At 39.5% G+C, this 256,384-nt stretch overlaps 50 protein-coding genes across 51 annotated transcripts; 38 read left to right on the forward strand and 12 right to left on the reverse strand.

Annotated features, from left to right (window-relative positions):
• The first annotated feature begins 4,693 nt into the window (after positions 1-4,693).
• Positions 4,694-9,373, forward strand: LOC138354131 (cuticle protein 21-like). Its single transcript, XM_069308006.1, has 4 exons — positions 4,694-4,717; positions 4,761-4,958; positions 8,869-8,970; positions 9,140-9,373. The coding sequence occupies exons 1-4, from the start codon at positions 4,694-4,696 to the stop codon at positions 9,371-9,373; spliced, it is 558 nt and encodes a 185-aa protein (XP_069164107.1).
• Positions 9,374-11,956: 2,583 nt separating this feature from the next.
• Positions 11,957-13,078, forward strand: LOC123774229 (pro-resilin-like). The gene is made up of 3 exons (XM_069307733.1): positions 11,957-11,991; positions 12,532-12,633; positions 12,803-13,078. The coding sequence occupies exons 1-3, from the start codon at positions 11,980-11,982 to the stop codon at positions 13,034-13,036; spliced, it is 348 nt and encodes a 115-aa protein (XP_069163834.1). The 5' UTR covers positions 11,957-11,979; the 3' UTR covers positions 13,037-13,078.
• Positions 13,079-40,799: 27,721 nt separating this feature from the next.
• Positions 40,800-41,879, forward strand: LOC138354132 (cuticle protein 21-like). The gene is made up of 3 exons (XM_069308007.1): positions 40,800-40,834; positions 41,375-41,476; positions 41,646-41,879. The coding sequence occupies exons 1-3, from the start codon at positions 40,823-40,825 to the stop codon at positions 41,877-41,879; spliced, it is 348 nt and encodes a 115-aa protein (XP_069164108.1). The 5' UTR covers positions 40,800-40,822.
• Positions 41,880-44,277: 2,398 nt separating this feature from the next.
• On the forward strand, positions 44,278-45,401 carry LOC138354025 (cuticle protein 21-like). The gene is made up of 3 exons (XM_069307734.1): positions 44,278-44,299; positions 44,840-44,941; positions 45,111-45,401. Exons 1-3 carry the CDS (start codon positions 44,288-44,290, stop codon positions 45,342-45,344), a joined length of 348 nt encoding a protein of 115 aa, XP_069163835.1. The 5' UTR covers positions 44,278-44,287; the 3' UTR covers positions 45,345-45,401.
• Positions 45,402-47,742: 2,341 nt separating this feature from the next.
• Positions 47,743-48,866, forward strand: LOC138354026 (cuticle protein 21-like). Its single transcript, XM_069307735.1, has 3 exons — positions 47,743-47,764; positions 48,305-48,406; positions 48,576-48,866. The coding sequence occupies exons 1-3, from the start codon at positions 47,753-47,755 to the stop codon at positions 48,807-48,809; spliced, it is 348 nt and encodes a 115-aa protein (XP_069163836.1). The 5' UTR covers positions 47,743-47,752; the 3' UTR covers positions 48,810-48,866.
• A 2,341-nt stretch (positions 48,867-51,207) lies between these two features.
• Positions 51,208-52,331, forward strand: LOC138354027 (cuticle protein 21-like). The gene is made up of 3 exons (XM_069307737.1): positions 51,208-51,229; positions 51,770-51,871; positions 52,041-52,331. The coding sequence occupies exons 1-3, from the start codon at positions 51,218-51,220 to the stop codon at positions 52,272-52,274; spliced, it is 348 nt and encodes a 115-aa protein (XP_069163838.1). The 5' UTR covers positions 51,208-51,217; the 3' UTR covers positions 52,275-52,331.
• A 2,336-nt stretch (positions 52,332-54,667) lies between these two features.
• On the forward strand, positions 54,668-55,784 carry LOC123774357 (cuticle protein 21-like). Its single transcript, XM_069307738.1, has 3 exons — positions 54,668-54,689; positions 55,230-55,331; positions 55,501-55,784. The coding sequence occupies exons 1-3, from the start codon at positions 54,678-54,680 to the stop codon at positions 55,732-55,734; spliced, it is 348 nt and encodes a 115-aa protein (XP_069163839.1). The 5' UTR covers positions 54,668-54,677; the 3' UTR covers positions 55,735-55,784.
• Positions 55,785-64,678: 8,894 nt separating this feature from the next.
• On the reverse strand, positions 64,679-65,777 carry LOC123774358 (pro-resilin-like). Its single transcript, XM_069307739.1, has 3 exons — positions 65,743-65,777; positions 65,104-65,205; positions 64,679-64,934 (listed from the first exon to the last, which is right to left on the reverse strand). The coding sequence occupies exons 1-3, from the start codon at positions 65,752-65,754 to the stop codon at positions 64,701-64,703; spliced, it is 348 nt and encodes a 115-aa protein (XP_069163840.1). The 5' UTR covers positions 65,755-65,777; the 3' UTR covers positions 64,679-64,700.
• Positions 65,778-69,588: 3,811 nt separating this feature from the next.
• Positions 69,589-71,145, forward strand: LOC123774359 (cuticle protein 21-like). Its single transcript, XM_045768531.2, has 3 exons — positions 69,589-69,617; positions 70,643-70,741; positions 70,859-71,145. The coding sequence occupies exons 1-3, from the start codon at positions 69,606-69,608 to the stop codon at positions 71,090-71,092; spliced, it is 345 nt and encodes a 114-aa protein (XP_045624487.1). The 5' UTR covers positions 69,589-69,605; the 3' UTR covers positions 71,093-71,145.
• Positions 71,146-73,379: 2,234 nt separating this feature from the next.
• Positions 73,380-74,855, reverse strand: LOC138354028 (uncharacterized). The gene is made up of 3 exons (XM_069307740.1): positions 74,821-74,855; positions 73,876-74,304; positions 73,380-73,709 (listed from the first exon to the last, which is right to left on the reverse strand). Exons 1-3 carry the CDS (start codon positions 74,830-74,832, stop codon positions 73,482-73,484), a joined length of 669 nt encoding a protein of 222 aa, XP_069163841.1. The 5' UTR covers positions 74,833-74,855; the 3' UTR covers positions 73,380-73,481.
• A 1,317-nt stretch (positions 74,856-76,172) lies between these two features.
• On the forward strand, positions 76,173-77,132 carry LOC138354029 (cuticle protein 21-like). The gene is made up of 3 exons (XM_069307741.1): positions 76,173-76,201; positions 76,585-76,683; positions 76,801-77,132. Exons 1-3 carry the CDS (start codon positions 76,190-76,192, stop codon positions 76,996-76,998), a joined length of 309 nt encoding a protein of 102 aa, XP_069163842.1. The 5' UTR covers positions 76,173-76,189; the 3' UTR covers positions 76,999-77,132.
• Positions 77,133-79,296: 2,164 nt separating this feature from the next.
• Positions 79,297-80,773, reverse strand: LOC138354030 (uncharacterized). Its single transcript, XM_069307742.1, has 3 exons — positions 80,739-80,773; positions 79,793-80,221; positions 79,297-79,626 (listed from the first exon to the last, which is right to left on the reverse strand). Exons 1-3 carry the CDS (start codon positions 80,748-80,750, stop codon positions 79,399-79,401), a joined length of 669 nt encoding a protein of 222 aa, XP_069163843.1. The 5' UTR covers positions 80,751-80,773; the 3' UTR covers positions 79,297-79,398.
• Positions 80,774-82,090: 1,317 nt separating this feature from the next.
• On the forward strand, positions 82,091-83,050 carry LOC138354031 (cuticle protein 21-like). Its single transcript, XM_069307744.1, has 3 exons — positions 82,091-82,119; positions 82,503-82,601; positions 82,719-83,050. Exons 1-3 carry the CDS (start codon positions 82,108-82,110, stop codon positions 82,914-82,916), a joined length of 309 nt encoding a protein of 102 aa, XP_069163845.1. The 5' UTR covers positions 82,091-82,107; the 3' UTR covers positions 82,917-83,050.
• Positions 83,051-85,216: 2,166 nt separating this feature from the next.
• LOC123774355 (uncharacterized) lies at positions 85,217-86,733 on the reverse strand. Its single transcript, XM_045768528.2, has 3 exons — positions 86,704-86,733; positions 85,708-86,190; positions 85,217-85,546 (listed from the first exon to the last, which is right to left on the reverse strand). The coding sequence occupies exons 1-3, from the start codon at positions 86,713-86,715 to the stop codon at positions 85,319-85,321; spliced, it is 723 nt and encodes a 240-aa protein (XP_045624484.1). The 5' UTR covers positions 86,716-86,733; the 3' UTR covers positions 85,217-85,318.
• A 3,801-nt stretch (positions 86,734-90,534) lies between these two features.
• LOC123774354 (uncharacterized) lies at positions 90,535-93,781 on the forward strand. Its single transcript, XM_045768527.2, has 3 exons — positions 90,535-90,613; positions 92,749-93,228; positions 93,373-93,781. Exons 1-3 carry the CDS (start codon positions 90,602-90,604, stop codon positions 93,604-93,606), a joined length of 726 nt encoding a protein of 241 aa, XP_045624483.1. The 5' UTR covers positions 90,535-90,601; the 3' UTR covers positions 93,607-93,781.
• A 3,247-nt stretch (positions 93,782-97,028) lies between these two features.
• Positions 97,029-100,241, reverse strand: LOC123774227 (DNA-directed RNA polymerase II subunit RPB1-like). Its single transcript, XM_045768374.1, has 3 exons — positions 100,230-100,241; positions 97,567-98,163; positions 97,029-97,397 (listed from the first exon to the last, which is right to left on the reverse strand). The coding sequence occupies exons 1-3, from the start codon at positions 100,239-100,241 to the stop codon at positions 97,164-97,166; spliced, it is 843 nt and encodes a 280-aa protein (XP_045624330.1). The 3' UTR covers positions 97,029-97,163.
• A 3,535-nt stretch (positions 100,242-103,776) lies between these two features.
• Positions 103,777-109,642, reverse strand: LOC123774226 (cuticle protein 19-like). Its single transcript, XM_069308008.1, has 3 exons — positions 109,628-109,642; positions 104,250-104,348; positions 103,777-104,086 (listed from the first exon to the last, which is right to left on the reverse strand). The coding sequence occupies exons 1-3, from the start codon at positions 109,640-109,642 to the stop codon at positions 103,853-103,855; spliced, it is 348 nt and encodes a 115-aa protein (XP_069164109.1). The 3' UTR covers positions 103,777-103,852.
• A 1,529-nt stretch (positions 109,643-111,171) lies between these two features.
• LOC123774225 (cuticle protein 7-like) lies at positions 111,172-112,323 on the forward strand. The gene is made up of 3 exons (XM_045768372.2): positions 111,172-111,209; positions 111,516-111,731; positions 111,893-112,323. The coding sequence occupies exons 1-3, from the start codon at positions 111,198-111,200 to the stop codon at positions 112,226-112,228; spliced, it is 564 nt and encodes a 187-aa protein (XP_045624328.2). The 5' UTR covers positions 111,172-111,197; the 3' UTR covers positions 112,229-112,323.
• A 3,311-nt stretch (positions 112,324-115,634) lies between these two features.
• LOC123774275 (cuticle protein 7-like) lies at positions 115,635-116,777 on the forward strand. Its single transcript, XM_045768427.2, has 3 exons — positions 115,635-115,659; positions 115,964-116,206; positions 116,368-116,777. Exons 1-3 carry the CDS (start codon positions 115,648-115,650, stop codon positions 116,701-116,703), a joined length of 591 nt encoding a protein of 196 aa, XP_045624383.1. The 5' UTR covers positions 115,635-115,647; the 3' UTR covers positions 116,704-116,777.
• A 6,185-nt stretch (positions 116,778-122,962) lies between these two features.
• Positions 122,963-125,695, forward strand: LOC138354133 (cuticle protein 7-like). Its single transcript, XM_069308009.1, has 3 exons — positions 122,963-122,971; positions 124,884-125,126; positions 125,288-125,695. Exons 1-3 carry the CDS (start codon positions 122,963-122,965, stop codon positions 125,621-125,623), a joined length of 588 nt encoding a protein of 195 aa, XP_069164110.1. The 3' UTR covers positions 125,624-125,695.
• Positions 125,696-127,428: 1,733 nt separating this feature from the next.
• LOC138354134 (cuticle protein 7-like) lies at positions 127,429-130,191 on the forward strand. The gene is made up of 3 exons (XM_069308010.1): positions 127,429-127,437; positions 129,350-129,592; positions 129,754-130,191. The coding sequence occupies exons 1-3, from the start codon at positions 127,429-127,431 to the stop codon at positions 130,087-130,089; spliced, it is 588 nt and encodes a 195-aa protein (XP_069164111.1). The 3' UTR covers positions 130,090-130,191.
• A 3,307-nt stretch (positions 130,192-133,498) lies between these two features.
• On the forward strand, positions 133,499-134,644 carry LOC138354032 (cuticle protein 7-like). The gene is made up of 3 exons (XM_069307745.1): positions 133,499-133,523; positions 133,830-134,045; positions 134,207-134,644. Exons 1-3 carry the CDS (start codon positions 133,512-133,514, stop codon positions 134,540-134,542), a joined length of 564 nt encoding a protein of 187 aa, XP_069163846.1. The 5' UTR covers positions 133,499-133,511; the 3' UTR covers positions 134,543-134,644.
• Positions 134,645-138,636: 3,992 nt separating this feature from the next.
• LOC123774224 (pro-resilin) lies at positions 138,637-138,957 on the forward strand. The gene has a single exon (XM_045768370.1). It carries the CDS (start codon positions 138,637-138,639, stop codon positions 138,955-138,957), a length of 321 nt encoding a protein of 106 aa, XP_045624326.1.
• A 2,215-nt stretch (positions 138,958-141,172) lies between these two features.
• Positions 141,173-151,911, forward strand: LOC123774223 (uncharacterized). The gene is made up of 6 exons (XM_069308011.1): positions 141,173-141,229; positions 144,518-144,976; positions 145,138-145,317; positions 148,010-148,129; positions 150,702-151,346; positions 151,603-151,911. The coding sequence occupies exons 1-6, from the start codon at positions 141,173-141,175 to the stop codon at positions 151,909-151,911; spliced, it is 1,770 nt and encodes a 589-aa protein (XP_069164112.1).
• A 3,765-nt stretch (positions 151,912-155,676) lies between these two features.
• LOC138354135 (uncharacterized) lies at positions 155,677-158,540 on the reverse strand. Its single transcript, XM_069308013.1, has 2 exons — positions 158,319-158,540; positions 155,677-156,858 (listed from the first exon to the last, which is right to left on the reverse strand). Exons 1-2 carry the CDS (start codon positions 158,538-158,540, stop codon positions 155,677-155,679), a joined length of 1,404 nt encoding a protein of 467 aa, XP_069164114.1.
• A 596-nt stretch (positions 158,541-159,136) lies between these two features.
• LOC123774348 (cuticle protein 7) lies at positions 159,137-162,044 on the forward strand. 2 transcript variants are annotated; one of them, XM_045768519.1, is made up of 3 exons: positions 159,137-159,179; positions 161,195-161,317; positions 161,697-162,044. In XM_045768519.1, exons 1-3 carry the CDS (start codon positions 159,168-159,170, stop codon positions 161,970-161,972), a joined length of 411 nt encoding a protein of 136 aa, XP_045624475.1. In that variant the 5' UTR covers positions 159,137-159,167; the 3' UTR covers positions 161,973-162,044. The 2 variants fall into 2 exon arrangements, with proteins under 2 accessions (XP_045624475.1, XP_045624476.1); XM_045768520.2 differs by lacking the exon at positions 159,137-159,179 and adding an exon at positions 159,220-159,338.
• Positions 162,045-165,170: 3,126 nt separating this feature from the next.
• Positions 165,171-166,440, forward strand: LOC123774346 (pro-resilin-like). Its single transcript, XM_045768517.1, has 3 exons — positions 165,171-165,220; positions 165,706-165,834; positions 166,100-166,440. The coding sequence occupies exons 1-3, from the start codon at positions 165,209-165,211 to the stop codon at positions 166,373-166,375; spliced, it is 417 nt and encodes a 138-aa protein (XP_045624473.1). The 5' UTR covers positions 165,171-165,208; the 3' UTR covers positions 166,376-166,440.
• Positions 166,441-168,456: 2,016 nt separating this feature from the next.
• On the forward strand, positions 168,457-169,370 carry LOC123774344 (pro-resilin-like). Its single transcript, XM_045768515.2, has 3 exons — positions 168,457-168,481; positions 168,658-168,780; positions 168,999-169,370. Exons 1-3 carry the CDS (start codon positions 168,470-168,472, stop codon positions 169,290-169,292), a joined length of 429 nt encoding a protein of 142 aa, XP_045624471.1. The 5' UTR covers positions 168,457-168,469; the 3' UTR covers positions 169,293-169,370.
• Positions 169,371-171,821: 2,451 nt separating this feature from the next.
• LOC138354033 (pro-resilin-like) lies at positions 171,822-173,069 on the forward strand. Its single transcript, XM_069307746.1, has 3 exons — positions 171,822-171,856; positions 172,359-172,487; positions 172,753-173,069. Exons 1-3 carry the CDS (start codon positions 171,845-171,847, stop codon positions 173,026-173,028), a joined length of 417 nt encoding a protein of 138 aa, XP_069163847.1. The 5' UTR covers positions 171,822-171,844; the 3' UTR covers positions 173,029-173,069.
• A 2,418-nt stretch (positions 173,070-175,487) lies between these two features.
• Positions 175,488-176,382, forward strand: LOC138354099 (pro-resilin-like). The gene is made up of 3 exons (XM_069307924.1): positions 175,488-175,530; positions 175,721-175,843; positions 176,060-176,382. The coding sequence occupies exons 1-3, from the start codon at positions 175,519-175,521 to the stop codon at positions 176,351-176,353; spliced, it is 429 nt and encodes a 142-aa protein (XP_069164025.1). The 5' UTR covers positions 175,488-175,518; the 3' UTR covers positions 176,354-176,382.
• A 2,312-nt stretch (positions 176,383-178,694) lies between these two features.
• On the forward strand, positions 178,695-179,952 carry LOC138354034 (pro-resilin-like). Its single transcript, XM_069307747.1, has 3 exons — positions 178,695-178,729; positions 179,207-179,335; positions 179,601-179,952. Exons 1-3 carry the CDS (start codon positions 178,718-178,720, stop codon positions 179,874-179,876), a joined length of 417 nt encoding a protein of 138 aa, XP_069163848.1. The 5' UTR covers positions 178,695-178,717; the 3' UTR covers positions 179,877-179,952.
• A 2,377-nt stretch (positions 179,953-182,329) lies between these two features.
• LOC138354095 (pro-resilin-like) lies at positions 182,330-183,205 on the forward strand. Its single transcript, XM_069307921.1, has 3 exons — positions 182,330-182,372; positions 182,555-182,677; positions 182,894-183,205. Exons 1-3 carry the CDS (start codon positions 182,361-182,363, stop codon positions 183,203-183,205), a joined length of 447 nt encoding a protein of 148 aa, XP_069164022.1. The 5' UTR covers positions 182,330-182,360.
• Positions 183,206-185,737: 2,532 nt separating this feature from the next.
• On the forward strand, positions 185,738-187,014 carry LOC138354100 (pro-resilin-like). Its single transcript, XM_069307927.1, has 3 exons — positions 185,738-185,766; positions 186,269-186,397; positions 186,663-187,014. Exons 1-3 carry the CDS (start codon positions 185,755-185,757, stop codon positions 186,936-186,938), a joined length of 417 nt encoding a protein of 138 aa, XP_069164028.1. The 5' UTR covers positions 185,738-185,754; the 3' UTR covers positions 186,939-187,014.
• Positions 187,015-189,396: 2,382 nt separating this feature from the next.
• On the forward strand, positions 189,397-190,294 carry LOC138354096 (pro-resilin-like). The gene is made up of 3 exons (XM_069307922.1): positions 189,397-189,422; positions 189,608-189,730; positions 189,946-190,294. Exons 1-3 carry the CDS (start codon positions 189,411-189,413, stop codon positions 190,237-190,239), a joined length of 429 nt encoding a protein of 142 aa, XP_069164023.1. The 5' UTR covers positions 189,397-189,410; the 3' UTR covers positions 190,240-190,294.
• A 2,566-nt stretch (positions 190,295-192,860) lies between these two features.
• Positions 192,861-193,801, reverse strand: LOC123774345 (pro-resilin-like). Its single transcript, XM_045768516.1, has 3 exons — positions 193,693-193,801; positions 193,424-193,522; positions 192,861-193,194 (listed from the first exon to the last, which is right to left on the reverse strand). The coding sequence occupies exons 1-3, from the start codon at positions 193,702-193,704 to the stop codon at positions 192,883-192,885; spliced, it is 423 nt and encodes a 140-aa protein (XP_045624472.1). The 5' UTR covers positions 193,705-193,801; the 3' UTR covers positions 192,861-192,882.
• A 1,541-nt stretch (positions 193,802-195,342) lies between these two features.
• LOC123774349 (pro-resilin-like) lies at positions 195,343-196,533 on the forward strand. The gene is made up of 3 exons (XM_069307926.1): positions 195,343-195,368; positions 195,945-196,043; positions 196,222-196,533. The coding sequence occupies exons 1-3, from the start codon at positions 195,357-195,359 to the stop codon at positions 196,531-196,533; spliced, it is 423 nt and encodes a 140-aa protein (XP_069164027.1). The 5' UTR covers positions 195,343-195,356.
• Positions 196,534-200,880: 4,347 nt separating this feature from the next.
• LOC123774343 (pro-resilin-like) lies at positions 200,881-201,727 on the reverse strand. The gene is made up of 3 exons (XM_045768514.2): positions 201,685-201,727; positions 201,380-201,502; positions 200,881-201,162 (listed from the first exon to the last, which is right to left on the reverse strand). Exons 1-3 carry the CDS (start codon positions 201,694-201,696, stop codon positions 200,887-200,889), a joined length of 411 nt encoding a protein of 136 aa, XP_045624470.2. The 5' UTR covers positions 201,697-201,727; the 3' UTR covers positions 200,881-200,886.
• A 3,076-nt stretch (positions 201,728-204,803) lies between these two features.
• Positions 204,804-205,694, reverse strand: LOC138354097 (pro-resilin-like). The gene is made up of 3 exons (XM_069307923.1): positions 205,652-205,694; positions 205,348-205,470; positions 204,804-205,130 (listed from the first exon to the last, which is right to left on the reverse strand). The coding sequence occupies exons 1-3, from the start codon at positions 205,661-205,663 to the stop codon at positions 204,837-204,839; spliced, it is 429 nt and encodes a 142-aa protein (XP_069164024.1). The 5' UTR covers positions 205,664-205,694; the 3' UTR covers positions 204,804-204,836.
• Positions 205,695-208,798: 3,104 nt separating this feature from the next.
• LOC138354101 (pro-resilin-like) lies at positions 208,799-209,638 on the reverse strand. The gene is made up of 3 exons (XM_069307931.1): positions 209,596-209,638; positions 209,292-209,414; positions 208,799-209,074 (listed from the first exon to the last, which is right to left on the reverse strand). Exons 1-3 carry the CDS (start codon positions 209,605-209,607, stop codon positions 208,799-208,801), a joined length of 411 nt encoding a protein of 136 aa, XP_069164032.1. The 5' UTR covers positions 209,608-209,638.
• A 1,667-nt stretch (positions 209,639-211,305) lies between these two features.
• LOC123774347 (pro-resilin-like) lies at positions 211,306-212,420 on the forward strand. The gene is made up of 3 exons (XM_045768518.2): positions 211,306-211,345; positions 211,652-211,768; positions 212,086-212,420. Exons 1-3 carry the CDS (start codon positions 211,334-211,336, stop codon positions 212,368-212,370), a joined length of 414 nt encoding a protein of 137 aa, XP_045624474.2. The 5' UTR covers positions 211,306-211,333; the 3' UTR covers positions 212,371-212,420.
• A 2,352-nt stretch (positions 212,421-214,772) lies between these two features.
• LOC123774222 (cuticle protein 7-like) lies at positions 214,773-216,328 on the forward strand. Its single transcript, XM_045768369.2, has 3 exons — positions 214,773-214,823; positions 215,598-215,726; positions 215,954-216,328. The coding sequence occupies exons 1-3, from the start codon at positions 214,773-214,775 to the stop codon at positions 216,326-216,328; spliced, it is 555 nt and encodes a 184-aa protein (XP_045624325.2).
• A 3,190-nt stretch (positions 216,329-219,518) lies between these two features.
• Positions 219,519-220,415, forward strand: LOC123774220 (cuticle protein 19-like). Its single transcript, XM_069307909.1, has 2 exons — positions 219,519-219,643; positions 219,958-220,415. The coding sequence occupies exons 1-2, from the start codon at positions 219,521-219,523 to the stop codon at positions 220,324-220,326; spliced, it is 492 nt and encodes a 163-aa protein (XP_069164010.1). The 5' UTR covers positions 219,519-219,520; the 3' UTR covers positions 220,327-220,415.
• Positions 220,416-225,599: 5,184 nt separating this feature from the next.
• LOC123774353 (pro-resilin-like) lies at positions 225,600-227,180 on the reverse strand. The gene is made up of 3 exons (XM_045768526.2): positions 227,156-227,180; positions 226,408-226,506; positions 225,600-225,879 (listed from the first exon to the last, which is right to left on the reverse strand). Exons 1-3 carry the CDS (start codon positions 227,165-227,167, stop codon positions 225,613-225,615), a joined length of 378 nt encoding a protein of 125 aa, XP_045624482.2. The 5' UTR covers positions 227,168-227,180; the 3' UTR covers positions 225,600-225,612.
• A 3,564-nt stretch (positions 227,181-230,744) lies between these two features.
• Positions 230,745-232,507, forward strand: LOC123774352 (pro-resilin-like). The gene is made up of 3 exons (XM_045768525.2): positions 230,745-230,770; positions 231,556-231,654; positions 232,183-232,507. Exons 1-3 carry the CDS (start codon positions 230,759-230,761, stop codon positions 232,447-232,449), a joined length of 378 nt encoding a protein of 125 aa, XP_045624481.1. The 5' UTR covers positions 230,745-230,758; the 3' UTR covers positions 232,450-232,507.
• A 2,259-nt stretch (positions 232,508-234,766) lies between these two features.
• Positions 234,767-235,931, forward strand: LOC123774350 (pro-resilin-like). The gene is made up of 3 exons (XM_069307935.1): positions 234,767-234,802; positions 235,201-235,317; positions 235,592-235,931. Exons 1-3 carry the CDS (start codon positions 234,791-234,793, stop codon positions 235,856-235,858), a joined length of 396 nt encoding a protein of 131 aa, XP_069164036.1. The 5' UTR covers positions 234,767-234,790; the 3' UTR covers positions 235,859-235,931.
• A 2,316-nt stretch (positions 235,932-238,247) lies between these two features.
• Positions 238,248-239,412, forward strand: LOC138354103 (pro-resilin-like). Its single transcript, XM_069307933.1, has 3 exons — positions 238,248-238,283; positions 238,682-238,798; positions 239,073-239,412. Exons 1-3 carry the CDS (start codon positions 238,272-238,274, stop codon positions 239,337-239,339), a joined length of 396 nt encoding a protein of 131 aa, XP_069164034.1. The 5' UTR covers positions 238,248-238,271; the 3' UTR covers positions 239,340-239,412.
• A 2,316-nt stretch (positions 239,413-241,728) lies between these two features.
• On the forward strand, positions 241,729-242,893 carry LOC123774351 (pro-resilin-like). The gene is made up of 3 exons (XM_069307934.1): positions 241,729-241,764; positions 242,163-242,279; positions 242,554-242,893. Exons 1-3 carry the CDS (start codon positions 241,753-241,755, stop codon positions 242,818-242,820), a joined length of 396 nt encoding a protein of 131 aa, XP_069164035.1. The 5' UTR covers positions 241,729-241,752; the 3' UTR covers positions 242,821-242,893.
• A 2,223-nt stretch (positions 242,894-245,116) lies between these two features.
• LOC123774274 (pro-resilin-like) lies at positions 245,117-246,377 on the forward strand. Its single transcript, XM_045768426.2, has 3 exons — positions 245,117-245,149; positions 245,642-245,758; positions 246,038-246,377. Exons 1-3 carry the CDS (start codon positions 245,138-245,140, stop codon positions 246,302-246,304), a joined length of 396 nt encoding a protein of 131 aa, XP_045624382.2. The 5' UTR covers positions 245,117-245,137; the 3' UTR covers positions 246,305-246,377.
• Positions 246,378-249,104: 2,727 nt separating this feature from the next.
• Positions 249,105-250,357, forward strand: LOC138354102 (pro-resilin-like). The gene is made up of 3 exons (XM_069307932.1): positions 249,105-249,238; positions 249,624-249,740; positions 250,020-250,357. The coding sequence occupies exons 1-3, from the start codon at positions 249,227-249,229 to the stop codon at positions 250,284-250,286; spliced, it is 396 nt and encodes a 131-aa protein (XP_069164033.1). The 5' UTR covers positions 249,105-249,226; the 3' UTR covers positions 250,287-250,357.
• Positions 250,358-253,082: 2,725 nt separating this feature from the next.
• LOC123774219 (pro-resilin-like) lies at positions 253,083-255,060 on the forward strand. The gene is made up of 3 exons (XM_069307928.1): positions 253,083-253,216; positions 253,652-253,768; positions 254,043-255,060. Exons 1-3 carry the CDS (start codon positions 253,205-253,207, stop codon positions 254,325-254,327), a joined length of 414 nt encoding a protein of 137 aa, XP_069164029.1. The 5' UTR covers positions 253,083-253,204; the 3' UTR covers positions 254,328-255,060.
• Positions 255,061-256,384: the final 1,324 nt, after the last annotated feature.

Raw genomic sequence — 256,384 nt, forward strand, 5'->3', positions numbered from 1 at the left:
TGTAAACATCCGATGGCTAGAAAGGTGGGATCCAAGAGTCAATGCTCGACCATGCAGGCACAAATAGGTGAGTACACACACACAATAAATATATATATATAATCCGTAAAATAATCTCGGCCCAGACACCTCTTTCCAAGGAAGGTCGTGGCGTCACCGCCCGCGGGGTGTCATCCTTCAGTATATAAACAACAACAAACTCCCACAGAGCATCAGTCAGGTAACTCATCCTCACCAAGAATGTCTCTCAAGGTACAGTGCCAACGTCTCTGGTAACGTGTTAAAAAGAAACGGCATGTTAATAATACTGTTGTATTATTAACATGCTGTATATTTAGATAAACACTAGTTTAGCTTTAAGTAGTGTATTATTATACTCATTCAAGATAATTAAAGAAGCAAAAGACTATTTTTTAAGATTTGTGAGTTAGCTCGTCTTTGTTACATATTTGCCAACTATTAAGGGCAAACGAAATCCATTTATGAAACATCTCATCACAGAAATTGCTTGCAAGGTTCATCCTGTTGATAAAATGATCTCACGATCTGATCTCATTAACTAAACGGGGATATTGTATCTAGTAAAATATGTTCATTAATAGTAATATAAACATTCATAATACATATAAAATATTTACATTTACAGCATATAATATGAGATATATTCCCTTTGCAATATGTGTACATTTTCTTTACAAACTGCTGACAGGTTGCATTGTTCGCGGCTCTTGTGGTGGTCGCCTTGGGCCGCCCCGAGCCTCCTCCTCACCCTTACTATCCTCCACCTACCTACGGCGTCCCCACTACTGAGGTGAGTATAACCCACTGTGGGTATACTCTATATATATCTCTGTGGCTATTGTCACAACAACTCCAAGTTTTTTACAGATTAAGTTAATCAAAAAGAAAATACTCCCAACTATCAAAAGTCGCCACAGAGTCAAAGTAGCGGAAGGAAGATCCACTGCGATATGGTACGAACAAGCCACTGGGTACTACTCTTTCAAGCTTGACAAAAAGATATCCAGAGACATTGCAGTAGCCATACACAGACTCAGACTTGGGTACAAGTGCTGCTGGGAGATAATAAACCCAATAGTTAAAGAGTGTCATATCTGTGGAACAGAAGCAGAGGCGCCACTATTGCACAACTTACTGGAATGTGAAGCTACTGAACCCCTGTGTATCAAACTCTACATTATTGGTCTAAACAAGCAAGTGACCAATACTATCATAACTTTATCATATGTGACACATGAGTCTGGCTGAGACTGCTCTGGTGAGACACGTATTGTATACTGATGTTATTGTTATTATTGCAGGCTCCAGCTCGCTACTCCTTCAGCTGGAAAGTGAAGGACGACGCTTCCGGCAACGACTTCGGCCAAGACGAGACCCGTGATGGTCCCAACACCCAGGGCTCCTACTATGTGCTGCTTCCCGACGGTCGTCTGGAGAAGGTGACCTACACTGTCAACGGCGACTCCGGCTACGTGGCCCAGGTGACCTACGAGGGCCAGGTCCAGCACACCACACCCCAGCCCTACTATGGCTAGGTCAACACCCACATCAGGACGTTCAGATCATAATATATAGAACGGAGAGTAATAATTGTGTAAATATAATTTAACAAATAAACTTCTATGCAATATTTTTGTATTCAATTCCCTGCATGAAATTCATCGCACATTATGCCTTCAAAAGTACCATATAAACCATTCGTATACCTGTATCCGGGCAGTAAATGTGCATCCTTAACAAACACTATTTTGACTGGATCAATTCATTTATATTTCATTTTAGGAAGCCATTGTCAATTTTATAACTTTTCGCGATAAATTCCCCATAAGTTAAAATTTATATCTTCCACTGAACACTTGACTGGGCTCTAACACAACACTGTTCTCACGATTTCCCACAACGAAAAAATACAAAGTGCAACATACCCATGAAACCTTCCAATGAATAGAAACGTGGATTTTTGTGAGCATCTGTTTTTTAAAGTACTTTGTAATTTGTACGTTTGAAGCTCTAACGTATAAAAACGGGGCGTACAAGCTGAGAGAATGGCTTGCCCAACCCATCTCTATCACACTTTTGTCTATCAATACTTAATTTACTAAAAGCATTAATGAAAGTTCCACTTTAAATTTAATTCAAAATTTTATTTTTTAGCTTTTAATTTCTACTGTTTCTTACACACACAAGTGAATAAATATACACACAAACACATAATCACACACACTCTCTCTTTCACACACACACACAATCTCACACATACACTGACAGACTATAACCCAATGGACGCTGTAATATGGAATAGAAAATAAGATTCCATAAAGTGAAAGTGAAATTACTGAATATGTCTTGTATAAGTCAATATATTACAATGAATGAATATAAACACGTGACACAAAATTATCAGAAGTTAAGGAAACGCATTTACAAAGTCAACATGTAAAGGATGATGACAAGGAAATTGGACTTGATCTAGGACCAGTCTTCAGCTAAATATGAAGAGAACGTCGAGACTCCAGACTCTAGCAAGTGCCCATTATGTCCTCGCATTCAATTATATTAGGAAATTGAAAGGAAAAAACAGAAAAATATAGTATCAGGGAGAGGAAACTGTACTTGACAAGACAGAATAGCATGAGAATATATGACTACTTGAAAAATATGCATTCGTAGCTATGCAGCAGTTGTTACAGAGTCAAAGAAATACTCGAACTGGCCTGACGTAAATGTATTGAGGCTGAGATGATGTTTATATTAAAATAAACAACAATTGGTCTAATAGACAACGTTTATAGGCAAACGTGGAAAGTAGGAGAAGACAAAATTAAAAAAAACGAAATCTAAATGAAACAGAAATTCAGAATCAAACAAAAGCATTATATTGAAATCAAGGTAATTGAGGTAAAGTAAATGGATTTAAGGGAAACGGTGTTAATTTAAGTTGCAAAAGGATATACTTATTACAAAGTGAATTGCTTGTATTCATTAATTTAGTCAAATCTGTTGGGAAACCGTTGAAAGAGGAGTTCATCTGAGCTTTGTGCTAGAACTCTGTTTACCATTCATATTTTACAATAAACGTATGGTAGAAGAAAACAATTAACAAATTAAACAATGATTCACAAGTAGTTTAGGAGAATATATCAACAAAATTTTAAAAATCAAAGTAAGGGCAAATTGGACTTTTAAATTTGATTTACAGCTGCAGTTTAATACTGACAAATTCAGAGTTTTAAGCCCGGGAAATTGTAATAGAGACAACAAATATCAGTTTGACGATCCTGACATTGTGAAATCTGAATGTGAAACAGATTTGGGTGTTATGTGTGTAAATCACAAAAATTAACACGTGATGAAAAATGTGAGTGTCAGACCACGAAGGAAGAATTGAAACAGGAATTTCCTTAAGTACTTTCGTATTTAATAATACATCTTCAGAAGAGTCGTTATGTTCATTTGAAATCTTAATATAAAAATTATGTGTGAATATTCCTAATAAGGTAAATACAGAACTGTTATTCCTTACTAGAAATGTTAGTTTTAAGACATCAGGTGTCATTTTTCTACTTGATATTGTTCTGTTCAGGTACTATTAAGATTTTTAAATTAGAAAGTTCAGTATTAGGCACTGTACTATAAAATGTAGAGTGTTGTGCCTTGAAATATTTATTTGACTCTTGGGAAATAATTGAAGTGATTTGTTTTAAATATATCATTAAGGAATAGTGTGAATTTCCTCGCAAATAACTGTTACATGATTACGTTTTCCATATTATATATAACACTCGTCAATGTCCTTGACCGAGACACCTCTTCACTTGGAAGGTCGTGACGTCACGGCCCGCGGGGTGTCATCCTCCAGTATATAAACAGGTGGCATCCCTCACAGAGCATCAGTCCAGTAAGTCATCCTCACCAAGAATGTCTCTCAAGGTACAGTGCTCACCTCTCTTAAAGCATTTTTATTTTAAGAGATATTTTATATTATTCATGACTATTTAAAAGTGAGTAAATTAATAATGAAGAATCTATTTTTAAATATAACAAAATATAGTGAAACGTAATTTTGTTCTGTTTCAGTAAATATTTTGTTATTCACACTCGTGATGGTCTAAGATAGGAATAAAATAACCATTACAATACATAGGTTACTTGTCATGTGTTCTGCATTTATCAATTACTGTGAATAAATAGGAGTAATAATTCAGTGAGGGTTTGAATCACGACTTCGTAGAAATTACATAACAGTTGCTAAAATGATCTCACATTTATATGAAAAAAATAAACACATAGGCATTTGCCCACTGAACTGTATTAGTTAAATATCAAGTCAAGTAAAATTCTTGCATTAATAATAATACACCAATTTATAACATATCAAATATAAATATGAATATAAAAAAAATGTATTTAAGCTTTAGAAACTTTGCATAGAATAAATGTTTAGATTAAATTTACAATCTGTTTTCAGGTTGTGTTGATCGCGGCTCTTGTCATGGTCGCCTTGGCCCGTCCCGAACCTCCTCCTCCTTCTCACTATCCACGACCTATATACGGCGTCCCTTCTACGGAGGTGAGTATAACCCACAGTGGGCAAGGCTGCCCACATGTCTCTGTGACAATGGTCTAAACAAGCAAGTGACCAATACTATCATAACTTTATCATATGTGACACATGAGCCTGGCTGAGACTGCTCTGGTGAGACACGTATTGTATACTGATGTTATTGTTATTATTGCAGGCTCCTGCTCGGTACTCCTTCAGTTGGAAAGTGAAGGACGACGCTTCCGGTAACGACTTCCGCCAAGACGAGACCCGTGATGGTCCCAACACCCAGGGCTCCTACTATGTGCTGCTTCCCGACGGTCGTCTGGAGAAGGTGACCTACACTGTCAACGGCGACTCCGGCTACGTGGCCCAGGTGACCTACGAGGGCCAGGTCCAGCACACTACACCCCAGCCATACTATGGCTAGGTCAACACCCACATGAAGACGTTCTGGCTATAACATATAGAACTGAGAGGATTGATCGTGTAAATATAATTTAACAAATAAACATATATGCAATATTTTAGTATTCAATTACCTGAACGAAATTCATCATACATTATGCCTTAAAAAGTACCACATAAAACCATTTGTATACCTATATCCGGGCAGTAAATGTGCATCCTTAACAAACACTATTTTGACTGGCTTAATTCACTTATATTTCATTTTTGGAAGCCATTGTCGATTTTATAACTTTTCGCGATAAATTTCCCATAAATTAATATTTTATATGTTCCACTGAACAATTGACTGGGCTCTCCCACAACCCACAACTCATGATTTCCCACAACGATTAAAATACAAGGTGCAACATACCTAATGAGATTCCAAGGAGCAACATACCCAATGAAACCTTCCAATGAATAGAAACGTAGATTTTTGTGAGCATGTGCTTTTTAAAGTACGTTGTAATTCGTACGTTGGCAGCCCAAACGTATAAAAATGGGACGTACAAGCTGAAAGAATGGCTTGCCCAACCCATCTCTATCACACTTTTGTCTATCAATACTTAATTTACTAAAAACATTAATGAAAGTTCCACTTTAAATATAATTCAAGATTTTATGATTTTTGCTTTTAATTTCTACCGTTTCTTACACACACAAATGCATAAAGATACACAAAAACACATACACACACTCTCACACACACACTCATTAGAGAAGGATTAGAAGATTATGAGAATGATTAAGACAGAGGAGGACAGCTTGTTTCTTCAAGAAGACCTGGACAAGCTGCAGGAATGGTCGAACAAATGGATGTTAGAGTTTAACCAAGCAAATGTAATGTAATGAAGATAGGGGTAGGAAGCAGGAGACCAGATACAAGGTATCACTTGGGAGATGAAATACTTCAAGAGTCAGAGAGAGAGAAAGACCTGGGAGTTGATATCACGCCAGACCTGTCCCCTGAAGCTCATATCAAGAGGATAACATCAGCAGCATATGCCAGGTTGGCTAACATAAGAACGGCTTTTAGAAACTTGTGTAAGGAATCTTTCAGAACATTATATACCATATATGTCAGACCAATCCTGGAGTATGCGGCTCCAGCATGGAGTCCATATCTAGTCAAGCATAAGACTAAACTGGAAAAGGTTCAAAGGTTTCCCACCAGACTAGTACCCGAGCTGAGAGGTATGAGCTACGAGGAGAGACTACGGGAATTGAACCTCACTTCGTTGGAAGACAGAAGAATTAGGGGGGACATGATCACCACACTCAAGATTCTCAAGGGAATCGACAGGGTTGATAAAGACAGGCTATTTAACAAAAGGGGCACACGCACTAGGGGACACAGGTGGAAACTGAGTGCCCAAATGAGCCACAGAGATATTAGAAAGAACTTTTTTAGTGTCAGAGTGGTTGACAGATGGAATGCATTAGGAAGCAATGTGGTGGAGGCTGACTCCATACACAGTTTCAAGTGTAGATATGATAGAGCCCAATAGGCTCAGGAACCTGTACACCTGTTGATTGACGGTTGAGAGGCGGGACCAAAGAGCCAGAGCTCAACCCCCGCAAGCACAACTAGGTGAGTACAACTAGGTGAGTACTCACACATATACACACACACACACACACACACACACTGACAGACTATAACCCAATGGACTATATGGATAATAAGGAATAGAAAACAAGATTCCATAAAGTGAAAGTGAAATTACCTAATATGTCATGTATCATTCAACAAATTACAATGAATGAATATAAACACGTGAAACAAAATTATCGGAAATACAGGAAAGGAATTTCGAAAGTCAACAACAACAACAACATCAAAGGATGATGACAGGGAAATTGGCCTTAATCTAGGACCAGTCTTCAGCCAAAAATGAAGAGAACGTCGACACTCCAGACTCTAGCAAGAGCCCATTATGTCGTCGCATTCAATTATATTTGGAAATTGAAAGGAAAAATCAAGAAAATATAGTATCAGGGAGAAGAAACTGCACTTCAAAAGACAGAATAGCACGAAAATACATGATTACGTGAAGAATATGCATTCGTAGCTATGCAGTAGTTCTTACAGAGTCAAAGAAATACTCGAACTGGTCTGACGTAAATGTATTGAGGCTGAGATGATGTATATATTAAAATAAAAACAATTAGTTTAATAGGCAAACGTGGAAAATAGGAGAAGACAAAATTAAAAAAAAAACGAAATCTAAATGAAACAGAAATTCAGAATCAAACAAAAGCATTATATTGAAATCAAAGTAATTGAGGTAGAGAAAATGGATTTAAGGGAAGCGATGTTTATTTAAGTTGCAAAATGATATACTTATTACAAAGTGAATTGGTTCTATTCATAAATTTAGTCAAATCTGTTGAGAAACCGTTGAAAGAGGGGTTCATTTAAGCTGTGTGCTAGAACCTCTGTTTACCATTCATATATTACAATAAACTTATGGTAGAAGAACAAAAATAGTAAATTAAGCAATGATTCACAAATAGTTTAGGAAAATATCTTAACAAAAGTTTAAAAATCAAAGTAAGGGCAAATTGGACTTTTAAATTTGATTTACAGCTGCAGTTTAATCCTGACAAATTCAGAGTTTTAAGCCAGGGAAATTGTAATAGAGACAACAAATATCTGTTTGACGATCCTGACATTGTGAAATCTGAATGTGAAACAGATTTGGGTGTTATGTGTGTAAATCACAAAAATTAACACGTGATGAAAAATGTGAGTGTCAGACCACGAAGGAAGAACTGAAACAGGAATTTCCTTAAGTACTTTCGTATTTAATAATACATCTTCAGAAGAGTCGTTATGTTCATTTGAAATCTTAATATAAAAATTATGTGTGAATATTCCTAATAAAGTAAATACAGAACTCTTATTCCTTACTAGAAATGTTAGTTTTAAGACATCGGGTGTCATTTTTCTACTTGATATGGTTCTGTTCAGGTACTATTAAGATTTTAAAATTAGAAAGTTTAGTATTAGGCACTGTACTATAAAATGTAGAGTGTTGTGCCTTGAAATATTTATTTGACTCTTGGAAATAATTGAAGTTTTTTTTTTTTATCAATAAGGAATAGTGTGAATTTCCTCGCAAATAATTGTTACGTGATGAAGTTTTTCCATATTATATATAACACTCGTCAATGTCCTTGACCGAGACACCTCTTCACTTGGAAGGTCGTGACGTCACGGCCCGCGGGGTGTCATCCTCCAGTATATAAACAGGTGGCATCCCTCACAGAGCATCAGTCCAGTAAGTCATCCTCACCAAGAATGTCTCTCAAGGTACAGTGCTCACCTCTCTTAAAGCATTTTTATTTTAAGAGATATTTTATATTATTCATGACTATTTAAAAGTGAGTAAATTAATAATGAAGAGTCTATTTTTAAATATAACAAAATATAGTGAAAAGTAATTTTGTTCTGTTTCAGTAAATATTTTGTTATTCACACTCGTGATGGTCTAAGATAGGAATAAAATAACCATTACAATACATAGGTTACTTGTCATGTGTTCTACATTTATCAATTACTGTGAACAAATAGGAGTAATAATTCAGTGAGGGTTTGAATCACGACTTCGTAGAAATTACATAACAGTTGCTAAAATGATCTCACATTTATATGAAAAAAATAAACACATAGGCATTTGCTCACTGAACTGTATTAGTTAAATATCAAGTCAAGTAAAATTCTTGCATTAATAATAATACACCAAGTTATAACATATCAAATATAAATATGAATATAAAAAAAATATATTTAAGCTTTAGAAACTTTGCATAGAATAAATGTTTAGATTAAATTTACAAACTGTTTTCAGATTGTGTTGATCGCGGCTCTTGTCATGGTCGCCTTGGCCCGTCCCGAACCTCCTCCTCCTTCTCACTATCCACGACCTATATACGGCGTTCCTTCTACGGAGGTGAGTATAACCCACAGTGGGCAAGGCTGCCCACATGTCTCTGTGACAATGGTCTAAACAAGCAAGTGACCAATACTATCATAACTTTATCATATGTGACACATGAGTCTGGCTGAGATCGCTCTGGTGAGACACGTATTGTATTCTGATGTTACTGTTATTATTGCAGGCTCCAGCTCGGTACTCCTTCAGCTGGAAAGTGAAGGACGACGCTTCCGGTAACGACTTCGGCCAAGACGAGACCCGTGATGGTCCCAACACCCAGGGCTCCTACTATGTGCTGGTTCCCGACGGTCGTCTGGAGAAGGTGACCTACACTGTCAACGGCGACTCCGGCTACGTGGCCCAGGTGACCTACGAGGGCCAGGTCCAGCACACCACACCCCAGCCCTACTATGGCTAGGTCAACACTCACATCAGGACGTCCAGATCATAATATATAGTACTGAGAGGAATTATCGTGTAAATATAATTTAACAAATAAACTTCTATGCAATATTTTTGTATTCAATTCCTTGCACGAAATTCATCGTACATTATGCCTTAAAAAGTATCACATAAAACCATTAGTATACCTATATCCAGGCAGTAAATGTGCATCCTTAACAAACACTATTTTGACTGGCTTAATTCATTTATATTTCATTTTAGGAAGCCATTGTCAATTTTATAATTTTTCGCGATAAATTCCAAATAAAATAATATTTTGTATTTTTCACTGAAAACTTGACTGGGCTCTCCCACAACCCTGTTCTCACGATTTCCCACAACGAAAAAATACAAGGTGCAACATACCTAATGAATAGAAACGTGGATTTTTGTGAGCATGTGCTTTTTTAAAGTACTTTGTAATTTGTACGTTGACAGCCCTAACGTATTAAAATGGGGCTTACAAGCTGAGAGAATGGCTTGCCCAACCCATGTCTTCCGCACTTTTGTCTATCAATACTTAATTTACTAAAAGAATTAATGAGAGTTCCACTTTAAATATAATTCAAGATTTTAGCTTTTAATTTCTACCGTTTCTTACACACACACAAGTGCATAAAGATACACACAAACACATACACATACACACACACACACACACACATGCACTGGAATGTACACATGAAAATAGAATGCACTAAAGGAACAAGTTGTGGAAGCAAATACTATTCATAATTTTATAACCAGGTATGATAGGGAAATAGGACTGGAGTCATTGTTGTAAACAACCGATGCTCGAAAGGCGGGATGCAAAAGTCAATGCTCGATCTTGCAGACACAACTAGGTGAGTACACACACACACACTCTCTCTCTCTCACACACACACACACTCACACATATACACACACTGACAGACTATAACCCAATGGACGCTGTAATATGGAATAGAAAAATAGATTCCATGAAGTGAAAGTGAAATTACCTAATATGTCATGTATCAGTCAAGAAATTACAATGAATGAATATAAACACGTGACACAAAATTTTCGGAAGTTAAAGCAAGGAATTTCGAAATTCAACATGTAGAGGATGATGACAGGGAAATTGGACTTGATCTAGGACCAGTCTTCAGCTAAATATGAAGAGAACGTCGAGACTCCAGACTCTAGCAAGAAAATATAATTGAATGTCCTCGCATTCAATTATATTGGGAAATTGAAAGGAAAAATCAAGAAAATATAGTATCAGGTTGAGGAACTGCACTTCAAAAGACAGGATAACATGAGAATATATGACTACTTGAAGAATATGCATTCGTAGCTATGCAGTAGTTGTTACAGAGTCAAACAAATACTCGAACTGGTCTGACGTAAATGTATTGAGGCTCAGATGATGTATATATTTAAATAAACAACAACTAGTTTAATAGGCAACGTTTACAGGCAAACGTGGAAAGTAGAAGACAAAATTAATAATAATAAAAATAGAAATCTAATCTAATGGAAACAGGAACTCAGAATCGAACATAAGCATTATATTGAAATCAAGGTAATTGAGGTAGAGAAAATGGATTTAAGGGAAGCGAGGTTTATTTAAGTTGCAAAAGGATATACTTATTACAAAGTGAATTGCTTCTATTCATAAATTTAGTCAAATCTGTTGAGAAACCGTTGGAAGAGGAGTTCATCTGAGCTTTGTGCTAGAACCTCTGTTTACCATTCATATATTACAATAAACTCATGATAGAAGAACAAAATTAGCAATTTAAGCAATGATTCACAAATAGTTTAGGAAAATATCTCAACAAAAGTTTAAAAATCAAAGTAAGGGCAAATTGGACTTTTAAATTTGATTTACAGCTGCAGTTTAATACTGACAAATTCAGAGTTTTAAGCCAGGGAAATTGTAATAGAAACAACAAATATCTGTTTGACGATCCTGAAATTGTGAAATCTGAATGTGAAACAGATTTGGGTGTTATGTGTGTAAATCACAAAAATTAACACGTGATGAAAAATGTGAGTGTCAGACCACGAAGGAAGAATTGAAACAGGAATTTCCTTAAGTACTTTCGTATTTAACAATACATCTTCAGAAGAGTCGTTATGTTCATTTGAAATCTTAATATAAAAATTATGTGTGAATATTCCTAATAAAGTAAATACAGAACTCTTATTCCTTAGTAGAAATGTTAGTTTTAAGACATCGGGTGTCATTTTTCTACTTGATATTGTTCTGTTCAGGTACTATTAAGATTTTTAAATTAGAAAGTTCAGTATTAGGCACTGTACTATAAAATGTAGAGTGTTGTACCTTGAAATATTTATTTGTCTCTTGGGAAATAATTGAAGTGATTTGTTTTAAATATATCAATAAGGAATAGTGTGAGTTTCCTCGCTAATAATTGTTACGTGATGAAGTTTTTCCATATTATATATAACACTCGTCAATGTCCTTGACCGAGGCACCTCTTCACTTGGAAGGTCGTGACGTCACGGCCCGCGGGGTGTCATCCTCCAGTATATAAACAGGTGGCATCCCTCACAGAGCATCAGTCCAGTAAGTCATCCTCACCAAGAATGTCTCTCAAGGTACAGTGCTAACCTCTATTAAAGCATTTTTATTTCAAGAGATATTTTATATTATTCATGACTCTTTTTAAAAATGAGTAAATTAATAATGAAGAGTCTATTTTTAAATATAACATTATATAGTGAAACGTAATTTTGTTCTGCTTCAGTAAATATTTTGTTATTCACACTCGTGATGGTCTAAGATAGGAATAAAATAACCATTACAATACATAGGTTACTTGTCATGTGTTCTGCATTTATCAATTACTGTGAATAAATAGGAGTAATAATTCAGTGGGGTGTTTGAATCATGACTTCGTAGAAATAACATAACAGTTGCTAAAATTATCTCACATTTGAATGAAAAAAATAAACACATAGGCATTTGCCCACTGAACTGTATTAGTTAAATATCAAGTCAAGTAAAATTCTTGCATTAATAATAATACACCAATTTATAACATATCAAATATAAATAGGAATATAAAAAAATATATTTAAGATTTAGAAACTTTGCATAGAATAAATGTTTAGATTAAATTTACAAACTGTTTTCAGGTTGTGTTGATCGCGGCTCTTGTCATGGTCGCCTTGGCCCGTCCCGAACCTCCTCCTCCTTCTCACTATCCACGACCTATATACGGCGTCCCTTCTACGGAGGTGAGTATAACCCACAGTGGGCAAGGCTGCCCACCTGTCTCTGTGACAATGGTCTAAACAAGCAAGTGACCAATACTATCATAACTTTTTCATATGTGACACATGAGTCTGGCTGAGACCGCTCTGGTGAGACACGTATTGTATTCTAATGTTACTGTTATTATTGCAGGCTCCAGCTCGGTACTCCTTCAGCTGGAAAGTGAAGGACGACGCTTCCGGCAACGACTTCGGACAAGACGAGACCCGTGATGGTCCCAACACCCAGGGCTCCTACTATGTGCTGCTTCCCGACGGTCGTCTGGAGAAGGTGACCTACACTGTCAACGGCGACTCCGGCTACGTGGCCCAGGTGACCTACGAGGGCCAGGTCCAGCACACTACACCCCAGCCCTACTATGGCTAGGACAACACCCACATCAGGACGTTCTGGCCATAATATATAGAACTAAGAGGAATTATCGTGTAAATATAACTTAACAAATAAACTTCTATGCAATATTTTTGTATTCAATTCCCTGCACGAAATTCATCGTACATTATGCCTAAAAAAGTATCACATAAAACCATTAGTATACCTGTATCCAGGCAGTAAATGTTCAGCCTTAACAAACACTATTTTGACTGGCTTAATTCATTTATATTTCATTTTAGGAAGCCATTGTCAATTTTATAACTTGTCGCGATAAATTCCCCATAAAATAATATTTTATATGTTCCACTGAACAATTGACTGGGCTCTCCCACAACCTCAACTCACGATTTCTCACAACAACAAAAATACAAGGTGCAACATACCTAATGAGATTCCAAGGTGCAACATACCCAATGAAACCTTCCAATGAATAGAAATCTGGATTTTTGTGAGCATCTGTTTTTTAAAGTACATTGTAATTTGTACGTTGGCAGCCCTAACGTATAAAAACGTGACGTATAAGCTGAAAGGATGGCTTGCCCAACACACTTTTGTCTATCAATACTTAATTTACTAAAAGCATTAATGAAGTTCCACTTTAAATATATATCAAAATTTTATTTTTTAGCTTTTAATTTCTACTGTTTCTTACACACACAAGTGAATAAATATACACACAAACACATACTCACACACACTCTCTCTTTCACACACACACACACACAATCTCACACATACACTGACAGACTATAACTCAATGGACGCTGTAATATGGAATAGAAAATAAGATTCCATAAAGTGAAATTACTGAATATGTCTTCTATAAGTCAATATATTACAATGAATGAATATAAACACGTGACACAAAATTACCGGAAGTTAAGGAAAAGCATTTACAAAGTCAACATGTAAAGGATGATGACAGGGAAATTGGACTTGATCTAGGACCAGTCTTCAGCTAAATATGAAGAGAACATAGAGACTCCAGACTCTAGCAAGTGCCCATTATGTCCTCGCATTTAATTACATTAGGAAATTGAAAGGAAAAATCAGGAAAATATAGTATCAGGGAGAGGAAACTGCACTTCAAAAAACAGAATAGCATGAGAAATATATGACTACGTGAAAAATGTGCATTCGTAGCTATGCAGTAGTTGTTACAGAGGTCAAAGAAATACTCGAACTGGTCTGACGTAAATGTATTGAGGCTCAGATGATGTATATATTTAAATAAACAACAATTAGTTTAATAGGCAACGTTTACAGGCAAACGTGGAAAGTAGGAGAAGACAAAATTAATAATAATAAAAAAGAAATCTAATTGAAACAGGAACTCAGAATCGAACAGAAGCATTATATTGAAATCAAGGTAATTGAGGTAAAGGAAACGGATTTAAGGGAAACGATGTTAATTTAAGTTGCAAAATGATATACTTATTTCAAAGGGTCCTTTGTATTCATAAATTTAGTCATATATGTTGGGAAACCGTTGAACGAGGAGTTCATCTGAGCTTTGTGCTAGAACCTCTGTTTACCATTCATATATTACAATAAACTCATGATAGAAGAACAAAATTAGTAAATTGAGCAATGATCCACAAGTAGTTTAGGAAAATATCTCAAGAAAAGTTAAAAAAAAAAAACAAAGTAAAGGAAAACTGGACTTTTAAATTTGATTTACAGATGCAGTTTAATACTGACGAATTCAGAGTTTTAAGCTAGGGAAATAGGGAAAATAGTAATAGAGACAGCAAATATCAGTTTGACAATCCTGACATTGCGAAATCTGATTGTGAAGCACGTTTGCGTGTTATGTGTGTAAATCACGAAAATTAACACGTGATGAAAGATGTGACAATGTCAGACCACAAAGGAAGAATTAACACAGGAATTTCCTTAAGTTCTTTCGTATTTATTATTACATCTTCAGAAGAGTCGTTATGTTTAGTTGAAATCTTAATATAAAACTTATGTGTGAATATTCCTAATAAGGTAAATACAGAACTGTTATTCCTTACTAGAAATGTTAGTTGTAAGACATCGGGTGTCATTCTTCTACTTGACATTGTTCTGTTCAGGTACTATTAAGATTTTTAAATTAGAAAGTTCAGTATTAGGCACTGTACTATAAAATGTAGAGTGTTGTGCCTTGAAATATTTATTTGACACTTGGGAAATAATTGAAGTGATTTGTTTTAAATATATCAATAAGGAATAGTGTGAATTTCCTCGCTAATAATTGTTACATGATGAAGTTTTTCCATATTATATATAACACTCGTCAATGTCCTTGACCGAGGCACCTCTTCACTTGGAAGGTCGTGACGTCACGCCCCCGCGGGGTGTCATCCTCCAGTATATAAACAGGTGGCATCCCTCACAGAGCATCAGTCCAGTAAGTCATCCTCACCAAGAATGTCTCTCAAGGTACAGTGCTAACCTCTCTTAAAGTATTTTTATTTTAAGAGATATTTTATATTATTCATGACTATTTAAAATTAGTAAATTAATAATGAAGAGTCTATTTATAAATATAACATCATATAGGGAAACGTAATTTTGTTCTGTTTCAGTAAATATTTTGTTATTCACACTCGTGATGGTCTAAGATAGGAATAAAATAACCATTACAATACATAGGTTACTTGTCATGTGTTTTGCATTTATCAATTACTGTGAATAAATAGGAGTAATAATTCAGTGGGGTGTTTGAATCACGACTTCGTAGAAATAACATAACAGTTGCTAAAATGATCTCACATTTATATGAAAAACATAAACACATAGGCATTTGCCCACTGAACTGTATTAGTTAAATATCAAGTCAAGTAAAATTCTTGCATTAATAATAATACACCAATTTATAACATATCAAATATAAATATGAATATAAAAAAATATATTTAAGCTTTAGAAACTTTGCATAGAATAAATGTTTAGATTAAATTTACAAACTGTTTTCAGGTTGTGTTGATCGCGGCTCTTGTCATGGTCGCCTTGGCCCGTCCCGAACCTCCTCCTCCTTCTCACTATCCACGACCTATATACGGCGTTCCTTCTACGGAGGTGAGTATAACCCACAGTGGGCAAGGCTGCCCACATGTCTCTGTGACAATGGTCTAAACAAGCAAGTGACCAATACCATCATAACTTTATCATATGTGACACATGAGTCTGGCTGAGACTGCTCTGGTGAGACACGTATTGTATTCTGATGTTACTGTTATTATTGCAGGCTCCAGCTCGGTACTCCTTCAGCTGGAAAGTGAAGGACGACGCTTCCGGCAACGACTTCGGCCAAGACGAGACCCGTGATGGTCCCAACACCCAGGGCTCCTACTATGTGCTCCTTCCCGACGGTCGTCTGGAGAAGGTGACCTACACTGTCAACGGTGACTCCGGCTACGTGGCCCAGGTGACCTACGAGGGCCAGGTCCAGCACACTACACCCCAGCCCTACTATGGCTAGGTCAACACCCACATCAAGACGTTCTGATCATAATATATAGTACTGAGAGTAATAATCGTGTAAATATAATTTAACAAATAAACTTCTATGCAATATTTTTGTATTCAATTCCCTGCATGAAATTCATCGTACATTATGCCTTCAAAAGTATCGCATAAAACCTTTAGTATACCTATATCCAGGCAGTAAATGTGCATCCTTAACAAACACTATTTTGACTGGCTTAATTTATTTATATTTCATTTTAGGAAGCCATTGTCGATTTTATAACTTTTCGCGATAAATTTCCCATAAATTAATATTTTGTATTTTCCACTGAACACTTGACTGGGCTCTAACACAACACTAGTTATCACTGTTTCTGAACAGAAACACTGTTATCACGATTTCTCACAACGAAAAAATACAAGGTGCAACATACCTAATGGAATTTCAAGGTGCAACATAACCAATGAAACCTTCCAATGAATAGAAACGTGGATTTTTGTGAGCATCTGCTTTTTAAAGTACTTTGTAATTTGTACGTTGGCAGCCCTTACGTACTAAAACGGGACGTGCAAGCTGAGAAAATGGCTTGCCCAACCCATCTCTATCACAGTTTTGTCTATTAATACTGAATTTACTAAAAGCATTAATGAGAGTACCACTTTAAATATAATTCAAGATTTTATGATTTTAGCTTTTAATTTCTACCGTTTCTTAAACACACAAACAAGTGCATAAAGACACACACAACCACATACACACACACACTTTCGCACACATACACACACACTGACAGACTATAACCCAATGGACACTGTAATATGGAATAGAAAACACGATTCCATGAAGTGAAAGTGAAATTACCTAATATGTCATGTATCAGTCAACAAATTACAATGAATGAATATTGTGACGATAATCTCCTTCAAGAGATTGAGCCTGCTCTTCCCTCCAAAATTACGTCTTCACAATTATATAAAAAGACTATGGAAGAAATGTCCAACAACGACAACAACACCAGCACCAGCAAGGCTTGCAAGGGTGAGCAGAAACGTATGCAGCCCGCCACCTGTTCGGACCCAAATCACCAAACTACCCGTTGATCGCTACGGCTCCGCTGATTGGTCGCCGGTCTGGCTGCACCTGCACTCGCCCCCCAATACTACCCGATGTCTGGGGTCGCCCCAACATCAGTCTTCAGAATGTTCCGTGCTTTCGTAGCCAGCACTCCTCCCAGCTAGACGTTAGCGTGTACTGAGAGAGGTGGTGGCTTTAAGCCAATATTCCAGCACCTCCCACTTACTGTTGTATTGCACTTCTTGTTATTTTGCCTTAACGTAACTTTTCATTTTGTCATTTAAGAATTCTTATTATTTTGATTCATTGATTTTATTATACATATTTGTTTGTGCATTATTTTCATGTTTTGATTTATTTAACGTAATTAAAATTTCATTGTTAAAGTTTACTTGTGTTTTGTGTGTCTTCTCCTTACCTTACCACAGACGAAGTTCCAGTTTTTCTATTTTTTTTTATAACTATGTGACGAGGCCATACCCCTAGCCTTAAACAGCCGAACACCAACGCGTTACCGTCACAAGTTATATGGGGGCCTGTCCTAGGAGCCTCACTCAGGTACTGGTGCCAAGTGGTAATTTATGGTAAGCGTATTTAACTCTGTTAACGTAGCTTTACTATTTTTCATTCAATTTCATTTTTTATAAGGTGCGGTGTATTGTGCATTACGAGAGTAACATATAGTGAAGGTGAGACAACTTTGGATTACGTGGTGACTGTAGGCCGCAGTCATACTCTTAATTGGTCATCTCTCCCTCCTTGTTATTACTCGTATTTACCATCTATGTCCCTTGAATATTTCTCATTCTGACAGATCATCATATTGGTACCCTGGTACTGTGGTCTGCCCCGGGTCAAGAGTACCCAATCTTCTGCAATCTGACTGTAGGAGGACAAAGAGGGCCATAGTTCCTCTAGCTCGAACTTTAGTTGCTGAATTGGGACCTCAGCAGCAGTTCTCGTCACAAGTTGACACCTCGCACCCCTACACGTCAGTCAGAGATGATGATACATACAACGGTAGGGAATTAGCTTATTTTTTCAGAGCACAAAAGTTCGCTAATTCTGTAAGTATCATATTAAATTCAGTGGGAAAAACTTGCTTTATGTCCTATAGAGACTTGGCAAGGTATGCCTACATCCTTGGACTACCAATTTTACTTTTGAAGCATTTAACTGTTTCATTTGTTTTCGAAACTTTGTTTCATTTGTTAGTAGGATTTTCTTGCCCTTATTCTCTTACATGAGTACCGGGTACAAGATTTCCTGCGCCCTTGATTTAATTTAATCATTTAATATCTTTCACTTAACGTTAATTGTTAAAGATCACACAGGATAGGTACCAGTTGCCACGTTGTCCTGTTTCTGACATTTCATTATTGAACATTCGTGTACCTTTATTTGCTAATTTCACCATGTTTCGTCTCCAAACTTTCCGTGCAAATCCAGCAGGTGAAATAGAGACTTTGAGTCGTGCCAAGAGGACTGAACTACAAACTCTTGCACATGAGTATCAACTAGAAGTTCCCTACCAAGCCAACAAAAATGACCTACACAACCTGTTGCTGGATTACTATTTAGAGCAAGGTAAGATAGACTCTGAAACTCATGAAACTTACTATATTGCAGAGAAAACTGACTTGGCTACGATGAAACTTAAACTAGAGCTGGCCAAGATTGAACGTGAGCAGCAAAGAGAAGCAGCTGCCATACGAAGGGAAGAGCACGAACGCGAAGCTGCCTTGAGGAGAGACGAACAAGAACGCGAAGCTGCCTTGAGGAGAGAAGAACACGAACGCGAGGTCGCATTACTCCGTGAACGTGAAAGAGTACAGCTTGAAACCAAACAACGCGAGTTGGAAATACAACGCGAACATGACAAGCAACAAGCGACTCTGGCTCTAGAGTGTCGTCAACGCGAAATCTCCTTGGAAACTTCACACTTCACCCAACGCCAGCAAGCTACTGCCAATCTTCCCGTCAGTTTTAATATATCACATGCAAGTAAGTTAATGCCATCCTTTGTAGAAGCAGAAGTTGATGTTTTTTTCACCACCTTTGAAACCCTTGCTAATCAACTCAGTTGGCCTGTCGACCAATGGGCAACACTTCTCAGAGTCCATCTTACAGGTAGAGCTGCAGTCACACTCAGTACTTTGGCGTCTGAGAATGACTACTACACTCTGAAACAAGCAGTGTTAGACGCCTACCTACTTTCCACCGAAAGTTATAGAAGGAAATTCCGTGACCACCTGAAGGCAAGTACCACTACCTTCCTCGAGTTTGCTAACACGAAACGGAGGTATTTCATGAAATGGCTGGAAGCAGCACATGTCTCTACTTTTACAGAACTCGTCAACCTGATGCTTGTTGAAGAATTCTTGAGACGTGTGCCGCCTCCTGTCCGCCTCTACTTAGCAGATAAAGAAGAAACCGACTACCTGAAGTGTGCTAAGTCGGCTGACACTTACAGCCTCATCCACCGGCTGACACCTGAACCATCCTCCAGTAAGAAGTCGTGGTACAGTTACGAGAAGGTGAGCCCCGATCAAGCTGGTTCACAACTGTACTGCAAGTATTGTAGACTCTATGGACATACCATAGACAAGTGTGGTAAGTCTCAATACAAGGGATCCACTGACCAACAACGACCCAAACCAACTCCTCCTAAGTCCGGTAAGCCTGTGATGAATGTTGGTGTTGATGTTAATGATCTTTCTCTTTTCAGTAACCACCTGTATACTGGAACTGTCTCTGCCAACGGTTCAAATCCGGAGGGACGTTTCAAATTGAAGATCTTGAGGGACACAGCGGCTCTACAATCGATCATCTTGAAGTCGGCTGTGCCCAACATAGTCTACACCGGGGAAACGGTCTTCATCACTGACCTCACTGCTACTACTCCATACCCTCTCGCCAGAGTCCACCTGGATTGTCCCTACGTGAACGGGGAAGTCCAAGTCGCCGTCAGGGAAAAGCCTTTTCCCATGCCTGGAGTGCAACTTCTCCTAGGCAACGACTTGGCAGAAGACCTGCAACCGACCAACCTGATCGTCATGGACAAACCCCAGGTGTGTAACTCTGTGCCAAGTAACCCTATTCTTGAGTATGTTCCAGCAGAGGTTCAAGAGAGTGATGAAGTTTCTCCTCCGGTTCTCGTGACCACCCGTGCACAAGCCGCACGTCCACAGCCAGCTGACTCTACTGCTACCGCTGTCCCTCAAGACCCTCAGAAACTACCCCCGCATCTGACCAAGTTGGAGTTCCGTAAGTTGCAGAGGGAAGATCTTACTTTAACACCATTGTTTTTCCAGGCTGAGACTCAACCCGACAGTATTCCTGGGTTCTTCCTAGAGAACGACTTGCTCTACCGCAGATATAGACCCAGTAAACTGAAGGAGGAGGACGATTGGGCCAACACCGAACAACTTGTGATTCCCACCAGCCTGCGGCCCACTATTCTACACCTGGCCCACGGAGCATTCTCCCACTACGGCTTCAACAAGACTTACCATGGGATTCGCCAAGACTACTACTGGCCAGGTATGGTAAATAACGTCAAACAGTACGTAAAACAGTGTCATACATGTCAGATGGCAGGCAAACCGAACGTCTCCATTCCCAGAGCACCACTGATTCCCATACAGGTGCCTGCGGAACCTTTCCACAGACTCATAATAGACTGTGTTGGTCCTTTACCTCGGACCAGTTCAGGTAACGCCTACATCCTAACCATCCTGTGTCCTACCACCAGATTTCCCATAGCAGTTCCAGTGAAGAACATCACGGCTGCTACGGTTATCAAACATCTACTGAAGATCTTCACTCAATACGGATTTCCCAGGGAGATTCAAAGTGACTGTGGCACCAACTTCACCAGTGATCTCTTCAAAAGAACACTGGAGGAGTTCAACATCAAACAGGTATTGTCCAGCCCCTATCATCCTGCTTCACAGGGTTCTCTTGAACGTAGTCATCAGACCATCAAAGCACTCTTGAAAAAGTTTTGTAGTGAAACCTCAAAGGATTGGGATAAGCAGATTGACCTAATAATGTGTATTTTCAGAAGTCTCCCCAATGAGTCCCTAGGAGTATCTCCTTATGAGATGCTCTACGGCCGTAAGTGCCGTACTCCCCTTAAGGCTTTCAAAGACTCTCTCAGAGATGCCACCTTCAGTGAGCATCAGAATGTGCCCCAGTTTCTTCAAAACCTTCAACACATTCTAGAGAGAGTCCACCGCTTTGCTCATGATAATCTATTGAAAGCCCAGGTGAGAATGAAGACTCATTACGACCAGACCAGCAAAGTAAGAAAATTCAAGCCGGGAGACTTCGTCCTTGCTTATTTCCCTATCCCAGGTTCACCTTTACAAAACAGATTTTCAGGACCCTACTGCGTCAAAGAGTGCAGGAATAATAATAATTATGTGATAGAGACTCCAGATAGGCGGCGGAAGACCCAGCTGTGCCACGTCAACCTCCTGAAGCAATATAATGGTACTCCTCCCACTGTCTTGATTAATTGTTCTACCTTCACAGAACCCTACATCCACAGTGAGACCATCCCGGCTTCTTCTCCCGAAAGCACTGACAAGGAGTCGGCGCTTTCTAATTCCAAAATCCTTAATGATCTTCCCAAATGCTTTCAGGATAATAATCGTGCTCCTATGCCCTCTTCTAATTCCACTCTCACCTCGTCAGATAAGCCCTTCATCCTCCATGTCGACGCCAATGGTACCGACGTGGGTGGTGTCGTGATGCAGCAACGAGGCGAGAAGAATACACCTGTCAGCGACTACTGCTACAAGGATCTACGGAACAATTGGCAAGGAGCTACTCTTCCTCATCCTGAAGCTTCAGCACTTCACTCCACACCTGAAAAGTGCTCGGTCCACCATCAATACGGACCACACCACCCTACACCTCCTGCAGCACGCCCACTTCTCATCTCAACGTCTTCTACTATGGGCTTGCTACCTGCAGAAATTCAACCTGGAGACACGCTATACCAAGAGTCTGACAACATCTTAGCCCATGATCTCTCCAGAGTTTATAAAGTAGAAGCAACTCCATCCATTACTCCACCACATAACGACGTACTTCTTCCAGAACCGCAGGCTTCGGGGGAGAGTTGTGACGATAATCTCCTTCAAGAGATTGAGCCTGCTCTTCCCTCCAAAATTACGTCTTCACAATTATATAAAAAGACTATGGAAGAAATGTCCAACAACGACAACAACACCAGCACCAGCAAGGCTTGCAAGGGTGAGCAGAAACGTATGCAGCCCGCCACCTGTTCGGACCCAAATCACCAAACTACCCGTTGATCGCTACGGCTCCGCTGATTGGTCGCCGGTCTGGCTGCACCTGCACTCGCCCCCCAATACTACCCGATGTCTGGGGTCGCCCCAACATCAGTCTTCAGAATGTTCCGTGCTTTCGTAGCCAGCACTCCTCCCAGCTAGACGTTAGCGTGTACTGAGAGAGGTGGTGGCTTTAAGCCAATATTCCAGCACCTCCCACTTACTGTTGTATTGCACTTCTTGTTATTTTGCCTTAACGTAACTTTTCATTTTGTCATTTAAGAATTCTTATTATTTTGATTCATTGATTTTATTATACATATTTGTTTGTGCATTATTTTCATGTTTTGATTTATTTAACGTAATTAAAATTTCATTGTTAAAGTTTACTTGTGTTTTGTGTGTCTTCTCCTTACCTTACCACAGACGAAGTTCCAGTTTTTCTATTTTTTTTTATAACTATGTGACGAGGCCATACCCCTAGCCTTAAACAGCCGAACACCAACGCGTTACCGTCACAATATAAACACGTGACACAAAATTATCGAAAGTTAAGGAAAGGAATTTCGAAAGTCAACATGTAAAGGATGATGACAGGAAAATTGGATTTGATCTTTAACCAGTCTTCACCCAAAAATGAAGAGAAAGTCGAGACTCCAGACTCTAGCAAGTGCCTATTATGTCCTCACATTCAATTATATAAGGAAATTGAAAGGAAAAATCATGAAAATATAGTATCAGGGAGAAAAACTGCACTTCAAAACACAGAATAGAATGAGAATATATGATTACGTGAAAAATATGCATTCCTAGCTATGCTGTAGTTGTTACAGAGTCAAAGAAATACTCGAACTGGTCTGACGTAAATGTATTGAGGCTGAGATGATGTCTATTTTAAATAAACAACAATTAGTTTAATAGGCAACGTTTACAGGCAAACGTGGAAAGTATAAGACAAAATTAATAATAAAAAAAGAAATCTAATTGAAACAGGAACTCAGAATAGAACAAAAGGATTATATTGAAATCAAGGTATTTGAGGTAAACGAAATGGATTTAAGGGAAACGAAGTATATTTAAGTTGCAAAAGGATCTACTAATTTCAAAGTGATTTGCTTCTATTCATAAATTTAGTCAAATCTGTTGGGAAACCATTGAAAGAGGAGTTCATCTGAGCTTTGTGCTAGAACCCCTGTTTAGCATTCATATATTACAATAAACTTATGGTAGAAGAACAAAAATAGCAAATTAAGCAATGATTCACAAATAGTTTAGGAAAATATCTTAACAAAAGTTTAAAAATCAAAGTAAGGGCAAATTGGACTTTTAAATTTGATCTACAGCTGCAGTTTAATCCTGACAAATTCAGAGTTTTAAGCCCGGGAAATTGTAATAGAGACAACAAATATTTGTTTGACGATCCTGACATTGTGAAATCTGAATGTGAAACAAATTTGGGTGTTATGTGTGTAAATCACAAAAATTATCACGTGATGATAAATGTGAGTGTCAGACCACGAAGGAAGAATTGAAACAGGAATTTCCTTAAGTACTTTCGTATTTAATAATACATCCTGAGAAGAGTCGTTATGTTGATTTGAAATCTTAATATAAAAATTATGTGTGAATATTCCTAATAAGGTAAATACAGAACTGTTATTCCTTACTAGAAATGTTAGTTGTAAGACATCAGGTGTCATTCTTCTACTTGATATTGTTTTGTTCAGGTACTATTAAGATTTTTAAATTAGAAAGATCAGTATTAGGCACTGTACTATAAAATGTAGAGTGTTGTGCCTTGAAATATTTATTTGACTCTTGGGAAATAATTGAAGTGATTTGTTTTAAATATATCATTAAGGAATAGTGTGAATTTCCTCGCAAATAACTGTTACATGATTACGTTTTCCATATTATATATAACAATAGTCAATGTCCTTGACCGAGACACCTCTTCACTTGGAAGGTCGTGACGTCACGGCCCGCGGGGTGTCATCCTCCAGTATATAAACAGGTGGCATCCCTCACAGAGCATCAGTCCAGTAAGTCATCCTCACCAAGAATGTCTCTCAAGGTACAGTGCTCACCTCTCTTAAAGCATTTTTATTTTAAGAGATATTTTATATTATTCATGACTATTTAAAAGTGAGTAAATTAATAATGAAGAGTCTATTTTTAAATATAACAAAATATAGTGAAAAGTAATTTTGTTCTGTTTCAGTAAATATTTTGTTATTCACACTCCTGATGGTCTAAGATAGGAATAAAATAACCATTACAATACATAGGTTACTTGTCATGTGTTCTACATTTATCAATTACTGTGAACAAATAGGAGTAATAATTCAGTGAGGGTTTGAATCACGACTTCGTAGAAATTACATAACAGTTGCTAAAATGATCTCACATTTATATGAAAAAAATAAACACATAGGCATTTGCTCACTGAACTGTATTAGTTAAATATCAAGTCAAGTAAAATTCTTGCATTAATAATAATACACCAAGTTATAACATATCAAATATAAATATGAATATAAAAAAATATATTTAAGCTTTAGAAACTTTGCATAGAATAAATGTTTAGATTAAATTTACAAACTGTTTTCAGATTGTGTTGATCGCGGCTCTTGTCATGGTCGCCTTGGCCCGTCCCGAACCTCCTCCTCCTTCTCACTATCCACGACCTATATACGGCGTTCCTTCTACGGAGGTGAGTATAACCCACAGTGGGCAAGGCTGCCCACATGTCTCTGTGACAATGGTCTAAACAAGCAAGTGACCAATACTATCATAACTTTATCATATGTGACACATGAGTCTGGCTGAGATCGCTCTGGTGAGACACGTATTGTATTCTGATGTTACTGTTATTATTGCAGGCTCCAGCTCGGTACTCCTTCAGCTGGAAAGTGAAGGACGACGCTTCCGGTAACGACTTCGGCCAAGACGAGACCCGTGATGGTCCCAACACCCAGGGCTCCTACTATGTGCTGCTTCCCGACGGTCGTCTGGAGAAGGTGACCTACACTGTCAACGGCGACTCCGGCTACGTGGCCCAGGTGACCTACGAGGGCCAGGTCCAGCACACCACACCCCAGCCCTACTATGGCTAGGTCAACACTCACATCAGGACGTCCAGATCATAATATATAGTACTGAGAGGAATTATCGTGTAAATATAATTTAACAAATAAACTTCTATGCAATATTTTTGTATTCAATTCCCTTCACGAAATTCATCGTACATTATGCCTTAAAAAGTATCACATAAAACCATTAGTATACCTATATCCAGGCAGTAAATGTGCATCCATAACAAACACTATTTTGACTGGCTTAATTCATTTATATTTCATTTTAGGAAGCCATTGTCAATTTTATAATTTTTCGCGATAAATTCCAAATAAAATAATATTTTGTATTTTTCACTGAAAACTTGACTGGGCTCTCCCACAACCCTGTTCTCACGATTTCCCACAACGAAAAAATACAAGGTGCAACATACCTAATGAATAGAAACGTGGATTTTTGTGAGCATGTGCTTTTTTAAAGTACTTTGTAATTTGTACGTTGACAGCCCTAACGTATTAAAACGGGGCTTACAAGCTGAGAGAATGGCTTGCCCAACCCATGTCTTCCGCACTTTTGTCTATCAATACTTAATTTACTAAAAGAATTAATGAGAGTTCCACTTTAAATATAATTCAAGATTTTAGCTTTTAATTTCTACCGTTTCTTACACACACACAAGTGCATAAAGATACACACAAACACATACACATACACACACACACACACACACATGCACTGGAATGTACACATGAAAATAGAATGCACTAAAGGAACAAGTTGTGGAAGCAAATACTATTCATAATTTTATAACCAGGTATGATAGGGAAATAGGACTGGAGTCATTGTTGTAAACAACCGATGCTCGAAAGGCGGGATGCAAAAGTCAATGCTCGATCTTGCAGACACAACTAGGTGAGTACACACACACACACTCTCTCTCTCACACACACACACACACTCACACATATACACACACTGACAGACTATAACCCAATGGACGCTGTAATATGGAATAGAAAAATAGATTCCATGAAGTGAAAGTGAAATTACCTAATATGTCATGTATCAGTCAAGAAATTACAATGAATGAATATAAACACGTGACACAAAATTTTCGGAAGTTAAAGCAAGGAATTTCGAAATTCAACATGTAGAGGATGATGACAGGGAAATTGGACTTGATCTAGGACCAGTCTTCAGCTAAATATGAAGAGAACGTCGAGACTCCAGACTCTAGCAAGAAAATATAATTGAATGTCCTCGCATTCAATTATATTGGGAAATTGAAAGGAAAAATCAAGAAAATATAGTATCAGGTTGAGGAACTGCACTTCAAAAGACAGGATAACATGAGAATATATGACTACTTGAAGAATATGCATTCGTAGCTATGCAGTAGTTGTTACAGAGTCAAACAAATACTCGAACTGGTCTGACGTAAATGTATTGAGGCTCAGATGATGTATATATTTAAATAAACAACAACTAGTTTAATAGGCAACGTTTACAGGCAAACGTGGAAAGTAGAAGACAAAATTAATAATAATAAAAATAGAAATCTAATCTAATGGAAACAGGAACTCAGAATCGAACATAAGCATTATATTGAAATCAAGGTAATTGAGGTAGAGAAAATGGATTTAAGGGAAGCGAGGTTTATTTAAGTTGCAAAAGGATATACTTATTACAAAGTGAATTGCTTTTATTCATAAATTTAGTCAAATCTGTTGAGAAACCGTTGGAAGAGGAGTTCATCTGAGCTTTGTGCAAGAACCTCTGTTTACCATTCATATATTACAATAAACTCATGATAGAAGAACAAAATTAGCAATTTAAGCAATGATTCATAAATAGTTTAGGAAAATATCTCAACAAAAGTTTAAAAATCAAAGTAAGGGCAAATTGGACTTTTAAATTTGATTTACAGCTGCAGTTTAATACTGACAAATTCAGAGTTTTAAGCCAGGGAAATTGTAATAGAAACAACAAATATCTGTTTGACGATCCTGAAATTGTGAAATCTGAATGTGAAACAGATTTGGGTGTTTTGTGTGTAAATCACAAAAATTAACACGTGATGATAAATGTGAGTGTCAGACCACGAAGGAAGAATTGAAACAGGAATTTCCTTAAGTACTTTCGTATTTAATAATACATCTTCAGAAGAGTCGTTATGTTCATTTGAAATCTTAATATAAAAATTATGTGTGAATATTCCTAATAAAGTAAATACAGAACTCTTATTCCTTACTAGAAATGTTAGTTTTAAGACATTGGGTGTCATTTTTCTACTTGATATTGTTCTGTTCAGGTACTATTAGGATTTTTAAATTAGAAAGTTCAGTATTAGGCACTGTACTATAAAATGTAGTGTTGTGCCTTGAAATATTTATTTGACTCTTGGAAATAATTGAAGTTTTTTTTTTATATCAATAAGGAATAGTGTGAATTTCCTCGCAAATAATTGTTACGTGATGAAGTGTTTCCATATTATATATAACACTCGTCAATGTCCTTGACCGAGACACCTCTTCACTTGGAAGGCCGTGACGTCATGGCCTGCAGGGTGTCATCCTCCAGTATATAAACAGGTGGCATCCCTCACAGAGCATCAGTCCGGTAAGTCATCCTCACCAAGAATGTCTCTCAAGGTACAGTGCTAACCTCTCTTAAAGCATTTTTTATTTTAAGAGATATTTTATATTATTCATGACTATTTAAAAGTGAGTAAATTAATAATGAAGAGTCTATTTTTAAATATAACAAAATATAGTGAAACATAATTTTGTTCTGTTTCAGTAAATATTTTGTTATTCACACTCGTGATGGTCTAAGATAGGAATAAAATAACCATTACAATACATAGGTTACTTGTCATGTGTTCTGCATTTATCAATTACTGTGAATAAATAGGAGTAATAATTCAGTGGGGTGTTTGAATCATGACTTCGTAGAAATAACATAACAGTTGCTAAAATGATCTCACATTTGTATGAAAAAAATAAACACATAGGCATTTGCCCACTGAACTGTATTAGTTAAATATGAAGTCAAGTAAAATTCTTGCATTAATAATAATACACCAATTTATAACATATCAAATATAAATATGAATATAAAAAAATATATTTAAGATTTAGAAACTTTGCATAGAATAAATGTTTAGATTAAATTTACAAACTGTTTTCAGGTTGTGTTGATCGCGGCTCTTGTCATGGTCGCCTTGGCCCGTCCCGAACCTCCTCCTCCTCACTATCCACGACCTATATACGGCGTCCCTTCTACGGAGGTGAGTATAACCCACAGTGGGCAAGGCTGCCCACATGTCTCTGTGACAATGGTCTAAACAAGCAAGTGACCAATACTATCATAACTTTATCATATGTGACACATGAGCCTGGCTGAGACCGCTCTGGTGAGACACATGATGTATTCTGATGTTATTGTTATTATTGCAGGCTCCAGCTCGGTACTCCTTCAGCTGGAAAGTGAAGGACGACGCTTCCGGTAACGACTTCGGCCAAGACGAGACCCGTGATGGTCCCAACACCCAGGGCTCCTACTATGTGCTGCTTCCCGACGGTCGTCTGGAGAAGGTGACCTACACTGTCAACGGCGACTCCGGCTACGTGGCCCAGGTGACCTACGAGGGCCAGGTCCAGCACACTACACCCCAGCCCTACTATGGCTAGGTCAACACCCACATCAGGACGTCCAGATCATAATATATAGTACTGAGAGGAATTATCGTGTAAATATAATTTAACAAATAAACTTTTATGCAATATTTTTGTATTCAATTCCCTGCACGAAATTCATCGTACATTATGCCTTAAAAAGTACCACATAAAACCATTTGTATACCTATATCCGGGCAGTAAATGTGCATCCTTAAAAAACACTATTTTGACTGGCTTAATTCATTTATATTTCATTTTAGGAAGCCATTGTCGATTTTATAACTTTTCGCGATAAATTTCCCATAAAATAATATTTTATATGTTCCACTGAACAATTGACTGGGCTCTCCCACAACCCACAACTCACGATTTCCCACAACGATTAAATTACAAGGTGCAACATACCTAATGAGATTCCAAGGAGCAACATACCCAATGAAACCTTCCAATGAATAGAAACGTAGATTTTTGTGAGCATGTGCTTTTTAAAGTACGTTGTAATTTGTACGTTGGCAGCCCTAACGTATAAAAATGGGACGTACAAGCTGAAAGAATGGCTTGCCCAACCCATCTCTATCACACTTTTGTCTATCAATACTTAATTTACTAAACACATTAATGAAAGTTCCACTTTCAATATAATTCAAGATTTTATGATTTTTGCTTTTAATTTCTACCGTTTCTTACACACACAAATGCATAAAGATACACAAAAACACATACACACACTCTCACACACACACTCATTAGATAAAGATTAAAAGATTATGAGAAGGATTAAGACAGAGGAGGACAGCTTGAGGCTTCAAGAAGACCTGGACAAGCTGCAGGAATGGTCGAACAAATGGATGTTAGAGTTTAACCAAGCAAATGTAATGTAATGAAGATAGGGGTAGGAAGCAGGAGACCAGATACAAGGTATCACTTGGGAGATGAAATACTTCAAGAGTCAGAGAGAGAGAAAGACCTGGGAGTTGATATCACGCCAGACCTGTCCCCTGAAGCTCATATCAAGAGGATAACATCAGCAGCATATGCCAGGTTGGCTAACATAAGAACGGCCTTTAGAAACTTGTGTAAGGAATCTTTCAGAACATTATATGCCATATATGTCAGACCAATCCTGGAGTATGCGGCTACAGCATGGAGTCCATATTTAGTCAAGCATAAGACTAAACTGGAAAAGGTTCAAAGGTTTCCCACCAGACTAGTACCCGAGCTGAGAGGTATAAGCTACGAGGAGAGACTACGGGAATTGAACCTCACTTCGTTGGAAGACAGAAGAGTTAGGGGGGACATGATCACCACATTCAAGATTCTCAAGGGAATCGACACGGTTGATAAAGACAGGCTATTTAATAAAAGGGACACACGCACTAGGGGACACAGGTGGAAACTGAGTGCCCAAATGAGCCACAGAGATATTATAAAGAACTTTTTTAGTGTCAGAGTGGTTGACAAATGGAATGCATTAGGGGTGATGTGCTGGAGGCTGACTCCATACACAGTTTCAAGTGTAGATATGATAGAGCCCAATAGGCTCAGGAACCTGTACACCTGTTGATTGACGGTTGAGAGGCGGGACCAAAGAGCCAGAGCTCAACCCCGCAAGCACAACTAGGTGAGTACTCACACATATACACACACACACACACACACACTGACAGACTATAACCCAATGGACTATATGGATAATAAGGAGTAGAAAACAAGATTCCATAAAGTGAAAGTGAAATTACCTAATATGTCATGTATCATTCAACAAATTACAATGAATGAATATAAACACGTGAAACAAAATTATCGGAAATTCAGGAAAGGAATTTCGAAAGTCAACAACAACAACAACATCAAAGGATGATGACAGGGAAATTGGCCTTAATCTAGTACCAGTCTTCAGCCAAAAATGAAGAGAACGTCGACACTCCAGACTCTACCAAGAGCCCATTATGTCCTCGCATTCAATTATATTTGGAAATTGAAAGGAAAAATCAAGAAAATATAGTATCAGGGAGAGGAAACTGCACTTCAAACGACAGAAGAGCACGAAAATACATGATTACGTGAAAAATATGCATTCGTAGCTAAGCAGTAGTTGTTACAGAGTCAAAGAAATACTCGAACTGGTCTGACGTAAATGTATTGAGGCTGAGATGATGTATATATTAAAATAAAAACAATTAGTTTAATAGGCAAACGTGGAAAGTAGGAGAAGACAAAATTAAAAAAAAAAAACGAAATCTAAATGAAACAGAAATTCAGAATCAAACAAAAGCATTATATTGAAATCAAAGTAATTGAGGTAGAGAAAATGGATTTAAGGGAAGCGATGTTTATTTAAGTTGCAAAAGGATATACTTATTACAAAGTGAATTGGTTCTATTCATAAATTTAGTCAAATCTGTTGAGAAACCGTTGAAAGAGGGGTTCATTTAAGCTGCGTGCTAGAACCTCTGTTTACCATTCATATATTCAAATAAACTTATGGTAGAAGAACATAAATAGCAAATTAAGCAATGATTCACAAATAGTTTAGGAAAATATCTTAACAAAAGTTTAAAAATCAAAGTAAGGGCAAATTGGACTTTTAAATTTGATTTACAGCTGCAGTTTAATCCTGACAATTCAGAGTTTTAAGCCCGGGAAATTGTAATAGAGACAACAAATATCTGTTTGACGATCCTGACATTGTGAAATCTGAATGTGAAACAGATTTGGGTGTTATGTGTGTAAATCACAAAAATTAACACGTGATGAAAAATGTGAGTGTCAGACCACGAAGGAAGAATTGAAACAGGAATTTCCTTAAGTACTTTCGTATTTAATAATACATCTTCAGAAGAGTCGCTATGTTCATTTGAAATCTTAATATAAAAATTATGTGTGAATATTCCTAATAAGGTAAATACAGAACTGTTATTCCTTACTAGGAATGTTAGTTGTAAGACATCAGGTGTCATTTTTCTACTTGATATTGTTCTGTTCAGGTACTATTAGGATTTTTAAATTAGAAAGTTCAGTATTAGGCACTGTACTATAAAATGTAGAGTGTTGTGCCTTGAAATATTTATTTGACTCTTGGGAATAATTGAAGTGATTTGTTTTAAATATATCTATATGGAAAAGGGTGAATTTCCTCGCAGATAATGTTACATGATGAAGTTTTGCCATATTATATATAACACTCGTCAATGTCCTTGACCGAGACACCTCTTCACTTGGAAGGTCGTGACGTCACGGCCCGCGGGGTGTCATCCTCCAGTATATAAACAGGTGGCATCCCTCACAGAGCATCAGTCCAGTAAGTCATCCTCACCAAGAATGTCTCTCAAGGTACAGTGCTAACCTCTCTTAAAGCATTTTTATTTTAAGAGATATTTTATATTATTCATTACTCTATTTAAAAATGAGTAAATTAATAATGAAGTGTCTATTTTTAAATATAACATCATATAGTGATACGTAATTTTGTTCTGTTTCAGAAAATATTTTGTTATTTACACTCGTGATGGTCTAAGATAGGAATAAAATAACCATTACAATACATAGGTTACTTGTCATGTGTTCTGCATTTATCAATTACTGTGAATAAATAGGAGTAATAATTCAGTGGGGTGTTTGAATCATGACTTCGTAGAAATAACATAACAGTTGCTAAAATGATCTCACATTTGTATGAAAAAAATAAACACATAGGCATTTGCCCACTGAACTGTATTAGTTAAATATCAAGTCAAGTAAAATTCTTGCATTAATAATAATACACCAATTTACAACATATCAAATATAAATATGAATATAAAAAAAATATATTTAAGATTTAGAAACTTTGCATAGAATAAATGTTTAGATTAAATTTACAAACTGTTTTCAGGTTGTGTTGATCGCGGCTCTTGTCATGGTCGCCTTGGCCCGTCCCGAACCTCCTCCTCCTTCTCACTATCCACGACCTATATACAACGTCCCTTCTACGGAGGTGAGTATAACCCACAGTGGGCAAGGCTGCCCACATATCTCTGTGACAATGGTCTAAACAAGCAAGTGACCAATACTATCATAACTTTATCATATGTGACACATGAGTCTGGCTGAGACCGTTCTGGTGAGACACGTATTGTATTCTGATGTTACTGTTATTATTGCAGGCTCCAGCTCGGTACTCCTTCAGCTGGAAAGTGAAGGACGACGCTTCCGGCAACGACTTCGGCCAAGACGAGACCCGTGATGGTCCCAACACCCAGGGCTCCTACTATGTGCTGCTTCCCGACGGTCGTCTGGAGAAGGTGACCTACACTGTCAACGGCGACTCCGGCTACGTGGCCCAGGTGACCTACGAGGACCAGGTCCAGCACACTACACCCCAGCCCTACTATGGCTAGGACAACACCCACATCAGGACGTTCTGGCCATAATATATAGTACTAAGAGTAATAATCGTGTAAATATAATTTAACAAATAAACTTTTATGCAATATTTTTGTATTCAATTCCCTGCACGAAATTCATCGTACATTATGCCTTAAAAAGTATCGCATAAAACCATTTGTATACCTATATCCGGGCAGTAAATGTGCATCCTTAACAAACACTATTTTGACTGGCTTAATTCATTTATATTTCATTTTAGGAAGCCATTGTCAATTTTATAACTTTTCGCGATAAATTCCCCATAGAATAATATTTTATATCTTCCACTGAACATTTGACTGGGCTCTCCCACAACCCATAACTCACGATATCTCACAACAACAAAAATACAAGGTGCAACATACCTAATGAGATTTCAAAGTGCAACATACCCAATGAAACCTTCCAATGAATAGAAACGTTGATTTTTGTGAGCATCTGCTTTTTAAAGTACGTTGTAATTTGTACGTTGGCAGCCCTAACGTATAAAAACGTGACGTATAAGCTGAAAGAATGGCTTGCCCAACACACTTTTGTCTATCAATACTTAATTTACTAAAATCATTAATGAAAGTTCCAATTTAATTATAATTCAAAATTTTATTTATTAGCTTTTAATTTCAACTGTTTCTTACACACACAAGTGAATAAATATACACACAAACACATACTCACACACACTCTCTCTTTCTCTCTCTTTCCCACCCACACACACACACAATCTCACACATACACTGACAGACAATAACCCAATGGACGCTGTAATATGGAATAGAAAATAAGATTCCATAAAGTGAAATTACTGAATATGTCTTGTATAAGTCAATATATTACAATGAATGAATATAAACACGTGACACAAAATTATAGGAAGTTAAGGAAACGCATTTACAAAGTCAGCATGTAAAGGATGATGACAGGGAAATTGGACTTGATCTATGACCAGTCTTCAGCTAAAAATGAAGAGAACGTCGAGACTTCAGACTCTAGCAAGTGCCCATTATATCCTCGGATTCAATTATATTAGGAAATTGAAAGGAAAAATCAGGAAAATATAGTATCAGGGAGAGGAAACTGCACTTCAAAAGACAGAATAGCATGAGAAATATATGACTACGTGAAAAATGTGCATTCGTAGCTATGCAGTAGTTGTTACAGAGTCAAAGAAATACTCGAACTGGTCTGACATAAAACTATTGAGGCTGAGATGATGTATATATTAAAATAAACAACAATTATTTTAATAGGCAACGTTTATAGGCAAACGTGGAAAGTAGGAAAAGACAAAATTAAAAAAAAAAAAACGAAATCTAATTGAAACAAATTCAGAATCAAACATTATATAATCAGAATCAAAGCATTTTATTGAATTCAAGGTAATGGAAATGGATTTAAGGGAAACTATGTTTACTTAAGTTGCAAAAGGATATACTTATTACAAAGTGAATTGCTTGTATTCATTAATTTAGTCAAATCTGTTGGGAAACCGTTGAAAGAGGAGTTCATTTGAGTTTTGTGCTAGAACTTCTGTTTACCATTCATATATTACAATAAACTTATGATAGAAGAAAACAATTAACAAATTAATCAATGATTCACAAGTAGTTTAGGAGAATATATCAAAAAAGTTTAAAAATCAAAGTAAGGGCAAATTGGACTTTTAAATTTGATTTACAGCTGCAGTTTAATACTAAAAAATTCAGAGTTTTTAGCCAGGGAAATTATAATAGAAACAACAAATATCTGTTTGACGATCCTGAAATTGCGAAATCTGAATGTGAAACAGATTTGGGTGTTTTGTGTGTAAATCACAAAAATTAACACGTGATGAAAAATGTGAGTGTCAAACCACGAAGGAAGAATTGAAACAGGAATTTCCTTAAGTACTTTCGTATTTAATAATACATCTTCAGAAGAGTCGTTATGTTCATTTGAAATCTTAATATAAAAATTATGTGTGAATATTCCTAATAAAGTAAATACAGAACTCTTATTCCTTACTAGAAATGTTAGTTTTAAGACATCGGGTGTCATTTTTCTACTTGATACTGTTCTGTTCAGGTTCTATTAAGATTTTTAAATTAGAAAGTTCAGTATTAGGCACTGTACTATAAAATGTAGAGTGTTGTGCCTTGAAATATTCATTTGTCTCGTGGGAAAAATTTGAAATGAGTTGTTTTAAATATATCAATAAGGAATAGTGTGAATTTCCTCGCTAATAATTGTTAGGTGATGAAGTTTTTCCATATTATATATAACACTCGTCAATGTCCTTGACCGAGGCACCTCTTCACTTGGAAGGTCGTGACGTCACGGCCCGCGGGGTGTCATCCTCCAGTATATAAACAGGTGGCATCCGTCACAGAGCATCAGTCCGGTAAGTCATCCTCACCAAGAATGTCTCTCAAGGTACAGTGCTAACCTCTCTTAAAGCATTTTTATTTTAAGAGATATTTTATATTATTAATTACTCTAATAAAATGAGTAAATTAATACTGAAGAGTCTATTTTTAAATATTAACATTATATAGTGAAACGTAATTTTGTTCTGTTTCAGTAAATATTTTGTTATTCACACTCGTGATGGTCTAAGATAGGAATAAAATAACCATTACAATACATATGTTACTTGTCATGTGTTCTACATTTATCAATTACTGTGAATAAATAGGAGTAATAATTCAGTGGGGTGTTTGAATCATGACTTCGTAGAAATAACATAACAGTTGCTAAAATGATCTCACATTTGTATGAAAAAAATAAACACATAGGCATTTGCCCACTGAACTGTATTAGTTAAATATCAAGTCAAGTAAAATTTTTGCATTAATAATAGTACACCAACTTATAACATATCAAATATAAATATGAATGTAAAAAAAATATATTTAAGATTTAGAAACTTTGCATAGAATAAATGTTTAGATTAAATTTACAAACTGTTTTCAGGTTGTGTTGATCGCGGCTCTTGTCATGGTCGCCTTGGCCCGTCCCGAACCTCCTCCTCCTTCTCACTATCCACGACCTATATACGGCGTCCCTTCTACGGAGGTGAGTATAACCCACAGTGGGCAAGGCTGCCCACATGTCTCTGTGACAATGGTCAAAACAAGCAAGTGACCAATACTATCATAACTTTATCATATGTGACACATGAGTCTGGCTGAGACTGCTCTGGTGAGACACGTATTGTATTCTGATGTTACTGTTATAATTGCAGGCTCCAGCTCGCTACTCCTTCAGTTGGAAAGTGAAGGACGACGCTTCCGGCAACGACTTCGGCCAAGACGAGACCCGTGATGGTCCCAACACCCAGGGCTCCTACTATGTGCTGCTTCCCGACGGTCGTCTAGAAAAGGTGACCTACACTGTCAACGGCGACTCCGGCTACGTGGCCCAGGTGACCTACGAGGGCCAGGCCCAGCACACCACACCCCAGCCCTACTATGGCTAGGACAACACCCACATCAAGACGTTCTGGCTATAACATATAGAACTGAGAGGATTGATCGTGTAAATATAATTTAACAAATAAACATATATGCAATATTTTAGTATTCAATTCCCTGCACGAAATTCATCGTACATTATGCCTTAAAAAGTACCACATAAAACCATTTGTATACCTATATCCGGGCAGTAAATGTGCATCCTTAACAAACACTATTTTGACTGGCTTAATTCATTTATATTTCATTTTAGGAAGCCATTGTCGATTTTTAACTTTTCGCGATAAATTTCCCATAAATTAATATTTTATATGTTCCACTGAACAATTGACTGGGCTCTCCCACAACCCACAACTCATGATTTCCCACAACGATTAAAATACAAGGTGCAACATACCTAATGAGATTCCAAGGAGCAACATACCCAATGAAACCTTCCAATGAATAGAAACGTAGATTTTTGTGAGCATGTGCTTTTTAAAGTACGTTGTAATTTGTACGTTGGCAGCCCTAACGTATAAAAATGGGACGTACAAGCTGAAAGAATGGCTTGCCCAACCCATCTCTATCACACTTTTGTCTATCAATACTTAATTTACTAAAAACATTGATGAAAGTTCCACTTTAAATATAATTCAAGATTTTATGATTTTTGCTTTTAATTTCTACCGTTTCTTACACACACAAATGCATAAAGATACACAAAAACACATACACACACTCTCACACACACACACTCATTAGAGAAGGATTAGAAGATTATGAGAAGGATTAAGACAGAGGAGGACAGCTTGAGGCTTCAAGAAGACCTGGACAAGCTGCAGGAATGGTCGAACAAATGGATGTTAGAGTTTAACCAAGCAAATGTAATGTAATGAAGATAGGGGTAGGAAGCAGGAGACCAGATACAAGGTATCACTTGGGAGATGAAATACTTCAAGAGTCAGAGAGAGAGAAAGACCTGGGAGTTGATATCACGCCAGACCTGTCCCCTGAAGCTCATATCAAGAGGATAACATCAGCAGCATATGCCAGGTTGGCTAACATAAGAACGGCCTTTAGAAACTTGTGTAAGGAGTCTTTCAGAACATTATATACCATATATGTCAGACCAATCCTGGAGTATGCGGCTCCAGCATGGAGTCCATATCTAGTCAAGCATAAGACTAAACTGGAAAAGGTTCAAAGGTTTCCCACCAGACTAGTACCCGAGCTGAGAGGTATGAGCTACGAGGAGAGACTACGGGAATTGAACCTCACTTCGTTGGAAGACAGAAGAATTAGGGGGGACATGATCACCACACTCAAGATTCTCAAGGGAATCGACAGGGTTGATAAAGACAGGCTATTTAACAAAAGGGGCACACGCACTAGGGGACACAGGTGGAAACTGAGTGCCCAAATGAGCCACAGAGATATTAGAAAGAACTTTTTTAGTGTCAGAGTGGTTGACAGATGGAATGCATTAGGAAGCAATGTGGTGGAGGCTGACTCCATACACAGTTTCAAGTGTAGATATGATAGAGCCCAATAGGCTCAGGAACCTGTACACCTGTTGATTGACGGTTGAGAGGCGGGACCAAAGAGCCAGAGCTCAACCCCCGCAAGCACAACTAGGTGAGTACAACTAGGTGAGTACTCACACATATGCACACACACACACACACACACACACACTGACAGACTATAACCCAATGGACTATATGGATAATAAGGAATAGAAAACAAGATTCCATAAAGTGAAAGTGAAATTACCGAATATGTCATGTATCATTCAACAAATTACAATGAATGAATATAAACACGTGAAACAAAATTATCGGAAATACAGGAAAGGAATTTCGAAAGTCAACAACAACAACAACATCAAAGGATGATGACAGGGAAATTGGCCTTAATCTAGGACCAGTCTTCAGCCAAAAATGAAGAGACCGTCGACACTCCAGACTCTAGCAAGAGCCCATTATGTCCTCGCATTCAATTATATTTGGAAATTGAAAGGAAAAATCAAGAAAATATAGTATCAGGGAGAAGAAACTGCACTTCAAAAGACAGAATAGCACGAAAATACATGATTACGTGAAGAAAATGCATTCGTAGCTATGCAGTAGTTGTTACAGAGTCAAAGAAATACTCGAACTGGTCTGACGTAAATGTATTGAGGCTGAGATGATGTATATATTAAAATAAAAACAATTAGTTTAATAGGCAAACGTGGAAAATAGGAGAAGACAAAATTAAAAAAAAAAACGAAATCTAAATGAAACAGAAATTCAGAATCAAACAAAAGCATTATATTGAAATCAAAGTAATTGAGGTAGAGAAAATGAATTTAAGGGAAGCGATGTTTATTTAAGTTGCAAAATGATATACTTATTACAAAGTGAATTGGTTCTATTCATAAATTTAGTCAAATCTGTTGAGAAACCGTTGAAAGAGGGGTTCATTTAAGCTGTGTGCTAGAACCTCTGTTTACCATTCATATATTACAATAAACTTATGGTAGAAGAACAAAAATAGTAAATTAAGCAATGATTCACAAATAGTTTAGGAAAATATCTTAACAAAAGTTTAAAAATCAAAGTAAGGGCAAATTGGACTTTTAAATTTGATTTACAGCTGCAGTTTAATACTGACAAATTCAGAGTTTTAAGCCCGGGAAATTGTAATAGAGACAACAAATATCTGTTTGACGATCCTGACATTGTGAAATCTGAATGTGAAATAGATTTGGGTGTTATGTGTGTAAATCACAAAAATTAACACGTGATGAAAAATGTGAGTGTCAGACCACGAAGGAAGAATTGAAACAGGAATTTCCTTAAGTACTTTCGTATTTAATAATACATCTTCAGAAGAGTCGTTATGTTCATTTGAAATCTTAATATAAAAATTATGTGTGAATATTCCTAATAAAGTAAATACAGAACTCTTATTCCTTACTAGAAAAGTTAGTTTTAAGACATCGGGTGTCATTTTTCTACTTGATATGGTTTTGTTCAGGTACTATTAAGATTTTAAAATTAGAAAGTTTAGTATTAGGCACTGTACTATAAAATGTAGAGTGTTGTGCCTTGAAATATTTATTTGACTCTTGGAAATAATTGAAGTTTTTTTTTTTATCAATAAGGAATAGTGTGAATTTCCTCGCAAATAATTGTTACGTGATGAAGTTTTTCCATATTATATATAACACTCGTCAATGTCCTTGACCGAGACACCTCTTCACTTGGAAGGTCGTGACGTCACGGCCCGCGGGGTGTCATCCTCCAGTATATAAACAGGTGGCATCCCTCACAGAGCATCAGTCCAGTAAGTCATCCTCACCAAGAATGTCTCTCAAGGTACAGTGCTAACCTCTCTTAAAGCATTTTTATTTTAAGAGATATTTTATATTATTCATGACTCTATTTATAAATGAATAAATAAATAATGAAGAGTCTATTTTTAAATATAACATTATATAGTGAAACGTAATTTTGTTCTGTTTCAGTAAATATTTTATTATTCACACTCGTGATGGTCTAAGATAGGAATAAAATAACCATTACAATACATAGGTTACTTGTCATGTGTTCTACATTTATCAATTACTGTGAATAAATAGGAGTAATAATTCAGTGGGGTGTTTGAATCATGACTTCGTAGAAATAACATAACAGTTGCTAAAATTATCTCACATTTGAATGAAAAAAATAAACACATAGGCATTTGCCCACTGAACTGTATTAGTTAAATATGAAGTCAAGTAAAATTCTTGCATTAATAATAATACACCAATTTATAACATATCAAATATAAATATGAATATAAAAAAATATATTTAAGCTTTAGAAACTTTGCGAAGAATAAATGTTTAGATTAAATTTTCAAACTCTTTTCAGGTTGTGTTGATCGCGGCTCTTGTCATGGTCGCCTTGGCCCGTCCCGAACCTCCTCCTCCTTCTCACTATCCACGACCTATATACGGCGTCCCTTCTACGGAGGTGAGTATAACCCACAGTGGGCAAGGCTGCCCACATGTCTCTGTGACAATGGTCTAAACAAGCAAGTGACCAATACTATCATAACTTTATCATATGTGACACATGAGTCTGGCTGAGACTGCTCTGGTGAGACACGTATTGTATTCTGATGTTACTGTTATTATTGCAGGCTCCAGCTCGGTACTCCTTCAGCTGGAAAGTGAAGGACGACGCTTCCGGTAACGACTTCGGCCAAGACGAGACCCGTGATGGTCCCAACACCCAGGGCTCCTACTATGTGCTGCTTCCCGACGGTCGTCTGGAGAAGGTGACCTACACTGTCAACGGCGACTCCGGCTACGTGGCCCAGGTGACCTACGAGGAACAGGTCCAGCGCACTACACCCCAGCCCTACTATGGTTAGGACAACACCCACATCAAGACGTTCTCGCTATAACATGTAGAACTGAGAGGAATGATCGTGTAAATATAATTTAACAAATAAACTTCTATGCAATATTTTTGTATTCAATTCCCTGCACGAAATTCATCGTACATTATGCCTTAAAAAGTATCGCATAAAACCATTTGTATACCTATATCCGGGCAGTAAATGTGCATCCTTAACAAACACTATTTTGACTGGCTTAATAATTCATTTATATTTCATTTTAGGAAGCCATTGTTAATTTTATAACTTTTCGCGATAAATTCCCCATAAAATAATATTTTATATCTTCCACTGAACATTTGACTGGGCTCTCCCACAACCCACAACTCACGATATCTCACAACAACAAAAATACAAGGTGCAACATACCTAATGAGATTTCAAGGTGCAACATACCCAATGAAACCTTCCAATGAATAGAAACGTGGATTTTTGTGAGCATCTGCTTTTTAAAGTATGTTGTAATTTGTATGTTGGCAGCGCTAACGTATAAAAACGTGACGTATAAGCTGTAAGAATGGCTTGCCCAACACACTTTTGTCTATCAATACTTAATTTACTAAAAGCATTAATGAAAGTTCCAATTTAAATATAATTCAAAATTTTATTTATTAGCTTTTAATTTCAACTGTTTCTTACACACACAAGTGAATAAATATACACACAAACACATACTCACACACACTCTCTCTTTCCCACACACACACAATCTCACACATACACTGACAGACTATAACCCAATGGACGCTGTAATATGGAATAGAAAATAAGATTCCATAAAGTGAAATTACTGAATATGTCTTGTATAAGTCAATATATTACAATGAATGAATATAAACACGTGACACAAAATTATAGGAAGTTAAGGAAACGCATTTACAAAGGTAGCATGTAAAGGATGATGACAGGGAAATTGGACTTGATCTATGACCAGTCTTCAGCTAAAAATGAAGAGAACGTTGAGACTCCAGACTCTAGCAAGTGCCCATTATATCCTCGGATTCAATTATATTAGGAAATTGAAAGTAAAAATCAGGAAAATATAGTATCAGGGAGAGGAAACTGCACTTCAAAAGACAGAATAGCATGAGAATATATGACTACGTGAAAAATGTGCATTCGTAGCTATGCAGTAGTTGTTACAGAGTCAAAGAAATACTCGAACTGGTCTGACATAAAAGTATTGAGGCTGAGATGATGTATATATTAAAATAAACAACAATTATTTTAATAGGCAACGTTTATAGGCAAACGTGGAAAGTAGGAAAAGACAAAATTAAAAAAAAAAAAAAAACGAAATCTAATTGAAACAAAATTCAGAATCAAACATTATATAAACAGAATCAAAGCATTTTATTGAATTCAAGGTAATGGAAATGGATTTAAGGGAAACTATGTTAACTTAAATTGCAAAAGGTTATACTTATTACAAAGTGAATTGCTTGTATTCATTAATTTAGTCAAATCTGTTGGGAAACCGTTGAAAGAGGAGTTCATTTGAGTTTTGTGCTAGAACTTCTGTTTACCATTCATATATTACAATAAACTTATGATAAAAGAAAACAATTAACAAATTAAACAATGATTCACAAGTAGTTTAGGAGAATATATAAAAAAAGTTTAAAAATCAAAGTAAGGGCAAATTGGACTTTTAAATTTGATTTACAGCTGCAGTTTAATACTAAAAAATTCAGAGTTTTTAGCCAGGGAAATTGTAATAGAAACAACAAATATCTGTTTGACGATCCTGAAATTGTGAAATCTGAATGTGAAACAGATTTGGGTGTTTTGTGTGTAAATCACAAAAATTAACACGTGATGATAAATGTGAGTGTCAGACCACGAAGGAAGAATTGAAACAGGAATTTCCTTAAGTACTTTCGTATTTAATAATACATCTTCAGAAGAGTCGTTATGTTCATTTGAAATCTTAATATAAAAATTATGTGTGAATATTCCTAATAAAGTAAATACAGAACTCTTATTCCTTACTAGAAATGTTAGTTTTAAGACATCGGGTGTCATTTTTCTACTTGATATTGTTCTGTTCAGGTACTATTAGGATTTTTAAATTAGAAAGTTCAGTATTAGGCACTGTACTATAAAATGTAGAGTGTTGTGCCTTGAAATATTTATTTGACTCTTGGAAATAATTTTAGTTTTTTTTTATATCAATAAGGAATAGTGTGAATTTCCTCGCAAATAATTGTTACGTGATGAAGTTTTTCCATATTATATATAACACTCGTCAATGTCCTTGACCGAGACACCTCTTCACTTGGAAGGCCGTGACGTCACGGCCCGCGGGGTGTCATCCTCCAGTATATAAACAGGTGGCATCCCTCACAGAGCATCAGTCCGGTAAGTCATCCTCACCAAGAATGTCTCTCAAGGTACAGTGCTAACCTCTCTTAAAGCATTTTTATTTTAAGAGATATTTTATATTATTCATGACTCTATTTATAAATGATTAAATTAATAATGAAGAGTCTATTTTTAAATATAACATTATATAGTGAAACATAATTTTGTTCTGTTTCAGTAAATATTTTGTTATTCACACTCGCGATGGTCTAAGATAGGAATAAAATAACCATTACAATACATAGGTTACTTGTCATGTGTTCTGCATTTATCAATTACTGTGAATAAATAGGAGTAATAATTCAGTGGGGTGTTTGAATCATGACTTCGTAGAAATAACATAACAGTTGCTAAAATGATCTCACATTTGTATGAAAAAAATAAACACATAGGCATTTGCCCACTGAACTGTATTAGTTAAATATGAAGTCAAGTAAAATTCTTGCATTAATAATAATACACCAATTTATAACATATCAAATATAAATATGAATATAAAAAAATGTATTTAAGATTTAGAAACTTTGCATAGAATAAATGTTTAGATTAAATTTACAATCTGTTTTCAGGTTGTGTTGATCGCGGCTCTTGTCATGGTCGCCTTGGCCCGTCCCGAACCTCCTCCTCCTTCTCACTATCCACGACCTATATACGGCGTCCCTTCTACGGAGGTGAGTATAACCCACAGTGGGCAAGGCTGCCCACATGTCTCTGTGACAATGATCTAAACAAGCAAGTGACCAATACTATCATAACTTTATCATATGTGACACATGAGTCTGGCTGAGACCGTTCTGGTGAGACACGTGATGTATTCTAATGTTACTGTTATTATTGCAGGCTCCAGCTCGGTACTCCTTCAGCTGGAAAGTGAAGGACGACGCTTCCGGCAACGACTTCGGCCAAGACGAGACCCGTGATGGTCCCAACACCCAGGGCTCCTACTATGTGCTGCTTCCCGACGGTCGTCTGGAGAAGGTGACCTACACTGTCAACGGCGACTCCGGCTACGTGGCCCAGGTGACCTACGAGGACCAGGTCCAGCGCACTACACCCCAGCCCTACTATGGTTAGGACAACACCCACATCAAGACGTTCTCGCTATAACATGTAGAACTGAGAGGAATGATCGTGTAAATATAATTTAACAAATAAACTTCTATGCAATATTTTTGTATTCAATTCCCTGCACGAAATTCATCGTACATTATGCCTTAAAAAGTATCGCATAAAACCATTTGTATACCTATATCCGGGCAGTAAATGTGCATCCTTAACAAACACTATTTTGACTGGCTTAATAATTCATTTATATTTCATTTTAGGAAGCCATTGTTAATTTTATAACTTTTCGCGATAAATTCCCCATAAAATAATATTTTATATCTTCCACTGAACATTTGACTGGGCTCTCCCACAACCCACAACTCACGATATCTCACAACAACAAAAATACAAGGTGCAACATACCTAATGAGATTTCAAGGTGCAACATACCCAATGAAACCTTCCAATGAATAGAAACGTGGATTTTTGTGAGCATCTGCTTTTTAAAGTACGTTGTAATTTGTATGTTGGCAGCGCTAACGTATAAAAACGTGACGTATAAGCTGTAAGAATGGCTTGCCCAACACACTTTTGTCTATCAATACTTAATTTACTAAAAGCATTAATGAAAGTTCCAATTTAAATATAATTCAAAATTTTATTTATTAGCTTTTAATTTCAACTGTTTCTTACACACACAAGTGAATAAATATACACACAAACACATACTCACACACACTCTCTCTTTCCCACACACACACAATCTCACACATACACTGACAGACTATAACCCAATGGACGCTGTAATATGGAATAGAAAATAAGATTCCATAAAGTGAAATTACTGAATATGTCTTGTATAAGTCAATATATTACAATGAATGAATATAAACACGTGACACAAAATTATAGGAAGTTAAGGAAACGCATTTACAAAGGTAGCATGTAAAGGATGATGACAGGGAAATTGGACTTGATCTATGACCAGTCTTCAGCTAAAAATGAAGAGAACGTTGAGACTCCAGACTCTAGCAAGTGCCCATTATATCCTCGGATTCAATTATATTAGGAAATTGAAAGGAAAAATCAGGAAAATATAGTATCAGGGAGAGGAAACTGCACTTCAAAAGACAGAATAGCATGAGAATATATGCCTACGTGAAAAATGTGCATTCGTAGCTATGCAGTAGTTGTTACAGAGTCAAAGAAATACTCGAACTGGTCTGACATAAAAGTATTGAGGCTGAGATGATGTATATATTAAAATAAACAACAATTATTTTAATAGGCAACGTTTATAGGCAAACGTGGAAAGTAGGAAAAGACAAAATTAAAAAAAAAAAAAAAACGAAATCTAATTGAAACAAAATTCAGAATCAAACATTATATAAACAGAATCAAAGCATTTTATTGAATTCAAGGTAATGGAAATGGATTTAAGGGAAACTATGTTAACTTAAATTGCAAAAGGTTATACTTATTACAAAGTGAATTGCTTGTATTCATTAATTTAGTCAAATCTGTTGGGAAACCGTTGAAAGAGGAGTTCATTTGAGTTTTGTGCTAGAACTTCTGTTTACCATTCATATATTACAATAAACTTATGATAAAAGAAAACAATTAACAAATTAAACAATGATTCACAAGTAGTTTAGGAGAATATATAAAAAAAGTTTAAAAATCAAAGTAAGGGCAAATTGGACTTTTAAATTTGATTTACAGCTGCAGTTTAATACTAAAAAATTCAGAGTTTTTAGCCAGGGAAATTGTAATAGAAACAACAAATATCTGTTTGACGATCCTGAAATTGTGAAATCTGAATGTGAAACAGATTTGGGTGTTTTGTGTGTAAATCACAAAAATTAACACGTGATGATAAATGTGAGTGTCAGACCACGAAGGAAGAATTGAAACAGGAATTTCCTTAAGTACTTTTGTATTTAATAATACATCTTCAGAAGAGTCGTTATGTTCATTTGAAATCTTAATATAAAAATTATGTGTGAATATTCCTAATAAAGTAAATACAGAACTCTTATTCCTTACTAGAAATGTTAGTTTTAAGACATCGGGTGTCATTTTTCTACTTGATATTGTTCTGTTCAGGTACTATTAGGATTTTTAAATTAGAAAGTTCAGTATTAGGCACTGTACTATAAAATGTAGAGTGTTGTGCCTTGAAATATTTATTTGACTCTTGGAAATAATTTTAGTTTTTTTTTATATCAATAAGGAATAGTGTGAATTTCCTCGCAAATAATTGTTACGTGATGAAGTTTTTCCATATTATATATAACACTCGTCAATGTCCTTGACCGAGACACCTCTTCACTTGGAAGGCCGTGACGTCACGGCCCGCGGGGTGTCATCCTCCAGTATATAAACAGGTGGCATCCCTCACAGAGCATCAGTCCGGTAAGTCATCCTCACCAAGAATGTCTCTCAAGGTACAGTGCTAACCTCTCTTAAAGCATTTTTATTTTAAGAGATATTTTATATTATTCATGACTCTATTTATAAATGATTAAATTAATAATGAAGAGTCTATTTTTAAATATAACATTATATAGTGAAACATAATTTTGTTCTGTTTCAGTAAATATTTTGTTATTCACACTCGCGATGGTCTAAGATAGGAATAAAATAACCATTACAATACATAGGTTACTTGTCATGTGTTCTGCATTTATCAATTACTGTGAATAAATAGGAGTAATAATTCAGTGGGGTGTTTGAATCATGACTTCGTAGAAATAACATAACAGTTGCTAAAATGATCTCACATTTGTATGAAAAAAATAAACACATAGGCATTTGCCCACTGAACTGTATTAGTTAAATATGAAGTCAAGTAAAATTCTTGCATTAATAATAATACACCAATTTATAACATATCAAATATAAATATGAATATAAAAAAATGTATTTAAGATTTAGAAACTTTGCATAGAATAAATGTTTAGATTAAATTTACAATCTGTTTTCAGGTTGTGTTGATCGCGGCTCTTGTCATGGTCGCCTTGGCCCGTCCCGAACCTCCTCCTCCTTCTCACTATCCACGACCTATATACGGCGTCCCTTCTACGGAGGTGAGTATAACCCACAGTGGGCAAGGCTGCCCACATGTCTCTGTGACAATGATCTAAACAAGCAAGTGACCAATACTATCATAACTTTATCATATGTGACACATGAGTCTGGCTGAGACCGTTCTGGTGAGACACGTGATGTATTCTAATGTTACTGTTATTATTGCAGGCTCCAGCTCGGTACTCCTTCAGCTGGAAAGTGAAGGACGACGCTTCCGGCAACGACTTCGGCCAAGACGAGACCCGTGATGGTCCCAACACCCAGGGCTCCTACTATGTGCTGCTTCCCGACGGTCGTCTGGAGAAGGTGACCTACACTGTCAACGGCGACTCCGGCTACGTGGCCCAGGTGACCTACGAGGACCAGGTCCAGCGCACTACACCCCAGCCCTACTATGGTTAGGACAACACCCACATCAAGACGTTCTCGCTATAACATGTAGAACTGAGAGGAATGATCGTGTAAATATAATTTAACAAATAAACTTCTATGCAATATTTTTGTATTCAATTCCCTGCACGAAATTCATCGTACATTATGCCTTAAAAAGTATCGCATAAAACCATTTGTATACCTATATCCGGGCAGTAAATGTGCATCCTTAACAAACACTATTTTGACTGGCTTAATAATTCATTTATATTTCATTTTAGGAAGCCATTGTTAATTTTATAACTTTTCGCGATAAATTCCCCATAAAATAATATTTTATATCTTCCACTGAACATTTGACTGGGCTCTCCCACAACCCACAACTCACGATATCTCACAACAACAAAAATACAAGGTGCAACATACCTAATGAGATTTCAAGGTGCAACATACCCAATGAAACCTTCCAATGAATAGAAACGTGGATTTTTGTGAGCATCTGCTTTTTAAAGTACGTTGTAATTTGTATGTTGGCAGCGCTAACGTATAAAAACGTGACGTATAAGCTGTAAGAATGGCTTGCCCAACACACTTTTGTCTATCAATACTTAATTTACTAAAAGCATTAATGAAAGTTCCAATTTAAATATAATTCAAAATTTTATTTATTAGCTTTTAATTTCAACTGTTTCTTACACACACAAGTGAATAAATATACACACAAACACATACTCACACACACTCTCTCTTTCCCACACACACACAATCTCACACATACACTGACAGACTATAACCCAATGGACGCTGTAATATGGAATAGAAAATAAGATTCCATAAAGTGAAATTACTGAATATGTCTTGTATAAGTCAATATATTACAATGAATGAATATAAACACGTGACACAAAATTATAGGAAGTTAAGGAAACGCATTTACAAAGGTAGCATGTAAAGGATGATGACAGGGAAATTGGACTTGATCTATGACCAGTCTTCAGCTAAAAATGAAGAGAACGTTGAGACTCCAGACTCTAGCAAGTGCCCATTATATCCTCGGATTCAATTATATTAGGAAATTGAAAGGAAAAATCAGGAAAATATAGTATCAGGGAGAGGAAACTGCACTTCAAAAGACAGAATAGCATGAGAATATATGACTACGTGAAAAATGTGCATTCGTAGCTATGCAGTAGTTGTTACAGAGTCAAAGAAATACTCGAACTGGTCTGACATAAAAGTATTGAGGCTGAGATGATGTATATATTAAAATAAACAACAATTATTTTAATAGGCAACGTTTATAGGCAAACGTGGAAAGTAGGAAAAGACAAAATTAAAAAAAAAAAAAAACGAAATCTAATTGAAACAAAATTCAGAATCAAACATTATATAAACAGAATCAAAGCATTTTATTGAATTCAAGGTAATGGAAATGGATTTAAGGGAAACTATGTTAACTTAAATTGCAAAAGGTTATACTTATTACAAAGTGAATTGCTTGTATTCATTAATTTAGTCAAATCTGTTGGGAAACCGTTGAAAGAGGAGTTCATTTGAGTTTTGTGCTAGAACTTCTGTTTACCATTCATATATTACAATAAACTTATGATAAAAGAAAACAATTAACAAATTAAACAATGATTCACAAGTAGTTTAGGAGAATATATAAAAAAAGTTTAAAAATCAAAGTAAGGGCAAATTGGACTTTTAAATTTGATTTACAGCTGCAGTTTAATACTAAAAAATTCAGAGTTTTTAGCCAGGGAAATTGTAATAGAAACAACAAATATCTGTTTGACGATCCTGAAATTGTGAAATCTGAATGTGAAACAGATTTGGGTGTTTTGTGTGTAAATCACAAAAATTAACACGTGATGATAAATGTGAGTGTCAGACCACGAAGGAAGAATTGAAACAGGAATTTCCTTAAGTACTTTCGTATTTAATAATACATCTTCAGAAGAGTCGTTATGTTCATTTGAAATCTTAATATAAAAATTATGTGTGAATATTCCTAATAAAGTAAATACAGAACTCTTATTCCTTACTAGAAATGTTAGTTTTAAGACATCGGGTGTCATTTTTCTACTTGATATTGTTCTGTTCAGGTACTATTAGGATTTTTAAATTAGAAAGTTCAGTATTAGGCACTGTACTATAAAATGTAGAGTGTTGTGCCTTGAAATATTTATTTGACTCTTGGAAATAATTTTAGTTTTTTTTTTATATCAATAAGGAATAGTGTGAATTTCCTCGCAAATAATTGTTACGTGATGAAGTTTTTCCATATTATATATAACACTCGTCAATGTCCTTGACCGAGACACCTCTTCACTTGGAAGGCCGTGACGTCACGGCCCGCGGGGTGTCATCCTCCAGTATATAAACAGGTGGCATCCCTCACAGAGCATCAGTCCGGTAAGTCATCCTCACCAAGAATGTCTCTCAAGGTACAGTGCTAACCTCTCTTAAAGCATTTTTATTTTAAGAGATATTTTATATTATTCATGACTCTATTTATAAATGATTAAATTAATAATGAAGAGTCTATTTTTAAATATAACATTATATAGTGAAACATAATTTTGTTCTGTTTCAGTAAATATTTTGTTATTCACACTCGCGATGGTCTAAGATAGGAATAAAATAACCATTACAATACATAGGTTACTTGTCATGTGTTCTGCATTTATCAATTACTGTGAATAAATAGGAGTAATAATTCAGTGGGGTGTTTGAATCATGACTTCGTAGAAATAACATAACAGTTGCTAAAATGATCTCACATTTGTATGAAAAAAATAAACACATAGGCATTTGCCCACTGAACTGTATTAGTTAAATATGAAGTCAAGTAAAATTCTTGCATTAATAATAATACACCAATTTATAACATATCAAATATAAATATGAATATAAAAAAATGTATTTAAGATTTAGAAACTTTGCATAGAATAAATGTTTAGATTAAATTTACAATCTGTTTTCAGGTTGTGTTGATCGCGGCTCTTGTCATGGTCGCCTTGGCCCGTCCCGAACCTCCTCCTCCTTCTCACTATCCACGACCTATATACGGCGTCCCTTCTACGGAGGTGAGTATAACCCACAGTGGGCAAGGCTGCCCACATGTCTCTGTGACAATGATCTAAACAAGCAAGTGACCAATACTATCATAACTTTATCATATGTGACACATGAGTCTGGCTGAGACCGTTCTGGTGAGACACGTGATGTATTCTAATGTTACTGTTATTATTGCAGGCTCCAGCTCGGTACTCCTTCAGCTGGAAAGTGAAGGACGACGCTTCCGGCAACGACTTCGGCCAAGACGAGACCCGTGATGGTCCCAACACCCAGGGCTCCTACTATGTGCTGCTTCCCGACGGTCGTCTGGAGAAGGTGACCTACACTGTCAACGGCGACTCCGGCTACGTGGCCCAGGTGACCTACGAGGACCAGGTCCAGCGCACTACACCCCAGCCCTACTATGGTTAGGACAACACCCACATCAAGACGTTCTCGCTATAACATGTAGAACTGAGAGGAATGATCGTGTAAATATAATTTAACAAATAAACTTCTATGCAATATTTTTGTATTCAATTCCCTGCACGAAATTCATCGTACATTATGCCTTAAAAAGTATCGCATAAAACCATTTGTATACCTATATCCGGGCAGTAAATGTGCATCCTTAACAAACACTATTTTGACTGGCTTAATAATTCATTTATATTTCATTTTAGGAAGCCATTGTTAATTTTATAACTTTTCGCGATAAATTCCCCATAAAATAATATTTTATATCTTCCACTGAACATTTGACTGGGCTCTCCCACAACCCACAACTCACGATATCTCACAACAACAAAAATACAAGGTGCAACATACCTAATGAGATTTCAAGGTGCAACATACCCAATGAAACCTTCCAATGAATAGAAACGTGGATTTTTGTGAGCATCTGCTTTTTAAAGTACGTTGTAATTTGTATGTTGGCAGCGCTAACGTATAAAAACGTGACGTATAAGCTGTAAGAATGGCTTGCCCAACACACTTTTGTCTATCAATACTTAATTTACTAAAAGCATTAATGAAAGTTCCAATTTAAATATAATTCAAAATTTTATTTATTAGCTTTTAATTTCAACTGTTTCTTACACACACAAGTGAATAAATATACACACAAACACATACTCACACACACTCTCTCTTTCCCACACACACACAATCTCACACATACACTGACAGACTATAACCCAATGGACGCTGTAATATGGAATAGAAAATAAGATTCCATAAAGTGAAATTACTGAATATGTCTTGTATAAGTCAATATATTACAATGAATGAATATAAACACGTGACACAAAATTATAGGAAGTTAAGGAAACGCATTTACAAAGGTAGCATGTAAAGGATGATGACAGGGAAATTGGACTTGATCTATGACCAGTCTTCAGCTAAAAATGAAGAGAACGTTGAGACTCCAGACTCTAGCAAGTGCCCATTATATCCTCGGATTCAATTATATTAGGAAATTGAAAGGAAAAATCAGGAAAATATAGTATCAGGGAGAGGAAACTGCACTTCAAAAGACAGAATAGCATGAGAATATATGACTACGTGAAAAATGTGCATTCGTAGCTATGCAGTAGTTGTTACAGAGTCAAAGAAATACTCGAACTGGTCTGACATAAAAGTATTGAGGCTGAGATGATGTATATATTAAAATAAACAACAATTATTTTAATAGGCAACGTTTATAGGCAAACGTGGAAAGTAGGAAAAGACAAAATTAAAAAAAAAAAAACGAAATCTAATTGAAACAAATTCAGAATCAAACATTATATAAACAGAATCAAAGCATTTTATTGAATTCAAGGTAATGGAAATGGATTTAAGGGAAACTATGTTAACTTAAATTGCAAAAGGATATACTTATTACAAAGTGAATTGCTTGTATTCATTAATTTAGTCAAATCTGTTGGGAAACCGTTGAAAGAGGAGTTCATTTGAGTTTTGTGCTAGAACTTCTGTTTACCATTCATATATTACAATAAACTTATGATAAAAGAAAACAATTAACAAATTAAACAATGATTCACAAGTAGTTTAGGAGAATATATAAAAAAGTTTAAAAATCAAAGTAAGGGCAAATTGGACTTTTAAATTTGATTTACAACTGCAGTTTAATACTAAAAAATTCAGAGTTTTTAGCCAGGGAAATTGTAATAGAAACAACAAATATCTGTTTGACGATCCTGAAATTGTGAAATCTGAATGTGAAACAGATTTGGGTGTTTTGTGTGTAAATCACAAAAATTAACACGTGATGATAAATGTGAGTGTCAGACCACGAAGGAAGAATTGAAACAGGAATTTCCTTAAGTACTTTCGTATATAATAATACATCTTCAGAAGAGTCGTTATGTTCATTTGAAATCTTAATATAAAAATTATGTGTGAATATTCCTAATAAAGTAAATACAGAACTATTATTCCTTACTAGAAATGTTAGTTTTAAGACATCGGGTGTCATTTTTCTACTTGATATTGTTCTGTTCAGGTACTATTAAGATTTTTAAATTAGAAAGTTTAGTATTAGGCACTGTACTATAAAATTTAGAGTGTTGTGCCTTGAAATATTTATTTGACTCTTGGAAATAATTGAAGTTTTTTTTTATATCAATAAGGAATCGTGTGAATTTCCTCGCAAATAATTGTTACGTGATGAAGTTTTTCTATATTATATATAACACTCGTCAATGTCCTTGACCGAGACACCTCTTCACTTGGAAGGTCGTGACGTCATGGCCCGCAGGGTGTCATCCTCCAGTATATAAACAGGTGGCATCCCTCACAGAGCATCAGTCCGGTAAGTCATCCTCACCAAGAATGTCTCTCAAGGTACAGTGCTAACCTCTCTTAAAGCATTTTTATTTTAAGAGATATTTTATATTATTCATGACTCTATTTATAAATGAGTAAATTAATAATGAAGAGTCTATTTTTAAATATAACATCATATAGTGAATCGTAATTTTGTTCTGTTTCAGTAAATATTTTGTTATTCACACTCGTGATGGTCTAAGATAGGAATAAAATAACCATTTCAATACATAGGTTACTTGTCATGTGTTCTACATTTATCAATTACTGTGAATAAATAGGAGTAATAATTCAGTGGGGTGTTTGAATCATGACTTCGTAGAAATAACATGACAGTTGCTAAAATTATCTCACATTTGAATGAAAAAAATAAACACATAGGCATTTGCCCACTGAACTGTATTAGTTAAATATCAAGTCAAGTAAAATTCTTGCATTAATAATAATACACCAATTTATAACATATCAAATATAAATATGAATATAAAAAAATATATTTAAGCTTTAGAAACTTTGCGAAGAATAAATGTTTAGATTAAATTTACAAACTGTTTTCAGGTTGTGTTGATCGCGGCTCTTGTCATGGTCGCCTTGGCCCGTCCCGAACCTCCTCCTCCTTCTCACTATCCACGACCTATATACGGCGTCCCTTCTACGGAGGTGAGTATAACCCACAGTGGGCAAGGCTGCCCACATGTCTCTGTGACAATGGTCTAAACAAGCAAGTGACCAATACTATCATAACTTTATCATATGTGACACATGAGTCTGGCTGAGACTGCTCTGGTGAGACACGTGATGTATACTGATGTTACTGTTATTATTGCAGGCTCCTGCTCGGTACTCCTTCAGCTGGAAAGTGAAGGACGACGCTTCCGGCAACGACTTCGGCCAAGACGAGACCCGTGATGGTCCCAACACCCAGGGCTCCTACTATGTGCTGCTTCCCGACGGTCGTCTGGAGAAGGTGTCCTACACTGTCAACGGCGACTCCGGCTACGTGGCCCAGGTGACCTACGAGAGCCAGGTCCAGCACACCACACCCCAGCCCTACTATGGCTAGGACAACACCCACATCAGGACGTTCTGGCCATAATATTTAGAAATGAGAGGAATGATTGTGTAAATATAATTTAACAAATAAACAAATATGCAATATTTTGGTACTCAATTCCCTGCATGAATTTCATCGTGCATTATGCCTAAAATAATATCGCAAGAAACCATTCGTATATGTGTATCCGGGCAGTAAATGTGCATCCTTTACGAACGCTATTTTGACTGGCATTGTTCATATATATATATAATTTTTGGAAGCTTTTGTCAAATATAAAACGTTTCGCGATATTTCCCCACAAATGCATATATGATATCTTTCACTGAACACTTGACTGGGCTCTCCCAGTACCCCCGTTGACTCGATGTGCTACAACGTATAAAGTACAAAGTGCTAATCTAACCCGAAACGTACGAACCCGAACAACCTACTTAATGAAACCTTCCAATGAATAGAAACGGGGATATTTATGAGACGGTACTTTTTATAGTACATTATAATTTATATGCAGACGAGGAGTCACAACGTGGCTGAAATATGTTGACCAAACCACACACTAGAAAGTGAAGGGATGACGACGTTTCGGTCCGTCCTGGACTATTCTCAAGTCGATTGGGAATTTTCGAGGACGGACCGAAACGTCGTCGTCCCTTCACTTTCTAGTGTGTGGTCTGGTCAACATTGTAATTTGTACGTTGGGGAGCCTAACATACAAAAACAGGACGTATAAGCTGATAGGATGAGGTTGCTCAACCCATCTCTCTCACACTTTTGTTTATCAATACTTAATTTACTAAAATCAGTCAAGGAATTTTATCTTTAAATTTATATAACAGGACTGTTTTTTTAAATACCGGTCTTAAACACACAAGCGCGCGCGCGCACACACACACACACACACACATACGCATGGAGGCCTGATAGCTGAGTGGACAGCGCTCTGTACTCGTAATCCTAGGGTTCGGGTTCGATCCCCGTGATGGCAGAAACAAAATGGGCAGAGTTACTTTAACCTGATGCCCTTATTACCTAGCAGTAAATAGGTACCTGGGAATTAGACAGCTGTTACAGACGGCTTCCTGGTGTGTGTGTGGGGGGGGGGAAATAGTAGTTAGTAACAGCTGATTGATTGACAATTGAAAGGCGGGCCGAAAGAGCAGAGCTCAGTCCCCGCAAGCACAACTAGGTGAGTAAACACACGCAAAGAGCGCAAAGTTCAACTCCCGCAAACCCAACTTGGTGAGTACACACACACACACATGTGTGTGACATGTAGGGGGGACATGATCACCACATTCAAGATTCTGAAGGGAATTGATAGGGTAGATAAAGACAGTCTATTTAACACAAGGGGAACACGCACAAGGGGACACAGGTGGAAACTGAGTGCCCAAATGAGCCACAGAGATATTAGAAAGAACTTTTTTAGTGTCAGAGTGGTTGACAAATGGAATGCATTAGGAAGTGATGTGGTGGAGGCTGACTCCATACACAGTTTCAAGTGTAGATATGATAGAGCCCGATAGGCTCAGGAATCTGTACACCTGTTGATTGACGGTTGAGAGGCGGGACCAAAGAGCCAGAGCTCAACCCCCGCAAACACAACTAGGTGAGTACACACACACACACACACACACACACACACACACAGAAGAAGGGACAGAAGGAAGTTTACTGAATCTTTTCATGATAATCCACTCAGTCAGGGACATCACTATTTGGCCATGTCTAAAGCTCTCTCATTCATACACACACACACACAATAGGCCAGGAGTCATTGGATTAGACAACCAACAGCTAGAACGTCGGTGTCAAATAGCAAGAACTGGAACCTGCTGGCACAACAGGTGGCTACTCTCACACTAACCGAGTAGCCCATTGGACGCTGTTATTTGGAATAGAAAATAGAAAAAATAGGGGTGGCAATAGAAGAAAATATTAAAGTGTTCAGTTAGAAAACACAAGGTCTTCTCTGAATACTCTTTATTTTCTTATTTGAGGCTATGTCTATCTACAATTGCACTGGAGGTAATACCCTTAATATATACATATATATATATATATATATATATATATATATATATATATATATATATATATATATATATATATATATATATATATATATATATATATATCCTTGAGAAGCATGCCTCTCAAGGTAAAGTGCTAACTTCTCTTGTAATGCAATAGCAATGTATGCTTAGTAGAATTTTTAGTACACTTGAGGGTCTATTTTGCATCTATCTGAATTTTATAACGAGAAGAAGAATATGACGTTTAAATAACTCGAGAGATGACATTAACTAAACATACTGAAGGAAGGTGTTTGGGTTCCATTTAAGAGAGTAGTTGTACGCCATATTTCAGGTTAAAATTAATATTGTAGATAAGTTGAAAAAGGCCGGTATAAATATATATATAAGGACGAATTGTCAGTGATAGAGCTTTAGACATGGCCAAATAGTGAAGTCCCTGACTGAGTAGATTATCATGAAAAGATTCAGTAAACAAGACCATTAGTGTAGGTAATGGTCATGTTTACTCAGCCTCGTATCTTGTAAAATTATACTACATTCTTTACAGTTTAGTTACCTTCATCCCCGGGTAATATGGCGGAGAACCGACTATGAGGTAATGATTCAATTGTTTTGCTGGAGGCTTTCAGACAAGCAGTTCTATGAAAGCGAAAATTATTTATGGAGGTCCCAAAGCTACTTGGAATTTTCAAATATTTAAAATGCAGCCTGTGTACTGTTCAGGTTTATCATTTGATAATGTATGTTCCGTAGCCTGAACCTGGAATAGATGAAATTGTTGACCACATAACCTGAATACACTCGGTGACGGAGTTGAATGTGTTCATAAAGACTCCCCTCATGCTGCTGTAGGGTGGTGGTGGTACAGTGGTACAGTACTCGGCTTTGTTGGGTGGTGGTACAGCACTCGGCTTTGTAACGTGGTGGTACAGTGGTACAGCACTCGGCTTTGTTGGGTGGTGGTACAGCACTCGGCTTTGTAACGTGGTGGTGCAGTGGTACAGCACTCGGCTTTGCATCACGCAGGCGGAGGTTCTATTCCCAGCAAGGGCATTTGAAATGCCCTTGCTGGGACTATATATATATATATATATATATATATATATATATATATATATATATATATATATATATATATATATATATATATATATACACACAAGTCCTTGACCTAGGCACCTCGTCCCATTGGATTTCGTGACGTCACGGCTCGCAGGGTGTCATCCTCCAGTATATAAACAGGTGGCATCCCTCACAGAGCATCAGTCTGGTAAATCATCCTCTAGAATCATGTCTCTCAAGGTAAAGCAACTTTCTGGCAACGTGATTTCAGTGTAATTCTTAGTACATTTAAGTTTGTTTTTCATCTGTCTAAACCCATTTAACACAACGAAGAATATGAATATTGTTTATATTGGGGAAATGACTATATTTGATAACTGTAGAGAGAAACGTTTGGGGGTCCAAGAGCATGGTTTATCCCTATTTTAGATTAAAACAGATTTTGACAAAATGTAGAGTGGTTGTATATAGATTACCGTAGGAAATTTGTCAATGTGCAGGCGATGAGTCACAATAACGTGGCTAAAGTATGATGACCAGACCACACACTAGAATGTGAAGGGACGACGACGTTTCGGTCCGTCCTAGACCATTCTCAAGTCGATTGTGTTCACAATCGACTTAAGAATAGTCCAGGACGGACCGAAACGTCGTCGTCCCTTCACATTCTAGTTTGTGGTCTAGTCATTTGTCAATGTATAGCTCTGGACGTGTAATGGCCATTTAGGGAAGCCGCTGTCGGAGGTGACGATTATGAAGCGACTCAATAAACAAGACCATTAGAGTAGGTAATGGTTCTGGTTACTCACCCACGTATCTAGTAATATTGTACTACATTCTTAATATAGTTTAATTGCCTTCATCCTGTGGCAATGTGGCGGAGAACTGACTACGAGCTAAAGATTCAATTACTTTGTTGGAGGCTTCATGACAAGCAGTTATATGAAAGCAAAATTTATGTATGGAGGTTTAAGTGCAACGTGTAGGAGTAAACAAAAATATACATTAGATGTATACAGTTTATTATGACTTCATGTTTTTATTAAAACTATCCATAGATTGTGGTGGTTGCTGCTGTTGTCGTCGCTACGTCAGCTGGACCTCAGGCTCCTACATTCTATCGGCCCACGACATCAGGTCCCACTTACCGACCTCCGACACCTGGTCCCATCTACGGCGTCCCCACTACTGAGGTGAGTATAACCCACAGTGGGCAAGGCTGCCCACATGTCTCTGTGACAATGGTCAAAACATGCAAGTGACCAATACTATCATAACATTATCATGTGTGACACATGAGCCTGGCTGAGACCGCTCTGGTGAGACACGTGATGTATACTGATGTTACTGTTATTATTACAGGCTCCTGCTCGGTACTCCTTCAGTTGGAAAGTGAAGGACGACGCTTCCGGCAACGACTTCGGCCAAGACGAGACCCGTGATGGTCCCAACACTCAGGGCTCCTACTATGTGCTGCTTCCCGACGGTCGTCTGGAGAAGGTGACCTACACTGTCAAGGGCGACTCCGGCTACTTGGCCCAGGTGACCTACGAGGGCCAGGTCCAGCACACCACACCCCAGCCCTACTATGGCTAGGACAACAACCACACCTGGACGTTGAGGCTCTTAATATATATATATAATTTAGTGTAAAAATATTGAAAACATTATTTAATAAATAATAAATAAGTATGCAATATTCTAGTTTTCACTTCCATGTATTAATTTAATCTTTCCTAATAGCCCTTAAAAACACGTCAGAGAACCAGTCTATAGAATATATGAGAAAGAACTTTGTAACTCATAACCAGCATAGATTCAAGGATGGCAAATCTTGCCCACAGGTTTAATAGAATTCTATGATCAGGTGACAAAAGTTAAGCAAAAAAAAAAAAAAAAGGTGGGTAGACTGCATTTTCTTGGAATGTCAGAAAGCAGCTGGCAGCGTACCTCATACGAGGCTGGTGCATAAGTTAGAGAAACAGTCAAGAATGACAAGTGCTTCAGTGGATAAGGGGTTACCTAAGCAACAGAAAACAGAGAGATTTACATTAAATTGAAATTAAATTCTTAACTTGTAATTCAAACATTCTTTGGTTCTACAAAAATGTTTGACAAAAATATTGGACAAAAAGAGAATAATGATGACCAGACCACACACTAGAAGTTGAAGGGACGACGACGTTTCGGTCCGTCCTGGACCATTCTCACAATCGACTTGAGAATGGTCCAGGACGGACCGAAACGTCGTCGTCCCTTCAACTTCTAGTGTGTGGTCTGGTCATCATACTTCAGCCACGTTATTGTGACTCATCGCCTGCAAAAAGAGAATAGATTGTATGCACATTTCTAGACTGCCAAAAACACTTTGACACAGTTACATATGCAAGACTATTATTCAAACGAGACTCAGGGAGAATACCAGAGAGAGTGCCGATCAGGGTGAAAGGGTAACTAACAAGCGAGAGACAAAGAACCAATATTAGGGATAACAAACATAGGATTGTCACAGAGCAATAGATGGAGTTCATCAAGAATCTGTCATAGTGCCCATATTAATACTGAACTACCTCAAAAGCCTACCCTTGAGGGGATAGAGGGTCAATAGTAGCAAAGACCGAGACACGAGGAAGTGTCTCCATGTGAGGAAGAGTAAAAATGAACTCGTCACATATATAAGAAAAAATGAAGTGAGAGGCAACGTGCTTGAAGGATTTTAAAGTGCCTAAGAAACATATGAGGAATCCCCAGGGAAGCAAGATGGTTCCAGCAGGGTCCCAAAAGCGTCATTTCTAAGATACACTTTGTTTCTGGTCTAAATGAAACACTCGTGAACAACTCTCTTCACACTCGCAAAACAAGGGTAATTGACTGATGTGTCACGGTACACTTAAAACACAAATGTCAGACAATAACGCATGTCTGCAAAGCGATCATAATCCTATTTCAACACAGAATTATATAAATTGTACAGAACTATAATAATTCCTGTAAGAGATAGCACATAACATGACACACAATCTGTATAATGCAAATGGTCCTATGACCAGTACTAGTAAGAGGATAATACACAATAATATATACTGAGTACTAACGATTCAACCACACTCCTTTCAGAGTGTAACAACACTCAACCACTGAACACTGCGGTCACAAATAACTATAAGTGTGTCGACCTTAACCGATCTGACACAACTCAGCTGACAGGCGTTACCACTCAGGTTAACGAGAGTCAGTCAGTACAGCTCGCTACCTCGATCGTCAGACTCCAAGCCTATACAAACCAGATGGTCGATTCCTAAGAACCAAACACCGGGTAACCTATTGGAACGATTGACAGAGTACTCACATGTATGGTCGACCTTCCTGTACCCCCAGTCACAGTTACACACGTTTATTCCCACCTCGTTAACCATCGAAGTGGGAATAAACGATGGTTTTCATGAATGAATGAAAGACCAATGACGTCTCTCTCTCTCTGAGGGCACCAGCTCATCCCTCCAGTGATCAGTGGTGTTTCCTGTCGTTGACAAGACACAATCAAGTAATGGCAGTAGGTAATTTGTGTACTTTGATTAGTTACATGACGAGTACCTAATGCAGGCAAGTACGTGGCTCGTTAACCACATGCTTGAGTAATAATTGGGTAGTTACGCAGCGTATCAACACAACACAAGGGAGGTGATGCTACAAGCCAAATCCAGTCTATTACTCCTCTAAACTTCTTGAGCTCCTCTTGAGCCAATAATTATCTATCACTTGACTAAATGGAATTGCTCTAGAGGTCCTCTAAGTCCAAAGGACGTCGCTGTGACGACTCTCGTTAAGATACGTCATTCCTGTGGGTGCTTGTTACACAGAATGACCTGGTCTTTCCCTATGCACGTGGCTGGTAGACCTTTCTAGACTGCCTTTCTCTGTCGAGACAGGTGCCTAACCCAATGGGAACGTGGCTTTCAGAGCCGACCAATTGCAGGGCAGCTACTATGCACATGAACGATTGTCTGGAAACTTCTAGAAGCTCCCCATTGGTGTAAGTGACCTATTTGCGAACGACCTAAAGGACGACATGAATTCTCCAAAATGGGTTTGAAAATTGGCAAGAAGACTTTAACCCAGAAAAAAGCCGTCAAATTATGAAGATATTAACAGGATTGAAAAAACCTCAAATGCACTACAGAACACAGCAGAAGTAGCTTTCTACTCGAAAAAAAAAAGACTTGAAATTAGTCCTAGCTTCAGATCTAACACTTAAGGAACACATAAAGCAAAATGACTTCGACAACACATGCCAAGCTTTCTTACGTCCGGACAACTTTCAGGAACTTGGACAAAAGTGTCTCATGAAAGCCGAATATAACCTACGTGAAACGCACTCATGAATATGCTGTCCAGGCATTAAACCTTCGCCTAAAGGAACACAAAATAAAACTTGAAAAGGTGCAGAGATATGTAACAAGACTCGATAATGATCTTAAATATAAAACCCAGGAAAACGGGTCACACCGTCCTGGAGAAAAGAAACATGTCAGATTTTGTAATAACTTTCAAGACATTAGGAAGAACTGGCTAAGCAGACAACAATATTCAAACCGAGGAATATCATTATGATGACTCAGAGGGGAAAATCGAGACACATATGACTCACAAAGATGGAAAAATCTCTATAACAAGAGTCTCGGAAGAAAAATGAATTAGATAAGGAAGACGTTGTTGCCAACTCAATGCATAGTTTTAGATGTAAATATGATTATATATTCCGGTGAGAGGAGTCAGTGCATTCACCTGTGATGATGACCGAGAAGCGGGTGACACTGGTCCCAAGAAGCTCTTCAGGGTGAAACACACACACACACACACACAACCCCTGGTCCTGAGGCGGGACCAAAGAGCCAAAGCTCAACCCCCGCAAGCACAAATAGGTGAGTACACACACACACACACACACACACACACACACACAACCCCTGGTCCTGAGGCGGAACCAAAGAGCCAAAGCTCAACCCCCGCAAGCACAAATAGGTGAGTACACACACACACACACACACACACACACACACACACACACACACACACACACACAACACACACAACACAACACACACACACACAACACACACACACACGTCCTTCACACACACATTAATACGCATTCACAGACAAACAAAACCTTGACCCCCGGGCTGTGGTGGATATGTGGGCCTGTGGGCCGCTACAAGCAAGAACCTAGTGGACCAAACTCTCAAAGTCAAGCCTGGCCTCGGGCCGGGCTTGGGGATAAGAAGAACTCCTTTAATGCTTTTAGCAAATTAAGTATTGATAAACAAAAGTGTGAAAGAGATGGGTTGGACAAGCCATTCTCTCAGCTTGTACTTCCCGTTATTATACGTTAGGGCTGACAACGTACAAATTACAAAGTACTTTAAGAAGCAGATGCTCACAAAATTACAAGTTTCTATTCATTGGAAGGTTTCATTGGGTATGTTACACCTTGTATTTTTTCGTTGTGGGAAATCGTGAGAACAGTGTTGTGTTAGAGCCCAGTCAAGTGTTCAGTGGAAGATATAAAATATTAATTTTTGGGGAATTTATCGCGAAAAGTTATAAAATTGACAATGGCTTCCTAAAAATGAAATATAAATGAATTAAACCAGTCAAAATAGTGTGTGTTAAGGATGAACATTTACTGCCTGGATACAGGTATACGAATGGTTTATATGGTACTTTTTAAGACATAATGTACGATGAATTTCGTGCAGGGAATTGAATACAAAAATATTGCATAGAAGTTTATTTGTTAAATTATATTTACACGATTATTACTCTCATTTCTATATGTTATAGCCAGAACGTCTTCATGTGGGTGTTGTCCTAGCCATAGTAGGGCTGTGGTGTAGTGTGCTGGACCTGACCCTCGTAGGTCACCTGGGCCACGTAGCCGGAGTCGCCGTTGACAGTGTAGGTCACCTTCTCCAGACGACCGTCGGGAAGCAGCACATAGTAGGAGCCCTGGGTGTTGGGACCATCACGGGTCTCGTCTTGGCCGAAGTCGTTACCGGAAGCGTCGTCCTTCACTTTCCAGCTGAAGGAGTACCGAGCAGGAGCCTGTAATAATAACAGTAACATCAGAATACAATACGTGTCTCACCAGAGCAGTCTCAGCCAGACTCATGTGTCACATATGATAAAGTTATGATAGTATTGGTCACTTGCTTGTTTAGACCATTGTCACAGAGACATGTGGGCAGCCTTGCCCACTGTGGGTTATACTCACCTCCGTAGAAGGGACGCCGTATATAGGTCGTGGATAGTGAGAAGGAGGAGGAGGTTCGGGACGGGCCAAGGCGACCATGACAAGAGCCGCGATCAACACAACCTGAAAACAGTTTGTAAATTTAATCTAAACATTTATTCTATGCAAAGTTTCTAAAGCTTAAATATATTTTTGATATTTAAATTTATGTTTGATTTATTATAAATTTGTGTATTATTATTAATGCAAGAATTTTACTTGGCGTGATATTAAACTAATACAGTTCAGTGGGCAAATGCCTATGTGTTTATTTTTTTCATACAAATGTGAGATCATTTTAGCAACTGTTATGTTATTTCTACGAAGTCATGATTCAAACACCCCACTGAATTATTACTCCTATTTATTCACAGTAATTGATAAATGCAGAACACATGACAAGTAACCTATGTATTGTAATGGTTATTTTATTCCTATCTTAGACCATCACGAGTGTGAATAACAAAATATTTACTGAAACAGAACAAAATTACGTTTCACTATATAATGTTATATTTAAAAATAGACTCTTCATTATTAATTTACTCATTTTTAAATAGTCATGAATAATATAAAATATCTCTTGAAATAAAAATGCTTTAAGAGAGGTTAGCACTGTACCTTGAGAGACATTCTTGGTGAGGATGACTTACTGGACTGATGCTCTGTGAGGGATGCCACCTGTTTATATACTGGAGGATGACACCCCGCGGGCCGTGACGTCACGACCTTCCAAGTGAAGAGGTGCCTCGGTCAAGGTTAAGTGTCTGTTTGTAAATATATATTAATATGTGTGTGTGTGTGTGTGTGTGTGTGTGTGTGTGTGTGTGTAACTATTCGCGAGTGTGTCTCATATTAGTTAAATTTAGAATTTGTAAAATTCCTTTGTTCAAGTTCTTGGAAGCTGTCAAAACGTAGGAAAACTTGACAAACGCTGCCAATGTGTCTCTAGTTTTAGATCTGAAGTTAAGACTACTTCCAAGCCCTATGTTAAGCAGAATACTGCTTCTGTTTTGTTCAGAAGCGCACATGCGGTTTTCTTATTCCTGTTAATATCCTCGTAACTAAGCATTTTTGGGGGGATTAAAGACGTGTTGCCAATGTTCAAACCTATTTTGGAGAATGTCCTTTTATGCAGACGAGGAGTCACAATAACGTGGCTGAAGTATGTTGACCAGACCACACACTAGAAGGTGAAGGGACGACGACGTTCCGGTCCGTCCTGGACCATTCTCAAGTCGATATACAGTTTTTCTGTGTTCAAACTCTTCCTAATAGTCTTGCATTTCCTGGAAACATTGACTGAATTAATGTCATCCTTGGGGTCATTTGCAAATAAAAGGAACAGGATATGGGCCTTAGTTCCGACCCCTGTGGTTTGCCACTCCATGAAGTCTTTCAATACTAATGTCTTCCTTCTCACTACGGACCTCTGCTGCTTCACGAATGATTCTACCAGAAAGGAATTTCAGGCGGGAATGGACGTGGAGAGAAAGGTGAAGCGTGTGGGATAGGGGGAATAGGGGAAGAGAGGCGAGAGACCTGGGAAAGTGAGTGATTTTGAGGATGGGAGGGGAAGGTGTGAGAGACCCGATCTCTCCCCTCCTCCTCCTAGTAACAAATATATTGAGTGAGTGTCCTGGTGTGGATGTTAACTTAGCTATGTAAGGGGTTTTGGCCGCTGGAATAGCGAGTATTTGGACATTATGTGAACGAGCTGCTATGCGTACAGGCTGTTACGAGGACGGGTTGTTGCGAGGACGGGCTATTACGAGGACGGGCTATTACGAGGACGAGCTGTTACAAGGACGGGCTGTTACGAGGACGAGCTGTTACGAGGACGAGCTGTTACGAGGACGGGTTGTTACGAGGACGGGCTGTTACAAGGACGAGCTGTTACAAGGACGGGCTGTTACAAGGACGGGCTGTTACGAGGACGAGCTGTTACGAGGACGAGCTGTTACGAGGACGGGCTGTTACGAGGACGGGCTGTTACGAGGACGGGCTGTTACAAGGACGAGCTGTTACAAGGACGGGCTGTTACAAGGACGGGCTGTTACGAGGACGGGCTGTTACGAGGACGGGCTGTTACGAGGACGGGCTGTTACGAGGACGGGCTGTTACGAGGACGGTCTGTTACAAGGACGGGCTGTTACGTGACAATACGAGATAATGGTCCAGGACGTACAGAAAGGTCTTCCTTTCTCCATCTTCTGATGCGTAGTTTTTGCATCAATAATAATAGTAATTTTTATACAAGAAAATGATGATTTTAAAAACGCAATACTATTAAAAATTGGTGAATACGTCTTTAGGGTCGACAGCAGCTTGGACAAGTCCAACTTGACGACATGTTGAGTAATTTTATTCGTAAACGGAGTTTGAATCACTAAATTACAAGCACCTGGTCATTGATGATTAGCACGGGCTGGTACACGACCGCATAGTGAAGCTGTGGTTGAGTGAACTATTACGAAGAAACTGTAAACAAAATAATTAGCAGAGGAAATCACCCTGTAAACTCAGACACGCCGCCAGTAAGAATATTGTGCATTCTTTATTTTGCTAATTCCGTCCTCGGGTCATTTGGTAGAGAAGTGACTATGAAGTAATGCTTAAATTGCTTTGCTGAAGGCTTTCAGTAAAATTAAATACAAGTTGAGGTTTGAGTGCTATGTATAGGAATAATGTGTGACACATGAGCCTGGCTGAGACCACTTTGGTGAGACACGTGATGTATACTGATGTTATGGTTATTATTGCATTGCAGATATACCCGTCAACATATACCAAGCCTCACCACGGAGCCCACCTACCGCCCTCTGACTCCTGGACCCACCTAGGAAGTTCCCACTATATATAGTGCAGAGGTGAGTATAACCCACAGTGAGCAAGGCTGCCTAAATGCCTTTATGGCGATCATCACAACAAGCAAGTGACTAATACAAACATAGCATTCTTACATGTGACACAAGAATCGGGCTGAGGCGCCACTGGTGAGACACGCGATGTATACTAATGTTATTGTTATTATTGTAGGCTCCGGCGGAATGTAATGGACGACGCTTCAGATAACGAATTCGGGCAACATAAGACCTATGAATACCCCTACACCCAGGGCTCTTATTCCGTGCTGCTTCCCGACGGTCGTGTGGAGAAGGTGGGCATACACTCTCAAAGGCGACTCTAGCTACGTGGTTCAGGTGACCTACGAGGGCCAGGCACCGCACACATCTCGACTGTCTATGGCTGTCAACACACTCACCTGAATGTTGAGACCATTGTATTTGTTATAAAGATTATTAACCTTCACAAGAGACACTTATTCTAACTAGAGAAGCAGACTGATGTATAAGGAAGAATACAAGTTGAATAAGGAATAATCACTCGAGAAGAGTGCAAAGGACCGAAGGAAAACATCAGTGTAGAGAGAGGAAATAAATGAAGTACCACTAGAGTCAAAACTAAGTACCATTCTGTTTCTTACGATGCATAAAATAAATAAAATAAATGACGTAAGTTCATTCAATTCAACGTTTGGTTAAGATGCAAAACTAATAGAAATACTCAGCACAAAGATGAATTGTAAAATAACATGACTAAATTATTCTCCAGAGCAGGTCTGAATATATACAACAAGATTAACCCACAGATATTCAAAATTATGTGAATATTAGCAGGACAGCGAAAAGCCCAAATACACTACAGAATAAAAAAACAGAAGCAACTTCCTATTTCAGAAAAGACTTGGAAATAGTCTTAACTTCAGATCCCACACTAGAGCCACAGGTCAGCAGAATAACATAGGCAACTTAGACTAAGCTTTCCTACGGTCGCAAAGCTTTCAGGAACTTAGACTACATAGCCTATGTGAGACACAGAATATGCTGCATTGGCACTGAACCCTCAATGAAACAAAACCATATAATTATATAGAAAAAAAGACTCGTTCTTGAGCATCGATAAAAGACTGAGAGGTGCTGGACCTCACGATGCTGGAGGAAAAAAAGAAACAAAGCAGATTAAAAAACGACATTCAAGATTTTAAGGGGAATTGACCAAACAGACGGCAACAATGTTCTAAACGAGGAATATCAGTACATTGAGCGAGTTTATTCTACAGCCCAATCTATAGTTGCTGGTTCTAGTTGTTCCATTGTAGAATACTGCATCGACCCTGTAGGGGTACAGGAAAACTAGACACCTAACTCCATATAGAGTTTTATATGTAAATATGACAAGAAATCCGGGTGAGTAGTCACTGAATTGACCTGTGACGGCAGAGAGGCGGCCTTAATACCTGACGTCGTCCCAGTAAGCACTTCAAGGTGAATAAGCACACATAAACATTCACAAACCCTTGGCCCAGGTACCTCGTCCCATGGAAGGTCGTGACTTCACGGCCCGCAGGGTGTCATCCTCCAGTATATAAACAGGTGGCATTCCTCACAGAACATCAGTCCGGTAAGTCATCCTCACCAAGAATGTCTCTCAAGGTACAGTGCTAAACTAAGCTCTCTGGTAACGTATTTCACGGCAATACATTTATTTATTATACATAAGTAAATTTATTTTATTATCTAAACCTTATTTTTAGAATGAGAAACATGAACATTTATACTCATTAGGCAATAACTGTTCAATTTCAACCCATCCAACAAATTTATAGTACATATATCAACTGAGGCTAAATATACTAAAGATGAATTATTATTACTCATTGAAAATTGTAAACTTCAGTCTGAAAATCAAACCTTGAAACAAGTCAGACAAAACAACATGACCTCTCGAAGCCTTACCAAATACATATTTGGTCAAACAAGGTGTTCACCAAGGATTGACCTAGAAACCTTTGGTTAGGCCAAGGATATGGTCCCGTTAGGCCTTGATAGATGGTCTATGTCCTAGTTTTAAGGGTATTGACTTCGTTCTCAAAATGAATATTTAATTAGTAAATATTATATAATATGCTCTGTTAAATACATACTTCAGTTTGTTTTTGATACATAAGACCAAGAGTATTTACTAAACCTAATTTACACTGAAAATAGTATAAGATAATTTATATATAAAAAGTCTTGAAAAAAAGAATGAACAAATTAGTTATTTAAAATCTATTGGTTAGTTTTCCTGGGGAACCTATTTTACCGGTTATCAATGTCAAATAAGTATATAATTGAATGCATAATCGAAATATTTCTTTATAGAATTTTATGTAAAATTCAACCCGTTGTAAAAAAGACCTCATGTATTGATGCAGCATTTATGTACAAAGATAGGAACAGATAATTTCCTTATCCAAGAAAAAAAGTCGATTTTCAGATGAAGTAAAATATGCATATATGTAAAAGTTCATTATAAACGTATTATACATATACAAAAGCTGAAAGATTATATGAAGGCTTTCGAACTAGTGTAAAATGCAAAATATATATAAACTAGAAGTAGATAATTTTATATTTTTTCTTCGTATAAATCCACTTTGGTATATGTGTACATGAACACAATAAACTACTGACAGGTTGTGTTGATGGCGGCTCTTGTGGTGGTGGCTTTGGCCCGCCCTCAGGCTCCTCCCTCATACAGTCCACCTCCAACCTACGGCGTCCCCTCTACTGAGGTCAGTATACAAGCAAGTGATCAATAACATAACATTATCATATGTGACACATGAACCTGGCTGAGACTGCTCTGGTGAGACACGTGATGTATACTGATGTTATTGTTATTATTACAGGCTCCTGCTCGGTACTCCTTCAGCTGGAAAGTGAAGGACGACGCTTCCGGCAACGACTTCGGCCAAGACGAGACCCGTGATGGTCCCAACACCCAGGGCTCCTACTATGTGCTGCTTCCCGACGGTCGTCTGGAGAAGGTGACCTACACTGTCAACGGCGACTCCGGCTACGTGGCCCAGGTGACCTACGAGGGCCAGGTCCAGCACACCACACCCCAGCCCTACTATGGCTAGGACAAACCCCACACCTAGACGTTGAGGCCCATATTTATATTATAAATTGTAAATACGGTGTAGAAATGATTTAAGAATTAATAAATTGTTATGCAATATTTTTATATTAAATTCCCTGCCTGAATTTATTACACACACACATACACACACGAATACACCCACGCACACACATTCCTTGTGTAAGGAATCATTCAGAACCTTATATAACACTTATGTCAGACCAATCCTGGAGTATGCAGCTCTAGCCTGGCGTCCATCCATTCCTAGTTAACACAATACAAAATAAGAGAAGGAAGATTCAGAGGTATGTCACCAGACTAGTCCCAGAACTGAGAGGTATGAGCTACGATGAAAGACTAAGGGAGCTAAACCTCACGTCCCTGGAAGACAGAAGAATAAGAGGAGACATGATCACCACTTACAAAATTATCAGAGGAATTGACAGGGTGGACAAAGACAAACTATTTAGCATATGTGGAACACAAACAAACGGACACAGGTGGAAACTTATTATCCAAATGAGCCACAGAGACATTATAAAGATTTATTTCAGTGTCAGAGTAGTTAACAAATGGAATGCATTAGAAAGTGATGTCGTGGAGGCTGACTCCATACAGAGTTTCAATTGTAGATTTGACAGAGCCCAACAGGCTCAAGAATCTGTACACCAGTTGATAACAGTTGAGAGGCGGGACCAAAGAACCACAGCTCAACTCCAGCAAGCACAACTAGGTGAGTACACACACATACACACACACACACACACACACACACACATACACGTACATATTCTTCATTATATAGAAATACAGAATTATCTAAAGTTATGGAGAAATCTAACACAAATTTTGTAAATGATGCAAGGAAAGAGGTTACAAATACATCTATGTTAATAGGACCTGTCGCTAGCCAGAACGAGGAGGACTTTGGGACGTCTGACTCTAGCCATTGACCATTGTGTCTTGACCGTCGATTACTGAGTTGGACATATAACAAAAAGATGCGGGATTGCAAGATAGTTTCAAATAGAGGTTAGACATCTGTATTAGGGAATTTTGTTGAGAATAAATAATAGCTGCCTCGCTTGGCCAATAGACCTGCAATTTTCCTTGTTTTTAGGTCCTGATGATTTTATGGCAATGAGATTCTCATTGAAGCAAAGTCTTTGGGAACAGAAAAAGTATGACGGGAGATTTTGAAAAAAGCTGCAAAGATTTTTAATATATTTCTACATTGGATCTATAATGCATCACTGGAGAGGATATAAGGGAACTATTAGAAGAAAGGACCAAGCCATTATGACCATATAGCACTGGGAAGGGGTCAGGATAAGGATCTCGGATGAGACGAGGGGAAGTAATGGTGCCCAACCACTTTGACGATCGGAGTTGCCCAGCAGCTAGAAGACAGCTATTTTTTATTATATTTATATATACAAGAGTTCTTACATTCTTGCAAAGCCATTAGCACGCATTGCGTTTCGAGCAGGTCCTTAATCCTATTTGTTTCCCCCTGGAATACAGAAAAAAACATTCTCAGGGACTCAAGATAGTTCCAGCAAGGTCCCAAAGACCCAAAGACGCCAGTTGAAACGATTCAAGGGTTTCTGATTTACGTGGCATTTCTTTCATAAAACAACAGTCTCTTTACTAATCATTCGAGTTCATAACTTGAAAATAAGAAATTACTTCAAGATCTTGACACTCTATAGGAACATGATAACAATTACTTCCTGACGCTCATCTCCAGTCAATGTAAATTAATGACGACGGGAATAGAATACCTTACACAACACCCGTAGAGACGAAATGGAAAAAATTCTCAAGGAGCAAAGAATAAAGCAGTTACCCCACATGGAGTTTCACCTTGGGTTCTTAAAGAATGCTCACCTGAGCTTAGCATTCCGCTTCAACTGAATTTTCAGGCGTCCCTGTGTACAGGAGTCCTAGCATATGTGTGTGGAAAAAAGGTTAACATAGTTCCAATCTATAAACGTGGCAGTAGGGAAGACCCCTTCAATTATATACCTGTATCATTGACAAGTGTAATAGTCAGAGATTTATAAAAAAATAATTAACACTAAGTGGGTAGAACACCTGGAGAAAAATTATATAACAGACTGACAGTACGGTTTTCAATCTGACAGCCACATTATGATGGTCTCGAAGTGTCACTTATATGTTTAATGGATATTCAGGTATTTTGTATATTGTTTACCTGTATTCAGGTAAACAGGTATTTTGTTTACCATTATGCACGATAAACTTAATGCAAGAAAATGTATACACAATTATTATATATTCATTTATTATTTCTTGAATCATTTCTACATGATTATTAGTTTAAATAATAAATATAATGGCCACACAATCTCGGTGAGGGTGTTGACCTAGCCATAGTAGGGCTGGGGTGTGGTGTGCTGGGCCTCGTAGGTCACCTGGGCCAAGTAGCCGGAGTCGCCGTTCACATTGTAGGTCACCTTCTCCAGACGACCGTCGGGAAGCAGCACATAGTAGGAGCCCTGGGTGTTGGGACCATCACGGGTCTCGTCTTGGCCGAAGTCGTTGCCGGAAGCGTCGTCCTTCACTTTCCAGCTGAAGGAGTACCGAGCAGGAGCCTGTAATAATAACAATAACATCACTATACATCACGTGTCTCACCAGAACGGTCTCAGCCAGGCTCATGTGTCTCACATGATAATGTTATGTTGGTATTGATCACTTGCTTCTTTTGATGACATGTAAAAAGACCAGTGGATTATACCCGCGATGGGTTATACTCACCTCAGTAGTGTGGACACCGTAGCTGGGGCGGTATGTTGGAGGTGTAGTGTAAGATGGATAGGGTGTGGTGTATGGATGATTAGTTGTGTGTGTGGTGTAGTGTGGATACGAGGGAGGTGTGGTGTTTGGGTAAGTTGGATGTGTGGTGTATGGATGATGAGTCGGATGTGTGGTGTATGGATGATAAGCTGAGGGTGTAGTGTATGGACGATAAGTTGTGGGTGTGGTGTATGGACGATAAGTTGAGGGTGTGGTGTATGGACGATAAGTTGAGGGTGTGGTGTAAGGGTGGTATGTGGGACTATGTGTGGGCGGGTGGTATGTTGGGGTTGGGTGATGGTACTGAGGGCTGGGTGATGGGTAATGGTAGGAGGGAGGAGGCTCTGGGCTGGCCAAAGCTACCACCACAACAGCCGCCAGCAACACAACCTGTCAGGTGGTTGTAATATTGTTAAAAACAATACAAATATTGTAATCACATATATCTTCTATTACATCAAATATCAAAATAAATACTGCATACAAAAACAATTTCGTTCACTGCATTTTCAACGGAGTTTAGTGCTTGTAGATGATTATTTGATGCTTGTCTTTTAACAAACATGTTAAGAGTTAAAAAGGTAGACATGACACTTCCTTCTTCTTCTAACACTATATTTAATTAGCTTGTTGCCACATTAAAGCTATGGAAACAATGCGCAGCGTTGAGCTTCCATTGCGTGCAAAAGTCAACTCTTAAACCCTGGCTCTCCAACTTTTATGATCTTCCATAAGAGGTCTTCACTCGCATTTTAATATGCTGCTGCAAATAAAATTTCAGAAGTTGATAATTTAGTATTTAGTGATGAAACACTGGAGTCAGTCAAGAACTCTAGTCCTTAAGCTGGTTGAGTGTTATGAATCCAAAATATGTTTAAAATCACTGCAGGAGATGTTAACCTGTACCTTGAGAACCATTCTTGGTGAAGAAGACGAGTGGAACTGATGCTCTGTGAGTGATGTTACTGCCTTATATACTCCGGAGAGATGCTCTCCTTCCCCTCAGGCAATGACGTTGCGGTCTCCCAAGGGAAGATATGATGTATATATGTGCGAACTTTGATGAATATCTAAAACTACATGTCTTATATATATGTTTAATCGTGTTATCTCCTGAACGTCTCCGGTACTGTACCTGTGCTTTGGCTTTAGAAGCAACTTTTAATATCTAAAATACCGCATATGAAATAGACATAAGAAAGTTGTTGTGGTTTAGATCTTGATTGACGTAAGTCAAGTAAACTTATAATGTATATTTACATTAAGGTAAAAAATAGCATTTTGTGAAGTTTTTTTTTATTTAGCTTTCTGCTGGGATTAAGTTCTGATAATCGCGACAGGGATAACAAGCCAGCAATAACAATTTACTGACCAACCAGAAAGTTACTTTTAGTGATTAATAAAGTCCAGGACTAAGCAAACTTTCTGTATATATACACCAATAAGTGGTTAGGTTAGGTTGGTTGGAGTGATGGGACGCTGAATGAATGACCTTCCCTGACTATTGATTAATATGAAATGCTTAAGGAATTTCTTGTTTCATTTTCCTTCGTGGTCAGACATTGTCACATGATTCATGATGTTAATTTCTTCATGAATTACACACACACACATATACACATGGCAATATCTGATCATGTTAGAAAATAGGGCATGAAATTAGTTATGTGCTTTCGTATAAATTAACACATCTTCAGAAGAATATATATTACAAGTCAGTGGTGGTAATAGGCAGGAGGGAAATCAATGAGGTGAGGTGAAAAACATTTCTCAGGTTAACAAAACATAAAAGGCCAATTGCAAAGGACCCATTGACCTTTTTGAGACTCACATGTCCATGTGAGTCCCAGGATGCAGACAACAACAATGTTCAAAACGAGGAATATCAGAACGTTGAGGCAGTTTATTCTAAAGTGCAATCTATAGTTAATGGTTCTAGTTGTTCTATTGTAGAATACTGCATCGACCCTGTAGGGGTACAGGAAAACTAGACACCTAACTCCATATAGAGTTATATATGTAAATATGATAAGAAAACCGGGTGTGTAGTCACTGAATTGACCTGTGACGGCAGAGAGGCGGCCTTAATACCTGACGTCGTCCCAGTAAGCACTTCAAGGTGAATAAGCACTCATAAACATTCACAAACCCTTGGCCCAGGTACCTCGTCCCATGGAAGGTCGTGACTTCACGGCCCGTGGGGTGTCATCCTCCAGTATATAAACAGGTGGCATTCCTCACAGAACATCAGTCCGGTAAGTCATCCTCACCAAGAATGTCTCTCAAGGTACAGTGCTAACCTCTCTGGTAACGCATTTCACGTCAATACATTTATTTATTATGCATAAGTAAATTTATTTTATTAACTAAACCTTATTTTTAGAATGAGAAACATGAACATTTATACTCATTACGAAATAACTCTTTATTGAATTTTATGTAAAATGCAACCCGTTGTAAAAAAAGACCTCATGTATTGATGCAGCATTTACGAACAGAGGTAGGAACAGATAATTTCCTTATCCAACAATAAAAGTAGATTTTCAGATGAAGTAAAATATGCATATAATCTACGTAAATGTTCACTATAAACGTATTATACATATACAGAAGCTGAAAGATTATATGAAGGCTTTTGAACTAGTGTAAAACACAATAAACTACTGACAGGTTGTGTTGATGGCGGCTCTTGTGGTGGTCGCTTTGGCCCGCCCTCAGGCTCCTCCCTCATACAGTCCACCTCCAACCTACGGCGTCCCCTCTACTGAGGTCAGTATACAAGCAAGTGATCAATAACATAACATTATCATATGTGACACATGAGCCTGGCTGAGACCGTTCTGGTGAGACACGTGATGTATAGTGATGTTACTGTTATTATTACAGGCTCCTGCTCGGTACTCCTTCAGCTGGAAAGTGAAGGACGACGCTTCCGGCAACGACTTCGGCCAAGACGAGACCCGTGATGGTCCCAACACCCAGGGCTCCTACTATGTGCTGCTTCCCGACGGTCGTCTGGAGAAGGTGACCTACACTGTCAATGGCGACTCCGGCTACGTGGCCCAGGTGACCTACGAGGTCTAGGTCCAGCACACCACACCCCAGCCCTACTATGGCTAGGACAAAACCTACACCACGACGTTGAGGCCTACATTTATATTATTTATTGTAAATACGGCGTAGAAGTGATTTAAGAATTAATAAATTGTTATGCAATATTTTTGTATTAAATTCCCTGTATGAGTTTATTACACACACACACATACATACACACACACACACGCACACATTCCTTGTGTAAGGAATCATTCAGCACCTTATATAACATGTCAGACCATTCCTGGAGTATGCAGCTCTAGCCTGGCGTCCATTCCTAGTTAACACAATTCAAAATTAGAGAAGGAAGATTCAGATGTATGTCACCAGACTAGTCCCAGAACTGAGAGATATGAGCTACGATGAAAGACTAAGGGAGCTAAATCTCACGTCCTTGGAAGACATAAAAATAAGGGGAGGCATGATTACCACCTACAAAATTATCAGGGGAATTGACAGGGTGGACAAAGACAAACTATTTAGCATATGTGGAACACAAACAAACGGGCACAGGTGGAAACTTAGTATCCAAATGAGCCACAGAGACATTATAAAGATTTGTTTCAGTGTCAGAGTAGTTAACAAATGGAATGCATTAGAAAAACTATGTGGTGGAGGCTGACTTCTTACATAGTTTCAATTGTAGATTTGACAGAGCCCAACAGGCTCAAGAATCTGTACACCAGTTGATAACAGTTGAGAAGCGGGACCAAAGAGCCACAGCTCAACTCCAGCAAGCACAACTAGGTGAGTATACACACACACACATACACGTAAATATTCCTCTTTATATAGAAATACAGAATTATCTGAAGTTATGGAGAGGAATAATCTAAGACAAATTTTGTAAATGATGCAAGGAAAGAGGTTACAAATACATCTATGTTAATAGGAACTGTCGCTAGCCAGAACGAGGAGGACTTTGGGACGTTTGACTCTAGCCATTGACCATTGTGTCTTGACCGTCGATTACTGAGTTGGACATATAACAAAAAGATGCAAAATTGCAAGATAGTTTCAAATAGAGGTTAGACATCTGTATTAGGGAATTTTGTTGAGAATAAATAATAGCTGCCTCGCTTGGCCAATAAACCTGCAATTTTCTTTGTTTTTAGGTCCTGATGATTTTATGGCAATGAGATTCTCATTGAAACAAAGTCTTTGGGAACAGAAAAAGTATGACGGGAGATTTTGAAAAAAGCTGCATAGATTTTTAATATATTTCTACATTGGATCTATAATGCATCACTGGAGAGGATAGAAGGGAACTATCAGAAGAAAGCACCAAGCCATTATGACTATATAGCACTGGGAAGGGGTCAGGATAAGGATCTCGGATGGGACGAGGGGAAATAATGGTGCCCAACCACTTTGACGGTCGGAGTTGCCCAGCAGCTAGAAGACAGCTATTTTTTTTTATTATATTTATATATACAAGAGTTCTTACATTCTTGCAAAGCCACTAGCACGCATTGCGTTTCGAGCAGGTCCTTAATCCTATTTGTTTCCCCCTGGAATACAGAAAAAAACATTCTCAGGGACTCAAGATAGTTCCAGCAGGGTCCCAAAGACCCAAAGACGCCAGTTGAAACGATTCAAGGGTTTCTGATTTACGTGGCATTTCTTTCATAAAAGAACAGTCTCTTTACTAATCATTCGAGTTCATAACTTGAAAATAAGAAGTTACTTCAAGATCTTGACACTCTATAGGAACATGATAACAATTACTTGCTGACGCTCATCTCCAGTCAATGTAAATTAATGACGACGGGAATAGAATACCTTACACAACACCCGTAGAGACGAAATGGAAAAAATTCTCAAGGAGCAAAGAATAAAGCAGTTACCCCACATGGAGTTTCACCTTGGGTTCTTAAAGAATGCTCACCTGAGCTTAGCATTCCGCTTCAACTGAATTTTCAGGCGTCCCTGTGTACAGGAGTCCTAGCATATGTGTGTGGAAAAAAGGTTAACATAGTTCCAATCTATAAACGTGGCAGTAGGGAAGACCCCTTCAATTATATACCTGTATCATTGACAAGTGTAATAGTCAGAGATTTATAAAAAAATAATTAACACTAAGTGGGTAGAACACCTGGAGAAAAATTATATAACAGACTGACAGTACGGTTTTCAATCTGACAGCCACATTATGATGGTCTCGAAGTGTCACTTATATGTTTAATGGATATTCAGGTATTTTGTATATTGTTTACCTGTATTCAGGTAAACAGGTATTTTGTTTACCATTATGCACGATAAACTTAATGCAAGAAAATGTATACACAATTATTATATATTCATTTATTATTTCTTGAATCATTTCTACATGATTATTAGTTTAAATAATAAATATAATGGCCACACAATCTCGGTGAGGGTGTTGACCTAGCCATAGTAGGGCTGGGGTGTGGTGTGCTGGGCCTCGTAGGTCACCTGGGCCAAGTAGCCGGAGTCGCCGTTCACATTGTAGGTCACCTTCTCCAGACGACCGTCGGGAAGCAGCACATAGTAGGAGCCCTGGGTGTTGGGACCATCACGGGTCTCGTCTTGGCCGAAGTCGTTGCCGGAAGCGTCGTCCTTCACTTTCCAGCTGAAGGAGTACCGAGCAGGAGCCTGTAATAATAACAATAACATCACTATACATCACGTGTCTCACCAGAACGGTCTCAGCCAGGCTCATGTGTCTCACATGATAATGTTATGTTGGTATTGATCACTTGCTTCTTTTGATGACATGTAAAAAGACCAGTGGATTATACCCGCGATGGGTTATACTCACCTCAGTAGTGTGGACACCGTAGCTGGGGCGGTATGTTGGAGGTGTAGTGTAAGATGGATAGGGTGTGGTGTATGGATGATTAGTTGTGTGTGTGGTGTAGTGTGGATACGAGGGAGGTGTGGTGTTTGGGTAAGTTGGATGTGTGGTGTATGGATGATGAGTCGGATGTGTGGTGTATGGATGATAAGCTGAGGGTGTAGTGTATGGACGATAAGTTGTGGGTGTGGTGTATGGACGATAAGTTGAGGGTGTGGTGTATGGACGATAAGTTGAGGGTGTGGTGTAAGGGTGGTATGTGGGACTATGTGTGGGCGGGTGGTATGTTGGGGTTGGGTGATGGTACTGAGGGCTGGGTGATGGGTAATGGTAGGAGGGAGGAGGCTCTGGGCTGGCCAAAGCTACCACCACAACAGCCGCCAGCAACACAACCTGTCAGGTGGTTGTAATATTGTTAAAAACAATACAAATATTGTAATCACATATATCTTCTATTACATCAAATATCAAAATAAATACTGCATACAAAAACAATTTCGTTCACTGCATTTTCAACGGAGTTTAGTGCTTGTAGATGATTATTTGATGCTTGTCTTTTAACAAACATGTTAAGAGTTAAAAAGGTAGACATGACACTTCCTTCTTTCTTCTAACACTATATTTAATTAGCTTGTTGCCACATTAAAGCTATGGAAACAATGCGCAGCGTTGAGCTTCCATTGCGTGCAAAAGTCAACTCTTAAACCCTGGCTCTCCAACTTTTATGATCTTCCATAAGAGGTCTTCACTCGCATTTTAATATGCTGCTGCAAATAAAATTTCAGAAGTTGATAATTTAGTATTTAGTGATGAAACACTGGAGTCAGTCAAGAACTCTAGTCCTTAAGCTGGTTGAGTGTTATGAATCCAAAATATGTTTAAAATCACTGCAGGAGATGTTAACCTGTACCTTGAGAACCATTCTTGGTGAAGAAGACGAGTGGAACTGATGCTCTGTGAGTGATGTTACTGCCTTATATACTCCGGAGAGATGCTCTCCTTCCCCTCAGGCAATGACGTTGCGGTCTCCCAAGGGAAGATATGATGTATATATGTGCGAACTTTGATGAATATCTAAAACTACATGTCTTATATATATGTTTAATCGTGTTATCTCCTGAACGTCTCCGGTACTGTACCTGTGCTTTGGCTTTAGAAGCAACTTTTAATATCTAAAATACCGCATATGAAATAGACATAAGAAAGTTGTTGTGGTTTAGATCTTGATTGACGTAAGTCAAGTAAACTTATAATGTATATTTACATTAAGGTAAAAAATAGCATTTTGTGAAGTTTTTTTTTATTTAGCTTTCTGCTGGGATTAAGTTCTGATAATCGCGACAGGGATAACAAGCCAGCAATAACAATTTACTGACCAACCAGAAAGTTACTTTTAGTGATTAATAAAGTCCAGGACTAAGCAAACTTTCTGTATATATACACCAATAAGTGGTTAGGTTAGGTTGGTTGGAGTGATGGGACGCTGAATGAATGACCTTCCCTGACTATTGATTAATATGAAATGCTTAAGGAATTTCTTGTTTCATTTTCCTTCGTGGTCAGACATTGTCACATGATTCATGATGTTAATTTCTTCATGAATTACACACACACACATATACACATGGCAATATCTGATCATGTTGGAAAATAGGGCATGAAATTAGTTATGTGCTTTCGTATAAATTAACACATCTTCAGAAGAATATATATTACAAGTCAGTGGTGGTAATAGGCAGGAGGGAAATCAATGAGGTGAGGTGAAAAACATTTCTCAGGTTAACAAAACATAAAAGGCCAATTGCAAAGGACCCATTGACCTTTTTGAGACTCACATGTCCATGTGAGTCCCAGGATGCAGACAACAACAATGTTCAAAACGAGGAATATCAGAACGTTGAGGCAGTTTATTCTAAAGTGCAATCTATAGTTAATGGTTCTAGTTGTTCTATTGTAGAATACTGCATCGACCCTGTAGGGGTACAGGAAAACTAGACACCTAACTCCATATAGAGTTATATATGTAAATATGATAAGAAAACCGGGTGTGTAGTCACTGAATTGACCTGTGACGGCAGAGAGGCGGCCTTAATACCTGACGTCGTCCCAGTAAGCACTTCAAGGTGAATAAGCACTCATAAACATTCACAAACCCTTGGCCCAGGTACCTCGTCCCATGGAAGGTCGTGACTTCACGGCCCGTGGGGTGTCATCCTCCAGTATATAAACAGGTGGCATTCCTCACAGAACATCAGTCCGGTAAGTCATCCTCACCAAGAATGTCTCTCAAGGTACAGTGCTAACCTCTCTGGTAACGCATTTCACGTCAATACATTTATTTATTATGCATAAGTAAATTTATTTTATTAACTAAACCTTATTTTTAGAATGAGAAACATGAACATTTATACTCATTACGAAATAACTCTTTATTGAATTTTATGTAAAATGCAACCCGTTGTAAAAAAAGACCTCATGTATTGATGCAGCATTTACGAACAGAGGTAGGAACAGATAATTTCCTTATCCAACAATAAAAGTAGATTTTCAGATGAAGTAAAATATGCATATAATCTACGTAAATGTTCACTATAAACGTATTATACATATACAGAAGCTGAAAGATTATATGAAGGCTTTTGAACTAGTGTAAAACACAATAAACTACTGACAGGTTGTGTTGATGGCGGCTCTTGTGGTGGTCGCTTTGGCCCGCCCTCAGGCTCCTCCCTCATACAGTCCACCTCCAACCTACGGCGTCCCCTCTACTGAGGTCAGTATACAAGCAAGTGATCAATAACATAACATTATCATATGTGACACATGAGCCTGGCTGAGACCGTTCTGGTGAGACACGTGATGTATAGTGATGTTACTGTTATTATTACAGGCTCCTGCTCGGTACTCCTTCAGCTGGAAAGTGAAGGACGACGCTTCCGGCAACGACTTCGGCCAAGACGAGACCCGTGATGGTCCCAACACCCAGGGCTCCTACTATGTGCTGCTTCCCGACGGTCGTCTGGAGAAGGTGACCTACACTGTCAATGGCGACTCCGGCTACGTGGCCCAGGTGACCTACGAGGTCTAGGTCCAGCACACCACACCCCAGCCCTACTATGGCTAGGACAAAACCTACACCACGACGTTGAGGCCTACATTTATATTATTTATTGTAAATACGGCGTAGAAGTGATTTAAGAATTAATAAATTGTTATGCAATATTTTTGTATTAAATTCCCTGTATGAGTTTATTACACACACACACATACATACACACACACACACGCACACATTCCTTGTGTAAGGAATCATTCAGCACCTTATATAACATGTCAGACCATTCCTGGAGTATGCAGCTCTAGCCTGGCGTCCATTCCTAGTTAACACAATTCAAAATTAGAGAAGGAAGATTCAGATGTATGTCACCAGACTAGTCCCAGAACTGAGAGATATGAGCTACGATGAAAGACTAAGGGAGCTAAATCTCACGTCCTTGGAAGACATAAAAATAAGGGGAGGCATGATTACCACCTACAAAATTATCAGGGGAATTGACAGGGTGGACAAAGACAAACTATTTAGCATATGTGGAACACAAACAAACGGGCACAGGTGGAAACTTAGTATCCAAATGAGCCACAGAGACATTATAAAGATTTGTTTCAGTGTCAGAGTAGTTAACAAATGGAATGCATTAGAAAAACTATGTGGTGGAGGCTGACTTCTTACATAGTTTCAATTGTAGATTTGACAGAGCCCAACAGGCTCAAGAATCTGTACACCAGTTGATAACAGTTGAGAAGCGGGACCAAAGAGCCACAGCTCAACTCCAGCAAGCACAACTAGGTGAGTATACACACACACACATACACGTAAATATTCCTCTTTATATAGAAATACAGAATTATCTGAAGTTATGGAGAGGAATAATCTAAGACAAATTTTGTAAATGATGCAAGGAAAGAGGTTACAAATACATCTATGTTAATAGGAACTGTCGCTAGCCAGAACGAGGAGGACTTTGGGACGTTTGACTCTAGCCATTGACCATTGTGTCTTGACCGTCGATTACTGAGTTGGACATATAACAAAAAGATGCAAAATTGCAAGATAGTTTCAAATAGAGGTTAGACATCTGTATTAGGGAATTTTGTTGAGAATAAATAATAGCTGCCTCGCTTGGCCAATAAACCTGCAATTTTCTTTGTTTTTAGGTCCTGATGATTTTATGGCAATGAGATTCTCATTGAAACAAAGTCTTTGGGAACAGAAAAAGTATGACGGGAGATTTTGAAAAAAGCTGCATAGATTTTTAATATATTTCTACATTGGATCTATAATGCATCACTGGAGAGGATAGAAGGGAACTATCAGAAGAAAGCACCAAGCCATTATGACTATATAGCACTGGGAAGGGGTCAGGATAAGGATCTCGGATGGGACGAGGGGAAATAATGGTGCCCAACCACTTTGACGGTCGGAGTTGCCCAGCAGCTAGAAGACAGCTATTTTTTTTTATTATATTTATATATACAAGAGTTCTTACATTCTTGCAAAGCCACTAGCACGCATTGCGTTTCGAGCAGGTCCTTAATCCTATTTGTTTCCCCCTGGAATACAGAAAAAAACATTCTCAGGGACTCAAGATAGTTCCAGCAGGGTCCCAAAGACCCAAAGACGCCAGTTGAAACGATTCAAGGGTTTCTGATTTACGTGGCATTTCTTTCATAAAAGAACAGTCTCTTTACTAATCATTCGAGTTCATAACTTGAAAATAAGAAGTTACTTCAAGATCTTGACACTCTATAGGAACATGATAACAATTACTTGCTGACGCTCATCTCCAGTCAATGTAAATTAATGACGACGGGAATAGAATACCTTACACAACACCCGTAGAGACGAAATGGAAAAAATGCTCAAGGAGCTAAGAATAAAGCAGTTACCCCACATGGAGTTTCACCTTGGGTTCTTAAAGAATGCTCACCTGAGCTTAGCATTCCGCTTCAACTGAATTTTCAGGCGTCCCTGTGTACAGGAGTCCTAGCATATGTGTGTGGAAAAAAGGTTAACATAGTTCCAATCTACAAACGTGGCAGTTGGGAAGACCCCTTCAATTATATACCTGTATCATTGACAAGTGTAATAGTCAGAGATTATAAAAAAAAAATAATTAACACTAAGTGGGTAGAACACCTGGAGAAAAATTATATAACAGACTGACAGTACGGTTTTCTATCTAACAGCCACATTATGATGGTCTCGAAGTGTCACTTATATGTTTAATGGATATTCAGGTATTTTGTATATTGTTTACCTGTATTCAGGTAAACAGGTATTTTGTTTACCATTATGCACGATAAACTTAATGCAAGAAAATATATACACAAATATTATATATTCATTTATTATTTCTTGAATCATTTCTACATGATTATTACTTTAAATAATAAATATAATGGCCACACAATCTCAGTGAGGGTGTTGACCTAGCCATAGTAGGGCTGGGGTGTGGTGTGCTGGGCCTCGTAGGTCACCTGAGCCAAGTAGCCGGAGTCGCCGTTGACATTGTAGGTCACCTTCTCCAGACGACCGTCGGGAAGCAGCACATAGTAGGAGCCCTGGGTGTTGAGACCATCACGGGTCTCGTCTTGGCCGAAGTCGTTGCCGGAAGCGTCGTCCTTCACTTTCCAGCTGAAGGAGTACCGAGCAGGAGCCTGTAATAATAACAGTAACATCAGTATACCTCATGTGTCTCATCAGAACGGTCTCAGCCAGGCTCATGTGTCTCACATGATAATGTTGGTATTGATCACTTGCTTGTTTTGATGACTTGTAAAAAGACCAGTGGATTATACCCGCGGTGGGTTATACTCACCTCAGTAGTGTGGACGCCGTAGCTGGGGTGGTATGTTGGAGGTGTAGTGTAAGATGGATAGGGTGTGGTGTATGGATGATTAGTTGTGTGTGTGGTGTAGTGTGGATACGAGGGAGGTGTGGTGTTTGGATAAGTTGGATGTGTGGTGTATGGATGATGAGTCGGATGTGTGGTGTATGGATGATAAGTTGAGGGTGTAGTGTATGGACGATAAGTTGAGGGTGTGGTGTATGGACGATAAGTTGAGGGTGTGGTGTATGGACGATAAGTTGTGGGTGTGGTGTATGGACGATAAGTTGGATGTGTGGTGTATGGACGATAAGTTGAGGGTGTGGTGTAAGGGTGGTATGTGGGACTATGTGTGGGCGGGTGGTATGTTGGGGTTGGGTGATGGTACTGAGGGCTGGGTGATGGGTAATGGTAGGAGGGAGGAGGCTCTGGGCTGGCCAAAGCCACCACCACAGCAGCCGCCAGCAATACAACCTGTCAGGTGGTTGTAATATTGTTAAAAATAATACAAATATTGTAATCACATATATCTTCTATTACATCAAATATCAAAATAAATACTGCATACAAAAACAATTTCGTTCACTGCATTTCCAACGGAGTTTAGTGCTTGTAGATGATTATTTGATGCTTGTCTTTTAACCAACATGTTAAGAGTTAAAAAGGTAGACATGACACTTCTTTCTTCTAACACTATATTAATTAGCTTGTTGCCACATTAATGCGTTGGAAACAAGTGCGCAGCGTTGAGCTTCCATTGCGTGCACAAGTCAACTCTTAAATCCTGTCTCTCCAACTTTTATGATCTTCCATAAGATGTCTTCACTCGCATTTTAATATGCTGCTGCAAATAAATTTTCAGAAGTTGATAATTTAGTATTTAGTGATGAAACACCGGAGTCAGTCAAGAACTCTAGTCCTTAAGCTGGTTGAGTGTTATGAATCCAAAATATGTTTAAAATCACTGCAGGAGATGTTAACCTGTACCTTGAGAACCATTCTTGGTGAAGAAGACGAGTGGAACTGATGCTCTGTGAGTGATGTTACTGCCTTATATACTCCGGAGAGATGCTCTCCTTCCCCTCAGGCAATGACGTTACGGTCTCTCAAGGGAAGGATACGATGTATATATATGCGAACTTTGATGACTATCTGTTCTTTTTGTCATGCTTTTGAACAAACTTGATTATTAGGTTTACTTAGCTTACAACAGAACAGTTACACCCCCGCTCCTGTGCCAGGTAAGTCCTCTACGGGCTCACCATAGCCCGTGCTACTTGCCCCGCTCCTGTGCCAGGTAAGTCCTCTACGGGCTCACTATAGCCTGTGCTACTTGGTACTTTTGTTCCAAGTAACTAAATCTAAAAACAACAACAAATTTCAACAGAAGCGAAGAAGAAATTTAGAGAATATGAATCATCATTTGACTAATCATATGAATAATAGCAGGTTTTTTAAATTATTTTTGGCAGGTCCTCTTTATCCTCACATCCGTCTCTATCATATTCTTATCGAATTTACCCATGAAGTATTTTAACCCGTTTGCCTCAATAATGCTAGCTGACTGCCCATTCTAATCATCGACAACCAATCTTCCAATCAAATACTCCCTTATATCCCTCCTATTCTTAACATGTGGAAACAATGACACATGTTGATGTGTGAATATTACCAAGTTCAGCATTAACCAGATGACAACAATGGCATCCTCCTTGTCTGGAAGTGTTCTGGGAAGAATGTCATCACTCACAGCACCATCTTGAGTAAGGTGTATTGAAAGTGTCAATGAGAGGAAGGTGTCCACACAGATTGTCATACATGCATGACAATTTTGCTCTAATGCATCCAGATGGAGCTCAATCAGAAAAGGATATTATTTGCTCCACTTCAATAGCAAGAAAGTGAAAGTTAATATCAAAATAATCCCATAGCAAGATTATTTATAATGTTCAGCTCTGATGGACGAAATAATGTAATTTGAGTATACATGGTATAACGAAATCTTGGAAAGTGCGCGTACTCCTACATTAACACAACATGCAACATGCAACACAATTTACAGTGTGTTGCATGTCTCGGACGTTGCTTTCACGAGACCAGCAGGTTCGTCAAACATTGCAGAACAGCGGCCAACAATATCACTTTTTGCCTTTTAATCCTTAGATCATGGTGCAGTTGGTCGCCCCTGTAGCGCAGTCCACAAGACTGTCGACTAGTCCAGGGTATGATTCCCACGCAGGCAGAAATAATTTGAGACGTTTTCTTTCACTTGATGCCTCTATTCACCTAGCAGTATATAAGTATATGTTAGATAATTGTTGTGGGTTGCTTCTTGGTGAATGTCAGGCCTGAATTAGAGGGGCTTCAGGATGCCCAAGACCCTCCCTGACCCGAACAATGGGAAACCATTTGCCTTACAAGATTGTGCATTGCCTGCTACCCAACGCTTGGAATGCACCTACGGCTCCCTGAGGAGGCTGAAACATCACATGCCGGTAATACGTTTCATTTCATTTTTTATTAAAATCAATATTTCTACTTTAACTGAGGAATAGGTAGAGGTAAATCACATCTAACGGAACCTGCCTAAAATGATCAAACAGATATGCTGCGGTAATTGCTAATCTTTATCTTTAGTCTAATAAGGATTAAACCTCTTTATTTTTACACCTGTTATGTCCCAGTAAGTTTAGAAAACATAGAAGTCAATACTATTATTTATTGTTTATTAAGCTGGATATTTAAATAACTGAGATTCTACGACAAGTAAGCGATATTTTGGAAATTTTATATCTCAATGAGCCCACATGTCATACAAGAGCAGTTGGGGCAGGACCAGCTGCTCATGTATGGTCAGCTATGGACCATGATCAGCTGTGGCCAGGATCAGCTATAGTCCAGGACCAGCTGAAGACCAAGATCAGCTTTGTTTAGAATCGGATGTATACCAGGATCAGCTATGACCCGTATCAGCTGTGGACCAGAATCAACTATAGTCCAGGATCAGCTGTTGGCCTAGATCAGGTGTGAGTAACGATCAGCTGTGAGTGAGGAACAGCTGTGAACCAGAATCAGATGTAAAGCAGAATTAGTTGTGGAAAATGGCCAGTTGTTGACTATTGTCTTGGAGGAAATAGTTTCTCCCAGCTAGAGTACACGAGTGAAGGTTTCATGTACCCAGGTGGAGGCTGCCAACCACTAAGTTATACATATTAGAAAATACTCTCGTCACTTGACGCTCTGAACGCCACCACATATGACCATAGCAGAACACATATAATGGAATCTAGATATATATAAAACAAAAAATGGCATTAACTGTACTGACAATTACTTTGTTAAATGCTAGTTTGACTCTCTGGTAGTTTTGTACACAGTCGGATATAGGGCCATGGCTGCATTTATATTTTATTTGTTAGCTTGAAGCTAATGTGGTTGTGTTGCCTTGTCAGACTCTCGCTTAATGTTCTACATAATTGCGAATCCTATTTATGCACTTAAAGTGGCGAATAAAGTTGGTGATTGATCGAGGCTGCTTTTCGTTTTGTCACAATGAGAACTTGAATTGAAATTGAAATTGAAATAAGTTTATTGAGGTATAAATACACTGACAAGGGGGATGAGGTAGCTCAAGCTATTCTCACCTCGTTCAGTACATCGTGTTCATACATATATAAACACATAACAGACAATAAACATATTACCGAACATTCTGAGTGATAAACATGTACATTTCTTGTCACAATGAGAAGACATCAATAATGGTGTTATCTCCTGAACGTCACCGGTGCTGTACCTGAGCTTTGGTTTTAGAACAACTTTTAATATCTAAAATACCGCATATGACATTGGCCTGGGAAAGTTGTTGTGGTTGAGATCTTGACTGACGTAAGTCAACATATAATGTATATTTACATTGCAGGAAAAAATAGCTTTTTTGTGAAGTAGTTTTTTATTTAGCTTGCTGCTAGGATTAAGGTCTAATAATCGCGATAGGGATAACAAGCCAGCAATAACAATTTACTGACCAACCAGAAAGTTACTTTTAGTGATTGATATAGTCCAGGACTAAGCAAACTCTCTGTATATATACACCAGTAAGTAGTTAGGTTAGGTTGGTTGGAGTGATGGGACGCTGAAGGAATGACCTTCCCTGACTCCTGGTATTGATTAATATAAAATAATTAAGGAATTTCCTGTTTCAATTCCTTCGTGGTCAGATATTATCACATGATTAATGATGCTAATTTATTCGTAAATTACACATACACTTACATATATATATGACAATATGTGATCACAAAGGAAAAATAAGTCAGGAAATTCCTTATGTGCTTTCGTAACAATTAACACATCTTCAGAAGAATAAATATTACAAGTCAGTGGTGGTGACTGGTAGGAAGGAAATCAATAAGGTGAAAAACATTTCTTAGGTTAACAAACATAAAAGGCCAATTGGTGCGTACCCATTGACCTTCTTGAGTCTCACATGTCATTGTGATGCAACAATACTAATCACATATCGTTAGGTAGATAAAAACGGAACCTGCCTAATACTGTCAAACAGATATGCTGCGGTAATTGCTAATCCATATCTTCAGTCTAATAAGGATTAAACCTCTTATTTTTTTTACACCTGTTATGTCCCTGTAAGTTTAGAAAATATAAAAGTCAAGCTTATTTATGTCCTTGTTCCTGATCTTCACTAAAGCATGACAAAATGGAAAAATTCCACGTAAGCTCACAGCAATTATTTATACATCGTATCCTTCCCTTGAGAGACCGTAGCGTCATTGCCTGAGGGGAAGGAGAGCATCTCTCAGGAGTATATAAGACAGTAACATCACTCACAGAGCATCAGTTCCACTCGTCTTCTTCACCAAGAATGGTTCTCAAGGTACAGGTTAACATCTCCTGCAGTGATTTTAAACTAATTCTTTATTTATTTTCGTATATTAATTGTTATGTTATTACTATGCGTTATTCAGAAATGAGGAACATACTGAGTTAGAAAATTAATTGGGCCATTTTCTCAGATTTATACATAAAATGGTCCAAGATATATAGTGAAATAATTAAATTTTGGGCTTTGTTAATGAAATAAATGCTAAATATAACGTCCATAAAAAGTGCCCAGTTGCTAGTTGAATCTCATGTTAATGGAATGGAATATCATAACTATATTAATAAATCTGAATAAGTAATTAACATACAATACATTCTTAGTTTTTTAAGTAGATCAAATAACCATTTTATAAGCTATTCATTTTAATTTGATCATAGTTTGGGTGTAGTGATGTTGATAATATCATATAAAGGGATGCATCAGATCATTGGGTGTAGTGATATCGATGCATATACGGGAATGAGCGAGATCATTGAGAGGAGCGATGCTGCCGGTATCGTGTGAGGAATTCACAAAAATCCTGAGAATAGTGAATACGAAGGACTAGCTAGGACGGGTCTAGTTTACCCAAGATCTGTGAGGGATTGGTGAGGACGTGCCTGGATACCAAGGGACGCCTGGCCACTCGACGAACGTCTTTGAAGACTCAATTCAAGTTTTGCTATAGTGTATAAATATGTGGAACGCGAGATTGATTCTATCATATGGGATCAATATGTCATCACAGACTCATCATGTTCTTGTGATTTCAATGTGCTTTGTTAGTGTACCTAATTCCAATCTGGGTGGAAATGAAGATTACTTGATCAAGGAAGTGAAGACTTATTTATCTGGAGAAGTAACATTGTTTAGTATGGAGAAGAAGGGGTGAGTGAGTACAAGACGAAGCTGCTGGCTAAGTTAAGGTCAAGTCGACCATTAAGATGAGGTAAACAAGCTTATTACAATTTTGTTGCGTTTTTTGTATTTATATTTAGAGTCATAAGAGCCAACCAGCTTATGCACTAGAGCATGAGATTGACTGCAGTGATACTAGCATTATCCTCACTTTAATAAGACTATCAAAATCCTCAGATTAGGCAAAATTATAATTAATTTTGTCAATAAAGATGTTAATAATAATAATAAGTGATTCATAACTCAACTATAGCCATAATTCTGAAAATTACTATATTATTTCACGTTAAAATGCGAGTGGAGCTCTTACGTAATATTATAAGAAAAGGAGAGAGAGAGTTTTAGAGTTTGTGTGTCACTTAAGTGCCATCCCAAGGAGAGATTAACACGGCGAACTGTTTCCAAGGTATTATTGTGGAATCAAGTCATGGAAACATATTTATTTTTCCTACCACAGATCTGGCCATACATTTACAACTCTAATATGCCTATATATACACTTTCTTCTGTCCTCCATGGACAGGGTTAGATGTCTGTTATATAGTTATATGTTATAGTATGTTATAAAGGTTACATATAGTTCAGTGATTTATTGAACAAGGTGATTGTAGTCATCCACAGAAGGTGATTGTAGTGCATGATACACAGATTTACGTCTGTCCTACATAAATAGAGTTTGAGTTATATTTTTACATAACGTTATTAATGTCATTTACAAAGGTGAAATGCAATTCTTACCAGCTTACACATACCTGTATACACACATACATATAAATTTATATACATATACCTATATGTTTCTCCTACTTTGAAAGGGTAAAATAACTGCCGTAGAAACTAGTGTGTTATTAGGCTCTTAACCACTGAAGGTGATTAAGATGCTTTTACAAGATCAAGTTATAGTTACATCACATACATTGAATAACTGATGCATGACAAGGTCAATCTTGGGTACAACTTCAATATATTGTTTGGAGAAAATACGAAGGTTCCAATTTACTAGTTTTAACTCTTAACATATTTCTTAAAATTATAAATTAATAATTTATTATATTAACAAATAGTCAACTTGATCTTTATTTGATGGATGTACACTGAACTCACTAGAAAATACAATAAATGAAATAATTTTTGTATGTAATATATATTTTGGGGTTTGTCAAAACAAAAGATATATTTGTGAATAACATATTTGAATTGTTTTTGACAATATTATAACTTTCTGACAGGTTGTGTTGCTGGCGGCTGTTGTGGTGGTGGCTTTGGCCAGCCCAGAGCCTCCTCCCTCCTACCATTACCCATCACCCAGCCCTCAGTACCATCACCCAACCCCAACATACCACCCGCCCACACATAGTCCCACATACCACCCTTACACCACACCCTCAACTTATCGTCCATACACCACACATCCAACTTATCGACCATACACCACACCCTCAACTTATCGTCCATACACCACACCTCCAACTTATCGTCCATACACCACACATCCAACTTATCGACCATACACCACACCCTCAACTTATCGTCCATACACAACACCTCCAACTTATCGTCCATACACCACACATCCAACTTATCATCCATACACCACACATCCAACTTATCATCCATACACCACACCTCCAACCAATCCACACTACCCTTCACATCCAACATACCGTCCACCAACACACGGCCCCAAGTACGGCGTCCATACCACTGAGGTGAGTATAACATTGTGTAAGGCTGTCCACATGTCTCTGTGGACATTGTCAGAGCAAGTGACCAAAACCAACATAACATTTTCATAAATGACAAAAAGAGCCTGAGACACGTGATGTATACTGATGTTATTGTTATTATTACAGGCTCCTGCTCAATACTCCTTCAGTTGGAAAGTGAAGGACGACGCTTCAGGAAACGACTTCGGCCAAGACGAAACCCGTGATGGTCCCAACACCCAGGGCTCCTACTATGTAAGGCTTCCCGACGGTCGTCTGGAGAAGGTGGCCTACAATGTCAATGGTGACTCCGGCTACGTGGCCCAGGTGACCTACGAGGGTCAGGCCCAGCACACCACACCCAAGCCCTACTATGGCTAAAGCAACTATAAAAGGATGTTGATCCCTCTTACATATAATATTCAAAGTAAAATTATTATAGGATTTATATATGTGGTAATGTAGAAATTTAATACAATTATATATACTTTTACATGAAACTTTTCAAATATTATAAAATAAGTTTTCTTAGTTTCTGTCAACTAAATAAATTTTAGGAACGAATGTTTGATTTGTCTTATTTGCCGCCTTTACGTGTAAATCTTTTTTTTTGGCTATGCTATGCTATCATCACAGGTGCAGGTCTGGCTCGAGTAATTACAGAGTGAAGGAACTATTAGGTAAATACGCCAATCCATTACGACCATATAGCACTTGGAAGTGATCAGGATAAGGATTTGGGATGGGACGGGGGAAAAGGAATGCTGCCCAACCACTTGGACGGTCGGGGCATTGAACGCCGACCTGCATGAAGCGAGATCGTTGCTCTACCGTCCAGCCCAAGTGGTTGGACTGTTACAGAGTGAGAGTTTCAGGATAACTGTGACAGTGTAATGACGTGAGGACTCCATATAAGCCTGATACTGTTTCAGTTACTCTGTTACTCCTTTCCTTCTGTCACTACCTTTAAATATTCCTATCGGCTGAATCACCTATCTCTGCCAATTTACCAACATTTATAGTTCTGTTGTTGACTTGTCTATTGTAACACACTCATACTTACTGCTTTCATCTAATTTAACTTTATCATCTATATTCAAACATTCTTTTTTATCAAATATCTCTTCAAACCCCCACAGTCTCTTTTTCACTCACCTTCTACATATTCTTCTCAAGCACTCACACCTATCTCTACCTCTCACAGCATTTTCACTCACCTACATCGTTCCCCCCCCCCCTCCCACTCTCTTTTCTCTTATCTACTTCTAATCTCCCACACTCTTGCCTCTCATCTACATCTACTCTCCTACACTCTTTATTCACAGAGATATCTACCCCACTATTTTGTCCTCTCTCCTTCACTCACACACTATACCTATTTCTACCTACGAGTACCTGTGGCAACACCCTATCTCTGCCAATAGAGGGAATAGAGTAAGGACTTACAGTAAGAATAGGGAGATAGAGGGAATAGAAGGAGATAGAGGGAATATATATATATTCCCTCTATCTCCCACCTCTACCAACGGTCAGAAGCAGTTGTCATAAAGCTGACTTGTTTTACAATGCTCTCCCTCGCTCTCGTCGATGGAGTAAATGTTGAACTCCCAGCATTTCTGTTCACTGATGCACTATGACATGCCTTCTCCTCATGCCCTGTGCAATCACTGGGCATGAGTTCGACAAAGGGCACGAGATCGACACGTGTTCTAACGCTAAGGGCACGAGATCGACACATGCCCTAACGCTAAGGGCACGAGATCGACACGTCCCCTAACCCTAAGGGCACGAGATCGACACGTGCCCTAACGCTAAGGGCACGAGATCGACACGTCCCCTAACCCTAAGGGCACGAGATCGACACGTGCCCTAACGCTAAGGGCACGAGATCGACACGTCCCCTAACCCTAAGGGCACGAGATTGACACGTGCCCTAACGCTAAGGGCACGAGATCGACACGTGCCCTAACGCTAAGGGCACGAGATCGACACGTGCCCTAACGCTAAGGGCACGAGATCGACACGTGCCCTAACGCTAAGGGCATGAGATCGACACGTCCCCTAACGCTAAGGGCACGAGATCGATAAAGGAATGGGATACGATGCTCATGGGGATGTATAGGAAGAGTGAAGGTTATAGGGTTGTCGTTACTGCAGGCTGATGATACTAGGCGAGCAAAAAGTTACAATGTAGGCAGGCTAGAGGCGGAGGGGGGGGGGGGGGGGAGGTGATGGCTAGGCAACGAGTGAAATACACTTTCAACTGCCTGTTTTTCTTCCTTAGCTGTTTCCTCAATTGCCCCTTGTATAATAAATCCTATTGAGAACTGTGACAATGCTCACTAGGATTTATTATCGATCCTCACAGGACCTAGACTCCTGCGAACCCTTATATTAATATGTAGCATTCTTCTTACTGCCTCTCTTTGTTTCTCTTTTGTATTTACACGGCGTTCATTTAACCGTTCTTGGGCTTCTCGTGTTATTCTCTTTCGCTCTTTCATCACATGGTAAGTCCTCACTGTGACTCCTCTCCGGGTCTCCGCCACCATCTCCTCTGATATAGTATTTTGTTGATTTATTGTTGGGATACTTCACCATCCGTCAAATTTTGCTGGGAGCTCAACATTTATATAAGTATCTTTCATCTCGAGTTGGAACAAATAATCTTATTCGATAACCTTCCATCGTATTTTTTTTTTGTTTGCAGGGATATTCCTGCACGGGCCCTAAGCCTCTGGCTGGCCCACTAAGTGTTGCTTGTTTCTGTTTTACTTGGGCAGAGTATGAGTATTTATCACTCGTATGGTCGCTTCAGTAAGATTTTGCCATATGTGTTTAACAACTTCTTCTGCTCTGTTGAATCTAAGTTGAAATCTTAATGGGTTTGTAACTGTGCACTGTGTTAGATAATGTTCCAGTGGTCTGTCGGGCATTTCTCCACAGTGTTGACATTTCCTCTCATCTTCCGGAACCTGTAAGCCTATTTCCCATGCACATGGGTATCCATCGTATGTATATATGTATGTTGAGGGAGCCGGTCGGCCGAGCGGACAGCACGCGGGACTTGTGATCCTGTGGTCCTGGGTTCGATCCCAGGCGCCGGCGAGAAACACTGGGCAAAGTTTCTTTCACCCTATGCCCCTGTTACCTAGCAGTAAAATAGGTACCTGGGTGTTAGTCAGCTGTCACGGGCTGCTTCCTGGGGGTGGAGGCCTGGTCGAGGACCGGGCCGCGGGGACACTAAAAGCCCCGAAATCATCTCAAGATAACCTCAAGATAACCCAGTTTTGTCGTGCTTATTCTTGTTCTCGGTCCACTTATAAATCCTTGCCACAAAGAAAAGAGTTAATCTGGATTTTTCAAGGTGGGTACGAATGACCTCTCCAATTATCACTTCAAGTAATTTCCTAACAATTGATATTAAACTAATTAGACAACAATTAATTAGAGATGTCAATCGTCTATATGTGTTTATAAATGTGGGACTACAGTTACAACTCTCCATGATCCTGGAAGTGTCCAACGCTAATGATTTAATAAAAATTCTTGACAAAGTGTAGGATTGGTTTCGTGGTGAAATGATAACTTGGTTAAGAAATTTATTTACTTAATGCACACTACTCTTGTATTAACCAATGAACATCTTGTAACCTTTAAATATACTTAAATATAAAGCACAACAAAACACAAAAGAAAGGATATACCCCAAGTAGTTATTTACTTATATAATAGTTTTCAAAATTATTTGTACAATATTGCCAATTTGCTCAGTAAATATGAGTGTCTATCTACAGATAATGTTGTGACCATAATGTGCACAAGAGATGGGATGCAGGTGGCCAGGAATGTACTGTATTAGTGGACCTTGACTTCGTAGGTCCCCTGGGGTGCAAATATATGTAATGGGGGTTCAACATCCTTTTGTAGGTGTCGCTTTAGCCATAGTTGGGCTGGGGTGTAGTGTGCTGGACCTGGCCCTCGTAGGTCACCTGGGCCACGTAGCCGGAGTCGCCGTTGACAGTGTAGGTCACCTTCTCCAGACGACCGTCGGGAAGCAGCACATAGTAGGAGCCCTGGGTGTTGGGACCATCACGGGTCTCGTCTTGGCCGAAGTCGTTGCCGGAAGCGTCGTCCTTGACTTTCCAGCTGAAGGAGTACCGAGCAGGAGCCTGTAATAATAACAATAACATCAGTATACATCACGTGTCTCACCAGAACGGTCTCAGCCAGGCTCATGTGTCACACATGATAATGTTATGATGTTATTGGTCACTTGCTTGTTTTGACAATTGTCACAGAGACATGTGGGCAGCCTTCCCCATTGTGGGTTATACTCACCTCAGTAGTGGGGACGCCGTAGTTGGGGCTGGACGTCGTGGGTGGGTATGTCGGAGCTGTGGTTGAGGGGCGATATGTTGTGGATGGTGGTCTGTATGTTGTAGATGGGGGGCGGTATGTTGTGGATGGTGGATAGTATGTTGTAGAGGGGGGGTGGTATGTTGTTGAGGGGTGGTATGTTGCTGAGGGGTGGTATGTTGTGGATGGGGGGCGGTATGTTGTAGTTGGAGGACGATATGTTGTGGATGTGGGGTTGTATGATGTAGTTGGAGGACGATATGTTGTGGATGTGGGGTTGTATGTTGTAGTTGGAGGACGATATGTTGTGGATGTGGGGTTGTATGATGTAGTTGGAGGACGATATGTTGTGGATGTGGGGTTGTATGTTGTAGTTGGATGGCGGTATGTTGTAGTTGAGGGGTGATATGTTGAGGATGGCTGGTAGTATGTAGTGGACGAAGGCGAGTATGTTGTGATTAACGGGCGGTTAGTTGTGGTAGTATGCGTAGAGGGACCGTATGTAGGGGATGAACTGGGATGCGGGTACCCATCGGGACTGGCCAAGGCGCCCACCACAAGAACAGCGACCAGCATAACCTGTCAGTACCAACACAAAACATAATACCAATACTTCACTTACAAATGACAAATATCTTCCATGACACGTGACATTGCCATTTAGATTTAGACAGAACTGTGACTCGACTGAGTCGACACATCAGTTACCCGGAGAATGGCACATAAAATGGCAATAGAGAACCATATGGGAGTACAAACATTCACGTTTTCTATGGGAGGATCGATAGGTTAGGTTCGAGTGTGTTAATACATCATTTTCTGAAGATGAAAAACATTGATGTACTCATGAAATACAGAAAAGCCATCATTCACCGTTGTATGTTAATGGTGTTGTTTACATTGACTCACCATAATTGCTCATTTGACTCACCATAATTGCTCATTTGATCTTGGCTCGTAAAGCGGCTTCACCTTGCGGTCAAACCTCACCCATCACTTTTCAATGTATTATGTAACTTTTCTAGTTCAATAAATCATTGTTCGTTTTATTTATCAACTTTTTATCCATTCTCAGATAAATAGGGGAATTACATTTACAAAGTATATCACTCAACATAGGAGTTACTTATATACTGAATTCAGGACCAGTAAGCTTATAATCTGCATTTGTGTTACCTATAGGTAGTAAATTTTAAGAGCCAACATATGCAGGTAGTGTAAGTTTAGAGGCAAACACGTGGAAAGCAGTTTATGCTGGCAGACAACATAAGGAGCCATTGCTAATTAACGGACAATATATACTGACAGCGCCAGTTTACACACAGTATATACTGACAGCACTAGCTCACAGACAATATATACTGACAGTGCTAGCTTACAGACGATATATACTGACAGCACTAGCTCACAGACAATATGCACTGACAGCACTAGCTCTCAGACAATATATACTGACAGCACTAGCTCACAGACAATATATACTGACAGCACTAGCTCACACACCATATATACTGACAGCACTAGCTCACAGACAATATATACTGACGGCACTAGCTCACAGACAATATATACTGACAGTGCTAGCTTTCAGACGATATATACTGACAGCACTAGCTCACAGACAATATATACTGACAGCACTAGCTCACACACCATATATACTGACAGCACTAGCTCACACACCATATATACTGACAGCACTAGCTCACAGACAATATATACTGACAGTGCTAGCTTTCAGACGATATATACTGACAGCACTAGCTCACAGACAATATATACTGACAGCACTAGCTCACACACCATATATACTGACAGCACTAGCTCACACACCATATATACTGACAGCACTAGCTCACAGACAATATATACTGACAGTGCTAGCTTTCAGACGATATATACTGACAGCACTAGCTCACAGACAATATATACTGACAGCACTAGCTCACACACCATATATACTGACAGCACTAGCTCACAGACAATATATACTGACAGCACTAGCTCACACACCATATATACTGACAGCACTAGCTCACAGACAATATATACTGACAGCACTAGCTCACAGACAATATATACTGACAGTGCTAGCTTTCAGACGATATATATTTGGCAGTACCAGCTTACAAACAATATACTGAGAGTGGCAGCTTACAGTCAAAACTGTGTGAGATGAAAGATGATCTATGCAATCAGTGCAAGTTTCTAGACAAGATAAACACTAACTACAGCAAGCAAATTTGAGGTAATTTATTAAATTAGTTATTTATTAAATGCGTTATTAGAGATAACGCATTTTATATTAAATATATGAAAATTAATGAATAAGTATTTAAATTTTAGAAAATGTAAAAAAATAAATCATAAAAAGTGATGTTGGATATAATAATTTTCCCACACAATCGACTTGAGAATGGTCCAGGACGGACCGAAACGTCGTCGTCCCTTCATTTTCTAGTGTGTTGATTAGTCAACAGTATATAACAGTATATGGAACTAACGCAATGATAACGACTAGATGGCAAGATATCAAAATCGACGCTTTTTCCATTCTTTAGATAAGTTGGCCTAATAGATAACTAAATGAGTCAAAACTTATTAGCGATCCCTTTCAAATGACTAGGAGAGAGCGAGCACCATACCTTAGGTGACATGTCTGTAGAGGAAGACGAGTCGGACTGATGCTGTGATCAATGAGACCTCTCTCTATATATGTACCCCGCGGGAAATGACGTCACGGCCCTCCAAAGAAAGATTTGTCTTAGCCAAGGTTGATTGATATGTATAGACAGATTCATTAACAGAGACATATGCGCCAGCACCTTCAAGGACTTCCTCTCCCTCTCAAAGACTTGATTACTAAGGGTTTCATCACTCCCTCAGTGGCATAAGTTGTCCAGGATTGGGCATAAACACATATGAGTGAAATCAGTACGTGAAGGATTTCATCAAATCACGGAAAGACAGATTTACAAAATCTGTTCATTTCTTGGGAAAATTTAAGCATACTAACATTGCAGGGCTGAATTAAGCTATCTACTCAAGGATAGATACCAGTTTGGAAAATAGATTGATGATTTATGGAACAAATCTACCGATAATAGACGATAAGATCACTTGATTTTTCAAGTGTAGTTAGACATATATATGAGTTTGAGTAGATGTAAATAGAAGCTGCCTCGTATAAGCCAATGGACCTTTAGTTCCACATTATTCTTATATGCTGGAAGTGAGCTTTCGTGGGGTTTTAAATCATTAGTGAGCCCACCAGTGTGGTCGCGTGAACAGGTCGCCTGTGGTCACTGAGACCATGTTAATGGTTCAGCTCAAGGCTCTATTGTTTCTCCACTCAGCCGTCTCCTTTTGACTTGCTTGTTCATGTAGTTCACTTCGTTTATGACATATATATATATATATATATATATATATATATATATATATATATATATATATATATATATATATATATATATATATATATATATACATATATATATACATATATATATATATATATATATATATATATATATATATATATATATATATATATATATATATATATATATATATATGTCGTACCTAGTAACCAGAACGCACTTCTCAGCCTACTATGCAAGGCCCGATTTGCCTAATAAGCCAAGTTTTCATGAATTAATTGTTTTTCGACTACCTAACTTACCTAACCTAACCTAACCTAACTTTTTCGGCTACCTAACCTAACCTATAAAGATAGGTTAGGTTAGGTTAGGTAGGGTTGGTTAGGTTCGGTCATATATCTACGTTAATTTTAACTCCAATAAAAAAAATTGACCTCAAACATAATAAAATTGGTAGCTTTATCATTTCGTAAGAAAAAAATTAGAGAAAATATATTAATTCAGGAAAACTTGGCTTAATAGGCAAATCGGGCCTTGCATAGTAGGCTGAGAAGTGCGTTCTGGCTACTAGGTACGACATATATATATATATATATATATATATATATATATATATATATATATATATATATATATATATATATATATACTATGCAAGGCCCGATTTGCCTAATAAGCCAAGTTTTCCTGAATTAATATATTTTCTCTAATTCTTTTCATATGGAATGATAAAGCTACTCATTTCATTATGTATGAGGTCAATTTTTTGTTATTGGAGTTAAAATTAACGTAGACATATGACCGAACCTAACCAACCCTACCTAATCTAACCTAACCTATCTTTATAGATTAGGTTAGGTTAGGTAGCCGAAAAAGTTAGGTTAGGTTAGGTAGGTTAGGTTGTCGAAAAACAATTAATTCATGAAAACTTGGCTTATTAGGCAAATTGGGCCTTGCATAGTAGGCTGAGAAGTGCGTTCTGGCTACTAGGTACGACATATATATATATATATATATATATATATATATATATATATATATATATATATATATATATATATATATATATATATATATATTGGTGTATACTGGCAGCAGGTTTTCTTTCAAACATGTTTCATTGAATATGACCGCATATTCTGTATTTATTATTTTCTGGTTTAGGGCTTCTATCCCTCTAACTATTTTCTTAGCATCAGGGCTTAATTGGAATAGGAGTTCTCCAAAACTCATTTTCGTACTTTTAAGGTGAAGAAAAGAAGTGATTTACTATAGAGTGTATTACACTTATTTGTATAATTTGCACGACGTTTCGAACCTCCATGGTTCATTCTCAAGTGAACAATCTTACAATACTAGTTGATTTTATACCCGCATTAGGTCAGGTGATAATACAATGACGGTGGAAAACATGGGGGGATACATAAGGGATAAACATAGGGGCTGCAGAAGGCTTATTGGCCCATACGAGGCATCTCCTATCTAAACACAAAGATTAATCCAGTGTAATTGGCCTGTTACGTTGGACATTGTCTTCTGTGTTGGCATCGATATGTTCTTGTCTTGTCCTTACTCTCATGGTGGGTAGAGTAAATAGTTCCGTGATCTAACAAGAGAAATGTTGAACAAGAATACTTGCATAATAGACAAAACCCAAGATTCAAGAAGATTACAAATTCTTGAGGCAATTCACATAAGAATAGAGCGACCTACCATGAACACCCAAATCACGGAACTATTTACTCTACCCACCATGAGAGTAAGGACAAGACAAAGTAAGGACCAAGCAGCTAAGCAAAGAAACCATTGCTGAGATCGTTACTTTAAAGGAAGCACGCCAACAAATTTAGGTAATAAATTAATTGTTGGGTGTAGCCCAGTCTAGGTGAGAAGGTATTGATTGTGTTTCCTAGGGGGAAGCAGAGATGACACACCATCACAGAAACATTAATCTGGACGTCCCAGAAAGACTTCTTCAAGGTTTGCTTCGCTGTAACATGAAGGATACTCCCTAAGGAACATTTTAGAGAGTATTATGATCCATAAATAAACCACCTAATTCTTAACCAATGTTTCCCAGGTCTTTCCGGAATCTAAACGTAACCAATTTATATCCATTATTTCGAGCTTATTAAGAGTTGAAGTGAGAGTGGTGATGTCAGTGAGTTGAAGGCGACAGATACGTATTACAATATATTTACAAAGTTTATTTTAGAAAACGATTTGGTGTTGAATTCCCTTAATTTTTGTTGATTGTGTTGCAGTATGTGATGGCTGCAGACTTTATACATTAACTCTTAATACCATTTTCCTTCTTGATTCAAAAGTTTAGCATCCTAAACTTTTTCACCCTAAGCTAAAAGGGAGCCGGTCGGCCGAGCGGACAGCATGCTGGACTTGTGATCCTGTGGTCCTGGGTTCGATCCCAGGCGCCGGCGAGAAACAATGGGCAGAGTTTCTTTCACCCTATGCCCTTGTTACCTAGCAGTAAAATAGGTACCTGGGTGTTAGTCAGCTGTCACGGGCTGCTTCCTGGGGTTGGAGGCCTGGTCGAGGACATGGCCGTGGGGACACTAAAGCCCCGAAATCATCTCAAGATAAGATCCTTAAAGTTCCTATGCCTGATACAAACGGCATTGCATACACAGTTATGCTTGTAACTGCGGTCATCTGTGCTTCAATGTGTTTCACATTCGTATAGCCGGTCCCAACTATTACAGATTGGAACTGTTATGCAGGGAAATAAATACTAAAATTTTTCTATAGTTTTTTATTATTTCTCATTTTTTTTGTAATATTTCTAATTGTTCTTCCTATTACCTTTTAAGACTAATATATACGAGTTCAACCTGTAGGTGATGACTTGGAAGTAGAGGAGGAGAAGTTTAGAAATAGTAGGGCTGGGGTGTGGTGTGCTGGACCTGGCCCTCGTAGGTCACCTGGGCCACGTAGCCGGAGTCGCCGTTGACAGTGTAGGTCACCTTCTCCAGACGACCGTCGGGAAGCAGCACATAGTAGGAGCCCTGGGTGTTGGGACCATCACGGGTCTCGTCTTGGCCGAAGTCGTTGCCGGAAGCGTCGTCCTTCACTTTCCAGCTGAAGGAGTACCGAGCAGGAGCCTGTAATAATAACATCAGTATACATCACGTGTCTCACCAGAACGGTCTCAGCCAGGCTCATGTGTCACACATGATAACGTTATGTTGGTATTGATCACTTGTTTGTTTTGACCATTGTCACAGAGACATGTGGGCAGCCTTACCCACTGTGGGTTATACTCACCTCAGTAGAAGGGACGCCGTAGATGGGTTGTGGATAGTTACGGGGAGGAACCTGAGGGCGGGCCAAGGCAACCACCACAAGAGCCGCTACCAAAACAACCTGTCAAGAACAATTTGTAATTTTGTTGTTACAGCAATACAAATATTTTAATCACAAAGTATATTTAACATTTAATACATACCAATGTTTAAGCTGGAGGTGGGGGTCCTTAATGTTATTTTTTGTTGGAAAAATAAACATTATCCACGGCGGTGTGGTGATGGTAGTATTTAAGTCACTTTCATCTTCATAATGTTTCACTTGACCCTTATTCAGCCACAGGCTTCACTTTTGCCTCACTTACGCTATCTTAATGACATTGTTACCTGTGCTGTTGCCCCACGAGATGTTATTTGCCTCTTATGGCTGTTAGGGAGTAAATTGTTGAGGCAACCTGTCCTACAAGGAACGTCGCTTTTCGCTCGTATGCGTTACATAAGGCCAACAATTATCCTAAAAGAAAATGGAAGCAGCTCGAAAAAGTGACGTTCTGTCTCGTTTTCTGTTTTGGGTTCTCTGACAGGTTAGGAGAGGACACTTTAAATTGACCGTTTTCTTGACGTTGCGAAATTTTAGGAGGACGTGCTTGTTGAGGAATGATACGTGCTGTGCCACAACTGAAAATATTATGTTTACTTTGGTGCATTCAGGAGAATATAACATCTGACTCCAGGGAGTCCAGATCAGGGAGGCCTGGTCAAGGACTGGGCCGCGGGGACGCTAAGCCCGGAAACCATCTGAAGGTAACTCATTTTAACAGACTTAGAGCTCTCTCTTCCCATAGCTCGTCGTAAGTTTCACGCTACGAATTTTACACATAAGTGGGAACAAGGGTAGATGACTTATGACCCCTGTTAGCTGACTTAGAAGTTACCCAATCCATAAGTCATATTAAATCTTGTCACCCTCTAGTTTTAACGTGTCTTTTAGCACGAGTTTACGTGCTAACAAGACATTGTTGAATAACTAGATACATATAACCAAAGCATCTAAGTAAACTCTCCTTAGTTCATGATTTGCCACTTTGACTAACAACTGTCCGAGATAATATTATTTTATAACTCATTTACTAATCTCCCAATATATTTCTTAATAATATATATGTTTACACTTACTATCATTCATAAATGTATATTGCACATATATAATTGTGTAACATGCTGAGAACTCTGCATAGAAACACCACATGAGGGTAAAGATTGACTTGAAGATAACGTGATGCTGTAATATCTTCATTATACCTTAGAGATGAACAGGGTGATGACTTTTAATGAATACAAAATCTGAGAGTTGAGGTAGGCCTCGTGATTGATAGATTTAATTAAGGAATACAGGAAGCGAGCAAATTAAAAACATCAACAAAACAGAACCAGACCGAGAGATATATACATTTTTAAACAACTCACAATAACGAATATTACAAGCGTCTGATAATTTGTGAATATATACCAGCCCAGTTACAATAATAATTAGATTGTTGTGTTTGACATAATTCTGAGTGTGATGAGCACAGAGTTATTTGTGACCTCAAATTGTCCAAACAAATAAGCGTTACATATGGATATTTTGCTGTTGAGTTTTCTACTGTACCTTGAGAGGAGACATTGTGTGTGTGGAAGACGAGTGTGACTGATGCTCTGTGAGGGATGCGACCACCTTATATATACTGGAGGATGACACCCCACAAGCCATGACGTCACAGCCTTTCAAGGGAAAAGGAGCTTGTGGTAAGGATGATTAACGATTGGTAAGGTATGCGGTTCTGATATATATATATATATATATATATATATATATATATATATATATATATATATATATATATATATATATATATATATATATATATATATCAGAACCGTATTACTTGGCCTAGTATGTTAGGCCCTCTTTTCCTAACAAACATTTTCGTCATTTTGAAATATTTCTTTTCAAATTGGTTTATTCCAATTAATATTATTAAATCATATTAAGAACATGAATTAGTGACAGCTATGTTAGGTAGGTTATGTTAATTAATTCATTAGGTTAATTGAATTAATCTGAGTTAAGTTTTAATTCAAATGAATACAAAAAATACAAATCATATATATTTGAAAACTTTATAATTCCATAAGATTTTTTTTAATATGTAAAAATATATAATTTCGGGAAAACTCGGCTTGTTAGGCAAACAGAGTTGTACAACGAGTAATGATGATGGAGAAATTATTGGGATCTATCTTGTATTCCCCTTGACATCCCAGAAAACACACTCAGAAAGCTACTCTCAGCATGTACCTGGTTGATGGGGTTCTGGGAGTTCTTCTACTCCCCAAGCCCGGCCCGAGGCCAGGCTCGACTTGTGAGAGTTTGGTCCACCAGGCTGTTGCTTGGAGCGGCCCGCAGGCCCACATACCCACCACAGCCCGGTTGGTTCGGCACTCCTTGGAGGAATAAATCTAGTTTCCTCTTGAAAATGTCCACGGTTGTTCCGGCAATATTTCTTATGCTTGCTGGGAGGACGTTGAACAACCGCGGACCTCTGATGTTTATACAGTGTTCTCTGATTGTGCCTATGGCACCTCTGCTCTTCATTGGTTCTATTCTACATTTTCTTCCATGTCGTTCACTCCAGTACGTTGTTATTTTACTGTGTAGATTTGGTACTTGGCCCTCCAGTATCTTCCAGGTGTATATTATTTGATATCTCTCTCGTCTTCTTTCTAGTGAGTACATTTGGAGGGCTTTGAGACGATCCCAATAATTTAGGTGCTTTATTGCTTCTATGCGTGCCGTATATGTTCTACCAAGGGTACCAAATATCTTGGTATCTACCAAGGGTTCTATCTAGGGTACCAAAGAGGCACCCTTCCTGGTTCCTGATGGGCGCACCCTTCCTAAGCCCTGATGGACGCTTATATAAGCAGGTAGACTGCGTTGATATGGGGTCCACCCTTGGTGTTCTATTTATTTTGTATATAGGGACCGTCGAGCAGAAAGTCCTTGTTGACATGAACCTTAAGGCAACTGTATACTGTAAATATGTAGACTTCATATTCCTGCTGGTACCTGAGCACTTGCTCTGACTTAAGGATGCATTCGAACGAAGTTCAGTGCTAAGGTTTACTTACGAGACTGAGAGTGGGGGGAAAACTACCTTTGCTAAATGTAATAGTCTCGGAAAGGAATGGTGGCTTTAACACTGGTGTTAAAGCCAATGCTAGACACTAAGCAGTCGTTGACTGCTTAGTGTCTAGCAATCGTTCCTTCTGACTTATGACAGATGAAACCATGGCTGGCGTATTGGTCAGGCGATGCATAGCTGCAGGTACACTGGTGTTCGGTGCATACAGGGGACGCAAGGCAATACCATTACTTAGGTAATGGGAAACAATGGGAAGAAAATTGTACCAATAATCCAGTACTTTGTACTTATATTACTTAGCTGACTCCCTGAGGGTTTCAACACCACCTTCATACACAGTACTAAAATAATGTATCAACAAATACCTACATACAAGTAAAGAATGTATGTTGACGTTACATCACCCAGCCCAGTTAATCTTCACCTTGCCGGGAAGCCGCTGAAGTTAGCAATAACTGTAAACCGCTGCTCCGTGGTCTCATCTCATAAAGTTTACAAGAATGTGCATTTAACATTCATTAATCAGCGCACTAGATGGGGTTCAACCCCATAGTAGTACCTACACCCAGTGGTGGCCGTAGGTGTGAGGTAGATAAAACACACTGTGGGTTATAATTACCTTATAAGCAGAGTGTGTGTACCTAAGGGTGTGATAGGGGTGGGTCAAAGCTCCCACTACAGCAGAGAAGAACAAACTCTCATATAATAGTGAGTTTACAGTAAACATATTACAAATAGTTTAAGCACGAGTCACTTTTACTTAATATATAGGATATGATATAATATATAGGATATGTTATTTTATATAGTAAATATTGTTATAATATCCATTACCCAGGGGCTATGCCCAGGGACATGTTTATACTGACTCTCCATAATGATTCACTTGACACTTGCTGAGCCAGCGGCGTGTGTTCCCGCTCTCACACGCGATTCCTGCCTTGTTTAATGATCCTATTATCTAATTTATCTTGGTGCTGTTGTTCCTTGGTGTGTTGGTATTGGGAGTGAAACTGTACTCCTTGTTCCTATTGTTCTATTTGTTCATCATGTTGTTATTGTTCCTCTTGTACTCCTTGTTCCTCTTTGCACCCTTGTTGCTCTGTTAAGTCTGGTGCTGATAAAGGCTCATTCTAGCAGAAACCTTCAACATTTTCTTCAAATTTATCTGGGGCTTTACCGCATATCAATGATCAGTGTATATATATATATATATATTATATATATATATATATATATATATATATATATATATATATATATATATATATATATATATATATATTTTAACAAAAGGGCAGGGAGTACCACCTCTGGCTGGAAGAAGGGGGACCCATAGCCTCGGAGGAAACCACACATAACGCATTGGAGGGAATGTAGGTCCCCTCCAATATAGTTTCTGTGTGCTTTTCTCCTACCACCCCCTTATCTATATATATATATATATATATATATATATATATATATATATATATATATATATATATATATATATATATATATATATATATATATTATCAAATAATGATAACAGAGTAGCATACATGCCAAGAAGTTACAGCCCAGATCCTGAGCCAGGTAAGTCCGCTACGGACTCTCCATAGCCCGTGTTTCATGCAACTTTTAGTTCAGAGAAGGTGAATCTAAAACAACAACAACATTGGCGTACATGCACCCGGCCTTCACATCACCCCATATGACCGACTCAAGAGATATAAATAATGACAAAACAAATTACTGACCGTCAACAAGTTGTGAAACCCCCCGACGACCCCAGACCTCACATAAATATTGCCAAGACACCTTCAGTAACTGTAAACAAACACATCTTACAAGAATATATATATATATATATATATATATATATATATATATATATATATATATATATATATATATATATATATATATATATATGCGGAAAAACCACATGTAAAAAATAGAGAAGGCTTAGCGCGTTTTTGGCTAATACGCCGTCATCAGAGCAAAGTAGAATGAAGATTCTCGATATATATATATATATATATATATATATATATATATATATATATATATATATATATATATATATATATATATATATATATATATATGCCAAAAACTCCTCACCACTGAAGGTTTCGAACCTAGACAGCCATGGTTCCATGCACCTTACTTTTGTGATACGCACGTGGCCCCCCAACACCGAGGTGATTTGATGAAATAGCTGTACCATAAAATTAACCATCGGGTACCGTTGGGTTAAAAGTCTCACGACTTCCAACCTTTTGTACAGTCACTATGACCTAGTGGGATAGTGGGATAGTGCTGGATACGCTAAGGTGCCTGGAACACCTGGCTGTCTGGGGTCGAATCCTTCAGAGAAGAGGAATTTTTGGTTGAAAATTGGCTTGGGGACATGTGTGTATATATATATATATATATATATATATATATATATATATATATATATATATATATATATATATATATATATATATATATATATATTGCCGCCCCTATCTCCACCGAACACCGGTGTGTTTGCGGCCATGCACGGGCAGACCAATACGGCAGCCATGGTCTCATCTGTCGTAAGACACAGGGAAAGATTGCCAGACATGAAGCAGTCAATGACATCATCAAGAGAAGTTTGGCTACAGCTGGGTGTCCAGCACAAAGGGAACCTCAGTTGTGCAGACCTGACAACAGCCAAAAACTCCCAGATGGAGTCGTCCTGCAGCTATTGGTGGAAGGTAAACAGGTCGTATGGGATTACAGATGTGCGTCTACACTGGCTGATACCTATCTACCTTACAGCACAGCTAAGGGAGGCGGGGCGGCCACCTTCAGAGAGACCCAGAAAACTAACAAGTACAGGGACCTAGAACGTTGTTACAGGGTCGTGCCGATAGGCTCTGAGACTCTGGGCGCCTGGGGTAATGTGCACTTAAGTTCCTAAAGGAGGTGGGTGAGGACCTCATTGGGAAAACTAGAGACTCAAGAGCGGCCAATTTCATGTTCCACCGCCTCAGTGTCGCAGTTAAGAGGGGAAATGCGTGCTGTATCTTGGGTACATACCCGACCTCCGAAGAGCTGGACGAGTTCTTCGAACACTGATTGTTATATAAGTGTGTGTTCTCTGTAAACTGTAGCAATGCAATAAAATTAAATAAAACAAAATTAATAAAAAAAAATAATAAGGGTGGTAGGAGAGGAAAAGATTAAAGTGTTCGGTGAGAATCCACAAAGTCTTCTCTGAACACTCTTTATTTTCTTCTTTGACGATGTGGGTCTCTTCAATTACACCAGTGGTGGTACCCCAAATATATATATATATATATATATATATATATATATATATATATATATATATATATATATATATATATATATATATATATATATATATATATATATATATATATAATCATTTATTATTAAATATGACCGAAAAAGTAAGATTAATAATTCTATCACGAATTTTCTCTATCTTTCTTACGTTTCTTTTCACTGTTGATGGTAATTCAAAGATTATTAATTCAAATTATTAATCTTACTTTTTCGGTCATATTTAATAATATATGTCTACAGGAAAGACTGCTACCAAAATATACTAATATAATCATTTATATATGATTTTCTTGAAGGCAGTTTTACATAACACAGCTCAATCAACCTTGGCTCAGACTCGTCTTCCCTTGGGAGGTCGTTACGTCACGGCCCGCGGGTGTCAGTCTCTAGTATATAAACAGGTGGCATCCCTCACAGAGCATCAGTCAGACTCACCTTCCCCCACAGGAATGTTTCTCCAGGTACAGTGCTCATCTTTCTTGAAGACAGTGTACGTCTTCCATATATATATAACGTTATCTTAACCAGCTAAGGTAAACGCTTAAGCAACATGACTAAAAACGGTGATGTTTTCATTAGTCTCTGCAACATTCCGTAAAGAACACATTGTTTTCTTGAAGTTCACAGACAAGTGAAAGTTAAAACAGACACTTAAATACTTGGAAGAAGAATCTCTCCTTAAGAGATGTTATCTTACAGAACTGACATGAAATTTGTGAGAGAAATACTCATATTTTGCACCGAGTAACATCACAACCTCTTGACAGGTTGTGTTCGTCGCCGCTCTTGTGATGGGGTCCTTGGCCCGCGCCGAGCCTCCTCCAGGCTACCGACCTCCATACACACCCCCAACTCACCCACCCTACACCACACCTCCATCTTATCCATCCTACACCACGCCTTCATCTTATCCATCCTACACCACACCTCCAACTTACCCCACCTATCGTCCCTCACCCACATATGGCGTCCCAACTTCTGAGGTGAGTATAACCCACAGTCGGGAAAACTGCTTATGTACCTCTGAAGCCCTCGTCAAACACCTCAATAGGAAGCAAACTTTGTCTAATGTGACACATGAGCCTGGCTGAGACCGCTCAGGTGAGATACATGATGTATACAGATGTTATTGTTATTATTGCAGGCTCCGGCTCGGTACGACTTCAACTATACCGTCAAAGACGACGCTTCAGGAAACGACTTCGGTCATCAGGAGTCCCGTGACGGCCCCCACACCCAGGGATCTTACTATGTGCTGCTTCCCGACGGTCGTCTGGAGAAGGTGACCTACACTGTCGACGGTGACTCCGGCTACGTGGCCCAGGTGACCTACGAGGGCCAGGCACAACACCCAACAACCCAACCCCAGTACCCATCATATGAACCCCAATACCCATCACCTCAGCCCCAGTACCCATCACCTCATCCTCAGTACCCATCTCCCAAGCCCACATACCCTTCGACTCCTTATTACGGCTAAAGTAGCCGACATATGAAACCTAAAATTTATGTACTGGTATTCATAATATTTAAAAAGCATCAGCAAATAGTTTGGCAGATTAAACAATTTCAAGAATTAAAGTTCGTGTATGTACCCACTTGGTCCTAATATTATCACAGGGTGACAAATACTTTTGAGGAGCATTTATGCTTCTTTCAAATTTTTTTCGACATATTTATACATCTCTCTCCATCAATCCGCTGAGAAACCGAATATTAAAGGACAGTAACAAAAAAATCTTTACAAGGCTTGTAATAGTGAAGGTTGCATTATTCTATAATATATTTCAGCTGAATACAATTTACTTAAAAAAATATGGGTATGATAAATTGTAGAAAATAGATATTACTTACATATTAAAAGAAGCTCTTTAACAATTACAAAATTCTTCTATGAAAAATTTATTGCATAATATCTTTCCATGCTGATTGGACGTAGATCCTGTCAACAAGACATGTACATCAAGCTTAGTATCCTCAGAGGCAGAAGGACAGTGAAGGCAAGATAAGTAATACAGAACTTCCTGTACTGTTTTAGTTCTCTTGCCGATATATATTCGTGCTGGTGTCAAGTGGACTGGGTAGGCTGGTCTCGTGTATAAGTAGTTGTTGCTAGGGGCTAGCCCTATGTGGCTATTTTCGAATTTATACACGTGTACTATTGAGGGCTGTTACGGCCAGAGTTAGCATTTTTTTAATTAATTGGGTTTGTGAGAGAGTTATCATACAAATTTGTGAGAAACTAATATAGATTCAATTATACGTATACATATATTATCATACTTATAAGAAACAATAAATAATTATTTGTGTTAAGATATAAATGCGCATATATGTATATCGAGATATATAGCGAAGTTGGTATTTTTCTTAGTTTAGTTCATTTATTATGCACCCCATACCCAACCTGTGGGCTGTAATGGAAAGAGTTATATCATGGGCTTAGGGACTGAAACAAAATATATTAATTTAGTGAAGCAAGTTACAGTGTCGATAAAATTGTTACAAAATTTAACAGTAACTTCAAAAGCTTAATGTTACAACAAAAGTGGGTTCGAAACCAACCACAAGTACATACAACTTTTTAGCTAAGTAACTTAATTATGTGGTAAACTAGTCATGAATGACATGTTTATCTTGCACTCCGTCCCCCATTCAGTAGGCAGCAGTAGAAAGGTTGCAATCACCGACATTTACAACTTTCAGTTTTCATAAAAGGGTGATTTGGTTCAAATTTCTGGTAGTAGATAATTTTGAATTATATATTTACACATTTCTTTAACATTTGTTAAAGAAATTTGTTAAAGAGTTGTCTAGAAATTCATGTCTCTCTTTGCTCTCCATTACATGATGATGGAGAATGTGCGAATAATTTAATTTACACAGTTTACATTTGGTCAGGTCTACATCAGAAGGTAAACAAATTCCCTGTGATACATACAGACGAGTGTAAGCTGATCATTAGTAACATCTAGGAGTCTGTATATGTTATTGAATGATCCATAGATGTGTGGCTCTTCTTGCACAATAGTATGATAGATGGAATTACAAGTGAAGCTTTCAGTTTTCATCAGATCTACAAGAATTCGTTGAAATTCTTGGTGTGTTATTGTTCTCAGATTACTTCTAGACAATCTAATGTTATAATCAACTCCATTGAATGCAAATTCTTTGCTAACTCATCAGCTATAACAAACATACGGAGGCCAAGATGATATGGAATCCACATGAAATGTACTCTGTTACTATCATTAATAATTTTGTGTATTTGTGTCTAACTTCAGACACGAGCAGACATGGAAGTGGTAATACTTTTGCCACGTTATTGTGACTCATCGTCTGCAGTGTGGTATAGTGTGTAATAGTCAACAAAATAAAATCCAGCCCTTCAACCGTGAAGAGCTCAGTCCTCCAGGGTACTGTGCTTGCTCCAGTACTTTTTCTCATCCTCATATCGGACATAGACCAGAACACAACCTATAGCACTGTATCGTCCTTTGCAGATGACACTAGGATTTTCATGAGAGTTGGCAACATAGAGGACACGGCAAACCTCCAATCAGATGTAGATCAGGTCTTTCTATGGGCTACAGAAAATAATATGGTGTTTAACGAGGATAAGTTCCAGCTCATGCGCTACGGAAAAATTGAAAATATAAAAACAGAAACCACATACAAAACTCAGGCAAATCATTATATAGAACGAAAAGGCAATGTAAAGGATCTGGGTGTACTCATGTCGGAAGACCTTACCTTTAAAGAACACAATAAAGTAGCCGTCACAACTGCAAGAAAAATGACAGGTTGGATAACAAGAACTTTTCACACTAGAGATGCTATACCAATGATAATACTTTTCAAAACGCTTGTGCTCTCTAGAGTGGAGTACTGCTGCACAATGACAGCCCCTTTCAAAGCTGGATAAATTGCTGACCTGGAGAGCGTGCAGAGATCCTTTACTGCTAGAATCCACTCAGTAAAACATCTAAATTACTGGGACCGACTAAAGAGCCTAAATCTGTACTCCCTTGAGCGCAGGCGGGAGAGATACATAATAATTTACACGTGGAAAATAATTGAGCGGCTGGTCCCAAACCTGCACACAGAAATAACATCACATGAGACCAGGAGGCATGGCAGGATGTGCAGAATACCCCCGTTGAAAAGCAGAGGTGCAACAGGTACTCTGAGAGAGAACTCTATCAACATCAGAGGCCGAGAGTGTTCAATACGCTTCCACTACACATAAGGGGCATAACTGGCCGACCCCTCACAGTGTTCAAGAGAGAACTGGATAAGCACTTCCAAAGGATACCTGATGAACCAGGCTGTGACTCATACGTCAGGCTGCGAGCAGCCGCGTCTAACAGCCTGGTTGATCAGTCCAGCAACCAGGAGGCCTGATCAACGACCGGGCCGCGGGGACGTTGAGCCCCGGAAGCACCTCAAGGTAACCTCAAGGCAAGGTAAGGTAGTCTCCGGAGAAGCGAAATGCTGTCGACTCCTATGTCAACCGTGGTTTTTCCCGCACCTCAGCTGGAAACAGGTTGATGCGAATCTTAGAGGAGTAAGGAAGGTCGTTGGCGTCTAGTATTAGTGTCAACACTGCAGAACCTTTCCAACTTATAAATCACTTGATTTATAAGATTCACAACACCAAGACATGGTCAAAAGCATTCCAACATAGGATTCAATTGAATCCTGAAGAATTTTTTCAAATATATGTTTGATAATTTTACCTGAAGGCAGTTTTACATAACACAGCTCAATCAACCTTGGCTCAGACTCGTCTTCCCTTGGGAGGTCGTTACGTCACGGCCCGCGGGGTGTCAGTCTTTAGTATATAAACAGGTGGCATCCCTCACAGAGCATCAGTCAGACTCACCTTCCCCCACAGGAATGTTTCTCCAGGTACAGTGCTCATCTTTCTTGAAGACAGTGTACGTCTTCCCTATATATAACGTTACATTAAGCAGCTAAGGTAAACACTTCAGCAACATGACTAAAAACGGTGATGTTTTCATCAGTCTCTGTAGCATTCCGTAAAGAACACATTGTTTTGTTGAAGTTCACAGACAAGTGAGAGTAAAAACAGACACTTAAACACTTGGAAGAAGAATCTCTCCTCACGAGATGTTATCTTACTGAACTAACATGAAATTGGCGAGAGAAATACTCATATTTTGCACCGAGTAACATCACAACCTCTTGACAGGTTGTGTTCGTCGCCGCTCTTGTGATGGGGTCCTTGGCCCGCGCCGAGCCTCCTCCAGGCTACCGACCTCCATACACTCCTCCAACTCACCCACCCTACACCACACCTCCATCCTATCCATCCTACACCACGCCTTCATCTTATCCATCCTACACCACACCATCATCTTACCCATCCTACACCACACCTCCAACTTACCCCACCTATCGTCCCTCACCCACATACGGCGTCCCAACTTCTGAGGTGAGTAAAACCCACAGTCGGGAAAACTGCTTATGAATCTCTGAAGCCCTCGTCAAACACCTCAATAGGAAGGAAACTTTGTCTAATGTGACACATGAGCCTGGCTGAGACCGCTCAGGTGAGATACATGATGTATACAGATGTTATTGTTATTATTGCAGGCTCCGGCTCGGTACGACTTCAACTATACCGTCAAAGACGACGTTTCAGGAAACGACTTCGGTCATCAGGAGTCCCGTGACGGCCCCCACACCCAGGGATCTTACTATGTGCTGCTTCCCGACGGTCGTCTGGAGAAGGTGGCCTACACTGTCGACGGTGACTCCGGCTACGTGGCCCAGGTGACCTACGAGGGCCAGGCACAACACCCAACAACCCAACCCCAGTACCCATCATATGAACCCCAGTACCCATCACCTCAGCCCCAGTACCCATCACCTCACCCTCAGTACCCATCTCCCCAGCCCACATACCCTTCAACTCCTTATTACGGCTAAAGTAGTCGACATATGAAACCTAAAATTTATGTACTGGTATTCATAATACTTAAAAAGCATCAGCAAATAGTTTTGGCGGATTAAACAATTTCAAGAATTTAAGTTCGTGTATTTACCCACTTGGTCCTATTATTATCACAGGCTGACAAATACTTTTGAGGAGCATTCATGCTTTTTCCAAATTTGTTTCGACATATTTATACATCTGCATCAATCCGTTGAGAAACCGAATATTAAAGGACAGTAACAAAAAAAATGTTTACAAGACTTGTAATAGTGAAGGTTGCATTATTCTATAATATATTTCAGCTGAATACAATTTACTTAAAAAAATATGGGTATGATAAATTGTAGAAAATAGATATTACTTACATATTAAAAGAAGCTCTTTAACAATTACAAAATTCTTATATGAAAACTTTATCGCATAATATCTTTCCATGCTGATTGGACGTAGATCCTGTCAACAAGACATGTACACCGAGCTTAGTATCCTCAGAGGCAGAAGGACAGTGAAGGCAAGATAAGTAACACAGAACTTCCTGTACTGTTTTAGTTCTCTTGCCGATATATATTCGTGGCGGTGTCAAGTGGACTGGGTAGGCTGGTCTCGTGTATAAGTAGTTGTTGTTGCCAGGGGTTTGCACTTGGTGACTATTTTCTAATTTATACACGTGTACTATTGAGGGCTGTTACGGCCAGAGTTAGCAATGTTTAAATTAATTGGGTTTGTGAGTTATCATACAAGTTTGTGAGGAACTAATATAGATTCAATTGTATGTATACATATATTATCATGTATTTAAGAAGCAATAAATAATTATAAGTGTTAAGATATAAATGCGAATATATGTATATCGAGATATATAGCGAAGTTGGAATTTTTTTTAGTTTAGTTCATTTATTATGCACCCCATACCCATCCTGTGGGCTGTAATGGAAAGAGTTATATCATGGGCTTAGTGACTGAAACAAAATATATTAATTTAGTGAAGCAAGTTACAGTGTCGATAAAATTGTTACAAAATTTAACAGTAACTTCAAAAGTTTAAAGTTACAACAAAAGTGGCTTCGAAACCAACCAGTACATACAACTTTTAAGCTAACCAACTTAATTATGTGGTAAACTAGTCATGAATGACATGTTTATCTTGCACTCCGTCCCCATTCAGTAGGCAGCAGTGGAAAGGTTGCAATCACCGACATTTACAACTTTCAGTTTGCAAAAAAGGGTGATTTGGTTCAAATTTCTGGTAGTAGATAATTTTGAATTATATATTTACACATTTCTTTAACATTTGTTATAGAATTGTCTAGAAATTCATGTATCTCTTTGCTCTCCATTACATGATGATGGAGAATGTGCGAATAATTTAATTTACACAGTTTACATTTGGTCAGGTCTACATCAGAAGGTAAACAAATTCCCTGTGATACATACAGACGAGTGTAAGCTGATCATTAGTAACATCTAGGAGTCTGTATATGTTATTGAATGATCCATAGATGTGTGGCTCTTCTTGCACAATAGTATGATAGATGGAATTACAAGTGAAGCTTTCAGTTTTCATCAGATCTACAAGGATTCGTTGAAATTCTTGGTGTGTTATTGTTCTCAGATTACTTCTAGACAATCTAATGTTATAATCAACTCCATTGAATGCAAATTCTTTGCTAACTCATCAGCTATAACAAACATACGGAGGCCAAGATGATATGGAATCCACATGAAATGTACTCTGTTACTATCATTAATAATTTTGTGTATTTGTGTCTAACTTCAGACACGAGCAGACATGGAAGTGGTAATACTTTTGCCACGTTATTGTGACTCATCGTCTGCAGTGTGGTATAGTGTGTAATAGTCAACAAAATAAAATCCAGCCCTTCAACCGTGAAGAGCTCAGTCCTCCAGGGTACTGTGCTTGCTCCAGTACTTTTTCTCATCCTCATATCGGACATAGACCAGAACACAACCTATAGCACTGTATCATCCTTTGCAGATGACACTAGGATTTTCATGAGAGTTGGCAACATAGAGGACACGGCAAACCTCCAATCAGATGTAGATCAGGTCTTTCTATGGGCTACAGAAAATAATATGGTGTTTAACGAGGATAAGTTCCAGCTCATGCGCTACGGAAAAATTGAAAATATAAAAACAGAAACCACATACAAAACTCAGGCAAATAATTACATAGAACGAAAAGGCAATGTAAAGGATCTGGGTGTACTCATGTCGGAAGACCTTACCTTTAAAGAACACAATAAAGTAGCATCACACCTGCAAGAAAAATGACAGGTTGGATAACAAGAACTTTTCACACTAGAGATGCTATACCAATGATGATACTTTTCAAAACGCTTGTGCTCTCTAGAGTTGAGTACTGCTGCACAATGACAGCCCCTTTCAAAGCTGGATAAATTGCTGACCTGGAGAGCGTGCAGAGATCCTTTACTGCTAGAATCCACTCAGTAAAACATCTAAATTACTGGGACCGAATAAAGAGCCTAAATCTGTACTCCCTTGAGCGCAGGCGGGAGAGATACATAATAATTTACACGTGGAAAATAATTGAGCGGCTGGTCCCAAACCTGCACACAGAAATAACATCACATGAGACCAGGAGGCATGGCAGGATGTGCAGAATACCCCCGTTGAAAAGCAGAGGTGCAACAGGTACTCTGAGAGAGAACTCTATCAACATAAGAGGCCCGAGAGTGTTCAATACGCTTCCACTACACATAAGGGGCATAACTGGCCGACCCCTCACAGTGTTCAAGAGAGAACTGGATAAGCACCTCCAAAGGATACCTGATCAACCAGGCTGTGACTCATACGTCAGGCTGCGAGCAGCCGCGTCTAACAGCCTGGTTGATCAGTCCAGCAACCAGGAGGCCTGATCAACGACCGGGCCGCGGGGACGCTGAGCCCCGGAAGCACCTCAAGGTAACCTCAAGGTAAGGTAAGGTAGTCTCCGGAGAAGCGAAATGCTGTCGGCTCCTATGTCAACCGTCGTTTTTCCCGCACCTCAGCTGGAAACAGGTTGATGCGAATCTTAGAGGAGTAAGGAAGGTCGTTGGCGTCTAGTATTAGTGTCAACACTGCAGAACCTTTCCAACTTATAAATCACTTGATTTATAAGATTCACAACACCAAGACATGGTCAAAAGCATTCCAACATAGGATTCAATTGAATCCTGAAGAATTTTTTCAAATATATGTTTGATAATTTTACCTGAAGGCAGTTTTACATAACACAGCTCAATCAACCTTGGCTCAGACTCGTCTTCCCTTGGGAGGTCGTTACGTCACGGCCCGCGGGTGTCAGTCTCTAGTATATAAACAGGTGGCATCCCTCACAGAGCATCAGTCAGACTCACCTTCCCCCACAGGAATGTTTCTCCAGGTACAGTGCTCATCTTTCTTGAAGACAGTGTACGTCTTCCCTATATATAACGTTACATTAAGCAGCTAAGGTAAACACTTCAGCAACATGACTAAAAACGGTGATGTTTTCATCAGTCTCTGTAGCATTCTGTAGAGAACACATTGTTTTGTTGAAGTTCACAGACAAGTGAGAGTAAAAGCAGACACTTAAACACTTGGAAGAAGAATCTCTCCTCACGAGATTTTATCTTACTGAACTGACATGAAATTGGCGAGAGAAATACTCATATTTTGCACCGAATAACATCACAACCTCTTGACAGGTTGTGTTCGTCGCCGCTCTTGTGATGGGGTCCTTGGCCCGCCCCGAGCCTCCTCCAGGCTACAGACCTCCATACACTCCTCCAACTCACCCACCCTACACCACACCTCCATCTTATCCATCCTACACCACACCTAAATCTTATCCATCCTACACCACACCATCATCTTACCCATCCTACACCACACCTCCAACTTACCCCACCTACCGTCCCTCACCCACATACGGCGTCCCAACTTCTGAGGTGAGTATAACCCACAGTCGGGAAAACTGCTTATGTACCTCTGAAGCCCTCGTCAAACACCTCAATAGGAAGCAAACTTTGTCTAATGTGACACATGAGCCTGGCTGAGACCGCTCAGGTGAGATACATGATGTATACAGATGTTATTGTTATTATTGCAGGCTCCGGCTCGGTACGACTTCAACTATACCGTCAAAGACGACGCTTCAGGAAACGACTTCGGTCATCAGGAGTCCCGTGACGGCCCCCACACCCAGGGATCTTACTATGTGCTGCTTCCCGACGGTCGTCTGGAGAAGGTGGCCTACTCTGTCGACGGTGACTCCGGCTACGTGGCCCAGGTGACCTACGAGGGCCAGGCACAACACCCAACAACCCAACCCCAGTACCCATCATATGAACCCCAGTACCCATCACCTCAGCCCCAGTACCCATCACCTCATCCTCAGTACCCATCTCCCAAGCCCACATACCCTTCGACTCCTTATTACGGCTAAAGTAGTCGACATATGAAACCTAAAATTTATGTACTGGTATTCATAATATTTAAAAAGCATCAGCAAATAGTTTTGGCGGATTAAACAATTTCAAGAATTAAAGTTCGTGTATTTACCCACTTGGTCCTAATATTATCACAGGGTGACAAATACTTTCGAGGAGCATTTATGCTTCTTTCAAATTTGTTTCGACATATTTATACAACTCTCTCCATCAATCCGCTGAGAAACCGAATATTAAAGGACAGTAACAAAAAAAAATCTTTACAAGCCTTGTAATAGTGAAGGTTGCATTATTCTATAATATATTTCAGCTGAATACAATTTACTTGTAAAAATATGGGTATGATAAATTGTAGAAAATAGCTATTACTTACATATTAAAAGAAGCTCTTTAACAATTACAACATTTTTATATGAAAACTTTATCGCATAATTTGTTTCCATGCTGACTGGACGTAGATCCTGTCAACAAGACTTGTACATCGAGCTTAGTATCCTCAGAGGCAGAAGGACAGTGAAGGCAAGATAAGTAATACAGAACTTCCTGTACTGTTTTAGTGCTCTTGCCGATATATATTCGTGCTGGTGTCAAGTGGACTGGGTAGGCTGGTCTCGTGTATAAGTAGTTGTTGTTGTTGCCAGGGGTTTGCCCTATGTGGTTATTTTCGAATTTATACACGTGTACTATTGAGAGCTGTTACGGCCAGAGTTAGCAATGTTTAAATTAATTGGGTTTGTGAGAGAGTTATCATACAAATTTGTGAGACACTAATATAGATTCAATTATACGTATACATATATTATCATACTTATAAGAAACAATAAATAATTATTAGTGTTAAGATATAAATGTGCATATATATGTATATCGAGATAAAGAGCGAGGTTGGTATTTTTTTTTTAGTTTAGTTCATTTATTATGCACCCCATACCCATCCTGTGGGCTGTAATGGAAAGAGTTATATCATGGGCTTAGGGACTGAAACAAAATATATTAATTTAGTGAAGCAAGTTACAGTGTCGATAAAATTGTTACAAAATTTAACAGTAACTTCAAAAGTTTAATGTTACAACAAAAGTGGGTTCGAAACCAACCAGTACATACAACTTTTAAGCTAACCAACTTAATTATGTAGTCATGAATGACATGTTTATCTTGCACTCCGTCCCCCATTCAGTAGGCAGCAGTGGAAAGGTTGCAATCACCTACATTTACAGCTTTCAGTTTGCAAAAAAGGGTGATTTGGTTCAAATTTCTGGTAGTAGATAATTTTGAATTATATATTTACACATTTCTTTAACATTTGTTATAGAGTGTTCTAGAAATTCATGTATCTCTTTGCTCTCCATTACATGATGATGGAGAATGTGCGAATAATATAATTGACACAGTTTACATTTGGTCAGGTCTACATCAGAAGGTAAACAAATTCCCTGTGTTACATACAGACATGTGTAAGCTGATCATTAGTAACATCTAGGAGTCTGTATATGTTATTGAATGATCCATAGATGTGTGGCTCTTCTTGCACAATAGTATGATAGATGGAATTACAAGTGAAGCTTTCAGTTTTCATCAGATCTACAAGGATTCGTTAAAATTCTTGGTGTGTTATTGTTCTCAGATTACTTCTAGACAATCTAATGTTATAATCAACTCCATTGAATGCAAATTCTTTGCTAACTCATCAGCTATAACAAACATACGGAGGCCAAGATGATATGGAATCCACATGAAATGTACTCTGTTACTATCATTAATAATTTTGTGTATTTGTGTCTAACTTCAGACACGAGCAGACATGGAAGTGGTAATACTTTTTCCACGTTATTGTGACTCATCGTCTGCAGTGTGGTATAGTGTGTAATAGTCAACAAAATAAAATCCAGCCCTTCAACCGTGAAGAGCTCAGTCCTCCAGGGTACTGTGCTTGCTCCAGTACTTTTTCTCATCCTCATATCGGACATAGACCAGAACACAACCTATAGCACTGTATCATCCTTTGCAGATGACACTAGGATTTTCATGAGAGTTAGCAACATAGAGGACACGGCAAACCTCCAATCAGATGTAGATCAGGTCTTTCTATGGGCTACAGAAAATAATATGGTGTTTAACGAGGATAAGTTCCAGCTCATGCGCTACGGAAAAATTGAAAATATAAAAACAGAAACCACATACAAAACTCAGGCAAATAATTACATAGAACGAAAAGGCAATGTAAAGGATCTGGGTGTACTCATGTCGGAAGACCTTACCTTTAAAGAACACAATAAAGTAGCATCACACCTGCAAGAAAAATGACAGGTTGGATAACAAGAACTTTTCACACTAGAGATGCTATACCAATGATGATACTTTTCAAAACGCTTGTGCTCTCTAGAGTGGAGTACTGCTGCACAATGACAACCCCTTTCAAAGCTGGAGAAATTGCTGACCTGGAGAGCGTGCAGAGATCCTTTACTGCTAGAATCCACTCAGTAAAACATCTAAATTACTGGGACCGACTAAAGAGCCTAAATCTGTACTCCCTTGAGCGCAGGCGGGAGAGATACATAATAATTTACACGTGGAAAATAATTGAGCGGCTGGTCCCAAACCTGCACACAGAAATAACATCACAAGAGACCAGGAGGCATGGCAGGATGTGCAGAATACCCCCGTTGAAAAGCAGAGGTGCAACAGCAGGTACTCTGAGAGAGAACTCTATCAACATAAGAGGCCCGAGAGTGTTCAATACGCTTCCACTACACATAAGGGGCATAACTGGCCGACCCCTCACAGTGTTCAAGAGAGAACTGGATAAGCACCTCCAAAGGATACCTGATCAACCAGGCTGTGACTCATACGTCAGGCTGCGAGCAGCCGCGTCTAACAGCCTGGTTGATCAGCCCAGCAACCAGGAGGCCTGATCAACGACCGGGCCGCGAGGACTCTGAGCCCCGGAAGCACCTCAAGGTAACCTCAAGGTAAGGTAAGGTAGTCTCCGAAGAAGCGAAATGCTGTCGGCTCCCATGTCAACCGTCGTTTTTCCCGCACCTCAGCTGGAAACAGGTTGATGCGAATCTTAGAGGAGTAAGGAAGGTCGTTGGCGTCTAGTATTAGTGTCAACACTGCAGAACCTTTCCAACTTATAAATCACTTGATTTATAAGATTCACAACACCAAGACATGGTCAAAAGCATTCCAACATAGGATTCAATTGAATCCTGAAGAATTTTTTCAAATATATGTTTGATAATTTTACCTGAAGGCAGTTTTACATAACACAGCTCAATCAACCTTGGCTCAGACTCGTCTTCCCTTGGGAGGTCGTTACGTCACGGCCCGCGGGTGTCAGTCTCTAGTATATAAACAGGTGGCATCCCTCACAGAGCATCAGTCAGACTCACCTTCCCCCACAGGAATGTTTCTCCAGGTACAGTGCTCATCTTTCTTGAAGACAGTGTACGTCTTCCCTATATATAACGTTACATTAAGCAGCTAAGGTAAACACTTCAGCAACATGACTAAAAACGGTGATGTTTTCATCAGTCTCTGTAGCATTCTGTAGAGAACACATTGTTTTGTTGAAGTTCACAGACAAGTGAGAGTAAAAACAGACACTTAAACACTTGGAAGAAGAATCTCTCCTCACGAGATTTTATCTTACTGAACTGACATGAAATTGGCGAGAGAAATACTCATATTTTGCACCGAATAACATCACAACCTCTTGACAGGTTGTGTTCGTCGCCGCTCTTGTGATGGGGTCCTTGGCCCGCGCCGAGCCTCCTCCAGGCTACAGACCTCCATACACTCCTCCAACTCACCCACCCTACACCACACCTCCATCTTATCCATCCTACACCACACCTAAATCTTATCCATCCTACACCACACCATCATCTTACCCATCCTACACCACACCTCCAACTTACCCCACCTACCGTCCCTCACCCACATACGGCGTCCCAACTTCTGAGGTGAGTATAACCCACAGTCGGGAAAACTGCTTATGTACCTCTGAAGCCCTCGTCAAACACCTCAATAGGAAGTAAACTTTGTCTAATGTGACACATGAGCCTGGCTGAGACCGCTCAGGTGAGATACATGATGTATACAGATGTTATTGTTATTATTGCAGGCTCCGGCTCGGTACGACTTCAACTATACCGTCAAAGACGACGCTTCAGGAAACGACTTCGGTCATCAGGAGTCCCGTGACGGCCCCCACACCCAGGGATCTTACTATGTGCTGCTTCCCGACGGTCGTCTGGAGAAGGTGGCCTACACTGTCGACGGTGACTCCGGCTACGTGGCCCAGGTGACCTACGAGGGCCAGGCACAACACCCAACAACCCAACCCCAGTACCCATCATATGAACCCCAATACCCATCACCTCAGCCCCAGTACCCATCACCTCATCCTCAGTACCCATCTCCCAAGCCCACATACCCTTCGACTCCTTATTACGGCTAAAGTAGTCGACATATGAAACCTAAAATTTATGTACTGGTATTCATAATATTTAAAAAGCATCAGCAAATAGTTTTGGCGGATTAAACAATTTCAAGAATTAAAGTTCGTGTATTTACCCACTTGGTCCTAATATTATCACAGGGTGACAAATACTTTCGAGGAGCATTTATGCTTCTTTCAAATTTGTTTCGACATATTTATACAACTCTCTCCATCAATCCGCTGAGAAACCGAATATTAAAGGACAGTAACAAAAAAAAATCTTTACAAGCCTTGTAATAGTGAAGATTGCATTATTCTATAATATATTTCAGCTGAATACAATTTACTTATAAAAATATGGGTATGATAAATTGTAGAAAATTGATATTACTTACATATTAAAAGAAGCTCTTTAACAATTACAACATTCTTATATGAAAACTTTATCGCATAATTTGTTTCCATGCTGACTGGACGTAGATCCTGTCAACAAGACTTGTACATCGAGCTTAGTATCCTCAGAGGCAGAAGGACAGTGAAGGCAAGATAAGTAACACAGAACTTCCTGTACTGTTTTAGTGCTCTTGCCGATATATATTCGTGCTGGTGTCAAGTGGACTGGGTAGGCTGGTCTCGTGTATAAGTAGTTGTTGTTGTTGCCAGGGGTTTGCCCTATGTGGTTATTTTCGAATTTATACACGTGTACTATTGAGAGCTGTTACGGCCAGAGTTAGCAATGTTTAAATTAATTGGGTTTGTGAGAGAGTTATCATACAAATTTGTGAGACACTAATATAGATTCAATTATACGTATACATATATTATCATACTTATAAGAAACAATAAATAATTATTAGTGTTAAGATATAAATGTGCATATATATGTATATCGAGATAAAGAGCGAGGTTGGTATTTTTTTTTTAGTTTAGTTCATTTATTATGCACCCCATACCCATCCTGTGGGCTGTAATGGAAAGAGTTATATCATGGGCTTAGGGACTGAAACAAAATATATTAATTTAGTGAAGCAAGTTACAGTGTCGATAAAATTGTTACAAAATTTAACAGTAACTTCAAAAGTTTAATGTTACAACAAAAGTGGGTTCGAAACCAACCAGTACATACAACTTTTAAGCTAACCAACTTAATTATGTAGTCATGAATGACATGTTTATCTTGCACTCCGTCCCCCATTCAGTAGGCAGCAGTGGAAAGGTTGCAATCACCTACATTTACAGCTTTCAGTTTGCAAAAAAGGGTGATTTGGTTCAAATTTCTGGTAGTAGATAATTTTGAATTATATATTTACACATTTCTTTAACATTTGTTATAGAGTGTTCTAGAAATTCATGTATCTCTTTGCTCTCCATTACATGATGATGGAGAATGTGCGAATAATATAATTGACACAGTTTACATTTGGTCAGGTCTACATCAGAAGGTAAACAAATTCCCTGTGTTACATACAGACATGTGTAAGCTGATCATTAGTAACATCTAGGAGTCTGTATATGTTATTGAATGATCCATAGATGTGTGGCTCTTCTTGCACAATAGTATGATAGATGGAATTACAAGTGAAGCTTTCAGTTTTCATCAGATCTACAAGGATTCGTTAAAATTCTTGGTGTGTTATTGTTCTCAGATTACTTCTAGACAATCTAATGTTATAATCAACTCCATTGAATGCAAATTCTTTGCTAACTCATCAGCTATAACAAACATACGGAGGCCAAGATGATATGGAATCCACATGAAATGTACTCTGTTACTATCATTAATAATTTTGTGTATTTGTGTCTAACTTCAGACACGAGCAGACATGGAAGTGGTAATACTTTTTCCACGTTATTGTGACTCATCGTCTGCAGTGTGGTATAGTGTGTAATAGTCAACAAAATAAAATCCAGCCCTTCAACCGTGAAGAGCTCAGTCCTCCAGGGTACTGTGCTTGCTCCAGTACTTTTTCTCATCCTCATATCGGACATAGACCAGAACACAACCTATAGCACTGTATCATCCTTTGCAGATGACACTAGGATTTTCATGAGAGTTAGCAACATAGAGGACACGGCAAACCTCCAATCAGATGTAGATCAGGTCTTTCTATGGGCTACAGAAAATAATATGGTGTTTAACGAGGATAAGTTCCAGCTCATGCGCTACGGAAAAATTGAAAATATAAAAACAGAAACCACATACAAAACTCAGGCAAATAATTACATAGAACGAAAAGGCAATGTAAAGGATCTGGGTGTACTCATGTCGGAAGACCTTACCTTTAAAGAACACAATAAAGTAGCATCACACCTGCAAGAAAAATGACAGGTTGGATAACAAGAACTTTTCACACTAGAGATGCTATACCAATGATGATACTTTTCAAAACGCTTGTGCTCTCTAGAGTGGAGTACTGCTGCACAATGACAACCCCTTTCAAAGCTGGAGAAATTGCTGACCTGGAGAGCGTGCAGAGATCCTTTACTGCTAGAATCCACTCAGTAAAACATCTAAATTACTGGGACCGACTAAAGAGCCTAAATCTGTACTCCCTTGAGCGCAGGCGGGAGAGATACATAATAATTTACACGTGGAAAATAATTGAGCGGCTGGTCCCAAACCTGCACACAGAAATAACATCACAAGAGACCAGGAGGCATGGCAGGATGTGCAGAATACCCCCGTTGAAAAGCAGAGGTGCAACAGCAGGTACTCTGAGAGAGAACTCTATCAACATAAGAGGCCCGAGAGTGTTCAATACGCTTCCACTACACATAAGGGGCATAACTGGCCGACCCCTCACAGTGTTCAAGAGAGAACTGGATAAGCACCTCCAAAGGATACCTGATCAACCAGGCTGTGACTCATACGTCAGGCTGCGAGCAGCCGCGTCTAACAGCCTGGTTGATCAGCCCAGCAACCAGGAGGCCTGATCAACGACCGGGCCGCGAGGACTCTGAGCCCCGGAAGCACCTCAAGGTAACCTCAAGGTAAGGTAAGGTAGTCTCCGAAGAAGCGAAATGCTGTCGGCTCCCATGTCAACCGTCGTTTTTCCCGCACCTCAGCTGGAAACAGGTTGATGCGAATCTTAGAGGAGTAAGGAAGGTCGTTGGCGTCTAGTATTAGTGTCAACACTGCAGAACCTTTCCAACTTATAAATCACTTGATTTATAAGATTCACAACACCAAGACATGGTCAAAAGCATTCCAACATAGGATTCAATTGAATCCTGAAGAATTTTTTCAAATATATGTTTGATAATTTTACCTGAAGGCAGTTTTACATAACACAGCTCAATCAACCTTGGCTCAGACTCGTCTTCCCTTGGGAGGTCGTTACGTCACGGCCCGCGGGTGTCAGTCTCTAGTATATAAACAGGTGGCATCCCTCACAGAGCATCAGTCAGACTCACCTTCCCCCACAGGAATGTTTCTCCAGGTACAGTGCTCATCTTTCTTGAAGACAGTGTACGTCTTCCCTATATATAACGTTACATTAAGCAGCTAAGGTAAACACTTCAGCAACATGACTAAAAACGGTGATGTTTTCATCAGTCTCTGTAGCATTCTGTAGAGAACACATTGTTTTGTTGAAGTTCACAGACAAGTGAGAGTAAAAACAGACACTTAAACACTTGGAAGAAGAATCTCTCCTCACGAGATTTTATCTTACTGAACTGACATGAAATTGGCGAGAGAAATACTCATATTTTGCACCGAATAACATCACAACCTCTTGACAGGTTGTGTTCGTCGCCGCTCTTGTGATGGGGTCCTTGGCCCGCGCCGAGCCTCATCCAGGCTACAGACCTCCATACACTCCTCCAACTCACCCACCCTACACCACACCTCCATCTTATCCATCCTACACCACACCTAAATCTTATCCATCCTACACCACACCATCATCTTACCCATCCTACACCACACCTCCAACTTACCCCACCTACCGTCCCTCACCCACATACGGCGTCCCAACTTCTGAGGTGAGTATAACCCACAGTCGGGAAAACTGCTTATGTACCTCTGAAGCCCTCGTCAAACACCTCAATAGGAAGTAAACTTTGTCTAATGTGACACATGAGCCTGGCTGAGACCGCTCAGGTGAGATACATGATGTATACAGATGTTATTGTTATTATTGCAGGCTCCGGCTCGGTACGACTTCAACTATACCGTCAAAGACGACGCTTCAGGAAACGACTTCGGTCATCAGGAGTCCCGTGACGGCCCCCACACCCAGGGATCTTACTATGTGCTGCTTCCCGACGGTCGTCTGGAGAAGGTGGCCTACACTGTCGACGGTGACTCCGGCTACGTGGCCCAGGTGACCTACGAGGGCCAGGCACAACACCCAACAACCCAACCCCAGTACCCATCATATGAACCCCAGTACCCATCACCTCAGCCCCAGTACCCATCACCTCATCCTCAGTACCCATCTCCCAAGCCCACATACCCTTCGACTCCTTATTACGGCTAAAGTAGTCGACATATGAAACCTAAAATTTATGTACTGGTATTCATAATATTTAAAAAGCATCAGCAAATAGTTTTGGCGGATTAAACAATTTCAAGAATTAAAGTTCGTGTATTTACCCACTTGGTCCTAATATTATCACAGGGTGACAAATACTTTCGAGGAGCATTTATGCTTCTTTCAAATTTGTTTCGACATATTTATACAACTCTCTCCATCAATCCGCTGAGAAACCGAATATTAAAGGACAGTAACAAAAAAAAATCTTTACAAGCCTTGTAATAGTGAAGATTGCATTATTCTATAATATATTTCAGCTGAATACAATTTACTTATAAAAATATGGGTATGATAAATTGTAGAAAATTGATATTACTTACATATTAAAAGAAGCTCTTTAACAATTACAACATTCTTATATGAAAACTTTATCGCATAATTTGTTTCCATGCTGACTGGACGTAGATCCTGTCAACAAGACTTGTACATCGAGCTTAGTATCCTCAGAGGCAGAAGGACAGTGAAGGCAAGATAAGTAACACAGAACTTCCTGTACTGTTTTAGTGCTCTTGCCGATATATATTCGTGCTGGTGTCAAGTGGACTGGGTAGGCTGGTCTCGTGTATAAGTAGTTGTTGTTGTTGCCAGGGGTTTGCCCTATGTGGTTATTTTCGAATTTATACACGTGTACTATTGAGAGCTGTTACGGCCAGAGTTTGCAATGTTTAAATTAATTGGGTTTGTGAGAGAGTTATCATACAAATTTGTGAGACACTAATATAGATTCAATTATACGTATACATATATTATCATACTTATAAGAAACAATAAATAATTATTAGTGTTAAGATATAAATGTGCATATATATGTATATCGAGATAAAGAGCGAGGTTGGTATTTTTTTTTTAGTTTAGGTCATTATTATGCACCCTATACCCATCCTGTGGGCGGTAATGGAAAGAGTTATATAATGGGCTTAGGGACTGAAACAAAATATATTAATTTAGTTAAGCAAGTTACAGTCTGGATAAAATTGTTACAAAATTTAACAGTAACTTCAAAAGTTTATTGTTACAACAAAAGTGGGTTCGAAACCAACCACAAGTACATACAACTTTTTAGCTAAGTAACTTAATTATGTGGTAAACTAGTCATGAATGACATGTTTATCTTGCACTCCGTCCCCCATTCAGTAGGCAGCAGTAGAAAGGTTGCAATCACCGACATTTACAACTTTCAGTTTTCATAAAAGGGTTATTTGGTACACATTTCTGGTAGTAGATAATTTTGAATTAAATATTTACACATTTCTTCAACATTTGTTATAGAGTTGTCTCGAAATTCACGTATCTTTTCGCTCTCCATTACATGATGACGGAGAATGCCCGAATAATTTCATTGACACAGTTTACATTTGGTCAGGTCTACATCAGAAGGTAAACAAATTTCCAGTGTTACATATAGACGATTATAAGCTGATCACAAGTAACATCTAGGAGTCTGTATATGTTATTGAATGATCCATAGATGTGTGACTCTTCTTGCACAATAGTATGATAGATGGAATTACAAGTGATGCTTTCAGTTTTCATCAGATCTACAAGGATTCGTTGAAGTTCTTGGTGTGTTATTGTTCTCAGATTGCTTATAGACTATCTAAGGTTATAATCAACTCCATTGAATGCAGATTCTTTGCTAACTCATCATCTATAACAAACATTCGGAGGATAAAGATTATATGGAATCCACATGAAATGGACTCTGTTACTATCATTATTAATTTTGTGTATTTGTGTCTAGCTTCAGACACGAGCATGTTAAAGTTGTGTCCTGAAGATTTGAGCCCAGAAAGTGGAAGTGGTAACAAAGGCAGATGAACCTTGCAGACAAACGTGTATTGGGTTTATAACTGAAGAATATTTTATGTACATAAATTGACGGAGTTAATATCTATGTAAAATTTACATTATTTTTAGTATTATTTGTAAGTTTATAAGAGCTTGACCGAAAGCATAACTGCCAATAGAGTGTATGGTGGATTGTGACTGATGAGAGATGTGACAGCATATGTCGGATAGTTTCCGTTCGGGTGGCAGCAGACTGTAGATGTTCAGTTGCTTGGTGACAATTCGCACGGCAGAACGTCTTGGCTGTGGACTGTGCAAGGTGCACTAAATACCTGTTTATTGTTAAATATCTTAGCCATTCAGCTTGTTCTTATTTTCGGAGTGCATTATTTAGATGTAAGATATTGTGTTTAGCAGCAATTATTATTATATATTTGAAATATAGCAATTATCCCTTTGCTTGGAAATTAATATTTTTAAACAGTGAATTATTCAGGTTGCATACTGGTCTTTTCTGTTGAAATTGGGCTCAAGTATTTATGTGGAATAGTGGTGTCAAGATGAATGTGTAAAATATTTAATGTAGTTATTAAATTTTGTATCTTTATTTCATGTATTCATTTACGTTCCTACTTCTGATCATCACACTAGACAACATGTTTATTGCTATTATTCAAAAATCTATACCTGTTACGGTAGGGTTTTTTAAGTAGCTTGGAATTCATTATATAAAGTAGCATTTTCTAACAAACACCAATACCTAGTTGACTGGACTTGAGCTTATTGTTTACTGCAGATATATTAATGAAATCTTTTGTTGCAGGAATCTGAAAGGAAATGCTTAAGGTAAGATTCTAGCGAAACTCCATGCTTAGTTTTACTGATGAGAATGAATGAGAGCCGTATTTCTTGGATGTAACAGTCACGGCAAATAACGCAACGTTCCACAGTTCAATCTTCACCAAGGGATCCCCCACGATAACAGCTTGATGGTTAAAATGCAACCTCAGAATACTGAGAAAAAAAATTGTACCACTTACGGGCTATTCATGCCCGTGCCACCTCTTGGGTGGCTTAATCTTTATCAATCAATCAATTCACCAAGGGAACTAGCACAGTAATGTGATTAAGTGTTTAGGAGAGTGTGGTATAGTCTCCGGAGAAGCGAAATGCTGTCGACTCCTATGTCAACCGTGGTTCTTCCCACAGCTCAGCTGGAAACAGGTTGATGCGAATCTCAGAGGAGTAGGGAAGGTCGTTGGCGTCTAGTATTAGTGTCAACACTGCAGAACCTTTCCAACTTATAAATCTCTTGACTTATAAGATTCACAACACCAAGACATGGTCAAAAGCATTGCAACATAGGATTTAATTGAATCCTGTAGATTTTTTTTCAAATATATGTATGATAATTTTTCATGAAGGCAGTTTTACATAACACAGCTCAATCAACCTTGGCTCAGACTCGTCTTCCCTTGGGAGGTCGTTACGTCACGGCCCGCGGGTGTCAGTCTCTAGTATATAAACAGGTGGCATCCCTCACAGAGCATCAGTCAGACTCACCTTCCCCCACAGGAATGTTTCTCCAGGTACAGTGTTCATCATTCTTGAAGACAGTGTACGTCTTCCATATATGTATAACGTTACATTAACCAGCTAAGGTAAACACTTAAGCAACATGACTAAAAACAGTGATGTTTGCATTAGTGTCTGTAACATTCCGTAGAGAACACATTGTTTTGTTGAAGTTCACAGACAAGTGAAAGTAAAAACAGACACTTAAACACTTGGAAGAAGAATCTCTCCTCAAGAGATGTTATCTTACTGAACTGACATGAAATTTTTGAGAGAAATATTCCTATTTTGCACCGAATAACATCACAACCTCTTGACAGGTTGTGTTCGTCGCCGCTCTTGTGATGGGGTCCTTGGCCCGCGCCGAGCCTCCTCCAGGCTACCGACCTCCATACACACCCCCAACTCACCCACCCTACACCACACCTCCATCTTATCCATCCTACACTACACCTCCATCTTATCCATCCTACACCACACCTCCAACTTACCCCACCTACCGTCCCTCACCCACATACGGCGTCCCAACTTCTGAGGTGAGTATAACCCACAGTCGGGAAATCTGCTTAAGTACCTCTGAAGCCCTCGTCAAACACCTCAATGTGAAGCAAACATTTACTAATGTGACACATGAGCCTGGCTGAGACCGCTCAGATGAGACACATGATGTATACTGATGTTATTGTTATTATTGCAGGCTCCGGCTCGGTACGACTTCAACTATACCGTCAAAGACGACGCTTCAGGAAACGACTTCGGTCATCAGGAGTCCCGTGACGGCCCCCACACCCAGGGATCTTACTATGTGCTGCTTCCTGACGGTCGTCTGGAGAAGGTGGCCTACTCTGTCGACGGTGACTCCGGCTACGTGGCCCAGGTGACCTACGAGGGCCAGGCACAACACCCAACAACCCAACCCCAGTACCCATCATATGAACCCCAGTACCCATCACCTCAGCCCCAGTACCCATCACCTCAGCCTCAGTACCCATCTCCCAAGCCCACATACCCTTCGACTCCTTATTACGGCTAAAGTAGTCGACATATGAAACCTAAAATTTATGTACTGGTATTCATAATATTTAAAAAGCATCAGCAAATAGTTTTGGCGGATTAAACAATTTCAAGAATTAAAGTTCGTGTATTTACCCACTTGGTCCTAATATTATCACAGGGTGACAAATACTTTTGAGGAGCATTTATGCTTCTTTCAAATTTTTTTCGACATATTTATACATATCGCTCCATCAATCCGCTGAGAAACCGAACATTAAAGGACAGTAACAAAAAATTTTTTTACAAGGCTTGTAATAGTGAAGGTTGCATTATTCTATAATATATTTCAGCTGAATACAATTTACTTAAAAAAAATATGGGTATGATAAATTGTAGAAAATAGCTATTACTTACATATTAAAAGAAGCTCTTTAACAATTACAAAATTCTTATATGAAAAATTTATTGCATAATATCTTTCCATGCTGATTGGACGTAGATCCTGTCAACAAGACATGTACATCAAGCTTAGTATCCTCAGAGGCAGAAGGACAGTGAAGGCAAGATAAGTAATACAGAACTTCCTGTACTGTTTTAGTGCTCTTGCCGATATATATTCGTGCTGGTGTCAAGTGGACTGGGTAGGCTGGTCTCGTGTATAAGTAGTTGTTGTTGCTAGGGGCTTGCCCTATGTGGCTATTTTCGAATTTATACACGTGTACTATTGAGAGCTGTCACGGCCAGAGTTAGCATTTTTGTTATTAATTGGGTTTGTGAGAGAGTTATCATACAAATTTGTGAGAAACTAATATAGATTCAATTATACGTATACATATATTATCATACATATATGAAACAATAAATAATTATTAATGTTAAGATATAAATGCGCATATATGTATATCGAGATATATAGCGAAGTTGGTATTTTTTTTAGTTTAGTTCATTTATTATGCACCCCATACCCATCCTGTGGGCGGTAATGGAAAGAATTACAATATGGGCTTAGGGACTGAAACAAAATATATTAATTTAGTTAAGCAAGTTACAGTCTCTATAAAATTGTTACAAAATTTAACAGTAAATTCAAAAGTTTATTGTTACATCAAAAGTGGGTTTGAAACCAATCACAATTACATACAACTTTTAAGCTCAGTAACTTAATTATGTTGTAAACTTGTTATGAATGACATGTTTATCTTGCACTCCGTCCCTTATTTAGTAGGCAGCAGTAGAAAGGTTGCAATCGCCCACATTTACAACCTTCAGTTTGCAAAAAAGGGTTATTTGGTACAAATTTCTGGTAGTAAATAATTTTGAATTAGATATTTACACATTTCTTTAACATTTGTTATAGAGTTGTCTCGAAATTCACGTATCTCTTCGCTATCCATTACATGATGACGGAGAATGCACGAATAATTTAATTGACACAGTTTACATTTGGTCAGGTCTACATCAAAAGGTAAACAAATTTCCAGTGTTACATATAGACGATTATAAGCTGATCACAAGTAACATCTAGGAGTCTGTATATGTCATTGAATGATCCCTAGATGTGTGGCTCTTCTTGCACAATAGTATGATAGATGGAATTACAAGTAATGCTTTCACTTTTTCATCAGATCTACAAGGATTCGTAGAAGTTCTGGGTGTGTTATTGTTTTCAGATTGCTTATAGACAATCTAAGGTTATAACCAACTCCATTGAATGCAGATTCTTTGCTAACTCATCAGCTATAACAAACATTCGGAGGATAAAGATTATATGGAATCCACATGAAATGGACTCTGTTACTATCATTATTAATTTTGTGTATTTGTGTCTAGCTTCAGACACGAGCATGTTAAAGTTGTGTCCTGAAGATTTGAGCCCAGAAAGTGGAAGTGGTAACAAAGGCAGATGAACCTTGCAGACAAACTTGTATTGGGTATATAACTGAAGAATATTTTATGTACATAAATTGACGGAGTTAATATCTATGTAAAATTTACATTATTTTTAGTATTATTTGTAAGTTTATAAGAGCTTGACCGAAAGCATAACTGCCAATAGAGTGTATGGTGGATTGTGACTGATGAGAGATGTGACAGCATATGTCGGATAGTTTCCGTTCGGGTGGCAGCAGACTGTAGATGTTAAGTTGCTTGGTGACAATTCGTACGGCAGAACGTCTTGGCTGTGGACTGTGCAAGGTGCACTAAATACCTGTTTATTGTAAAATATCTTAGCCATTCAGCTTGTTCTTATTTTCGGTGTGCATTATTTAGGTGTAAGATATTGTGTTTAGCAGCATTTATTATTATTATATATTTGAAATATAGCAATTATCCCTTTGCTTGGAAAATAATATTTTTAAACAGTGAATTATTCAGGTTGCATACTGGTCTTTTCTGTTGAAATTGGGCTCAAGTATTTATGTGGAATAGTGGTGTCAAGATTAATGTGGAAAATATTTAATGTAGTTATTAAATTTTGTATCTTTATTTCATGTATTCATTTACGTTCCTACTTCTGATCATCACACTAGACAACATGTTTATTGCTATTATTCAAAAATCTATACCTGTTACGGTAGGGTTTTTTAAGTAGCTTGGAATTCATTATATAAAGTAGCATTTTCTAACAAACACCAATACCTAGTTGACTGGACTTGAGCTTATTGTTTACTGCAGATATATTAATGAAATCTTTTGTTGCAGGAATCTGAAAGGAAATGCTTAAGGTAAGATTCTAGCGAAACTCCATGCTTAGTTTTACTGATGAGAATGAATGAGAGCCGTATTTCTTGGATGTAACAGTCACGGCAAATAACGCAACGTTCCACAGTTCAATCTTCACCAAGGGATCCCCCACGATAACAGCTTGATGGTTAAAATGCAACCTCAGAATACTGAGAAAAAAAAATTGTACCACTTACGGGCTATTCATGCCCGTGCCACCTCTTGGGTGGCTTAATCTTTATCAATCAATCAATTCACCAAGGGAACTAGCACAGTAATGTGATTAAGTGTTTAGGAGAGTGTGGTATAGTCTCCGGAGAAGCGAAATGCTGTCGACTCCTATGTCAACCGTGGTTCTTCCCACAGCTCAGCTGGAAACAGGTTGATGCGAATCTCAGAGGAGTAGGGAAGGTCGTTGGCGTCTAGTATTAGTGTCAACACTGCAGAACCTTTCCAACTTATAAATCTCTTGACTTATAAGATTCACAACACCAAGACATGGTCAAAAGCATTGCAACATAGGATTTAATTGAATCCTGTAGATTTTTTCCAAATATATGTATGATAATTTTTCATGAAGGCAGTTTTACATAACACAGCTCAATCAACCTTGGCTCAGACTCGTCTTCCCTTGGGAGGTCGTTACGTCACGGCCCGCGGGTGTCAGTCTCTAGTATATAAACAGGTGGCATCCCTCACAGAGCATCAGTCAGACTCACCTTCCCCCACAGGAATGTTTCTCCAGGTACAGTGTTCATCTTTCTTGAAGACAGTGTACGTCTTCCATATATGTATAACGTTACATTAACCAGCTAAGGTAAACACTTAAGCAACATGACTAAAAACAGTGATGTTTGCATTAGTGTCTGTAACATTCCGTAGAGAACACATTGTTTTGTTGAAGTTCACAGACAAGTGAAAGTAAAAACAGACACATAAACACTTGGAAGAAGAATCTCTCCTCAAGAGATGTTATCTTACTGAACTGACATGAAATTTTTGAGAGAAATATTCCTATTTTGCACCGAATAACATCACAACCTCTTGACAGGTTGTGTTCGTCGCCGCTCTTGTGATGGGGTCCTTGGCCCGCGCCGAGCCTCCTCCAGGCTACCGACCTCCATACACACCCCCAACTCACCCACCCTACACCACACCTCCATCTTATCCATCCTACACTACACCTCCATCTTATCCATCCTACACGACACCTCCAACTTACCCCACCTACCGTCCCTCACCCACATACGGCGTCCCAACTTCTGAGGTGAGTATAACCCACAGTCGGGAAGTCTGCTTAAGTACCTCTGAAGCCCTCGTCAAACACCTCAATGTGAAGCAAACATTTACTAATGTGACACATGAGCCTGGCTGAGACCGCTCAGATGAGACACATGATGTATACTGATGTTATTGTTATTATTGCAGGCTCCGGCTCGGTACGACTTCAACTGGACCGTCAAAGACGACGCTTCAGGAAACGACTTTGGTCATCAGCAGTCCCGTGACGGCCCCCACACCCAGGGATCTTACTATGTGAGGCTTCCTGACGGTCGTCTGGAGAAGGTGGCCTACACTGTCGACGGCGACTCCGGCTACGTGGCCCAGGTGACCTACGAGGGCCAGGCACAACACCCAACAACCCAACCCCAGTACCCATCATATCAGCCCCAGTACCCATCACCACAACCCCAGTACCCATCATATCAGCCCCAGTACCCGTCATAACAACCACATTACCCATCAACTCATCCCCAGTACCCATCTCCCCAGCCCACTTACCCTTCGATTCCTATCTACGGCTAAAGTAGTCGACATATGAAGCCTAACATTTGTGTATTTATAATATGTAGAAGCATCAGTAAATGGTTGTTCCAGAGTAAATAATTTCAAAAATTGAAGTTCGTGTATTTTACCACTTGGTCCTAATAGTATCACAGGATGATAAATCCTCTGAGGAGCATTCATGCTACTTCCAATTTCTTTACACATATTTATATACATTTCTCTCCATCAAGCCGTTTATGAACCGAATATTAAAAGGACAGTGACTAGAGAAAATTATTTACAAGACTTGTAATAGTGAAGGTTACATTATTCGAAGATATATTTTAGCTGTATACAATTTGCTGTAAAAAATATGGGCATGTTAATTTGTAGTAAATAAAAATGACCTACATATTAAAATTGGCTCTTTAACAATCAAAAAATTCTTCCATGAGAAATTCATCGCAAAATATATTTCTGTGCTGACTGGACGCAGATCTTGTCAAGAAGAAATGGACACCGAGACGTGCATTCCAAATCACTATGAATATACACTGAACATTTACTTTAAACATGGACAATGTTCAGGATTAAAATATACATGTTATTTGACCATTAAACCTCTGTGATGACCCTGAAAACCCACATATGGTTGATAGTCCTCGAGCCCAATACAAAACCAAACGGAAAGCCATATAATTTCATGAGGTATAATCAATTCAACGTCCCACGAGATTAAAGCATGGTTAGTTAGTATGGGCTAAATTTTCCTAAATACTCCCAACAAATGGGAAAAATGCACTCGTAAGTGTGACCCGTACCTGCCCAGGATGAAGTAAACGCAGACAGGTTGCTATGCCTGTGTTTAAAGTTAGAAAAATAAATGAGGAGCTTAAAACTAGTTGAAAATGACAAATATGAACGATATAATCCAAAGTATCACAGTATTATCTGTAATCACATTTCATTCACTTGGAACTCAAGATATTACAGGCCTGAAAAAAAGTTACTGTAGTTCTGACAACTCGGCCAGGATACATATAACACCTTTCCATTATGGAAAAGGTGTCAGAAGTATCTTACTGTTACTCAACTGAAACAATATTATAAATATACACAGAGAAATCACATTATCGGGATATATCAATGAGAAAATCTACAGAAGCCGAAATGAGGATTCGAACCAATTCACAGGATATTCCCAGATGCACGCTCTAAACGACTACGCTACGACATGGTAAAAGAATTGCAACTTGGGGTGGTACTACTGCACCTTCGAGGATTCCCGTGGCTTTCACTGAAGCCGAACCAGGGTTCGGCTTCACAATTCCCCCCATGCACTCTGGCACTGTCGTCCATTGTGTGAAACCCTGTTTTGGCTTAAGTGGAAGCCTCAGGAATCTACGAGGATGTGGTATTACCCCAGGTTCCAATACTTTTACCCTGTCGTGGCCTAGTCGTTTACAGCTAGGGGCCACGACATGGCCCTAGGAACACCTAGGAACTTCTGGGAACACCCAACGCATAGGTTCGATTCCTCATCATGGCTCCTGTGGATTCTCTCAATTAAAATATAATTAATAAATCTAACTGAAAGTGTTTGGTTTCTCTTGGAACCGAAGTTAACAATTTAACTCGCATATTTATTCAACACTTTTAATAGACCTGATGCCTTAGTACAGCGTAGCAACCTCAGTGGTTATAGTACTGGACTGCCAAGGGGCAGGGAGGGCCTGGCTGACCGGGTTCGAATCTTTCAAGGGGTCAAAAGTTTTCTGATGCATGTTGGCTTGGGGACCATTCAAGCTTGACGCACAATTGATGCTCATGCGGCCCCCCTAGCATGTGGAAGTGAGTTGATGAAATATCTGTGCCCAAGCACGAGTGATATCGGGCGTTGGGGAATAACTCCAACGACTTATACCCTCCAAAACTTATACACCTCTGTCCGGTCTGATAGCTCTTCCTTTTATTATCTCTGTTTTCCTTCTTCCTGAAAGGTAATCTTTTACTTAAACGTGTATTATTGAACTGAACCGAAAGGGTTAGATCAATGATTACAAAACGAATCTTCTTATATATCTCATTTTCTTCCCTTGGGAAGCCAATTGAAAACAAAAAATCTTCAATAACAATGTAACAAAAATGACTGAGACTGAGACCTATTGCTAAGGACATGGTTCACTTCAACGCCTTTAGAGGCAAAGGGAAAGTAAATACAGTTTTAGTGAAGGTAATAGTTTCTATTCACTGTAAAGTGAAGAAAGTTCAGATGTTATCAAGTCGAGGGGACTGAGTAATCATGCACGGCATTTTTATACACTGGCTGAGGTAGTTAGTGTGGTGTAAACTGGAAATATTTGTCTTAAGGAAGAAATATGTAACAATGTGTAACCTAGTTGTTAGTAGTTGGATCAATGTGTTTAATATGCAGTGCCTCAGCCATGTTTAATCTCATTTTGCCTTTGTAGTGATTAAGTTACAATAAATAATATATACAAATATAATGATAATTTGAAATAGAATAATAAATTACAATATAACATAAATTACAATAAAAACAAAAACTCCAATACAACAAAACAGGCTATAAATAACAGTAAACAATATTTAAATAATAATAATAGTAAAAACAAAGGAAAAAATATTAATAATAACACAACGATATAGATAAATAAAGACAGATATATAATAATATAGAATCGGAAAGTTAATTTCATAAAAGAGTTGATAATTGTGAGTAATATGGATGTGAATGAGCTAAGTGGAGCCTCCAGTGTGCCGAAGGTCGTATTACATAATAAAGAACAGTAAATGGGTTACGAAACTTGAAAATACACTCTGTGGAAGACTTGTGTATCGATATAAATAACTCGATTCCAATCCTCAATCAGTTCAGATGGGATCTAACTTCCATCTTTCGTAGTAGGAGATAATTAAGCATTTTAAGCTGCACCAACGACCATCAAATACTCATTACGACTCGCCACCACATAATACACTCCTCCGTCACTCACTACAACGCTTTATCACTCATTACCACTCTTCACACCTCAACTGCGACCGTTCACCACCCAGTACTACCACCCATCACTAACTACGACTATTCAGCAGTCGTTATGATCCTCCACAACTTAGTACACCTCAATACGACCCTCCGTCACACACTGCGATACTCACAACGACCCTCTCCCCACCACCACCACCACGTAAACACTACCATTTGCCTCAAAGACGAAGATAATCGTTGCCAAAGATTTTCTTTTTATTATATATTTCTTGCTATATATTATTTTCACTCTTTTTCTTCATAAAATTTGTGCAAAATTGCATTACTTGTGTCAGGTCGTTTAGTGAAATATACACAATTTAATTATCTTCTATTCGATGGATTGTGTTTCGATCCCTTTTGGGCTGATGGAGCCCAGAAGAACTCGAATTATTTGCATTAAGTCACAAGTTTCCAACAAAGTTTATTTTTATGCTGCGGAAATCAATATCGTGCAGGGGTAACAGTTCATAATTATCTCTTACGACCTTGAGGCGGGACCAAAGAGCCGAAGCTCAACCCCCGCAAACACAACTTGGTGAGTACGGTAGAGGCGGCGTTCATTCACATGCAAATTACTCACAATTATGAACTCTTCAATGATATCAACTTTTACAGATTGACATTATTATATATCATATTTTGGTCTTTATTATTTTGGTATTATTACTATTTACCTTTACTTTTTAATATCTTATGATTACTTATTAGCAATTTATTATTGTTTAATTTATTATATCTAACTTCTTGTTATTTACCTTAGATGGAATTAGTTTTAGTTGTAATATTTATTTGTTGTCATTTCAATTTTAATGTAAATTATTGTTAAATATATATTTAATCTATTTTTTATCTTATATTTCGTTGTAATTTAATCGACAAAAAGATAGAAGATTTGATATAGCCGAAGCACTACAGGTCAGAGACACTGATACATTTATCAACAGCCCAGTTACAGTTGGTTACGTCCTATCATCTACAATAATACGACAGAACTACCAGTTTATACTGCACCCACTGTCCCTAGCCGACCAATGGAAAGCAGGGTATATTTATGTATATTCCTATCTGGAATATATACATATTCCTCTACTAAATTGCATTTACCTTCCTCTAATTCCGAAGATGTTGAAGAGTTCTTCGATGAAAGACGCAAGCTAGCTTAATAAATGTGTAAATAAAGAATTATTTACACATTTAGAGAATTATTTACTTGACTTGCTCCCTATGTATGCAATATAAGACATAATTCCTAATTATAATTCATTGTGTCTAACTCCCAGGTACCCATTTACTGCTAGGTGAACAGGGGTCATCAGGTATTGAAAAGATTCGTGCAAGTCTCATTGATCTGACTCAGTCAAATTCAATAACAGAAATATATATACACACGCACATCAGTTGATTGACAGTTGACAGGCGGGACTGAAGAGCTGAAGATCAACCCTCGCAAGCACAACTAGGTTAATACACACTAACACACCTATATTCAATTTATTTACTCAATAAGGGAATTATTAGGGGAAAGCGTCAAGCTATTACAATCACATAGCACTTGGAAGGGGTCATTCAGGATAATGATTTTGCTTTTACAGTTGTTTTGCCTAATTACTATTATTATTGTAATAGTATAGATAAATTTTTTATAGTCACTAGCATAAAGAAATTCTCCATCGACAGAAAGCTGATGTAACAGTGATCTGTCTTCAATAAAGTTGAAACTGCTTGCTTATTAGTACTTCTAAGTCCCTAATAATAACAGGTATGCATCTAGGAGTACTCCTACTCTCCATACTGTTCACTAGATTGGTTTAATTGTATCGACTATTATTCACATCACTAATTATGTAGTTGGAATAATTGCATTATTACGTTTATTTTCTATCAAACTTTAAATTCCTTGTGATTGACGAATTCCTTAAAAAAATTGTTATCTGATAGCTTAATATCAGCTTCGGTGCAAATCACTTTTACTTTCCTCCACATTTAAGAATATGAATTACTCGTGAAGGGGGTTTTACGTAACACAGCTCAATCAGCCTTGCCTCAGGCTCGTCTTCCCCTGGGAGGTCGAGACGTTATGCTCTGCGGGGTGTCATCCTCCAGTATATAAACAGGTGGCATCCATCACAGAGCATCAGTCAGACTCGACTTCCACTACAGGAATGTTTTTCCAGGTACTAAACTCTTGAGAGCAGAGTTTTCTCTATATATAACGTTGCTTTAACCAGAAAGATTGAGAAATAGAGGTGACTCTCAAATAAAAATAAGGTTTCAATTGTCTTAATAACATACTGCTAAAAACACATAGTGTTATTGCGGAAGCCTTTTGGATAAGATAACCAAGATTGTTATTTCTCTTTTTTGCAAGAAAATTTCATCATTATGGGACAGAGTCGCACTAAACTGACTAATATAACTTGTGAGAAATATTCATATTTTGGTCCGAGTAACATCATAACCTTTTGACAGGTTGTGTTCGTCGCCGCTCTTGTGATGGGGTCCTTGGCCCGCCCCGAGCCTCCTTCAGGCTACCGACCTCCATACACTCACCCAACTCACCCACCCTACACCACACCTCCATCTTATCCATCCTACACCACACCATCAACTTACCCATCCTACACTACACCATCAACTTACCCATCCTACACCACACCATCAACATACCCATCCTACACCACACCATCAACATACCCATCCTACACCACACCATCAACTTACCCATCCTACACCACACCATCAACTTACCCATCCTACACCACACCATCAACTTACCCATCCTACACCACACCATCAACTTATCCATCCTACACCACACCTAAATCTTACCCATCCTACACCACACCATCAACTTACCCATCCTACACGACACCTCCAACTTACCCCACCTACCGTCCCTCACCCACATACGGCGTCCCAACTTCTGAGGTGAGTATAACCCACAGTCGGGAAAACTGCTTAAGTACCTCTGAAGCCCTCGTCAAACACCTCAATAGGAAGCAAACATTGTCTAATGTGACACATGAGCCTGGCTGAGACCGCTCAGATGAGACACATGATGTATACTGATGTTATTGTTATTATTGCAGGCTCCTGCTAAGTACGACTTCAACTGGGCCGTCAAAGATGACGCTTCAGGAAACGACTTCGGACATCAGGAGTCCCGTGACGGCCACCACACCCAGGGATCTTACTATGTGCTGCTTCCCGACGGTCGTCTGGAGAAGGTGGCCTACTCTGTCGACGGTGACTCCGGCTACGTGGCCCAGGTGACCTACGAGGGCCAGGCACAATACCCAGCTACCCAACCCCAGTACCCATCACCTCAACCCCAGTACCCATCACCTAAACCCCAGTACCCATCACCTCAACCCCAGTATCCATCACCTCAACCCCAGTACCCATCACCTCAACCCCAGTACCCATCACCTCAACCCCAGTACCCATCACCTCAACCCCAGTACCCATCACCTCAACCCCAGTACCCATCACCTCAACCCCAGTACCCATCACCTCAACCCCAGTACCCATCACCTCAACCCCAGTACCCATCACCTCAACCCCAGTACCCAGCCCCCCAGCCATCATACACTCAAATTCCTGTTTATGGCTAAAGTAGCAGGCGTAACTTCTGAAATATATATAATTATTGTTTTAGAATCTTCAGCAAATGTTTAAAAAGAAAAGTTCGTGATTTGATGATGTTGAAGAGTCCCAGAAGCGTCACAGCATGATGAATAAAGTTGAGCAACATTCATTCTTCTGTGTTAATACCCCTCTATCTAACAAGCCGTGAAGGAACTGAACATTAAAGAGATTGAAAGCACGTGTGAAATAAATGAATTTTCAAGGCAAGTGGAAATGAAGGCAACAAATTTAAAATACAAAAATAGATGCATATAACATTTAATTTTGCAAACATTTGTATCATTATATACATTATTGCATATAACATTTGTTACATGCAAATGTGTTATGTTAAATGAATTATTATATATAAAATACATATAATAACGCATATAACATTTCAATATTATATATTGAAATGAGTTTAGCGTTGTCTCATGATGTGATGACATTATTCTAGTTTTCAAATTTTAGAATTGACTATTTAAATTACGTCTTATATTACACACACATTCTTAGATTTTTTTCTTTATGAATTTTTTATTTGTGTTGTAAGTCTATTCTCATGTGATGCATAATGTTCCTTGTACTCTCATGTTATTCCCTAGACACCATCAGTCTTGAAAGGCAAAATATTAGATGACATATTGAGTTAAAAACTGACGAAGCTGCACACAGGATAGTACCTTGGACTGACTATCGTTAGCTTCAGAGTGAACAAAGTGCTTATGCCGTGAAAGCATGCTACAAATTATATGGCACAATCCACCCACACATGCTTCATGCATAAGGTGCAGTGCACAGTATCGATGTTAATAACGTCTTCATTCACTTGGATCACTGAGGCTAATGAACAAATCCACAAGGGCCGTGATGAGGATTCGAACCTGCGTCCAGGAGCATCCCAGACACTGCCTTAATCGACTGAGCTACGACAGGCTACGGGATCTAATAAGTTCAGTAGAACTTCGGTTTCAACCCTTTTAACCCTGTCGTAGCTCAGTCGATTAAGGCAGTGTTTGGGATGCTCCCGGACGCAGGTTCGAATCCTCGTCACGGCCCTTGTGGATTTGTTCATTTGATGCATCACGTTAGTGTGACCTCTGTGTGTGATCATTGAGGCTCTTAGCTCAGGCATTCATTATTAGAAGCCAGACCAGTAAGGAAGTCTCGAAAAGCTGTATACTTTCAGAAACACTTTTTTACTGTGAGCCTCCTCGTCTAGTTGCCAGTGAGACGACTTACTGTGTTTTATTACACGGAAAAACATAAAGGAAGGGTTTTAAATCTTATGTTGCCAACTTTCCAGTATAAACTCATAAGGTTTAAGCAGTGGGGTTATTAATTGGAAATGGTTGTATTGTGTGAAGTACTTCTGCTATGCTTAATCTCCAATTCATTCAATACCTTTCGATTGGCATGGCTAGTCAGGAACTCTCTGGTGATAGTCTGACCCTGTGTAAAAGTTATGTAATCGTCACTGGAGCCTTTTTGCCTTGAGCTTTGTCACATACTTTGAATGAGAGGCTGTCATCCCGCCTATACGCTGAGAGTTCCCAAGTCAGGCATGTTGAGGTATGGACAACATTCATCTCTTTCAAGGCATTCTGTGTGGTTTTGAGAAGAACCCTTCACCACACACCAGGACCCTCCACTACTTATTCCGACATTCCGACCCTTCACTACTCACAATGACCCGTCACCAATCACTATGACCCTTCACTACTCACAACGACCAGTCACCAATCACTATGACCCTTCACAGCTCACTATCTCGCCACTTGAAGGAGAGTAGCAAGTTACGGAGGTACCAGAAAGGTGTGGAGGGCCGAAGTGAATGGTGAAGGGTCGTAATAAGTGCAGGTGGTCGTAATGTATGATTAATCATTGTAGTGTTTGAGGGAAGGTAGTTAGAGATAATTATGAGCTGTTCTTCTGCACGATATTGGCTCCCGCTGCTTGAAAATTAACTCTGTGGGAAACTTGTGACTGAATGCAAATAATTCATGACAAAATGCTACATCAGCTCAGAAAGGATCGAACCGCCATCTACCGGGTAGAGGATAATTGGGCAATTATCATTATCTTTCTATAATGACATAATCTTTCACCAACGGCCTGACTAAAGGAAAGTAATTTTGCAAGTTTTTTATATAAACAACTGAATAATTTAAAAGTAATAAATATGAAATAGAGAACAAAAGACAATAGCAAAAAATATTATCAAGTTGGAGGGTTGTAGTGTGTTGTAGTGTGTTGTAGAGGCTGGCAGTGGTGAGTGACACTGCCACTACCACAGGCTGGTAGTGGTGAGTGACACTGCCACTACCACAGATGGAGGGTGAGTGGTGGCAGATCGAATTGAGGATCGAGTTGGAGGATCGTATTGAGGATAGAGTCAACTACGATCGGCAGATTGAAGTTGAGGATCGTTGCGAGTGGTTGACGGTCGCAGTAAGTGGTTGAAGGTTATAGTGAGTAGTTGAAGGTCGTACTGAGTGATTGTGGGTCGTATAGGGAGTGGATGAGAGTCGTAGTGAAAGGTTAAGAGTCGTAGTGAGTGGTTAATGGTCATTGTGAAAAGTTGAGTGATTGAGTGAGGCATACTATGCATGATTGAAGGTCGTAATGAGTGGTTGAGGGTCGTAGTGAGGGAGGTAAAGCCACTCACTACAATCATGATGCATAAAGTGTTCACATCCGACCCTCTCACCTGCTGCCGGCGACACCTGGGTTGTTGGAGCGAGATATATGAGACTATTTAGTTGGTTTATGTTTGAGAGACAGTGAGACTCACTGTCAGGCTCCTGAAGGTAACTACCAGTGTGCAGACCCCGGGGCGCAGTGGTAAAACACTCGCCCGCCGCTTTGGCCTGGGTTCATATCCTGGCCGGGGAGGATTGACCGGGCGCCAATCCTTTACTGTAGCCTCTATTCACCCAGGAGTGAATGGGTACCTGGTTGTTAAATGATTTGGTGGGTCGTATTCCGGGGAAAAATTAGGATTAAGGACCTGCCCTAAACGCTATGCGTGCTAGTGGCTTTACAAGAATGTAATGTGGGGCGCCGCAATGACTGCCTCCGAGGTCCGTTCTGTTTCTAATATATGACACTTGACCTAACACAAAGATGCTTCACTCGTACCTAAAAGGAGGCAGACATGATGAATTAAAGAAGAATGTGAAAATACATGGAATAAAATCAATGACGAAATACAATACTCTTGTGTAGATGAAGAAACATTGCTCGGAGTGAGATATATTATGGAACGAGAAAACACAGGTCACAGACACATTACGAAAATTTACAAAATGACGGAATAAATTAATAGAGCCACGTTTGAGACAAACTCTACAGGCCATTTAATAAACTAACACTGTCAAATAAAGTATGTAGGGATTGAGAATTACATTAACTAGTCAATAACTGAAAAGCAGGCTTATTAGCTCAGGCTCGACCCTAAATGTACATCTCTGTGAGTACATACATCTAGGTGAGGATATACACACTCGCACACACACTACTCTTAGTAATTGTGCTTATATACATATACAATTGTGCTTATATACAGTCAGTGGGAACGGGCACTGGTGCCACGACCTATCGGCAGCGGAGTAGCTGTAGCACCGCTTGCCATTTGGGTAACACCATATATTTCGTCAATTGCTTCCTTGTGTCACACCATGTATCTCGTAACTTGCCTTCCTGTGTCACACCATGTATCTCGTAACTTGCCTCCCTGTGTCACACCATGTATCTCGTAACTTGCCTCCCTGTGTCACACCATGTATCTCGTAACTTGCCTCCCTGTGTCACACCATGTATCTCGTAGCTTGCCTCCCTGTGTCACACCATGTATCTCGTAACTTGCCTCCCTGTGTCACACCATGTATCTCGTAACTTGCCTCCCTGTGTCACACCATGTATCTCGTAACTTACCACCTCGTGTCACACGAGGGAAAAGAATCTCAACAGGGCCTTTGGCTGTGAAGTGGAGGCAGCGAAAGAGAACACATTAAACAGGAAGAAGCAATATACAAACATATAAGAGATGCAAGAAAAAGAGTAGAGGATATTAATGATACGTCTTTTAAGATAGGAAGCAAGTAGGCGTAGATGGAATAAAGTTTAAAGGTGTAGGAGACACGAGATGAGACACGTAAGAAAATAGGAATAACCAGGCAAGTGTGAGAGCATACGAACAACGAAATGGAAGATTGTTAGAAGGAACAGAATGAGAAACAGCTCAATCAAGCCTGCTTCAGGCTCGTCTTCTTTTGCGAGGTCGTCACGACCCAGGGGGTGTCATCCTCCAGTATATAAACAAGTGGCATCCCTCACAGAGCATCAGTCAGACTCGTCTTCCCCCACAGGAATGTTTCTCCAGGTACAGTGATAAGCTCTCTTGTAGGAAATGTCTTCACCATATCAACGTTATTTATTACAAGCTTGGTTAAGCAGTAAAAGCCACTGTTGCTTCTAGATAAAATTGTTACATCAGCACAAACCCCATAGCTTAGATATTTCTAGGCCTTGTATATCACATATATGCAGGCGATGAGTCACAATAACGTGGCTAAAGTATGATGACCAGACCACACACTAGAAGGTGAAGGGACGACGACGTTTCGATCCGTCTTGGACCATTCTCAAGTCGATCGACTTGAGAATGGTCCAGGACGGACCGAAACGTCGTCGTCCCTTCACATTCTAGTGTGTAGTCTGGTCATCATATCACATATATGTTTTTTATTAGACCTCAGATAGCGACTATTAGGCCTAGGATTCCTTGAAGAGATTATGCTAGCTTCCATTCTTTACTTACTTTCCAATTGTTAAATATATTATTAGGGCTAATTCAGTAATACAAAGCGTAAACATTTTTGGTCCAAGAGTCCGTTTTATGTATGATTGAGCAAAGATATGCTATACTGTCATTTTAGGAGGATTGGTTAGAATTAACTAATGTAATTTGTAAGATAAATGTTCATTTGTTGCCAAGATTAACATCACAACCTCTTGACAGGTTGTGTTCGTCGCCGCTCTTGTGATGGGGTCCTTGGCCCGCCCCGAGCCTCCTCCAGGCTACCGACCTCCATACACACCCCCAACTCACCCACCCTACACCACACCTCCATCTTATCCATCCTACACCACGCCTTCATCTTACCCATCCTACACGACACCATCAACTTACCCATCCTACACCACACCTAAATCTTATCCATCCTACACCACACCTAAATCTTATCCATCCTACACCACACCTAAATCTTATCCATCCTACACCACACCTAAATCTTACCCATCCTATACCACACCATCAACTTACCCATCCTACACCACACCATCAACTTACCCATCCTATACCACACCATCAACTTACCCATCCTACACCACACCTTCAACTTATCCATCCTACACCACACCATCAACTTACCCATCCTACACCACACCTAAATCTTATCCATCCTACACCACACCTAAATCTTACCCATCCTACACCACACCATCAACTTATCCATCCTACACCACACCATCAACTTACCCATCCTACACCACACCATCAACTTACCCATCCTACACCACACCATCAACTAACCCATCCTACACCACACCAACTTACCGTCCCCCGACAGCCAGTCCCACCTACGGCGTCCCCACTACTGAGGTGAGTAAAATCCATAGTGGGAAAGGCTGGCCAAATGCCTCTGCGGCCCTCGTCAAAACAGGCAAGTGACCAGCACCAACATAACTTTGGAGCAACTTACTACAATGCCGTAGTGCTCGATGAAAGTGAAGATCCAATATATGTGGAAGTGTATTAAAGTGTTTGATAATAACATAACGTTATCATATGTGACATATGAGCCTGGCTGAGACCGTTCTGGTGAGACACGTGATGTATACTGATGTTATTATTACAGGCTCCAGCTCGGTACTCCTTCAGCTGGAAAGTGAAGGACGACGCTTCCGGCAACGACTTCGGCCAAGACGAGACCCGTGATGGTCCCAACACCCAGGGCTCCTACTATGTGCTGCTTCCCGACGGTCGTCTGGAGAAGGTGACCTACACTGTCAACGGCGACTCCGGCTACGTGGCCCAGGTGACCTACGAGGGCCAGGTCCAGCACACCACACCCAAGTACCCAGTCTATCAACCACAATACCCATCACCTCAGCCCCAGTACCCAGCGTCCCAGCCTCAGTACCCTCAAACTCCTTCCTACGGTTAAAGCAGTATAGACCTGTTCCCTAAAATATATGTATTTATAATGATTAAGAATACAGTATATTCGTGTTATAGAGTAAAGAATTGCAAGAAGAGAAGCTGTAATACTTATCTTCCCGTTGTAGTGTTTTCATAGTATCACAAGATGATCAATAATCTTGAGCAACATTGCAACATAAAGTTACAATATGAGAAGTATGCATCAGCTAGAAAAATCACAAAGTATTACACAACTATACATTCAAATATGGAAGTAAAAAATTGTGTTGATTTTTTTAAATTAATTAGACAACACTTTCGTTTTCATTTCGAATGTCAGTGTTGGGAAAGTTGTTTCAGCCACGTTTTAATGATATTTTCTGCCTAATGATACAAATAATACTGGTAATTACCTATATCTGTAAGAAAGAAAGAATATATATTAGCAGCTTAAGCCACCCTTGAGGCTAGGTTCATTAAACTTTTCAAGATTAATGGTGAATTTATCGGGAGTGATGTAGGGTGGTCAGGGTCGGCCCTGTACCACACTGAAGGGGAGGGGCCACGTCCCCAATGACGTCCTGCAATTAATGTGTGAATGTGAACTGTGCAGTTCAGAGTCCGTAGACTTTATCGATTCGGAGTAGACGGAGTGTGGGGTGTTGTGATATTGTTGTGAATATTCCCCTCCCCTGTCTAGGGGAGGGGAATATTCAGCTAGTTGTGCTTGCGGGGGGTTGAGCTTCGGCTCTTTGGTTCCGCCTTTCAACTGTCAATCAACTGGTATACAGATTCCTGAGCTTATTGGGCTCTATCACATCTACATTTGAAACTGTGTATGGAGTCAGCCTCCACCACATCACTGCCTAATGCATTGCATTTGTTAACTTCCCTGACACTGTCAAAATTCTTTCTAATATCTCTGTGTACTCTGGGTACTCAGGTATAGAGGTACGTGGGCACATTTGCCGTATGTGGACATATTTGCCTTACATGGGCACACACGGAAACAACTGTCCTATGAACATGAATATCTGACAGTTATAGTTATGTTAGGTTAGTATAGATTAGATTAGGCCGAGGTCAACCACCGACCAACACTGACGGTGACCTTCACTGTGGTCATCGCAGCGACCCTCGCCACGGACTTGAGTACGCAGGAATTGTTCACCCACGCAAGTGAACAAGGAACGCTTCACGGAGCTCCGGCAGTGCTTCAAGTGCTACCAGTACTCCCACTACACCATGAAGTGCACCGAGCGAGCGAAGAGATGCAGTCTCTGCGCCCAGGAGCGCCACTACACGGACTGCATGTCCTCCCGCCGACGCTGCCTGCTCTACAATGGCCCACACTGTGTGGTTTAACTTGACTGTCTCCTCCGGCAGGAGGAAATCCAAAAGATGGCAGCTATCGTTTCTTCCAGCACCATACCGCGATCAGCAAACCCGCTACCGTCGGAATTCCCGGTCTTACCCAGAATTCTTAATTTCTTAATTAATTTAAATAATTCTTATTACATTTTCAAAAACTTAGTTTACATATACAAATCCATCGTACTTATACTCGTTTTTGGGTGAGGTGATATGACACAAAAGTTTTGGGTGAGGTGAAAAACACAAGACAGAACACGAAACAATGGGTATAAATTGGGTATGAAAACATAAGAATGGAAGTAACTGCAGAAGGCCTATTGGCCCATATCTCTTCTTCCTGCTTCTATGTTGATTCGGGGTCTTGAAGTGGGTAGAATATAGTTGTGCATTAATTGGCTGTTGATTGCTGGTGTTGACTTTTTGATGTGTAGTGCCTCGCTGATGTCGAGCTTTCTGCTATCGCTGTATCTATCGATCATTTCTGTGTTGTTTGTTAAAATTTCTCTGGTGATGGTCTGGTTATGAGAAGTGATTATGTTCCTTGATGAAGCCCTGTTGCTTATGCATTGTTAATCGCCTGGAAAGATAAATCTTGCCTATATACTGAGTTCTTTGGGACCTACAGTCCCCAAGTGGGCATTTGAAGGCATAGACGACGTTGATTTCCTTCAAGGCGTTCTGTTTGGTGTCTGGGGAGTTTTTCATGAGTAGGTTGGCCGTTTTTTTGGTTTTATAGTAAATAAATACTATATTTCGTAATTCTTATTACATTACAGGTGTCACGTCTCTTGGAGAATTGATATTTCAATTACCATCGACAGTGAAGAGAAACATAAGAAATATTGAGAAAATTCGTGGTAGAATTATTAATCTTACCTTTTCGATCATGTTCAACAACATTTATATATATATATATATATATATATATATATATATATATATATATATATATATATATATATATATATATATATATATGTCGTACCTAGTAGCCAGAACGCACTTTTTGGCCTACTATGCAAGGCCCGATTTGCCTAATAAGCCAAATTTTCATGAATTAATATATTTTCTCTAATTTTTTCTTATGAAATGATAAAGCTACTCATTTCATTATGTATGAGGTCAATTTTTTTTTATTGGAGTTAAAATTAACGTAGATATATGACCGAACCTAACCAACCCTACCTAACCTAACCTAACCTATCTTTATAGGTTAGGTTAGGTTAGGTAGCCAAAAAAGTTAGGTTAGGTTAGGTTAGGTAGGTTAGGTTGATGAAAAACAATTAATTCATTAAAACTTGGCTTATTAGGCAAATTGGGCCTTGCATAGTAGGCTGAGAAGTGCGTTCTGGCTACTAGGTACGACATATATATATATATATATATATATATATATATATATATATATATATATATATATATATATATATATATATATATATATATATATATATATATAAAGATTTACATTAGTTTACAGTGTCACGTTTTCTGTCACTGGTGGCGGGAGACGTACAAGTCCCGTTGTGATGTAACGGATCTCATATTTCTTTAGCCAGGGACTGAAGAGTTTTTGTTCATCCCTATATATATTAACAACTCTGGATTCAAGTCCATACACTGAATTTCGCTAAATAAAAGGCATTGCCATTACTAACACAACTGCTCATTTATAGCATAAAAGACCCTGTGCCTCATGGATATTCGTAATGAATGATTGTTTTCAACGGGTCGTGATCCGGCCACCAGGTCGACGTCGGCTTCCAACCCTATGAATGGCACAACCTTTTGTGGTCTTCCAGGACACGGCCCGATACCCCATTTAAAACTCAATACTCTAGTCAATTACAGCCATTTCTAGCAGTCAATTCCGATCTTCGTGCTTTGTTTTAGACTGTTCTTTCTTTGTTAAGCTTTAGTTTAGCCACTGTTTGGCTCTAGTATGACCACTTCCTGGTTCTAGTATGATCACTTCCTGGCTCTAGTATGACCACTTCCTGGCTCTAGTATGACCACTTCCTGGCTCTAGTATGACCACTTACTGGCTCTAGTATGACCACTGCCTGACTCTAGTATGACCACTTCCTGGCTCTAGTATGACCACTTCCTGGCTCTAGTATGACCACTTCCTGGCTCTAGTATAGCCACTGCCTGGTTCAAGTATAGCCAAATAAGACATGTCTATTGAATTTGCTAGCCGCCTCTGCTCGATTCTAGCACAGGGATTTCTGAATTGAACTGGCGGCCATAGTTCTCCATGTGTTGTACTACCGATAGCAATAGTAGCACTAGTGATAAAGGCGTGCCCTAAGGTGACTCGAACCCACGAACGAGAGAATCCCAGCCACTGCCCAATAGACCACCCTGAGTCCAATAGTTCGAGTCACTAGGGACTCAAACCCTAGGTTCAAACATATTAGGGGACAGTAGTTGTACTAGGAAAGGGAGTTGTAGTACTAGAGACACAAGTTGAAACACTAGGGTGGGTAGATGTATCACTAGTGACGATAGTTAGAGCGCTAATGGCAGTAGTTGTAACAATAGGTGTGGGAGTTGTAGCACTAGATACTAGAGTTGTAGCACTAGATACTAGGGTTGTAGCACTAGATACTAGAGTTGTAGCACTAGATACTAGAGTTGTAGCACTAGATACTAGAGTTGTAGCACTAGATACTAGAGTTGTAGCACTAGATACTAGAGTTGTTGCACTAGATACTAGAGTTGTAGCACTAGATACTAGAGTTGTAGCACTAGATACTAGAGTTGTAGCACAAGATACTAGAGTTGTAGCACTAGATACTAGAGTTGTAGCACTAGATACTAGAGTTGTAGCACTAGATACTAGAGTTGTAGCACTAGATACTAGAGTTGTAGCACTAAATACTAGAGTTGTAGCACTAAATACTAGAGTTGTAGCACTAAATACTAGAGTTGTAGCACTAAATACTAGTGTTGTAGCAGTAAATACTAGAGTTGTAGCACTAGATACTTGAGTTGTAGCACTAGATACTAGAGTTGTAGCACTAAATACTAGAGTTGTAGCACTAGATACTAGAGTTGTAGCACTAGATACTAGAGTTGTAGCACTAGATACTAGGGTTGTAGCACAAGATACTAGAGTTGTAGCACTAGATACTTGAGTTGTAGCACTAGATACTAGAGTTGTAGCACTAGATACTAGGGTTGTAGCACAAGATACTAGAGTTGTAGCACTAGATACTAGAGTTGTAGCACAAGATATTAGAGTTGTAGCACTAGATACTAGAGTTGTAGCACTAGATACTAGAGTTGTAGCACTAGATACTAGAGTTGTAGCACTAGATACTAGAGTTGTAGCACTAAATACTAGAGTTGTAGCACAAGATACTAGAGTTGTAGCACTAGATACTAGAGTTGTAGCACTAGATAACAGGGTTGAAGCACTAGGAATGGTTGTTGCAGCAATAGACACAGTTGTTGTAGCAATAGAGACGGTAGCACTAGGGACGGTAGCTGTAACACTTGAGACAGAAGGTGTAGCATTAGAGGGACGGTAGGTAATAGCAGCACAAGTGCCGACTGTTACAAGCAGGAGCCACAGTAATCGTAGCACGAGCGACTGGTATTTTCTGAATTTGCTGCAATTTTCTCTGGTGGGTGACTGTGGAGGATATTCCTGGCGCACCCCGGGGCCACCTCCCAATGTTTGTCAGCGGTCAAGGTGACTTCTGACGGTAGTGCTGAGAGAGAGAGAGAGAGAGAGAGAGAGAGAGAGAGAGAGAGAGAGAGAGAGAGAGAGAGAGAGAGAGAGAGAGAGAGAGAGAGAGAGAGAGAGGTGAGGCTTTAGATCAGCTCTTAAACCTGAAATTTCATCAGAAACATCAGTGACATTCCCAGTGAGCTCCAGTCTTAGATAACAAATAACAGCCAAAAAAGATGAATGTACACAATATAATAATCATTCTTAGCAGTGATGAATAACAACAGTATTTAACATATTTTATTACATTCTTCAGTGTATTAATGCAGGTGAGTAAATCAGAATATTTAGGGTTAAAAAGCCTCTGAAACAATGCACCCGAATCCAAGAGGAAGACAAACATTACATATAGACCAGATAATCGCTGAACCAGTTCAATGGTTGGGTTAGACTTTCCCCTAAAGTTGTTCATCTTAATTCAGTAATAACTCAATTGTAAAGTAGTTTTGTTTAGCTTCTTTTGATACCGTCGCGAGGAACAGGTAAACGGTTTCAGCAAATTCGTTAGTTTAGGTCTTTTAGGTTAAGGTAAATTTTAGGTAAATATTGTCTTAATTACATCGGGGATGTGTATATTAATTGTATGTTTTTGTCGTAGGCTGTATTGATTGTGCCCAGGCTCGTCGGTTCGATTACTGAGGCAAGACAGAAGCGTTTTGGCAATGTTTCCTTTCACCTGATATATCTCTGTCCATCTAACAGAAAATAGGTATCTGGGAGTTAGAAAGTGGATGTGGGTTTTATCCTGGAGATAGCCAGTAGTTGGATTAGAGTATATGAGAGAATAAAGCTCTAGAGCTTTCATTCCAAACCTCTCTCCTAAGTCATCATCAAATGGATGTTATCAGATGAAAATGTTAAATCTGTATTAAAATTGCTTTCATACCTTTTATGCCACGTACGTCAGATCAGTCATGGAATATGCAGCGCCAGCGTGAAATTTCTAACACAAAACGAAGCTGAAACTATCCAGAGGTCTGCCACCAGGCTAGTTCCAGAACTAAGAGGTATGAGTTAAAAGTCAATTAAGGAATGTAACCTTACGTCTCAAGAAATCAGACGAGTCGTGGGAGACATGGTCATCACATACACGATTCTCCGCGATACGGACAAAACAGATATGAACACAATATTTAGAATGGGTAGTACAGAAACGCGGAAACCTGTACGCCAGTCGTTTGATGGATGTGAGGCGGGAACGGAGAACTTAAACTCAACTCCCTTCTCAAGCACAGTTTGATGAGTACAATTATATGATTGCGTTCATGGGTTATGGTCCAGGAGTATTGCGACTGTGTGTGGAAATATACAACAAATACTTCAACTTCCGGTATTGATATAATGAGATAGCATCCACACGTCACTTCCACTCTCACTATATCCACACCCACTACATCCACGCCCACTATATCCACGCCCACTACATCCACGCCCACTATATCCACGCCCACTACATCCACGCCCACTATATCCACGCCCACTACATCCACGCCCACTATATCCACGCCCACTACATCCACGCCCACATCACCTACACTCATCCACCCACAACACCAGTATATATATTTACTGAACAGTATTGTATCCTCAGTTATATTCATCCACCATCAGTACTCATCACCCACTGGGTGATGAGTACTGATGGTGGATTGTTATCTACCACCACTATTCATCACCCACCACCTGCTATACCCATCCGTATATATATACTCGATGCTTCATCAATACTCATCAAACTCTCATGTGTATTGTCTCCTTAACTTCTGCTCCCACCTCCCATGCACACCCACAAGGATCACCCACCCATAGACCGATCTCCCATGCACTCCCACAACACGCCCACAACCACCACCACCCACAACCACCACCACCCACAAGCACCACCACCCACAACCACCACCACCCACAACCACCACCCAACTGTACACCAAAAACACAGCCTTGAAGCTCCACATCACTTCGCCAGACACACCCTCAAGCATTTTCCAAACACCTCACTTTCCTTTACCCGGAGCCATAGAAGGTTAATATCAGGCCTCCACCAATCTCCTGCCACATTCAACCTATGTCCTCGAGCCAATGGCACTCAGGGGCGTGGCCACAGGTATAAAAGGGGTTCCAATGATGCGATCAGACACCAGTTGCTCCTCGACTTCCCACGAAAGAACATGATTGCGAAGGTGATTCCTTCCGTTTCAGTTACGACCAGTGATGTAATACATATAGTTCAACAGTCTACTGTGAGGACGCAGTTCTCGAACGTTAGGGAGTACTTCATATTACCTAATGCTCCCATTGTCACGTTTTTTATGGTTCACGCTGTGTGAGACGGCTGGGGGGTAAGTAGCGTCACGTTCTGGGCTAATTGTTGCCTTGATGACGGCTGTCTCCACCAACTACCTTGCGGTGTCTGGCATACAAGTCGGTATTACTGTTACTTTCGTCGGTAAGACTCACATCAGGTGGTGTGGGGGCGGTGGTATATTGTCTTACTGGCTTGACGCATTCTTGTGACACTGGCGTCAAGTGTCTTGTGTCTTGTTAAGCAAGTGTCTTGTGACACTGGCGTCAAGTGTCTTGTGTCTTGTTAAGCAAGTGTCTTGTGACACTGGCGTCAAGTGTCTTGTGTCTTGTTAAGCATGTGTCTTGTGACACTGGCGTCAAGTGTCTTGTGTCTTGTTAAGCAAGTGTCTTGTGACACTGGCATCAAGTGTCTTGTGTCTTGTTAAGCAAGTGTCTTGTGACACTGGCGTCAAGTGTCTTGTGTCTTGTTAAGCATGTGTCTTGTGACACTGGCGTCAAGTGTCTTGTGTCTTGTTAAGCATGTGTCTTGTGACACTGGCGTCAAGTGTCTTGTGTCTTGTTAAGCATGTGTCTTGTGACACTTGCTTAACTACTCTCATTAGGTGAGAACGAAGGAAAGCGTACGAGGGGAATGAGATAGAGAAGGTGAAGGAAGGGAGGAAGCATATAAGCCGAGGAAGAAACTATGGCTGGAGTAGAGAAATGAAGAATGTTGAAAATGAAATGAAGAATTCTTCAGAAATGAAGAACTTTGTGATTTCTTCCTGAGAGGCAACAGAAAGGGTGTTAAAGTTATTGAGGTTCGCTAAAGTCAACTACTGACTTTCCCCCAGGATGCAACCTACAACAGTTTTATAGTTCCCGGGTACCTATTTACTGCTAGGTGGACAGAAGCATCTGGTGTAAGGGAGCGTGCCTAAACGCTTTACCTAGAGTGGGAATCGAACCTGGAATCATTCGGTTGCGAGCCAATTGCTGCGCTACAGAGAGATAGAGGGAGAGAGAGAGAGAGAGAGAGAAAGAGAGAGAGAGAGAGAGAGAGAGAGAGAGAGAGAGAGAGAGAGAGAGAGAGAGAGAGAGAGAGAGAGAGAGAGAGAGAGAGAGAGAGAGAAGAGGGAATGGAGAGGAAGACAAGTCCTAGTCAGGGAGGATTCACCAGACGCCAATCCTTAACTATACACCTCTGTTCGCCCAAGAGATTGGGAACCTGGTTATTAAACGACTGAAGGTCGTATTCCTGAGAAACTAGCGGGTAAGACTTACCATAAGCCATGGGGCAATAAAGCCCTCAGCCTCTGAGATATAATAACAAAATGAAAGACTGATGAGAGTAGACTCAGACACCCAGATTACGTGGGTGTTTTTTATACTTCAAAAATACAACACTATTTAATTATTTATATATTGTTTTCGGATCATTATATATTTCATGGGAATTAGTGCTGTTGGCATTTAACACTCTTTTGAAACAACATAACTTAGGTTGTATCTGCTAGTGATAAAGTCTGATTTTGTATATGCGTGCTAACCTGTTAGACGTTATTGCAGTTCAGTCAGTCGTGGTTTGAGCGTCCATTTGGTGGTCGAGGTATGTAGGTGTGGCGGGAAGCCTCTCGGCCACTCCCTGGCTAACAGCACACGTGAGAACTCCAGGTAATGCGCTGACCACCGCTTCCTTTCACCTGATCGGCGTGTGAGAGGCTCTTGAAGCCACCTGCGACTTTAGTGAAGTTGTAAAACAGTGTGCGTATTGTGGCGGTCCGCGTCGCAACGCTGTCACCAACCTAGTCCTTGTGGACCAGAACTGGCACGGAACTCCTGTCTGTCGCTGATATTTTTGGACGGGATTGATACGAATCTCTGTTCTCACCATAATGTTTTTGTTCTGTAGGTTCTAATGATGGCTGCCCTTGTGGCTGTCACCCTTGCCCGCCCTGAACCTCCCCCAGTGTACGGTCCACCCCCATCATACCCTCCCCCAAAACCTGCCTACGGTGCTCCAGCTTATCCTGATGTAAGATATACCTGTGCACTATTGCTTAAAAAGTTCAGTTAAATTGTTTCAATAATTTGTTTTACAGCTGGCATATAGCAATGGAATACTTTCATAAAAATACTTGTTTAATACTTATGCATGAATTCACACATTCTTAGGTCTTATTATATGAATTTGCATTAACCATCACATATCTAAGAGTATTAGATAATGTCAAGACATTTATTAACAAGAAATATACCAGTGGGTACAACATCTAAGATCAACGGCAATTCAACGCCGAATCAACATTGATTTAACTTGAATCAAGCCACTTTTTGATTGTGTTATCATTGGGAGACCTGTCTGTGTATATAATGCAGTTTCCCCATAAGAGACAAAATGCTTGTGTCGACAGACTCCACCGCAGTACAACTCACAGTTTGCTGTGAAGGACGACTACTCTGGTACCGACTTCGGCCACCAGGAGACCCGCGACGGCTACGACACCCAGGGCTCCTACAGCGTTCTCCTCCCCGACGGTCGTCTGCAGAAGGTGACTTACTACGTCAACGGCGACTCCGGCTACGTAGCCGAGGTCACCTACGAGGGTGAGGCCCAGTACCCTGCCTACCAGCCTGCTCCAGCCTATAAGCCCGCTCCAGCCTACCAGCCCGCTCCAGCTTATGCATAATATATGAAGATTAATCCTCACTGATATTAGGAAAGCATTATTTATTGTACAGTCACAATAAAGTAGTTTAAATTATAATCAATATTCTATGTATCCTATTGCTAATATACATTATTTGTGTGTGGTTGATCAAGCAACTTCTGTCTCCCTGAGACATATTGAGGAAGTTTAGTGTTGCCTCCCTATGGCTATATTGAACGAGTAAATGCTGTGCAGACGAAGAGTCACAATAACGTGGCTGAAATATGTTGACCAAACCACACACTAGAAAGTGAAGGAACGACGACGATGGCGTTCCTTCGTTGCCATAGAATGACAGAGTAACTGCTGTCTCCCTGTGGCTATATTGGAGAAGTAACTGCTGTCTCTCTATGGCTATATTGGAGAAGCAACTGTTGTCTCTCTATGGCCATATTGGCCAAGTAACTGCTGTCTCTCTATAGCCATATTGGGCAAGCAACTGCTGTCTCCCTATAGCCATATTGAGCAAGCAACAGCTATCTCCCAATATCCATTTGACCAATTGTTAAAAATAACGATTTGTATTCTTCCTGTGCTTCCCAAAACTCATGCGAGACCACACTGCCCCTTCATCAATATACCTTCATGTAACTGGAAACCTAAACTTCAATTACAAGATAAAAGTTACAAATGGAAAGCTAAACTTCAATTACAAGATAAAAGTTCCAAATGGAAAGCTAAACTTCAATTACAAGATAAAAGTTCCAAATGGAAAGCTAAACTTCAATTACAAGATAAAAGTTCCAAATGGAAAGCTAAACTTCAATTACAAGATAAAAGTTCCAAATCACTATAATTCACTGTTATAGCTGGTAGAGGAGACTCACAACTGGAGGAGCCAGCTGGGGATTTTTTTTTTTAGGGGGGAGGAGGAGAGGGTGTTACTTAGAGCACCGTCGATAATCTTCAGACCGTCTTTCAGTCAGAAGACATCTCTCATCGTGTCAGCCAGTCGGGGATAGGATGGCTGTACTTGGGGGTCGCTGAGGTCACTAGTCAGCCAGTTACTGACCTCCCCCCCCCACCCATGCTGCAACCCCACAACAGTTGTCAAACTCCAGAGGCCTACTTACTGCTAAGTTAACAGAGGCATCAGGAAAAGCTGCTCAACTGTTACTGTATTACCTGGGGATTGTGAGCCGAGGACGTAGACTACTGTGCTACATTGCACAGTGATCATTATTAAACACTGTTTTTGTACTGTTATGTTGTTGTATTCATACAAAACTGTATTTGTATCGTTATGGTGTTAAGGTCCGTGTTGTTCAACACGTCATCTGAATTATTACGATGGTATGGTAACCACCGTACCAAATGCAACCTTCTATGAAAAATAGGTTCACAAAAATCCACGTTTTCTACGCATCGGTTAGTTAAATTAGGTGGGTGGCTTGGGTTAGGTTTGGTTACGTGGGTGGCTTTGGGTATTTTTGGTGGGTGGCTTGGGTTAGGTTATGTTAGGTTAGGTGGGTGGCTTGGGTTAGGTTATGTTAGGTTAGGTGGGTGGCTGGGGTTAGGTTAGGTGGGTGGCTTGGGTTCGTGCGTCTCTGGCTTGGTTAGAACAGTAAATTTTCTTCGCTATAGCAAATCCAGAGATGTTGACCAGACCACACACTAGAAGTTGAATGGACGACGACGTTTCGGTCCGTCCTGGACCATTCTCAAGTCGATTGTGAGACTTGAGAATGGTCCAGGACGAACCGAAACATCGTCGTCCCTTCAACTTCTAGTCAACATACTTCAGCCACGTTATTGTGACTCCTCGCCTGAAATCCAGAGATTGTTAGCATCATTCGAGGGGGACGTTTTTGAGGCAATTGTTGAAATGCTGAGATCTCAATTGTTCTGTGGTCTGTTGAACTCGTGGTGACGGACGTGTACAGGAGACCAAATGTTCTTCCTTCGCAGAACGCATCTGACACAATGAGTTCATGAGTTCATAATTATTTCCCCTTCATTCACTCACTCTATTTCCTTACCTCATGGTCGCCTCATAGACCTTAGTCTCCCTAAACAGTAACCTCACAGACTTAAGCCCTCTCGTCATCTCAGAGACTCAATCATTCCTCCCCTCACACTCGTCACTTCTTCAGACTTTATCACTTTCCTTTCGACACCTCACATTAAGACTTTACCCTTTATCTCCCTTCATTGCCTCAGAAATTCCTGCCCCTACTCGTCCTTCTCACAGCCTTAGACTACTTACCAACTTTGGTATATTAGGAAGAGAACGAAGATAATAAATAAACAAGAATAATAACAAGAAATGAGAAGGGTAACGAAAAGAAAGACGAAATCAAAACAAAGACTTAAATAATGTTTTCTAACAAGTAATGAGTCCTTGTTTCCCAGGCCCTTAACCCCAATGACTGGCGTCTCAGACCCTAAACCCCAGAAACTGGCGTCCCAAACCCTTAACTCCAGTGACTGGCGTCTTGAATATCCTAGAGGAAGAAACTTGTACTCTGGTCGGAAGAAACTTGTACTCTGGTCTCGTTGTAGCGAGTCCAGTGCTTGTTCTCTCGTCAAACTTATATATAAAACACTTGCGTTTCAAGACGTTAAAATCACTTAATTCCCAGGAAGTTAGAGCACATCTGGAACATATTGCTTTTTTAGTCATTGACCTATCGTTCAGTTACTCTCACGTGATCAAAGTTACGTTAACTGCTCACTTGTTAAGTGCTTCATTACACCTTTAACCACATTCAAGAACTGCAGCTTTCCCTGTCCAATGTCATTAATCACATAGTGATCAGTGGGCAAGGAGACACAGGTGGAAATTTAGTACACAGATGAGCCACAGAGACATTAGAAATAATTTTTCCAGTGTTAGAATAGTAAACAAATGGAATGCATTAGGCAGTGATGTGGTGGAAGCAGACGCCATACACAGTTTCAAGTGTAGATTTGATATGGCCTAATAGCCTCCAGAATCTGTACACAGTTGCTTGACAGTTGAGAGGTGGAACCAAAGAGCCAGATCTCAACCCCCCGAAAGAAAAACTAGGTGAGTACATAATATCTTCTTCCTGTTATTTATATCGACACCATTACCATTGCAGAGTCAAAAGACGTTTCACCTTCGTAAGAATGGTGTCAGCTCCGCGAGTTCCAAACACGCCCCATCACGTGACCCTGGGCGTGGCTGCTGGTATATAAGGCGACGGTCTGCCCCAGAGAAGCATCAGTCGCCTTCACAGCTCAGTGCCAGCATGACTTACAAGGTGGAGAGTTCTTCCTCTCTGTATGGATAACTTATTGGCTTCATAACTGAAGCATATATAACTTATAGTAGTGAATGGGGACGCAGTTCACATGTTCCGCTACTCGGTGTTTATTCTAGTCCTGAATTATGTTTGGGACTGAAGTATACTTGATGTTGGTCAGTAAACTCAAGAGGCTTCAATAACCTTCTAGAGGTTGACAGGCCTAGAACCTAACATCAAACTTGCTGTTTTTTTTCCAGTAAGGTAAACACGGCTTAACCGTGTATGTGGTTTTAATAACCTTCTAGAGGTAAACAGGCCTTAAGCTTTACACCAAACTTGCTGTTGGTCTGAATGCTATTGTGATAAGCAATTCTGTAAGCTATTGCTGTTGTGTAATAAGCAAACCAAGCAGAGATATAGTTGAATATCATATAAATATATAGTTGAGAAATGTCGTCCTGGTGATGTTTTAGCCAAAATTTTCCTGTCACATCCTGCAGATTTTTTTCCTGGCTGCCATTGTGGCAGTTGCTCTCGGCCGCCCAGAACTTCCACCAACATACGGGCCCCCGCCTGTGCCAGCCTACAGTCCACCAAGACCAGCTTATGGAGCTCCAGTTTACCCTGATGTATGTTTTCAATTTTCAAACACCAACACCTCAAAAGTTATTGGTAACGGAATTAACTAGAATTCTTTCGAAGTTCAAATAGGTTAGTTTGTTTTCATAGGAATATCAAATAATCTTTTTCAAGTTTAAAGACAATTTAATGGAAGTCTTTCATAGTTCCTAATTTGTAATTGTCAGGTAGGGAGTAAATTAGGGTTATTATAGGAAATGCTGTCTGTAATTCCCTTCGCATATACACATTTTGGGAAAATTCTGTTTTTCACAGACACCTCCCCAGTACGACTCCCAGTACGCCGTGAAGGACGACTACTCCGGCAACGACTTTGGCCACCAAGAAAATCGCAACGGTTACGACACCAAGGGAACTTACTACGTCCAGCTTCCCGACGGTCGCGTACAGAAAGTGTCTTACGTTGTCAGTGGCGATTCCGGCTACGTAGCCCAGGTTGAATACCAGGGTGAAGCCCAGTACCCAGCGTACCAGCCAGCCCCAGCCTACAAGCCCGCCCCAGCCTACCAGCCCACCCCAGCTTACGCCTAATAAAATAATTATTCATATAATTCCGACTGATTTTTTTACTGAAATGTCATGAATAAAGCTACTGATTAAAATACGAATTTTGAATTTACAAATTACCTTATGAAAAGTGATAGTGAAAACTTATATATAAAAGAGAAAGTTTTGTTTTATTCCATTGATGCAAATCAATATAATTTTGCAATAGTACTTTGGTAATCAGACATAACGCTTAGACAACCTAAGCTTCTGGTGTGGATTGTTTATGTGCTGCTCTACGATGATTGGAAATGCTTGTCTCATCCTTTTGAATCACATTCAAGGCCAGCCATTACTAGATCACATTCAAGGCCTGAAATTACTGGATCACATTCAATGCCTCTTCTTACCGGATAATTCCTACGAGCGCAGTGATATAATAGTATAGTACCTTTGTTCGGAAACACACAGGAACTTCTGTTAAACTAAACATAGAAGGTTCCATGCTGGTAGTGCGACAATCCATTATTTAGGAGTTACTCACTCCAGCATGGAACAAAGAAGATTATGAGCTCTTTATTCTCAGAAGCCATCACGTCATTTGTATTTGCTAGTATGGGGTTCGTGCTGCCGATCTTGCAGGAGAAGTCTGTTTGAAGAGCAGATTTTGAATCACAAACTATTATTCCTCCTCCAATGTGTTTTAATATTTTGGTAGCTAGTTGTAGTGCCGCTAGTTCTGTTTATGTAGAGGTCAGCCCGTTGTTTAACCTGACGATGATAGTCTATGTGCAAATATTATTTCTATAAAACCTACATGCTGCTGCAGTTCGTCCAGTAGAAGATTGGGCTGAGCCGGCGGTGTAGACACATAGGCTACCATGTCGTACCCCAGTTGACTAGGCTGTGTATGTGGAAACACCCACCGCATAGGTTCAAACCCTCATCACGGCTCCTACGGATCTTCTCATTGACACATAACGTTGATGTGCTTACTCTCTGTGTTGTGTAGGCATTTTTACTCGACTCTCAACTATATGGAGTTTTAGTTGCACATTTCATATCAACTGATTTCGTTAAGTGGGTGTAGAGGACGTTTCCCTCTTCAAGGGTGGTATTGAGGTCGACGACGAACACCCTGTGAGACTCTCCATAAAGTCTCCAACCACCATATAAAGTTGTGGGAGGCTATCCTCAAGCGATTAGATTAAAACCTTGGATAAACATTCTCTTTTATTGACTGATGGGGTACCTAGTAAAGCCGAGGTTTCTTTCTTTCTCTCTCCCTCCCATTCTCCCGTTTTCCAATTCTATTCCCTTTAGTCTCATCCTCCCTCCCTCACATTCTTCTAATCTCCCTCCCTCCCAGTCTCCCTATCTCTCTCTCTCTCTCCCGTTCTCCTTCCCTCTGAAAATTCAATTCACATTCAATGTACGTCCCTTTATCCTCCCCTGCTCTTGCTCCCAGTGGGCAGAGCATACTTGAGTTTGAATCAATATTATCAAAGTTGAATCGACATAGATAACTTTTTGTTAACACATTTAGGTACATCTTCATTTCAGCAGCTGCCCTAGACTATATGAAGGAGGAGTACAGTGTGTCAAAAGCTAGCTACGTAATGCTAAAATACCCATCACACAGGATGGGTAGTCATACAAAGGCATGTGATAAGTGGTCTACACTGGCAAACTCTAAGTGCGTTATCTGAAAGGTTTAATCTAAAATTCTATTGACAATGAAACCCAAATAAAAATCATTCCTACCTAAAGGGAGACCCCTACCATCTTTTAACACTCGCCATATACTCACAATTCACTGAAAAATTGCGTGAGATCAACTGCAAAAGTGTGGCCCCAACCTTATACAGACAGACATTCTCTCTTGTAAATTGAGATGTATATGTAAATTATTATAATTGGATAAACGAAGCATCACATGTATTCTCTTACTCAATATGTGATTTCTTCCATGAATGTTTTTACCAAATTCTCTTCCAGGACATTTGAAGACATTTCAGCCCTCTAAATATAGTGTAGAGAGGAGAGCTTTTACGTCACGTGACCTTGAGAGAAACTGCTGTATAAAAGGCTCTGGTCTGCCTGGGAAGCCATCAGTCGCCTTCACATTTCTCTACCAACATGACTGCCAAGGTGAGGATCTCCCTTCTTGTTTACAAGTGTTTCTTGTAATATGACATAAATCAGGAGTATCAGAACTACGAATATATTAACACTGCAGTGTGCAATACGTCATTTAATAGCAGAGCTCATTGATATTATGATTTAATTCCATGTCATATAATAAGTGTTGATGCCTGGTTCTGTAGGTTCTAGTGATGGCTGCCCTTGTGGCTGTCACCCTCGCCCGTCCTGAACCTCCCCCAGTGTACGGTCCACCCCCATCATACACTCCCCCAAAACCTGTCTACGGTGCTCCAGCTTATCCTGATGTAAGAGTTTAGTGTATATTTGATGTACAGAATTGTGAACTAAATAAGTTGATCATATAATGGCATTATTCTTATGTAATATATATTGTTATTTCAATCTGAAAGTTTGATAATTAGGTATAGTGTTCTAGTGGTTGAAATTGTTGGAGTTTGTGATCATGAACCATTAAGGTGAAGTTTTATGAGAATTTGTTATAGTGTAAACAATTCCCCCACAGACTCCTCCTCAGTACAACTCACAGTATGCCGTAAGAGACGACTACTCCGGCAACGACTTCGGTCACCAAGAGTCTCGCGACGGCTACGACACCAAGGGTACTTATTACGTCCAGCTTCCCGACGGTCGCCAGCAGAAGGTGACTTACGGAGTGAGCGGCGACTCCGGCTACGTACCTGTAGTGAGCTACGAGGGCGAGGCCAAGTACCCAGCCTACCAGCCCGCCCCCGCCTACAAGCCCGCCCCCGCCTACAAGCCCGCTCCCAGCTACACACCCGCCCCAGCTTATGCATAATTTGACTTAGTATTATACTACATTCTTTATTTCTGGTAGTATTTATTAACCAAATGACCTGAATAAAACAAAGATTGAAGTCAATAAGAATTTTATTTCTAGATGAATTTGATGACATTTTGGCAAGAACAGATATTAATTTAGAAATCAGAAACAGGTTTCTGATTTTATAATAAATCAGGTTTCTGATTTATTAATCAGAAACCTGCAAAAAATAGAAAAACAATTTGCAATAAGAAGTTTACTTGAGTTATTACACTTTGAAATATCAATGAGAATCAAAATTCTTCTGCTCTACTGTACAAGTCATGATCGCAAATCGTCAAAATTACTCAGAATTTTAAAATAATCAAAGTTCTTGTACGCTGGTCTGCTTGAGACGAGTCAGAGTGCTTCTACTATGTTTTTTTTCATGAGTCTGAGTGCTTCCACTCTGGTATTGGTTTTGTGGGAAATATGTCCCCACGTATAAGCATAAATAAATCAATACTAATTATATTTAATAATAAACAACTGTGAGGATTCGTCCTCTGTTGTGATATAATACCCTTAAAGCGCGCCGTTGTGGCTGACGCAACAGCTCGCCAGACCCTTCCTTCTTTGATGTGAGATGATTGAGTTGCTAAATTTTTCTTGTTAGTTAATAATTCAAAGAAGCGGTTTTCGAAGTTAATACTTAGAAAGGTTATCAAATTAATAATAGAAACGTGATCTTATGATCAGTAATAATTTACTGGTCACTCCAGAGATAATAATAAGACTCTACATTGACCCAGGAACGCGGGTGAGGAAGGAAGGTGCGCCATTCTTCTTCACCAAGGACAGGTCACAACACATGCTGGTATAACAACAACTGTAGGACCCTGACGCCGCACGTTGAGGTTCCAACAGTTAGCAGTCCATATCAACCAGCCTTGTTCCGACCTATGGTAAGTCTCCTTACTTCCCAAAGTTGTGTGTGTACTCACCTATTTGTGCTTGCGGGGGTTGAGCTTTGGCTCTTTGGTCCTGCCTCTCAACTGTCAATCAACAGGTGTACAGGTTCCTGAGCCTACTGGGCTCTATCATATCTATATTTAAAACTGTGTATAAAGTCAACCTCCACCACATCACTGCCTAATGCATTACATAGTGTGTACGGGCCTGTGTAGATAGTTGGCGGTAGGATGGTGCAGGGTTGGCTATAGCCACACAAACTACAAGTACCAAGTAAGCAACCATTAAATATATCTAACCAATTTATTGATTAAAGTTAAGTGTTTTTACATAATTATTTTTTACTTCTCGAATTAATAAGATATTCACCGGGAGGAGAAGTCATGACCAAGACGTTCCATGGTGGTCGCCTTAACGCCAGGCGACTCTAGCTATGTATTTTATTGAACAAATACACAAGGGCCGTGACGAGGGTTCGAACTTAATTCTTGGATGATCTCAGACGTGCCTTAGTCGATTGCCCCACGACATGGTTACTTCATCCTGGGATCATCCTGGACGTACGCTAGAACCCTCATCACGGCCCTTGAGGATTTATTCATTTGATGCATCACGCTACTGTGATTTTTGTGTATAACACATGATAGTGTTGTAGTTGTTTTGATTCAGCAACTCGGAACAAAAGTTCCAAGTAGCACGGGCTACGGTGAGCCGGTAGTCCGGCCACGCACGCTAGATATATAATTTCTTCTGGATTACAGATTACCATAGGATCCGCCCCACTTTAGGAAGTCATCTCACCAGATAAGAATATATATATTTACTAACATTGTTCAGATCTTGCTGCATATTTATTGCATCTACTTCAATTATTAATAATAACCCTGAGTTTGTTCCTCTGGGCTTCTGGTCGTATGTGTGTCCTCCCATGTTGTAGGGTGTGATTGTATGTGTGTGTACATTTCATGAAGCTTAAGTACTGAACTCGTATCAGTAAGTCAACATTTAATTACTACAATTTACCCTACAAACTGTGAGGACTGAATTTCATTAACATTAAACCCCCTTCCCCTAGGTGTAAGAGTGTGTGCCACGATTAAACATTTTAAAGTCCTCTAAATCGAAATAAGAATTAAATCAACTACATTCCCTACACAGTTGTCTGGAGTCAGAGTGCTAGTACTCCGGTCTTGTTATCACGGGTCAGAGCACTTGTACTCTGTTCACATTTATGAGAGCACACACGGGTTTTAAGATATTTAGTTCTTTTAATCCCCGGATATTAGACCACTTCTAGAACATGTCATTTCCATTAATTCTCATGTGACCTAAGTTAAGTGCACCGCTCACATTATGTTTGATTGCACTTTTAACCACATTCAAGAACTGCAGCATTCCCTACTACCTGTCGCTGATCACATAATATCTTCTTCCTGTTATTTATATCGACACCATTACCATTGCAGAGTCAAAAGACGTTTCACCTTCGTAAGAATGGTGTCAGCTCCGCGAGTTCCAAACACGCCCCATCACGTGACCCTGGGCGTGGCTGCTGGTATATAAGACGACGGTCTGCCCCAGACAAGCATCAGTCGCCTTCACAGCTCAGTGCCAGCATGACTTACAAGGTGGAGAGTTCTTACTCTCTGTATGGAGAACTTGTTGGCTTCATAATTGAAACATATATAACATATAGTAGTGAATGGGAACGCGGTTCACATGTTCTGTTACTCGGTGTTTATTTAATTTATTCCTGAATTATGTTTGGGACTGAAGAATACTTGATGTTGGTCAATAAACTCATGAGGCTTCTAGAGGTTGACAGGCCAAGAACCTAACATCAAACTTGCTGTTTTTTCCAGTAAGATAAACACGGCTTAACCGTGTTTGTGGCTTTAATACCTTCTAGAGGTAGACAGGCCTTAAGCCTGTCTTAAGACCAAACCAGACAGCATTCAGTCCAAACTTGGTGTTGGTCTGAATGCTATTGTGATAAGCAATTCTGTAAGCTATTGCTGTTGTGTAATAAGCAAACCAAACAGAGATATAGTTCAATATCATATAAATATATAGTTGAGAAATGTCGTCCTGGTGATGTTTTAGCCAAAATTTTCCTGTCACATCCTGCAGATTTTTTTCCTGACAGCCATTGTGGCAGTTGCTCTCGGCCGCCCAGAACTTCCACCAACATACGGGCCCCCGCCTGTGCCAGCCTACAGTCCACCAAGACCAGCTTATGGAGCTCCAGTTTACCCTGATGTATGTTTTTAATTTTCAAACACCAACACCTCAAAAGTTATTGGTAACGGAATTAACTAGAATTCTTTCGAAGTTCAAATAGGTTAGTTTGTTTTAATAGGAATGTCAAATAATCTTTTTCAAGTTTAAAGACAATTTAATGGAAGTCTTTCATAGTTCCTAATTTGTAATTGTCAGGTAGGGAGTAAATTAGGGTTAATATAGGAAATGCTGTCTGTAATTCCCTACGCATATACACATTTTGGAAAAATTCTGTTTTTCACAGACACCTCCCCAGTACGACTCCCAGTACGCCGTGAAGGACGACTACTCCGGCAACGACTTTGGCCACCAAGAAAATCGCAATGGGTACGACACCAAGGGAACTTACTACGTCCAGCTTCCCGACGGTCGCGTACAGAAAGTGTCTTACGTCGTCAGTGGCGACTCCGGTTACGTAGCCCAGGTTGAATACCAGGGTGAAGCCCAGTACCCAGCCTACCAGCCCGCCCCAGCCTACAAGCCCACCCCAGCCTACCAACCTACCCCATCTTACGCCTAATAAAAAAATTATTCATATAATTCCGACTGATTATTTTACTGAAATGTCATGAATAAAGCTACTAACTTAAATAAGATTTTTGAATTTACAGATTCCCTATGAAAAGTGACAGTGAAAAAGTATATATGAAAGAGAAAGTTTTGTTTTATTCCGCTGATGCAAATCACTTTAATATTGCAATAGTACTTTGGTAATCAGGTGTAACGCTTAGACAACCTTAAATTCTGGTGCGGATTGTTTATGTGCTGCTCTACGATGATTGGAAATGCTTGTCTCATCCTTTTGAATCACATTCAAGACCTGAAATTACTAGATCACATTCAATGCCTCTTCTTACTGGCTCATTCCTACATGCGCAGTGATATAATAGTATAGTACCTTTGTTCGGATACACACAGGATCTTCTGCTAAGCTTAACATAGAAGGTTCCAAGCTGGTAGTGCGACCATCCATTATTTAGGAGTTACTCACTCCAGCTCTGGTCGGAGGAGCCTTTGAACTTATTGCCATTTATCGCCCTTGTCAATGTAAAATGATTTTAGAATAGAATAAAGATATACATCATCAATTCTGAGTCAATGTGTTCGACCTCAGGTCACATATCCTTTATTACCAGAAACGAGCACCCTCTACTTATTTGCGAAACACAATTTGTAACATAGTGTGTTTTGTGATTAATCAGACTTTGCAACCACTGTGTCGCTGTCTGTTGGACGTTTTGTCCTGCCCATAAACATGGTTTTAGAATCTGAATAAATCACAGCCTTTTATACTAATACTGTGTCCGTTGAGAGTCGGTAATTTCTCTCCTATCGGATCTAGGCCTTATTCAGTTTCACCTTTGTTACAAGCTAATTTGGTTGCAATGCCTGTGTCATTATGATAGGTTATATTTATGTGTGATGTCATCCATACAAAGAAGATTATGAGCTCTTTACTCTCAGAAGCGATCAGGTCATTTATATTTGCTAGTGTGGAGTTCGAGCTGCCGATCTTGCAGAAGAAGTCTGCTTGAAGAGCAGACTTTGAATCACAAATTATTATTCTTCCTCCTATGTGATTTAATGTTCTGGTAGCTAGTTGTAGTGCCGCTAGTTCTGTTTGTGTGGAGCTCAGCCCGTTGTTTAACCTGACGCTGATAGTCTATGTGCAAATATTATTTCTATAATACCTACATGCTGCTGCAGTTCGTCCAGTAGAAGACTGGACGGCGGTGTAAACACATGAGCTACATTGTCGTAGCCTAGTTGACTGGGGCGTTTGCTTGGGAACACCCACTGCATAAGTTCGAACCCTCATCACGGCTCCCACGGATCTTCTCATTGACACATCACGTTGGTGTAATTACTCTCTGTGTTGTGTAGGCATTTTTACTCGACTCTCAACTATACTGAGTTTTAGTTGCACATTTCATATCAACTGATTTCGTTAAGTGGGTGTAGAGGACGTTTCCCTCTTTAAGGGTGGTATTGTGGCCGACGACGAACACCCTGTGAGACTCTCCATAAAGTCCTCGATCATATAAAGTTGTGGGAGGCTATCCTCAAGCGACTAGATTAAAACCTTGGACAAACATTCTCTTTTATTGATTGATGGGGTACCTAGCAGAGCCGAGGTTTCTCTCTTTCTCCCTCCCATTCTCCCATTTTCCCATTCTCGCTCCTTTAGTCCCATCGTCCCTTCCTCACATTCTTCAAATCTCCCTCCCTCCCAGTCTCTCTCTACTTCTCTCTCCCGTTCTCCTTCCCTCTATCACATTCATTTAACGTCCCTTTATATCCCCTGCTCTTGCTATCAGTGAACAAAGCATACTCGAGTTTGAATCAATATTATCAAAGTTGATTCGACATAAATAATTTTTTTTAACACATTTAGGTACATCTTCATTTCAGCAGCTACCCTAGACAATATGAAGGGGGAGTACAGTGTGTCAAAAGCCTGCTACGTGATGTTAAAATACCCATCACACAGGATGGTTAGTCATTCGAAGGCATGTGATAAGTGGTCTGCACTGGCAAACTCTGAGTGCATTGTCTTGAAAGTCCATCCTAACAATCTATTGACAATAAAACCCATATTCCAGGTTTCATAAGAGCCGTTGGTTCTCGGAATTGGAGTCATTCCTACCTAAAGAGAGACCCCAGCCATTCTTTGACACTCACAATTCACTGCAAAGTTGCGTGAGACCAACTGCAAAAGTGTGGCCCCAACCTTAAACAGACAGACATTCTCTCTTGTAAATTGAGTGGATATGTAAATTATTATAATTGGATAAACGAAGTATCACATGTATTCTCTTACTCAAAATGTGAGTTCTTCCATGAATGTTTTTACCAAATTCTCTTCCAGGACATTTGAAGACATTTCAGCCCTCTAAATATAGTGTAGAGTGGAGAACTTTTACGTCACGTGACCTTGGGAGAAACTTCTGTATAAAAGGCTCTGGTCTGCCTGGGAAGCCATCAGTCGCCTTCACATTTCTCTACCAACATGACTGCCAAGGTGGGGATCTCCCTTCTTGTTTACAAGTGTTTCTTGTAATATGACAATATGACAGAAAATCAAGAGTATCAGAACTGCGAATATTATATATTATCATTGTAGTGTGCAATACGTCATTTAATAGCAGAGCTCATTGGTATAATGTTTTAATTCCATGTCATATAATAAGTGTTGATGCCTGGTTCTGTAGGTTCTAGTGATGGCTGCCCTTGTGGCTGTCACCCTCGCCCGCCCTGAACCTCCCCCAGTGTACGGTCCACCCCCATCATACACTCCCCCAAAACCTGTCTACGGTGCTCCAGCTTATCCTGATGTATGACTAATATATATATGATATACAGTATTTAGAACTAAATAATATGATCATATATTGACATTATTCTTCTGTAATATATATTTTGTTATTATCGTCTGAAAGTTTGATAAGTAGATATAGTGTCCTAGTAGGTGAAATTGTTGGAGCTTGTGATGAGGAACCATTAAGGTGAAGTTTTATGAATTTGTTTCAGTGTAAACAATTCCCCCACAGACTCCTCCTCAGTACAACTCACAGTACGCCGTAAGAGACGACTACTCCGGCAACGACTTCGGTCACCAAGAGTCTCGCGACGGCTACGACACCAAGGGTACTTATTACGTCCAGCTTCCCGACGGTCGCCAGCAGAAGGTGACTTACGGAGTGAGCGGCGACTCCGGCTACGTACCTGTAGTGAGCTACGAGGGCGAGGCCAAGTACCCTGCCTACCAGCCCGCCCCCGCCTATAAGCCCGCCCCCGCCTACAAGCCCGCTCCTAGCTACACGCCCGCCCCAGCTTATGCATAATTTGACTTAGCATTATACTACATTCTTTAATTCTGATAGTATTTATTAACCAAATGACCTGAATAAAACAAAGATTGAAGTCAATAAGAATTTTATTTCTAGATGAATTTGATGACATTTGGCAAGAACAGATATTACTTTAGAAATCAGAAATAGGTTTCTGATTTTATAATTAATCAGGTTTCTGATTTATTAATCAGAAACCTGCAAAATATAGAAAACAATTTGCAATAAGGAGTTTACTTGAATTATTACACTTTGAAATATCAATGAGAATCAAAATTCTTTCGCTCTACTGTACAAGTCATGATCGCAAATTGTCAAAATTGCTCAGAATTGTACAACAATCAGAGTTCTTGTACGCTGGTCTGCTTGAGACGAGTCAGAGTGCTTCTACTCTGGTCTTTTTGTCACGAGTGTGAGTGCTTCCACTCTGGTATTGGTTTTGTGGGAAATATGTCCCCACGTATAAGCATAAATAAATCAATACTAATTATATTTAATAATAAACAACTGTGAGGATTCGTCCTCTGTTGTGATATAATACCCTTAAAGCGCGCCGTTGTGGCTGACGCAACAGCTCGCCAGACCCTTCCTTCTTTGATGTGAGATGATTGAGTTGCTAAATTTTTCTTGTTAGTTAATAATTCAAAGAAGCGGTTTTCGAAGTTAATACTTAGAAAGGTTATCAAATTAATAATAGAAACGTGATCTTATGATCAGTAATAATTTACTGGTCACTCCAGAGTTAATAATAAGACTCTACATTGACCCAGGAACGCGGGTGAGGAAGGAAGGTGCGCCATTCTTCTTCACCAACGACAGGTCCCAACACATGCTGGTTTAACAACAACTGTAGGACCCTGACGCCGCACGTTGAGGTTCCAACAGTTAGCAGTCAATATCAACCAGCCTTGTTCCGACCTATGGTAAGTCTCCTTACTTCCCAAAGCTGTGTGTGTACGGGCCTGTGTAGATAGTTGGCGATAGGATGGTGCAGAGTTGGCTATAGGCACACATAATACAAGTACCAAGTAAGCAACCATTAAATATATCTAACTAATTTATTGATTAAAGTTAAGTGTTTTACATAATAATTGTTTACTTCTCGAATTAATAAGATATTCACCGGGAGGAGGAGTCATAGCCAAGACGTTCCATGGTGGTCGCCTTGACGCCAGGCGACTCCAACCATGCATTTTATTGAACAAATACACAAGGGCCGTGATGAAGGTTCGAACATAAGTCTTGGATGATCTCAGACGTGCCTTAGTCGATTGCCGCACGACATGGTTACTTCATCCTGGACATACGTTCGAACCCTCATCACGGCCCTTGTGGATTTGTTAATTTGATGTATCACACTATTGTGATTTTTGTGTGCAATGCATGTTATTGTTGTAGTTGTTTTGATTCAGCAACTCTGAACAAAAGTTCCAAGTAGCACGGGCTACGGTGACCCCGTAGTCCGGCCACGCACGCTAGATATGCCATTTCCTCTAGATTACAGATTACCATAGGATCAGCCCCACTTTAGGAAGATAAGAATATATATATTTACTAACAATGTTCAGATCTTGCTGCATATTTATTTCCTCTACTTCAATTATTAATAATAACCCTGAGTTTGTTCCTCTGGCAGTGGACTTGTGGTCGTATGAGTGTCCTCCCATGTTGTAGGGTGTGATTGTATGTGTGTGTACACTTCAAGAAGCTTTAGTACTGAACTCGGATCAGTAAGTCAACATTTAATTACTACAATTTACCCTACAAACTGTGAGGTCTGAATTTCATTAACATTAAACCCCCTTTCCCTATGGTGTAAGAGTGTGTGCCACGATTAAACATTTTAAAGTCCTCTAAATCGAAATAAGAATTAAATCAACTACATTCCCACACAGTTGTCTGGAGTCCGAGTGCTAGTACTCCGGTCTTGTTATCACGGGTCATAGCACTTGTACTCTGGTCACATATATATGAGTACACATGGGTTTTAAGACATTTAGTTCTTTTAATCCCCGGATATTAGACCACTTCTAGAACATGTCATTTCCATTAATTCTCATGTGACGTAAGTTAAGTGTGCCGCTCACATTATGTTTTATTGCACTTTTAACCACATTCAAGAACTGCAGCATTCCCTACTACCTGTCGCTGATCACATAATATCTTCTTCCTGTTATTTATATCGACACCATTACCATTGCAGAGTCAAAAGACGTTTCACCCTCGTAAGAATGGTGTCAGCTCCGCGAGTTCCAAACACGCCCCATCACGTGACCCTGGGCGTGGCTGCTGGTATATAAGGCGACGGTCTGCCCTAGAGAAGCAAAGCATCAGTCGCCTTCACAGCTCAGTGCCAGCATGACTTACAAGGTGGAGAGTTCTTACTCTCTGTATGGAGAACTTGTTAGCTTCATAACTGAAACATATATAACATATAGTAGTGAATGGGAACGCGGTTCACATGTTCTGCTACTCGGTGTATATTTAATTTAGTCCTGAATTATGTTTGGGACTGAAGTATACTTGATGTTGGTCAGTAAGCTAATGAGGCTTCTAGAAGTTGACAGGCCAAGAACCTAACATCAAACTTGCTGTTCTTTCCAGTAAGATAAACACGGCTTAACCGTGTTTGTGGCTTTAATAACCTTCTAGAGGTAAACAGGCCTTAAGCTTTACACCAAACTTGCTGTTGGTCTGAATGCTATTGTGATAAGCAATTCTGTAAGCTATTGCTGTTGTGTAATAAGCAAACCAAGCAGAGATAGTGTTGAATATCATATAAATATATAGTTGAGAAATGTCGTCCTGGTGATGTTTTAGCCAAAATTTTCCTGTCACATCCTGCAGATTTTTTTCCTGGCAGCCATTGTGGCACTTGCTCTCGGCCGCCCAGAACTTCCACCAACATACGGGCCCCCTCCTGTGCCAGCCTACAGTCCACCAAGACCAGCTTATGGAGCTCCAGTTTACCCTGATGTATGTTTTTAATTTTCAAACACCAACACCTCAAAAGTTATTGGTAACGGAATTAACTAGAATTCTTTCGAAGTTCAAATAGGTTAGTTTGTTTTAATAGGAATATTGAATAATCTTTTTCAAGTTTAAAGACAATTTAATGGAAGTCTTTCATAGTTCCTAATTTGTAATTGTCAGGTAGGGAGTAAATTAGGGTTAATATAGGAAATGCTGTCTGTAATTCCCTACGCATATACACATTTTGGAAAAATTCTGTTTTTCACAGACACCTCCCCAGTACGACTCCCAGTACGCCGTGAAGGACGACTACTCCGGCAACGACTTTGGCCACCAAGAAAATCGCAATGGTTACGACACCAAGGGAACTTACTACGTCCAGCTTCCCGACGGTCGCGTACAGAAAGTGTCTTACGTCGTCAGCGGCGATTCCGGCTACGTAGCCCAGGTTGAATACCAGGGTGAAGCCCAGTACCCAGCCTACCAGCCCGCCCCAGCCTACAAGCCCGCCCCAGCCTACCAACCTACCCCAGCTTACGCCTAATAAAATAATTATTCATATAATTCCGACTGATTATTTTACTGAAATGTCATGAATAAAGCTACTAACTTAAATAAGATTTTTGAATTTACAGATTCCCTATGAAAAGTGACAGTGAAAAAGTATATATGAAAGAGAAAGTTTTGTTTTATTCCGCTGATGCAAATCACTTTAATATTGCAATAGTACTTTGGTAATCTGGTGAAACGCTTAGACAACCTTAAATTCTGGTGCGGATTGTTTATGTGCTGCTCTATGATGATTGGAAATGCTTGTCTCATCCTTTTGAATCACATTCAAGACCTGAAATTACTAGATCACATTCAATGCCTCTTCTTACTGGATCATTCCTACATGCGCAGTGATATAATAGTATAGTACCTTTGTTCGGAAACACACATAATCTTCTGCTAAGCTTAACATAGAAGGTTCCAAGCTGGTAGTGCGACCATCCATTATTTAGGTGTTACTCACTCCAGCTCTGGTCGGAGGAGCCTTTGAACTTATTGCCATTTATCGCCCTTGTCAATGTAAAATGATTTTAGAATAGAATGAAGATATACATCATCAATTCTGAGTCAATGTGTTCGACCTCAGGTCACATACCTTTTATTACCAGAAACGAGCACCCTCTACTTATTTGCGAGACACTATTTGTAACATAGTGTGTTTTGTGATTAATCAGACTTTGCAACCAATGTGTCGCTGTCTGTTGGACGTTTTGTCCTGCCCCTAAACATGGTTTTAGAATCTGAATAAATCACAGCCTTTTATACTAATACTGTGTCCGTTGAGAGTCGGTAATTTCTCTCCTATCGGATCTAGGCCTTATTCAGTTTACCTTTGTTACAAGCTAATTTGGTTGCAATGCCTGTGTCATTATGATAGGTTATATTTATGTGTGATGTCATCCATACAAAGAAGATTATGAGCTCTTTACTCTCAGAAGCGATCAGGTCATTTATATTTGCTAGTGTGGAGTTCGTGCTGCCGATCTTGCAGAAGAAGTCTCCTTGAAGAGCAGACTTTGAATCACAAATTATTATTCTTCCTCCTATGTGATTTAATGTTCTGGTAGCTAGTTGTAGTGCCGCTAGTTCTGTTTGTGTGGAGCTCAGCCCGTTGTTTAACCTGACGCTGATAGTCTATGTGCAAATATTATTTCTATAATACCTACATGCTGCTGCAGTTCGTCCAGTAGAAGACTGGACGGCGGTGTAAACACATAAGCTACATTGTCGTAGCCTAGTTGACTGGGGCGTGTGCTTGGGAACACCCACTGCATAAGTTCGAACCCTCATCACGGCTCCTACGGATCTTCTCATTGACACATCACGTTGGTGTAATTACTCTCTGTGTTGTGTAGGCATTTTTACTCGACTCTCAACTATACTGAGTTTTAGTTGCACATTTCATATCAACTGATTTCGTTAAGTGGGTGTAGAGGACGTTTCCCTCTTTAAGGGTGGTATTGTAGCCGACGACGAACACCCTGTGAGACTCTCCATAAAGTCCTCGATCATATAAAGTTGTGGGAGGCTATCCTCAAGCGACTAGATTAAAACCTTGGACAAACATTCTCTTTTATTGATTGATGGGGTACCTAGCAGAGCCGAGGTTTCTCTCTTTCTCCCTCCCATTCTCGCTCCTTTAGTCCCATCCTCCCTTCCTCACATTCTTCAAATCTCCCTCCCTCCCAGTTTCTCTCTACTTCTCTCTCCCGTTCTCCTTCCCTCTATCACATTCATTTAACGTCCCTTTATATCCCCTGCTCTTGCTACCAGTGAACAAAGCATACTCGAGTTTGAATCAATATTATCAAAGTTGATTCGACATAGATAACTTTTTTTAACATATTTAGGTACATCTTCATTTCAGCAGCTGCCCTAGACAATATGAAGGCGGAGTACAGTCTGTCAAAAGCTAGCTACGTGATGTTAAAATACCCATCACACAGGATGGTTAGTCATTCGAAGGCATGTAATAAGTGGTCTGCACTGGCAAACTCTGAGTGCATTGTCTTGAAAGTCCATCCTAACAATCTATTGACAATAAAACCCATATTCCAGGTTTCATAAGAGCCGTTGGTTCTCGGAATTGGAGTCATTCCTACCTAAAGAGAGATCCCAGGGATTCTTTGACACTCGCTATATACTCACAATTCACAGGAAAGTTGCGTGAGACCAACTGCAAAACTGTGGCCCCAACCTTAAACAGACAGACATTCTCTCTTGTAAATTGAGTGGATATGCAAATTATTATAATTGGATAAACGAAGCATCACATGTATTCTCTTACTCAAAATGTGATTTCTTCCATGAATGTTTTTACCAAATTCTTTTCCAGGACATTTGAAGACATTTCAGCCCTCTAAATATAGTGTAGAGTGGAGAGCTTTTACGTCACGTGACCTTGAGAGAAACTGCTGTATAAAAGGCTCTGGTCTGCCTGGGAAGCCATCAGTCGCCTTCACATTTCTCTACCAACATGACTGCCAAGGTGGGGATCTCCCTTCTTGTTTACAAGTGTTTCTTGTAATATGACAGAAAATCAAGAGTATCAGAACTGCGAATATTATATATTATCATTGTAGTGTGCAATACGTCATTTAATAGTAGAACTCATTAGTATTATGTTTTAATTCCATGTCATATAATAAGTGTTGATGCCTGGTTCTGTAGGTTCTAGTGATGGCTGCCCTTGTGGCTGTCACCCTCGCCCGCCCTGAACCTCCCCCAGTGTACGGTCCACCCCCATCATACACTCCCCCAAAACCTGTCTACGGTGCTCCAGCTTATCCTGATGTATGACTAATATATATATGATATACAGTATTTAGAACTAAATAATATGATCATATATTGACATTATTCTTCTGTAATATATATTTTGTTATTATCGTCTGAAAGTTTGATAAGTAGATATAGTGTCCTAGTAGGTGAAATTGTTGGAGCTTGTGATGAGGAACCATTAAGGTGAAGTTTTATGAATTTGTTACAGTGTAAACAATTCCCCCACAGACTCCTCCTCAGTACAACTCACAGTACGCCGTAAGAGACGACTACTCCGGCAACGACTTCGGTCACCAAGAGTCTCGCGACGGCTACGACACCAAGGGTACTTATTACGTCCAGCTTCCCGACGGTCGCCAGCAGAAGGTGACTTACGGAGTGAGCGGCGACTCCGGCTACGTACCTGTAGTGAGCTACGAGGGCGAGGCCAAGTACCCTGCCTACCAGCCCGCCCCCGCCTACCAGCCCGCCCCCGCCTATAAGCCCGCCCCCGCCTACAAGCCCGCTCCTAGCTACACGCCCGCCCCAGCTTATGCATAATTTGACTTAGCATTATATTACATTCTTTAATTCTGATAGTATTAACCAAATGACCTGAATAAAACAAAGATTGAAGTCAATAAGAATTTTATTTCAAGATGAATATGATGACATTTGGCAAGAACAGATATTAATTTAGAAATCAGAAACAGGTTTCTGATTTTATAATAAATCAGGTTTCTGATTTATTAATCAGAAACCTGCAAAATATAGAAAAACAATTTGCAATAAGAAGTTTACTTGAGTTATTACACTTTGAAATATCAATGAGAATCAAAATTCTTCTGCTCTACTGTACAAGTCGTGATCACAAATTGTCAAAATTGCTCAGAATTTTACAATAGTCAGAGTTCTTGTACTCTGGTCTGCTTGAGACGAGTCAGAGTGATTTTACTCTGGTCTTTTTGTCACTAGTCTGAGAGCTTTCACTCTGGTATTGGTTTTGTGGGAAATATGCTCCCACGTATAAGCATAAATAAATCAATACCAATAATATTTAATAATAAACAACTATGAAAATTCGTCCTCTGTTGTGATATAATACCCTTAAAGCGCGCCGTTGTGGCTGACGCAACACCTCGCCAGACCCTTCCTTCTTTGATGTGAGATGATTGAGTTGCTAAATTTTTCTTGTTAGTTAATAATTCAAAGAAGCGGTTTTCGAAGTTAATACTTGGAAAAGTTATCAAATTAATAATAGAAACGTGATCTTATGATCAGTAATAATTTACTGGTCACTCCAGAGTTAATAATAAGACTCTACATTGACCCAGGAACGCGAGTGAGGAGGGAAGGTGCGCCATTCTTCTTCACCAAGGACAGGTCTCAACACATGCTGGTATAACAACAACTGTAGGACCCTGACGCCGCACGTTGAGGTTCCAACAGTTAGCAGTCCATATCAACCAGCCTTGTTCCGACCTATGGTAAGTCTCCTTACTTCCCAAAGTTGTGTGTGTACTCACCTATTTGTGCTTGCGGGAGTTGAGCTTTGGCTCTTTGGTCCTGCCTCTCAACTGTCAATCAACAGGTGTACAGGTTCCTGAGCCTACTGGGCTCTATCATATCTATATTTAAAACTGTGTATAAAGTCAACCTCCACCACATCACTGCCTAATGCATTACATAGTGTGTACGGGCCTGTGTAGATAGTTGGCGGTAGGATGGTGCAGGGTTGGCTATAGCCACACAAACTACAAGTACCAAGTAAGCAACCATTAAATATATCTAACCAATTTATTGATTAAAGTTAAGTGTTTTTACATAATTATTTTTTACTTCTCGAATTAATAAGATATTCACCGGGAGGAGAAGTCATGACCAAGACGTTCCATGGTGGTCGCCTTAACGCCAGGCGACTCTAGCTATGTATTTTATTGAACAAATACACAAGGGCCGTGACGAGGGTTCGAACTTAATTCTTGGATGATCTCAGACGTGCCTTAGTCGATTGCCCCACGACATGGTTACTTCATCCTGGGATCATCCTGGACGTACGCTAGAACCCTCATCACGGCCCTTGAGGATTTATTCATTTGATGCATCACGCTACTGTGATTTTTGTGTATAACACATGATAGTGTTGTAGTTGTTTTGATTCAGCAACTCGGAACAAAAGTTCCAAGTAGCACGGGCTACGGTGAGCCGGTAGTCCGGCCACGCACGCTAGATATATAATTTCTTCTGGATTACAGATTGCCATAGGATCCGCCCCACTTTAGGAAGTCATCTCACCAGATAAGAATATATATATTTACTAACATTGTTCAGATCTTGCTGCATATTTATTGCATCTACTTCAATTATTAATAATAACCCTGAGTTTGTTCCTCTGGGCTTCTGGTCGTATGTGTGTCCTCCCATGTTGTAGGGTGTGATTGTATGTGTGTGTACATTTCATGAAGCTTAAGTACTGAACTCGTATCAGTAAGTCAACATTTAATTACTACAATTTACCCTACAAACTGTGAGGTCTGAATTTCATTAACATTAAACCCCCTTCCCCTAGGTGTAAGAGTGTGTGCCACGATTAAACATTTTAAAGTCCTCTAAATCGAAATAAGAATTAAATCAACTACATTCCCTACACAGTTGTCTGGAGTCAGAGTGCTAGTACTCCGGTCTTGTTATCACGGGTCAGAGCACTTGTACTCTGTTCACATTTATGAGAGCACACACGGGTTTTAAGATATTTAGTTCTTTTAATCCCCGGATATTAGACCACTTCTAGAACATGTCATTTCCATTAATTCTCATGTGACCTAAGTTAAGTGCACCGCTCACATTATGTTTGATTGCACTTTTAACCACATTCAAGAACTGCAGCATTCCCTACTACCTGTCGCTGATCACATAATATCTTCTTCCTGTTATTTATATCGACACCATTACCATTGCAGAGTCAAAAGACGTTTCACCTTCGTAAGAATGGTGTCAGCTCCGCGAGTTCCAAACACGCCCCATCACGTGACCCTGGGCGTGGCTGCTGGTATATAAGACGACGGTCTGCCCCAGACAAGCATCAGTCGCCTTCACAGCTCAGTGCCAGCATGACTTACAAGGTGGAGAGTTCTTACTCTCTGTATGGAGAACTTGTTGGCTTCATAATTGAAACATATATAACATATAGTAGTGAATGGGAACGCGGTTCACATGTTCTGTTACTCGGTGTTTATTTAATTTATTCCTGAATTATGTTTGGGACTGAAGAATACTTGATGTTGGTCAATAAACTCATGAGGCTTCTAGAGGTTGACAGGCCAAGAACCTAACATCAAACTTGCTGTTTTTTCCAGTAAGATAAACACGGCTTAACCGTGTTTGTGGCTTTAATACCTTCTAGAGGTAGACAGGCCTTAAGCCTGTCTTAAGACCAAACCAGACAGCATTCAGACCAAACTTGCTGTTGGTCTGAATGCTATTGTGATAAGCAATTCTGTAAGCTATTGCTGTTGTGTAATAAGCAAACCAAGCAGAGATATAGTTCAATATCATATAAATATATAGTTGAGAAATGTCGTCCTGGTGATGTTTTAGCCAAAATTTTCCTGTCACATCCTGCAGATTTTTTTCCTGACAGCCATTGTGGCAGCTGCTCTCGGCCGCCCAGAACTTCCACCAACATACGGGCCCCCGCCTGTGCCAGCCTACAGTCCACCAAGACCAGCTTATGGAGCTCCAGTTTACCCTGATGTATGTTTTTAATTCTCAAACACCAACACCTCAAAAGTTATTGGTAACGGAATTAACTAGAATTCTTTCGAAGTTCAAATAGGTTAGTTTGTTTTAATAGGAATATCAAATAATCTTTTTCAAGTTTAAAGACAATTTAATGGAAGTCTTTCATAGTTCCTAATTTGTAATTGTCAGGTAGGGAGTAAATTATGGTTAATATAGGAAATGCTGTCTGTAATTCCCTACGCATATACACATTTTGGAAAAATTCTGTTTTTCACAGACACCTCCCCAGTACGACTCCCAGTACGCCGTGAAGGACGACTACTCCGGCAACGACTTTGGCCACCAAGAAAATCGCAATGGTTACGACACCAAGGGAACTTACTACGTCCAGCTTCCCGACGGTCGCGTACAGAAAGTGTCTTACGTCGTCAGCGGCGATTCCGGCTACGTAGCCCAGGTTGAATACCAGGGTGAAGCCCAGTACCCAGCCTACCAGCCCGCCCCAGCCTACAAGCCCGCCCCAGCCTACCAACCTACCCCAGCTTACGCCTAATAAAATAATTATTCATATAATTCCGACTGATTATTTTACTGAAATGTCATGAATAAAGCTACTAACTTAAATAAGATTTTTGAATTTACAGATTCCCTATGAAAAGTGACAGTGAAAAAGTATATATGAAAGAGAAAGTTTTGTTTTATTCCGCTGATGCAAATCACTTTAATATTGCAATAGTACTTTGGTAATCTGGTGAAACGCTTAGACAACCTTAAATTCTGGTGCGGATTGTTTATGTGCTGGTCTATGATGATTGGAAATGCTTGTCTCATCCTTTTGAATCACATTCAAGACCTGAAATTACTAGATCACATTCAATGCCTCTTCTTACTGGCTCATCCTACATGCGCAGTGATATAATAGTATAGTACCTTTGTTCGGAAACACACAGGATCTTCTGCTAAGCTTAACATAGAAGGTTCCAAGCTGGTAGTGCGACCATCCATTATTTAGGTGTTACTCACTCCAGCTTTGGTCGGAGGAGCCTTTGAACTTATTGCCATTTATCGCCCTTGTCAATGTAAAATGACTTTAGAATAGAATGAAGATATACATCATCAATTCTGAGTCAATGTGTTCGACCTCAGGTCACATACCTTTTATTACCAGAAACGAGCACCCTCTACTTATCTACGAGACACTATTTGTAACATAGTGTGTTTTGTGATTAATCAGACTTTGCAACCACTGTGTCGCAGTCTGTTGGACGTTTTGTCCTGCCCATAAACATGGTTTTTGAATCTTAATAAATCACAGCTTTTTATACTTATATTTTGTCCGTTGAGAGTCGGTAATTTCTCTCCAATCAGATCTAGGCTTTATTCAGCTTCATCTTTGTTACAACCTAATCTGGCTGCAATGTCTGTGTCATTATTGTGGGTCATATTTATGTGTGATGGCATCTATACAAATACGATTGTGAGCTCTTTACTCTCAGAACGATCACGTCATTTATATTTGCTAGTATGTGGTTTGTGCTGCCGATCTTGCAGGAGAATCTCCTTGAAGAGCAGACTTTGAATCACAAAATATTATTCCTCCTCCAATGTGTTCTAATATTTTGGTAGCTAGTTGTAGTGCCGCTAGTTCTGTTTGTGTGGAGGTCAGCCCGTTGTTTAACCTGACGCTGATAGTCTATGTGCAAATATTATTTCTATAACACCTACATGCTGCTGCAGTTCGTCCAGTAGAAGATTGGACTGAGCCGGCGATGTAAACACAGTGGCTACCTTGTCGTAACCTAGTTGACTGGGGTGTGTGCGTGGGAACACCCACTGCATAGGTTGGAATCCTCATCACGGCTCCCACGGATCTTCTCATTGACACATCACGTTGGTGTAATTACTCTGTGTTGTGTAGGCATTTTTACTCGACTCTCAACTATACTGAGTTTTAGTTGCACATTTCATATCAACTGATTTCCTTAAGTGGGTGTAGAGGACGTTTCCCTCTTTAAGGGTGGTATTGTGGCCGACAACGAACACCCTGTGAGACTCTCCATAAAGTCTCCAATCACCATATAAAGTTGTGGGAGGCTATCCTCAAGCGACTAGATTAAAACCTTGGATAAACATTCTCTTTTATTGATTGATGGGGTACCTAGCAGAGCCGAGGTTTCTCTTTTTCTCCCTCCCATTCTCCTATTTTCCCATTCTCGCTCCTTTAGTCCCATCCTCCCTTCCTCACATTCTTCAAATCTCCCTCCCTCCCAGTTTCTCTCTACTTCTCTCTCCCGTTCTCCTTCCCTCTATCACATTCATTTAACGTCCCTTTATATCCCCTGCTCTTGCTACCAGTGGACAAAGCATACTCAAGTTTGAATCAACATTATCAAAGTTGATTCGACATAGATAACTTTTTTCAGCACATTTAGGTACATTTTCATTTCAGCAGCTACCCTAGACTATATGAAGGGGGAGTACAGTGTATCAAAAGCCAGCTACGTGATGCTAAAGTACCCATCACACAGGATGGTTAGTCATTCGAAGGCATGTGATGGGTGGTCTACACTGGCAAACTCTAAGTGCATTATCTGGAAAGTTAAATCTAACATTCTATTGACAATAAAACCCATATAAAAATCATTCCTACCTAAAGGGAGACCCCTACCATCTTTTAACACTCGTCATATACTCACAATTCACTGAAAAGTTGCGTGAGACTAACTGCAAAAGTGTTGTCCCAACCTTAAACAGACAGACATTCTCTCTTGTAAATTGAGATGTATATGCAAATTATTATAATTGGATAAACGAAGCATCACATGTATTCTCTTACTCAAAATGTGATTTCTTCCAAGAATGTTTTTACCAAATTCTCTTCCAGGACATTTGAAGACATTTCAGCCCTCTAAATATAGTGTAGAGAGGAGAGCTTTTACGTCACGTGACCTTGAGAGAAACTGCTGTATAAAAGGCTCTGGTCTGCCTGGGAAGCCATCAGTTGCCTTCACATTTCTCTACCAACATGACTGCCAAGGTGGGGATCTCCCTTCTTGTTTACAAGTGTTTCTTGTAATATGACATAAAATCAAGAGTATCAGAACTGCGAAGTATTATATATATTATCATTGTAGTGTGCAATACGTCATTTAATAGCAGAACTCATTAGTATTATGTTTTAATTCCATGTCATATAATAAGTGTTGATGCCTGGTTCTGTAGGTTCTAGTGATGGCTGCCCTTGTGGCTGTCACCCTCGCCCGCCCTGAACCTCCCCCAGTGTACGGTCCACCCCCATCATACACTCCCCCAAAACCTGTCTACGGTGCTCCAGCTTATCCTGATGTAAGAGTTTAGTGTATATTTGATGTACAGAATTGTGAACTGAATAAGTTGGTCATATAATGGCATTATTCTTATGTAATATATTTTGTTATTTCAATCTGAAAGTTTGATAATTAGGTATAGTGTTCAAGTGGTTGAAATTGTTGGAGCTTGTGATCAGGAACTATTAAGTGAAGTTTTATGAATTTGTTACAGTGTAAACAATTCCCCCACAGACTCCTCCTCAGTACAACTCACAGTACGCCGTAAGAGACGACTACTCCGGCAACGACTTCGGTCACCAAGAGTCTCGCGACGGCTACGACACCAAGGGTACTTATTACGTCCAGCTTCCCGACGGTCGCCAGCAGAAGGTGACTTACGGAGTGAGCGGCGACTCCGGCTACGTACCTGTAGTGAGCTACGAGGGCGAGGCCAAGTACCCCGCCTACCAGCCCGCCCCCGCCTACAAGCCCGCCCCCGCCTACAAGCCCGCTCCCAGCTACACACCTGCCCCAGCTTATGCATAATTTGAACTGCAAATATAATTCATATTATTCAATTCCTAATTTATGTAATAACCGACTGACCTAAATATAAATGTTGAATTACACAAAAATTTTATTTATTGATGAATTTACAATAAACCCAAAGTGAATAAGTAACTCTGATATATGTACAGTCAAATAACTTCTTCAGAACACAGAGCACAGTCATATTATACAGCTCATCCGCCTGTTTTTGGTAGTACTTAAAATAAATAAATAAATAAATGTTTATTTAGGTAAGGTACATACATAAAGAGATTTTACAAAGTTTGTTGGATTAATAGATAGAGCTAGTACATACAATGCCTAAAGCCACTATTACGCAAAGCGTTTCGGGAAGGACTTATTTTCTTATTTTTTTTTTCTAATTTTTCTTCTTTAGTTTCTACTTATAGTAACGATGAGGACCATAGTATATATATCAACGTACAACGAAATTAGAAAGTAGAAATCGGCAGTATTGAGTTGGACAAACCGGAAAGCTATTTTTTACTTGTGTTGCTTTGATGAACTAAACTAAACTAACCTAACCTTCCCAGGCCTAATACGCAGTATCTGAGGCTTAATATAGTACATATGTGGGCTATACTAGGCCTGGGAATATTTGTGTTTCAGCTTCATTTATTTAAAAAGAATTCCATACGAGTTAGTAATCTACTATCTAAAAGCTAAGAACGTACGAATTCTGACAATTGACGATCGTCACAATAGCTACTATCTAAACAGGAGGATCGGTTGTATCATGATCAACTGTGATGATGATCGATCATGATTGACTATGAAAGTCAGAATAACTTACAATGTGAATAGATTCATTCCAGATCTTTAGGAAAAAAGAGTGAATCCCAGTCCATTGTTAAACAGTTATTGGCTAGAATACAAAATTGTAACCCGGAAACAGTAAAAAATAGAAAGAGAATAGAACTGATAATAATCACAATACAGGGTGTTCCAAAAATCTGGCTCCATAGGCAATGTATAAAAATAATTTGTTTATTCTTTATTTGAATAATTCTAGGATTTGTTGATTTAATTTATTAATTATCAGTTACAACGCATGTTCAAAGTGACTTACATACACTTCATTATATTTTTGAACGCGTTCAACGAAAGATCTTTTGATTTTTGGAAGGATTTGAGTTTTATGGCTTCAAATTATCTTGTTATCCTTAATGCTATCGTTATGCTATTCTGTAGCGCATGTATTGTTCAAGGACGGTTATTATAAACTACTAAGCTAGCCGTTATAATAATCTGAAAAATTAAAAAAACTAATAAATAAATATATTTTAAATGAAAATTATAGTTAAATACATATTTATCTTATGGAACCAAACTTCTGGGACAACTTGTATATTAAGAAGATCAAGACAGATATAAGCATTACAGGAGATGAACTGAAATCTAAATAAAACCGATATACAATTTCTGGCATAAATAAGATGACATTTCTGAACGTGAGTGTCGGAGGAAGATGGACCTAAATGTGAAATAAGAAGATAAGTGAGGCACTAAACGTCAGTTTCCACGACCTGGAAACTGACGTTATTGCGTTAATACGCAAAAACGAAAAGACAAATGTATGATTTAAAACATAGAAACTGTCTTTATGTAGAATTAACACCAAGAAAGTCACTGACGTCATATATAATTCAGAATTTATCACATTCCCAATAGGGAAGGACCTGAAAGGCACTAACAACTGTCAGACGCTATAGAAACATCTTTTCATTTCCCACAACCATTAATCCAGAACAATTTTCTTGAAAGGTAAGATTGGGACCCAAAAGACACAGGCTAATCCTTCCTGGAGAAGGTAACGAACAAATTACAGGAAGTGAGGCAGACTTTTACTTGGAGCTCAGGTCCAGACAGATGTCAGCACCCTCACCTGGCTGAGTCTCCACCCAAAGTAAAAGTTTTCATTACTTTCTGCGATTTTCCCATTTGCGTTTCTTCTTGGCAGGCTTCGACTTGGTCTCAAGGTGACCAATTTTCTTTTAAAGAATTCTGATCAGGATTCTTGCTCTAGATAAATCAGGTTATTGTACGTTATTTAAGGACCATTTGCATATTTTGGTCTATTACATATTGTTATCGGATTTAGGTAATTATTAGTGACTTTTATTATACCTTCTTTGAGTGCATATGTGAATAAAATGACTGTATGTGTGAATAAAAAGTATGAGTGAATAAAACAGGTGAAAATTATTATAAATCAAAACTGGAAAAAATATTAAAAGCTTTCGATACCTTATCGCTTTTCTATAAATCTGTACCCAGATTTTGCTAGTAGAGTTAATAAATCAATCTAACCATCCTATGAGATTGGGATATTTGATGAACTTTTAGCTAGTTTTTTATCTACACTGTGTAATCTTTCCTACAGAATAAGGTAGCAGCACATTGCTGTGTATACTTAAGCTTGTTAATAAACAAAAAATCGATACCTTCTGTTGGTCACTGCATCATCTATATATAATAGACTACTTTCAGCAAATCATTTAATGTGTCACCCAACACATTAAGGAATTAAATTCTTGTCTAATTCATCAAATTTTATTCCAGTAATTTAATAAATATTTACAATTGGAACTAAACTAGCATATATATTGTCTGGTCAGATTATGCATAAGCTGGGGCGGGTGTGTAGCTGGGAGCGGGCTTGTAGGCGGGGGTGGGCTTGTAGGCTGAGGCGGGCTTGTAGGCTGGGGCGGGCTGGTAGGCGGGGTACTTGGCCTCGCCCTCGTAGCTCACTACAGGTACGTAGCCGGAGTCGCCGCTCACTCCATAAGTCACCTTCTGCTGGCGACCGTCGGGAAGCTGGACGTAATAAGTACCCTTGGTGTCGTAGCCGTCGCGAGACTCTTGGTGACCGAAGTCGTTGCCGGAGTAGTCGTCTCTTACGGCGTACTGTGAGTTGTACTGAGGAGGAGTCTGTGGGGGAATTGTTTACACTATAACAAAAGTTATTATAAAACTTATATTTCATGTATCCTTCTCTTCAGGCATCTTTCAAGTTTAACAACTGAAGCACTGAACCTAATATCTGATTGAACTTTCTAAACAATAATAATACTGTATATCAACGAAGAAGATGCATAGTATATGATAATAAAATTATTGTATTCAAAATACTGTATATGAAATGAACACCAAATCTTACGTCAGGATAAGCTGGAGCACCATAGGATGGTTTGTGATACCCTGTGGGAGGCTCAGGGCGGGCGAGGGTGGCAGCCACGACGGCAGCTAATACCAGTACCTACAGGAAAAGTCATTAACGTTTCTTATATCACTTTAGATTGTAATTTAAAATTTTAATCTAATAGCTGTTATACTAAATAAAATTTCAAAACAATATTCGCAGTTCTGATACTCCTGGTTTATGTCATATTACAAGAAACACTTGTAAACAAGAAGGGAGATCCCCACCTTGGCAGTCATGTTGGTAGAGAAATGTGAAGGCGACTGATGGCTTCCTAGGCAGACCAGAGCCTTTTATACAGCAGTTTCTCTCAAGGTCACGTGACGTAGAGACTCCACTAAAATAACAGATAAAATGTTTTCACATGTTCAGGAAGAGAATGTGTTAGAAACATTTGTGGCAAAATTTGTCTGGTGGGAGAGAACATATGTGTGGCTTCACTTTTCCATTGATTTCTCTTCCTGGCTGACCATAGTTGGTTTTGGCGCCAATAACGAGCAACGCTGTATCACACATACTCTTAGGAACAAATACATACATCTGTGTGTTTAATGTTATATTGCTCGACAGTTGCACCAAAGCCAACTGCAGGGATCCTGCAAGAGAAATCAGTTAATAAGTGAAATGAATCGAAAATTGATACGTTAATTGTGACTCCTTATCGTCTTTGACTGCACTCAGTTTCCGAATACATAACTGTTACATGCTTGTGTCTGAAGCTAGGCACAGATATAATAAAAAATTCACTGATGGGGTCGGAGTTCGTCTCATGTTAATTCCATCCTACACTGATCTCCGAATGCATGATAGAACTGATAAGTGAGCAAGAACATTTTCTCATAAGGATGGAACTAATTATCATCTAGGATTGCCTTTGCGCAGCAATATACCGGGAACAGCAACAATATCCAGCAGACTTGAGACAAAGGGAAATTCAAACCAGTTACTCCAGCTGTCATCATTTTATAATAAAGGAAGAAATGCGCACCTATGGACATCCAGTAAGGTTAGCAGACCTTAGTAGTCCGTTCAAAACGTTACCACAGTTAGGTGTAGGCTCGGTTACTAGTACCTATGGAAGTTTGCACAATCTGCTGACGGAGTCGAAGCTAAATGTATATTATGTCAGCAGAACTATTCACATACTTTGAATCACTATGTAATCGAACGCGAAATAAATCGAAGAATTCAGAGATAACTTAATTAGAGGTGTTCAGAAATGTGTATGTACTTATTCATGTGTGTAGTGTGTGTGTATTCACCTAGTTCTGCTTGCGGGGGTTGAGCTCTGCACTTTCGGCCTGCCTCTCAACTGTCAATCAACTGTTTCTAACTATCTACTTCTACTACCTTTTTTTCACATCACACACACACACCAGGAAACTGCCCGTGACAGCTGACTAACTCCCAGGTACCTATTTACTGCTAGGTAACAGGGGCATAGGGTGAAAGAAACTCTTCCCAATGTTTCTCGCCGGCGTCCGGGATCGAACCCGGGACCACTGGATCACATGTCCAGCGTGCTGTCCGCTCGGCCGGTCGGTATGTGTGTGTGTGTGTGTGTGTGTGTGTGTGTGTGTGTGTGTGTGTGTGTGTGTGTGTGTGTGTGTGTGTGTGTGTGTGAAAAATAATGTAACTAGCTTCAACAAGACTGTTACCCTCTAAGGTTAATCAAATATGGGGTTCAGTTCCTGAACCCATTATAAACCTCTCTTAAACCTTTTCGCCACCACCTACGAGAACTGTATAGGATGGTTAATAAATGGCCCGGCTGACTAATTTTAGTGTAGAGTGAGAACTTTTACGTCACGTGACCTTGAGAGAAACTGCTGTATAAAAGGCTCTGGTCTGCCTGGGAAGCCATCAGTCGCCTTCACATTTCTCTACCAACATGACTGCCAAGGTGGTGATCTCCCTTCTTGTTTACAAGTGTTGAATATTATACTTTACCTTTGTTTACTATAATTAATCATTTACAAGCAGAAAATAGTTATTGTCATATGATATACCATAATAATGTTATGAGTAGTGTTGATGACTGGCCCTGTAGGTTCTTAGTAAGTGTTGATGTCTGGCCCTGTAGGTTCTTAATAAGTGTTGATGCCTGGCCCTGTAGGTTCTTACTAAGTGTTGATGCCTGGCCTTGTAGGTTCTTAATAAGTGTTGATGTCTGGCCCTGTAGGTTCTTAATAAGTGTTGATGCCTGGCCCTGTAGGTTCTTACTAAGTGTTGATGCCTGGCCTTGTAGGTTCTTAATAAGTGTTGATGTCTGGCCCTGTAGGTTCTTAATAAGTGTTGATGTCTGGCCCTGTAGGTTCTTAATAAGTGTTGATGTCTGGCCCTGTAGGTTCTTACTAAGTGTTGATGCCTGGCCTTGTAGGTTCTTAATAAGTGTTGATGCCTGGCCCTGTAGGTTCTTAATAAGTGTTGATGCCTGGCCCTGTAGATTCTTAATAAGTGTTGATGCCTGGCCCTGTAGGTTCTGGTATTGGCTACTGTCGTGGCTGTCACCCTCGCCCGCCCTGAACCTCCCCCAGTATACCACAAACCATCCTATGGTGCTCCAACTTATCCTGACGTAAGATTTTTCCACACATTTTATATTCAGCATTTCAATGAAATAATTTGATAGTCACATATTTTCCCATATATTAGGTACAGTGCTCGAGTTGAAGTTAAAAGCACTTGTTAAGAGGAATCCATTATATGTAATTTTTATGACAGCATTTATTATAGTGTAAACAATTCCCCCACAGACTCCTCCTCAGTACAACTCACAGTACGCCGTAAGAGACGACTACTCCGGCAACGACTTCGGTCACCAAGAGTCTCGCGACGGCTACGACACCAAGGGTACTTATTACGTCCAGCTTCCCGACGGTCGCCAGCAGAAGGTGACTTACGGAGTGAGCGGCGACTCCGGCTACGTACCTGTAGTGAGCTACGAGGGCGAGGCCAAGTACCCCGCCTACCAGCCCGCCCCCGCCTACCAGCCCGCCCCAGCCTACAAGCCCGCCCCCGCCTACAAGCCCGCTCCCAGCTACACACCCGCCCCAGCTTATGCATAATTTGACCTGACAAATATATGCTCTTTAGTGTAATTCCGATTGTAAATATTTTTAAATATGATTAAATAAAATTTGATGAATTAGATAATAATTGTATTTCTTTATTAATTTGAAGACACACACATATTAAGCGATTTAGTGGAAGCAGTTTAACGTAGATGATGCAGCAACATATTGTTTCGAAGACTTATAATGTATAGACAAATTTTGTCTAATAAGAATTTTTCCTGATTTGTTCGCAGACACCTAAACAATGTGTGATAAATGCCACTCGTATTCACCTAAATCCGATAACATTCCTGTTTTGGACCAAAATAATTGTTACACCAAATGGTCAGAAAATAATCTACTATCTTAGTTTCTCGAGACCAAAAATCCTGAGCAGCATTTTAAAGGAGCATTGACCACCTTGAGACCCAGTCAACGCCTAACAAACACAAATGGATAATCCCAGAAAGAGACGCCAACTTTTACTTGTAGTGAAGACTCAGCCGAGTGAGGGTGCTGACATCTGGCTGGAACTCCAAGTAAAAGTTTGTCTCACTTCCTGATATTTGCTCCTTGCCTCCTCCAGCAAGGTGGAGACTGGTTCCTTAGTGTCGGGGTTTTCCTTTTTTCAGGAATACTGTTCTGCATTCTTGGTTTTGGGAAATCAATGTAGTTTATGCATTGTCTGACCTTTCGTTACAGTGTCTTGCAAGTCGTTCTCTATCGGGACGGTGATTAAATATGAATTTTGTATTTAAAAAGAAATTCCTGTAACTTTTTGGTGTTATTTCTAAAGATAGTCTATATTTTCAATGAGATTTTATCTTTTTGTCATCGTGTATTGTCCCTGAAGTTTTCTCACCCCCGTCCAAGGTAAATTTTATTGCATTTGCTATAGCGTAATTTCAAATATTACATTTTCTGATTAACTCTGAAATGTTCCCTGGCCGGCCTGGAATATTCTGCAATCCTCATCCAAAGTAAATTCGTTTAATACTGTTCACTTTCCTACTCTGGTTATAATTTCTTCTCTAAACATATTCTCACATAATTACTCTCGGCCGTCATTTGATTTTGTTTCATTAGGTGATATTAAATATGCTTCCAGATAAAGCCTCTTTTGTAATATGTAGTCGGGCTAACTATGGCAGTCTAAGATGCAGTCTTATTGCATCCTAGACTGCCATAAACTCAACTCGGGTGTTACACACACGGCTGTTAAAAGGAAAGCTCAACCCCCGCAAACGCAACTAGGTAAATACAGTGTGTGTGTGTGTGTGTGTGTGTGTGTGTGTGTGTGTGTGTGTGTGTGTGTGTGTGTGTGTGTGTGTGTGTGTGTGTGAGTTTCATATCACTGGTGCTATCCAGTCTTAAATTCTGCTCGATACCCACTTCCCCCCTCAGTACAGGAGAGACTGCTGGAACTGAGGGAATTCAGAGAACATATACGACATTCATAACACGATTAATCACCTAAACTATTGAGATCGTTTCAAAACTCTCAAAATATATTTTTTAGAAATGTAATGAAAGGGTTATCAAATGATATATACATTGAAAATACTGGAGGGCCAGGTCGCAAACTTGCACAGTAAAATTTCAAGATACTGGAGTGAACGATATGAAAGGAAATGCAGATTAGACTTAGAGAAGAGTAGAGGTGCCATATGCACAATCAAAGAACAGCAGAGACCCACGGTTGTCAATATCCCTCAAGCATGTATAAGAAATATTCTCGGAACAAAAGTGGAAGTCTTCAAGAAGTGCCGGACCAACCGGTCTGTAGTGGATATGTGGGCCTGCGGGCCGCTCCACGCAACAGCCTGTTGGACCAAGTTATCACAAGTCAAGCCTGGCCCCTGGGCCGGTCTTGGGGGGTACAAGAACCCCCTGAACCTCATCCAGGTAAAACAGAGACTAATTAGGATGAAACTTTAGGAGCAGGATAGGGGGAGGAACTGCCAGGAGAAAGCGCCAAGCCATTACGACTATATAGCACTTGAAAGGCGTCAGGATAAAGATTTGGGATGGAACGGAGGGAAAGGGGAAGAGAAAGAACAACTTTCATTACAAAATAACAACATTGCCAATCAGAGTAAAGCCGTGCCTTAAGACTCTACTAGAGTTTACTATAAAATGTCAGTTATCCAAGAAGAAAATAAAGTAGGAGTTGAGTTTATTGCAGTCCAGGATGCAGTAAGACTGCATTTTAGACTGCCATAATTAACCCGACTACATATTGCAAAAGAGACTCTCTAGAAGCATATTTATCTTAACATATTGAAACAAAATCAAATGACGGCCAAGAGTAATTATGTGAGAATATGTTTACATAGAGAGGAAATTATAAGCAGAGTAGGAAAGTGTACTAAACGAATTTATTTTGGATGAGGATTGCAGAATGTTCCAGGCAGGCCAGGGAACATTTCAGAGTTAATCAGAAAATTTTATAATTACACTATAGCAAATGCAATAAAATTTACCTTGGACGGGGGTGAGAAAACTTCAGGGACAATACACGATGACAAAAAGATAAAATTTCATTGAAAATATGGACTATCTTTAGAAATAACTCCTGTTACGGACCCGAGCCCAGCGTCCAAGCACCCAGCAGTGACGACCGCGCCATCTGTGGGTCAGCTCCCGAAACCCCCTCCAAATGGACGGCGCCATCTAGTGAGGACAGGATATACCAGCCATGAGGGCTGGTTTCCCGTCCTGATCAGCTCATAACACAGCCGCTGCTGACCTCTGGTGAGGTGACGCTTAGACAGCAACGCCATCTATGGAGTGGATAGGTGGGCGTTTGTGTCTAAGCCTGTAAATGAGGTGCCCTAGAGTGTAACCGGTACTGATGACGTGTCTGATTACAGAGTCGACCTGGGACTGCTGTAATGAACGTTGGATCAGTCTACCCAAGGCAGCCGTAGAACCTCCACGCATTTGCTGCTGGAGCTGTGAGTCACCCCCCCCCCCCCCCGAATGAACACTGTTGTGTTAGCCTGCCTGTGAAGTGGCAGAACCAGGGATTGTCGTACCCGGGGCTGACTAGTGGAGAAGACTAACCACTGGGGTGTTGTGGTGAGGAGAGTGATCTGTGGGATCACACGAGGCTCCTGCCTAGGGCTCGCTACCCTAGTATCGGTCGTGGAGTGGCCTAACCAGCGGAACTGATTGGAACCTGCAAGCTACAGGCTGGATTTGTGGTTGACGGCCTCCACGACGGTGCCCCCAGTGGAGCTGTGATTTGGCTGGCCTGTGGCCAGGGTAGACTCGAGAGAATTGAAGGATTCATCGTGAGGCCACAAGAGGACCAAGGGCTAAGCATCGTTGAGCACCGTGGAACACTCCGCGTCTTCAGAGGAAGACCATATTGTACATAATAGTGTTTATACCTCCCCCGTGTGATAATTTATATATTATTTATGGTGATGGTGATAATTATATATTTAAGTTTTTGCCTTTGTCTCCCTTCCCCTTTAATTTACTTGCGTTACGGAACACACCCCTTGAAAACCACTACTAACTTGGGGCCGGATACCCAACTCTATTAACATCAGAGAAAGAACCCAGTTGCGACCCTAGAGGGCCGTAACAACACCAAAAAGTTACAGGAATTTCTTTTCAAATACAAAATTCATATTTAATCACCGTCCCGATAGAGAACGACTCGCAAGACACTGTAACAAAAGGTCAGACAATGCATAAACTACATTGATTTCCCAAAACCAAGAATGCAGAACAGTATTCCTGAAAAAAGGAAAACCCCGACACTAAGGAACCAGTCTCCACCTTGCTGGAGGAGGCAAGGAGCAAATATCAGGAAGTGAGATAAACTTTTACTTGGAGTTCCAGCCAGATGTCAGCACCCTCACTCGGCTGAGTCTTCACTCCAAGTAAAAGTTGGCGTCTCTTTCTGGGATTATCCGTTTGTGTTTGTTAGGCGTTGACTGGGTCTCAAGGTGGTCAATGCTCCTTTAAAATGCTGCTTTGGATTTTAGGTCTCGAGAAACTAGGATAGTAGATTATTTTCTGACATTTGCTCTAACAATTATTTTTGTCCAAAATAGGAATGTTATCGGATTTAGGTGATTACGTGAGACATTTATCACACATTGTTTAGGTGTCTGCGAACAAATCAGGAAAAATTCTTATTAGACAAAATTTGTCTATACATTATGTCTTCGATACAATATGTTGCTGCATCATCTACATTAAACTGCTTCCACTAAATCGCTTAATGTGTGTGTCACCAAATTAATAAAGAAATACAATTATTATCTAATTCATCAAATTTTATTTAATCAAATTTAAAAATATTTACAATCGGAATTAAATTAAAGAGCATATATTTGTCAGGTCAAATTATGCATAAGCTGGGGCGGGCGTGTAACTGGGAGCGGGCTTGTAGGCGGGGGCGGGCTGGTAGGCAGGGTACTTGGCCTCGCCCTCGTAGCTCACTACAGGTACGTAGCCGGAGTCGCCGCTCACTCCGTAAGTCACCTTCTGCTGGCGACCGTCGGGAAGCTGGACGTAATAAGTACCCTTGGTGTCGTAGCCGTCGCGAGACTCTTGGTGACCGAAGTCGTTGCCGGAGTAGTCGTCTCTTACGGCGTACTGTGAGTTGTACTGAGGAGGAGTCTGTGGGGGAATTGTTTACACTATAACAAATTCATTAAACTTCACCTTAATGGTTCCTCATCACAAACTCCAACAATTTCACCTACTAGGACACTATATCTACTTATCAAACTTTCAGACGATAATAACAAAATATGTATTACAGAAGAATAATGTCATTATATGATCATATTATTTAGTTCTAAATACTGTATATCATATATATATTAAGTCTTACATCAGGATAAGATGGAGCACCGTAGACAGGTTTTGGGGGAGTGTATGATGGGGGTGGACCGTACACTGGGGGAGGTTCAGGGCGGGCGAGGGTGACAGCCACAAGGGCAGCCATCACTAGAACCTACAGAACCAGGCATCAACACTTATTATATGACATGGAATTAAAACATAATACTAATGAGTTCTGCTATTAAATGACGTATTGCACACTACAAAGATAATATATAATATTCGCAGTTCTGATACTCTTGATTTTATGTCATATTACAAGAAACACTTGTAAACAAGAAGGGAGATCCCCACCTTGGCAGTCATGTTGGTAGAGAAATGTGAAGGCGACTGATGGCTTCCCAGGCAGACCAGAGCCTTTTATACAGCAGTTTCTCTCAAGGTCACGTGACGTAAAAGTTCTCCACTCTACACTAAAATAAAAGGGGATGACATTTGCTCACATGGTCAGAAAGATAATTGGCTTATAAAAATCTGTGGCAAAAATCGGCAGCTGTGTGTGTGTATTTACTATTTGTGCCTGCAGAATCGAGCTGTTAGCTCTTGGTCCCCACCTTTCTAGCCAATTTTTTTCTTCTATTATGTCTACTTGATATATTTCTCATAGACATGCAAAAATGTAACATTACTAATAAAAACACACATGCCACACATACAATATGTGCGTGTGTACTCACCTAGTTGTGCTTGCGGGGGTTGAGCTCTGGTTCTTTGGTCCCGCCTCTCAACCGCCTGTGTGTGTGTGTGTGTGTGGGGCTGTATGTACTCACCTAATTGTGCTAATGGGAGTTGTAAGCGTGTTTTTTTTATTTACTAGTGGCATCTGCACGATCGAACTGTTAGCTCTTGGACCCCGCCATTTTAACCGTTGGTTGTCCAATGTCCTGACTCCCGACCGTTTTTTCTCCATTATATCTACATATAAATCTCTCTAACAGACACTTACATTCCCAGGAAGCAGCATGTAGCAGCTGTCTAACTCCCAGGTACCTATTTACTGTTTGGTGAACAGATGCATTAGAGTGAAAGAAACTTTGCACATTTTTCAAATGGGCAGAATTTCTTTCGCCCTGATGCATCTGTACACCTAGTAGTAAATAGGTACCTGGGAGGTAGACAGCTGCAACGTGCTGCTTCCTATAGATGTGTGTGTTAGAAATATATGTAGTAGATATTATAGGGGAAAAATAGGTTGGTAAGAAAGGCGGTGTTCAAGAGCTAATAGCTCGATTCTGCAGCCACATATCGTAAATACAAATATTAAATAATAAATACATAAACACACACACACACACACACACACACACACACACACACACACACACACACACACACACACACACACACACACAAACACACACACACAGCTGTAAAGAGCAAAGCTCAACTCCCGCAAACGCAACTAGGTGAATAGTGTGTGTGTATGTTTCATATCATTGGTGCTGTCCCGTCTTAAATTCTGCTCGATACCCACTTCCCCCCTCAGAATAGAAGAGGCTGCTGGAACAGAGGGAATTCAGAGAACATATACGACATGCATAACACGATTAATCACCTAAACTATTGAGATCGCTTCAAAACTCTCAAAATATATTTTTTAGAAATGTAATGAAAGGGTTATCAAATAATATATACATTGAAAATACTGGAGGGCTAGGTCGCAAACTTGCACAGTAAAATTTCAAGATACTGGAGTGAACGATATGAAAGAAAATGCAGATTAGACTCAGAGAAGAGTAGAGGTGCCATATGCACAATCAAAGAACAGCAGAGACCCACGGTTGTCAATATCCCTCAAGCATGTATAAGAAATATCCTCGGAACAAAAGTGGAAGTCTTCAAGAAGTGCACATATCCACTACAGACCAAACGGTCTGTAGTGGATATGTGGGCCTGCGGGCCGCTCCACACAACAGCCTGTTGGACCAAGTTATCACAAGTCAAGCCTGGCCCCTGGGCCGGTCTTGGGGGGTACAAGAACGCCCTGAACCTCATCCAGGTAAAACAGAGACTAATTAGGATGAAACTTTAGGAGCAGGATAGGTGGAGGAACTGCCAGGAGAAAGCGCCAAGCCATTACGACTATATAGCACTTGAAAGGCGTCAGGATAAAGATTTGGGATGGAACGGAGGGAAAGGGGAAGAGAAAGAACAACTTTCATTACAAGGTAACAACATTGCCAATCAGAGTAAAGCCGTGCCTTAAGACTCTACTAGAGTTTACTATAAAATGTCAGTTATCCAAGAAGAAAATAAAGTAGGAGTTGAGTTTATGGCAGTCCAGGATGCAGTAAGACTGCATCTTAGACTGTCATAATTAACCCGACTACATATTACAAAAGAGACTCTCTCTGGAAGCATATTTATCTTAACATATTGAAACAAAATCAAATGACGGCCGAGAGTAATTATGTGAGAATATGTTTACATAGAGAGGAAATTATAAGCAGAGTAGGAAAGTGTACTAAACGAATTTATTTTCGATGAGGATTGCAGAATGTTCCAGGCAGGCCAGGGAACATTTCAGAGTTAATCAGAAAATTATATAATTGAAATTACGCTATAGCAAATGCAACAAAATTTACCTTGGACGGGGGTGAGAAAACTTCAGGGACAATACACGATGACAAAAAGATAAAATCTCATTGAAAATATAGACTATCTTTAGAAATAACACCAAAAAGTTACAGGAATTTCTTTTCAAATACAAAATTCATATTTAATCACCGTCCCGATAGAGAACGACTTGCAAGACGCTGTAACGGAAGGTCAGACAATGCATAAACTACATTGATTTCCCAAAACCAAGAATGCAGAACAGTATCCCTGAAAAAAGGAAAATCCCGACACTAAGGAACCAGTCTCCACCTTGCTGGAGGAGGCAAGGAGCAAATATCAGGAAGTGAGATAAACTTTTACTTGGAGTTCCAGCCAGATGTCAGCACCCTCACTCGGCTGAGTCTTCACTCCAAGTAAAAGTTGGCGTCTCTTTCTGGGATTATCCGTTTGTGTTTGTTAGGCGTTGACTGGGTCTCAAGGTGGTCAATGCTCCTTTAAAATGCTGCTTTGGATTTTTGGTCTCGAGAAACTAGGATAGTAGATTATTTTCTGACCATTTGGTGTAACAATTATTTTGGTCCGAAACAGGAATGTTATCGGATTTAGGTGATTACGAGTGGCATTTATCACACATTGTTTAGGTGTCTGCGAACAAATCAGGAAAAATTCTTATTAGACAAAATTTGTCTATACATTATAAGTCTTCGACACAATATGTTGCTGCATCATCTACATTAAACTGCTTCCACTAAATCGCTTAATGTGTGTGTGTCACCAAATTTTTAAAGAAATACAATTATTATCTAATTCATCAAATTTTATTTAATCATATTTAAAAGTATTTACAATCGGAATTAAAATAAAGAGCATATATTTGTCAGGTTAAATTATGCATAAGCTGGGGCGGGCGTGTAGCTGGGAGCGGGCTTGTAGGCGGGGGCGGGCTTGTAGGCGGGGGCGGGCTGGTAGGCAGGGTACTTGGCCTCGCCCTCGTAGCTCACTACAGGTACGTAGCCGGAGTCGCCGCTCACTCCGTAAGTCACCTTCTGCTGGCGACCGTCGGGAAGCTGGACGTAATAAGTACCCTTGGTGTCGTAGCCGTCGCGAGACTCTTGGTGACCGAAGTCGTTGCCGGAGTAGTCGTCTCTTACGGCGTACTGTGAGTTGTACTGAGGAGGAGTCTGTGGGGGAATTGTTTACACTATAACAAATTCATAAAACTTCACCTTAATGGTTGCTCATCACAAGCTCCAACAATTTCACCTACTAGGACACTATATCTACTTATCAAACTTTCAGACGACAGTAACAAAATATATATTACAGAAGAACAATGTCAATATATGATCATATTATTTAGTTCTAAATACTGTATATCATATATATATTAAGTCTTACATCAGGATAAGCTGGAGCACCGTAGACAGGTTTTGGGGGAGTGTATGATGGGGGTGGACCGTACACTGGGGGAGGTTCAGGGCGGGCGAGGGTGACAGCCACAAGGGCAGCCATCACTAGAACCTACAGTACCAGGCATCAACACTTATTATATGACATGGAATTAAAACATTATACCAATGAGTTCTGCTATTAAATGACGTATTGCACACTGCAAAGATAATATATAATGTTCGAAGTTCTGATACTCTTGAATTATGTCATATTACAAGAAACACTTGTAAACAAGAAGGGAGATCCCCACCTTGGCAGTCATGTTGGTAGAGAAATGTGAAGGCGACTGATGGCTTCCCAGGCAGACCAGAGCCTTTTATACAGCAGTTTCTCTCAAGGTCACGTGACGTAAAAGTTTTCCACTCTACACTAAAATAAATGGGGATGACATTTGCTCACATGGTCAGAAAGATAATTGGCTTATAAAAATCTGTGGCAAAAATCGGCAGCTGTGTGTGTGTATTTACTATTTGTGCCTGCAGAATCGAGCTGTTAGCTCTTGGTCCCCACCTTTCTAACCAATTTTTCTCTTCTATTATGTCTACTTGATATATTTCTCATAGACACGCAAAAATGTAACATTACTAATAAAAACACACATGCCACACATACAATATGTGCGTGTGTACTCACCTAGTGGTGCTTGCGGGGGTTGAGCTCTGGCTCTTTGGTCCCGCCTCTCAACCGCCTGTGTGTGTGGCTGTGTGTGGGGCTGTATGTACTCACCTAATTGTGCTAATGGGAGTTGTAAGCGTGTTTTTTTTATTTACTAGTGGCATCTGCACGATCGAACTGTTAGCTCTTGGACCCCGCCATTTTAACCGTTGGTTGTCCAATGTCCTGACTCCCGACAGTTTTTTCTCCATTATATCTACATATAAATCTCTCTAACAGACACTTACATTCCCAGGAAGCAGCATGTAGCAGCTGTCTAACTCCCAGGTACCTATTTACTGTTTGGTGAACAGATGCATTAGAGTGAAAGAAACTTTGCACATTTTTCAAATGGGCAGAATTTCTTTCGCCCTGATGCATCTGTACACCTAGTAGTAAATAGGTACCTGGGAGGTAGACAGCTGCAACGTGCTGCTTCCTATAGATGTGTGTGTTAGAAATATATGTAGTAGATATTATAGGGAAAAAATAGGTTGGTTAGAAAGGCGGTGTTCAAGACCTAATAGCTCGATTCTGCAGCCACATATCGTAAATACAAATATTAAATAATAAATACATACACACACACACACACACACACACACACACACACACACACACACACACACACACACAAACACACACACACACACACACACACACACACACACACACACACGGCTGTTAAGAGCAAAGCTCAACTCCCGCAAACACAACTAGGTGAATAGTGTGTGTGTATGTTTCATATCACTGGTGCTGTCCCGTCTTAAATTCTGCTCGATACCCACTTCCCCCCTCAGAATAGAAGAGGCTGCTGGAACTGAGGGAATTCAGAGAACATATACGACATTCATAACACGATTAATCACCTAAACTATTGGGATCGTTTCAAAACTCTCAAAATATATTTTTTAGAAATGTAATGAAAGGGTTATCAAATGATATATACATTGAAAATACTGGAGGGCCAGGTCGCAAACTTGCACAGTAAAATTTCAAGATACTGGAGTGAACGATATGAAAGAAAATGCAGATTAGATTCAGAGTAGAGGTGCCATATGCACAATCAAAGAACAGCAGAGACCCACGGTTGTCAATATCCCTCAAGCATGTATAAGAAATATTCTCGGAACAAAAGTGGAAGTCTTCAAGAAGTGCCGGACCAACCGGTCTGTAGTGGATATGTGGGCCTGGGGGCCGCTCCACACAACAGCCTGTTGGACCAAGTTATCACAAGTCAAGCCTGGCCTCTGGGCCGGTCTTGGGGGGTACAAGAACGCCCTGAACCTCATCCAGGTAAAACAGAGACTAATTAGGATGAAACTTTAGGAGCAGGATAGGTGGAGGAACTGCCAAGAGAAAGCGCCAAGCCATTACGACTATATAGCACTTGAAAGGCGTCAGGATAAAGATTTGGGATGGAACGGAGGGAAAGGGGAAGAGAAAGAACAACTTTCATTACAAAATAACAACATTGCCTATCAGAGTAAAGCCGTGCCTTAAGACTCTACTAGAGTTTACTATAAAATGTCAGTTATCCAAGAAGAAAATAAAGTAGGAGTTGAGTTTATGGCAGTCCAGGATACAGTAAGACTGCATCTTAGACTGTCATAATTAACCCGACTACATATTACAAAAGAGACTCTCTCTGGAAGCATATTTATCTTAACATATTGAAACAAAATCAAATGACGGCCGAGAGTAATTATGTGAGAATATGTTTACATAGAGAGGAAATTATAAGCAGAGTAGGAAAGTGTACTAAACGAATTTATTTTCGATGAGGATTGCAGAATGTTCCAGGCAGGCCAGGGAACATTTCAGAGTTAATCATAAAATTTTATAATTGAAATTACGCTATAGCAAATGCAATAAAATTTACCTTGGACGTGGGTGAGAAAACTTCAGGGACAATACACGATGACAAAAAGATAAAATCTCATTGAAAATATAGACTATCTTTAGAAATAACACCAAAAAGTTACAGGAATTTCTTTTCAAATACAAAATTCATATTTAATCACCGTCCCGATAGAGAACGACTCGCAAGACACTGTAACAAAAGGTCAGACAATGCATAAACTACATTGACTTCCCAAAACCAAGAATGCAGAACAGTATTCCTGAAAAAAGGAAAACCCCGACACTAAGGAACCAGTCTCCACCTTGCTGGAGGAGGCAAGGAGCAAATATCAAGAAGTGAGACAAACTTTTACTTGGAGTTCCAGCCATATGTCAGCACCCTCACTCCGCTGAGTCTTCACTCCAAGTAAAAGTTGGCGTCTCTTTCTGGGATTATCCGTTTGTGTTTGTTAGGCGTTGACTGGGTCTCAAGGTGGTCAATGCTCCTTTAAAATGCTGCTTTGGATTTTTGGTCTCGAGAAACTAAGATAGTAGATTATTTTCTGACCATTTGGTGTAACAATTATTTTTGTTCAAAACAGGAATGTTATCGGATTTAGGTGATTACGAGTGGCATTTATCACACATTGTTTAGGTGTCTGCGAACAAATCAGGAAATATTCTTATTAGACAAAATTTGTCTATACATTATAAGTCTTCGACACAATATGTTGCTGCATCATCTACATTAAACTGCTTCCACTAAATCGCTTAATGTGTGTGTGTCACCAAATTTTTAAAGAAATACAATTATTATCTAATTCATCAAATTTTCTTTAATCATATTTAAAAGTATTTACAATCGGAATTAAACTAAAGAGCATATATTTGTCAGGTTAAATTATGCATAAGCTGGGGCGGGCGTGTAGCTGGGAGCGGGCTTGTAGGCGGGGGCGGGCTGGTAGGCGGGGTACTTGGCCTCGCCCTCGTAGCTCACTACAGGTACGTAGCCGGAGTCGCCGCTCACTCCGTAAGTCACCTTCTGCTGGCGACCGTCTGGAAGCTGGACGTAATAAGTACCCTTGGTGTCGTAGCCGTCGCGAGACTCTTGGTGACCGAAGTCGTTGCCTGAGTAGTCGTCTCTTACGGCGTACTGTGAGTTGTACTGAGGAGGAGTCTGTGGGGGAATTGTTTACACTATAACAAATTCATAAAACTTCACCTTAATGGTTCCTCATCACAAGCTCCAACAATTTCACCCACTAGGACACTATATCTACTTATCAAACTTTCAGACGACAGTAACAAAATATATATTACAGAAGAATAATGTCAATATATGATCATATTATTTAGTTCTAAATACTGTATATCATATATATATTAAGTCTTACATCAGGATAAGCTGGAGCACCGTAGGCAGGTTTTGGGGGAGTGTATGATGGGGGTGGACCGTACACTGGGGGAGGTTCAGGGCGGGCGAGGGTGACAGCCACAAGGGCAGCCATCACTAGAACCTACAGAACCAGGCATCAACACTTATTATATGACATGGAATTAAAACATTATACCAATGAGTTCTGCTATTAAATGACGTATTGCACACTGCAAAGATAATATATAATATTCGCAGTTCTGATACTCTTGAATTATGTCATATTACAAGAAACACTTGTAAACAAGAAGGGAGATCCCCACCTTGGCAGTCATGTTGGTAGAGAAATGTGAAGGCGACTGATGGCTTCCCAGGCAGACCAGAGCCTTTTATACAGCAGTTTCTCTCAAGGTCACGTGACGTAAAAGTTCTCCACTCTACACTAAAATAAAAGGGGATGACATTTGCTCACATGGTCACAAAGATAATTGGCTTATAAACATCTGTGGCAAAAATCGGCAGCTGTGTGTGTGTATTTACTATTTGTGCCTGCAGAATCGAGCTGTTAGCTCTTGGTCCCCACCTTTCTAACCAATTTTTTTCTTCTATTATGTCAACTTGATATATTTCTCTTACACACTCAAAAATGTAACATTATTAAAAAAAAGACACATGCCACACATACAATATGTGTGCGTGTGTACTCACCTAGTTGTGCTTGTGGGGGTTGAGCTCTGGCTCTTTGGTCCCGCCTCTCAACCGCCTGTGTGTGTGTGTGTGGGACTGTATGTACTCACCTAATTGTGCTAATGGGAGTTGTAAGCGTGTTTTTTTTATTTACTAGTGGCATCTGCACGATCGAACTGTTAGCTCTTGGACCCCGCCATTTTAACCGTTGGTTGTCCAATGTCCTGATTCCCGACCGTTTTTTCTCCATTATACCTACATATAAATCTCTCTAACAGACACTTACACTACCAGGAAGCAGCATGTAGCAGCTGTCTAACTCCCAGGTACCTATTTATTGCTTGGTGACCAGATGCATCAGAGTGAAAGAAACTTTGCCCATTTTTTCAAATGGGCAAAGTTTCTTTCACCCTGATGCAACTGTTCACCTAGCAGTAAATAGGTACCTGAAGTTAGACAGCTGCTACGGGATGCTTCCTGGGAATGTGTATGGTAGAAAGATATATGTAGTAGATATAATAGAGGAAAAATAGATTAATTAGAAAGGCGGTGTCCAAGACGTAATAGCTCGTTTCTGCAGACTCTCATTGCATGCAGGTCAGCGTTCAATCCCCGACCGTTGAAGTGGTTGGGCACCATTCCTTTCCCCCGTCCCATCCCAAATCCTTATTCTGACCCCCCTTCCAAGTGCTATATATAAATAGTTGTAATGACTTGGCGCTTTCCCTGACAATTCCCTCCCCCCTCTTTTCTGCAGGCACAGATTCTGCAAATACAAATAGAAAATAATAAATAAACACACAAACACACACACACACACATAAACACAGGACAAGGATGGATTATTTACCACGGATGGTACACGAACAAGGGGACACATGTGGAATCTGAGTACCCAAATGAGCCACAGAGATATTAGAAAGAACTTTTTCAGTGTCAGAGTAGTTATAAAATGGAATGCACTAGGCAATAATGTGGTGGAGGCTGACTCCATACACAGTTTCAAATGTAGATGTGATAAAGCTCGAGAAGCTCAGGAATCTGTGCACCAGTAGATTGATGGTTGAGAGGCGGGACCAAAGAGCCAAATCTCAACCCCCGCAAGACCAACTAGGTGAACACACACACACACACACACACAGTCTCACGTGCTAATTTAACTACTGATAACACTTCTCACGAAGATACCTTTACCTCTCACTAATTCTAGACATTACACTACTTCTATCAAATAATTCACTTCATCGACTTTCGTTTCTCATACAATGTCATCCAAAACTCGCCTCGTCACGTGACCCTGAGCAGAGTCTGCTGGTATAAAAGGCACTTGACTGTCTGGCCCTCAATCACTTACCTTCACAGTTCACTGCTAACATGACAACAAAGGTGAAGATTTTCATTTATTTTTGCTGTGATAATAGCAAAATGAGGGGAAATGAAGTTAATTATAACCTATTTGTAATATGAAATGATATATGAATGTACGGTTTATTTTAGTGTTATAAGTGTTGATGTCTGGGCCTGTAGGTTCTTAATAAGTGTTGATGATTGGCCCTGTAAGCTCTTAATAAGTGTTGATGACTGGGCTTGTAGGTTCTTAATAAGTGTTGATGCCTGGCCCTGTAGGTTCTTAATAAGTGTTGATGCCTGGCCCTGTAGGTTCTTAATAAGTGTTGATGCCTGGCCCTGTAGGTTCTTGTGTTGGCTGCCATTGTGGCTGCCACCCTCGCCCGCCCTGAACCTCCCCCAACATACGGGCCACCTCCAGCATACCGCAGACCATCCTACGGTGCTCCAGCTTATCCAGACGTAAGCTATGGATTTCACATTATTTTCTCGAGATTTAATAACGTCAATAACCTTGTTTAACATATATTTTAATATAAAACAACTGATGATAAAATATTCAATGAACATATGTGTCAGTTATCATGTATTAACAAATAATTATCCTTTATTGACAGATTAATTATCCTAATTATTACATATTTTAAGTAGTGTTAAATGTAATATTTAGGAAAATTGTTATACATTAAGGCAACTTGATAAAAAGACAGCATAAAATGCAGGGTGTGTATATCATGTGCGGTAATGTCAATGTAACATTGTTAATCATCCGTCCACAGACTCCTCCCCGTTACGACTCCCAGTACGCTGTGAGTGATGGCTCCGGCAACGACTTCGGTCACCAGGAGTCTCGCAACGATTACGACACCAAGGGCTCTTATTACGTCCAGCTTCCCGACGGCCGCCTGCAGAAGGTGACTTACGTCGTCAACGGCGACTCCGGCTACGTGGCCCAAGTTGAATACCAGGGAGAGGCCCAGTACCCAGCCTACCAGCCCAGTTACAAGCCCGCTCCAGCCTACAAGCCCGCTCCAGCCTACAAGCCAGCCCCAGCCTATGCATAACTTGTTGTAATAGTGCACCTCATTTGTTAAATTCCAATCATATTTATTTAAAATTTTGTATTAATAAATGCTAATGATCTAAACAATAATATTAATTTCCTTTTATTGTTGTTTTCTAATAAAGAGCTAAATGGAGAAATTACAGGAATCCCACAAAGTTATCCAAAGTTCTTATTCATAGTATATTATCCCTAAAAATATAGGAAAACAAATGCAGAACGACTATCATGATATATAGGTTCCACCTGGTCTGAAGTAGAGGTCTTCTCACCTCTCGAGAACATCGGTATGAAGTAGAGGCCTTTCTACCTAGTAACAACATCAGTCTGGAGTAGAGGGCTTCCTACCTCTCAATAACATTGGTCTGAAATTTAAGTCTTGTTCTCTATTTCCTATCTAGTTTATCGGTAACATACAGGTCCATTTCGACATCTGAAAAAATACCTTTTTAAGCAGCGTCTTGAACAGCACTTCAACTGGTGTGTGTGGTCTTAGTACACTGTTTCATTATTCACTGCGAGACTGGTCCACGGTCTTTGCTACACTAAGAGGCTTTAGTTCAGGTGGGTCTTTGCTACACTAAGAGGCTTTAGTTCAGGTGGGTCTTAACCGGGATTACCATGCCGTTGGGGGGGCATAGAACCAAAATAATATCAGTATGGAAATCGATCTCTGAACAATGCTAAAAAAAAGTTGTTAGATTATAATTAGTTATCGCAGTTATCAATACGGATAGAGACGAGGCCGCTAACCAAGCAGCTTACAGCTCACCCAGCTTGGCGATGAGGGCAATGAATGCTTTATCACTGCTTATCTTTGTGAAACAGAATTACCTGCATTATTGATCCTGAAATCAAAGTGGAGAAATCGACTAGATGTATCAGATCACATGCGAGCTACACCGTCAGTAAATGTACCCAGATTCAAATGTTTTTGCATGAAAAATAGAGCAAAAATCTCCATAGTTGCAGCTAGCTTATGTATTTGTTATTAGCCGTTGCGCTAGCAACTAGATCTGCCGTCACATGGCATAACTTCACTGCCCGCGTCGTGAGCGGGAGACTCACGACGGGAGACGTGGAGTCACTGCGCTCCTAGCGCTCGTTGGGAAAGGACGCGTCATTTGTCTCTCCAGCAAGTAGCAGTCTAGCCCGTGGAGATGGACGCCAGCTGGTAGAAATCAGGGTCGAAGGCAGTGAAAACGCCGAGCAACTGCTCGAGGAGCATTCGGGACTGCCTAAACCGCGGGAAGTAGGACTTCAAGATGTGATAGACTACCAGTCTAACAGGAGGGCGGGCTGGAAAGGCCAACTGAGTGACCTTAGAGCCGTTCCTGGGATTTGGAACGACCTGAGACAAATGGAGGTAGTTCTGATCGACGACCTGACGGTTGCCAGATAACCTGGTTGAGTGTGGACTCCAGGAACTGAACCCTACAATGCAGGAGTCGTCGGTAAACCAGTGCATTGGGATCTTCTGTTGACCCTACCACTGTTTCAACGAAAACGATTTAAAATGATCAACCAGGATAAAAATGATGCCCTATTTGGATCAATAGGAGCTGGATTGTACGGGTCAATAAGAGCTGCATTCTATGGGTCAATAGGCCTACTGTAGTATCCAGTAATATTTTCTTATATCCACCCAAAAAAACATGTAAGCTCTTAAATTAAATTAGGTAATATTCGCCAGCTCTATAACATTGATTTTCGTCATTACACTACTGCTAATAGGTAGAGATATGCAATTATTATATCCATTCTCCTGTTCTTGAGAATATCATCGTAAGATATCCAAGGTTTATTAGTGCTAGCTGACATAATAACCGGTCCTCTCAACTAATAGATCGCGTTTACGGAAACCAACGTATTAAATGCAACCTACTATGAAAATCAGAGGTTCACAAATATCTACGCTTTCTATGTATCGTACTCAATAGGTTAGATGGGTTGTTGACCAGACCACACACTAGAAGGTGAAAGGACGACGACGTTTCGGTCCGTCCTGGACCATTCTCAAGTCGATTGTGAGAATGATCGACTTGAGAATGGTCCAGGACGGACCGAAATGTCGTCGTCCCTTCACCTTCTAGTGTGTGGTCTGGTCAACATACTTTAGCCACGTTATTGTGACTCATCGCCTGCATTAGGTGAGTTGCTTGGGTTCGTACGTTTCGTGTTAGTTAGGAGATTGAATTTTGAACGGAGTGACAAATCAACCTAGTGGACAAGGGTATTAAATTCCTCAATTCCGTGCGCTAAACCATCCAGTGACGGCACAAGCTTAAGTTGCAATCTGTCGGCAGGTTCCGTGTAATAGCAACGAACCATGCGCGGCCCTCCATGTACGAGACAAGTGGTATTCTGAAAGAACCATAGTGTTTAGACCCTCGAGGGGACGCTATGATCTCGTGGAACACGGGCTCTGAGGAGACCTCAGGAAAGCATGCACCGGTATTGAAAGTCCTCGATGTGTAGATTGTGTGTTGTGAATACTGCATGAAGGGAAGATTACTTATAGTAAAACTAATGTGTAAGATATAGTAAAGATCATTTATATGCTGTAGTAATGTATATGATGCGGAAAAGATCACGTGAATGATGTAGTAAAGATTGCATATATGTTGAAGTGAAGACTGCATGTATGAGGTAGTAAAGATAGTGTGCAGAAATCATCGTCAATAGTGAAGGTGTTTACTGTTGGTGATCGTGTATGTGTCAAGATGTAATCAGAGTTCTAGGGGGAACCCTGAGGGCCTGTAAACCTCACAAATATATATATATATATATATATATATATATATATATATATATATATATATATATATATATATATATATATAATCACTTCTATACACCAAATAATTTTACAAGATAGCTTACACAACATCAAATGCATTTCTATAAATATTTTGCAATGTCAAGATCCCGCCTCGTCATTTGACTCTGGGCGGGGTTGATGATATAAAAGGCTCTGATCTGCTCCAGTAACTGCCAGTTGTTTTCACCTCAAACTTACCATGACTGCTAAGGTGAATATAGACAGTCTTGCTTTCAAATGTCTTATATATTGGCAGATCCAATGTGTGTGACGGAATGATACATATATAAATAGTCTATTTTGTTTTAGTACGTCAAATAACAGAAAAAACTGCTTCTTTTTAAACATGAATTTATATTTTAATGTATTCTGCATTTATTTATTTTTTTTGATGGGTTGATCTGTAGGTTCTGGTGTTGGCTGCCCTTATGGCTGCCTCCCTCGCCCGCCCTGAATCACCCTCAGGGCACCCTTCACCACCCAACAATACCCCTGCCTACCCTAGACCATCATATGCTGTTCCTGCTTATCCGGATGTAATATATGTCTTCCACAGTAGTTAGACGTCAATAGAGTGAATTACATAACTGCTTGATTTTTATTTTTACATGAAAGTCTATAACAGTAGAAGCTAACCTAACAAAGTCTTAAAAAAAGCAATTATCTTATTAATAAGTTATTTTATGATCTTACTTTTATCAAGTATCCAACAGTTTGCGAAGTCTATGATACATGTGGAACAGTGACGACCATTTGTCTCTAGTTTCCTGCTAGGTACAGCTCCCAGTTCGCTGTCAAGGACGACTCCGGCAACGACTTCGGCCATGAAGAGTCTCGCGACGGCCACGACACCCAGGGAACGTATTACGTCCAGCTTCCCGACGGTCGTGTGCAAAAGGTGACTTACGTCGTCAACGGCGACTCCGGCTTCGTACCTGAAATAAGCTACGAGGGCGAGGCCAAGTATCAGCCCATCCCCGCTCCCAGCTACAAGCCTGACCCCAGCTACAAGCCTGACCCCAGCTACAAGGCCGCTCCCAGCTACAAGCCTGACCCCAGCTACAAGCCTGACCCCAGCTACAAGGCCGCTCCCAGCTACAAGCCTGACAGCTATACGCCCACCCCAGCTTATGCATGAATTAATACGATACCATGATTTGCATATATTTATATCCGAATGCAAATATATTTATCAAATAAATTGCGTATAAAATCTAATTAATTTGAACTAACCTTAATTTGATGATACAAAATCTGCAACTTCAGTAATGCGACAATGAAAGCTGTATAGAGCGGCCCAACTCTATGCTCTAGGATTGTATTATTTACTTCTTCTTGTCGCTTCACATTTGTCTACATTTCTTCCCCTCTTCAGCGAGTGCTTCATCTGCTTCATTTTTTTTGTTACACTGATAAGACTAAAATATTAGTGAGGAGTTTTGTTTCACAAGAACATCGATTTGAGGACGGAGCAAATCCACAAGGGCCGTGACGAGGAATCGGACACATTCATTTGTCACGTTCATATTTGTTCATTTGATGCATCACGTTAGTGTGATCTCTGGGTGTAACTGAGGAGAGTTATAATGAAGAAAGATGTAGAGGCTCCTAATGTTTGGCTTCTGACAAATTAGCTGATGAATACTGCTGCAAGTTGTAAACAAATATTGTTATTTTACTGTCAACTGGAAGTTCCACGGATCTCCAAGGTAACTATAGGCGGGTTTCACAAGAAATAGTGATAAATAGGATAATTCTAATAATATGTAAATGTTCCACGGATCTCCAAGGTAACTATAGGCGGGTTCCACAAGAAATAGTGATAAATAACATAATTCTAATAATATGTAAATGTTCCACGGATCTCCAAGATAACTATAGGGAGGTTCCACAAGAAATAGTGATAAATAGGATAATTCTAATAATATGTAAATGTACTTTTCCAGCCTTTTTTTTGTATTTAATTTTCTCATTTAACCAGCATCAAAAGCAGAGACACAAATCGTCTCCTTCTAGTTGGCAATGAAATCTATGTGTATGTTTATCTAAAATACGACCCGGAATTATTTCAAGGATACAAAGATTGAGAAACGCGTCTTCAACTGTCTGAGAGTCATACACACCCGCTACCTCAAAGGTATAGTTTATTTAAACTGTGAAATAGTAATTTTCACAATGAAATCGGGTTGCTTTCATTTATATTATTGAACAACATTTTCTGGGTAGATAAAATGGTGCTTGAAAGACGTCTGAAGCCAATTGTGTCGTCATCCCCTCACTCATGTCATGTGACCTGTTTTAGCCAATGAGAAGCAATCTGTATGTTATGAGGCAACGTTCTCGAATGAGGTTGGTCTGCGGACAGGCACTCCAACCTACCCTCAGGCAAGGCTCGTTAAAGCAGCGGCTGTTCTCCCTTGGTGCATTCATTGGGTTTTTATTGTCTGGGGCGTGTCTCATTGTAATGAAAACAATGGACAACCTTTTGTATACGTTCATCAGAACATTCAAAAGGTAAAAACATTGTTATAGTTAAAATGAAACAGATAAAATGTTGAAAATATTATTATTTACGAAACATATGAATATACAAAACGGTTCACTCTTATGTTTCAGTTATAATGAACTGTGCCTTTTTTTATCCCAAGTTGAAATGATTTCCTATTTTTTATTTCATTCTCCACACAAATGAAATTGGCTCAGTTTATTCTGTTTTGACTTCAGTAACGAGCATGTTATAATATCACTGCCTTTTAGTGTAAATATACTTTATATGTTACCTGTATGTCAACATTTTGGATTCATATCAACATTCAACGTAGTATTTGCAACTCATCCATTATTATTTGACCAGACCACACACTAGAAGGTGAAGGGACGACGACGTTTCGGTCCGTCCTGGACCATTCTCAAGTCGATTGAGAATGATTCTCATCCATTATTATTTTCTCTCATTACTGGGGTGTCGAATGTAATTGGATTCGACTGAATTGAAATACGGGTTACAGTTATAAAGTCAGTCATTGAGACCAATTAGTCATTCAATGCCTGAAACGGGAAGAGGAGGAGAATGAGACTGGCCAATCACCTACAAGGATTACAATGCAGAAACAAAAGAGGGGAATTTGGGACACTTATAACCAGCAGCTACTTAACGATGGCATTGCCACCATTCATCCACGATGAGGCTTGACACACTGGGACGGTTAAATATAATTGACAAATTACATGACAATATTATATCTTCTTATAGATCCATAATAATGTTTAATTATTTTGTTTATCTATGGAAGAATGTTAGGGGCAAATTATTAACTTTTATTGACTTGACCGCACAGTAGAAGGTGAAGTGTGGTCTGTTTGGTCTGTTCACAATCGACTTGAGAATGGTCCAGGACGGACCGAAACGTCGTCGTCCCTTCACCTTCTAGTGTGTGGTCTGGTCAACATACTTTAGCCACGTTGAGACTCCTCGCCTGCTAATGACCTCTAAATGTGAATGTATATATAACAATTTCAGGCGTAGTCCATCAAAGTGCAGTAATATACTTCATTATCATTATGTTAAAACTGCATCTGATATGCCTTGTTAAATGTAGGACGGTTAACACAACATGGTTATGTACACCTTTGATCGATCAGAAAGAAACCATATTCATAAACAAACAAGAAACCCGTTCGAAATCTTCCCAGTCAATATCGTGTCCATCCTCCATTGCTGTTTATAACCTATAACCTCTGAGGCTGTTATTCATATAAAGTATATCAACCACGGTTGATGTTCCTGAACATATGTCGCTCCTCTTTATTGGTGCTCAATTCGTCGACTTCCTTTGCCAGATCAATGAGAATGTGTAAGACAAACACCTTATCAATAATTCCTATATTCCTTTCATGTACTAAAGTGGCAAAGTGGCTTTTAAAAAGCAGTTTACTTCAATGCTGCAGTTCTCTAAATCTAGTACAAGGTCAAGAACTCGCTTCATCACGTGACCCTTAGAGTCGGCTGTTGATATATAAGTGTCCGGTCAGCCTAAGGTACCATCAGTTGTTTCCACACTCCACTGCCAACATGACATCCAAGGTGGGGAGGGAGAGAGAGAGAGAGAGAGAGAGAGAGAGAGAGAGAGAGAGAGAGAGAGAGAGAGAGAGAGAGAGAGAGAGAGAGAGAGAGAGAGAGAGAGAGAGAGAGAGAGAGAGAGAGAGAGAGAGCTTCCTTGTCCATACTGCATAAAATATTTATTGTATTCGCTAGGCACTAGTAGAAAACTTATGATATGAATGTAACATTACGTTTAATGTGTTGATGTCTCTCGCCCTGTAGGTTCTGATGTTGTCTGCCCTCGTGGCTGCCACTCTCGCCAGGTCTGAACCACCCTCAGCCCCCCCTTCACCGTCCTACGGTGCCCCAGCTCACCCTAGACCATCCTACGGTGCCCCAGCTCACCCTGATGTAAGATAAGGCTCGTAGGGTCTCATGATCGCCTTTTGCATAAATGCATAATGTTTATCACAGCTCTATATAAAAGGAAACATACTTCGAACAGCTTCATATTTTTATATATTACACAACAAATCATTTAGTATTATACTATGAAAACTTTTATTATAAAAATTTATAACAATCTTATGGAACATTTAGACGATCTTAGTCAAGTATCAAATAGCGTTTTCCAGGAGTTGAACATTAAGTGATTTACTCTGTGATTTATTTCCGTTTTTGTGTCACTGTGTATTGTGGTATCAGTGTATATTATTTCCCCACAGACTCCTGCCCAGTACAACTCTCAGTTCGCCGTTAAGGATGACTTCGGCAACGACTTCGGTCACCAAGAGTCTCGCGACGGCTACGACACCAAGGGTACTTATTACGTCCAGCTTCCCGACGGTCGTGTGCAGAAGGTGACTTACGGAGTGAGCGGCGACTCCGGCTACGTACCTGTAGTGAGCTACGAGGGCGAGGCCAAGTACCCTGCCTACCAGCCCGCCCCCGCCTACAAGCCCACACCCTCCTACAAGCCCACACCCGCCTACCAGCCCGCCCCCGCCTACAAGCCCACACCGTCCTACAAGCCCGCCCCTAGCCCTGCCTACAAGCCTGCCCAGAGCTACAAGCCTGAACCAGACTATGCTTAAACTGAGATGATAATCTAATTTATTTGAAAATGCTCCTATTGTATGTTTTGTTTTTGTAAACAATGATATAAGTAAAAATCTAATGAATTTATTCGAAATTTAATTTCTGACAAACTTGAGTCATCCTCTACACTTAAGTTCATCGAGTTCGCAACCTAGAGTTAAGAAATGCAGATTGTGACCCTCTGAATACTGTAGCAAAAGGTCATTGATTATCTAAGCATTCCCTTACAAGTGTCTGAACTTGTATAACACTTCACATTCATTAATAGCTTCCCTCTCTCCAGAATCAGTGTGTTAGTGCATATTCTGATATTAAATGTAATAGAAAAATACGTTAATATATTTTGCTGAATAGTTTTATGGGGATACACATTAGTGGAGAAAGCAACAAATTGCTGAGGATAAATGATCTATAGGAATGAATCCGGAGCAATCACAGCCAAATCACGTTTCATGGTGACCCAAGCAAGGAATCTGCCAAAGTCCTACATAGCCATCAAAGTGCTTCATAGCCATTAAAGTCCTACAAAGCCATCAAAGTTCTACATACCCATTAAAGTCCTACATAGCCATCAAAGACCTACATAGCCATCAAAGTCCTATATAGCCATTAAAGTCCTACATAGCCATCAAAGTCCTATATAGCCATTAAAGTCCTACATAGCCATCAAAGACCTACATAGCCATCAAAGTCCTATATAGCCATTAAAGTCCTACATAGCCATCAAAGACCTACATAGCCATCAAAGTCCTATATAGCCATTAAAGTCCTACATAGCCATCAAAGACCTACATAGCCATCAAAGTCCTATATAGCCATTAAAGTCCTACATAGCCATCAAAGTCCTACATAGCCATCAAAGTCCTACATAGCCATCAAAGTCCTACATAGCCATCAAAGTCCTACATAGCCATCAAAGTCCTACATAGCCATCAAAGTCCTACATAGCCATCAAAGTCCTACATAGCCATCAAAGTCCTACATAGCCATCAAAGTCCTACATAGCCATCAAAGTCCTACATAGCCATCAAAGTCCTACATAGCCATCAAAGTCCAAGAAAGCCATATTGATCATACACTTCCTACAGGAACTCGGAAAAGGTACAAAAACATTTTTACATAATGTTTTATATATATTTTTTAAATGGTGTTCTACATGTTGTTTTACTTGATGGTTGTCGTGCCATTTTACAACATATTTAACATGATATCTTAAGAGGAAATATTATAAGATAAATTAGATTTGGTTACAAATATAATATGACAAATAATAGATAGAAGCTGTATATTATTTCCAGCAGCTGTAGACACAAGAGGAAGATATTGTCCATTAGCTTCAGTGTTTTATGGTTGAGCTTGAAACGCTTGGAACATTGAAAATTTCAACAGCTATGTATTTACAATTAAATAAACAGTAATGGTAGGTTTTTTCGCTAATACTTAGCTGTTAAAGCTATGGAGATGTTGCGGGGTCATAGGAACTCTGCTGTTTGTTATTATTAGTCTTCACATTTCACTGCTTGTTCTTTAATCTCAGGTCTTCTATCTACTGGAAGCGAGATAAGGATACAGTGCAAGGATCTCAGATGTTTTATCCATATTAATTAGATGGTTTGCTATTTCATGCAGCGTGAGTTTAGAGTTGTCTCTAAATGGCTGAATTTTATCAGAGTTTAAGACGAGGGACAATGACAGGGACACAAATGCTTCTCTAGATCCTTATATAAACCGAACTGCCAGCGATATATGTAGCCAAGTCTTATTCGAGCTGAGACAACGTTTGTTAGTCTGATGATGTTGTTACTGGCCCCATACACGTGTTTTTCTTGACACATTTTATAATGATGAACAATAGACCTGCTAGTTCCAGTTTGCACTGTTCTGCTGTCTTGAAATTCACCCAAGAGTTCTCGTCTAATGCACACGAGGAGTCACAATAACGTGGCTAAAGTAAGTTGACCAGACCACACACTAGAAGGTGAAGGGACGACGACGTTTCGGTCCGTCCTGGATCATTCTCTTGTCGATTGTGACACGTCAAGTCTAATGACACTTTTAAGGAACCTATTTGTTAACTCAAGATTCCATTCAATACTGTCTTTATTTATTGCAACCTTAGTTAATCAACTTTATCATGTTCCTGCAGGCTAATGTGAGAGGGTGTTATGAGCCAGTTATTATATATATATATATATATATATATATATATATATATATATATATATATATATATATATATATATATATATATATATATATATATATATATATATACCATAATTTGTATTTAATATTGTAGATTATAATTGTCAGAATTATTGCTACACATATGCCATGATGTGTTCATTGTTGACTTTTTGTGTGAGTCATTCATTCTTGAATATAAATTCAATGTGGATTTATATAAACTCCACACACACAGAGTGGGGAATGTTCCATTACTGTAAGTTTGTGCTTACATTAATGGGACATTGATGTTTCATTGACGCGGTTCCATCAAGGTCAAGCTTGTGCTTACATTGATGATAAAATCGAGGTTACACAGATGTAATTCCATCACTGCAAGCTTGTGCTACCGCTGTATAGCCTTCAGCGAACCCCAACTAATAAATCTGAGGTTTAAACCCTGCTTGGGGCACCACAACAGCCAAGCCATTTGCTCCTGTGCCTTCCGGTGTTAAAATATATAAATATATATATAAATGGATCACACCCGCCCTACACTACCCGTGAGAGCTGGAGTCTTGAGGTTCTCACTATTACGTGTTGTAGCTATGTGGTGATCGGTTGATTGGTCAGTCCAGCCACCGCCGTCTCACTGTGTCCTACTTGTAACTGATTGATTTGTCTGCTTCAGTTATTTTTTTTAGTTGCAGGAGTTTTGTGTGTGTGTGTGTGTGTGTGTGTGTGTGTGTGTGTGTGTGTGTGTGTGTGTGTGTGTGTGTACTCACCTAATTGTGCTTGCGGGGGTTGAGCTCTGGCTCTTTGGTCCCGCCTCTCAATCGTCAATCAACTTTGTGTGTGTGTGTGTGTGTGTGTGTGTGTGTGTGTGTGTGTGTGTGTGTGTGTGTGTGTTTAAATAAATAAATGTTTATTCAGGTAAAAGTACATATATATACAAGACGAGTTACAACATAATGTTGGATGTCTATATAGAGCTAATACATACTCTGCCTAAAGCCACTAATAAGCACAGCGTTTCGGGCAAGAATTTGTGCCTGAATTTGTGAATTTACTATTTGTGCCTGCAGAATCGAGCTATTAGCTCTTAGGCTTCGCCTTTCTAATCAATCTATTTTCCTCTGTTATGTCTAATACATATATTTCTCTCTAACACACACACACACATCCCAGAAAGCAGCCCGTAGCAGCTGTCTAGCTCCCAGGTACCTATTTGTAGCAGCCCGTAGCAGCTGTCTAAATCCCAGGTACCTATTTGTAGTCAGGTGTATAGGCTTGAGTATGAGCACAGTATTGAGTCAGGTGTATGGGCCTTGCTGCATAAATGGCCAGGTATCTTAGTATCACACAACTGGCTCTTGACACACACTATGTAACCCCCTTCATATAGTCTAGATTATCGGCATGACATGATCAGGTACATAAGAACGTTAAAACAAATTTAAAATAAAATCCCTTCATACGCTGGTTGGTATCAGGTACCAACCATTATCTTAGGTATAAAGAAGTCTCTTATACCAACGAGGTATCTCTCAGGATAACCCTGCTATCCTGATATCAGGTACCAAGGTATATCTCGAGAAAAGACTACATGTGCCGATATCAGATTCCCAGGAATCGTTCTGGACAAAAACCTGTCATCTGCTGGTATCAGGTTCAAAAGTCCCTGATACCACTACAAGTGTAAAACAGTAATGACAGGAAATGTTAATTTTGACTGTGCCCTTCAGGGTAAGAATCAGCGAAACCGCTTGAGCGTTTGGAGGCTCAAGTCTCTCTCATAACTCCCGAGCCTCAATGAAAGTCATATTTCTGTCTCACTCGTTCAGCTGTTCATCGAAAGCAGCGCGTGATGCCTATTTCAGAAGTCTACAAGACTGTAACACGAAAGTCGAGTGGCGTCACTCAGCCTTGAGGGAGAAGTCTCTTTCTAGGGACGCCGGACATTGTTTCTATAATTGGTGCTCTCTTGAACAACTGGGGACCAAGTCTGATCAATGTTTGGGAAATATTCACGCAGAAGAGGCCATGAAAGTCTTAATATTGTATGGGGAAACAATCGTTCGTAAGATCACAAGAAAGTCTGATCAATGTATTGTAAACAATAACTTAGAGATAAAACTAAAATCTGTTAAGTGTTTTGGAAAAATATTGCTCAAAAAATTATCAGGAAAGTATGATTTGTGTGTTAGAAACATTAATTCAGAAGAGATCAGGGTTACAATGAAGAAAATTGAGCTTAAAAAAATAGATGCAGTGATGAGGGAAGACAGGGATGGTGTGTGTGGGAGACAGGGAGAGTGTGTGTGTGGGAGAGACAGCGAGAGTGTGTGGGAGAGACAGGAGAGTGTGCGTGGGAGAGACAGGGAGGATTTGGGGAAACTGAGGTTGAATAGTTCTGGCTATTCTCTAAGTTTCAATTATTTATAAATTACTTCAACTTTAAGGTCCAGATTCCACTATATCTACTTTTGTTCAACCACTAGGAGCTACGGTTGAGCTTCATGCAGGTCGGCGTTCAATCCCCGATCTTCCAAGTGGTTGGGCACCATTCCTCCCCCCCCCCCCGACCCATCCGAAATCCTTATCCTGACCCCTTCCAAGTGTTATATATATAGTCGTAATGGCTTGACGCTTTTCCTTGATAGTTCGCCAGTTATATGAAAACTTCTTTCGTTTTTAACTTCAAATATATCTACTTTTACTTCTGTTTGACAAGCAACTTGTCACAAATGGAGTTCTTGAGATGGTGCCGGACAGCCGGATGCTACCAGACATTTGAGCTTCGCTGGAGTATCCGGGAGATTTAAAGAAGCTCTGGATGATCGCGCTAAGGTATAGGTGAATAAACCAGGAACTAAGAATGGCCACAATAGTCACTTATAAAATAATTTAACAAATTTCAACAGTATTAAATACGTCAGACTTTTTTTCTCAACTGTTTGCCACAATGTATATCAATTTAATGTAGCATTATATCAATTAGATATAGGCGTTAGCATGTTCTGTAATTGAAATAAGAAGCATTTTACAAAAATCAGCTTTATTTATGCTATATGTGGAATTTCATACCAATAAAAGAGTTAGATTATCACATCAGATTATGCATAAACAGGAGCTGGCTTGTAGGCTGGAGCGGGCTTGTAACTGGGCTGGTAGGCTGGGTACTGGGCCTCTCCCTGGTATTCAACTTGGGCCACGTAGCCGGAGTCGCCGTTGATGACGTAAGTCACCTTCTGCAGGCGACCGTCGGGAAGCTGGACGTAATAAGAGCCCTTGGTGTCGTAATCGTTGCGAGACTCCTGGTGACCGAAGTCGTTGCCGGAGCCATCACTCACAGCGTACTGGGAGTCGTAACGGGGAGGAGTCTGTGGACGGATGATTTACAATGTTACACTGACATTACCACACATGATAACACGAGTTCGCATTTTATGATGTCCTATTCTGAGTTAACTGAACCTCAAATCCTGTTAAATTATAATTGAAGTTTAGTCATAAATGAAAGGTGTTATTTTATCATACGAAATATGTTGTAATGTGTAAGTATTATTTCAGACATGTTTCTATTAATGTTGCTTTTACTGCTATTAATGTATCGAACAAAATACAACAACAATACAGTTGTATCTCTTGATGTTATGATTTATTCTTAGTCTTGAATGATTTATTACGAACACTATCATTGATGGAAAAACTGAACGACTTTATATTGGTCGAAAACACGTCGAATCATGACCATTTATCACATCGGACTAAACCAGCTCCAATAACGTTTAATCTATGTTAGATCAACGTTAATAAAGTTATATTAACGTTATTATCGTTGCGTCAGTGTTACATCAACGTCGTTTGCCTAGGTGAGCCCTGGAAGACGTATTGTGTTATATGCTTACGTCAGGATAAGCTGGAGCACCGTACGAAGCCGCTCGTGGGTAGCCTGGAGCTTCTGGTCGTGCCACGACGACACCCACCACAGCTGCCAACACCAGAATCTGCATTACGAACCAAGGAAAACAGTGACCTAAACTGCATGGCCGCATATAGCTATATAATCTTCCTATTACTGTGTGACTTATTATTACAGTGAGCAAACTGTTCTCAACTGAAGTTTAACTTAATCTAACATTAGCGGTGATTCATTGTTACATCAGCATTACAATAACGTTGATTCATTGTTATTTCATTGTTACACCGACGCTGATTCGTTGTTACATCGAAATTGATTCGTTGTAACATCAACGAAGATTCATTGTTACATCAACTTCGCTTGCCCACCTTTGTCAACAGGGATGACAAAAGTACCAAGTTCAGTTACAAATTAATCCTGCGATTTGTAAATAAAAAATTATATGTAACTGACTGCACATTAATTGCTCAGCTTAGAGACTGTTGTGGTCCAGTATTTGAACCAATTGTGCTATAAAAGGTTATTGGATATATACATTAAACCCTGTAACTAGTTCATCAAGACTGTTGCTTACTTAGGTAAACGAATTATGGGGTTCAGCTCCTGAGCCCATTATGTACCTCTGTAACTGTGTTCGCTACCGCCCACAGGATGGTAATGGGGTGTATAGTATTTGAACAAAAATCGATCAGTATAACACGAAACACCTGTAGTGAAGTAGAATGATCTCCTACCTTATAAGTCATGTTGGTAGTGAGTCGTTATGGTGACTGATGCTTCTTGAGACGGAGCGGAGCCTTATATACCAGCGGCTCCTCCGCCAGCGGCGTGACGTGGAAGATTTGACATTGCAAAACATTTTGAGAATTGCAGTTATGAGGGATAAAGTATTTTGCTAAATCATATTGAATTTGATAAGTAATATGAATTTTTGTTTCTGTTGGATCTCCAGTTGTGATACTTAAACACATGTTTTAGGAACAGATGATCCTGATACACAAGGTATTGGTACACATGCTCCTGGTACACACTCAGTCCTGATACACAAGGTATTGGTACACATGCTCCTGGTACACACTCAGTCCTGATACACAAGGTATTGGTACACATGCTCCTGGTACACACTCAGTCCTGATACACAAGGTATTGGTACACTTGCTCCTGGTACACACTCAGTCCTGATACACAAGGTATTGGTACACATGCTCCTGGTACACACTCAGTCCTGATACACAAGGTATTGGTACACATGCTCCTGGTACACACTCAGTCCTGATACACAAGGTATTCGTACACATGCTCCTGGTACACACTCAGTCCTGATACACAAGGTATTGGTACACATGCTCCTGGTACACACTCAGTCCTGATACACAAGGTATTGGTACACTTGCTCCTGGTACACACTCAGTCCTGATACACACACGTACACATTGTGGAGTGTGTACCTGTGTTGAGGTGGTTGACCTAACGAAGATAAATGTTGTGGCTTCTGCCTAATGAACGGCAGACACCACAAACTAGAGTCTATCACATTACCCCGATTGACAATTTAGTTGAACTATTACCAAAAATAACGTCTCAGGAGTCTTTTTACAGACTACTAGTTTAACTGTTAGGTGACCAGAGGCACTAGGTGGCCGGAAACGTGCCCAACCATTTCTGTCCCACCAAAGAATCAAATAGAGTATGAGTCGAGAACTAAATCAACTGTACTACGATTATTTATAGAATATTCGTTTAATAACTGCCGTAAATGACGATTAATTATAGAATTTCAGTTTTTCATCATTGTGAGTGATCCTCCGTTCATCGACAGCCCTTTTTTCAGACATTTTTTGTGCCTGTAGTGCTGGTCACTCTGGTAGGCTGGGTCTGGTTAAGTTAGGTTGCTAGAATAAGTAAGGTAAAGGTTTGCTTAAGTTAGATCAGGTTAGGTTAGGTAAAGTTTAGGTTAGGTAAAGTTTAGATTAGGTAAAGGTTAGATTAGGTTAGGCTCTGTCCTGACCTGTAGGTATTGAGCTATGAGGAAAGACTGAGAGAGCTTTCCACACTGAAGGAAAGGAGAGATAGGGGGACATGATAAAACACATAAGATGCTAATGGAAATACACAATATAGGCAAAGAAGGAAGTCCACTTCGGGCTCACCATAGCCGTGCTACTTATATATATATATATATATATATATATATATATATATATATATATATATATATATATATATATATATATATATATATATATTTAGGGGTACCACCACTGGTTTAATTAAAGGGACCCACATCCTCGAAGAAGAAAATAAATAGTGTTCAGAGAAGACCTTGTGGATTCTATTCTATTATATTATATTAGATTATATAGATTATAATCTAATATATATATATATATATATATATATATATATATATATATATATATATATATATATATATATATATATATATATATATATATATATATCTCCTCCAGTGCCAATCTCAGAACTCACTACTCAATGCAAGTGGGTGGACCTGCATCGTCAGCAATGCTAGAGTCAGCTTGTGGGAAGAATAATGCACGCCTCATCTACATGAAATCCCTCGTGCTGTTGATTTCCTGCTGTCTGTCTCTAATTCCACTCCGCCTGGGCAATCGGGCCTTAAGTATTGACGTTGCTCTGTGGCTTGTCGTCACCGTCTCCACCGAACACCAGTGTATCTGCGGCTCTACGAGAGACCAATACCGTAATCAGGGTCTCATCAACCATAAGTCAGAGGGAAAGGTTGCTAGAAATGATACAGCCAGTGATATCGGTAAGAGAAGTTTGACTACACGCAAGTGTCCAGCCTAAAGGGAACCGCAAATGTTCAAACCTGTCAAGAGTCACAGGCGCCCAGATGTAGTCACCCGGCAGCCATGGAAGCGTGGTAAACAGGTTGTGTGGGGCTACATACGTGCGTCTACATTGGCTAATGTCTATGTTCGGTACGGTGAGGCTGAAGGTGGTGGGACTACCACCTTCAGTGATACCCAGAAAGCTATTTAATACAGGGTTATCTTGAGGTTATCTTGAGTTGATTTCGGGGCTTTAGTGTCCCCGCGGCCCGGTCCTTGACCAGGCCTCCACCCCCAGGAAGCAGCCCGTGACAGCTGACTAACTCCCAGGTACCTATTTACTGCTAGGTAACAGGGGCATTCAGGGTGAAAGAAACTTTGCCCGTTTGTTTCTGCCTCGTGCGGGAATCGAACCCGCGCCACAGAATTACGAGTCCTGCGCGCTATCCACCAGGCTACGAGGGACCTAAGTTAAATGTGCCATTAAGCTTGAAGGAGATTGAAGAGGAATTCACTAGGCAAATCAGAAACCTATGAACAGCTACACACAGAGATCACACTAATGTAATGCATCAAATGAACGAATCCACAAGTGCCGTGACGAGGATCCTCGTCACGGCACTTGTGGATTCGTTCTTACGAACAGCTAGTTTCTTATTCCAGCGCCTCAGTGACTCGATCCAGAAAGGAAATGCCTGCTGCATCTTAAGCACCCACCCCACCTCTGCAGAGCTAGATGAATTTTTTGAATAGTAATTGCCATATATATGTGTGTATTCTATATGCTGTAATACAATGTAATATATTACAAAATTAATCATAGTGTAATATATTATGTATATAACTTAAAACGTATGACGGCAAATAAAATGAAACATAAAATACCTTACTGCTCTCGTGTACATTTCAGCACATCTTCAGAACTAATAAATCGATGCCTACAATTGATTGATAAAGATTAAGCCACATATAAGAGGTGGCACGGGCATGAATAGCCCGTAAGATGCCTACAAATGTAACATGCACATATATAGTCAGGCGTGGGAAAGTTACATGTGAGTTGGAAAAACAGTCTTCATTAATGGGAGTTCAAAACATTCAATAATTGTATTCTTATGAACTCGTATATTTTTTTCTCACCTTCTCAGCTTTCGCTTCACATTTCCTACCGTTTATATTAACTTTATCTGCCACACGCGACTTGATAATTACCCAAGAACACTGAAACGTCATCACTTCCTATATTTTCTGATGTATGAGTTGGGTGTCTTAAAATAATAGAAACAGCTCCGGAAAGCCATTGGGAATAGTTCCCTAATATTCCGCTAAGACCGTTGTAGTAGTTAAAAAGCAAACACATCACATTATTTAACAAAATACTTTATCCCTCACTACTGTAAATATATAAATGTTTAGGAATGTCAAAACTTCCACGTCACGCCGCTGGCGGAGGAGCCGCTGGTATATAAGGCTCCGCTCCGTCTCAAGAAGTATCAGTCACCATAACGACTCACTACCAACATGACTTACAAGGTAGGAGATCATTCTACTTCACTACAGGTGTTTCTAGTTATACTGATTGATTGTTGTTCAAATATTATACACCCCATTACCATCCTGTGGACGGTAGTAAACACGGTTGCAGAGGCACATAATGGGCTCAAGAGCTGAACCCCATAATTCATTTACCTAAGTAAGCAACAGTCTTGATAAACTAGTTACAGGGTTCAAAGTATATATCCAATAGCCTTTTATAGCACAATTGGTTCAAATACTGGACCACATCAGTCTCTAAGTTGAACAAATAATGTGCAGTCAGTTACATATAACTTAATTTGCTAATCGCAAGATTAATTTGTAACTGAACTTGGTACTTTTATCATCTCTGATGGCATTGCCTAGTCTGTGACGTAATGATGAATCAACATTGATGCTATGATGAATCAACGTTGATGTAACAACGAATCAACTTAGCTGTAACAATGAGTAAATGTTGTATTAATGACTCAACGTTGATGTCAAGATAAATCAACGTTTTTGTAAGATTAAATTGACGTAGATGTAACAACGAATGAAATTTGATGTAACAATAAATCAACATTGGTGTAAATGAATCAACGATAATATGAGTCAACATTAATGCAACAATAAATAAATGTTCATGTATCAATGAATCAACGTTGATGTATGTCATTGAATCAACGATGATGAAACAATTAATCAACGTTAACGCATTTAAAATAAACTCTAATTTTAGAATGGTTTGCTATATGCGGCCATACAGTTTAAGTCACTGTTTTCCTTGGTTCGTTCTGCAGGTTCTAGTGTTGGCAGCTGTGATGGGTGTCGTCGTGGCACGACCAGAAGCTCCAGGCTACCCACGAGCGGCTTCGTACGGTGCTCCAGCTTATCCTGACGTAAGCATATCCCACAATACGTCTTCCAAGGCTCACCTAGACAAATGACGTTGATGTAACACTGATGCAACGATAATAACGTTCATACAACTTTATTAACGTTGATCTAACGTAGATTAAACGTTATTGGAGCTTGTTTAGTCCGATGTGATATATGGTCATGATTCGACCTGTTTTCGACCAATATCAAATCGTTCAATTGTTCCATTAATGATAGTGTTCGTAATAAATCATTCAAGTATAAGAATAAATCATAATATCAAGATATTCAACTGTATTGTTGTTGTATTTTGTTCGATACATTATTATTAGTAAAAGCAACATTAATGGAAACATGTCTGAAATAATATTTACACATTACAACATATTTCGTATGATAAAATAACACCTTTCATTTATGACTAAACATCAATTGTAATTTAACAGAATTTGAGGTTCAGTTAACTCAGAATAGGACATCATAAAATGCGAACTCGTGTTATCATGTGCGGTAATGTCAGTGTAACATCGTAAATCATCCGTCCACAGACTCCTCCCCGGTACGACTCCCAGTACGCTGTGAGTGATGGCTCCGGCAACGACTTCGGTCACCAGGAGTCTCGCAACGATTACGACACCAAGGGCTCTTATTACGTCCAGCTTCCCGACGGTCGCCTGCAGAAGGTGACTTACGTCGTCAACGGCGACTCCGGCTACGTGGCCCAAGTTGAATACCAGGGAGAGGCCCAGTACCCAGCCTACCAGCCCAGTTACAAGCCCGCTCCAGCCTATAAGCCAGCCCCAGCCTATGCATAATCTGATGTGATAATCTAGCTTCTTTGTTGATATCCAATCCTATGTTTAATTTAAATAAAGCTATGGAATTTAATGTCCTTATTTCTTCAAACAACGACGCCACATTTATATATAAGATATATAATGATACATTGCAGCAAACAGTTCAGGAGTCAGGCCTGATGCAATTAATACTGTTGAAATACGTAATTTATTTTCCTCGTGCTACTTGTGGCTAGTCATAGTTCATGCTGCATTTTCAATACTTTGGCGCGATCATCCAGTAGTTCTTAAAAATCTTTTTAATCTTAAAAATCGGATGTTCTTTACAACTGGAGCTTCGTGTGAGCACACAATTGATATAAGAGTCAAGAACATTTCCATAATACCTGTCAGGACACTCACCATTAACATCAAGGCATTTTCTATATTAGTGAGTGCCCTGACGTCGGCAACACAGACTTCGAGTGCCCCTGACGTCGACAACACTGACGTCGAGTGCCCCTGACGTCAACAACACTGACGTCGAGTGCCCCTGACGTCGACAACACTGACGTCGAGTGCCCCTGATGTCGATAAACAGTGATGTCAATGTCAACCATGATCTTTTACACAGCTCCGCTAGGAAGCAGGTTGATGAGAAACAGAACCTTGAAGAGATCATTAAACAAAGTGAACAGTTAATGCATGATGCAAAGCCGAGTACTGTACCACCACCCTACAAAAGCATGGGAGAGTCTTTATGAACTCATTCAACCCCATGCCCCAGTGCACTCGCATTATGTGTTGTCACGGGGAAAGACAAAGGGCAGAGCCTCGGCGAGCTCCACGGGTGACCCTCCGTCATTGCTCTCTTTACTGTCAGCTTTGTACTCACTTTCCCTGGTGATGAAGTCGGCGCTTAACCCCTGTGTACACCAGCTCCAAAACACAGGGACCTCGCGGCACCTCTGTGGACTCACTAGGCTACTATCTGTCCCCAGAGAACGGGAGTAGAGTCGCAGCCTACCTCGGACACCTGGTTATCCAGCTATTGTGATCATGGGGGTTCTCACCTGCGCCCAGCGCGGAAGAAATGACTTCAGTTTCTCTGCTCTAGTCCTCTTGAAACATGAGGCTACGTTCCCCGATTCCATTAAAACTTTAATCCTGAACACAAGTGGTCAGTACCCTACTGTCAGGCTTTCACACACAAATGACGAGGTATAATTATTGTGAAGGTACATGCAAGCAAGCCAAGAAAATATATGATCTATAACACTAATCTAACCTCACCTCACACTAAGGGTCCGTGACACCCGTCTACTCACACAAACTAGCTAATGGATGTTCCACTCAATATCAAGACATTCCACATCAATAAATACTAGACTGACAAATTCTTTAGGACAACATAATTTTGTAGCTTTTACATAATATTCTGTAGCTTTTACATAATATTCTGTACTTTTTACTTAATATTCTGTAGCTTTTACTTAATATTCTGTAGTTCCTACTATACATTTTGTACCTTTCACTTAATATTTTGTACCTTTCACTTAATATTTTGTAGCTTTTACTTAATATTCTGTAGTTCCTACTAGATATTCTATAAATTTTACTTAGTCTTCTATAGCTCTTACATAATATTCTGTATCTTTTACTTAAACTTTTATAGCGCCTATTTAATATTCTGTAACTTTTACTTGACCATCTGTAGCTTTATTTTAACATTCTGTAATAGCTTTTACTTAATCTTTCTTCCTTCTTTAGGCTTTTAGGAAGCCTTCTTTAGTGTGTGCTTAATGCTCTTTAGCTCTTACTTAACATTCTCTAGCTTCTTAGTTTGATTAAGTGTTAATTGTTGGATTATAATTCATAATGGCTATAAAATGTTTCACAAAATTACAAGTTGTAGAACGAATTAAGTGAAAAAGAACCAAGGTTTCCCAAAACAAAATTGTCTCATTAATAAAGAATTTTTTGTTGTTCATTTACTAAATGCTGTGAACTTGGTTATCATGGAATAAAACGTATTATAGAGTTTTAAAATAATCAATGCATTTGTTTAGCTTTCTAACTCAAATACTTAAATTTAACGTGAATGAAAATTAAATATCTATTTACATATGCCAGAGTATTTTAATAACATAGTTCCTTCACATAATGAATCACGTGTGAAAGAACACCAGCGATATTCACTCTCTCGATATCTGTTTTATGAATACATGATGACAATTTCCTCACATGAGGGCAATTCTCTTAACATTTGCTGTCTGAAGATCTTGCCTCGTCACGTGACCTTGTGTGGGCGGGGCTGCAGGTATAAAAGGCTCCGGCCCGACTCGGATATCACTAGTCACCTGCACTGTTCACTGCTAACATGTCGACCAAGGTGAAAATCCTCCACAAGAAGTAGTTTTTACACTGAGATTACCAATAAGGCAGATATACACCGTGTTATCGGTGTATACATACACTGAGAGTTAATTTTGGTATAAGCCAATGTTCCAGACTGAAATATACTTGTTGGGTGGTCAGTAAACTATTACTGTGACCTTAAAATTACTCCAGAGGTTGATAGGCCTTAAGCCCAACACTAAACTAACCAAATCTTTGTCTTTTTCCTATAAATGTCTGGCTTGATATAGGCATTACGAGTTATAACATAATTTTATATAACATGCGATGTCGTTTTTTGTAATTTGTCAGGCAACAGCAGAATTCTCTTGTTTTGTAAGACTATGCAGTTCGGTTAAGTGTCTTAATAAGTGTTGATGCCTGGCCCTGTAGGTTCTTGTGTTGGCTGCCATTGTGGCTGCCACCCTCGCCCGCCCTGAACCTCCCCCAGCATACGGGCCACCTCCAGCATACCCCAGACCATCCTACGGTGCTCCAGCTTATCCAGACGTGAGTAAAGCTTTAGCTGTCTCAGTTTCATATATGTTAATTTTCTTTAAAGTTATAATAACAACCTGATGAACTTGCATAAAATAATGCACTAATATTAAAATGATCTTGCTGAAAGGCGCACTTCATAGTCATACCTTTACGAATTGGAGTAATTTAAATGTTTCAAGTTTCTTTCATAATGAACTGAAAGTAACGTAACTTATCAACATATATCCAGCATGTTATCATGTGCGGAAATGTCAGTGTAACATTGTTAATCATCCGTCCACAGACTCCTCCCCGTTACGACTCCCAGTACGCTGTGAGTGATGGTTCCGGCAACGACTTCGGTCACCAGGAGTCTCGCAACGATTACGACACCAAGGGCTCTTATTACGTCCAGCTTCCCGACGGTCGCCTGCAGAAGGTGACTTACGTCGTCAACGGCGACTCCGGCTACGTGGCCCAAGTTGAATACCAGGGAGATGCCCAGTACCCAGCCTACCAGCCCAGTTACAAGCCCGCTCCAGCCTACAAGCCAGCTCCTGTTTATGCATAATCTGATGTGATAATCTAGCTTCTTTGTTGATATCCAATCCCATGTTAAATTTAAATAAAGCTGTAGAATTTAATGTTCTTATTTCTTCAAACAACGACGCCACATTTATATATAAGATATATAATGATACATTGCATCAAACAGTTCAGGAGTCACGCCTGACGCAATTAATACTGTTGAAATACGTAATTTATTTTCCTCGTGTTACTTGTGGCTAGTCATAGTTCATGCTGCATTTTCAATTCTTTAGCCTGATCATCCAGTAGTTCTTAAAAATCTGATGTTCTTTTCAACTGGAGCTGCGTGTGAGCACACAATTGATATAGGAGTTAACAACATTTCCATTATACCTGTCAGGACACACACCATTAGCATCAAGAAATTTCCTATATCAGTGAGTGCCCTGACGTCGACAACACTGACGTCGAGTGCCCCTGACGTCGACAACACTAACGTCGAGTGCCCCTGACGTCGACAACACTGACGTCGAGTGCCCCTGACGTCGACAACACTGACGTCGAATGCCCCTGACGTCGACAACACTGACGTCGAGTGCCCCTGACGTCGAGTGCCCCTGATGTCGATAAACAGTGATGTCAATGTCAACCATGATGTCTTACACAGCTCCGCTAGGAAGCAGGTTGATGAGAAACAGAACCTTGAAGAGATCATTAAACAAAGTGAACAGTCAATGCATGATGCAAAGCCGAGTACTGTACCACCACCCTACAAAAGCATGGGAGAGTCTTTATGAACTCATTCAACCCCATGCCCCAGTGCACTCGCATTATGTGTTGTCACGGGGAAAGACAAAGGGCAGAGCCTCGGCGAGCTCCACGGGTGACCCTCCGTCATTGCTCTCTTTACTGTCAGCTTTGTACTCACTTTCCCTGGTGATGAAGTCGGCGCTTAACCCCTGTGTACACCAGCTCCAAAACACAGGGACCTCGCGGCACCTCTGTGGACTCACTAGGCTACTATCTGTCCCCAGAGAACGGGAGTAGAGTCGCAGCCTACCTCGGACACCTGGTTATCCAGCTATTGTGATCATGGGGGTTCTCACCTGCGCCCAGCGCGGAAGAAATGACTTCAGTTTCTCTGCTCTAGTCCTCTTGAAACATGAGGCTACGTTCCCCGATTCCATTAAAACTTTAATCCTGAACACAAGTGGTCAGTACCCTACTGTCAGGCTTTCACACACAAATGACGAGGTATAATTATTGTGAAGGTACATGCAAGCAAGCCAAGAAAATATATGATCTATAACACTAATCTAACCTCACCTCACACTAAGGGTCCGTGACACCCGTCTACTCACACAAACTAGCTAATGGATGTTCCACTCAATATCAAGACATTCCACATCAATAAATACTAGACTGACAAATTCTTTAGGACAACATAATTTTATAGCTTTAACTTAATATTCTGTAGCTTTTACTTAATATTCTGTACTTTTTACTTAATATTCTGTAGCTTTTACATAATATTCTGTAGCTTTTACATAATATTCTGTACTTTTTACTTAATATTCTGTAGCTTTTACTTAATATTCTGTAGTTCCTACTATACATTTTGTACCTTTCACTTAATATTTTGTAGCTTTTACTTAATATTCTGTAGTTCCTACTAGATATTCTATAACTTTTACTTAGTCTTCTATAGCTCTTACATAATATTCTGTATCTTTTACTTAAACTTTTATAGCGCCTATTTAATATTCTGTAACTTTTACTTGACTATCTGTAGCTTTATTTTAACATTCTGTAATAGCTTTTACTTAATCTTTCTTCCTTCTTTAGGCTTTTAGGAAGCCTTCTTTAGTGTGTGCTTAATGCTCTTTAGCTCTTACTTAACATTCTCTAGCTTCTTAGTTTGATTAAGTGTTAATTGTTGGATTATAATTCATAATGGCTATAAAATGTTTCACAAAATTACAAGTTGTAGAACGAATTAAGTGAAAAAGAACCAAGGTTTCCCAAAACAAAATTGTCTCATTAATAAAGAATTTTTTGTTGTTCATTTACTAAATGCTGTGAACTTGGTTATCATGGAATAAAACGTATTATAGAGTTTTAAAATAATCAATGCATTTGTTTAGCTTTCTAACTCAAATACTTAAATTTAACGTGAATGAAAATTAAATATCTATTTACATATGCCAGAGTATTTTAATAACATAGTTCCTTCACATAATGAATCACGTGTGAAAGAACACCAGCGATATTCACTCTCTCGATATCTGTTTTATGAATACATGATGACAATTTCCTCACATGAGGGCAATTCTCTTAACATTTGCTGTCTGAAGATCTTGCCCTCGTCACGTGACCTTGTGTGGGCGGGGCTGCAGGTATAAAAGGCTCCGGCCCGACTCGGATATCACTAGTCACCTGCACTGTTCACTGCTAACATGTCGACCAAGGTGAAAATCCTCCACAAGAAGTAGTTTTTACACTGAGATTACCAATAAGGCAGATATACACCGTGTTATCGGTGTATACATACACTGAGAGTTAATTTTGGTATAAGCCAATGTTCCAGACTGAAATATACTTGTTGGGTGGTCAGTAAACTATTACTGTGACCTTAAAATTACTCCAGAGGTTGATAGGCCTTAAGCCCAACACTAAACTAACCAAATCTTTGTCTTTTTCCTATAAATGTCTGGCTTGATATAGGCATTACGAGTTATAACATAATTTTATATAACATGCGATGTCGTTTTTTGTAATTTGTCAGGCAACAGCAGAATTCTCTTGTTTTGTAAGACTATGCAGTTCGGTTAAGTGTCTTAATAAGTGTTGATGCCTGGCCCTGTAGGTTCTTGTGTTGGCTGCCATTGTGGCTGCCACCCTCGCCCGCCCTGAACCTCCCCCAGCATACGGGCCACCTCCAGCATACCCCAGACCATCCTACGGTGCTCCAGCTTATCCAGACGTGAGTAAAGCTTTAGCTGTCTCAGTTTCATATATGTTAATTTTCTTTAAAGTTATAATAACAACCTGATGAACTTGCATAAAATAATGCACTAATATTAAAATGATCTTGCTGAAAGGCGCACTTCATAGTCATACCTTTACGAATTGGAGTAATTTAAATGTTTCAAGTTTCTTTCATAATGAACTGAAAGTAACGTAACTTATCAACATATATCCAGCATGTTATCATGTGCGGAAATGTCAGTGTAACATTGTTAATCATCCGTCCACAGACTCCTCCCCGTTACGACTCCCAGTACGCTGTGAGTGATGGTTCCGGCAACGACTTCGGTCACCAGGAGTCTCGCAACGATTACGACACCAAGGGCTCTTATTACGTCCAGCTTCCCGACGGTCGCCTGCAGAAGGTGACTTACGTCGTCAACGGCGACTCCGGCTACGTGGCCCAAGTTGAATACCAGGGAGATGCCCAGTACCCAGCCTACCAGCCCAGTTACAAGCCCGCTCCAGCCTACAAGCCAGCTCCTGTTTATGCATAATCTGATGTGATAATCTAGCTTCTTTGTTGATATCCAATCCCATGTTAAATTTAAATAAAGCTGTAGAATTTAATGTTCTTATTTCTTCAAACAACGACGCCACATTTATATATAAGATATATAATGATACATTGCATCAAACAGTTCAGGAGTCACGCCTGACGCAATTAATACTGTTGAAATACGTAATTTATTTTCCTCGTGTTACTTGTGGCTAGTCATAGTTCATGCTGCATTTTCAATTCTTTAGCCTGATCATCCAGTAGTTCTTAAAAATCTGATGTTCTTTTCAACTGGAGCTGCGTGTGAGCACACAATTGATATAGGAGTTAACAACATTTCCATTATACCTGTCAGGACACACACCATTAGCATCAAGAAATTTCCTATATCAGTGAGTGCCCTGACGTCGACAACACTGACGTCGAGTGCCCCTGACGTCGACAACACTAACGTCGAGTGCCCCTGACGTCGACAACACTGACGTCGAGTGCCCCTGACGTCGACAACACTGACGTCGAATGCCCCTGACGTCGACAACACTGACGTCGAGTGCCCCTGACGTCGAGTGCCCCTGATGTCGATAAACAGTGATGTCAATGTCAACCATGATGTCTTACACAGCTCCGCTAGGAAGCAGGTTGATGAGAAACAGAACCTTGAAGAGATCATTAAACAAAGTGAACAGTCAATGCATGATGCAAAGCCGAGTACTGTACCACCACCCTACAAAAGCATGGGAGAGTCTTTATGAACTCATTCAACCCCATGCCCCAGTGCACTCGCATTATGTGTTGTCACGGGGAAAGACAAAGGGCAGAGCCTCGGCGAGCTCCACGGGTGACCCTCCGTCATTGCTCTCTTTACTGTCAGCTTTGTACTCACTTTCCCTGGTGATGAAGTCGGCGCTTAACCCCTGTGTACACCAGCTCCAAAACACAGGGACCTCGCGGCACCTCTGTGGACTCACTAGGCTACTATCTGTCCCCAGAGAACGGGAGTAGAGTCGCAGCCTACCTCGGACACCTGGTTATCCAGCTATTGTGATCATGGGGGTTCTCACCTGCGCCCAGCGCGGAAGAAATGACTTCAGTTTCTCTGCTCTAGTCCTCTTGAAACATGAGGCTACGTTCCCCGATTCCATTAAAACTTTAATCCTGAACACAAGTGGTCAGTACCCTACTGTCAGGCTTTCACACACAAATGACGAGGTATAATTATTGTGAAGGTACATGCAAGCAAGCCAAGAAAATATATGATCTATAACACTAATCTAACCTCACCTCACACTAAGGGTCCGTGACACCCGTCTACTCACACAAACTAGCTAATGGATGTTCCACTCAATATCAAGACATTCCACATCAATAAATACTAGACTGACAAATTCTTTAGGACAACATAATTTTATAGCTTTAACTTAATATTCTGTAGCTTTTACTTAATATTCTGTACTTTTTACTTAATATTCTGTAGCTTTTACATAATATTCTGTAGCTTTTACATAATATTCTGTACTTTTTACTTAATATTCTGTAGCTTTTACTTAATATTCTGTAGTTCCTACTATACATTTTGTACCTTTCACTTAATATTTTGTAGCTTTTACTTAATATTCTGTAGTTCCTACTAGATATTCTATAACTTTTACTTAGTCTTCTATAGCTCTTACATAATATTCTGTATCTTTTACTTAAACTTTTATAGCGCCTATTTAATATTCTGTAACTTTTACTTGACTATCTGTAGCTTTATTTTAACATTCTGTAATAGCTTTTACTTAATCTTTCTTCCTTCTTTAGGCTTTTAGGAAGCCTTCTTTAGTGTGTGCTTAATGCTCTTTAGCTCTTACTTAACATTCTCTAGCTTCTTAGTTTGATTAAGTGTTAATTGTTGGATTATAATTCATAATGGCTATAAAATGTTTCACAAAATTACAAGTTGTAGAACGAATTAAGTGAAAAAGAACCAAGGTTTCCCAAAACAAAATTGTCTCATTAATAAAGAATTTTTTGTTGTTCATTTACTAAATGCTGTGAACTTGGTTATCATGGAATAAAACGTATTATAGAGTTTTAAAATAATCAATGCATTTGTTTAGCTTTCTAACTCAAATACTTAAATTTAACGTGAATGAAAATTAAATAACTATTTACATATGCCAGAGTATTTTAATAACATAGTTCCTTCACATAATGAATCACGTGTGAAAGAACACCAGCGATATTCACTCTCTCGATATCTGTTTTATGAATACATGATGACAATTTCCTCACATGAGGGCAATTCTCTTAACATTTGCTGTCTGAAGATCTTGCCCTCGTCACGTGACCTTGTGTGGGCGGGGCTGCAGGTATAAAAGGCTCCGGCCCGACTCGGATATCACTAGTCACCTGCACTGTTCACTGCTAACATGTCGACCAAGGTGAAAATCCTCCACAAGAAGTAGTTTTTACACTGAGATTATCAATAAGGCAGATATACACCGTGTTATCGGTGTATACATACACTGAGAGTTAATTTTGGTATAAGCCAATGTTCCAGACTGAAATATACTTGTTGGGTGGTCAGTAAACTATTACTGTGACCTTAAAATTACTCCAGAGGTTGATAGGCCTTAAGCCCAACACTAAACTAACCAAATCTTTGTCTTTTTCCTATAAATGTCTGGCTTGATATAGGCATTACGAGTTATAACATAATTTTATATAACATGCGATGTCGTTTTTTGTAATTTGTCAGGCAACAGCAGAATTCTCTTGTTTTGTAAGACTATGCAGTTCGGTTAAGTGTCTTAATAAGTGTTGATGCCTGGCCCTGTAGGTTCTTGTGTTGGCTGCCATTGTGGCTGCCACCCTCGCCCGCCCTGAACCTCCCCCAGCATACGGGCCACCTCCAGCATACCCCAGACCATCCTACGGTGCTCCAGCTTATCCAGACGTGAGTAAAGCTTTAGCTGTCTCAGTTTCATATATGTTAATTTTCTTTAAAGTTATAATAACAACCTGATGAACTTACATAAAATAATGCACTAATATTAAAATGATCTTGCTGAAAGGCGCACTTCATAGTCATACCTTTACGAATTGGAGTAATTTAAATGTTTCAAGTTTCTTTCATAATGAACTGAAAGTAACGTAACTTATCAACATATATCCAGCATGTTATCATGTGCGGTAATGTCAGTGTAACATTGTTAATCATCCGTCCACAGACTCCTCCCCGTTACGACTCCCAGTACGCTGTGAGTGATGGTTCCGGCAACGACTTCGGTCACCAGGAGTCTCGCAACGATTACGACACCAAGGGCTCTTATTACGTCCAGCTTCCCGACGGTCGCCTGCAGAAGGTGACTTACGTCGTCAACGGCGACTCCGGCTACGTGGCCCAAGTTGAATACCAGGGAGATGCCCAGTACCCAGCCTACCAGCCCAGTTACAAGCCCGCTCCAGCCTACAAGCCAGCTCCTGTTTATGCATAATCTGATGTGATAATCTAGCTTCTTTGTTGATATCCAATCCCATGTTAAATTTAAATAAAGCTGTAGAATTTAATGTTCTTATTTCTTCAAACAACGACCCCACATTTATATATAAGATATATAATGATACATTGCATCAAACAGTTCAGGAGTCACGCCTGACGCAATTAATACTGTTGAAATACGTAATTTATTTTCCTCGTGTTACTTGTGGCTAGTCATAGTTCATGCTGCATTTTCAATTCTTTAGCCTGATCATCCAGTAGTTCTTAAAAATCTGATGTTCTTTTCAACTGGAGCTGCGTGTGAGCACACAATTGATATAGGAGTTAACAACATTTCCATTATACCTGTCAGGACACACACCATTAGCATCAAGAAATTTCCTATATCAGTGAGTGCCCTGACGTCGACAACACTGACGTCGAATGCCCCTGACGTCGACAACACTAACGTCGAGTGCCCCTGACGTCGACAACACTGACGTCGAGTGCCCCTGACGTCGACAACACTGACGTCGAATGCCCCTGACGTCGACAACACTGACGTCGACAACACTGACGTCGAGTGCCCCTGACGTCGACAACACTGACGTCGAGTGCCCCTGATGTCGATAAACAGTGATGTCAATGTCAACCATGATGTCTTACACTGCTCCGCTAGGAAGCAGGTTGATGAGAAACAGAACCTTGAAGAGATCATTAAACAAAGTGAACAGTCAATGCATGATGCAAACCCGAGTACTGTACCACCACCCTACAAAAGCATGGGAGAGTCTTTATGAACTCATTCAACCCCATGCCCCAGTGCACTCGCATTATGTGTTGTCACGGGGAAAGACAAAGGGCAGAGCCTCGGCGAGCTCCACGGGTGACCCTCCGTCATTGCTCTCTTTACTGTCAGCTTTGTACTCACTTTCCCTGGTGATGAAGTCGGCGCTTAACCCCTGTGTACACCAGCTCCAAAACACAGGGACCTCGCGGCACCTCTGTGGACTCACTAGGCTACTATCTGTCCCCAGAGAACGGGAGGTAGAGTCGCAGCCTACCTCGGACACCTGGTTATCCAGCTATTGTGATCATGGGGGTTCTCACCTGCGCCCAGCGCGGAAGAAATGACTTCAGTTTCTCTGCTCTAGTCCTCTTGAAATATGAGGCTACGTTCCCCGATTCCATTAAAACTTTATTCCTGAACTCGAGTGGTCAGTACCCTACTGTCAGGCTTTCCCACACAAATAACGGGGAATAATTGTTGTGAAGGTACATGCAAGCAAGTCAGGAAAATATATGATCTATAACACTAATCTAACCTCACCTCACACTAAGGGTCCGTGATACCCGTCTACTCACACAAACTAGCTAATGGATGTTCCACTCAATATCAAGACATTCCACATCAATAAATACTAGACTGACAAATTCTTTAGGACAACATAATTTTATAGCTTTAACTTAAATTTCTGTAGTTTTTACTTAATATTCTGTACCTTTTACTTAATATTTTGTAGCTTTTACATAATATTCTGTAGTTCCTACTAGATATTCTGTAACTTTTACTTAGTCTTCTATAGCTGTTACATAATATTCTGTATCTTTTACATAACTTTCTATAGCGCCTATTTTATATTCTGTAACTTTTACTTGACCATCTGTAGCTTTATTTTAACATTCTGTAATAGCTTTTACTTAATCTTTCTTCCTTCTTTAGACTTTTAGGAAGCCTTCTTTAGTGTGTGCTTAATCCTCTGTAGCTCTTACTTAACATTCTCTAGCTTCTTTGTTTGATTAAGTGTTAATTGTTGGATTATAATTCATAATGGTATTAAAATGTTTCACAAAATTACCAATTGTGGAACCAGTTACATGAAAAAGAACCAAGGTTTCAAAAAACAAAATTGTCTCATTAATAAAGAATTTTTTATTATTCATTTACTAAATGCTGTGAACTTGGTTATCATAGAATAAAACGTATTATCGAGTTTTAAAATAATCAATGCATTTGATTAGCTTTCTAACTCAATTATTTAAATTTAACGGGAATGAAAATTAAATATCTATTTACATATGCCAGAGTATTTTAATAACATAGTTCCTTCACATAATGAATCACGTGTGAAAGAACACCAGCGATATTCACTCTCTCGATATCTGTTTTATGAATACATGATGACAATTTCCTCACATGAGGGCAATTCTCTTAACATTTGCTGTCTGAAGATCTTGCCTCGTCACGTGACCTTGTGTGGGCGGGGCTGCAGGTATAAAAGGCTCCGGCCCGACTCGGATATCATCAGTCACCTGCACTGTTCACTGCTAACATGTCGAACAAGGTGAAAATCCTCCACAAGAATAATTTATGCTCTGAAATTACTAATATGCGAGATATACACAGAGAAGTGTATCTCGGTTTTCGATGTATGCACACCGAGAGTTAATTTTGGTCCAAGCCAATGTTTCAGACTAAAATATACTTATTTGGGTGATCATTAAGCTGATGTGGATGACTTAATAACCCTCCAAGTGTTTACAGATCAAAAGCCCAACGGCCGAACTTGTTGGCTTTTCTGTAAACTGTTGTGGACACCTTAATAACCCTCCATTGGTTGATAGGCCTTAAGCCCAACACCAAACTAACCAAATCTTTGTCTTTTTCCTGTAAATGTTTGGCTTGATATAGTCATTACAATTAATAACATCATTTTATATAACAATTGATGTCTTTTTTTTTTGTAATTTGTCAGACAACAGCAGAATTTTCTTGTTTTGTAAGATTATGCAGTTCGGTTATGTGTCTTAATAAGTGTTGATGCCTGGCCCTGTAGGTTCTTGTGTTGGCTGCCATTGTGGCTGCCACCCTCGCCCGCCCTGAACCTCCCCCAGCATACGGGCCACCTCCAGCATACCCCAGACCATCCTACGGTGCTCCAGCTTATCCAGACGTGAGTAAAGCTTTAGCAGTCTTAGTTTCATACATGTAATTTTTCTTTCAAGTTTAAATAATACCCTGATGAACTTTTGTAAAATAATGTACTAATAATTAAAATAATCTTACAGAAAGGCGCACTTCATAGTTAGTCAAAACTTTACTGATTGTAATAATTTATATGTTTCATGTTTCGTTCACAATGAACTGAAAGTAACGTAACTTATCAACATATATGCAGCATGTTATCATGTGTGGTAAAGTCAGTGTAACATTGTAAATCATCCGTCCACAGACTCCTCCCCGGTACGACTCCCAGTACGCTGTGAGTGATGGCTCCGGCAACGACTTCGGTCACCAGGAGTCTCGCAACGATTACGACACTAAGGGCTCTTATTACGTCCAGCTTCCCGACGGTCGCCTGCAGAAGGTGACTTACGTCGTCAACGGCGACTCCGGCTACGTGGCCCAAGTTGAATACCAGGGAGAGGCCCAGTACCCAGCCTACCAGCCCAGTTACAAGCCCGCTCCAGCCTACAAGCCAGCTCCTGTTTATGCATAATCTGATGTGATACTCTAGCTTCTTTGTTGATATCCAATCCTATGTTTAATTTAAATAAAGCTATATAATTTAATGTCCTTATTTCTTCAAACAACCACGCCACATTTGTATATAAAATATATAATGATACATTACAGCAAACAGTTCATGAGTTACGCCAGACGCAATTAATACTGTTGAAATACGTAATTTATTTTCCTCGTGTTACTTGTGGCTACTCATAGTTCATGCTGCATTTTCAATACTTTAGCGCGATCATCCAGTGGTTCTTAAAAATCTTTTCAAATCTTAAAAATCTGATGTTCCTTTCAACTGAAGCTGCTTGTGAGAACACAGTTGACAGAAGCGTTAACAACATTTCCATTATGCCTATCAGGGCACTCACCATCAGCATCAAGGATAATTCATATATCAGTGAGTGCCCTGACAAGTATAAACGAAGTGTTATCGACGTCAATGTCAACCATGATCTCACACACAGCTCCAGTAGGAAGCAGATTGAAGCGAAACAGAACGTTGGAAAGATCATTACAAAAGTTGTACGGTCAATACTTCAAAATCTGAACAACATAAAGATCTTTTTTACGTGAACTTCATTTTAACAGCTCACAAAACGAAAAAAAAGACTCCTCAAAGACATCATTGGCCGAAATGTTAGCCCTTACCATCACTAGCCGGAAGAAATAGTCTACGATTTTCATCGGAAGCAAGAAAACCGCTGAATTACGATTGAAGACATAATGTAGATAAAATTAAAACCCCATGGAAAAATTAAATGTCATCTATGATTTTACATGCACACTTGGGGACTGGCAGCTCCAACAATCTCAATATATTTACAATTCTTACAATAAAATTTTATGCACAAACATAAAAAAAATAAAAATGCATTATTTTTATGTTTTTTTTTTTTATTCGTAGCGCAAACTATGCACAAACAACAAGTAACTTTCAAAGATGACATCATGTCTACACATATCTAAACCATCGTCAATGACATCGTGACCAACAATACAGAAATAATCGATAGACACAATGACAATAGAAAATAAGACATAGCAGAAGCAATACATACAAATAATAATTGAAAAAATAGCCAGGTTACACTTAGGTACTACTAACCTTTCTCCTTACACCTCATCTACAGCACCAGGTGATATCAACACCTCATCTACAGCACCAGGTGATATCAACACTTCCTCACTTCCCTCTCAGTTGCTATGTGTACACTGCTTCAGTAGATGCTGACGAGAGCGTCAACAAAGCACCTCTTTCAGCGACACGAGTTTGGCCAAATTCAAATGTAAAATTAACTTTGGTAAATTAATTTTCCTATTTAATTTTTAATTGAAGAACATGAAAAATAAGGAGAAGATTAATGATAGAATCATCGATCTAACCCTTTCCGTAATATTGTGTAACATTCATACAAGAAAGACTGATAACAAATAATTCTCAAATGCTCAAAACAAATAATGTTCTAAGAACACAGAGAAATCACATTAAATGAAGTGAAACGTATTAGTGTGAACACCATACTGTAGGCCAGAGTGTGGTCTGGTCGACAGTAAAACCCAGGCTGGGCGCCGTTCGGAGCCTCCAGGGGCCAGATTTATAAAGCAGTCATGCAAATACTTACGAGCGTGTACACATCTTTCCTCAACCTTTGACGGCTTTGGTTACATTTATTAAACAGTTTACAAGCATGAAAACTTGTCAATCAACTGTTGTTAATGTTATAAACAGCCTCCAGGTGCTTCGGAGCTCATTAATTGTTTAATAATTGTAAACAAAGCCGCCAAAGATTGTGAAAAGATGGACAGGTTCGTAAGTACTTGCGTAACTGCTTCGTGAATCTTGCCCCAGAACCTCGCAGTGAATTTAGTAGTTATGTGTTGGTCGACATTTGTACCATCATGGCCCAGTCGGTTAGGCCAGGTGTCTGGGATTCACCAGAACGTGGGTTCGAGTCACTCAGTTGCCTCAAAATGATTTTTCGATTAATATATTATTAATAAAATTAATAATAATAATTCACTTCGGTCCTGTCCGGGATTCGAACAAGGAATTCCCGAGTGTCGAGAAGGAACCCAACTCTACTACAGGAGGTGGCAAGTCAGGAAAGTAGCTATGACACTAATCTATCCACATCAAGTGTCTGAGACACATCTACTCACGCGATGTAACAGCTCAACTAGCTAATGGATACTCCACTCAACGACCTGTAGACATTCAACATCAGTAACAACATGACTGACAAATTTCTTAGTTTATTATCATTTTGTAGCTTTAACTTATCTTTCTGTTGCTTTTATTTAACCATCTCTAGCATTTACTTAACGGTCTGAAGCATTTATCTCAGCATTCTACTTACCTAACATTCTTTAGTTATATTGTTTGATTAAGTGTTCATTGTTGAGTTAAAATCAAAAGTTACAAGAAATGATTACTTCTGGAACTAGTTATGTGAAAAGAATCTAAGTGTCCTTAAATATATTTTTCTCATTAATTAAACACTTTTATTGTTTATTTATTCATTGCTGTGAAGTTGGTTATCATAATACAAAATGCATTATACTTCTAAAATGACCATTGCTTTTGAATAGTATTCTGACTTAATTATTTCAATTTAACGAAAATAAAAAAATAGATAGCTGTTCACACTTGCGTGAGAATTTTAGTACCATATTTCCTTTATGTAAGGAATCACGTGTGAAAAAAACACCAGCGAAATTCACTCTTCCGATCTCCGTTTTATAAATGCACTATAATGACAATTTCCTCACATGAGGGCAATTCTCTTAACATTTGCTGTCTGAAGATCTTGCCTCGTCACGTGACCTTGTGCGGGCGGGGCTGCAGGTATAAAAGGCTCCGGCCCGACTCGGATATCACTAGTCACCTGCACTGTTCACTGCTAACATGTCGAGCAAGGTGAAAATCCTCCACAAGTAGTAATTTTACACTGAGATTATCAATAAGGCAGATATTCATAGAGTTATCGGTGTTGACATACACTGAGAGTTAATTTTGGTATAAGCCAATGTTCCAGACTGAAATATTCTTGTTGGGTGGTCAGTTATCTGTTACTGTGGCTTTAAAATTACTCCAGAGGTTGATAGGCCTTAAGCCCAACACCAAACTAACCGAATCCTCGTATTTTTCCTATAAATGTTTGGCTTGATATAGGCATTACGAGTTATAACATAATTTTATATAACATGCGATATCGTTTTTTGTAAATTGTCAGGATACAGCAGAATTTTCTTGTTTTGTAAGACTATGCAGTTCGGTTAAGTGTTGATGCCTGGCCCTGTAGGTTCTTGTGTTGGCTGCCATTGTGGCTGCCACCCTCGCCCGCCCTGAACCTCCCCCAGCATACGGGCCACCTCCAGCATACCCCAGACCATCCTACGGTGCTCCAGCTTATCCAGACGTGAGTAAAGCTTTAGCAGTCTCAGTTTCATACATGTTATTTTTCTTTCAAGTTTAAATAATAACCTGATGAACTTTTGTAAAATAATGTACTAATAATTAAAATAATCTTACAGAAAGGCGCACTTCATAGTTAGTGAAAACTTTACTGATTGTAATAATTTATATGTTTCAAGTTTCGTTCACAATGAACTGAAAGTAACGTAACTTATCAACATATATGCAGCATGTTATCATGTGTTGTAATGTCAGTGCAACATTGTAAATCATCCGTCCACAGACTCCTCCCCGTTACGACTCCCAGTACGCTGTGAGTGACGGCTCCGGCAACGACTTCGGTCACCAGGAGTCTCGCAACGATTACGACACTAAGGGCTCTTATTACGTCCAGCTTCCGGACGGTCGCCTGCAGAAGGTGACTTACGTCGTCAACGGCGACTCCGGCTACGTGCCCCAAGTTGAATACCAGGGAGATGCCCAGTACCCAGCCTACCAGCCCAGTTACAAGCCCGCTCCAGCCTACAAGCCAGCTCCTGTTTATGCATAATCTGATGTGATACTCTAGCTTCTTTGTTGATATCCAATCCTATGTTTAATTTAAATAAAGCTATATAATTTAATGTCCTTATTTCTTCAAACAAAAACGCCACATTTATATATAAGATATATAATGATACATTACAGCAAACAGTTCATGAGTCACGCCAGACGCAATTAATACTGTTGAAATACGTAATTTATTTTCCTCGTGTTACTTGTGGCTACTCATAGTTCATGCTGCATTTTCAATACTTTAGCGCGATCATCCAGTGGTTCTTAAAAATCTTTTCAAATCTTAAAAATCTGATGTTTCTTTCAACTGAAGCTGCTTGTGAGAACACAGTTGACAGAAGCGTTAACAACATTTCCATTATGCCTATCAGGGCACTCACCATTAGCATCAAGGATAATTCATATATCAGTGAGTGCCCTGACAAGTATAAACGAAGTGTTGTCGACGTCAATGTCAACCATGATCTCACACACAGCTCCAGTAGGAAGCAGATTGACGAGAAACAAAACGTTGGAAAGATCATTACAAAAGTTGTACGGTCAATACTTCAAAATCTGAACAACATAAAGATCTTTTTTACGTGAACTTCCTTTTAACAGCTCACAAAACGAAAAAAAAAGACTCCTCAAAGACATCATTGGCCGAAATGTTAGCCCTTACCATCACTAGCCGGAAGAAATAGTCTACGATTTTCATCGGAAGCAAGAAAACCGCTGAATTACGATTGAAGACAAAATGTAGATAAAATTAAAACCCCATGGAAAAATTAAATGTCATCTATGATTTTACATGCACACTTGGGGACTGGCAGCTCCAACAATCTCAATATATTTACAATTCTTACAATAAAATTTAATGCACAAACATAAAAAAAATAAAAATGCATTATTTTTGTTTTGTTTTTTTATTCGTAGCGCAAACTATGCACAAACAACAAGTAACTTTCAAAGATGACATCATGTCTACACATATCTAAACCATCGTCAATGACATCGTGACCAACAATACAGAAATAATCGATAGACACAATGACAATAGAAAATAAGACATAGCAGAAGCAATACATACAAATAATAATTGAAAAAATAGCCAGGTTACACTTAGGTACTACTAACCTTTCTCCTTACACCTCATCTACAGCACCAGGTGATATCAACACCTCATCTACAGCACCAGGTGATATCAACACTTCCTCACTTCCCTCTCAGTTGCTATGTGTACACTGCTTCAGTAGATGCTGACGAGAGCGTCAACAAAGCACCTCTTTCAGCGACACGAGTTTGGCCAAATTCAAATGTAAAACTAACATTGGTGAAATAATTTTCCTATTTAATTTTTAATTGAAGAACATGAAAAATAAGGAGATTAATGATAGAATCATCGATCTAACCCTTTCCGTAATATTGTGTAACATTCATACAAGAAAGACTGATAACAAATAATTCTCAAATGCTCAAAACAAATAATGTTCTAAGAACACAGAGAAATCGCATTAAATGAAGTGAAACGTATTAGTGTGAACACCATACTGTAGGCCAGAGTGTGGTCTGGTCGACAGTAAAACCCAGGCTGGGCGCCGTTCGGAGCCTCCAGGGGCCAGATTTATAAAGCAGTCACGCAAATACTTACGAGCGTGTACACATCTTTCCTCAACCTTTGACGGCTTTGGTTACATTTATTAAACAGTTTACAAGCATGAAAACTTGTCAATCAACTGTTGTTAATGTTATAAACAGCCTCCTGGTGCTTCGGAGCTCATTAATTGTTTAATAATTGTAAACAAAGCCGCCAAAGATTGTGAAAATATGGACAGGTTCGTAAGTACTTGCGTAACTGCTTCGTGAATCTGGCCCCAGAACCTCGCAGTGAATTTAGTAGTTATGTGTTGGTCGACATTTGTACCATCATAGCCCAGTCGGTTAGGACAGGTGTCTGAGATTCACCAGAACGTGGGTTCGAGTCACTCAATTGCCTCAAAATGATTTTCCAATTAATATATTATTAATAAAATTAATAATAATAATTCACTTCGGTCCTGTCCGGGATTCAAGCAAGGAATTCCCGATTGTCGAGAAGGAACCCTACTCTACTACAGGAGGTGGCAAGTCAGGAAAGTAGCTATGACACTAATCTATCCACATCAAGTGTCTGAGACACATCTACTCACGCGATGTAACAGCTCAACTAGCTGATGAATACTCCACTCAACGACCTGTAGACATTCAACATCAGTAACAACATGACTGACAAATTTCTTAGTTTATTATCGTTTTGTAGCTTTAACTTATCTTTCTGTTGCTTTTATTTAACCATCTCTAGCATTTACTTAACGGTCTGAAGCATTTATCTCAGCATTCTACTTACCTAACATTCTTTAGTTATATTGTTTGATTAAGTGTTCATTGTTGAGTTAAAATCAAAAGTTACAAGAAATGATTACTTCTGGAACTAGTTATGTGAAAAGAATCTAAGTGTCCTTAAATATATTTTTCTCATTAATTAGACACTTTTATTGTTTATTTATTCATTGCTGTGAAATTGGTTATCATAATACAAAATGCATTATAGCTCTAAAATGACCATTGCATTTTAATAGTATTCTGACTCAATTATTTCAATTTAACATGAATAAAAAATAAATATAGCTGTTTACACATGCGTGAGAATTTTAGTACCATATTTCCTTTATATAAGGAATCACGTGTGAAAGAACACCAGCGATATTCACTCTCTCGATATCTGTTTTATAAATGCACTATAATGACAATTTCCTCACATGAGGGCAATTCTCTTAACATTTGCTGTCTGAAGATCTTGCCTCGTCACGTGACCTTGTGCGGGCGGGGCTGCAGGTATAAAAGGCTCCGGCCCGACTCGGATATCATCAGTCACCTGCACTGTTCACTGCTAACATGTCGACCAAGGTGAAAATCCTCCACAAGTAGTTTTACACTGAGATTACCAATAAGGCAGATATACACCGAGTTATCGGTGTATATCCCGGTTATCGGTGTATACATACACTGAGAGTTAATTTTGGTATAAGCCAATGTTCCAGACTAAAATATACTTGTTGGGTAAAACTGTTACTGTGACCTTAAAAGTACTCCAGAGGTTGATAGGCCTTAAACCCAACACCAAACTAACCGAATCCTCGTCTTTTTACTATAAATATATTGCTTGATATACTCATTACGTGTAATAACATAAATTTATGTAACATGCGATGTCTTTTTCGTAATTTGTCAAACAACAACAGTATTTCTTTTGTTTTGTAAGACTATGCAGTTAAGTGCCTTAATAATTGTTGATGCTTGGCTCTGTAGGTTCTAAATAAGTGTTGATGCCTGGCCCTGTAGGTTCTTGTGTTGGCTGCCATTGTGGCTGCCACCCTCGCCCGCCCTGAACCTCCCCCAGCATACGGGCCACCTCCAGCATACCCCAGACCATCCTACGGTGCTCCAGCTTATCCAGACGTGAGTAAAGCTTTAGCAGTCTCAGTTTCATACATGTTAATTTTCTTTCAAGTTTAAATAATAGCCTGGTGAACATATATGAAATAATGCACTAATATTAAAATAATCTTGCAGAAAGGCGCACTTCATAGTCATAACTTTACTAATTGTAGTAATTTAAATGTTTCAAGTTTCGTTCACAATGAACTGAGAGTAACGTAACTTATCAACATATATCCAGCATGTTATCATGTGTGGTAATGTCAGTGTATCATTGTTAATCATTCGTCTACAGACTCCTCCCCGTTACGACTCCCAGTACGCTGTGAGTGATGGCTCCGGCAACGACTTCGGTCACCAGGAGTCTCGCAACGATTACGACACCAAGGGCTCTTATTACGTCCAGCTTCCCGACGGTCGCCTGCAGAAGGTGACTTACGTCGTCAACGGCGACTCCGGCTACGTGGCCCAAGTTGAATACCAGGGAGAGGCCCAGTACCCAGCCTACCAGCCCAGTTACAAGCCCGCTCCAGCCTACAAGCCAGCCCCAGCCTACCAGCCTGCCCCAGCTTATGCTTAAATTAACCTCACACTCTCTCTAGTAGATTTACCTCCTCTAATGTAAATTGCACAATTTCTTACAATCTTTATCAAGTGTGATGTTACACAAGATTCAAATTTATCCTATTTTCTATTTGTTTATAAAGGTCTTGCAATATCACCCAGAGGTCTCCAGACTTGCACAAAAGCCTTCCTTTTCTCTTCTTCTGTCGTCAATCGTCTGTAGCTGTTATTGAACCTGCTATGGCTCTTATTTAACTTTAGGTAGCATATATTTAAGTTGCTGTAGCTCTTGTTGAACCTTTTTAAGCTTGAACTGTACCTTTAAGAGGTCGTAATGAACCTGTTGTAATTCTTACTGAACTCATTGTAGCTCTCTCCCTTCCTATGTAGTTCTTATTTAACCTTGTATAGTTGTCACTGAACCTACTGTAGTTCACACTGAATCTTCTGTTTATACTGAACCCTCTGTTGTTTACACTAAACCTTCTGCAGCTTTCAGTGAACCTTCAGCTTTTATTGAACCTTCTGTAGGTCTTACTGATCCTAGCACATACTGAGGCCAGTTCCTAAACGTCTTATGAGTATCCACTGATTACTTACAACTTGGTCAAGTTCAATTCAAATGAATCAAATCATTTCTTTACTGCATTAAAGAAAATTCCTGTTGCTTTTCAGCTTAACTTGGATAACTTTTGTCCTGAACCTTAATCACCCACAAAATATTAAACATTAAAGTTATTTATATCTTACACTATTGTATAAATTTGATGGTTACCTTCTAAGGAGCTGGGAATTTTCCTTAGGTTGTGAAGATTCAGTAATGTTTGGCAGTCCTTTTCATTCTGTCAAAGTTTCCATCTGTCTTACATGAGTACTTTTTACACATCTGGAAAACAACCTGTCCCACCAATCACATTAACTTCCAAAATTAATCATGCAGTTCAGGAGGAGAATTAATTAGCCTCTTTAGTTTACATAAACACATCTTTCATCGTTAATCATTAGCCTCTCATAGCATAGTTACATCTCTCGCTCTGCAACCACTGCTTGCATGGTTCTCCCAAATGCACATAATTGAAAATTGTATTATTTTTTTATTTAAAGGGGGAAGGAGAGTCACATATAAGACTCGCATCTCAAATTATTCTCGCAGGCCTATTGTTATATTGTGGAACATGCAGACTATTAGCAAATGTTTGCGTCAAACACCCATTCCGCAGCAGAAGCACTGCTCTATACCCACTACGAGAGCAAAGATATCCACTCACACAGGGAAAACAATTGTAGAGATATTCGTGTCATCTGAATTGGCCAGATCTACTTTTTTGATGACAATTCTTTATAAAAAGCTCATCTGCGTATATATATATGAATTTATTTATTACACATATATTGTATTTATTGAATAATGACAAATAAAGCAAACAGATTAGAAAGGTATTTATATTCTGTTCAGTAACACAACAGCAACAAGTTAATATTTGTAAGAATGTTATTTAAGGCACCTTCATAATCTCTAAATATCATCTGCCGCCCATTACTTTATATATATATATATATATATATATATATATATATATATATATATATATATATATATATATATATATATATATATGTCGTACCTAATAGCCAGAACGCACTTCTCAGCCTACTATGCAAGGCCTGATTTGCCTAATAAGCCAAGTTTTCATGAATTAATTGTTTTTCGACTACCTAACCTATCTAACCTAACCTAACCTAACTTTTTCGGCTACCTAACCAAACCTAACCTATAAAGATAGGTTAGGTTAGGTTAGGTAGGGTTGGTTAGGTTCGGTCATACATCTACGTTAATTTTAACTCCAATAAAAAAAAATGACCTCATACATAATGAAATGGGTAGCTTTATCATTTCATAAGAAAAAAAATAGAAAAAATATATTAATTCAGGAAAACTTGGCTTATTAGGCAAATCGGGCCTTGAATAGTAGGCCAAAAAGTGAGTTCTGGCTACTAGGTACGACATATATATATATATATATATATATATATATATATATATATATATATATATATATATATATATATATA

This window comes from Procambarus clarkii, chromosome 61, assembly GCF_040958095.1.
Source record: "Procambarus clarkii isolate CNS0578487 chromosome 61, FALCON_Pclarkii_2.0, whole genome shotgun sequence".
In the NCBI taxonomy this organism is placed as follows: Eukaryota; Metazoa; Arthropoda; class Malacostraca; order Decapoda; family Cambaridae; genus Procambarus; species Procambarus clarkii.

Coding starts and splice junctions, on each gene's coding strand:
- LOC123774358 (XM_069307739.1), bottom strand. Junction 64,935..65,103: donor ACGGCGTCCCTTCTACGGAG/GTGAGTATAACC, acceptor TTATTATTACAG/GCTCCTGCTCGGTACTCCTT.
- LOC138354099 (XM_069307924.1), top strand. Junction 175,844..176,059: donor GTGCTCCAGCTTATCCTGAT/GTATGACTAATA, acceptor ATTCCCCCACAG/ACTCCTCCTCAGTACAACTC.
- LOC138354033 (XM_069307746.1), top strand. Junction 172,488..172,752: donor GAGCTCCAGTTTACCCTGAT/GTATGTTTTTAA, acceptor TGTTTTTCACAG/ACACCTCCCCAGTACGACTC.
- LOC138354135 (XM_069308013.1), bottom strand. CDS start 158,540: ATGAGTGTAGGTGATGTGGGCGTGGATGTAGTGGGCGTGGATATAGTG. Junction 156,859..158,318: donor TATCAATACCGGAAGTTGAA/GTATTTGTTGTA, acceptor AGAAAATACCAG/TCGCTCGTGCTACGATTACT.
- LOC138354029 (XM_069307741.1), top strand. Junction 76,684..76,800: donor ACGGCGTCCCCTCTACTGAG/GTCAGTATACAA, acceptor TTATTATTACAG/GCTCCTGCTCGGTACTCCTT.
- LOC138354028 (XM_069307740.1), bottom strand. Junction 73,710..73,875: donor ACGGTGTCCACACTACTGAG/GTGAGTATAACC, acceptor TTATTATTACAG/GCTCCTGCTCGGTACTCCTT.
- LOC138354096 (XM_069307922.1), top strand. Junction 189,731..189,945: donor GTGCTCCAGCTTATCCTGAT/GTAAGAGTTTAG, acceptor ATTCCCCCACAG/ACTCCTCCTCAGTACAACTC.
- LOC123774222 (XM_045768369.2), top strand. CDS start 214,773: ATGATCTCGTGGAACACGGGCTCTGAGGAGACCTCAGGAAAGCATGCA. Junction 214,824..215,597: donor CCTCAGGAAAGCATGCACCG/GTATTGAAAGTC, acceptor GTTGATCTGTAG/GTTCTGGTGTTGGCTGCCCT. Junction 215,727..215,953: donor CTGTTCCTGCTTATCCGGAT/GTAATATATGTC, acceptor ATTTGTCTCTAG/TTTCCTGCTAGGTACAGCTC.
- LOC138354133 (XM_069308009.1), top strand. Junction 125,127..125,287: donor ACGGCGTCCCAACTTCTGAG/GTGAGTATAACC, acceptor TTATTATTGCAG/GCTCCGGCTCGGTACGACTT.
- LOC123774227 (XM_045768374.1), bottom strand. Junction 97,398..97,566: donor ACGGCGTCCCCACTACTGAG/GTGAGTATAACC, acceptor TTATTATTACAG/GCTCCTGCTCGGTACTCCTT.
- LOC138354030 (XM_069307742.1), bottom strand. Junction 79,627..79,792: donor ACGGTGTCCACACTACTGAG/GTGAGTATAACC, acceptor TTATTATTACAG/GCTCCTGCTCGGTACTCCTT.
- LOC138354025 (XM_069307734.1), top strand. Junction 44,942..45,110: donor ACGGCGTCCCTTCTACGGAG/GTGAGTATAACC, acceptor TTATTATTGCAG/GCTCCAGCTCGGTACTCCTT.
- LOC123774348 (XM_045768519.1), top strand. Junction 161,318..161,696: donor GTGCTCCAGCTTATCCTGAT/GTAAGATATACC, acceptor TTGTGTCGACAG/ACTCCACCGCAGTACAACTC.
- LOC123774343 (XM_045768514.2), bottom strand. Junction 201,163..201,379: donor GTGCTCCATCTTATCCTGAT/GTAAGACTTAAT, acceptor ATTCCCCCACAG/ACTCCTCCTCAGTACAACTC.
- LOC123774220 (XM_069307909.1), top strand. CDS start 219,521: ATGTTGTCTGCCCTCGTGGCTGCCACTCTCGCCAGGTCTGAACCACCC. Junction 219,644..219,957: donor GTGCCCCAGCTCACCCTGAT/GTAAGATAAGGC, acceptor ATTTCCCCACAG/ACTCCTGCCCAGTACAACTC.
- LOC123774355 (XM_045768528.2), bottom strand. Junction 85,547..85,707: donor ACGGCGTCCACACTACTGAG/GTGAGTATAACC, acceptor TTATTATTACAG/GCTCCTGCTCGGTACTCCTT.
- LOC138354132 (XM_069308007.1), top strand. Junction 41,477..41,645: donor ACGGCGTCCCTTCTACGGAG/GTGAGTATAACC, acceptor TTATTATTGCAG/GCTCCAGCTCGGTACTCCTT.
- LOC138354032 (XM_069307745.1), top strand. Junction 134,046..134,206: donor ACGGCGTCCCAACTTCTGAG/GTGAGTATAACC, acceptor TTATTATTGCAG/GCTCCGGCTCGGTACGACTT.
- LOC123774229 (XM_069307733.1), top strand. Junction 12,634..12,802: donor ACGGCGTCCCTTCTACGGAG/GTGAGTATAACC, acceptor TTATTATTGCAG/GCTCCAGCTCGGTACTCCTT.
- LOC138354034 (XM_069307747.1), top strand. Junction 179,336..179,600: donor GAGCTCCAGTTTACCCTGAT/GTATGTTTTTAA, acceptor TGTTTTTCACAG/ACACCTCCCCAGTACGACTC.
- LOC123774357 (XM_069307738.1), top strand. Junction 55,332..55,500: donor ACGGCGTCCCTTCTACGGAG/GTGAGTATAACC, acceptor TTATTATTGCAG/GCTCCTGCTCGGTACTCCTT.
- LOC138354103 (XM_069307933.1), top strand. Junction 238,799..239,072: donor GTGCTCCAGCTTATCCAGAC/GTGAGTAAAGCT, acceptor ATCCGTCCACAG/ACTCCTCCCCGTTACGACTC.
- LOC123774354 (XM_045768527.2), top strand. Junction 93,229..93,372: donor ACGGCGTCCATACCACTGAG/GTGAGTATAACA, acceptor TTATTATTACAG/GCTCCTGCTCAATACTCCTT.
- LOC138354131 (XM_069308006.1), top strand. CDS start 4,694: ATGAGCCTGGCTGAGACTGCTCTG. Junction 4,718..4,760: donor GCCTGGCTGAGACTGCTCTG/GTGAGACACGTA, acceptor TTATTATTGCAG/GCTCCTGCTCGGTACTCCTT. Junction 4,959..8,868: donor AGGTGACCTACGAGGGCCAG/GTCCAGCACACT, acceptor AACTGTTTTCAG/ATTGTGTTGATCGCGGCTCT.
- LOC123774359 (XM_045768531.2), top strand. Junction 70,742..70,858: donor ACGGCGTCCCCTCTACTGAG/GTCAGTATACAA, acceptor TTATTATTACAG/GCTCCTGCTCGGTACTCCTT.
- LOC138354100 (XM_069307927.1), top strand. Junction 186,398..186,662: donor GAGCTCCAGTTTACCCTGAT/GTATGTTTTTAA, acceptor TGTTTTTCACAG/ACACCTCCCCAGTACGACTC.
- LOC123774225 (XM_045768372.2), top strand. Junction 111,732..111,892: donor ATGGCGTCCCAACTTCTGAG/GTGAGTATAACC, acceptor TTATTATTGCAG/GCTCCGGCTCGGTACGACTT.
- LOC123774344 (XM_045768515.2), top strand. Junction 168,781..168,998: donor GTGCTCCAGCTTATCCTGAT/GTAAGAGTTTAG, acceptor ATTCCCCCACAG/ACTCCTCCTCAGTACAACTC.
- LOC123774350 (XM_069307935.1), top strand. Junction 235,318..235,591: donor GTGCTCCAGCTTATCCAGAC/GTGAGTAAAGCT, acceptor ATCCGTCCACAG/ACTCCTCCCCGTTACGACTC.
- LOC123774345 (XM_045768516.1), bottom strand. Junction 193,195..193,423: donor GTGCTCCAGCTTATCCTGAC/GTAAGATTTGGT, acceptor ATTCCCCCACAG/ACTCCTCCTCAGTACAACTC.
- LOC123774351 (XM_069307934.1), top strand. Junction 242,280..242,553: donor GTGCTCCAGCTTATCCAGAC/GTGAGTAAAGCT, acceptor ATCCGTCCACAG/ACTCCTCCCCGTTACGACTC.
- LOC123774346 (XM_045768517.1), top strand. Junction 165,835..166,099: donor GAGCTCCAGTTTACCCTGAT/GTATGTTTTCAA, acceptor TGTTTTTCACAG/ACACCTCCCCAGTACGACTC.
- LOC123774226 (XM_069308008.1), bottom strand. Junction 104,087..104,249: donor ACGGCGTCCCTTCTACTGAG/GTGAGTATAACC, acceptor TTATTATTACAG/GCTCCTGCTCGGTACTCCTT.
- LOC123774349 (XM_069307926.1), top strand. Junction 196,044..196,221: donor GTGCTCCAACTTATCCTGAC/GTAAGATTTTTC, acceptor ATTCCCCCACAG/ACTCCTCCTCAGTACAACTC.
- LOC123774353 (XM_045768526.2), bottom strand. Junction 225,880..226,407: donor GTGCTCCAGCTTATCCTGAC/GTAAGCATATAA, acceptor ATCCGTCCACAG/ACTCCTCCCCGTTACGACTC.
- LOC138354027 (XM_069307737.1), top strand. Junction 51,872..52,040: donor ACGGCGTCCCTTCTACGGAG/GTGAGTATAACC, acceptor TTATTATTGCAG/GCTCCAGCTCGGTACTCCTT.
- LOC138354101 (XM_069307931.1), bottom strand. Junction 209,075..209,291: donor GTGCTCCAGCTTATCCTGAT/GTAAGACTTAAT, acceptor ATTCCCCCACAG/ACTCCTCCTCAGTACAACTC.
- LOC123774223 (XM_069308011.1), top strand. CDS start 141,173: ATGGTTCACTTCAACGCCTTTAGAGGCAAAGGGAAAGTAAATACAGTT. Junction 141,230..144,517: donor TAAATACAGTTTTAGTGAAG/GTAATAGTTTCT, acceptor ACCTTTTGACAG/GTTGTGTTCGTCGCCGCTCT. Junction 144,977..145,137: donor ACGGCGTCCCAACTTCTGAG/GTGAGTATAACC, acceptor TTATTATTGCAG/GCTCCTGCTAAGTACGACTT.
- LOC138354026 (XM_069307735.1), top strand. Junction 48,407..48,575: donor ACGGCGTCCCTTCTACGGAG/GTGAGTATAACC, acceptor TTATTATTGCAG/GCTCCAGCTCGGTACTCCTT.
- LOC123774219 (XM_069307928.1), top strand. Junction 253,769..254,042: donor GTGCTCCAGCTTATCCAGAC/GTGAGTAAAGCT, acceptor ATTCGTCTACAG/ACTCCTCCCCGTTACGACTC.
- LOC123774352 (XM_045768525.2), top strand. Junction 231,655..232,182: donor GTGCTCCAGCTTATCCTGAC/GTAAGCATATCC, acceptor ATCCGTCCACAG/ACTCCTCCCCGGTACGACTC.
- LOC138354134 (XM_069308010.1), top strand. Junction 129,593..129,753: donor ACGGCGTCCCAACTTCTGAG/GTGAGTATAACC, acceptor TTATTATTGCAG/GCTCCGGCTCGGTACGACTT.
- LOC138354095 (XM_069307921.1), top strand. Junction 182,678..182,893: donor GTGCTCCAGCTTATCCTGAT/GTATGACTAATA, acceptor ATTCCCCCACAG/ACTCCTCCTCAGTACAACTC.
- LOC123774275 (XM_045768427.2), top strand. Junction 116,207..116,367: donor ACGGCGTCCCAACTTCTGAG/GTGAGTAAAACC, acceptor TTATTATTGCAG/GCTCCGGCTCGGTACGACTT.
- LOC138354097 (XM_069307923.1), bottom strand. Junction 205,131..205,347: donor GTGCTCCAGCTTATCCTGAT/GTAAGACTTAAT, acceptor ATTCCCCCACAG/ACTCCTCCTCAGTACAACTC.
- LOC123774224 (XM_045768370.1), top strand. CDS start 138,637: ATGTTATTGTTATTATTGCAGGCTCCGGCTCGGTACGACTTCAACTGG.
- LOC138354031 (XM_069307744.1), top strand. Junction 82,602..82,718: donor ACGGCGTCCCCTCTACTGAG/GTCAGTATACAA, acceptor TTATTATTACAG/GCTCCTGCTCGGTACTCCTT.
- LOC123774347 (XM_045768518.2), top strand. Junction 211,769..212,085: donor GTGCTCCAGCTTATCCAGAC/GTAAGCTATGGA, acceptor ATCCGTCCACAG/ACTCCTCCCCGTTACGACTC.
- LOC123774274 (XM_045768426.2), top strand. Junction 245,759..246,037: donor GTGCTCCAGCTTATCCAGAC/GTGAGTAAAGCT, acceptor ATCCGTCCACAG/ACTCCTCCCCGGTACGACTC.
- LOC138354102 (XM_069307932.1), top strand. Junction 249,741..250,019: donor GTGCTCCAGCTTATCCAGAC/GTGAGTAAAGCT, acceptor ATCCGTCCACAG/ACTCCTCCCCGTTACGACTC.